Consider the following 249809-nt stretch of genomic DNA (forward strand, 5'->3'; position numbering starts at 1 on the left):
AATCTGTTCGAAGTGCCTTCCATGGGCATTGCAGCAGAAATGGTCATGGCTGTCGCCTCAAAAGAGACTGAACCACAGTCCAACTTTTGAGTGGCCAGACCAGCAAACACACAGTGGAGAAGAAATCTGTGTGATTGGACAGGCCATACTGGACCAAAATGGCAAGAGATAAAGCAGAGACTTGCAAGTCAGGAAATCACTTCAAACAAATTCTCTGTGTTTGTAGGAGGTTTGAGATTCAATCTCAGATATATGATAAAGATTTCAGACATCTTGGGAACCTTCGACATGTTCTGTAATGAGCACATGGTCATCTTAAGCTAACACTAGCAGAAGGAAGAAGTCAAGTGATCAAGACTAGAACTGTCATTGATGACATAGGGAACTGGCAGAATATGGCAACAGCGCATGTGGGAGCCACATTCATATTCGGATTTCAAATTTACAAGGAGCAGGGAGAAGGAGCAGACCCACTAGGTTATGACACCAGGATGGTTGGAAAACCGAAACGTGCACAGACTTACCTGCCGGCATCGGGACTGAACAATTTCGAGCAATTACCATGAGGCAAGATGCTGCGATGATCGAGATAGTACGTTGTATGATCAGGATGCGAAGATAAAACTGGAATATAAACATTTGAGTTGGATTGGACCAACATAGCCGAGGCCACGTCGAATAGGATCAATGTGATGTCAGCCAGGGCTTCATCCCATGAGCCTGGTCATCCTCCGTTTCCCTCCCCATCCCTATCCTGCCCGGCATTTGTACTGATACGTACGTAGTCGTGTGGGTGTTTCAATTGCGCGCCACGAACTGCCGCAAGAGGGCGCTTAGCTTCAGTGCTTCGTACCACTAAAACACCTAAATTAATATTGTAAGCCTTTTTCTTTTAACACCTAAATAATGTTACGACAGGTCAGCCGAGTGAGTGTTCTTTTGTTTCTTAATTAGATAATTTTAGTAAAGTAAGTGCAAGCACGGCCAATGACGCTCCCTAGCGGGCGACGACGAAACTAATATAGAACTTTATTTAAACTGTTTTCCATGTACAAGTAGTTATTACAAAAAGTCTGGTCATAGGTATGTATGTATTAATTTTGTAAAAGGTTCATGTTATTCTTTCTAATAACCCGGGGCACGCAGTCTTATAAATGATAACGGTAATTGTGTTCGGCGAGAAGGACGCCATGTTTCCCGCCGCGTGCCTTGACTCGCCCTAGTCTCCTTCAGCCGGCCGAGAGCGGACGTCTCTGCAGACACCCCGAGGACATCACCGTTGATTCACTGATAGGTAGCTCTGTATATTTAATTAATCTAAACCGCTTTATTATCATCCTCGGGGTCTCTCTCGGTCGGTGGGGCTGTATCTTAAACAGTTTTTATACTCCCAGGAGTTTCAGCATTCTCTCTACATAAAAGCTTGGGGCGGCCACGTGTGTGGTCCGCCTCCTCAATCTATACCAATTCGTGCCTCGGGCGTTTTAACCGTGTAAAGAGGGGAGGGTAAGAGGGCATGTAAAGTCTAAATAAAACAAATTAAACGAGTAGCGTGTTTTTGTGTTTGGGGGCCACGTGGGTCCTTACTCCAGTCAGCGGCGTGTGGGACGTCCTAAGAGTCCACTGCGATTAGGTAGGAGCATGCCCGACGCTGAGAGCGGGCTAGGTACAGGTACAGGTGTCAACGCCGGAGTCAGGAGGGCCAATATCTCGCCTCACGCGGGCCAAATGACGCCCTGAGTAAGAGTTTCCAGTCGGGTCCACGTGCCCACTATTTCCACAATTAGTATAAAACGCAACACCAGTAGGCCCTCAAATGGTAGATTATTTAATCTACTTTCTAATTTAGTTTTATTTTCATTTACAAGTAAACACTAGCTTTTAAGCAAAGGGGGTTTAAAACATTGTCTATAGGGGAGAATGGTGATGACCACGCTGCGGTGTCTTGAAGCGAAGACGGTGCATTAATTTCAATTTATGTCCATGCAAGACCACAAGCTATCCAATCTCTCATTCAAAGGCAGTATTTGATTGTGGGTGCTCGACATCTCATTCGGCACTGTATTCATTGGCGCATTTCCTGTTTCAGGTTGACTGCGAAGTCTTCTGCACTTCTCATAGGGAGTCTACCAATTGTAAGATTTTCACAAGTTTGCCCTTTTTTAACAGTTGGCATGGACTTTAATGGACCTTTTTCTTCCAAGACCACCAAAGTACGTAAAGCCCCAGTCAGTAAAAGTTATGTATGTCTGTGTGTATGTCAGGTACGGCAGTGCGCTTGGATGGTGTGTCATCACTATCTACAGAAGCAATTCCAGCTGCTCTAAGAAGATTTGTATCTAAGGGGAACACCATCTGACATACATTCGGATCAAGATACAAACTTTATTAATTCTGACATTAAGGAAGTTTTTCAAGACTTGTTTACTGAGCCTACCTGGCAGATGCTCCAAGATCACATACCTACCTCAACATTGGGTATCACTTCAATCCTCCCACTGACTCACAGTTTGGAGGTATATGGGAAGCAGCTGTCAGTTGGCAAAGCTGCACATGAAAAGAGTTATTGGCAATCACATACGTTTGATTAACTTATCACTCTCAAGTATCAGCAGTTTTAAACTCAAAACCCTTGAGCCCTCCGCCAGCAAATGTGCTCCTTGTTGGCATACCAGAAAAGAATCTATATCACCTTCTGGCGAATTGTTTAGATAGAAGGCAGTTGATCCCCAAGTTAAAGCAGTGTAGCTGGAAATGCTGGAGTATCTCCACACGCTCCATCAAAAGACAAAGTAGAATATTGCAGTTTCCAACATGGAGGAGAATGCATTAGTGATAATGAAGGACACAAACTTCACAACTTGAAAATGGAGAACTGCCCAAGTAAATACTGGGTAAATACAGTCTGTAAGAGTCATCACACTACAAACCTCTAATGGTAAACTTTGAATCCTAAGTCAAACATCTGCCCTTTGCCTATAGATAAAACTGTTTGGACACAACCAAGAGATATGATTGTATCTGTTCTGTGGGTGGAATTCTAGGTTTTTTTTTATTTATTGTTTGCTAACTGTTTTCAGTATCAAGTTTCATATGTATGTTGATTGAGGGAAAATGTGACATTTTCCGGTGGGTGATTGTTCACGCACGAGTGATATTTACTGATGGTAGATTCTTCTTCTCGTGAATCGTCTTTACCAACTGTTAGTGATAAATTGCCTTGTGAGTAAAAAAAAAATCTATATTTGGAGTATAAGCAAGATGATGATAGTGTAATCTTTCTAGTATTGATTTGTGGTGAAAAATGCATTCTTGTATCCGGTAAAATGTGTTGTGAATTTGTGTAGCTTAACAGAGGCTAAGACTACGGATCTTCCAAACAATACTAATTTCAAGCAGGAATGACTAAAGAAAAGAAACACGTTCATAATGAAAAAAGAAGACAACCTAAAATCTCTTCTTTACGAAGAAGACAATTGAAGAACAGGAGTTTTTAGTGAATGTGTGAATGTTCCAGTTGTTAGTGGACTGACTGAACAATTTAATGTCGCTGGAAACGTTAGCTGTATGTTTCAATGTTTTTAGCAGTACCTGGATATGAATGACCACTGAACTAAAAATATTTGCATGATGTTGTTTGAAATATATTCTGAGGACATAATATTGATAAATCTCAATATATGGTTCAAATACAGGTGTAAGCAGTTGAAACAACTCCCGATTTTGAACACAGTGCGGAGACTAAAAATGGATAGTTTATTTCTAAATGTGTATATCAGAGTTTGAGTGGTCTGCACAATTCCTGTAACATTTGCCAGAGCCCGGTGGCTCTGGAGGAAAAATGGAGATTAAAGATGTAAACCGATTAACAATGGCTCAGTTCGGTCATTCAATTAAGAAGATGTAATTATAATTTTTTTATTAAATAAGGCACACGAAACAGATTTGCTGTGTTCACTCTTAAAAAAATTATTTAAGAATTTATAAATCAATGGTATTACATGTATTATATATTTGAAGATTAAAAGGTACCATAAGACAGGCTTTCTTTAACCCTTAAAGTTGCCAAAAAGACATTTAAATTTTTTTACTATTAGAGTTAACAGTTTTCTTAAATCATTTCTGTGTGAAGATTGTCATATTCTACTCTGGCTAACTGAAAAGGCACTTTCTAACTTATTTTGGCTTTTGCAGGTCGAGAGTACTGAAGCTTTTATTTACAAGTTAATGAAAAAGCTGTTTGAACTTCTCCAAAACTTTCACATGGCAATATCATATTTAACAAGTTGAAGTAGGCGCCTACTTCTCCCGTTGCCGTTCCTTCACTTCTACCCCCCCTACCCCTTACTTCCCTCTTTCCCTTCTGACGTTTCGTGACGTAGGAGGACCCCCCCCCCCCCCCCCCCAAGCTTACGTTCATGCTGGTGGCGCCCCCTGTTTGGTGTGTTAGATATAAGCTTTGGTCGAGTCCTCAGTTGCCCTGTTGAACAATGGCCAGATTCTTCTAGTCCGTTCTTACCTCTCCTCCCTTCCTTCCCCTCCCTTCCTTGGCTCGCCACCCTCCTATTTTCCTTTCCCCTTTCCCTCCCTCCTTCCTTCACCTCCTCCACCGACCTTCCAGATCGTTCTGGCCTTCTAAACCTTCCTTACCATCCCTTCCCTCCCTCTCCTTTCTTCCGCTCGCCCGCCCACTTGTTTACCGTGAGTGAGCAGACCGCTTCACTCGTCTTTCGACCGGCAGCAGTCCTGGTTCCCGTCGCGGTCGCCCCTGTGTCTGGTAAGGCGTATTTGTAGGCGTGCTCGGCCATGCCCATTTCAGACTTACTTATGTTCCTTCAACTCCAGGTGCTGGCGCCTGTTTTCGGGACTTGTTTTCGCTTTTGAGTTTAATGTTCGTGTTTGCTGGTCATGCCCACTTGTCTTCGCGCTGTTCGCCCTGCGGCCGAGCCGGCCGTGATTAATTATTGATGCTATGCCACTCGTTGGCTGCATGATTCAGGCCTTCTGCCCTTTTTGATTTGCCATCTCGTTTCCTGGATTGTTACCACGCCTTACCCGGTCCACAGGGGTGACTCATAATTATTATTTTGTCTTTTATTTTCTACATGTTAAATTGTTATTGAGATTACGACCTGTTATACCTGTTTTATTAATGTTGTGTATATCAATATTCTCTTATAGGGTAACCTTATATGATGTATGATGAATGTGCCATTTCAGTATTAACAAATGTAATAAGTTAACAAATGTATAACAAATATGTTGTTCACATTATACAAATTGATTTCTGCACTATATATTTATTTACTTGTTCTCTTTTTTTTATAATTGTGTCTTGTGATGTTTGAGGCAGTCAGGTGGGTGACTCGTGCCCCACCTAGTTCACTGTTTTGTCCGGGGTCATCAGCTGTGTGGTGGTGCGTTGAGGACTGTGGGTGAATATGGTCTTGTCTAAAGTTTTCGTCGGTGTCACACGTTTTATCATGTTTGAATTGTATTGAAGTGCTTGTTGTGGCCAAGTACAGTGCAGCCACTTTTTAAAGTTTGTCTATTTACCTTCCAGGTATGAGTCGCCTTAGCTTTGGTGAGGGTGGACAGATTTCTGTGCCTCTAGATTGTTTGATTGGTCACGCGCTTTTATGACAGTGTGTGGGCGACATCATAGCGGGGTATAGCCATACAGTTCTCTTATCGACGTACCACCACGCCCCGGACAGGCAGCACGTAAGTTTTTGTTATTTTTTTAAGGCACATTTTTCTAGTTGTTTTTAATGTATTTTTAATGTAATGGTATTATATGCATTGGTTGATATGGCACTTTGGGCAAGTTTTCCTTTGATTCTAGTTCACTGTCTCTACTGTCCCCTTATATGTGCTAGTTTTAAAATGTATTAACACTAATTATTAGACAGATACTCTCTGTATGGCTCTACCATAAGAGCCCCCTTGTTTTTATTGTGTATTGTCTCGGCGCTGAAAGTGAGGTCGACTGAGGTGGTCTCCTGCTTCACGACACTTCAAATCTGCGCAACTCTGCTAGCCAGAGAGGTTTTCTGTGCCTTGTTTTGCCTACGTCTGGGGTTTCCTGGTTGTATAAACTCTACAAGGATGAGCTGGTTCAGCACTGTGAGGAAAATCATCTGGAGGTCTTGCCGTCTGGCTGCGCGCCCGGCTGGCTGCATTTGTGCGTGAGTCCAGCGCAGATATTTCTGAATCACAGGTAAGGCAGACCCCGTCCTCCGATCTGAGTCCGCCTGCGGGCAATCCCTTTAATTAAAAATTATTTTTTGTTGCTTTTAAGACGCTCCCTGTGCTGGGCGGAAGTGAACCTCAGGCCGTTCTGGATTTTGTGGTCGCCGCGGAGAGGTTGTCTAACTTATCTCTTGTTCCGATAGAGGCTTTCCTGAAAGCCTCTAGTTCCGATAGAGGCTTTCCTGAAAGCGCTATTGAGCAAATGTACTGGCACTTATGTGCAGTTGCTCATGGATGCTATTTCACATGGGGACGATTTTTCGGCATTTAAGAAGCTGTTGATTCACACTGTTTTCCCTCCTCACGTTTTAGGGGTGGAAAGGGCACTTTTTTTTTTTGGTTTTTCGCTTATATCTCAGAAGCGGTGGACTGTAGAAACAAATGATCCAAACAAAAATGAAAGATAATAACATTTCCTATAAAATGTTTTCTGTACATATTTGTCGAATTCCCAACGGTTTTCGAGATATACGTTATTTAAAACCGATAATTTTCGATAAAATCATTTTTATCTCACTCTTTTAGTCAAACATTTGCTTCTAGTGCCTCCCCGATCATTTCTCAGAAAAATTATTAGAAATGAATTTGTAGAGCATTAAATTACCTTTAATTTGATATACAAGTTTTCCACTGTTTCATTTTAACTGTTGTAATTTTCTATCTTGATGAATAACAACACTTCAACAATGGAAATAAGCCATTGAAACAAAAAAAATTTTAGAATATAATTATAGGTTTTACTATATTATTACAAATATATAGTCATTCAAAAATGAAAACAAAAGGGTAGAGTCTCATTCATCTTCGTCAGCAGTGGAGACATTGTCCAAAGATATTGGTAAAGTATTGTTGTCATCATCGTCTTCTTCCTGAATTAAAATTGCGACTCCATTTTTGTAACTGCCCATGCAATTTGGGCATGCCACAGAGCAGTTTAATGAAGCTTTTCTACAACTACATCTGCCACTGTCACATCCTTTGGTGCATCGGCAAAATATCATCAAGATTTCTTCAGGGGCAGCATCCAACTATGAGAGTTTCGGAACTAGTTGGTCATTCCTCCTCTCCCAACCCTAATTCGGTGCCCCACCATTAGGTTCCTCCCCTAACCACAGCTGTACTTGGTGGTATGTCCGAAATGCATGCTGCTTAACAGCTCCTTCACTTGGAGGGAGAGTTGAGAGATCAGGCTTCATGTTTGCAACTATTTTGATGAATGATTTATAGAGAAAAACGTTGAGGGATTTTTCTGTAGCTGGAGCGCCATACCATGAGAGAATACTCATGATCCCAGCTGTCTCAATGGAGTCAGGGGAAGAAGTACAGGTGGATAATACCTCGCCCGTTGTATGTTCTTGGACTTCTGGTACATTTTGACAAAACCCACTTTACTTTTGCGATACGCTGCAGATGTTGTATATCAGCCTGTGAATGCATGTAAAAATAGCAGATTGGTATTGTCCTTAATTTTCAACTCCTGCTGTAGCTGTTGTGATGAATATACACTCGTCTTAACCTTTCCTCTCTCAGGTTTTACCAGGAGAATGTCACGTTCAGTTGGAGATTTGGCTACCAAGAGAACAGCCAAGTCGATGTTATCTCCAATAATGGCTACCGAGGAATTTTGTGATTTATTGATAGCTGTCATTACAATATCAACATCAGCATCAGCATCACCTGAAGCTTGAAGTGTATTTATCCCATTTTTCTTCAGCTTCACTATCAGCAGGTTAATCAGCTGACTCTTATTATGAAAAATGTAAAGGAAATCCTCTTGTTTGACCTTGATTTCACTTTCCTAACTGACACTGATGTCCACACATCTCCTGAGTCGATATCGTCGACTCTGTTCCGCTGATTTCGTGCTGTCTGATGTGTCAGTGTACCCATCAAAAACCACTGTACAACCTCTCCCACGATAATGGGTCTTCAGAAATCTAATGTAACCATCACAAATGGTTGATACAGTTGTATCTTTTTGCCAAACAACTTTGTGGATCAGGAATCCCCCATAAACAACTAATTTAAAGGTAGTTAAATCAACATCATTATCAGTTTGCTTAAACAGTGTGTATAGCGCTGACTTTCTGCAATTCCTCATTCCACTTTCATTGAAGAATGCCAAGGGATAGGTAGCCAGTTCATATTGCATATAATTCTTCAAATCCTCATCCGATTTCTTGGTAATGGAAACTCGCTGAAAAAGCAAGAATGGATCCACGACAAATTTTTCATTTTCAATCTGGATTGTCGAATTAATTGAGGAAAGAGGAAGTGCAAAATCTTTCCGTGACAGTTTAATATTGTGAATGGCAAGTTTTAAATTTTTGCCATTGCTCGTTTGTCAATTGTAACTGCATCATGACATAATATCATATTATTTCCCACGACTCCTGTTGCTATTGACATTATTTTCTCGGTCCTTAGAAAAGGAGGGTGTTTATCAAACCATTTCGTAAGCTTTCCAATGTTACTTGCATCTCGACTTTGGCGAGCCTCTCCAAAATCTTTGTGCTGCTCACTTGATGAAAACAAAACACCACAATATTCTTCGAGTGAAGCACATATGTCTTGAGTTGCAGTCATCCCAATTACCCATTTACTGAGAGCACTATCTGTCATACCTCTACCATGGGTCATGCCAACTCTGCTTGAGAATGATCGCATCAAGGTTGTCTCGATGGTCATATCTGACCACATGCCTGACCTGAACTGGTCATTCCTTCTCATAGTGAAGTAGCCTTTGTTCACGAACTTATCGTACTCCTCTGGTGTCAATCGAGTAGAGAGGCTTTCCATATCCTGTATGTATAAGTGGCAATACTTGGCATATGGAAAGTGTCCAGCAGTATGAAAATAGGGTATCATTCGTTTACAACAGTTCAGGTGAGCAAGGAAATCACCAGACCTCTCTGCATGGATGAACTCCTTTAACAAATTCACCATTTTGAGGTATTGGATCCAAAGCATCGCAGTGGGTCCATTGTTTCTGATACTGTCCATCATTTCTCCAAATTTGATAGCCACTGATTCGAGTAATGTGTCTTGGTTCAAAGAATTCAGTGAGGGAGGCTCGGAGAGAAAATCTGATGTAAGGGTGCTGATGCATGTCTGCTCTTCCTCCAAGAGTTCGACTTGGTCTAATATAATGTTTGAGAAGGTATTTTCAATGAGAAAATGACCCCGCACTGCTCTGGCAAAGGCGTGCCCATTCAACACTTTGTCCACTGATAATGGAGCATATATAGTGGATAAAGCTTCTTTCGAACCAGCTCCCATCATGAGGTATCCTACACACCCTAAAAATGGCAATAGCACATGAAATCCGCCGAGACGTACAACACAACTTGACAGCTCAGAGAGTGATGTATCCGTGGCAGCTGCAACAATATCCCTGGCTTTCCAATATAGGGGTTGATCAAAAGTTACGAATATATGTTTTTGATCGGTTTCGTCACACAACTTGTGTGCATAGTGCAGTGCTGTAAACACTGTGTCATATTCCGATGGAGGAGCATTTATAAAATGAAGGTTAGTCACTCCAGTCTTTTCACTTGGTTTTCCTCTTGTAATACAATGCATGTACCCCTTCCATTCTGGAACTGCAATAACCTTGCTTTTTGGCAACCAACCATAGGATGTCATGTGGTGCAGGATAAGGTGGCTCTTCTGGTATATCAATGGGCGCCACAGTCACATTTTGTAGACCTCCTTTCATCGCAGTGTATGTTTCTAGTGGAATAATTCCGAGTTTCCCAGTTTCAGCAGACAAAGGCATCATGTTTAATCTTGGTATTTCTGAACCTTTTTCAATATGGTTCGATGGAGTGACACATTTGATCTCACCCATAGCATGGAAGGTATTAAGCCCATCTATGGTGCAAACATTGAAATCCACATTATCAAAAACAAGTTGGTTGAATGCAGCTGGCTTGTAGGTTAGCTGAGCGTGGGCAATCACAGATAATTCTAATTATTGTGCTTCGTAGTATGATGAGCTGAAACCCAGACTTGCTAGAAGATCAATTAAGTTCTTTGAGGCGTATTTCCTGTGTAGCAGAACGGAAATTCCTATCAGTATTGGTGACAAGAAAGTACGAGGTCTGACAACTGATTTGATGGCATGTCCAATAGCAACACATTTTTTCCTTGATTCCTCAGTTTTCTTTGTTTTTTTTCAACATAACCTCCTCAAGAAACATTTGGAGGGATTGGGGGAGATAATCTGCTTCCTTGAAGAAATTATCTCTTGGTGGGTAAGTGTTATAATTGTATACTTCACTCTGAATGCTTGAATGGAAAAATTTCATGGGGATTGCAGTATTTACACGATGATCATGAAAAAGAACGGAAGCCACACGCAAGAAAACAGCATAAGGACCCTGCGCGAAAGAAGCTTGTTGGGGGTCGATCTGAAAAGTTTAGTGAGTAGAAGGGTGCAGAGTCAATGGCATTCATCGCCAGACATCGAAGAGACACTCTTTCTTGGCTTCAAGGATATGGAACACTCTTTCTTGACTTTGAGGATATTAAAGAAAGAAGTAAAGCTAACTGTATGCCACGGCACATCTGTTGTTTACAGAGTTGAAACAGATTTCATGGATCATGCCAGACTTTTTTTTTTGCCTTTAGCGATTTCATGCTAACTGAAACTTGGACATGCTATTCGAGATTGGAATCATAAAATTTAACATAGCGCTAAATGAATTTGCGCAATTTTAAGATGTGCTATGTAAGGGATTGGTGTATTTTATAGTAATTAGTTTATACTCTATCAATATAATGAACCCACTTATATATTATAAAATGTATAAATGTCTGTATCACACCTCTACCTATAGAGTACAATTGTTTCGTTATTTGATTGGTTATCGTGTATGTGTCCATTTTTTATTTGTCCTTTGTGTCTTGATTGAATTGTATCTTATTTCGGGCTGTAATTGTTTTTCTTCTGTGTTGTTTTTGTTCTTGTATCCTCGTGCACATCCTAGCAATCTCCTTATAAGGTGTAGGTGTTCATGGCACAACTCTGTCTGTCTGTATGTGTGTGTGTGTGTGTGTGTGTCTGTGTGTGTTTATGTATATATATGTGTGTGTATATATATATATACAGGGTGTCCATAAAGTCTTTCCCTCATTACAAACATTAATAACATGAAAACTACAAATGCTAGCAAAATGTGGTATGGACGAACGTGTAGTGTAGCGTGCTAAGTTTTTTGTGTGTATGTTTCAGGTAAGTCGTGTGTGAAAAGTGAAAGGCACAATAACCTCCATGCAAGAAAAGGCTCAATGTGTTCTGTGGTATCACGAGAGCAGGTCCCGTTACGGTTCAGCGCAATTTCCGAAGGGAGTATGGACGTCTAACCACCTGATCACAAGAGCATAAAAGCTTGGTATGAGACATTTAAAGAGACTGGTAGTGTGGGCCACCGTTCGCGAACAGGTCGTCCTTCTGTAACATATGACACTGTCCACACTGTTCAAGAAGCATTCCAACGAAGCCCCTCCGAATCGACACGTCAGGCTTCTCGTCAACTTGGTATTCCACGTTTTACAGTGCACAAAATCTTACACAAGACTTAATCTGTATGCGACAAAGTTCAAATTCTTCAAGCCTTGCAACCAAATGACCACAAATGTCGCGCTGAATTTGCGACAGAAATGTTGCATCGTATCTACAGCGTGTGTGTTTCTCCGATGAAGCAACATTTCATACGTCCGGTACAGTGAATAGGCATAACGTGCGTATATGGGGGTCCGAACATCCTCATTCAATTGTGGAACATGAGAGGGATAGCCCAAAAGTCAATGTTTGGTGCGCCCTTCTACAAAACAAAGTCATTGGGCCATTCTTTTTTGCAGAGAGCTCAATAACAGCGCACATCTACCTAGACATGTTGGAACTCTATGCAACACCTCAGCTAAATAAACTTTATGAGTTACAAAAAAAGTTCGTCCAAACTGCAGTTTACTAGCATTTGTAGTTTTCATGTTATTAATATTTGTAATGAGGGAAAGACTTTATGGACACCCTGTGTGTGTGTATGTATATATATATATGGACACCCTGTGTATATACACATAAAAATAAAATTGGATGATCATACATATGGTAACTTAATAAAAGAAATTTAATTAATGCTGTTTTATGGATGGTAGAATATTTAATTTTTTTTACGTGAAAGTCTACTTGCATTTTTCTTGGTGCACAAATCCAGGCTGGCCTATTGTTTTGTGCATGGTATTTATGAATAAAAACCTCTGCCTCTATTGGAGTTTATACCATAACATGAAACTTCCTCCAAGTTAAAAATTCAAGGATAACATTTATTTTACTTAAAAACTTCAGATATATTTGTGGATTATTTACAATAAAAATTTATTTTCATTTTCAACTATGCATGTAAAACTACTAACAGTTCAACTCATGTCCAAGTACCAAACGTGCTGGGCAATAGTATGTACAAAACTTGTGAGTTCCACTTTTGTTGTTTCGAACACACTACACACATCAAGAAATCAACTGAACTTCTTCATTTGCAGCACTCTCTTGTTGACATGAAGTGTTCTCAAACTTAGTTTTTATTTCTTCTGGAATGTTTAAACCAGGTAGGAAATCTGCACCAATCTCATCTTCCGTCCTGAAAAATTTCAAACAATTATTTATAGGTTTTTGTATCACACTGTTATTTCTATGCTTGCACAATTGTTAGTAATATAAGTATCTGGAAACAGCTTTGATACTACCAATAGCTTACCGTACATGAACTGTGCCAAAATAAAGATAGCCAAAATTAACTAAATGTTCTCTTTAATTACTCACAAATCTATTTATTATCCTTCAGTCACACTAATGAACTAATGACAAACTATACTATTACACAATAACAAAACAAAAAAATGTTGATACTCACTGAATCAATAAGTTGACAACTACTGACACCATGTCAGAGAGTTCTAGATCTTCCTCCCATTTCTCATATTCACGCAAGATAACATAGGCATTTTTGGCCCTTAATATCTCACGTGTTAGCTTCCTTGCACACAACTGAAAACAAACAGTACATATAATAATAACTACTGAAGACACACACAAATTCAAATGAAAATAAAATTAGTAAACATGTGCAAAAACTATTTAATTTATATTAATATTTATCTAAGAATCACAAATATTAAAATTAACTTAAATTCATAAAAATATTCTTGTCTAGAATACATTAGAATAAAAATACTTGTCAGGGACATAGGTGAAGGAATCAAAATTATGGTATATGGTAATAACCCCTTAATTTGTGTACTGACTGTGTAGAAGTATACTTAACACTATGTAATACTACGGTATTTACAAGTTCACTGCAACGGTTATGATGTTCATTTGTTTTATTTTGTGTCGTTTCCCGGACTTTCGGCAGTGTTTTGTTTGGCGTGGTCACGGACGCCAGCGGCCTCGGACGTTGCCATGACGACGCATCAAATAAACAATGCTACGTTGTGTCCAAAAATTCAGTGTACAATAACATTCTAATTGGCCAATTGGAACAAAGACGCCTAGCATCGACGTTTGGATTGGTTGACGAGTGCAGACAATGCAAAATTTAAATATATAGAAAAAGGAGTGTAATCCTTACGCCAGGAAGATGGAGTAATTCTGCGTTAATTCCCGTGTAGAATTCTGCTATTTTCAGCAGATCAGCGTCGAGTGTAGCTACGAAGCTGTAGCTAAACTCAAGAGTTAATTACCGTTTACATCGGTAAATGAATGCAGTGCATGGGAACAACTTTACCGTGAAATATAAGGTTTAGAATCTTTATGCCTTATACCAGGATTCAGATATGGCCGGCTGCATTAACAACATTAACGCCGTACGTCGGTAATTACGTCCCAGCAAACATTCTTAGTATCTCTCACGTAATAAGAGATTAACGTGTCTTCAGTAATTTTATTGGATTTAAACGTCATATCAGCAAACTGTCACACACAGGTCCAGTGATCTTGGGAGTCAGGGTTTCGTGCCTGACTAGCTGGAGCCAAATAATAAACATAATTACTGAAAATGACATTCGAAAATTGATGAATGTTTTGTTACATGTGCCCACAACAGAACCGAGGTTTGAAATAATTGTTTTGTTTCGGGTTTACTCGAGAAAGCTGTTACTAAGGTCATGTATGTTACACCTGTCAATTATTCATTATAAAATACATATTTTTTTTATTGTTATGACTAACAACCTTTTTGTGTTTTCATTAATGACAACTAGGTTATGTTAACCATAATACAAGGCGCCAAAATCCATAACATTCTTAATTGTGTTTGTTATTAAAATTTTTTTTTAACTTTATGTAAAGATAGTTTACAGAATCAATTTGGCGCCCAACGTGGGGCTAGTTTACATATTTTATAATATAATTTCATCAGAATGGGTTCCACAACTTGTGTATTGACAGTGTAGAAGTATACTTAACACTTACTATATCAAGAATTTTCTTTATAACTATTGCATCCCTTTTTCTGTTTTAGACTCATAATATCAACATTGACCTTGCTACCTTGAGGTCACGTGAACTTAGGTATGAAAAAATTGCAACCCTAATGACACTCAAGAGGTATCAACAAATAATAAGTAATGTAACTTTGTAACTAATGAGAACATGAATAATAACAGGTATATCAAGATCAGGCCTCTGCTTGACATTGTCAAGGATTGCTGTTTGAAATTTAACTCTAAAAAGTTTTTATTTCATAGATGAGATGATAGTACCTTAATAAGGTACAAAAGCTAGAACAGACACTGATAAAAAAAATTGAGTTTCTAAACTTTTGTAAGGGCTTGAGTATCTGGACTTATTTATGACTTCATGATGTATGGTGACAACAACACTTTCATTAACTTACTATACTTTCACTAAAGAATAGTCATAATTAGAGACCCTATTTTGTGGTAAATAAGAATGACAGATTTCGGTATAAAAATTGAACTGTTTCTGTATATTGAGGCTTTGAATTTTATTATATTTCGTTGCAAAAGCGGTGAAAAAAAATTGGCCTATATATTATTTACTGAAAATTTTTGGTTAAAAAAAGTGGCTGTATGTAGCAATCTTGTAAACAAAACCACATTTTACACAAACAAAAATGCACAAGAGTAAAAGTGGGCTATATTGTATAAGAACTTCTAAAAGTTACTCACCAGCAGTACAAAACACAAAGGGCAAAAAAATATGAAAAGTACAATAACAACATAACGCTAATTAAAATATGATGTTTACATGGGTGTCAAGTTGCATCTTTTGTCTGTTAATACATTACCATAAGCTGAAAAAGCACGTTCACAGTCAACATTGGTCACTGGCATCCACAAAACATTTGCTGCCAATGTTGCAAAAACTGGATGCTCCTCTATCAGTCCTAAGACAACATCAAGGATGCTTCCAGAGTCTTGCTTCTTCATTGATTCTTGAAGTAGTTTGTAGCCTTTCAGGAAGTCTAATTTACTGTTTTCTTTGAGCAGTGGTACTTTTTGTGTCAAAGCATGAAGTTTATCATCAGCAATATTACTGATAATATTGCGCAAGTCAAACCCAAGCTCTTAAAACACTCACGAGCTGGATCTTGCAAGACTAACTCATTCAATTTTGTGAGACACTTTGCACCTAGGCTCCTTAACTGAGCTTTCACCTCACCTGACCGAACAGACGGAAGTGTTTTGATAATTGTCGTCTTGTCACCCATGATGCCATCTGCCAGCAACTCAAAACTGTTCTTGAGGTCACCAAGTTTGCCACACAATTTATGCACCATTGGTTTCTTGCCAGATTACAGTTCCACTATGTAATTTGAAAGTTGCTCAAAATGCTAAATTACAAAAGTGGCTTGGCAAATTATAACATTAATAGCAGACTGTGACAAACTCTTGAAGTAATCAACTGCTGAAACTGACAGATCTAATGTGGATACAACATATTCCACTACATCAACAAGATAATCAACATTGTACTTAACTGCAAAAAACCATGAATTCCATCTAGTCAGTATGGGTGATGGAAACAGATTTCTGGCTTTCTCCCCCTCAGGATACTTTTCTTTCAAGAAGGTGACAGTTGTGTTTCCTATTGTGAGTATTTTGAAATAGCTGCTTAGTCTTTGCAATGCATTCATTCAATTCCGGCAGTGCTTGTGGCCATACAGACTGAATAATACTGAGTTTGTGGTCCCAGCATTGCACATGCAACAGTTCTTCTGATATAAGAACTTTCATTGAGTTAATGCACCTTGTCATATAGCGTGCACTATCACTCACAATGCAGACAATGTCGTCATACTTCATTTCAAATTTTCTGAAACAGTCTAGAAGTGCCCTTGAGCATTCAGTCGCTGTAGATGATTTCAAGACAGAAACAGATCCAATGAAAAGGTCTTGCTCTGTGGCCAACTCCCCTTATACCGGGTTAGTTGCACACGTCCGCACTCACCACGCCAGTCCCGCGTACGCGTCACCACTGACATACTGATACTGAGAGTGTAAAGAAATTAAGTTTAACAGACGCGCATCGACTGGTCTAACATTTGGCAAGTGTGCAAAAAAAATATATTGGCATACTAAATTTACCGACAGTCCTGGAAACTCTATCGTGATAAGTATAATAATGAATTACCAAACCACTGATGCTCAAACTAAAATACCGTAAAAAGGCAAAGGGACTTAAAAGGTAAATTCTAGGTATCATTTAAATTGGTATAATTACATTCACAGTGTAACGACATTGGTTTACAGACATTCTTGCAGAATAATTAATTCTAATCCAAAGTCCCAAAAAAGTCTATTACGGAGGAGGGGGAAGGAATCGAAATTATGACGTTCTTCATCCTATATAATCCAACCACTAAATCCCGTCACCGCACTCTGTTTTCAATACACATCTTCTGTAAATCATACCAGCCGGGAAAATAAAGTACTAAAATCCAGTTCTCACACTTACTTGGTACTGAAGCATACCTCTGAAGCCGGAGACTCCTGGGGTCGGGCGTAAACCCCACTCACTATTTGCGCCTCTAGCAGCGCAATGCTTCTGTGGCCCGTGCACTAGCCCCACACCATCGCGCGCTCGTGTACCACCACTTTTTTTCACTTCGCCAAATGTGCCATGGCATTACCGTCATATTGCCGTTAATTCTTGTTCACGTAACGTAACACAACTTCCCCATGGCTGGGATGCGATTCCTACATTCACGAGCAGTTCCGCGGCCGACGGTCAAAAACACACTCCCTTCGCAAACAGCTGGCAGCCGCCTCCCACTCGTCACGTCAGCTGACGTCACCCCCCTCCTCTGCTACCACCCCTCACTCCGCTAGATCGTTCTCGTTACTTCTCGTACATCCCACTACAGAGTAAGAGTACTTAATGTAAAATAAACCAAGTATACTATTAAAAAGTTACAATAAATAAATATTAAAATACACCATTAAATAATATAAGGACATAAATAGTGTTATAAAAAATTTAATCATCTTAGAATAAACTTTACGCAAAATAATAATAATAATAATAATATCCAAGACGACTGAGGCCGCCACAAGTGGCCTCAGCTCTGAAGAATTTGCCATTGTTTTTAACAATAGGTACTATGAATACAGACTGTCATTTCATCGCAGAACACTGCGATTTTCTTTCCTCAGAAGGCACTCTTTAATATGATATTCTTGTTGCTCTTGTACAAGTGGAACATAATTCTGCCGTAGTGATTCTACTTTGGGTAAAGCACCTGATAATTGAATGTATGTAGTAAACCACTCCCTTAGAGACGGATGATCCAATTTCTCTAGCGGAACATTCGCACTCATGAAAGCTTTCGTCTTTGCACAAATAAATTCTTTCTTGTCAAGTTTTGCCATCTTAGTTGCCGAAGTAGAAGCACAGACAACTGCCGTTTAATTCCTGACCCACTACTTAAAGCAGCCGTCCTTTTTTCTTTGTGTGTTCCACTGTTAGTGCAGTGTTTCACGCAGGTGTCTCTCCGTTGCCATTCAATTCTTTGGTTACAGTATTTGCACATTAGGATACGCTTGGCTTTATCGAATACATAAAAACCTTAACTTTCAAATTCTTGCGCAAATTCTTGAAACAAACAAAGGGCCGAAAACCTAATAACACATTTTCCTGATTGTAAAATTGCAGCTCAAAATAAAACAACCCACTTGGAATACTTCAAGATCTTTTTCATTGACGAGATTGTTGATAAAGTTCTACATTATATAAACCAGAAGATTTCTTCAAGAATGGAGAACTCTCAATCTAACCCAACATATAGCAAAACTAGCAAATCTGAATTGAAAACAGTGTTTAGGTAATTATTCTTGGCTCGTTTATTTAGATCTGGGAGGCAAAATAGCCTTGATTTATGGTGTAATGATGGTACCGGAATCGAAATATTTAGGATGACAATAACCAGACACAGATTTTCATTTTTGGTGAATAAATTTAGATTCGATGAAGTTTTGACCCGGACGGCAAGAGCAGCGATCAATCACTTGGCACCAATCCGCAAAGTTTTTGATATATTTGTAAAAATCTGTCAGGATGCCTATACACCATTTGAATATTTGACTATCAATGAAGAACTCGTAGCATTTAGAGGAATATATGCCTTTCGCCAATACATTTCATCAAAACTGGCCAGTATGGTTTGAAAATTTATGCTCTAGTGGATGCGAAGACGTTTTATACACTGACCCTAGAAATATATTGCGGTAAGCAGTCAGACCATATGCAGTAAGTAACAAGCCGTTTGATGTCGTCGACCGTTTAGTACGATGCACGTCTGGGTCTGGAAGAAACATAACTATGGATAATTTTTTCATGATCTATGAAACAACTGAAATTTGCTCAAAAACCATAAATAGAATGCTGTTGGTACTATAAGATCAAATAAGACATGCATTCCACTTCAGTTCAAAGAAAGACGTGAAGAAAAATCATCTTTGTTCTGTTTTCAAAAAGATACAACTATTGAATCATACAAACCAACGCCACGAAAATGTGTACACATGATGTCCTCATTACATCATAATGATGAAGTGGATTCGGAAAGTGGTGATCAAAGGAAACCATCTATTATAACTTTTTACAATTCTACCAAGAGCGGAAGTGATGTTGTTAAACTTTCAAGAACATACAATGTTTCCCGTAACTGTAAACACTGGCCTCTGACAATTTTTTTTCGATGTTAAACCATGCTGGTATAAATGCATTTATTATCCATATGTAGAACTAAAAAGAAAGAGAGAAAAATAATCTTAAAAAGAAATTCATAAAACAATTGGGACTTTCGCTGATCGAAGAGCAAATTAGAAAAAGAAAAGACAACCCACATATACTGCAAGATATTAGGAATCGTGTGCATGAAATGTCGCATGAGAAGATCTCAGAGACGTTCTTTCTGTCCCAGGAACAAAGATAGGAAGACCCTGAACGGTTGCTTTAGGTGTAATACAGCAATATGTAAAAAAACATGCTAAATTGATGTGCCAAAATTGTACTGATTCCGATAACGAATGATCTCATTAGGATTAGAATTCAAATATAACTGTTAATGTTTTTTCCAGAGCCAAATGTGTCTAGTTTATAGTAACAAGAAAAATATTATAGACTTTATATGTAAAAGAAATGTTGTTAATTTTTTATGCCATTTTTATGATTTAATGCAGAGACTATGTGATTTTTTATGTTTTTTTTCTAATAAATGTTTAATTTGATACATTTTTATGTTTTATTTAATAGCCAAGTAATGTTCCTAACAGAAAAAGTGTATTTAAACATATTGCACTTGATGCACATGCTATCAGAGAAAAAAAAAATTGTGTGGTTAAGTATGTCATGTATGACACATGGTAAAATACAAAAAGCAAATACATTGTTGTAGTAAATAACATTTTTAGTGTATATCTTGTGTGACGTAGACAGTGGTTATTTATGGTTACCTTATTTATTTAATTAGTACAGTAGAATCCCGCTGATGCGACCCCTCACGGACTTATAAACGGAATGGTCGCAATAGAGAATTCTGGTCAATCCCTCCCCCCCCCCCCAAATATATACCTAAATACGTAAAAAATCACCTTTGTTCGAATAAATTTCATATTCAAATAGTCTATGATGTAAAAAAGACAACTTTTTAAATTCATATTACAGTATTTAAATAGCATGATGTCTCCCAAAAAAAACCATACCCTAGAGCAATATTGGAGCTCCCATTGACGAGAAAAAAAAATTTCAACACAGTGCAACATGTCCATTTACGCCATCTTTGTATAGAAAAATCAGACGATTTAGTGTTGAAATGATAACTTTTTATTAGGTTTATTATGTCTCTTGCGGGCTGTATTAGTGTGGCGTTTGAAAGGTTGCATCCCGTGACAATAGCAGTATGTACGTGACGGGTGGTCTGGCGGCGCTTATCGCTCTGGTCCGTCCGGCTGACGTGCAGGAATGTGAGAAGTAGGGTAAGTATAGAAGGGGAGGGGTGCAGACGGGTTAGTGAGGGGAAGGAGAGCGAAGCTGCTGGCTGAGCACGCATCTACTCGCGATGCCACTGTTTGGCGACACAGACACTTGTATTTTATTCACTGGCTCACGATGGAACGTAGCAAAGTAAATGTGTTTGCCGACTTGGGCAGGCAGTAAGTTGTTTAGGCACTAGGCCTGCGTGTCAGTTAGGCATGGTCGGGCAGCAAAATTTGACTTCGGACGGGCTCAGGTGGATAACTGTCCAAACTTTTCAGGCTCGGGCAATCTCGGTCGGCCTTGAACACTACTTTGTGACTAAGCAGTGAGCATGCGCCGTGCGTACGCGCGTGTGTGTGTGTGAGGCTGGCCACCAGCAGCATCGTTGGCTAGCGAGAGTGTGACGGTAAATGTCGACCTTGACCACTTCCGCTTGCTGCAGGGCTCGCTCTCTTTTATCTGTCTCCCCCTCCCACAAATATATTGGCTGGCAGGTCTCGCCCTCTTCACCTTCTTTATCTTATCTCTCACGCACACTTAAATCACAGCATCTACGTGCGCAGTTTACCGGCATTGGCTAGCGTGGACAGTCTAGAGGGGTGGTATCTATTTTTAGCCATTTTTTGTATGCCTGCCTGCTTACAGTACAGTGCTCGCCAAGATAAACATGAACACACAGCGCCCAACAAAGTGTAACAGACTAGTTTTTCAGCCGATTTTATTCAAATTTTCGACTTTCTCTGCTCAAATTTTTCACGGTTTCTCAAAAAACCGTCGTATAAACGGAATGGACGCATCAGAGGGGGGTCGCATCGGCGGGATTCTACTGTATCTTCATTATGTTACTAAATTTAGTTTATAAGTTGTTCCTTTTATTTTAATTACTGGTTAAGAACATTTCTGGTTTTTTTTTTTTTTTTTAAAGTTGGCATAAATTTTAAAGGACAATCTGGAAAGGACTAGAATAATTGAGACGGAAAATAGGATTTATTTTCAAGAGAAGTTTGTTTTGTTGTCGTGCGCATAGGAGACGAGACATACGAATTAAATCAGTCGAGGGAAAGAAAAACGTTAGAAAGGAATTGAGATAACCCGAGAGTTTATTTAAAACATAGTTATAGAATTTATAGTGATGATGTGTTTTAATTAGAAAAATATTGAGAGTTGTTTCAGTAACGACACGTCAGTGGACACGGCTGCAGAGTGAACACGTGACAGGGAGGTGCTGCAACCTAGCTGAGAACGGAAGAAGCGACAAGCGATGGTTGGCGGACCTGACAGAATTCGGTGACGTCACTATCTCATACGGAGACGTGGACAGGCCGTGACCTTGTTTTGATCAGCTGTACGGTAACTTAGCGATAAAAAAATAGACTATTGTTTAATAATTTAAATTTAAGTGTGTTTTAGGAGAAGAGGAACTTTCAGTATGTAAGTAATTTATTTTAAGGAGTGTATGATGTCTAGGTTAGAAGTGTTTCGTTGTAAGTTGTTTATGTTTTTGTTAGTTAAATTCTACCTCTGTTTTAAAAATAATTTTTGGGATTTGTAAACAGATAGTAAGGCGGTACACAATAAAATGGATAAGCATTGAGAAAAGTGTAAGGATAGTTTATTTGTGTGTAGAGGGAATTGACTCCAAGGGAAGGCGAGGGACCCTAATGTGAGGTGTTGTGTCCCTGGGAAAGTAGGGACGAGAGAACTGTAGAGCAGACCCATAGGAGATGGGCTGGCTACGGGATTAAGGGTCGGGAGAACCCTGAGTTGTTTGTAGTGTAGTACCGAAGTGGTTATCCTGTATGGGATAAGGTACCATTTCAATGAATTTTGTTGGTGGGGTTAGAGTCCCCTGTGTAGTAGGCCTATAGCAGATAGGCACTACAGCGAAATTTTTGGTTGTTCAGGAGGTAAATTCCCTGTGGGTTAAGTAAGAAATTGGATTCAGTTAGAAAGGAAGGAAATGAGAAATATTGCTGTAGTGAGCTAGTGTACCTGCCTAAGTGTCAAATTGAATTTTAATAAATTTATTTATGAGAAAGTTTATTAAGTTATTAATGGAAGGGAGCTAAGTGAATTAATTTTTTTGAGAAAGGTGTTTTAAGTAATGAAATAAAATAATGTGAAGTAAGTTAAATAATTGGGGAGGAGTTTCTTTAAGAGTTTAGATAATTGTTTTCATATTTTATTGAGATATTCAGCCAGTGGAGTTTAACTGTGTGAGAGATACAGTAAGATTTTAAGGATATTGGTTGTTTATTAATTAGGAAGAATAAGATTTTATGATTAAGAGTCAGTAAGCCTAGTTAAATTCATGACATGATATTGGTTTACAGTTATTAAGGAGAAAATAGAGTAATCTATTTATTTTTATTTTTTATTGGTTGAAGATAAGATTATGAATATTTTTTTGGAAGTTGCTTGGCATGTTTGAATTTTTTTTTTGATTTTAAGAAAATAGAGAGAAAAATTTAATTGATTTACATTATTTTGGAATTTTGGAGGTTTAGTGTTCTGTTAGCCTTAACTTGATGGTCGGATCCCAAAAGAATGCCGTAAAACCGATAGCCATTAGAGACGAATGCGGTAGGCGCTTGTGTAGAGAGGGGTTGTGGGAAAACTCCTTGGGACTGATTGCAGATCAGGGGCCCTAAATAGTGTGTGATGCTGTAAAACCAGTGCAGAGAAAGCCTGGTGTGCTTAAATTTTTTTTGGGCACAGGTTAGGTAAACCTGGGGTTCCATGGGATTTAGTCATGTTAGCTGCTGTGGCACATTTGAATTTCCAGGCTCCATAGTAAATTCAATGTTAAATTTTTGATTTTCTTAAAATAATAAATTTGTTTTTAATTTGTTTTTTTTTGAGAAATTTTATTCGTAACAGGGAAGACAGACCCCGAGGAATAAGAGTTGTCATGATGATAAGGAGAAGGTGGTAGGCCTAAAAGGGTACAGGCACCACAGAGGGGATTTGCATTGCAGAATTTAAATATAGGGAAACTTGAGAAATTTGAAATTTTGTTGTTGGGTTGGACACCCATAAGAAGAGTATAGGCAGAATTTTTGTTGTTATGAGATGTCTAATTTAAGGAAAAGAAAAAAGAAGAAAGTTAAAAAATCCAAAGTAACATTATTATTGTAATAATGGAAAGAGATTAAGAGGTAGAGAAAAATAGGTAGTTTTTTTAAGTAAGTACTAAAGTTTGCATATAGAAATTAAGTAACTAAGAATCCATAATAAGTTAAGTCTAGAGTAAAAGTTTGTTTATTGTGTTAAGTTATGAGTCATGAGAAGTTTTTTTGAGAAAGAATGTCTTTGATAGGAAGTAGTAGAAACTTAATCTTATGGTAACATAAATAATGGATGTAATAAATAATAAATAGAGGGTAGGTCTTAAGTTAGGATTAACATGTGAAGCAGAATGTAATTAAGAAGAAGTAAAATAAGTATGCCTAATGGAAAAAAAGAGGGTTTTATGGTAAAGAATTTTTTTTTAAGTAATAAACAATAAATAATAATGTTGTTTTAGGGTAATGTGTACTAATAATACAATTTTTTAAGACCAAAGATAACATAGAAATTATGTAACTTAGCATGTATTTGAAACTGTTACAGATCCCTTAAGATGAGCTGAGCATCAGTACAGTTTACAAGATTGCAAGAGTTCGAGAGACAAGATGCAAGATTACTGAAACAAGAACCAATACTGAAGATTCAAGAGAAGAGAATGCTGGCAGCCATGGACTTACAAGTGAAGATTAATAAGGTCATGTAAAATTTTATTTTTTTTGGAAGACAGCAACTGGAGTTCTTTTTGCTATAAACATTCTTTACAGAACTTTGTATGTTATACTGTAATGGAACTAGTGTGTTGTGGTTGCTGTCAAAGAGAACTAATACCTTAAGTTTAATTTTAAAGTTAATTTTCTTTATTTACAGAGGGGTTAGGAGTTTTTTTTTAAAACCTCGTTTACGTTGGAATTTAAAGATAATAGCTTAGTATAAATGTTTATTAACAATTTTAGGTAACAGTTCGGATAGGTAGATGATCTTACTGATTTTTATGATTTGTGTTTTGAGTTGATTTTAAGTGTTGTGGATTAGACAATGAAAGGGTTCTGAAAACTTAAATTATTTCAAGCTAAGAAATAGTAAATTTAATTTTAACTCAAGGATACTAGAATTTAAATTTTTTTTATAGTAATGTTTGAAAATTTTATACTTTACAAGAAAGGTTATAAACAAACTGATCGGATAGAACAAGGATGCAGTAAATCACAGTTTCAGTTAGAATTAGTGATTTGCTTTTGAGGTTCTGAAGGAAAAGTAAGTATAATTTATAAGTTTGAATAAAAATGTTTTTTTTTAATTTGTTTGAAATAGAAAGTTTAAAATTTAAGATAGTCATGATCTAGGTGGGTGATGGGGTGGGAATTGGCCACTCTTTTTCCCTATAACCTCCCTAACATGGCCTTCTATTACATCTAACAGAAAAAAAATAAGAAGAAAAAGGAAGACTTATTATAAGTTAGAATGTTTTTTCATGAAGATAATTGATGAACACTTAATTATTGTTTGGAAGAGTAGTAGCAAAGTTAATCAGATATTTTTACTTGGAAGAAGAAGAAGAAGAAGAAGATAAAACTGTTTTATTGCTTGACAAGCCAGAGAGTGGTGTTTCCCCTCTGAGCTTCTATTGACTTCGTTGTTTACTCTCATGGGATAGCTGGTTCGGCACCATGGAGAGAGATTGGTGGGCATTGTGGTTGCCCCCAGGAGAAAAGAAGAGTAGAAGAGGTTATGGGTGGGTCATGTGAAGTGACCTTCAACCCAGTTACTTTGTGGTGACTATTTGATGCTGTCTAGAGAAGATCAAGACTCAAGAGTTAGGGAAAATCATGGGAGCTCATGTTTCCCTTCCTTAAGTTTTTCCTATGAAATTATTTGCATGATTAGATTATGCTAAGGGTGGGATACTTTATGTTAGCAGTTGAATTAATTAATTTTTTTTTTTTTTGTGTTTGCATCCTTGACCATAGATTGCAGTTTAGTTGTTAGTTCTGTATTTGTAAGGCATGTTGGTAATGCCAGTTGATGATGTTTCAGAATTGTAATCTGTTCGTGATGAGGATGGCTCAACTCCGAAGCAGATGTGGGGAGAAGATCTGAGCTGCCCTGGAAGCCAGTCCAGTAGCTGTTGGAGTTGAGTGGTGTTTGTTGATGGCCAGCCCAGGGAGCTACTCTTCTCGACAACACTGACTTGAGGAGTTGCACCAACCTTCATGAGATAAGAGTTTAATTAATTTGAAACACTGATCATTTTGTAAGGACACTTAATTTTTTTTAAAAGTAAAAGAAGTATTGTGATGAACGAAAACGGAAAAAAAAAAATTATCAAGAATTCTTACATTATTGTTTTATAAAATAATTTAACAAATACTGAGAAATTAAGTAAATTCATTTAATTTGAAAAGAGAGCTTCACTAATAGAACAATTTTTCTTTGGTATTGAGAACTCGAGCCTCTGAATGTACCTATGAGAAATATCCAGATAAAAGTTTTACATTTTAATTTTAATGAATACTTGATGTTTTAAATTGATATAATGCAGAAATTAGATGTATGTTCAGAAAGTAAGGAACTAAGAAAATTATTATTTTTGTGAAAGGAGGAATTTATAGTTATGGTTTGATGGAGAAAATACACTTTGTAGTTTTGAGGTAGCTCGATGGGGCTCGAGCTCTGTGAGGGGAGGATTATGTCGAGGTTCGAAATTTTTCAGGGTTGTTGAAAATCAAATTTAGGGACTTTACTGACGGGACTCTGGGCTGTCTGCTCTGTTCACTCGTCAGCGCAAGTGGCGTGACCATGTAATTGGGGCACGGGGCCGGCACGGCGCGCTGCGGGCTTGCAGATTTTTTTTTGTTGTTTGTTCGGCCGCGCGCTGGCGCAGCCACGGGCCGCAGTTACTGGGGCGCGCTGTCGTAACAAGCCGCACGGTGTGGCCTGCACGTCGGGGTAGAGGGTGGTAGCCTTCCCAGATGTCCAAGTTAGTTGTTTAGTAAATTTGGCTTCAATAACGAGCGTTTGTTATGCTAGGCGAGGCGGTGCGCACAAATTTAAGCGCAAGTGAGTGGTAGCTCTGGGCTCACTCAGGCGGAGGCTATGGTCGTCGTCTGTGGAAACGAGTCGTTTAGTTCGTAAGTTTAGATTGCCATGTAATCGTCTTCAAGCTGACTCTGGCGGGAGCTAGGTCTCTCGTCAGAGGTCACGATTAGTTAGAGTCCTAGTTTTTAAAATGTAATGGTCGTTCGGGTTTTCAAGGGCAGGAGAGGCCCCTACGTTAGTTTTTAAGTAATCAATCAAGAAAGGCTTATTGGAAAATGTGAGTATAGAATTATCATTGTCTTAATTTTAATTATAAATTAAGATGTAATCGGAAGGATTAGGGAAGAGCTTAGTGAAGCTTTCTCTTTCTCTCTTGTAAGGTCGTTCATTAGTTAAGGAAGTAATGAAGAGATTGTTGTTGTAAATTTTAATCCCGCTTTGTAAATGTTCATAAGGACTGATTTGGATTATTTGACTTTAAGAATAAAATCATTTTAATTTAGTATTATGTTATTTTGCACAATCTCCTTAGTTCAGCTCTCTCCCCAGACATCCTGTACGGGATGACGAACCTATTAACTTCGATCCAAGGTACATTAAAGGATTTTATGAATTTAAGAGAAATTGTGAGTAATGCCTTTCGTAAAGTATGAAGCCAGCAAGCGAGTGTTTTTAAATGTCATGAGCTACGATGCTCTCCCCCCGTAACATTTGGATGCTTACGGCTTACGATCCTTCTTTCTCTTTTTTTCCCCCGCGACAATATCATTATATGAAATTGTACGTACTAATTTATGCAATTGTTAAATATCTTTATAGTTATGTAAGAAAAAAGTATAACAAATGCAATAAAACAAACGAACAAACTGTGTGGGGTAGATGCATGATTCACTTTCACATCTCATTACTGTCAAATAAACATTACATAGACACTCATTTTACTTACATTTGGTGCACACAATGTAATTTTCTGTTGACTTTCCGGCCGTTTGGAATAAGAAATGAGGTACAGTCGAGTGCATTTAAGTAAAATGCTTCAGGCGAAAAAATCTCGGCCTATTAGCCCACGTGTTTGTCTTGAGTATGTTTATACAAATACGTATGGTCGTGTACGTATGTCGGTATGTGGATATGAATATGTAATGTAAACAAGAATTGAGGAAAGATAGAATGTTAATTTATAGGCATTTTAAAGCATTAAAAAACATGCAAAAATACACATCTCAAACATTCAAAAATTCTTTAGGCCTACACAAATACAATTGGCAAATATGTAAACATAAATGCATGTACGTGGTGTAGTAGGGGTACAGTCTACTGTACAGCTGTTATGTACGCTACACAATACAGGCTACTTTATTGAAAAAAATCTGTAATAGACTTTTGTTTTTGCGATGTGCTTTCTTTTCTTCTAATCGTGCTACGAATTTTTCTTAAGGTAAGTTTGTCTGACAATAGTGTATCATCTTCCTGCTCTAAATAATCCAGCAAATTATCAGCCCATTCCAGAGCTGCTGAGTGTGTAATACGCTTCTGTGGAATCAGGTCGCCATCACTATCGTCAGGAACACTGTCATATGTTTCTCCCGTGTGACCTTGGGCGCGTCGCAATATCTCTGTGCCGCTCAACATCTCGTAACCTGGCAGAGTACAGTCCATTTCAAACCATTCCGTGATGCAATCACTGTCAACATTCTCCCACCCTTCCATGCGACGTAAAGAAGCCGCTAACTTCTCTGCGGAAAATTCGTCATCCTCAAACCCTGTGAAGTCTTCAATTTCAATGTCAGGGAAAATTTTCTTCTATGATTTAGTGATGGTTGTACACTGGATTAAATTCCATGCTTTTGAAATTTCATAAATTGCATCCAGTACAGTTAACTTCTTCCCGAATGTCTTAAGATCAGCACCCTCGTTGGAGTGTCGCCTAAGAATACTGCCCCTGTACAGTTTCTTCATTGTTGTAATAACCCCTCCATGGGTTGAATGAGAGACGTCACATTAGGTGGCATATATTTGACGAATATTTGCCCATCGTCTGATTTAAAAACTTCTGCACTAGGATGTGATGGCGCATTGTCTAGTAGCAACACAGGTTTGAGTGGTAGGCCTTTTGATTGTAAGTGCTCCCGCACTTGTGGCACAAAACTGTGATCAAACCAAGTTTTAAAAATTTGTCGATCCATCCATGCTCCCTTTAGATTAAAATATGAGACAGGCAAATTTGTTTTCTCAGTCCCTTTGAAAGAGCGTGGTTTTTTTGCCTTGCCTATTACACAGAGTTTTACTTTGTGAGCGCCGGTAGCATTTGCACAACACATGGCCGTCAAACATTCTTTGCTGGACTTGTGGCCCGGTGCACTACGCTCAGCTTCAAAAGCTAGTGTCCTGGAAGGAAGGCATTTCCAATACAAACCCGTCTTGTCTGCATTATAGATTTGTTCAGGCTGTAAATTTTCTGTTTCAATAAATTCTTCAAATTCATTACAAAAATATCTTGCTGCTGATGTATCAGCACTTAACTTCTCACCCTGAATCACAATTTCTTGTATGCTGTGGCGCTGCTTAAACCTGGTTAACCAACCTGAGGAAGCATTGAATTCTCCCTCCATCTCAAGATCTTCAAAAAACTTATTTGCTTGTTCTGCACAAATACAACGGACACTTGAGTATCTTCGGCTCTTTTCTGACTAAACCATTCAAACATAGTTTTATCGAGTTCTTCGTACGTTGCTGTTTTCATAGTTTTCCTCTTCTTCATCGCGCTCATAGAGTCTGAAGCACTTGCATAGGCAATTATGGTAGCTTTGTTACTTCACAAATCCCGTATTGTAGATTCCCCAATACCATACATCTTTGAAAGCTGGCTAACCGAAGTACCAGTTTCCAGTTTATTTAACACCGGCTGTTTTTTGTTCAATTGTTAAAACAACTCGTTTACGTTTGGAAGTAGCCATCTTGCGCGCACGACTGATGAAACTCAATATTGACTACGACTGTACAGCCTACAACACAGCGCTGTGTCAGCCAGATGACTCACGGGAGAGGGGTAGGAATCGAAGCGCGTAAACAGAAAAGGTGCAGACCTTTTTTTATCTCAGTCATCCAACAGCATTGGAAAATCGCGCACCACAGCAGTCGGCGTGACCGAAAAGTTACTATCTGTTTAAAATTATTCTTTCTTAAAAAAACTGCCAGTTAAGCCGCAAATTGGATAATCCGCCGTCGGATAAACGGGAGTTGATTGTTATTTCTAAAAAAATTATATATGTGCGATAATTTTGTTGGCATGTGTACCAATGATATGGTATGTATTCAATAATTTGCAATCTCATACCATAATATTTTTAAGCCCTAAGATTAAAAATATATTTTACGCCCTTACAGATAATTTACCATAATACCTGGGACATTTGGGGTCTTTAGAGTGCTGCCAACCTCCTCCTCTTAAAATCACGTATCAAGAACCTCCCCCCCCGCCCTTTCTATTAGGAAGACAGAGTAACAAAGTTAACTTTAGTTTCCGATTAATTAGTATAGATCCATCTGTGCATTAGGAATGAGAACAAATTTGCTGCCACAGCTTGCTATTTCCCTATAAGCCAATGTCTTAAAACGTGTACGAGGTGCATAGAAAGAAAAATTTAATAAATGCTGTCACTTCAACCCCTTAACCTATGGTGCAGAACTTACGGGCACCTTGCATGCCTGATGTATGGATGGATACTAGTCCTGAGATAAGAATGGATGATCAATGGAAAAACAGGCAGGGAGAAGGCAATGTAGAAAGAAAACCCACTAGCTCACAAAGTATCTGCCAAACTTCCAAATTGCAAAAATTTCAAGTTTGAACCCTGATCAGGAATTGAACCCCAATTGACATGGTATAAGGCCAATGGTCTGATGTCAAAACCTTTGTGAAACGTACAAGTGTATAGTAACCTAAATATTACTGGTGATGCTATACCTTGTAGACAGCTTCCAGCACCATTCGCCTGACTGCTGTTTTGGGTTCACGGGTCTTATCTATCGGCAGGTACTGCAAGCCAATGGGCAACTTCTCCGTATCCTCCATGTCAAACTCTTCAGGACCAGCCAAAGGCCACAGCAAGTATGATAGCAAGTCCACCTCTGGTCCCAGCAGCCATTCGTGTTTATCTGCATATTAGAGACTGCCAGTGAACACAAGAAATACAGATAGCATTTCTATCTTGATTAAACACTAAGATAGCTTTAAAAAAAGAAAAACCAAATAGACTTCTATATAATAATCTGATATACCGTGGTGTTTACCTAAGAACCATAATGTTAAAGAGAAAGGAAATTGCAATTGTGTGAATCAGTTTATTGATATATCAACAGTTCTAAAAAGTGTTGAAAGGATAAATAATTAAAGTATAAACCAAGCAGAGTTTTAAAAGTGTAAGTTAAGGATAGGTTGGTCAAATCTTCAAACACTTGAATCTCTAATACTTAAATATTTGAGATTCGTGGAAAAATATTCTAAGAAAAAAATTGATGTAAATGTAGTAAAATCAAAAGATCAACACTAACAACTTTGAAGTTTGCTAGAGCTATCTGTAATTTTCTTTGTACCTATCCCATTACCACTTCCCAAAATAATGTACTTAATATGTAATTATGTAGTAACTAAATTAACAGTATGTATTGATTCAGGAAACTTGGTGAAAATGAATTTAATTATTGAATATTTGCACACCATAGTTTACATTTTATCTTTTCTATATTATTTTAGACCCTTTAGACCTACATTTGTATTTGAAGGATATTCAAAGTACTCATTGGATTATATACAAGAAAATTGGATTCTGATATATCACTGGTGTTAAAACATCTTAAAACAAACTACATTCATTCACTTCTTGGCACACATGACTGACAAATGATTACTAATTACCATAACTTGAATTAAACTATTTGAAGTGAGTTTGAATTGCAATGTTGTATTTTAATACACCCCTAAATTAATTGTTTAAAGACTGTAAATAAAGCTATATGTAATTAACATTTTTCAATTGAAAAATGTATTTACCCTTTTATAGGTTTTCCTGCTTAATTGGACTATTTTTTTTTTTCAGAAACATTTAAACAGGGTTTTACTGTAATGGCTGTTTACTTTGTTACATCTCTGATTTGTCTTAAACAGAACAGATTATGGAATATTATGTTAAAATTGGATAAAATGGCAGCCTATTTGGGTTTGTATGATTAAATTTGTTTAAGTAGATTTGCCTGTAAAATCCATGACCATTTACTTCCTTGTAACATTCTAAAAGTAAACTACCTATTGTACCAGATGAATGAATTATAAACTGTGGTAGGTTCTCACAGCTAGACTGCTGTTAGCTTCAGTTCAACATACTTCTATCTACGCAGGTTGGAACGTAAGCAACGTGCAACTTATGTATGTACTTTTACCTAAAAAACATGTTTACCATATTCAAAACAGCAGTTCTTGATCAAACATATTATGCCACTGTGGTGCACCGAAGAGGTTTCCTCTTTCAACAGCGGAGGGAAGACCTCGAAATAATTGGCATTGTGATCAAGCAACAACCTGCAAAAAAATACTTCTCTGCATTAGAACTGCAGTAATTTTACCAAAACACAAGAGTATAAATTGTCTCCAACTACAAGGGCATGCAGTGTTTAATGCACCAGATTTGTCACAGCAGAATATGGCAACAATGGTGTGAGCCTGTCTGTGTGTCTTTAGCCACCCAACATATAGAAGAACTGGTTTTCTTACATGAAAACAAAACATTATATTAAAAGTCTGTCTTTCAAAGAGATCACAAACATTTTCTCTAAAGATAATACAACTCATAAGTGTAAAGAATGTCATGCATATTGTTTAGTTTCTTTAGGTTTAGTTCATTAAATTTGTGACTCACGAGTATGATATTTGTTTTAGAACTTAATGTTGTTGTGGTAAAAATATTACAGAAATAATAAGTTTGCTCACATGCTCTATAGCTTATAATGTATTTTCCCGATTTTTCCTGAGTGAAATCTGATTTTCCCTCCAGAATGTTTCCCGGGGCTCAATTTCCTTTCCCGCACACCACTATTTTTTTTTACTATTTTTCCATAATAAAATATTTAATCATGGAAGCAGTTCAGTCTTTTTGAATCAACCTGTATAACTAATAAAACTTTATTTTCTGCTGCCTGACAATACCTACACTTTCAAAGTAAAAAACTGCACTGACACAAAATAAGGAGCAAATTACTGTTCGTCTCTGCTCGAAGCCACCTCAATGCTGCCAATGACATGGCATTTAGTGACCAAGGAAACAAATACCAACTGTTTCAAGAAGGCTGGGTTTTCAACTGCATCAACATCATTAAAACCCTCTACTGCATACTGTGACACACATGGCACAAAGATTTTTCTCCACAGACGAGATTACTCCAGGACAGCAGCTGCATGGGATTTCATATGCGGCACAAGCTACAGAAACCATTTCTGGCAGCCCCTGCCATCTGTGGAGAAAACTGTGAACTACTGTGACAAGTGCCATAGTAGGCCACGTTTGGCAGTTTTGTCTATGAATATTTTCTCAATGCGAATGTTTTATGTTGAATTTTTGATATGTAAAAATTTTTTTTTATTGAATTACAGTATTAGCGAACAATATTCAAGGTAAGTTTGCTTGTAACAAGTTTCATGTTTAGCTAATTGCATAAAATGGCTTTGTGCTATATATGGCACATTATATGTTTACTGCTGTAGCAAGTTTGTGCCACTTATGGCACACCATGCAAAAAATTGTTTAAAATGTTGTTTTTTAGTTTATTTATTTTATACAGATATTACTAAAACAAATTTATAATAATTTTATATATTTATATATGTAAGTGTATATATATATATATATGTATATATACACATTTACATATAAATAAACATATATATATTCATTTGTACATTTTTCATTTATTTATTTCATATATTATGGATGTAAAAACATTCTATGGGCTGCGATCGAAGGCAGTGGATATTCCAGACAAAGGAGACCAAAGTGAAGATTCCAGTGTGTCTAATGATGAGTCTCAAATTTTCAATAACAAGAGGAAAGAAGTTGCTACCAGTTCTGATGAAGACAGTCATTGTCGCCACACAAATCCAGCAACAAGAATTATCATACCAGAAAGTTATTCTGACACTAATGTAATTGAAGACCAAGAACAAGTAGGGTTGTGCGAATATGCATTTTTGTAAATGAAACAAATATGAAACAATAATGAAAAATACTCAAGAATATGAAACAATAACAAATATTTTGTTAATTTTTGACATTATTGGAAATAAACAAGTATGTAGGCAATGTGTACATTTTAATTAATTTCTCTTTGAAATTTTAACTGCATTTTTATTCTTGTCAACTCTATAATAAACCACTTTCCTAATTCAGATTAACATTTACAGTAAGTTCCAATATAATATCTCTGGGAAAAAATTTCTGCTAATATTAAAGAAAAACATCTCCTTACCACGCACATCATTAACTTTGCATACTTACATTATCTTGATGTCAAAAATGTTCTTTTTTCCAGAATCCTGGCATAAAATGAGTCCTTCCATTGTAGATTAGCACATTATTTAAAGAGGTTGGCTGAGTTTAAATAAACTTTTATAATTTGTCTGGCACTAACAAATGAGTAGAATTAAAATTTTGTTAAGCTGCAAAGATTGAAGAAATTTGGCTAAGTTGAAAAAAAATATTTATCATTCTTTTTGAACTAAGAAATTATAAAATATTTGAAAAAATACACAGATTCCATAGAGTTTGATGGAAAATAATGTCTCAATTTAGACATAAAAATAAAAACACTTTGATTATTTATATTACAACACAGTAAAATCACTGGACACTGTTGGCATGCTACTAGCAGTTTTAATGTCTAAGATTATCATGTAAGAAATAAAGTTGTTCTACAAATTGTGGACTGAGTATCAATCTGCTACTTAGTAACTGATACACACCTGTATATAGTACTGCAAACGAGTACACTATTCAAGTATCAAGTACTTTAGTATCAGTTTAGAATTCACCAGCAGGTCGAGCATGGTTCTTTCGCTCGCTACCGTCATAGCGACGACGCGTCGCCGGTATGACGGCTTAGTTGTGACGGCCGCGTGAAAATGCGAGCACGGATCCAATCGTCATATCTATCCCATCATCGCTAAGGCACCTTACCTACGACGGCTTGGCAATCGATAATATGCAGAGGTTGGCAGTGAATATACAGAAAGGTGTTTTATTTGGCAGTTGGTGTATCTGCTAGCAATTTACAGCCAATAGAAAACTACCTACACGAAAATAAGATTTTGGACATTCATAAAACTTAGGCATGATTTGTCTATCAAATTAAATATTTTCCACAACTGTTATCAATATTTATATAATTTTTCATTGTACGCTTGTTGGTTTTCTGTAAATATAAGTTTTACTGACTATTTTTTGCCCAGTAAAACACCCGTCACGTCTCAGTCTCAAAATATAATAAAATCATTTTACATAGCAAAGTCTTTTATGATTATTAAATAGTATATAAGAAGGTTAAGGAGTGCATTAGAAACTGTGAAAGTTTGTAGTTTTTAATATGAAAATATTATTTAGCAATCTTGTGAAACATGTTGCCCGTTATTATTAATTTTGTTTTCAATGGTCAGTTGTTATTACTTTAAAACATATGATGAAAAAAAAATTTAAAAACACTTTTGTGACTTGACATGAAACATTACAATACTAGACCTGATTTAATCATTATTTGGTAATTTTTGTCACTTTTTAAGTTAATTTGCCGATTTGAAGGTACCGAAACAACTCGGTGTGCTGTATGTCCCTTAAAGACTGCTCAAAAAATACTACTGTTATATTTAATTACATTATCCTTAGACTTGATTATAGCATATTTTCTAGTGCACTGCAAGTTTCATTCACACTATTTTGTACCGTAGCATATGTATTGGGTGAATACGTTGATAATATTATTTATTTAGCATCTTGCAAGCTTGAAACAATATAACACGAAGTCAGTGTTGTTAATTAAATGCCTGAATATAATTTATTAACTGTAGTTGACAGTATTGTGTCTGCATTTTATAACTACCAGAAGAGTAGAGGAACTAAAAATACCCTTCAACGGAATTAATTACTTTCTTTTCACACAAGCCGCTCCTCTCACAAATTACAATTTTCGTATGAACTATAAACACGAAACCTCTCAACTCTACGTGAAACACTATTATTCCTACATTGTTACCATTTTATCATACTGAAAGTATTTGAGCGAATCTTAGGTGAATAAAATAAGTTTCAATATGCGATACAGCAGGAGCAAACCTAGCCACCAACGAGGGTGGGGAGTAGGCCTAACCTAGAAGTCACTAAATCTTTGGAGGAAATGCTTTCTGTTTAAAATGTGATAAAACGAAGGTTTAAAATAACCATCAGATTACTATGTATTATCAGCAGCATTCCTGTGTATTTTCAACCTTATCAATGCATGTATTTATTTTTACAAGTGAATTTTTTTATTACACGTATGGAAGCTGAAGGGGAAATTAGTTGTTTTTAGAAGTTTAATAAAAGCCACACACTTATAGGTGTTTTACACTTAACTTTTATACAGAATAATTAACTAATGTGATGTTATCTTCTATCTAGTTGAAATATTACGTTATTCTGTCCTGACCTTTATATTTTTATTAAGTGATATGACAAAAGTCGGCAGATTGGCAATTTTTTTAGTATGATATATTTTGTTAAACTGAGTATTGTGCAGTTAAAAATAACGAGAAAAAAGAATCAATGTGTCTTATTCACACGAAACATAGAAACTAAATATTTATGCGGCGTGATTATTATCGGAAACAAGTTGTTTCGAAGTTTATTCAGAGAAAAACATAACTTTTTTTTTAGATACATCGTATATCTCACATACGTAATTTCTGAGTAAATAGAATTGAGGCGAAACCTTAAATTTCACGAAAATATATTATTTAACTAATTTGAAAGAATTATTTCCCAGTATTAAATGAAAGTTACACATGTAGTCGGCTGTATGACAGGGTTATGACGGCTATGACGGGTCTACGGCTGACAAGCTATTGCGCCTTACATATGACAGGCATGTCGTAGCTAAGGCGTCTTCCAGAAGGCGAAAAAAGATCCATGCTCGCTTTTAGTAGCGAAGCGTCATACTGATGACGCGTCATCCCTATGACGGACGAAAAAGAGAACCATGCTCGCCCAGCTGGAACAACACCACAGCCAATGTGCGCAGAACTCGATCGCAGATGACAGTCACTTGGGCGGTGCTTGTGAAAGGGGAGGGAACGGCACGACGAATAAGGAATAAAGAAGGGAAAGAATGTAGGGGAGGGGGAAGCCTAAGATGTACTTAGATTCTGTCCCTGCCCGAACACGCTCGAATATTCACCTTCAGCCAACCTCGGGTTTATTTATATATATTTATATTTCTCTGTTTATTTTAATGTAGCTATACTAACCTAACTAACCGTCCATAGTGTTCTAAAGTGTTTTAACGTAGCTAACCTAACCGACCACTTTCAACATTTGAATTCATTTTTCCTGCGCAAAAATAAAACAAATCCCGAAGTTGGCCGAAGGTGAATATTCGGGCATGTTCGGGCAGGGACAGAGCTTGATGTACATCTTAGGCTTCTCATCAAAAAACGCTCAGTGCGCAGTGCGTGCTCCTTGCAAAGATTGAAGACTCTGATTACGAAAGGCGTGGAAAGAGAACACCGATACCTTTTTTCGACTACGAAGAATGTAGAATGAGAAAACTGATACCTTTTTACGAAGAACGTGGAAAGAGAAAACTGATACCTTTTTACGCTGATGATGACGGCATGGAGGATGTGTAACCTGTAACGAGAATGCGGATGATACCTTGTTGCTTCCTGGGACTGCCACTGCTGTAGCTGATACAGAAGTATCAGCTACTTGTAACCAGTACATTACTGTATCAGTCACTGGTTGGAACTGATTCCGAAAATTGCTGTAACAACCCACCTCTAGTTCCAAGTGTTTAACCCACTTCAGTGTTTATGCGATAATGCAGACTGAAACCTTGGGATGATTAATGCCGGAAGTTCACGTGCTTCTTACACTGCCAGGTTAAAGCTGTCAGTTATTAACTACGCTGAAGAAAATGGAAATTGCGCAGCGGCTCGGCAATTTGACGTTGCAGAAACGAGCGTTCTTTGCTGGCGGAAGCAACTTGATAAGTTGATTTTGACGTCTCATGATCGACGATCTTTTCGTGGCAAAAAAGCTCAGCATCCCGAGCTGGAAAGGGGAGTGCTGCAGTACGTTAACGAAAAACGTAGTGGTGGTTTTGCTGTGACAATGGACATGATTAGAATGAAAGCCCGTGAAGTTGCACGTACATATGAAGTGCCAAACGGTAGATTCCGTGCTAGTGTAGAGTGGTGTGTGAGATTTTTGCGGCGGTATGGTCTCGCAATACGCAGACGGACGACACTGGCCCAGCGTTTACCTGCCGAGTATGAAGACAAGATAATTTGTTTTCACAGATTTGTAACAAAACTTCGAAAGGATAACAGTTACCTGTTGTCTCAGATAGGGAATGCAGATAGGGAATGCGTGTCCCTAAAAATGTTAACTATCAGTTGAAATATCTATGTAGAAGCTACGTGATGGGAGTGGTAGTGTTTAGTTCTGTCAACTGTCAAGGTTACTTGATGGTCATAGTCCCGTTCCTGCCTGCCTCCCTCCCTCCTGCCCTCGAACCAGTTGTGACGATAGAGAGCTTCATTATCTTCCGTCTACACAGCAGAGTTTAGCTTGCTCGTGTCGTTTCAGCTGGTACAGCATCCACAAAAGTTTCGCTTTCAGGTGGAAGAGTATTTAATTTGAGTATTTTCCTGACATCACCACACATCAATGTAAATAATCATTTGTTTCATAAGTAATTACTTAACAGGTACCACAAAATGTTAGTAAAATTTATTTATGGGGGGAAAAAATATAAAATTTTTTCTTTGGAATTTGTTGCAAAAATCGTGGTGCGCACTATACACGAGGGCACGCTATACACGAGTAAATACAGTAAATGACACAACTGTTGCTACCAAATTATCTTTTAAAAGTGGAAAATCTTTTAAGAACACTATAACTTTATTGAAAAACAACATGACACTTCAAATGGTTTTGTGGCAGTTTTAAGATTGCAGTCATATTATAATACAACACAAAATGTTAGTAACGTTTTTCTTTTTTTACATTTAAAAACCTTTACTTGCTAAATATTGTTAACTTTGTTCAGTTATTTTCTTTATAGCTGGTCCTATTATTATTATTTTTTAAATGTCACATAAAGAGAAATTTGTAAATATCAGCGACAGATCACCAAAGCTAACTTTTAACTTGTTTGTATGTCCGTGTATTTATTTGAGAGGTAGTTATTGTAATGCAAAATTGTTTGAAACAGGGTCACTGGAATGCGGAGTAATGGGAAAAATCTCAGCAGGTGCAGTAACATCATCTTCACTTGAGGCTTCACCCTATTTGCACCCTTCATGCAAAGCTACAATGCCGCCACGAAGATCACCTCTTGAAAAATACGAAAGTGACAAAACAAGGAATTTATCTATGAAGTAGTTGCAGCACTTGGTATTACTCCAACAATATCAATTAACAAAAGTGCAGACCAAATATTACAGCAACTTAATAAAACAACAAAAGGACAGTGACTCATTTCATTGTCAGCAAAATCAAATTTTAATTGACAAAAACAAATCGTACTACGATTTAACAAACTAAGTAAAGCACTACTCTAATCAATAGATTTCAGTTCACTTATGTAACAATAACAAAGAGTATTATTTGAATTGGAAATTAATTCCAATTATACGTTTTCTGTACTTTCTTTGCAATAAAATCAGTTTTTGCCTAGTTCGCTTACATAAATTGTTCAATTATTGCTGCCACATTTTCTCTTATCTGTTGTCCTTGATGCCGTAGAGCAAGTCTATTTACACCTGCACCTTCACCATATGCCTCATTGAAAAGTCTTCTTCAGGGGTAGTTTGATCTGGGTCAAATTCTGAGTCATTCAAACTTTTAGCAACGTTATGCAATACAAAACACACCACAATAATTTTTGGTACATTCGCAAGTTTTGCCCGACAAACATATTGCAAAATTGAGAACCGCCGCTTTAGTTGCCCGAAACACCTTTTTATGATAACCCTTTCCTTTTTCAGAAGTACATTGTATTTCCTACCTGCATCATAAACTGGATTTGTTAAGGGAGTCATCAACCAGGGCTCAATACCGTAGCCATCATCAGCAATCAACACTGCATTCTGTGATCTACTCATAACTTGTTTGATTTTCGAATTTTTCCAAATTTTGTACATTTAATGTAGGTTTACCTTTCCTATTGATGTATTCATCACCATGGAGTTTTGGTTTCAGAATCCCTACATGTGTACAATCTATCACGCCAATTGCTGCTGGAAAGCAATACTTACTTTGCCATGATCCCTTTGCCTCGAGGAGGGAATTTTCAGTGGAGGGAAACTTTATCTAGTTGTTAACCTTGGCAACAATGTGTTCCACAACATCACGCACAGTTAACGATACCGTTCCTTGTGACACTCCAAGTTCTTCACCAATTCCTTTTTGATAACCTGGATCCGCGAGATACCGCAAACATATCTTCATTTTTTGAGATGAGGAAAGCGCACCTCCTCGACATTCAGTAAGTCTCTTAAAAAATAATTAGATAGCCACTCAAAATTATTTTCTTCAAAACGAAATAAGCTTTTGAAGTCATCAGTGTGCGTGTTCACACGAGTCTTGTAATGTTTGACATTCTTCACTACTACTAACTCACCATAGCGTCCTTACATGTCCTTTTACTTCACTGTCGAGTCTGCAACTGACCAGATGTATTATTTGTGAAGCATTTGCTCTAAGCTTTGAGTAAAACGTACACTTTATTAATTCCCTTTTACTTCAGCTTTGAGCAAATCGTCTACACTACGAGGTTTTGCTTTAACTACAAAAGTGAAAGGTTTTCCTTCATTATTTATTAATATACCTAGAAGTATTTGCTCTACATTTTACAAGTAAAAGCTTTTCCTCCACTTTATGAATACGGCCCCATATATGGCACAAAGCGATTTTATTAAGTAAAAAATTTAAAAATTAAGTTAAAATTTTTTTAAATATTTTTGCTGTAATCTGCATGCTGTAAGTGATAAACAAATATTTTTTCAACAAAGATAAAAAAATTCATGCACTAGAGGGTTAAGGCCGTTCAAGGGACTCGCGACATGTTGTTAAAGGCAATGTAACATAAGCATTTGTCATATATATGCAACAAGTATGCATTTGGTACATGTGTAGTAACATTTCGGAACCAAAACTGCTGTAACTATAATTTTTATTACGAATTTTATATCGTAAATGATTTCATACAATTAGAGGTTATTTTCTTTTTTTTTAGTAATGGCTAAGGATAAATTGTTTTGAAATGTTTTCAATATCATCCTCAGAAATTTTCATTTGGTTAGAGCAAGTTTATTTATTTCTACAATATTAAGCATTATTAACATTTTAACAGAAAAAAAGTATGGTTGTAGTCTACAAACAAAATAAAATTAGTTTAGGGATATTATGGATTCATACTTCCAGAGGCTATAGCCTAGACTGTTTACTTTATGCTGATATGTGGTTTATAAATTTACGATGAAAAATACAGCAATGGGGTATGAATAAATGTAGACGAGTGTCGCTCCCGCGGGAGATACCGACTTCGTCTGTCTTTCCAGCGCGACCCTCGTCTCCGCGTGACCGTTTGCTGGCGCTCAAGGCGTCATTTCTTGTAACTACGTCGAGGAGCTCTACCAGCCTCGCCGCGTAGGGCAAAGAAACATTTTCGCACGGATTTTGTATTTCTGATAACTTTCTTAAGTGAATTTGTTATTCGTGTAACTTCCGTGCTTCATGCCAAAGTCTAAATCACCACCGAGCCGCTCTCGTAAAAAAAGCAAGAGGGCAAAGGTCAAGCAGAAGTTTTGGATGGAGAAAAATGCCAAGGCTAACGAAACTTAAACAGATTCAAAATTCCTGAGGTAAGTCACATACTTATTTCCACGTATACAGAATTAAATTAATATTTGATTCTATTAGATTTTACTTTATAGGAAACCCTCGCCACTTTTCACAACATAGATGTGATTTACTTTTTAGGGCGAATTTTGTGATATTGACAATGGCATAGAACTCAGGATAGATATTTTATGTTCAATGCCCCGCAGGTTGATTAAATCTGGTATTCGGTACATTAATGCTTAATTCGCGTTTTGGTGATATATTAACTTACATAACACACATTTGTATTTAACTGTACAGGTGCAGCCGTATTCAATTCAAATAATTAAATGTTTACAGGAAAAATGCAGAGTGGAATGAAACTTCTCAGCAACAAGTTATTGTTGTTCGTCAACAAGTGAAGCTTTCCTTATGATTATTCCTGGAACTCCTAAACTGTAAGTATTCTCTTTATTGTATATGTTATACAAAGCAAATATGATGTGAAGGATTATCAATATGATGTGTATTTATATAAATTTTCTGTTTCTCATTTAAATAATTATCAGGAATAAATAAGAAGTTCATATTTAGACTATGCTTCAAACTTTTGCTAAAGAGCGCGTGATTGTTATTGAATGGTTGCGCGCGTAATAAGTAAACCCAAGCGACTCCAGACAGCTGATAGCGCTGCAGTGTTGCCAACGTACCTGCTTCTCAATCCTCTTGCTCCGCAGGCAGAAGTGCGACGTGTGCGCCAAGGCTAGGTTCACATTGTCCCTATCAAAGGGGTTGCAATGTCACAGCTACATCTCTCACAGGGTCGGTAGCAGCGGGGCACAACAAACTAGCTCATTGAGAGACCGCAGAACTTGTAGAACTAGTGAATTATAGTTGTTTTCAGTTTAAAACTATGAGTATTGTAAGAGTAAGTATTAATTATTTTTTTTAATTTAATGTTCGTGGATTTCGTGCTACGATTTAGAATGGTATTAAAAAAAAAATCGTTATACATCACAATTTACAAAGAATGACATATTATCAAGTGAAATACACTGATATTGTTGATAGTTTCTACCATGACCTGCTTCTTAAAACAATAACCTTCTTTGAAAAACATGTGGTTTTGAGTTATCCAAAGAAAACAAATATCTCACATTGTAATAGTTCTTTGAATTTTTTTTTATAATCCTAATTAGACCATTTCAGTACATTTGTATTACTTTGCAGGCTATTCTTATCGGACTAGAAACGCAGAAGATACTTTACCTGGGCATCAGAAATAAATACTGTAATATTTGTTCGATGGCCAAATCCAGGCAGAAAACTATCCCAGATCATGTATGCTATAAAAACCTTACCGGTCCTTCCACAGCCATGGAGAAAGATTTGATATGCGAAGGGTTCAACCAGAGCATAGAAATGCATGGGCTGGTCTACAAGCACTACATAGGAGACGGGGATGCAGCAGTTATAGCAGCAATTCAGCAGTCATGCAGTTATGGGCGCTACGTGATGAAAATTGAGTGTACAAATCATGCCAAAGAGCCTTTTGCGAAAACCTTAAGTTAGTAACGAATACTTCATATCCACTGGAAGCTAGAAAAATTTTAAAAGCTGCACAAGGCATTTCAAGAACTGAAAGGCTTGTCTAAGGTGTGCGAACTGCCATAAAAGAAGCAAGTAAACTGCAAGGGAAAACTGCTATAGACACCCTTAGAGGTGATTTTCGAAATGCACAAAACCATGTGTTTGGTAAACACGACGACTGTCGACCAACATTTTGTAAAAGGAAAGAATGTGGGGAACAAAATCTTGTTCCTGAACTTGAAAAATCTGGATTAATGCAGCCTATACAAAATTTAACTGCTGCATTAGAGAAGAAAGCAGATAGGCTGATCAGCAATAGTACTACTAATGCTGCTGAAAGGTAAGTGTAATATTCATAAACAATCCTTTTCTTTCACTATCGTTGTCCAACACTTGGTAAAAGATAAAATGATCACCTTTGTACATAATCTGTGCTTGTTAAAATTTCTACAGATGCTATGTACAAATTTTGTATAGTTAAAAATTCCCCCTTGTGAGGTCGCATCTTATTGTCTTGACATTAATCTCTCGTTTGACGGTTCATTTTTTTTATTATATTTCTGGTTGAGTTCCAGCGGAAGCAATATGATTATGGGTTTCCAATCTATATAAACGCATAATTTTGTAATTTTTTTGATGAAATTGGGTTAGTTCTGTAGACAGTACATGTGAGTACAGTTTCCTCTTAGTTTTTTTAACTCACACAGTTTTCTCATAACGGTGTGTCAAAGTTAAATGTTGCCATACAAATGAAGAAAAAAAAACAATTGACTTACTTAAATGGAACAATTCACAATTAAATTACTTGCAATGCACTACATAACAAAACATTCTGAAAACCACAGTGAAATATTTTTAATGTTGACAAAAATTTGCAAAATACACTAAAAGTAGCCGATACCTCATTTTATTAAAATTCCAATATTTTTCGCTGTGTGTTTTCCAAATGGTTGGTTACATAGTCCATGGTATGCTACTTCTCTGGAAACTTATTTCATGGTAGAGTAACATGTCAATTTTGATTTTGACACACGTGGTTCCCGGCTGGAGCAGAGTCACAGTAGTACGTGAGAGAAGACCTGGATGGCACTACCAGGAAACACCCGTCGCCTGTCTACAAAAGTAATACTGTTTAGTAAAATTTTAAATTTCATATGAAACGTACTTGAACCTCGGTAAGCTCTTAGAGGCGTGACTGGCAAATTTGTAGGTCAATATTTTCTTAACAAAGTGCAACCTGAAGTGGAATTCACTCGCGCCGTGTAATAGGTAAAAGAATGGTGACCAACCCAGTCAACTACATGAATAATTAATATGTCTACGCTCAATGTGTTTAAGGGTGTTCAAGTGTGTAAAATGCATAAATTTTAATTGCTTTGAAATAATGCTAGTTTTGTATACGATACTTGTGTGTGTGAATTTTTCTCGCGATATATCTTTAGCTCGGATAGTTTTCCCATAGCATCATGCCAAAATCTAAATTTGCATGTTGCGCATTATTACACCCCGCTAAAAAGAAGAAACATATTGAAAATACATAATTCATGGTGAAACTTCATTAAATGGGCTATATCCTAACAGAAATAACTACTACCAAAAATATATTTTCTTCCGTTGTTAAATAAGTTTTAAATTTTAAAAATGTTTTAATACTTTTTAACAATTTTTGAAAAGTAAATAATGTTTTCTTATGTATTTTTAATTCTCACAGGATGTAGCCCATTTCATACAGTTTCGCGATAAATTCTTTCATTTCAACATGTTAGTTGATGTTGATTTTTGCAGGGTGTATGAACGAGTTTTGACACGTCATTATGGGAAAACTATGCAAGCTAAAAATGCATTGCGAGATGAAATTAAACTCACAAGTATGGTCTACAAAACTAGCATAATTTCAAACCAATAAAAAATTATTAATTTTTCACACTTGAACATCCTTAAAGGCCACAAAATAACCATTACGTACCATATGTCAGAAATACTTCTTAAATGTAAGTCTGTGGCGACATTTTTTTTTCTGTGTGTTGTTGCAGATACATGTCCCTCACAGCGAAATTCAATGGTAAAAAGCGCATAAACTACGGGAAGCGTGGTAGCTATTATAGGCGGTGCTACAGTGCTGCAATTGCCTATATGAATGGTCCTGGCTGGCATACTTAGTCCTTGGAAAGGCATGCATGGCCGCAGTCCTGGTTCCAGGTTCAAGAAGATGTGCCAGCAGCGTGAGAAGAGGAGCTCAAAAAGGATATTGAAATACCAGGATGAAGGCGCTCCAAAAAAGAAAAGAAAGCAGGGAGGGGACCCAGATGAGTACTATGGTGCTCATGATTTAATTCCGGATGCCGACAAATCCGAGGAGATGAAATCTCTTTCTGAAGAATTAATAACAAAACTGAAGGAAGAAGCAGATAATCAAATCAAGAGAGAAGCTGTGGAGAGAGACACACGAGATCAGCACGAAAAGTGGTACGAAGTTAGATTGAATCGGTTAACTGCATCCAACTTCGGTACAGTTATCCGGCGTCACGACTACACGCCTTGCCACAACCTAGTACAGAACTTACTATTCCCTAAGGAATTGAACACACCAGCTGTTATGTTCGGACGAGTGCGCGAACCGGATGCATTGGGTCGGTATAGCAGAGTGAAAGGTGTAGAAGTCACCCGGTGTGGTATTTATATTAGTAGTGCTTACCCATACCTTGCAGCGACTCCAGATGGTCTGGTAGACGAAGATACTTTGGTTCAGGTCAAGTGTTTGCCATCAGTTAAAGAAAAACTTTTATTGGACGTGGCTAAAGAGAAAAAAATCTACACTTTGTTTGGAAATAAACAGCCGTCTCCAGTTGAAGAAAACTCATCACTACTATTATCAGGTACAGGGACAGTTGAATATCACTGGAAGAAAATACTGCGACTTTATTGTTCTGACAGATAAAGATTTTTTCGTGGAAATAATAGAAAAAGATGAACACCTTTGGACAAATGTGATGGTCCCGAAACTTACGAAATTCTACTTGCTCTGTATGCTTCCTGAAATTATTGATAGCAGAATCAAACGTAAAATGAAGGTCATAGATCCACAATACATTTTGGAAGCACAAGAAGAACAGAAGAAAAAGAAGTGCGGAAAGCCAGTGAGTTAATTCTTTGGCTTCATGAAACATCTACAATTTCGGTACTTGAAGATGCTACAAAAAACTTTCAGTTCTGACGAACATAACTTGCTTAAGAATATTGTTTTATACGTGACTATTTTATGAATATTATTCGGTTATAAAAGTGAATTATACATCTTGCTTCCAAACATTTAGTGGAAAATCATGTAGCCACCATGAAGACAACTATTTTAGATTGAGAAAAAAAAAGAACTTCATGTTTCACTAATGAGGTAATTTTTCATTTATGAATAGTTTGAGTGTGATAATTTTTACAAGGGACAGAAAAAGAGTGTTGTGTGAATAATTGTTCTGTGCCAATTTATGTACCATTTAAACTCGTATTTTCTAAATTCTAACGAATGTACTTTATGTATTTATAGTAAGCATAAGTTCGAATTGATTTTATTTCAGGATTGTTATACTTGCAGTTGAAGTATATACAGTAACGCCAGTGATTTTTTACAAACCTTATTTAAATATATTACTTTTATCACGAACGACATACTTATAATATATATTTCAAATCAATTTATCTTAGTTTGAGAGTGTATGTGTAATTTTAAAGTACACACATTTTTAAAAAAAAAATACTTGCTTGCTTTTATTATGAAGTTTGCACGTTATAAAACTAATTGGATTACTCTATTCATTAAGGTATATAAGTTGCTAGAGTTGCCTTGTAGAGATGACAAAGTATTGAGGTAAAAGATATTTTATATATGCATGTATGTATGTATGTCATAAGTTAAGTTTGTTTTGTCACTAGAAATGGCATGAACTGGATTCAAGGTTGTGATTTTCGGTCAAGACAATAATTTGCTTGTACTTCTTCTAACTTTCTCGCTTGGATTCTCCACTCAGCATAACGTTACGTTATTCTTCATTGCATGACAGCAAAATTTACAATGTAAAGTATGCGATGTTCTATTGTTTTGGCATGCTGTAAATGGATGTAAAACACGACATCTCGACTTGACTTCTTATGAAAGGAAGCATTTACACACTGAAATGTTGGGATGAACATCACGATTTTAGGGCAACATAAACTCAGGAAAAACTTTTCTTCTTTATGTGTGTTGTGCTGATGAAAACGAATTTATCAGATGTGGGAATTGTACGCAGAACATGTTTTGTTAACAAGATTGCTTCGAAAATGTGTGTGGTTTCTGAAATAAACGTAAAACATTACTTTGTCCGCCGTTTTCCAAAATGGCGACCATCGAAAGAAGTTTATTCTGGGGGACTTTCATTATGCAATTACAAGGAAACAATCGCTAGCGCAGACATTACTTATCGCTAGGGCTGGGCCGATGCCGATCACCGATCACAATAATCGGCCGATTTTAACACATCGGCATTGGTACCGATCTGCAAATTATTTCTGATCACCAAACGCCTATCATTACATACTACAGTAGAACCTCGATGATACGTTCCCGTTTCATACGTTTTACCGTGTCATACGCCGATTAATTTTGGTCCCGCCGAAAGTACTATATTTACAATGGTTTACTTTCCCGGAACATACACTTATAAAATCATTAATTTCCCATTTCATACGTTTTTACGAAGCGGAAAAGTCCTAAAATTCACAAATTTTTTTATTCCTCCTGATAAATTACATTTTAATTAATGCTTTTATTTTGAAAAACGTTCATTGTTTACCTTTGCAAACGTAAGAAAATAACTTTATCGCACCATTGATATGGATAGTATCAGGAAGACTGTGCACTTCGCTAGTAGCATCTATGGCCAGCACCAAGCGAGACTAGTGGCGCAAACTAGCAATGATTATGAAAATGGTGCACGCGCTTTACAAAGGCACGGATCTCATATTTTGTGCATTCATTAATCTTTGAACTGAATAAACCTGTTTGTTATTGTTTTCATACGATCGGATTGTTTTGTATTTTACGTTTCTGAAGTTAAAATGTTATTGAAAATTGTTCTGCTTCATAAAGTTGTTGGTAAAATAAAACAAACAAGCAAAAATTTCTGATTTTTTTTTTCTTCACAATAGCCTAATTTTTTTATTTTTTATTTATGCTTGGTGCTTTTACATGCTGCAAGATCTGCACTGCATTATTTAGACAAAAACTTAATATTTACTTTGAAACTAACCCACAAAGAGTTGTCAAGTGTTAATGTTGTGTGTGCATTGGTTAACAAAGTAAATCTTAAATATCAACACATGATATACTGTTTATTTTCAAAACAATTCATCAAGAATTACCATGTGTGTCACTGAATTTGTGTATTGCATATTGTGTTGCACTCTTAGTATTGCAGTAGCATTTAGTTATTTATTTGGAAAATCTTTTGTAGGTAGATATTATAAAGCACTTATTTTCAAGACCTGTGAAAAAGTGTTGTATGGGTACTTTGGTTTGTGGGGTGGGAAGGTCTAGAAATAGTAGAAATAGGAAATACTTACCTTACATTATATTACTGTTCATTTTTAAAAACCAATGAACAAATTGTCTTCTGTCAGAAGTGTTAAATAAATGGTAAGTTATCACAAGGTAACTTTTTCATTAAAAATTTTTTTTAGATTTTTATTTTTAACATCAAACAAGCTATATAATTCTTAATTTGTCTGATCGGCAATGATCGGCGCCAGTCATCGGCGCAAATGATCGGTATCGGAATGATCAGCAAATTTAGTGATCGGCCAAGCCCTACTTATCGCTGTCTAATGTGCAATATAATAATTAGGTATGAAGTTTTAGTGAGGTCTTCTTTACCTCATACATACTGTGCATGTATCAATCCTCTTACTTGGAAGAATTTGTTTCATTTTAAATGTTAAAAGGTAATCACTTTAAATAAAATTCAACTTGCTTTCTAACGTTATAAGACTATATCATACTGGCAATGCTCTAAACAAAGTGTGCTCTTAAATATCCAACAGTATAAAATTTTACCCACTATCAATTTCTTCATAAGAGCAGTCATTTGTAGAAGATAAGAAAAATGGCTACATTAGTTGTGTTAGCATATTTTAGAATGTTTAAATCATATTGCAATGGATTATCTTGCAAACGATCGCCAATTACAAGGAAACAATCGCTATCGCTGTCTAATGTGCAATTTATTAATTATGTATGAAGTTTTAGTAAGGTCTTCTTTACCTCATACATTTACCATATAATTCACACACATATCATTCTAAATAGGCCTAGTTTGATTTTCTTTTCATATGTTAACGAAAAATCTTTTAGACCAACAAAAACTGTGATATTATACGTTTGGAGATAATTCTCACATATCTATTGATGTTAAAACAAAAAAATATAACGGCAATTTTAATAATTTGGATCGGTTAGCAGCAAGGCTACAACATATCCAAATATTTTCAGACACAATTTTTAGATAATATTTAAGTTTAAAAATCTTTTAAATGGTTTTGTTATAGTTATGAATATTTTTGATTTTCAAACCATATATGTTCCAACCTCATGGGCTGACGGTGGTTGTTATAAAAAAAACCTTGCAGACAAAAGTACTACTCTTAGGATGTACAATCAATTCTAACCCCTTGGTACGATTCTCCTATTAACGAATTTGATCGAGATTATTCTTCACTAGATTTTATGTATCAGACTGAATGTAATTAGTGCAATATTGTGCAGTTTTATGCCCATTATAAAGTTACATTCGAAAAATAAAATAAAATTTATGTTTAAACTTTTGAGTTGACAAAGCTTAAGAGATGTCAGGGTCATGAAACGAAAATAACGTAACAATTTTCCGGAATACCCAACATGGTAACGACTACAAAATGCAAAACTTTCTCAGTAATATAACTAATAAAGATATTCATTGCTTCAAAAATCTGGCGAAGAGACAAAAAGTTTGCCAAATAATGTATTCAAGTTATTTTTATACATGTAGATGAAGCATCAGAGAATCTACATATAATTCGCTGTGAAAGTAAGGCATTATCTGCGAGCCTTGCAACTGGCAAATATAAATCTGCGGTCCTGCTGACGTCACGCGTCGAACCCGACAGCGGACACCCTGCACCCGGCGAGGAGTGAGATCTGAGCTGTCTGACACTTCCTGCTGCAAACAGTTAGCTATTCCTCCGCTAGGAGAGCCAGGGGCGATTTTCTTTGCGCGTCGCCCTACCCGCTGTTCGGAGCCGAATGACACAACCTTCCCCTTTGAAGCCTTCCTCTCGACTGAATACCCAGCGGCGCGATCCTGAGTCTTATACAGCGCTCTTAGGGGGTTCAGCGATCAGTTTTTATTCTATTGTGAGTGATGTATCTGTTTAAAGTCATTCCGAAGTGGAGACGATTTTTTGACCACTTGAACAGCCTTAAGGCATAATGTTAGTGATGCTGAAGAAAATTATGACTACGGACAAGATTTTATGTTTTTATTTTTAGGCAAATTTCATTTTTAGAACAGGCGATTTCAGTTTTGTTGTTTTTATTTTAATAAATCCTGATCAGTGATAAAAATAAGGTATTATTAAAAAAATTAAATACTTAAAAAAATTTTAATACATATCTTACCAAAATAGTGTAGTTTTTGACTGGATACACAATGCATTATAACACTAAAATATTTTATCACAAGCATGTCTAGCACAAAATTACTTATAATAATAAAACTGAATTGGCAAGCAAGTGTGTGTTCGAAAAATTTTCAATCAGTAATGTAATAATGAGAAAGTAAGAAAGGCTAAATAAGTATTATTATTATATTTCATATCCACTTAATCTATAATAAAATAATCATGCTAAATAAATAGCACTCATTGAATTTGATGAATTAAAAAAGATTAATTTTTTTGAGATTTTAAGTTATTTTCTTTCAATACTTATTGATTTCAGATTTTGTTTCATTTTGGTGCTCTATGGTGTACAAACTTGCATTTTAGACTTGTATAGTGTTTTGAATAATTTTAATCTTCATTGTTTTGTTGCCAAAAGTGACTTGTTTTCCAAAACTACTGCAATAAATGTCATACCAAAAAAGAAAATGCCATGAAGATATTCCACACATATCTTGATTGTAGAATTCTATTTCTATTCTGAAGATGTCTCTCTCCACAACAGCTGTGAATGTTAAGCTGTTGGATTCCAGAAAAATTACACATTCCAGAGGTTCATGATGTTCTGGTGATGGACTTGGTAGCTTGCCGTTCTAATTGGAAGATGTTTTTTTTTTATTTTTTAATATGAAATAGTGTCTCTTCGTGCCAGGGGAAATTGTTTGTTTATTTACGAGATAGCCAGCCTTTTCCTCGTTTTGTGTGGCATTAAAGAACATTGGAAATAAATACAAAATTTCTATTTTCAACATGTTTCACAATGTATGTTACGCTATAAGGACAGGAAGAGGCATATGCTATACAACTGATTGTCTTTAAACATTTCCATTTTTTTTTTGCTTTTGGGCATTTATAAAACTCTTGAGTGTCTTTACATAATTTGTTGACTTTGTTGTTCCTTAGTAACATTAAGGCAGTTTCAATTGTTTGGGCACTGTCACAAAAGGTTTGAAAAATGTTGTGTGTGTAGGTGGTCCTGCCAATTTAATTTCTGATAAAACCCAGATTTTACTCCTAAACATTTACAGTATGTCAATAAATTTATCATGTCCTGTGAGTTTTCTGATAACCACTTTAAATACAGTGTAACTTCCCAATATCCCTACTAGAGGAAATTCCACTGTTTAAATTGCCATGTTTATGTATCTTCGTTGGCAAGTTTTAAACCTCACTGTATGTTTCAACCACTACTTAAAAGTTACTGTATAAAGGAATATAGAATTACACAAACACTGTCCACCATAAATGACAAAGCTTAATCTGCACAACAAGTAAATTAAACCAAACAGTACACATACTTTCTTATTCTGGTGTCTTGTGCCAAGTTGCCATACAAGAACGGCATGTGCTCCAAGCGAGCCAGCTTCTCGTCCGCAGACGCGAGGAACTTTGCGCACAAGGAGTCATCCTCCAGCAGAGCGTCAGCCACTTGTGCCGCACACTCCGCGGAGCGGGTCAGGTTGTTCAAGAGGCAGCACAGCAGCTCTGCCATGTTGACGGGTGCATCCGTCAGCAGTGCGAAGGTGTCTGCTGCAACACGAAGCCTCTTCCCGGCAACCTGGTCGGGTCAGAAAGAAAATTTCAGGTTTTTACACAGCACAGTAATTTACAGCTTGGCTCAACTGCATCTAACATGTTGGATTTTTTGGTTCTCTGCTAATTTCATATTTTTATGGTATCAACACCAACCCTCTGTGTTTCCTAGGGTTACTAAGGCCGACACACCGCCGTGACAATGGGTTTACAGGTCAAGCCTGCTGTTAACTCACCTCCACTAGTAACCACTTCAACTTAAGGGTAGTGTGTGCGCAGTTCTAGTCCGATCACCTTTGCCAGTGTGAGAATCTTAGTACTCAGTTTTACATATAGACTTGCATTCAGAAGCTGAAAGCTGTGTGTTTACTGTGAAAATAGTGTGCTACGAACATTTATGCATGCGCACAATTATTTGTGATTAGGGCCTCGACTAGGGAGAGTAATTTAAACTGTAAACATTAGTATAAATGAGTGAAAGTTTGGTTAATGGTGCAGCCATAGATAAAGTAAGCGAATATAACACTCCAGCTAAAAATCACTGTGAGAATTACGAATGTGAAGGCAGTGACTTTTCTCCATACAATATAAAAAGTGAAGCATATTTGCCTCCAACAATTTTTTTTTGTTACACCCACCAAATAATGACCAAAATTTTGGCATCTTCAGCATTACCCGGTGCTTATGAACACCCAGAAACATTAAAACTTTACTGCCCAGCAAGGGAATGAATGTGTTAGACCTGACTGATTGTAAGAGTACTTTTACTTACGAGAAGATGGTGAAAAATTGGTTATTCTTTATGAACATATACAAAAAATGCAAAATGAGAAACCCAGCTAACATATCTAAGTAATTATGGACAGAAATAAATTTGAGATACAGAAATTTAGCATCGAATTCCCAACAACATATGTGAAAATGAATTCTTCCAGTACTACACACGAAACGAGTTGTCACTAAAGCAAAATAAAAAAGTACAACCAGATTACCTCCCACACACCAATGGACATGGATAGTTGGAAAACAGCCTATGGAAAAATGTCTAAAAAAATTTTATTCAGAGGCAACCTGCCCTGAAGACGATCATTATTAAAAGCATTCAGAAACCACAGGTATGCCAAGTATGCAGGATGCCACCAATGAATGTAATAAGCCCCCTGAAAAACAACATGACCACCACACAAGGAATGATGTTCAATAGAAAATCTAACAAGACCATCACAGAAGGAATGACATTCAACAGAACCACCACCAAATTCAAGATGCCAACGATAACAGTGAAAACAGGCCTCAACCAAGCTTTTAGCATACACAAAGCAGCACTGAACACAATCTTGAAGCACCACTATGCAATTAGTTGCACCAGCTTTAACATCAAAATCTATACCGAAACAGCAGATGACGATGATGCAGTCTTACACTACCTTAGTGACAAAAAAGTGTTACACCCAACCAAGACAAGACCAGAAGAATAGTTAACTTGTTATTCGAGGTCTTGGTGTGTACTGTGACAATGTGGGACTGAACATATTGTCCAGTTCCATGAGGGAGAACTGGTCCCCGTCCTTCTGTTCCTGCTGTCCTTGAAGGGCACCACGCAGCTTGCATCGGTCCTGGGCACACTACCTGGACCTACAGAGGTCAGCAGCATTGCATCACTGCCAACGTCGAGCCGTCGAGGGCCTTCCAGCAACTGCTGTGCAAGGTGTGAGCGCTGCCTGCACCAGGACCAAAGGAGGACACGACCACATGTGTGAATTGTGTGTAACACATGGTGACGGACAGCACCCACATCACAGCCTCCAGGGACTGCCCAGTCAGGCTGTTGAGCGGCAAGGTATACACCTCAATACACAAATAACACTGTAAATTTTTCCCAACGCTGCAATAACCAAAGACCACATTCGCCAGCACATGAAAATCTTTTAAAGCACAATCCCCAACACCAGCACCTCAACAATTAGTTCAGACACACCCACGCTTCCTTAAACTTCACATTCTGCCAACCTAGGAACAACCACCTCCGCTTAATAAAAAATATAATACAAAACTCAATCCTCTTAGCAAACTCACAGAATTTTAAAAGTTCAGTTTATGTTATATGTGTTTTTAAAATATGTTTTCATTTTTTTATCTATTTAGCTATACAAATGTGAGAAATTAAAATATTGCATATAAGCATAAGTGTACGCATCAAGGCTAGTAAAAAACTTGATATCAAACATTCATAAGAATTACAAAATACATAATAAAAAATAATAATAACTGTTTGCAAGTACATAATCTCAAATAAAATACAAACAACGTGATCATGGTAAAGTTGTAACATCGCAGTATTCTTGCCCCCTACTATCAATAACTCTGACAGAGAATGTTTTATGTTTATGTTTTCTGGATGTTTCATAATTATTTTGTACTCATGATTCTTCTATTATGTATAATAACTTAAGTCATTCTGTTTGTGCATTAATAGTATTATTGAGTTGGGTTAGGTTCTATATAAATCTGAATGTAGTGTGTTTTATTATTATTTGTTTCATTATTATTTACTTAATCATTTAAGGTTAACATGTGTATTAATAACATTTCGTCAAATTTTAAAGGATATTCTTGGTAGTAAAACTGGAACATTCTACAACATTCTAGAAGGTTTTAAAAGAAAGGAAGACAGGCACGACACACTGTCGCCAGCAAGTTATTTTTCACACCACAAGTTACTGCGTTGTTGGAAAAACCCAGCACGTGGGTGCATAACTACACCGAAATAGACTGTAACTTTGGTTGGGCACGGTCCTGCCAGCCAATCAGAGCAAGCTTTGGGGTGGTGAAATGTGTCTTCCCATACTTTTAGAGACAAACAGTTTTCCAGGATTTTTTCCTTTATGGTCAGGTACTGAATATTGTATTGTGATTGGTCAGTTGGCCCACAGGGTTGCCTCCCTTTGTTTCTAGCTTTGTAAAGGAATGTAACTGCATGGTGCAAGTTAGTTGTCGCTTGATCGTCACTATGTGCAGCCGCATTGTCAGCAGCTCGCCGAAAAAAAATTAAGTAATTTTACGAATAGCTAACTTCACGCCTGATGGTTGGGCCCAGGCCGAAACGTAACTTTTTTTTTATTTTATTAATTTTTGATTTTAATTTAAAATTTGACTACAAGCCGTCTGCATCAGCCCAGGGTGACTTGTCACCACCCACCCGGTAAAATTTTCCGCGGGAGGACGTACCTGGTTAAGTGAACTTAACCTAGGGACTTAATTTTTTTTTAATATCAAGCGACAGGAAGCTGTGAAGTCCAACTGGAACAGTGTTGGTATGTATTGAAATTTTTTTTTTATCAGAAAGTAATCTGACCAGTATAAAAACTTTTTCAATTAACAAAAATTCATCAGAGGACTGAACTGTGGTCATTCTATGTGTAAGTTGAAGTTTTTTTGTTTTTTTTTGAGAAAGTAATAAACAAAGGAAGTTTGAAACCCTTTATTTTTTCAACATAATTTTTACCAAATAACTCATTTTGGTTAAATAAACGACATAACTTAAAAACAATTTATAAGTAACTAACTACAACAGTAAGTTTTAGTGTGCCGAAACAATCTAGAATGTTACAAAGTAGATTATGTAAGTAGCACAAACACGTGATTACATACACAATTTTATTACCAAAATAATATCATAGTAACACGAATATATATGTTCAATGTGAACCAGTGTGAGAAAGCAATTAAAAACATAAGTCTCATGTGTTCAATACAAATATTGATTACTAGAACATTATTATATGGCGTAAATTCATAAGGATCATAAGTAAAATAATATAAGAATGCTTATATGATCAAATGCAAATACTGGCTGTGAGACAGACACATTTATATTAAGTTAAAGATTTTGACGAGAGCACAACAACATGATGCAACTGGAATCGATCATGGGCGGTATTTTACAAACGCACAAATAAGTGAATGAATGTTAACAAAGATAATATAGTGCAGGCCTGCCGATTTCGCAGATTTTTAAACCTCAAAACGGATTGCTGGATTTTGAACGAATATCACGGATTTTAAATAAAGCTTAGTACAATACTGCACTAATGTACGTTTGTAAACAAATACAAATTCCATACACACATTCAACATGGAGCGCAACCTTTACACGTTCTAGTGCTGCCCCAAGGGGCAAAATTTTTAAACAGCCATTAGACGCACTGATATCGACTATCGATATTTCTCATGAAAGAATTTGAACCGCTCGCGGCAGAATCGAGAAACAACATTCTCGACACAGCAATGAATCATTGAAATTCTACGCCTACCCATACCGTTTTCTTCTATGGTCGTGTTGAATGTAAACAGGAATCTTAACGATGAATACCACTTGTTTATGTTTGTTAACATTGTCTCGAGAGAAACACATCGTCGCTTCAGCTATTTATTGAAAATGAAAATTTCTTAAGCATAGTTTTTTTGATCGTAACCTCTGCGCGTTACGATGAATATAAAGCAAAAGGCATCACCAGAAAGCGTCCCATTCAAACAACATTATAAAAGGGAATGGGAGAATGAATTGAAATGGGTGAAGCCTGAGAGTAGTGTTTTCCAAGCAAAGTGCACAGTTTGTAATTCTATCCTTTGCGTTTCCAATGGAGGGTTGAAGGATTTGTGCCGTCATGGCAATACTGAGAGCAACAAAAAAAATCTCAGATGTGTTGAACAAAACTCTTCGCTCACAAACTTTGTAATTAAAGATGATAATGGGAGTGTTGAAGCGGATTTACTGTGGGCTAACTTTGTTTGCGAAAACAATTTGTTCATGAACCTGAGTGATAGTTTCACTAATTTAGTACCAAAAATGTTCCCAGACAGTGACATTGCTAGAAATTTTTGTTGTGGTCACACAAAAACTGGTAAAATCATCCAACAGGCATTGGCTTTTTCCGAAGAGGAAGAAATCGTCAATGTGATGAAAAAAACATTTTTTACACTCTTAATTGATGAGTCTACTGACATAACAGTGCACAGGCAGATGATTATTTTGGCCAGATATTTTGTTAGTCAGCAAGTAGAAACACACTTGTACAAGGTCATGGCTATTGAGGGCAAAGCAACTGGTCAGAACTTATTTAATCTTGTAAATAAGTCATTTCAGAAAGACGATATTCGTTGGAAAAACTGCCTTAGCATGTCATCAGATGGTGCAAAGGCTATGGTTGGGGAGTTTAACGCAGTACTTTCGCAAGTAAAAGGAAAACAAGAAAATGTATGGTTTCTGCATTGTACTTGCCATGTTTCCCATCTGGCTGCATCACATGCCTGTGGTGCACTACCAGGTGTGTGTGAACCGTTTTCTAGAGATGTTTATACTTATTTCAAGACATCTGGAAAAAGCCAAGATGAGTACACACATGTCCAGCAGTTGTTGGAGGTAGAAGAACATAAGATTTTGCGTCCTCCTTTCAACAGATGGCTGGCACTACTTCAGTGTGTAAATCGTATGTTGGAGCAATGGCCAGCTTTAACTGAATATTTTGATTCAGTTGATGCAAAAGAGAGCTCTTTGGAATCTGTACAACGATTCAGATCAACACTACACTCATGTTCAGGCAAACTGTACTTTCTTTTTCTTCAAGCAGTGTTGCCACGGTTTGAAAAATTCAATTTGCTGTTCCAACAAGAACGTCCGTATTTACACAAGTTGTACAGTGAGATGAGTACACTGCTGCGACAAACAATTGCAAGTTTCGTCCAGTTTGGTGTGATTCAGAAAAGTGATCTAACCTCCATTGATTTTCAGCATTCAAACCAGCTTTCAGATTCATCCTTATTTGTTGGGCATGCAACCCGTACGTTTCTGGCAGAAAATGAGATTCCTACGTCTGAAAAAATTGAATTTTTTGACAATGTAAGGGAATTTTATGAGACTGGAACAAAAGAATTGTACAGACTTCTTCCTGTGAATGATGTAGTTCTTCAGAACATAGTTTGTTTTTGACCCAACCAAAAAACATTGTGGGGAGTGGAAAAAGATGGAAAAACTAGCCGAAGTTTTCCCAAATGTAATTTCTGATGGAGAACACGATTCTCTGAATGCAGAATTTTTTGATTATACACTTTGGGACTTACCTGAATCCATTTGTCCACACTCAGACGCAGTTGATGTATTTTGGTACAAAGTTTTCAAGCATGAGGAGAACGGCAAACCACGTTTCTCAACCTTGTGCAAATTAGCAAGAGCAATGATGATACTCCCTCACAGCAACACCAGTGTAGAGAGAGCATTCAGTCAGCTCAAACTAATCAAGACAGCACATCGGTCATCTTTACAGGCACCAATGCTGAATGCCTTGATGCAGGTTTCTGTTAGGAAGCGTGTAGCTGAGTTTAAACCTACTGCTGAGTTGAGGAAAAAAGCAAGAAACTTAAAATAAGTGTGTTTTGAAAAACAGTTATGTGAACACTGACTGTACAAAATATAAACCAAATATTTTGCATTATTCTCCCAACATACTTTTTCATTGTTACGTGAAGGCATTTTGTTGAAATGAATATTTCAGTTGTACTATTTTCCATAATAATAAGAACTTTGTTTGAACCAAAATTTTATAGTAAGAACAACTGATTTGGTTGCATGTATTTATTTCTTAATAAGTATATTATTTTCTCGAACATTACTTCATTTGGATGGATATTAGTTTTTAAGAAATTCAAGTAATAAAAATTTTTCAGGGTCAAAATACTTATTTTGTCGTCGCAAGGATTTTCATGTATATGCTTGTCATATTTTCAAGGATTTTCAAGGATTTTTGGATGTTTTGTCAAGGATTCATGTTCATGACCTGGTGGCAGCCCTGATATAGTGTGTGGCAGTCAGAAAATGATTTTAAGCAACAGAGTTACTGGTTACGTTTCTGTATGTGTCACCACAATAAATCTACAAATGCTCCAAAGCCTAATACTTACACGCCCATGAACATATTTGCAGCACTGCATACAAAAATTTGTACCTAGAAACGGAAGAGGGTCATGCGCAGCACAGGACTAAGGGAGGGGAGTGAACTGCAGAGGGGCAACAAAAAGGTGGGAAAGGGGAGAGAGGAAGAATACTCTGAGCTGAAAATATGCACAAAGGCAGAGATAACCAAAGTACAACGAAGATAGCATTAGCCGTTCACTGCAAATATAAGATCTCAAGCGTGAGATCACAGAAATTATTTTGTTTAGTTTACCCAGTTATAGAAACCCAGAAAATGGGTGAACAAGACACTTTAGTCCGGCCAAAATTTTATAGTGTTTCTTGCCTGATATTTTAACAAACAGCACATGACATGCAGAGTAAGCCAAACTTTAAGATGAAGGCATGCAATAAATGTTCAACTGACAATGAATTTATCTTTGTCAATGCTGCACTAAGTACTTGTTTTCAGCATCCAGCACCGAAATTCATAGCAACATTAACGAACAACAGGTTAAATTTTTATCAAAGCTTCCTCTATTCTTGGTAGAAATACTCTAGGCACACCCGAATCCGGCTAAAATTAATATCAAACTCTGTGGGTTATGTGATGTCTGCCTACTTATATGCACCTGTCACAGTATACATACTAACATGGACAGTGTGATCAAAAACCAGGTGTATATGTTAAGTCTTCAATCCCCTAAACTTCCTAACTAGAGTGTGTCGTTTTATGTTTCGACAAGGCATTCTGCATAAACTCAAAACTATTAGAAGTCAATGTTTGTGAACTGGAATAAATAAGTAATACAATTCTTCAGTTCACCTGCTAGAAGTTATGTTTTAAATAGTTTTAATATGGAACCTGTTAATGAATAGGTACTTAACTTTGAAAACACATTTTTTTTTTAGCCTAAATGCCATAAATTTTGTTAAAACAAAATAGTTTAAATGACGATACAAAATATTAATAATCAGAAAGTTCACGCAGTTAACCTTCTTGACAGCAACAGTCACCAATAACCTCAGAGCTCATGGTACAGTATGCCTCGAATATCACAGATATGTACTCACATTTTGATAAATATCCTCTAAGCTGCTGCTGAGCAAAGCAGCGCAGCCTTCTTTGTAAGACGATATGTTGATGAGAGCACGACAAGCATCTTTTTCCACGTCCGTGAAACCTGAATGGACCCAGTAGAGCAATGATGCTAAGGCTTCAGGACTGTCAATTACGACTTTGCATGATTTGTATGATGAAGTTTTTCCTGCAACACAAACACACCTATCTTTAATTCCCATGTAAACAATAACTTTTTATAATTTTGCTATAAGGCATCTAGGTTTATTACAAGACAGTAAAAAAGATCTAGGGAGATCTAGGGAGTTTCTTCAGATATTACCAAATTCCTCTGGCAAGATACTTCAGTCAAAAATTAACAACACATCAATGGAGTTGTATTTTACTTAACAATGGATATAGCATGGGATAAGAATGTTAAAACAATTAACAAAAGTGAAACTAACTACAATTTGGTTTATACTTCTTTTTGAGGAAGGCGAGAAAAACTGAATATAACTACATGAATGTCTTCAAAATTATGTTATGCAGTGTAACATGAGTTATAAAAACATAGGTACATTTTTAACAACATAACATATTTGTGCCACATAACTAAACATTTTAATTCAATCCCAGATGATTTTATAAACTAACCCAATGATTACTTTTAATACTTTACTTAAACTAATTTTTTTTTAAGTTTATGTAAGTATTGTGTGTTACCATTAGCCTAGGTGCAGTAAGACATGAATACCACGCTATTGATTTTCCTTTCACAGTTATTAAGCCGCGTCCACACTTGTATCAGATCACCGTATCTGTATCATGATCGTGTATCATGATCGCCGTGCTAAAACAGAGTCCTGTATTATGCGCGCGTATCATTTTGATACAATGATCGGATCGGGGATGATCCCACCAAGAGTCGGTTTTATGCAGTCACATCAAAGGAAAGATACGTGATACAGATAGACAGTGTGGACGGGTCGTCCGATCACCGCCGCGTGTGCCTCCTCCCGCGCCCCCTTGCACAAACATGTAACGCGCATACATCGAATTCCACACCGCAGTACGTAATTCATAAATATATTTAAATTTCCTGCAGTTGACAAGTAACCTTTATAGAGGAGCTACTTACTGCTAGTGGCGTGGTAATAATGGATTCGCACTGGTCCAAGGAAATGGTTCAGGAATTGATAAGCTGCTATCAACAAAAGAGTGTTTTGTGGAACCCAAAGGATCCTCATCATTTTAATAAGCTGAAAAAGAATGATGCATGGGAGGAAATTGCGAACAATGTTGGCAATTTGATTGGGGTGATTATCAGAATAGGCTGCATTTTGCATCCCAGTGTAATTTTCCTAAGATTTAACAAATTTACTATTGTGTTTTTTTTAAGGATGTGCGAGTCTCGGCATCATCGAGAACGAGTCGAGACAGAAATTTTCTCGATCTCGTCTCGAGATAATTTTTTTTGGCTAGGAATTTTCGAGAATTTTGTAAACAAGAAATAGGTTAGGTAATATAATATATTGAGGCAGCATTTTGCGTTGCGTGTTGAAATAATTAACATATCTTCAACGTAACGTAGATCGAATAAAATAAAATATACTTGTTACGATAGTATACACGATAAATTATTAAAAAGTTAAAAACGAACAACTTCCGTTCACAAGTCACCACATGAAACGGTAAACGTAAACAATGAATTGTGCTGTGGTTATCACATTAAATTACAGAAGAAAATGATTATTTTCCGTTAATAAAACCAACATTAAAGTTAAAAATAAATCATTTTCGGTATCAATATCAAGTATCAACGTAAAACGGTATGGTAAAAAATAAAAATATAAACATGACTGCAGAATTCTTCCGCGATTGCATTTTGTTTTATGGCCTTAGGTTATACACACGGCCAGCAGTATATAACAAGCAACATGATGTTTAAATTGCTGTCCGTATCGATAGTGACATATCGATAGTGGTGAATGTTCAGACTTTCATGATCAAGTACCGTCCATGGCTCAAGGAAACTGTATAGACTATGGAGTCAATAACGTATGTTTACATACGACAGTAGGCAAATAAACTGTTAAGTGAGTGTAAAGGTAAAGTTGTAATTACAAACCGAAAACAAGTAAAGTTGAGTGCGATGGAGGAAAGTGTTAGTGGTGTGGATAAAAAAGAACGGAAATTGGCCACAATATGGAACTTTTATTTAAAAAAGAAAGAAGGTGGCGAATGTAAATTGTGTAAAAACATTATTAAAACGCCTTCATGCTCGACAAGTGGACTTTTGCGGCACTTGAAACAACATCCAGCCGCTGAAAAAGAATTCAACAAAATAACTGCTGAAGAAAAGAAGACTTCTAGTCGACAACTTTCAATGTTTGAGTGTGTTGCAAAAAAACAGAAGCTTTGCATCAGCAATGTGAGGAAAAATCAAATAGACAAAAAAATTGCTATCATGATGGCTTGTGATTTTCAACCTTACAGCATGGTGGATGACCATGGCTTCAGAGGTCTAATCAACGAATTAGAACCTAGCTACGAGATTCCTTCGCGAACAACATTTTCAAGGACGGTTATACCACAGTTGTATCAAGAGGAAAGAACCAAACTGGCTGATGAAATTAGTACATATGCCATCAATGGTCTGGAGTCACTTTCTTTCACTACCAATACATGGTCATCTAGGAGACATGAAAGCTACATTTCGCTTACAGGGCCATTACCTAACAGAAGAGTTCAAATTAAAATGCCATATTCTTGGCAATTACCACTTTCCAGGCTCACATACTGCAGATGCAGTACATGCAAAGCTTGTAGGGGCAATGGAAGAATGGAATTTGCCAACTGATCAAGTCCCAGTTTATGTCATAACAGACAATGCAAAAAACCTTAAATGTGCCATAAGGAAAACCTTATTTCATCATGTTCAGTGTTTTGCACATACACTACAGTTGGCACTGCACGATGCAAAAAATGAACATGATATTACAGTACTTTTGGCAAAAGGACGAGCTATTGTTGGCCATTATCGACACAGTAATGTTGCTCATGAGAGGCTGCATGCACTTCAAGTGAAGCTAAACAAACCTGTTCACGAGCTACTGCCAATGGTGCCAACTAGACGGAATAGTGAATACACCATGCTGTCACATCTTGTTGAGCAGCAGGTGCCCAATTTCTGCTGATTTAGGAGAGAGCATGGCAGTGGAGAACTTCACCTCTAGTGAGTGGAAACTAGCTGCTAGCATTGCACATATTTTGCAGCCAATAGATGAGGCCACAACCGAGTTATGTTACTCAAAGTTCCCAACACTGTCATCGAAAATCCCATTGATATATGGAATTGAAGCAATGCTTACTAACTATGTCCAAACAGACCAATGCAAATCTGGTACTGCATTTGCTAAATCACTGCAAAGAGGTTTAAAAACAAGATTTCCTTCATATTCTTGTGTGAAAGAAGATCTTCTTTCAATGGTGCTTGACCCTAGATTCAAGACTGTGGAATTGCAAGAACATGAAAAGTTGTGCACGAAATACATCACTTCACATCAGCAACCTGAAAATGATTATCGTCCTGAACCAGAACTGGACCAGGTGAGTGAAGCTAAAGAGACTTGCTCACTGTGGTCAAGTTTTGAAGTGTTGAAGAAGACATCACAATCATCAGTTAGGACTAAATCATCAAGTCTGGAAGAACTAAAAATATATTTACGTGAAGATGTAATTCCAAGGAACGGTGACCCACTTACCTGGTGGAAAAACAAGATACGCTTTCCAGCTCTGGCTAAAGTAGCAAGAAGGTATCTGGCAATACCAGCTACACAAGTTGAAAGCGAACGACTATTTAGTACTGCTGGAAACACTGTGAGCATTAGGCATGAAAATTTGTTGGCTGAAAATGTCTAACAGCTGGTGTTTTTAAATAGCCGCTTTAGACCTTAAATTAGGCTAGCCACTAGAGTGTTCTTTCTTTGTAAACTAATGTTTCATTCATCGTCTTTTGTGGATACTTGATAAAATTATTGAATAATTATGTATGTTTGTCAGATTATTGAGTTTTACTTTTTTGGATCATATTATCCTGTTAACTAAAGTACAGATTTCTCGATCTCGACTCGATTCTAGAGAATTTTTAAATTGCTTTCTCGATCTCGTCTCGAATTCAAAAAAGTCTTTCTCGCACATGCCTAGTTTTTTTTTTTCTTTCAGATATTGTAAATGATTTAAGATTGTTATTTACATTTTTTATTGTACTATATGGATGCCATAATTTCTAAATTATGTAAAATGTCCAGTAGCATGGATGTCTTTGACCACACTTTTACAGATGAATGTATATAATTCAAGTGGTTATTTTAATAAGTAGTATGAACTAAGGCCAGTTTCATAAAAATATTTATCAAGGGATAATTTATTCATATACATATTTTTTTTAGATGATAAAAATTGGTTTTCATGTGTTTGAAAAATTGTCCCCAAAGTCTTATGTCTTTAGCATGGACAGTGTTTAAGAGTCTTTAAATGAAAAAGAATATTTAGTTTTCCATTTTATTCTGGAGTAAATTTATTTACCTTTACTATAGGTTGGCTGCACTGGCTTCAAATTGGAGGGAAAAGTAATAAGAAAAGTGTGTTTACTTATTGTGAATGTATTTTTCAGGTAAAAAGGAAAATTATATGTCTTTAGAATGGATTGAATTCTGGCTAAGTTATTAATGATAAATTAAAATGTGAACAACAATTTAAAACCAAGTGAACGTATAAACTTCATGAAAAGTTTCATACTGATTGGTCCTTACATATGGAATATAATTGTGGTTAACCTAACTTTTGTCAATAGCATGGACAGATTCAAGTATCTTTAGCATGGACTTTCTGCATCCATGCTAAAGACTCAGTATCCATGCTACAGACAAATTTATATACAATTGCATTTAGGACTTACCAGTATTTCATCACTGTTGCAGGTAATGGCTAGAACCAAGGGGCATTTAAGCAATGAAGAAAGGTTGAAGCGGAAGAGAGAGTGTGAGAAAAGGAGGCGTGAAAATATGAAAAAAGATCCGGAAAAATTAAGAGCACTGAAAGAAAAAAAACATGAAATCTACTTAAAAGCAAAAGAGTCAGGAAAAGTTAAGTTGGTGAAAGACATGAATTCACGTGAGAAAAGAATGTACAAGAAGAAGTGGAGAACAGAAAAAAAATGCTACAAAAGAAAAAAGAATGCGAAGGAAATATGAACACTTTTATAAGAGAGAATACACCAGTGACTTCAAATGAAGAAACAAGTGACCATGCAAGTACACCACATCTACCAACAGTTGCAGAAACTTTGAACACATCACAAAGTATAAAGGAACGTTGAAGTAGCCAGAAAAAAAAGGGGTAGGAAACAAGTTCGTAGGGACAGAGCAAAAGCTTACCGTCAAATAAATAAACTCAAAACCCAAAATGAGAAACTCAGAAAAAAATATGAAAAGTATAAGAAACAATGGCAAAAGAAGCAAAGAAGTTTCTTTCTCGTTCAATTGCAAAGGGCAACACAAAGCGATCCAATAATTATGTTATGAAAGAATGAAAAGGAATAGAGTAGAGTACATTAAAAATTTGGTAACAACTTTTCTGGAACAGGATGACAACTCCTGGGAAGAAAGACATGATTTCAAGGAAAACGAAACAGAAGAGATATTTGACAGACACTATTAGAAATCTCCACCTCAAGTTTGTGCCATTGCACAAATTTGGTAATTCTCATGCTCACTTTATCTATTTTATAGTTATTGTTTTTACTTTATTTTGTATAGCAAACTGGGAGCCATAATTTTTTTTTATTCTTGAATTTGTAAATCATTTTGTAACCAACAATTTCAGCATAATTTATATTTATAAAAGGACAAGTTTGTGTGTTAAAATTCTTATATTAGTTTTACAACAAAATAATTTTACTTTTGTCCATAATGAATGTTGATTTGGGAAACCGCACTATAGTGTAACTCTATTTGTTTTACATGTGCAGTCTTTCATGTCTCAACTCTATAGTCTTCTTCAGTTGCACAAAATAATACGTCTTTCTTTTTGAAGCATGTTGGCCATGATGTAACTGTTCCTAGCTTCAGCCGTTTCTTAAACTGTTTACATCAATGTCTTAATTAATTCTTCGTACACCGCAAGTGGTGAGTAAAATCGCATATTCCTTCAAGAATATGTGGAAATGATATTTTGTTCAGTTATCTTATTTTGTAATACAATTATGTACAGTGTGTGTGCGGAAGGTGTGGGTGGCCATGGGCGCGATTACTTCGTGACACACAACTTCTTCGTCACCTGAGTCATGGTGCTCCTCAGTGCCTGATGCAGCTCGTCTAATCAGGAAAGATTGTCTTCTTTGTTACTTTCTGCATGCAGAAGAGCAACCATGAGCCACCACATATATAAAGAGAAAGTTTTAACCTAGCATTTTCGGCATTGTTTTGGACTAATAATTAATAAAAAAATTTTTTACTCATCCTATGTAATTCTTAACATCAAAATTAATGTGTTTAACTGAAGTATCTAAAGGGGCCCCTTATCTTAACATTTACCTTTACTATCAGTATGACTGTATACTCATCATTTGATATTAACCTTGTTATTGTTATTATTTAAAGTAAAAGAGTTTAAAGAAAAGAAAATATAAGGAACAGAGAAACGATATTGTTGTATTCATTTAACTAAAACCACTGTCTGTATTAATTTTGACTAGTTAATATTTAACTATTTTATCCTGTAATATGGCCTCCCCAGTCGGCTAAAGGTTCTCATGATTTTACTACACACCTAACAAATCACCATTGAGCCCATTCCCCATGCTTTCACTGTTGGCCTCTGTGCCTCCTTGGTGTTTGGCCCATTCCCCATGCTTTCACTGTTGGCCTCTGTGCCTCCTTGGTGTTTGGCCAGGTTGAGGTAGAGAGGGCGGCAGAAGTTCCAGCAAATTCAGAGTTTCCAAATAAGCTATACTGCCTTTTGTAGACTGCGTCCCTTTTGGATAGTAGCACCAAAGGTGAGTGATCGAGACACATGCCTTTGTGTTAAACATGAGAACTTTAAATTGATAGTGCGAAAAATGCATTTGTTGAAAATTTTTGACACCAATGATGAAGGGAATGTAATTAAAATGTTGATGTGTGAGAAAGAAACAGAAGATTGTTACAGAAGGGTGTGTACTCGTAAATATAAAACTATGTGTTACAAAGACTTTGACTATCACCAACAAGTGACTGTAAAGCAGTGGATAACTAAGAAAGAGAAAGTTATAAGTAAAAAGACAAAATTAGAGATTGAAGTAAAGAAGACAGTGAAAGATGAAGTTCATTTAAAGGTGGGTGATTTGGTGGACATGTTTGAAAATAGTATAGTGAGTTGCATGCAACACAAGTTCAACATCAAACATCAGTATTCAGTCATGTCAAAACTAAAGAAGAATTTACAGTGTACAGACATCCTATTCCACATAGATTTCTCGGAAAATTATAAGTGCAAATATGCTGCTGAAGCACAGTGTGTTCACTTTGGGGCTTCGAGGGAACAGGTCACCCTTCACACTGGTGTAGTTTATGCAGAAGGTGGCGTTAAAGATTCATTTTGCACTTTATCTAAAAGCCAACGTCATGACGCCTTTGCCATAGTGGCACATATGTCTCCAACAATACAGAAGTATTTAGCTAAATTTCCAGATGTTAGAAACCTACATTTCTATTCAGACAGTCTAAGTACACAGTATCGTAATAAAACCATGTATGAAATGATCAAAACTTACATTCCCAGCATATTTCCTGGAAATGAAAAAAATTATTTGGAATTATTCATAATCTGGACATGGTAAGGGGGCCCCGGATGGCATAGGAGGTCTTCTAAAATGTACTGCAGATCGCCTTGTTGCAGAAGGCAATGATGTTTCGAGCTTGGAGGTTCTCTTAAGTTCATTAATGGCGAACATTTCTGGTGTGCACATGGAAGCTGTGAGCGAGGAAGCTGTAATGGAATTAGAACGTAAGGTTGATAAAGAAACTATTATATTTTTTGCAGGGTCTATGAAGGTCCATCAAGTCTGCTGGACAAAGACAAGTAGGCATTTAATGTTCCGAGAATTTGGGTGCTTTGAATGTTCAACAGATACAGTATGCAAGCACTACCATCTGGGAATGCAGATTCCAACTTCATTATCAGATTGTACAAAAGCCTCTAAAGGTTCCAGAGTCTCCTATGAAATTGGAGACTGGGTAGTTGTGGCCTATGATGGAATTCACTACCCAGGCGAAGTCACAGCAGTAAATTTTGATGATGTTGAGGTCATGGTAATGCATCCTACAGTAGGAGGGAAGTACAAATGGCCAGCACAGAAGGACACAATGAAATATGCTTTTTTTGAAGTGGTGAAAAAGATTGGCAATCCTATACCATGTAGTTCTCTAGCAACAACCTTTACTTTTCCAGATTTGCAGTTCTAATTTTTCTGTTAAAATTGTGAAGTAATTTTTAATGCATATTCATTTTAGTAATAAAGTTTAATTTTTATGAGAACTGCAATTATTATTATTTTTATTATATTCTGTTTTTTTAACACACTAAAGTCTTCAGCATGGACACTGCGTCTTTAGCGTGAATCCTCAGCTATGCCACTGCTTAAGACTTACTTATGAACATTTTCTTGATCAAGTAAATTTTTTTCAGATTATTTAAACAAGTTTTAAATTCCCATAATTCAGTTCATGAAAATGCAGCCTATTCTGATAATCACCCATTGACATGTGTAAAAATAAAATGGAGTATCTGCTGTTGGCTCTTAGGCGAGAGAAACAGAAGATGAAAAAGTCACAAGGAACCGGAAAAGGTTAGTCTTAATGAAATATTAACAAGGTAGATATTTAAAATAAAATTTATTTTTAATTAATTAACAGATAGAAATAATAAAAGTAGTTGTGGTTACAAACAACTACTATTAAAAATGAATAGGTGTGATTTTAAGTAACGTGCGTACTAATTATATTAAGCATTGTGCGATTATTAACTAAACTTATTAAAGGACTGTAAATAATCACGTTTTTGTTACAGGTGCAGATGATGTATTCAAGAGCACATGGTTTGCTTTCGACAGTTTGAAATTTCTTTTGGACAAGAACAACCCACGCCAGACATTGAGCACGGTAAGTACATAACAACTTTAAGCATAATAATATCCTTGTTTGTTACCTACACACTTGGTCATGATTGACAATTGTTTATGCGTACTTCTCCTGCCACTCAACTCTTCCCTCGTTTAGGAAATAGTTACTTAGTTCCTGCCGTATTTCCTTAGCTTTTAAAGACGACCGCCTAGGGACTCTTCTGAGTGCGACAAATGATGCAGACGCTTCACTTGTCTGTACTCGCCAGCTTCCCTCAATCACCTCACCATTTTCTTCGACATCAAAGGTTCCAGGAGGCGTGTAACGCGAAGATGACAAAGGCTGTCGTCTCAAGAAATTATGTAGACATGACATACAATCGTCATCACAACTAGCTGAGCCTTTTCGGCTTCCAGAAGCATTGGTTTTCTAAAGACACGGAAAATAGACGATACCACACCAAATACATTTTCCACTATTCTTCGTGTTCTACTTATCCTGTAGTTGTAAATGCGCTCTTTAGACCCTTTGCGATACAACCCTGGGTATGGTTTCATCATATAATCCATCAGGACAAAAGCGTCATCACTAGTGGTATGAAAAAATGGTGTAACCATTTTTACGCCAAAAAACATGATAATTGGACTTAAAAATGACATAAAACGAAAATCCATTTTTTAAAATACTAAATGTGAAAAACAATCATTAAAACAACAATGACAAATACATTCTTTAGGTCCTATGTTTACTCGATTTAAAAAAAAAAAAAACAATTCACAGTACTGAAGTGTGTGAATAAGTTGCAATTTAATTGTAATTACCGTAGTTTAATACCGCGAACTAAGCATTCATCAAAACATAACTTTATACATAGTAAATTAGCTATATCGGTGAACATGTTTTGACGTAAAATTCTATACATATATACATTCTTTTATTTTTATGAATGCACTAATTTCTTCACATTTTTAACATTAATAAATGGTTAAATATCACGTTCACTGAGGTAACAACATAAATATTATTCTGTTTAAATGTTTGCTTTGTTTTAGCAGAATCGCCAACATACGAGAACACATAACTCCATGAAACTAATTTCCAAAAGTTAAATATTAATTCCATTTCAAACTAATTTCGCACGAGTTAATATAGGTTTAGTTTCTTCAAAACATAATACAATTTCATTGTCATTTTATTTTACCAGCACTTCTTATAGATACTGGTATTTTTATTACAATTTTGGCTTGGTAACATTGGCTACGCGTAAATACTGGCAGTCCTTTGTCACGTACACACGTTACGTTGCTGCTTCAAAACAATGCCGAAATTAAAGCCTACTGCCAAGTCCCGAGAAACAGAATTTAAATGTGAGGGTTTATATGCTTCTAACAAGATTTTATTTTGCAAGTGGTGCAATTTTCGAGTTGACCACGAAAGGCGCGACACTGTTGTAAAAATGAAATGGGAATAAACTTAGGGAAGACTAAGGTGGTGAGGTTCACGAGGTAGAAAAGGGTGGAGGGAAAAGTGTACTACTGGAAGGGACAGGTGATCCAGGAAGCTGAGGATTATAAGTACCTGGGAGTGATCCTGCAGAGTGACTTGGGGTGAGGAAAGCAGGTCAAGAAGGTGGTGAAGATGGGCAGGAGGGTGTTGGGGGTGCTTAGGACACTGAAAGGGACAGGTAGGAAAGTTAAGGAAAAGGCGTACGTGACATTGGTAAGGCCAGTGTTGGAATATGCCGCGGCGGTGTGGGAGAAAGAAATTGAGGAGCTGGAGAGGGTGCAGCGCAAGGCAGCGAGATGGATGACAAATATGTGGAGGAGAAGGGAAGGCGAAGGCAGGATGGGGGAAACACACAGACCATCGGTGATGATGAAGGAGCTGGGGTGGGACACGCTGCAAAAAAAAGGAGGACAGTAGAAAGGCTAGTGAGAATGCATAAAGTAATTCGGAGGGGGGGGGGGGGGGGCTGGGGAAAGCTGGGAGCTAGGTTGAATAGAGGGCTGTATTGAGGAAGGAGGGATCATGAGTGGAAGATTCAGAGGGAATGGAGATGGACAGAGAGAGGAAGGCAGGTATTCCTTGTGAGGACGGGGCGAGAGTGGAACGAGCTTGAGGGGAGGACACTGGATGTGGGAGGAGGGAAGGACTTACGAAGGTGGCTCCAGAGGGGGGAGGAGTGAGGGTAGTTGTGGGTGGGAACTCCTTGCCACCGGGCAGATGCCCAATTGCAGACTCCTTTCCACCGGGCAGATGCCCAATTGCAGGTGTATTATTATTATTATTATTATTATTATTATTATTATTATTATTATTATTATATGTCAATGGCAAACACCACATTAAAGTTAGGTTAGGAAGTGCAGCTGGTGCCAGCAGCAAACGTTTAGCCACGATGGAAGAAGTGACTACTGTTGCCAAAAAAATTAGAGAAGACAGAGAAAAGTTCATCATGAAAACTACATACGCGTTTATCTCTGCAAACTTTAGAAATTGGACAACAAAGAGTTGCGAGAATGGATAAATGAAAATGTTAGAGGAGGAGGGGATATTCCTTCTGCAAATTCGCTTCACCGATCGTATGTGCCTAAGTTAGCGGAAAAAATAGAAAGTGACCTCATGGAAGAGTTTAAAGATAAGGACATCTGTATACTTTGCGATGAAACCACTGACAAGGGAGGGAGGTGTGTCTTCAACATTTTGTTTAAAAAACTAGAGCCATCGAGTACTCAGACAACAAAACTTTGACGCCAACCGCCGGTGCTCCCTCTGGTCCGCAAAGGTCGTTATGCCACAACAACACGGGCTCCGAAGTGCGTCGAACACGCCCGAGCGTGATCTTCACAAAGTGTAAGAAAGTGCACCGCAACGAACACCGCGACGACGACAGCGCCCGGCCGGGTGTGGCAATGCGCCTAATTAAACACTTGATTATTTTGTTAATTAGAACAACCAAATTAATAACAATTTAAAAGAAGGGTTCATGTAAGGAAAATTATGTCTAATTGTCTTATAAGCATATGTTGTGTAATTTGTTTCTAAGTCCAAAACTGGTCGGGTCGGTTTTCCCGCGTTCCACGCGTTTAGGCGCGAGGCCGCCGGGCGGTCTCGCGCTCAGTCTTCATCAGGGGCTCTCAGGGGTCGGACGCTCCGCGAACGTCGGGCCAGCACTTCTAGTTTCTCTTCAACATTTCAGCAATAGTGTACGTTTCTACAAACCTTTCAATCAGCTCGGCGCCGACCCCACTTCAGTCGCACGATACTTCGTGCGACACTTAACTTAATAATTTATTCCCTACAGGGATCTTTAACTTAATACGTAAGGCCATGTACAGTTTAAGGACAGCGTAATATTGGCACGCAGTTTTCGGCTTCAGTAGCCAATTAATTGTTACCGTCGAGAATCTTGTGAAATACTGACTAACTTTCGTATTGTAACTTTTTCATATTTTAGTGCAATTTGTAACGTGTGTTTTAAGTGACTATCTTGCCATTTATTGGGGCTTTACGTGTACGCCGCACACTGACGTGATAGCGTAACTTTTCGAGACTTTAGTTTTTCGTAGCAGGCTAGGCTGCAAACCACCCTAATTACAGGGTTTCCGCTATTCGTTTACTTTTCTACATAATTTGTTGCAACCACAATTCCGTGACGGTGTACTGAATCTTACTCAGGGACACGTAGCCACCATTTCAACCCGTTGATTTCACTTTGCAATCTACCCTGGTCGCGCGTATTGTTCGCCCGCGTTAATACGTGTGTCACAGCGGTTCAACAACGGACGCGGCCAGTAACAGGACCATTCAGTGTATCAACGTTGAATAAAGTGCAGTGCTTTGATAATCTGTTTATTAATCATTTACAAGGCGTCCTGGGTGGCCTAAACAGCCCAGGTAATTTTTGAACGTAATTTTCAAGCTCCGAGACGCGCTCCTGCCTGCAGCCACGAGGCCGAACCCCCGTAAAACCCCTGAGATATTTCACATTATTAATAATTAATTTAAAAGCTAAAACCAGGCAGCGGGAGTGGCGTAATTTGTCGCCCAACTAGTGTGGCTTTCAAAAACGAACTTGGTGAACGTGTTTTGAACTATAAAGTACATTTCGGGACTATTTAATAAAGAACATTTATATTTTAAAATTTTTTCTACCTTCATTTCTTAACTCCAACGCGAGTCTCACGCCAAGGCGGCAGCGGAAGCCGGCGCGCCAGGTCACAGGATACGGCGCCGCGAGATAGCGACCTGAGACGGCGTGGCGAGATAACGACGGGAGATCGGTTTCGCCGCGACGCGATAACATCGGCATCGCGAGATACGGCCGGGATCGGTTACACGGCATCTCACCGTGATCGGTGACGACTCGGTACCGCGGGAACGGCGCGTCGCAACCGCGGGACAGCTGCTCAGCAGGGGGTGACGTCACAGACCCAGCCGCGCACGCATCACCGGGCTTCCGCGGGACAGGAGGCGTGGGAGCATGGGACACTGACCCGGGGGTGAGGGGAGGCGGTCCTCCCTACCTGCTCGCGCCCTATCATCGACGCCCTGATCCGTCGACCGGACAGACAGCCGCGCACAGCCGCGCACGCATCACCGGGCTTCCGCGAGACAGGAGGCGTGCGAGCACGGGACACCGACTCGGGGGTGAGGGGAGGCGGTCCTCCCTACCTGCTCGCGCCCTGTCATCGGCGTCCTGATCCGTCGACCGGACAGTCAGCCGCGAACGCGTAACAGGTCACAAGCCGATATGAACGGGGACGACCCGTGGGAATGTGCTTACGGGCGGGAAAGCACGCCGCGGAGACGGGCACCGCAAGACGTCCCGGGGACGAGAGTGACCAAGCCGCGAAACAGGAGCCACAGAAACTGGAATCGCGAGTAGGCGAGTGCGGGGCCGCGCAATGCCGCGGACGGGACGACGAGCTAGCCACGTGTTACCAGTGCGGCACGCTGCGTCACCGGACATGTACAGTCGCGCGAGAGTTTCTGGCGTTTCGGGACGGACTATTCATGTGCCAAGCGTGCGAGAGCAGGGCGATCGCGCCGGCGCCAGTAGCAGTCATGCCCGGCCCAGCCCGCGCAGGCGCCGGAATAAGACTTCCCGAATTCGCCGGGCAAGCACACGATAACCCGGGAGCATTCGGCCGCACCTGCCGAGACCGTTTGGCCCGTTACAGCGTCCCGCTCAATGAATGGACAGAGCGAGTGAGTGAACAGCTGAGCGGAGCCGCACGGGACTGGTGGACCATGGTCGGAGAAGGAGAGATGCCCTGGGACGATTTCATGTCCCGACTGGAAAGCCGTTTCGACGACGCGCGGGCACGCGCGCAGTGTCGACGTTCCCTGTTTTTCACCCCACAAGGCGACGACGAGGACGTGGAGGCGTTCATTCGGGCCAAAGTACGACTTCATCGCCGCCTAGCCACGGGCGGTTATCTAAGTGAGGCGCTAGGGATAGTGGTCGAGCTGATGCGGCGGGAGCTGCGCCCTCACCTGAGGGGGGCCACTGGTCGGGACCTGGAGGACTTTGTACAGCTGGCCAGGGAGATTGAGCGGGACGTACAAGCATTGCCGCGGCATGTGGCGCCGGAGGATCGACTGGCGGTAGTGCCCTACAGGGCCCCTGCGCCTTCAGACGCTACACCGGCGGGCGAAAGACGGGACCGCACTCCTCCGACGGCCGCACGCCGGCCCGACCAGGCAGCCCAGCAGACCTGACGAACAGGCGAGCAACACACACGGCCACCTAGGTGCTGGTACTGCCAAGGGGTGGTGTATCATTGGCACGAAGTCTGCCCCACCCGCGCCGCGCTGGAGCGGGTTCAGCGCTCAGGAACGTCGCCGGCAGGAAATGCCAAGTAGGGGGCAGCGTACCAGCGGGCTACTGCCCCCAGCTCACGGCCTCGTCACCAGAGACCAGGCCCGCCCGCACCGACTCGTCAACCGCCATATCAGGCGGTGGTGCCACGCACCACGTGTCGCCGCCCCGCCCCGGGTCGCTGCCGCGCCACGCCGACTCGTCGGCGCACCCGGCGACTCCGGCACCACCTGCGGGGCGCGACTACGCACCACCGCCACCTGTCACGTCAGGCGGTGGTGCCACGCACCACGTGTCGCCGCCCCGCCCCGGGTCGCCGCCGCGCCACGCCGACTTGTCGGCGCACCCGGCGACTCAGGCAGCGCAGACGGCAACACCAAACCGGCTGGGGCGTGCAGGGGGCAACGCGGAGGCGCTGATCCGTGTGCCGGTCCTGGTCAACGGGCGACCTGTCCACACACTGGTGGACACCGCGGCGAGCCATTCCTACATCGCCGCCCACCTGGTACCTGAGGCAGAGCTGGAGCCGGGGGAGGAGGACGTCCTCCTGGCCACTCGTGGGACCCGCGCGCTCATGTCTGGGCGCGCCCAGGTAACGATCACCATCAGAGATATGACTAGTCAGACCACTGCCCTGGTGCTGCGGGAGTTGAGGGACGACCTCATCCTGGGCCTCCCGTGGCTCGTCCAGGAGGACGCATCCATCGACGTAAGAGACGGTAAGGTACACGTGGGACGTACGAGTCGCAGGACGGTGTACAGCGTCGGCGGGGACAGGCCCCTCGTGACCGCACCAGCCATTACCATAGGGGAGTTGCGTAATGAGGTACCGAAGGAACACGTGGGCCGGTTCAATGAGGTCCTAGCGCAGCAACCTCAGGTGTTCGCGGCCGCGGACATGCTACGCCGCACCACGGTAACGCAGCACACGATCCCGACCCGTCCTCACGAGCCTAAATTCGTAAAACCTTATAGTTTCGGACCCAAAGAACGTGAGGCCATACAGGTGCAGATAACAGAGATGCTACGGGACGGGGTGATTGAGCCAAGCGAGTCGCCTTACAACTGTCTAGTGGTGATGGCGAAGAAAAAAGATGGCTCACTCAGGTTTTGCGTTAACTTTAAGCCCATCAATTCCGTCACCATACCAGCACCTCCACCTCTCATTAACATAACCGACGCTCTGGCGGGGCTGGGGGACGCCCGCGTCTTCACCTCATTAGACCTGAAGTCAAGGTATTGGCAAGTCCCAGTGTGCCCGGAGGACAGACCCAAGACAGCCTTCACTGCCCCCGATGGCCGCAGGTTCCAGTTCTGCGCCATGCCGTTCGGGCTGATGGACGCCCCCGCGACATTCCAGACCATGATGGTCCGCGTCCTGGATGGGTTCGTGGGCAAGTTTGCAGCGGCCTACCTGGACGACGTGATCATCTGGTCACGTACGTGGGAGGAGCATGCGCAGCATCTTGCCATGGTCCTCGAGCGGCTGGCCAGACATGGGCTGACCTGCGCGCCGCACAAATGCCACGTAGGCGCCACGGAACTTGAGTACCTAGGTCACATCGTGAGCGCAGACGGATGCCGACCCCTGCCAGCGCAACTTGACCTAATCGAGTCCAAGACCGCACCACGTACCCGCAAACAGCTACAGCAACTCATAGGTCTCCTCAATTGGTTGAGGGGCTTCATTCCCCACTTCGCTACTGTCACGGCACCAATGACAGCCCTTCTCTCCCCTAAGAACAGGTTCAGGTGGACGGATGAGGCGGACCGCGCGCTGGCTGACGTGAAACGCTTGTTCCGGGAGTGCCACACCCTCGCCCGCCTCCATCCCGAGGAACACGTGTTCCTGCAGACGGACGCCAGCCAGGAGGGGATGGGGGCGGTGCTGTACCAGGTGGGTCCGGAGGGGGAACGGCGCGTAGTGGAATACGCGAGCGCCAAGTTCAGTCCAGCGGCGCGCCGCTATCACGTCAACGAGCAGGAGTGTCTCGCGGTCGTGTGGGCGGTAGAGCGCTACAGACACCACCTGGAGGGGAGGCCGTTTACCCTGCGCACTGACAGCCAGTGCCTCAAGTGGCTCGACTCGGTACAGGGCCGCAAGTAAAAGTTCACGCGGTGGGCCCTGACACTCCAGAGTTTTGACTTCCACGTCGAGCACGTCCCGGGGCGCGAGAACCAACTGGCCGATGAGCTGTCACAACACCCCGACCCTAACACCGAGTATCGCGACGAGGGCAGCTGGGAGGAGCTGTTACCACCCGTAGGACACCCCGCGCACACTCCGGGGACAGACGAACCCGTGGTTCTGTACGCCACCGGGGCCAATATAGAAGCAGACCCGTCTCTCCCGGACACGCTCACGGCCCTACATCGTGTCGTGCTGGAGGCACAGCACGACGACGAGTCAGTAAGGGAATGGGTGGCCAAGTGCGGGGAGCAGGTGCAGCCGTACCACAGATGTGTGGACGGGAAGCTGCAGACCCGGGTACCGGGGAGCACGGAGGCCTGGAGAACGTACGTACCCGCGGCTGCCCGTTCAGCCATCCTAAACTTCTATCACGATCACGACTTGGCCGGCCACCCGGGAGCAGAACAGACGCGAGAGACGCTAAGCCGGGAATTCCACTGGTCCGGGGTTGCCGGGGACGTCCGCGACTACGTGCGGATGTGTCAGCTGTGTCAGCAGCGCAAGTCGCGGCGGGCCGACGGGGTAGAGCAGCAGCAGCCCCGCAGGCCCCAGGAACCCTTCCATACATTAGCCCTGGACATCATGGGACCGTACCCCCGCACGTCACACGGGAAAAGATTTTTAGTGGTAATTACCGATCTTTTCACCCGCTGGGTCGAAGCCTTTCCAGTCTCCAACGTCAGGTCGGGCACCATCTTGTCCCTCCTGGAAACGGAAGTTTACCCACGGTTCGGATTCCCGAAGGTACTGTTAACCGACAACGGATGTCAGTTCACCGGAGGGCGCTGGCGGGCTGGATGCCGCCAGTGGGGGATTCTACACCATACCACTCCTACATACCACCCTCAGGCGAATCCCACGGAGCGGAGGAACCAGGAGATCAAGGTTCAGCTCCGCCTCCGCCTCGGGTAGGACCACTCCAAGTGGGACATACATCTACCCAAATTGCTGTACTGCCTGCGCCGACGCACAAATGTGGTCACGGGTCACTCTCCAGCCGAGCTACTCCTGGGGCAAAACCTAGCCCTCCCTGGAGAGTGCCGGGTGGCCGCAGCGGCTACCGAGGACCTCTGGGGGGACGAGATCGCGGCCATGAGGGAGGAGGCACGCGCAAAACAAACACAGTTCCTGGCCCAGAAGACACCGCAGTCCACCCGCCCTCCTCCGCAACTTGAACCCGGTCAGTGGGTATATGTGCGGCAGCACCATTTGTCGTCGGGAAGGCATAATTTCTGCGCGGGGCTGGCCCCCAAATGGTCGGAACCCCGCCAAATTCTGTGGCGAACCGGGCCATCTACATACACTGTACGCACCCCCAGCGGGCGACCAGCCAAGGTGCACCGGGATGACTTGCGTCTCGCGGTACACGGCCCGGCCCCAACAGGTACGGAACCCCCGACTGATAGGCCACCGGACACACCTCCGAGCCCGACTCTGGGCCCGCCCGCACCGGACGTGACTAACCCGCGCGGTCATTACAACGGCCGAGCAACACCACCTTCACCGACACGTGGGTCAGGGACTGTGAGTTCCACGCCAGAGACGTCAGCTGAGTCTCCAAAAATCATGGACTCTCCAGTTCCCAGTAGTCTCCCACACAACGACCTTCCTCTGGCGGCGGACCGGGTGTCTCCAACTCCTCTGGACAGGAGGGGGGCGACACACCGGGTCCGGCGGCCGGACGCAAACAAGGCAGAGGACAAAGTCAATGAGCCCTGGTGGCCGCTGGACGTCAGTTTGAGTGAGTTCATGTTTACCATGTCCATTGAGGAGCCTACGTCAGAGGATGAGGGGGAAACGGTACAGAGGCGGTATCCGCAGAGGCGGCGGCGTTTGATGACCCGCACGTGCTGCTCACAACCACAACCGACAGTTGGAGACGCGACAAGCTCTAAGAAAGAGCGCACAGCTGAGAACAACAGGGTCAGTGGCGAAGGGGAGGAGCAGACACTTTTAGATTTTAGTGTTAGCGAAAATACCATTCCCCGCCCCCCGGTGCATTCACAGGACTACGTCACCGGAAACATACGGAAACAGGTAATGACAAGCGTCCAGGAGGTGACTAGCGCACAACAGGGAGGGCGACGGGAACAGACGACACCAATATTAATTCCTACCAGAGTATCTCGCCGTGTTCCACGGGTACCCACTCACTTAGGAGACTACTTTCTGGGGCAGATCATGGTGGCGGAGCCCCGAGGGATGATAGGGCGGTCTCCCACCCCAGCGAGGGAGGACCCACTCGCAATTTTCGACCCACTATTAGGCTCGCAATCACTAACAAATGAAAGCCCTCAGGGCCCACGATTCACACCCCTCAGACGGGCCACGCCAGATCATCCCCTGATTCTGTTATAAACGGTTTCGCTAGGTATGCCACACCCAGGTCCCCACCTTGCCTACCCCGCGGTGCATCGATCAGTGTACCTCTTCCATGCGTGTGAGGAGCAGTGTTGTTGAGCATAACGGCCTCATTGAGGGGGGGCATTTGACGCCAACCGCCGGTGCTCCCTCTGGTCCGCAAAGGTCATTATGCCACAACAACACGGGCTCCGAAGTGCGTCGAACACGCCCGAGCATGACCTTCACAAAGTGTAAGAAAGTGCACCGCAACGAACACCGCGACGACGACAGCGCCCGGCCGGGTGTGGCAATGCGCCTAATTAAACACTTGATTATTTTGTTAATTAGAACAACCAAATTAATAACAATTTAAAAGAAGGGTTCATGTAAGGGAAATTATGTCTAATTGTCTTATAAGCATATGTTGTGTAATTTGTTTCTAAGTCCAAAACTGGTCGGGTCGGTTTTCCCGCGTTCCACGCGTTTAGGCGCGAGGCCGCCGGGCGGTCTCGCGCTCAGTCTTCATCAGGGGCTCTCAGGGGTCGGACGCTCCGCGAACGTCGGGCCAGCACTTCTAGTTTCTCTTCAACATTTCAGCAATAGTGTACGTTTCTACAAACCTTTCAATCAGCTCGGCGCCGACCCCACTTCAGTCGCACGATACTTCGTGCGACACTTAACTTAATAATTTATTCCCTACAGGGATCTTTAACTTAATACGTAAGGCCATGTACAGTTTAAGGACAGCGTAATATTGGCACGCAGTTTTCGGCTTCAGTAGCCAATTAATTGTTACCGTCGAGAATCTTGTGAAATACTGACTAACTTTCGTATTGTAACTTTTTCATATTTTAGTGCAATTTGTAACGTGTGTTTTAAGTGACTATCTTGCCATTTATTGGGGCTTTACGTGTACGCCGCACACTGACGTGATCGCGTAACTTTTCGAGACTTTAGTTTTTCGTAGCAGGCTAGGCTGCAAACCACCCTAATTACAGGGTTTCCGCTATTCGTTTACTTTTCTACATAATTTGTTGCAACCACAATTCCGTGACGGTGTACTGAATCTTACTCAGGGACACATAGCCACCATTTCAACCCGTTGATTTCACTTTGCAATCTACCCTGGTCGCGCGTATTGTTCGCCCGCGTTAATACGTGTGTCACAGCGGTTCAACAACGGACGCGGCCAGTAACAGGACCATTCAGTGTATCAACGTTGAATAAAGTGCAGTGCTTTGGTAATCTGTTTATTAATCATTTACAAGGCGTCCTGGGTGGCCTAAACAGCCCAGGTAATTTTTGAACGTAATTTTCAAGCTCCGAGACGCGCTCCTGCCTGCAGCTACGAGGCCGAACCCCCGTAAAACCCCTGAGATATTTCACATTATTAATAATTAATTTAAAAGCTAAAACCAGGCAGCGGGAGTGGCGTCAACTTGTTGCTTCAATTATTCTTGACTCTGCAAATCATGCCACTTGTTCTAAAGCGATTTTGGATACACTAAATAAATATAAAGTTGACTTTAGTTCAATTAAGAGGCAGTCGTTAGTGACTCAGCACCATATATGACAAAGTGCTTTAGTAATCTTTCTGGCTTGCTAGAGCATGCTGTTCATCTTCAGTGCTGGGCCCATAAGATGCATCTAGTTGGCAACACTTTACAGGTCACACTACAGCTTCTGAACAAGGCAACATCAAGCGTAAAAAAAGCATTTTTGAACATGAGGAAAAGAAAAAACCACTACTTTTCTTTTTCATCGGAGAAGTATGAAATGAATAGCAGTAAAGTGACAGTTTTTCCTGAACCTGTGCTCACAAGATGGAATTCTTGGTATTGGTCTGTGATGTACATTAGCACCCATATTGATGATATTCTGGAGTTTTTTAAGGACTTTGATAGTTACTGTGATCTAGAAAATTCTGGCATACACTGGCTCACTAGAAGGAGTACTGCTGAACTGACACAAATTAAAATTGAAAGTGAATTTGTTTCAGTTAATGGAAAACCAATTGCAGAGCTGATAACATTTCTTGAAGGCTCTACATATACAACTTCACACATCCTATACTGCAAACTAAATGACTTAGAAATAAAACTGCAGTTGTTAAGTGTAGGTCAGATTGACCAGTTTTGTCCCACTATTGTCCGTTTATTTGAGCAACTATCTAGACTAAAGCAAGCTGAGGAACTCACTACACTGAAATCAGCAGCACTGCAGGATTTGAAGAAAAGTGATCCTGCTGGAAAATTATTTTCCAGTATTGGTAATTTGTTGAACCCCAGGAACATTGTCAAACCAGTTCCAGAAAACAAACAACATCAGCATGAAATGAGTAACATTCCATTCATCAAACATGTGGAGTTGCATACGTTTTTGGAAGGTTTTCATATTTTGAGGAAGACCGTCATTGAAGAACTTGGAAAATCAGACTGCTCAGATGTAGACATAGTGGCACTCTTATGTTCCTTGAAGACTGACTACAAAATATTTTCTTCGGAATGTTTGAAAGCTTTGTGGTTGCCTACCAACAATGTCGACAGTGAGAGGTCATTTTCACAGTATTCTCTAGTTGTGAGTGATCGACGCTGCAAGCTTTTGCCAGCAAATGCAGAGACTCTTACTATCATTAACTTTAACAGAGATTAAATGCGGATAGTGGTGAAACTATGTAAATTTATTGACTAGTCATAGAGTTAAAAGTCCATTTAAAACAGTTTAAAGTGTTTCCGATAGCATGACAGTGTACAGGGTTACAAATGAAAAATACTGTAGCGTTGGACATACCGGGTGCCTAAACCAAATGAAACGTTGGTGTTGATGATTAATCAAAAAAATAACAAATCTATTACTTTAGGGGGGGGGGGCTAAAACGTACACTTGCTTGGCTACAAAAGGTACTTTGTAATCAAAACTGTTCACAACCCGGGATCTTAAAATAATAGGCTCTGCCCCCTGTACAGGAGGTCTGGAGAGAGAAGGAATTACTTAAAATGAGTTAAAACTTAATTCTAAAGAAAGTACGTTTATTACACGAGACCTGAACCTCATACAAAATGTTGCTAGTCGATGAGAGAAAATCATGTAGTATTAACTTTTACATTTAAACTTAATAAATAAAATCTAGGGCAATCTGAAAATCCGTCTTATTAGTTGCTTTACAATTAAGTACTTTAACTTGAATCAACTAAAAGGGGATCATGATTTACAAACGCTTTGATCAACGAGCAGCTAGAGAGTATCAAAATCTTCTACGACGTTCTCTAAAGTTAACTTAAATATTATTTTAAATTATCTAAGGTCAAAACGTAAAACTATACGTCCAGCATGAGGTCAGCAATATCCGCTTAGGTCCGACCTCTTCAAAAATAACTCAAACATTACTTCCGCAACCCCAACCAACTTTACATGAATGTATTGCTGTTCCGGGGCATAGCCTCCGCCTCAAAGAACCTAACATCCTTAAACCCTAACCAACTCGTTGCCACTGGCGAGAGGCATAGCCTCCCCCAGAGTGAGCACCGAGCTACCTCCAGCGGCCGCTTGAAAACCCTCTCGGCCCCGCCGACGTTTCCAGAGAATCCCGGCCCGCCACCCCCAAATTTCGCAATTAGGGCCCGAGCCCGCTGAACGAGCACCGCACTGCGACCTAGTTACGCCAGCAGACCGCCGCTTTGCGAGGTCAGTGGCCCGCGCGACTCATGAGGAATGTGCAGCGAGGGCAAACGGCACGCCACCGGCCGGTTGCCTACGAAACGAGGCCGCTCTCGCACGAGCGCAGCGACCAACCCACAGCTTGCGCCATGAAAGACAGAAATCTGTATTCTGGAACGCGACAATACGTATATTTTTATCCTTATTTTCTGCTGCAAATTCCTATTAAAACACAAAATACCAAAATTGTTGACTTTGGAAACGAAAGTGGCTAAATTATTAAACCATAATTTCACACCCCTAGTCATCACCTACGAAAAAAAAATGGAACACATTTGTTTGAAACATTAGTAAGAGGTTTGGGATGAGGAAGGTTTAACAATTTGTTTTTTATCAATGTATTTTAGTTTCAAAATGCTGACATAAGTAATTTATTAACTTTAATATGTTAAATACAAAAAGGTGCTCTTATTTTACATTTACTTACAACTTTGAAGTATGGCATGACGAAAAAGCTAAAAACTATATACAGAGCTTGTGATTTGGTGTGCGTAAGTTTATTGACAACAAATACAAAATAATTGTTTGCAAGTTTTTAATTCAATCAGTTTCATGGCAAGTTAACGTAAAAGTTGTGATGCACTTTCAATAGCAGTAATATGGGTATAAGTTCCGTATTGCCTATCCATGTTTATCCCTCGGTCCCAATTGCATGATCGTGTTCATTTTGATCCTGTGGAACATAATGCTTGCTTTTTTTTTAATGTTAGTTTGCTGAACAATCCTTAACGTAATCCAGACTTGTGATATAACGGTGAACAATGATTTAAGTTGAATATAAGATACATTTTCCTTTTTATTAAATGTCAGATCATAATTAATTATAATATCACAGGTTTTTTGTTTTGAGCAGAATCCTTCGTCATACTAATTTAAAACAGCAAGCATCATGTGCCACAGGATCGTTAGTTAAAGGATCGTGCCATCAGGTTGGGTGAATATGAATACGTGATACAGAACCATTATCTATGTTCCCACCTATAAATGTTTTTTTTTTTCTCTCAATAACTTGCAAGGTTTTCCTGTTTAAATAAAATTTTAAAAAATTAAGTGGGTTCTGTTATAAAATTTTTCTGTTTTTCATGGTGTAATTTAGTTTTTCCTGTAAGTGTTTTAGTATAAAAAGATAATTGTTATAGGTGGTGTCTCAAGAGCTGGCCGAACAATTGCAACAGTATGTGCATTCAACAACTCAGGGAAAACACACTTAGTTCTTTGAAGTGGGTGGTTGCATTGACTGCACTCACGTGGAGATAAGCAGCCCAGGAGGTCAGTTTGCAGAGTTGTATCAGAACCGCAAGCAGTACATGTCACTGAATGTCCAGGTAATTCATGTTTTTTCTAATGTTTCTGTTAAGTAATATGTATGTGTGTGTATGTATATTGAGTCATTGATAGCTTTTTACTTGTGGCAGTTTTCTTCTCTACATAGTTTGTGTTAATGTCTTCAACTGACATACTGTTTCAGGTTGTTAGTGGACCAAATCTAGAAATCCTGAACATTGTTACAAGATGGCCTGGAAGTAACCATGCCAGTAACTCCTGCAGAAATCCACTACAACGTTGCACACAACAGGACAAGAAACCTAGTGGAACGATTGTTTGGTGTTTGGAAGCGAAGGTTTGCATGCCTTGGGCATTGGCTGCGAACAAAGCTCCAGACATCAAGCACAGTTATTCTCGCTTGTGCTGTGCTGCATAATGTGGCAGTTTGACATGGAGAACCTCTGCCGCCAGTAGTTGATGTGAACCATCTGCCAGCAGTGCATGTGGAAAATGTAGCGCCTCACAACAACCGTGGAGCAGCAATCCGAAGACGGTTTATTTAGTGACATTTCAATTACAGTAGAACCCCCATGATACGTTCCCGTTTCATACGATTTCCCGTACAATACACCATATTTCTTAGGTCCCGTTAGAACACTATACTTCCAATGGTTTATATTCCCGCAATATACACTAATCATTTAAATAATTTCCCGCATCTTACATTTTTCTTGCAGGCGCAACAGGTGAAAAAATATACGTTTTAGGCCAGTTTTGAAGGATAAAATCAACATTTTATTGTAATTTTAAACGGAAAACGTATTTACGACTGTTGTTTACAACTTAGATTGTAAGAACCAAAACAAACTACGGGCCATAGATTGTTATATACTCGAAGACTTTGCACCGAGACGTGAACGTCTATGACTAGCAAACTTCATCTATGACATCAGATATTGCCCTACAATTTTAAGCAACCATAAACGAACCACGGGTGGACTGTCTTGGATTTGTGTATACAATGTTATCCTTGTTACACAAGTGCGACTTCCTTTTGTTTTGTTTGTTTTCCGATTCCGCCTAAGTCTCGTGGTCTCGTTTATTCTTATACATATTTATCAATGCGTGGCTAAATACTGTACTTTTGGATATTTTTATTTCTATCTCAAAATATCTGTTCGCGAATGGAACCTTCAAAGAGAAAAAGAAAATCGCTCACAATAGAAGAGAAGTTGGATATTTTAAAGCAGTTGGATGCGCACATCGGCACACGTGTATCGTTTGCAAATAAGCTTGGAATACCAGTGTCAACGGTAAACACCATTGCTAAAAGCAGAGCTGCTATTGAAAATGTTGCTCAAAATACGGGACCAATGGTGAAAAAAATCAAGGCAATAAAAGCATCTCCATTCGAAGAACTTGAAACCATGGTAAAGGAGTGGTTCATCAACACACGTGCAGCGAACCTTCCTGTAGATGGCAAATTACTACGTGAACAAGCCCTCTACATGGCATCCCGCCTCGGCATACGAGATAATTTCAGTGCTTCGAATGGCTGGATTGATCGTTTTAAGAGGAGACACAATATTGTGTACAACACAGTGTGTGGTGAAAGTAGGAGTGTTGATCCAGACACAATCGAACACTGGAAGGACAAGTTGCCATCCCTTGTGCGCGACTATAAGGCCTGCAATATTTTTAATGCAGATGAAACTGGTCTTTTTTATAATTTACTGCCTAGTAAAACTTTGAGTATCCGAGGAGAAAAATTCCATGGTGGCAAACTCAGCAAGCAACGACTGACAGTTTTGCTTTTCACTAATTGCGATGGCAGTGAAAAGTTGCCACCTATTGTTGTTGGAAAAACTTTGAAACCCAGATGTTTCAAAGGTGTAAAGACTTTGCCAACAAAATACTATGCAAACAAAAAAGCATGGATGACCAGGAACTTGTTTAAATTGCAGTTAGAAGCATTAGATGCCAAAATGGGTCTACAGAATCGAAAGATTGTTCTTTTTATTGACAACTGTGCTGCTCACACTGACACCATTGTACTCAGAAATGTCACAGTTTGCATGTTCCCCCCAAACTGCACTAGTGAACTGCAACCACTAGACTTGGGCATTATTCACAGCTTCAAAGCCAAGTACAGGAGGAGGCTTGTGCAAAAGGCACTCAGCATGCTGAATTCTTCACAAGATCCCAGCACAATGAAGATCAGTGTACTAACTGCTATGCATTATATTGCATATGCTTGGCTTCAGGTTGACCAAGGAACAATACAAAACTGTTTCAGAAAAGCAGGATTTCTGCAAGAAAACATCACAAATGAGGAAGTGGTCATGGTTGAAGATCCTGAAGTCAGTTCTGTCCAGTGGGAAACGTTAGGCACTGATGTTACTTTTGAAGAGTTCGTGGATATTGATAATGGGGTTGTGACATCAGAAATACTGTCTGCTGATGACATTATTGACGAGCATTTTCCCCAAAATGATGTTGCAGATGAAGAAGAAGAGGAGGAAGATGATGCAAGACCAGCACCAACCTACAGAGAGGCAGTGGATGCACTTGACACACTTTCTCGTTATTTACACAGTGTGAGTGGAAGTGAACATGTGTTCACAAACTTGTACAAAGTTGAACAACATGTTGAAGAACTTGCCAATTCTAATAGAAAACAAACAAAAATTTCAGATTTTTTTTCTAAAAAGTGACTCTTTGTTCAGGCCTATTGCAATTTCTTGAGATTTTGAGCATATTTTCCTCAGTAGTTGATATATATTTAGTGTAATTTTTTTCTGAGAAGTATATAAGTCAGAAGTTTGTTTCCTGAAATGAGTGAGTATAACTTTTTTTTTTTTTTTTTTAACATTATTTGGCTTTACTATCACTGAGTACTTATTTATGATGTTAAACTGCTTCATATCCAAATATTTCACCACCAACATGTACAATTAGATATATAAATTGTTATTTAATATAATTACATAGTTCAAATTGTTAAAAAATTCCAATTTTACCATTTCCCCCACCATACACTTTCCCGCATCATACACCTTTTTTGTGTTCTCCGTAGAAAAGTGTATCATAGGGGTTCTACTGTATTTATTTCAGATGAGCCTTCCATGGTTTAATAGGCCTCTTGGGGAAACTCTCCATGTAAATAAAAAAGTTAACACATTGGGCACTGTACCTCTTCAGACCCGTCTCAAAGGTGATGTGGAAACCATTGCACAGAGAACCGTTCCAATGGATCATGGGGGAAAATGGTAAGTAGCCTTAATGTTTATTTTTGATAGCCCTAAAATATTTCAACAGAAGTTAAAATAGATTTTTATTTTGTTTTCAATTTCAAACATACACATTTATAATAATATTTACTAACCAGTGATGTGATTGAAATTATACGTTTAAGTACAGTTAGTTGGTGGCAGGGCATTAAAAAAACCAAGGTCCATAGGAAATAAATAATGTGTGTTATCTGGAAAAAATGTAACATAAAAACTCTCATGTCTGTATGATAGATAAGTTAAAATGTTAAGTGTATATGTACATGCTATATTGTGCTTGTTGATATTATTATAAAATGGTTATCTGTGTTATAATTACTTAGTTTCATACTAGAATCTCAATTATGATGACTGATGCTTGGACAATTCTTGTATAAAGTTCAAGGGTAATCAAATGTATGGTCAATATTTACTTACTACCTACTGCAAACAGTGGATCAAAGATAGTGTGGGGGATATCTGTGAAAAAGGCTATGTGAAGGCAATATGATGCACTCATGTTGGCGTACCCCTTCATTCCTTCATGAAATATGGCTCATCCTTCATCACAACTAAGCATGCAACTGTGAATGAAATGCCTTACATCACTTTTGTAAATATGTGTGTTACATGCTAATTACCTACAAATTTTAATAAATATTTTTTTTTCCCTCCGTATACAGAGTTTAAAGAAGGGAATACAATTTGTAGAGTAACAGCTACAATGATAATATTGAATTTATTTTTTCAACACAATGCTGCTTCTAGAAAAGTATGTTGAGACGTTTATTAAAATAGGTTTTGCTACAGTAATGTGTAAAAATAATGAAAGATGACTACTATGAACAACATTCTCTAAATGTTAATGGTGTTATATTTATAATCCAATTATTTTTTCAAATGTTTTTGCTCAGTATTTTTCTACTATTTATGTATCTTCTAATTGTACCACTTGATTTCTTGTCTACTTAGTTGTCAGCGACTATGCCCATTCTTTCAATTTCTGGTTTCCACATTACCTTTGAGATGGGTCTCAAGAGGTACAGTGCCCAATACGTTAACTCTTATTTACACGGAGAGTTTCCCCAAGAGGACTATTAAACCATGCCAGGAATACTGAAAATGATATTAAATTTTAAAGATATTTAAAGAAAAATATTATTTTCAGTATTCAGTTTCTTCATTCTCAGCAGATATTCTTCCTCTCTGTTTTTCATTATCTGCATGTGAAGCTCTTCTTCCCTGGCTGCAGCTCTACAATGTTCTATTAACTTTAACTCATGAAGTTCATCTTCATGAGCAATTGCTTTTCTTGCTGCCCTCACTTGCAGCCTGAGGTGAAGCTCCTGAAGATTTTGCAGCTTCATATCACACTTTTCTGCAGCATCTACTCTGGCAAGATGGCGTTGAAGCTCGCGGTCAATTGCGCCATCACGACCAGAGGAAGGAACTGCTGATGGGACAGGCTTGCTTCTTGCATATGTTGGCACAGCTGTTAATGTTGGCCTTGCATTTGATGTTGATGGTGACGAACAGGGTGCTGCAGGCCTTTCTGTGACTACTTCACATGTGCCCACATCTGATGCAGGCATGCTGCTTGAAAAATAGTCATGATCAACAGTGTGACATGACTCTGCCACTGTTTCTGACATTTTACATGTATTCTCTGTGAAGATCATGTCAGAGTCACCAGTGTTGCTAAGGAAATGTTGAACACCAGACAGTGCCACCTCCAATTCTGGGTCCATTTGGGTTTCCTGAACAAACGGACCTCCCCCAGTTGACATGCGCTGCCTGGTGTTTGTGGCCAAAATTCGTTTTATTTTGGCTTTCTCATTCTCCCAGCATTTCTTAAGCTGAGGACCAGCTCGCTTAAACAAAACATAATACAGTAAATCCCTTCAGAAGAAAAAGAATCAAGAGTAACCATCTTTAGTTAATAGTAGATACAGATGCACTAAAAACACAAATTATTTTTAAACCATGTTGGGAGTTTATAATTAAAAGTTTAAAATTATCCATGCATAATTTTAATGCTCACATGTGTTGTACATTGTTAACTGCCTAGATCATAGCAAGCTTTGTGTACATACTTGCATCAGCTCATAAATTTTATTTTAATGTTAGTGCTTTTCTGGGGAAAAATATTAACTGAAATTGGTGGATTTAAATGTTCTAATGCTTACCCACCCTTTAAAAACAATCTTAAAACTACTACTTCTCTAAAAGCCACACTTTTCTGAGTTTAAAGTGCCACAAACTTCTACCTGTCTCTTATAATTACTTAAGAAAAAAATATTAACTGAGATAAACAACACATAAAAAGCAGTGCTTTGATAACCCTATGAAATTAACTTTCACAATTCAAACCTGAGCAATAAAGACTTCAGTTAATATGTAAAAGAATAAATTCAAGTCCACTTCAAATGATACTACCTTTAGTAACAAATTAAACATGTTTTAACAAAAAAAAAAAAAAAAAAATTTAGGTTTGGTTGGTTAGGTTAGCTATATAATAAAAATTTAATTTAAATAATTTTCAATGAAGAGGAAGTAAAATTTTTCAATATACACATGTGATAAACAATTTTTTTTTAACATACCTTCGAAACTTCGCCGAACGAATTGAAATGCTTAGCGATGTCTTCCCACGCCTTCTTCTTTGAGGCAATTGTTGAATAATCAGTTTTCTTATTCTCCAAAATACTTGAAAATTCCTCCACTAGAGAGAACAAGATTGTTTTCTCACCAGCGGAAAACTGATCACCAAGCCTCTTACCAGCACAAACTGTTTCCATTTCCATCGTAATAATAAAGCTAGGTTATTGAAACAATATGAAATCAAAAACAAACAACCAATGCTTCCGTACCGGGAATGAGCGACGTCATAGTTTTAGATTATTCCTATTGGTCGAAATTGATGACGTTTCTTTGACGTCATTGCATTCGGTTAAACTCGGCAAACTTCGTTATCTAGTGGCCTCTCGCACTAGATGCAATTAATCCCGGCCAGGCTGACACTAGAATATTTAAAACATACGGAATATAGTGGTAATGGTAACCTCCACTACAGGAAGTGGTAGTGGCCACTAGATTTCTAGTGGATTCTGTGCATACGGCCCTAAGTATTGAAATAAATCTGTAAACAAAAGTTTCAATAAAATAAAACAATTATGTATAGTTATAAGTGAAGTTTTTTAACCACACAGAATTCTTATCTTTGCAGGTTGGGCAAGTGTAAGTGGAAACTTCTGGGCAAATGGGTAGGTGCCTAACATGTTGTGCACACTTGTGTACTTTTCCTTTGTTTTTTCTTGAAAAAACAAACGAACAAATTTAATTGATTTACTGATAAATATGAAAACGACTTAGGCGTGCGGGAAAGAAGTGAAGACTTAGGAGTGCGGGAAATAAGTAAATTAGCCTTAGAAATTAAAAGATTTGATATGAAGCTTACACAGTATTACCCATGAAAATAAATCAAATGTAGCTAAGAACAGCAGGGACAGTAGCAATATCTGATCTATATTTTAAGTGAAAAAATAGCAGTTGAAAACACCTGGTGAGTGTTGTTTTATTCTATTTGTTTTATAACTGTTTTTAATATTATTATTTCTATGCAGAAATAATTAATTGTGAATTTATTTTTTTGAGATGCAGAACAACAAGACACCAAATCAGGAGATTTTTCAGGGAAAGCACTGTTCCCCATTTGGAAAATCTATTAGAATAGTAGTGCCACAATATATCTAAATTTTATTTGCTTGTACCAGTGGCAAATAAGTACTTGAAAATTCCTGCTACACAAGTAGCAAGCAAGGAAATACAATAACTTCAAAGCGAGAGAATCCCATGCTACAACAAATGGCACAACCAATTTTCTTGCAATGAGAGGCTTTGAGAACCCTCAAGTTCATAAAATTAATTTTGTATAAAATCTTACATTTACATTGTAATAAACATTCAAATTATTTCGTCTTCTGTAAAACCTGCAAATACAATGACAGCAGTTTCATTGCCTATCTTTAATTTAATGAATGTTTACAAATTATTTTGTTCCATTACAGTAATATAACAGTAAAAATAAAATACTAAAAGTTGTTTGTTTACTAAAAACGAATAAATATGTACATGAAAAAATAACACAAAAGAGTTTCAGCTTTGGAATAAACTAGAACTCCACTCTACTTGAAAAACCCCATCTCACATATTTATAGTCATATCTTTGATTATCTATTAAAATGCAAAAAGACTTTTTTTATATATAAAATAATACATATTTTACGTCTGTTTGAGTTCCAATTACTTCAATGATGTTTACAGTGCCTTATAAATATTATTACTACTATTTAAATTGAGTTATTAACCAGAAAATAGCAGAAAAACAAAGAAATAAAAAACTTTTTTACCAGTGATCCCCTTGAAAGTATCAATAAGAAAATTCACTGTTATTTATTACATACCAAGAATTAACATCACCAAATCAGCCAGCTGAGGCAGTGTAAGACAATTCTTCAACAAAGCAGGCAACTGTGAGTATAACTTTGATTCATCAACATCCATCATCCTGGAAAACAAATATATGAAATTCAGTTAACTGTAAAGAATGGAAATTATACTTAATATTAGTAGAGAGAAGAAAAAATACACTGTGATTTTTGAAGAGAAGAGGCAGTGATGTAGTAAGGGTTATGATTTTGATTATTTTAACTCACACAACTCAAAACCTACGAGCACAGTCAGTACCCAAAATATTCAAACCTCAGCCAAAATCTTGGTTGTCCCTTTGCCTTAAGCCTCTGCATAACCTTTATAGCATTCTGAGTTCAACTCATTACATAAAAATGAATTAAGTTTCAACAACATCTCATCAACATAAAGGTCATAAAAAGACTTTGAGGATTAAGGAGATGAAAAGAAAGCATTTTCGGAATGCAAGGGAGCGGGAAATGGGAATATCTCATCAGTGCAATAAAACGTCCACCACGTTTCTCACTTGCGAAAAATCTGGATGCGACCCTGCCAGGAATCTAAAACGGATCACCTTGGTAGGAGGAGAGTTATCAGACTACTTAACAATCGTGGCCCCAGGTGGACTTCGTACCTTATCTAAGGGAAAGGAAAAAGGTACCAATTATATATGATAGGATGTACACTAGGCGCAATATAACTCCGAGCTTGAGCTACGTCACACATGAGGAGTGTTGACGTCAACACGTGTGGGGGGTCGGGTGGATGAGGAGGGGGTATAAGCAGATACGGCGACCTTGCACAGCAGGTAGAGAAAAGCAGAAAACATTGACCACTTACCACTGACGTTCCAAGCACTACCTCAGTTCTTCAACGCCACTGACTGTTCCATCCGAAGAGTCTGATAAGTAAACGTCACTGCTGTCACTGTTTGCATCACCTAACTGAACCATCGCTTTATCAATTTCAATGTCAAAACGCACATCCTTATCCCAGTATTCGTTGTCGAGTGTCTTGACGTGATTGCAAATCGGTATCCAATCTTCTGGACCCATTCGGTTAAATATTTCCTCGCAAAGTTTTTTTACATTTGCCAAATTGCAAGTAATATTTCTTGAAGCGACTTCTCCTTTAACTTTAGCCCATATGCTTTCTATCGGATTCAAATCCGGATGATAAGGGGACAGACGAAGTAATGTGTGGCCACTATTTACCAATAGTCTGTCTGCCGAGTACTGCACTTGCGAAGGTTTGTGCATGTCGCTAGTAAAGGAAATATTCTCCTTACTTAACCACTGCTGCATTTCCAATTTTGTCGAGCTGGAGGTAGGCGTTTTATTTATTTTTACATTGTGATAGGGAGCATTATCTATCACAACAACACTGTTTGGAGGAAGATTTTGTATTAATTGTTCGGTGAGCCATTTTTCATATTGTTTGTACAGTCGTGCGAGACACACCCGTCGCATTAGCTGTTCTCAGCTGTGCTTTCTCTAGTGAAATAGAGGGTTCCTGCAATCGCGCTTCATTTTCCATAAACTGCAGAACGTTATAGACGATTTTCCGCGCCTGCGAGTGCAGTTTTTTACTCTTAACTTTTGAACACTGGAGGCATTTTATGTATAAAGTTGTACTTTACTGAAGTACTGCACTACATATGTAACACTGGCTCTGAACAAAAGTGATACACTACATGCATACAAACCTCAGATCCAAACTGTAAACGAAAACGTTTAGTAAGTACCAACGTATTCGTCGGATTTCACCGAAGGACTAAGTTTTCACTCTGTGCAGTAGCGTGTAGCCCCTGTTATCAAGTTACGCATTATCTCTCACTGCCGCGCCACGTCTGCCTTCTCCAGTGTCGGGACTCACATACACACAACGATTTTCTAACCGTCACCCAGGCTTGGAGTTATGTTGCGTCTAGTATAGTAGTTACAATGAGCTGAAATGGACATAAAATAAAAGAGAACTGAGAAAGTTGTGGAGGAAAATCTAGACAACATAAGCGATTCATTGAAATTTTTCAGTATTATATTAGCATTAACTGGCCCACACACATACTACACACAGCACATCATAAAACCTTATGTTATTGCAAAACTTCCTAACACTGATGTGGTATCCGTCTTTAAACCGTATTTCAAAAAGTCACACATACACACATAATCATTAGAATATTAAAGGGAACCTTATTATAATTTTATGCATTTAAAAATTTTAAGAGTGCATTTTAATATATACATTTTTTTTTATATGTCCTGTTTTCATTAGAAGAATTAACACTAAGATTGTATTTACTGTGTACTGACTGTACCTATTGACACAATCCATTTTTAGTTTTTGGTGTTAATACTTTTGAGGATGTATGATTAATTTGGTGTACCTTTACAATTGAACGAGCAAACTTGTATATAAATATATATGTACTAGCATTCTAGAAAATAGCTTTAAATATTTTTATGGTGGGGAAAAGTCAGTCTACACAAGTCTCAACTATAACGCTAACATTTAGAATTAAAATTATTGTAAAGAAATATTTTGTATGTATGTCATTGAGACATGTAGAACAATAAATAACAAATATTATGCTAAAGAGATGTGCATAACTTTAATTTTTATTTATTAAAAAAGATTAACTACTTTGCTCATATGATACTTAGGCCAGTTTTTTTTAAAACTAAGATGAGCAAATGACTTTATACCAATTAGTTTTTTATCTTTACAAATAATCTGTATTTTCAAGCACAGATCCACATCAATATGCCAACAAAACATCTACAAAAACAAAAATTTGAATTTTAAAGCTTCACAGACAATAAAAGCTAACTAAGAAATATTTATAGTTCAAATCTTTTCCAAGAACAAAACCAATTGTGACAAAGCTACTGAAAGTGTAAACCAGAGGGAATGATTACAAAATCTAGTGGCTAGTGGCTCAGCATACAACCAGTGAAAATGTCAACTAACCTGAGTGACAATTGGTAGATCTAAGACTGAGTGTATTTCAGAATTATACCCGACCCAACTATAGCAGCAGTTACAGTAAAAGATAATGTGACGCCAGACATTGCAGCTTTAAAAATAACTAGCTTATCAACATAAAAATGTGCTGTTTATGTAGATAGATGTGCCACACCACAGACCTTTTAAAATTTTAGGTATCCACTGAAAAGTTTGTATTTTCCTGAGGAACATCTTTGTAATAGCATAAATCACAATTATTTTTATGACTGTTGTTTGCATGGACAAATTGAACTTTAACCACCATAATTTGCAAATAAATGATCTCATTTCAAACCACCATCTGCTATTGGAAACATTTCAAGAAAAATAAGGAACTTAGATGCATTTTTTGTATTAGCATCCTTCAACGTGGTACAATAAAAGAATAATCAATATCCATGGAGTTTAGTGTTAGACATTAAGTTCCAATAATCACAAAATGATTAGTTTCATTTTTTTTAATATTTTAAATATTAAGTCGTTCCTCTGTGGAGCAGGAAATTATTTTAACTGACATTATTTACATAGCACCCAATCTGCAAGTACTGTAGGTACTACAATATTCATGGTATTGTTAAGCTAACGAGAACAATTAGATAAGTAGATATGATAATAATACACTTTTCTTATTGCACTCATGTGTGATTTAAACCAAACAGGATAAAACCACAAAACAGTGTGACTCATCGCTGAATATATTAGGCGACCTACACGTGACATTTAGATACACACTACTTTCAGAATTCCCAATGTTAACCAAGGAATGTACTTGTGCTTTTAGATGCTCCACATCACTTGAAACTTACAAAGGAACCATTTTTTGCACCAATAGTTTTAATTTTGCCTGGCGGATAAGCTTTAGTTCAGTAACTCATTGATGAATATCAACATTACACGAAAGTTGCTTCAAAATCACAACTCAGGACATTAAGGAGTGGAACATTTGTTTTCTGTGCTTTTAATTGTATAATCACACAGCCCTCTTTAAAAATATTTTTTTCATCATGAGTTTATCAATGGATTCCTACATTGTTTGATCAACAGCAGTGCAGAAAGTCTTTGGACCAGCAAGTAGCTCACTTTATAGTTGCAACAAATACACCCTTTCGTAGTGTCGAACATACTCAGTTTGTGGAACTTGTGCAACAGCTTCGCCCAGGCTATACCCCTCCAAACAGAAAATAAATTAGTAGTCCATTACTAGATGCTATTTATGAAGAAAAGAAAAATTGTTCCCTTATTCTGGAAAATGAAAGTGTGTGTCTTGGGTTTGATGGCTGGTCAAATGTTCATAATGAACCAATAATATGTGCTACAGTAACGACCAAATCGGGTAATGTATATTTAGTGAACACAGTTGACACATCTGGTCATGCTCATACTGCAAATTATCTGGCAGAAGTGGCTGTTGACAGTATAAAAATGTGTGAGAACGACTTTAGGTGCAAGGTTCTCTCTGTTGTTACTGACAATGCTGCCAATGTGTCGAAAATACGCCAACTTTTGGAAAATAACGAAGATTTGAATATCATCACTTATGGATGTTCAGCTCACATATTAAACTTGTTAGCAAATGACTTGAATATTTCAAATGTGACAGAACATGTGATACACATAATAAAATATTTCAGAAACAACCACTTTGCTAATGCATGTTACAGACGATATGATTCCAAAATCAATCCTGCCAAGTGAAGTGCGTTGGAATACAATGGTAGACTGCCTTGAGACATTGTAACGTAGCAGACCTCGCCCTCCTATCTCAATGTTTTTCTTATAAACTTCTTTTTGTATTGTAAGTATTAATAAATCAATGTTTTTTGAGTGGTGTATATGTTATTTTTCACTTTCTGTGTGTTTTAAGAATGTACCTTGTATTTTAAGAGACTTTTTCAATCATTACTATTTTTTATGTAATTATTCACAAATGAGCCGCTGTACTGGATTTTTGCCTGTTTTGGCCTACTTTTTCAGGTTTTTTATAAATAAGTAGTTGAATTTTGTAAAGTAATTTGTATTATGATTGCTGTTTGTGATGTTCATTAACGTGTTGAATGATTCTAGAACACGGGACTGTGTCTGGTGTGATGGTTAGTAAGAGAGGCATGAGAGGCATGAGAGGCTTGTAAGTGTGAGTGAGAAATAAACAGTGCTTCCCCGCCAACAGAGATAAAAGCTGGGATTCACCACGGGTCGTGGGAAATGTGTGATAACTGCTGTCTCACAGTGTGGGAGAGAGAAGGAAAATGTGAAGTCCCTGGCTCTATGGAGAGAACACTGTTTTCAATGTGTGTTGTTTTCCTATTGGCTTGTGATTTGTAGAGTGAATGAAGCGTGCGTGTGATTGGTCTGTGAGGTCATGTGACTTCTCCTCCCTGCGTGGAGGAGACGGTGGCAGGACTTCACCAGTCGTCTGCCGATTACTGCACCAGTAGGTCGCGTTCGGTGGCTTCTCGCCAAAAATGAAGTAATTTGCTGGATAGATAATTTAACGTTGGTGGTCAGAGCCATGCCGAGTATTAAGTTAACATAATTTTTTTAATAGTTCATTCGGACATTAATTAGAAATTGTGATCACCTTCGTCGGCGGTTGGCTCGGGGTGAAATTCGGTTTCGCTGGGTGCGGCCCGTTTCGAGGTCGCACCAATTTCGTGTACTTACAGTAAAATATTACTGAAGGACTTAAACTACGTGTGTTTTTTTTTCGTTAATTCTCATCGCCCGGACTGCAAGCATTTCTCGACAGGCAAATGTACGAATGGAACGAGTGAACAAAACATTGAAAGTGTTTGGATTTGTCAGTGCAGCATTCTAATTCGAAAAAAATAAAACCAAAAACTAAAATTGGCACATCTTTTTATTCCTGTATGTAACGAACAGTTACAACATATGTTAAAGGTTGGGGAACTCTGTTACCAATTTGTGAGAGCCATTCCATGTGAAATCATCAAATTTTATAATTAAAGTTGCTCGACCATTTTAAAAAAATTCAAATTTTTTACCCAAGAAAGTCTTATGAGTAAATAGATCAAAACTATTTTTATTTAATTTTTATCTGCCAACATTTTGAATCAGGGCTCGATTATCTTCTCTACTGCGTGCAAAAATAAGGCCTCATAGAGGTTTTGTTTAAAGTTTATTGTTGGCCTTGACTAATAGATAGAAGTTTCTTGTCTTTACTGATAATAAGAGAACATTATACATAAAATGTATAAAAATATAATAAATACATTTGGAAAACATAAGAAAAATGACCTTGAAGTATGCCAAATTATGGAACATTTTTAGCAATTTTCATGACCTTTAAAGGTGACTTGGGGTTGGAACCAAAAGAACAAATGTTCTGTGTAATAACTACGGCTAGAGTACTTTCCAGCAGCAGGTTTTAAGCCCTCCCTGCTTTTTTTAGCATCAAAATTTCAAAATTTTCAAATTTTGCTAATTTCAAGGTCAAATATCTTAAAAGGGGGACCGGATAAAAATTTTCTGTTCATGCCAAAAAAATACATCTATTAGTGATTATCAAAAAGTGCATGTTTCATTTTGTGGTTCAAACTGGTTTAAAAATTAGAGTTATTTGAAACATATTGTGTTAAATTGCTATACACGTAAGCACTTATAATTCAACAGTTGTTCATGTTTTCATATTATTAAATTTCTTTGTCATTAAAATTAAATTACACTTACATATACATTATATGTACAAAAAGGTTTAGTAAAGAAACTCACAAAAACATTCTTTACACAGTTTGATATTCACTTGTACACTTTAGATACCCACGTCTGTGTAAGGAGACATGGATGTGCATGTTCTAACAAGCAAGGCTAGTTTAATCATCCGCCTGGCAAGTTGTAACATGTCTACAGACAGTGCCAACCAGTTCAGTCTTGTGTGTGTTCTCAAAGAATGAAGATGTGTTTCTGTTTTTTTTTTTATCCTAAGCAGCTATGTATGTTTTTTCGTTTGTTATTTGCAGTTGTGTGAAGTTCTGCAGTGAAGTAGCTTTCTTGAATGTCAACTAGGTTTTCTTACTGGTTTCTAAATATGTACTTTTAAAATGAATCTATAGCAACAATATTACAAGAACCATGAAGTGCTCAGTGGGAATTGTTACAAATGAATGCTGTGAAAATCAGTCCTATGAAAAGTCAGAATTAAAGACTGCATCACAATTAAATGAATCACAACATTACCTTCTCAGAAAAAGAGTTAAAATAGATTGTTTAGCTAGTGTGTGTACTTATCACGAAAAGAAATATTTGGAGAAATACCATCATTTGTTTGGAAATTCTTGTTGTTATCCATTTTCATGCCACAAAAAAGTTATTAAAAAACAGTTGAGGGAAATAACCCTAGCGTTGTCTGAAAGATGGCCCACACTGATTCCTGGTAAATCTGTTTGTTGCTCTTGCCATAAAAACTCTAAACACCTTCAAGCAGTCATTATGAGAACTTTGATGTTGGAAAAAGTGTTGATGAAGAACCATTCCTTTCACCTGAAATTGTCGTGGAATCTATCAATGACACAGGCTCTGTTTTAGGAGTTTTGCCTACTAAAATAATGAAACTTAGTGCTGAAAAGAAACACCTAGAAGAAAAGCGAACTGTAAGCAAATTTTCTGGTGCGATTCATAAAAAAGTAAGTGACACTTTTAACATCAGCTGTGAATTTCAAGATAAGGAAGAAGAATTAAAACTGAAGATTGTTGATACTGCCACAAAAGACTTACAACATCTTGTTGAAGATCTAACACAAAGAATAATGACCAGCACATCCAACAATGAGAAGATACAAGTTATAAGTGTAGTACCAAAGAGCTGGTCAATAAAAAAAACTACATACACAAGTGTTAGGTGTGAGTGAATACCTAGTTATAAAAACACACAAAATAGTTCAGGAACATGGTGTCATTCCACAGCTTACATCTAAGAAATCAGGGAAAAAATTGTCCAAAGAAACTAGAGAGTTGGCTGTTGAATTTTATGAAAGTGATGAAGTTAGCAGAATGTGTCCTGGAATGAAGGATACTAAATCAGTTTGTCTTGAAAATGGAAAGAACTAAAGCAAAAACGTTTAATACTATGCAATTTAAAAGAACTATACAGAAAGTTTAAAGAAGAACATCCATCAGTAAAGGTGGGATTTTCAACATTCTGTTCTCTATGCCCTAAGTGGTGCATCCTGGCTGGAGCGAGTGGCACTCGTTCTGTTTGTGTGTGTTCAATTCACCAAAATTTCAAACTAATGACAATAGCAGCTAAAATAGATGACTGGAAGATCCTTCTTGAAAAAATTATGTGTGATCTGAACAGTGAAGAATGTGGGGAATGCGGGGAATGTGCAAAGTGTCCCGGAATAGCATCCTTGAATTTAGATGAAACATTGAACTGTACTGTGATGAAGATGATGATATAACATATCAGCAGTGGATGATGAGTGACCATTGCCGTCTTGTTACTATTATTGAAACATATGCTGAATTCAAAGTAACAGTTGCTAGTAAACTAATGGTGTTGAAAAAACCATTTTATCTCACATAGTCAATCACAGTTTTTGAAAACACAGAAAGAAAATATTAAAAGTGATGAATGTGTAGTGATTGGTGATTTCTCTGAAAACTTCACATTTATCATACAAGATGAGATCCAGAGTTATCACTGGATCAACTCTCAGGCTACACTTCATCCCTTCTGTGTGTACTACAGAGATGAGACCAGGTATTAATGTATTCGACACATTTGTGTTATATGTGACTGTATGAATCATAATACATCGGCTGTGTACACATTCCAAACAAAGTTGATACCATTCATTAAGTCCTTTGTTCACAATTTGAATAAAGTTGTTTATTTCTCAGATGGAGCAGGAGGTCAGTACAAGAACAGGTTCAATTTTACTAACCTGTGCAAACATAAAGACGACTTTGGAGTTGATGCTGAGTGGCATTTTTTTGCAACAAGTCACGGCAAGGGACCTTGTGATGGGGTAGGTGGGACCGTAAAGCGACTTGTGGCTAAGGCATGTCTGCAAAGACCGGTAGAAGGCCACATTACAACACCAATCAGCATGTTCAATTTTTGCGTGGAAAACATTAAAGGAATCGACTTTGTCTTTGTAAAGGAAAGTGAAGTTCGAAAGGTAGAGCTTCTTTTAAAAAGTCAGTTTGATGAAGCTAAAAGAATTGTAAGTACTAGAAACCATCATTGTTATGTACCAAAGGATAGGTCAACAATACAAGTCGGCACCATTTCAGCATCATTCGTCAGAAACCATCAAGAATATACTATTGATGGAACTCCTGTAGTTTTTCATGTCAGTGACATATCAGTGAAGGACAATATTGTGTGTTTATGACAACAGATGGTACATTGGTAAAGTTTGTGAGGTTTCAAAGGAAAAAAATGATATTAAGGTGGTATTCTACAAACCAGGTGGTCCATCAACAAGCTTCAGTTTAACAAGCCTTGCAGTCTCATGCTCTCATGGCTGGAGATGAAAAATGTTTTGGGTGTCCTCCGACCTACAGAGTTCACAACTATGACCGGAAGAACATTTATTATTACACAAGAGAAAAAATACTGATCTCTCACTGGAACTAGAAGCCCACTTTCACAAATAAAACTTCGGCATCACAACTGTACCAAGTAAATTTCAAACTGTGTAAAGAATGTTATTGTGAATTTTTTTAACTAAGCCTTTTTGTACATATTATGTTAAAAGTGTAATTTAATTTTAATGACAGACATTTCTTAAAATAATATGAAAACATGAACTGTTGAATTATATGTACTTAAGTGTATTGCAATTTAACACATGTTTCAAATAACTCTAACTTTTAAACCAGTTTGAACCACAAAATGAAACTTGCACATTTTGATAACCACTAATAGATGTATTTTTTGGCATAAACAGAAAATTTTTATCCGGTCCCTCTTTTAGGATATTTGACCTTGAAATTAGCCAAATTTGAAAATTTTGATGCTAAAAAAAAGCAGGAAGGGCTTAAAACCATTACTTTAACTCAACACAGCTGGAAAGTACTCTAGCCGTAGTTATTACACAGAAAATTTGGTCTTTTGGTTCCAACCCCAAGTCACCTTAAGAGGACATGAAAATTGCTAAAAAATGTTCAATATTTTGGCATACTTCAAGGTCATTTTTCTTATGTTTTCCAAATGTATTTATTATATTTTTATACATTTTATGTATAATGTTCTCTTTTTATCAGTAAAGACAAGAAACTTCTATCTTTTAGTCAAGGCCAACAATAAACTTTAAACAAAACCTCTATGAGGCCTTATTTTTGCACGCAGTAGAGAAGATAATCGAGCCCTGATTCAAAATGGTGGCAGATAAAAATTAAATAAAAATAGTTTTGAGCTATTTACTCATAAGTCTTTATTGGGTAAAAATATTAAAATTTTCTAAAATGGTCAAGCAACCACGCCTTGGTGATTTCACACGGAATGACTTGTGAGGAACATTGTGACGCTATTGATAAAGTAGTACTTAACCAAATTTCTAACATGACATTGAAACAGAATGTAGAGGACTTAATATTTTGAAGCCTATTGCCATAGCCCTTGATGAAGTTCAAAAAAATAAATGCACTATTTCTGACTCAGTGATGATCGTGTTGAAGAATCTTCAAATGAAAATGGAAGCCACAAAAGACAAAAATGTCATACAAAAATTCCAAAAAAGATATAATATTGCATTGACACCTGCTCATTTTTTTAGCTTTTATGCTGGATCCAAAAGAAAAAAAATCATCATTTGATGTTGACATTGATTTGACCGAAGAAAAACGCATAGCATAGGAGTTTGCAAAACAAGGTATTTTAAGAGTTAACTGCTTCCATTAATTGTTAAATTTCAATCAAAAAGCTTACCTTTTCAAGAGTTGCTGTTTGAGAATGAAGTAACATCACAAGTTACAACATATGAGTGGTGGAGAAGTCAGAGGAATGACATTGAGAAATATAATGATGTAGTTTTTCTTTCTGTTGAACAGTTACTTACAGCACAAGCTACTTCAGCGAGTGTAGAGAGAGTATTCTCATCATTTGGATTTGTGCATGCTAAAGTACATAATAAGTTAGGCATAGAAAAAGCATTCAAACTTGTATTTCTGTTTAAGCATTTAACAAATACAACCAACAGTGATGTGATGTGACCTGCAATACAAAAAGGAAAGAACTAGCTTCATTTTTTTAACTAGTTAATCTTGATGTTGTTTTTTACTAACTGATAATCCACAAGACTGAAGAGTAAAGAGAGAGAGTGTGTGTGTGTGTATGTGTATTTTTTAAGCATTTATGACATTTAGGTTAGGTGAGTTTATTATGTTGTACACACTGTAGTACTGTCACGTTAGATATCTTTTGGTACTTTAGTAACAAATTTGTGCAAACTCTTTGGTATTACAATCAGTGGACAAAAAACTTAATAATGGGACAGTTGTTGGATGTTCTTAAAAATAAATTTTATTATACATACCGTATTGTAGCTGATATCAGGAATTGTGTCAAAAATTATTAATTGATCTGAATTCATATATACACACACAGTTTGAACGTGGTGAGAACAAAATAAAAAATAACCTGGTTTAAACCTAAAAATTTTGGTTTTTTAGCAAAAAAAAACCTATATTTTTTTCCAACCCTGTCTGAATATGACTTAACCACAGAAAGGGGTATTTCCTCACAGGAGGAAGATTCTAAATACGTAGAACAAGTGTTCCCCATAGAATAAGGGATATGAAGTACAGTCAGGGATTTCCTATGGAATAAGAATGAACTATTTAATGTTTTTAATTTTTAAAAAGTAGGTAAGTATTTAGCAGGGATAATTTTAACTATAAGATTTTGGATTAATAGCTGTATAATTTTGTATTCCTATAAATCACAAGAAACATTGATGATCAAACATTTTGTTGTCATTAGAGAGGAATTAGACCTTCATTATTTTTAGCATGCAGAGATGGGAATGGAGATAGCTGGCACATAACATCCTGAGCTACATCAAGTCCAAATTCTCAGAAGAATGATGATTCTACAGTAGCAGTAACAAAAATTGCAGAAATTAAAAACTGAGAAGTTACCATACTATGTTGTCTCCATATCTGAAATATAATTATTTTATGACTTTTTCTTTTATTACGAACTTTATTATTAATTTCAGAAACTAGGCAAACAGACAAAAGAGAATAGTGTCAGAATGAAATGCATCCGTTTCAAACAGTGGTGAGTCAGCTTCAGAAAACGTGAACGATTCAGATGCAAATCAGGATATTCCTATTCTGAGTCATAATCAACAGACATCCCTTTATCTGATGAGAAAAGAAATTATAACCACAAGCAAAAAAATCAGAAACAAAAAGCCACCCCCAAAAATGTAAAAGAAATTAATGTAAATTGGTGAGGAATTGTGGTAAGTATTAACAAATCTCTGAAAATGAAGATGGAAGTTAGAGCGAGAAGGTTGTGTCCTCTGTGTGATGTCAAATATTGATTGCAGTGTTCTACTAAATTTACTGAAGAGGAAAGAATGAACATTTTTGATAAGTACTGGACCTTAGAGGAAGTAAATAATCAAAGAGGTTTCATTCTTCAATTCACACAAAACATTTGCCTGCAGTATAGGCATTCCTTGTCAAATACAGGACAACCAATCAGAAAATTCAATAGTGCCTTTATTTCACATAGAATGAAGGAAGACAGAGTATGCAAAACGTTCTTTACAGAGACACTCAATATTTTCAACAGGTGTATGCATAACTTAGTCCTAGAGTACAGATTTTTTTTCTTAGCCAATGACAAGAGGAAAGCATGAAAACCACGTCAAAGTTTCAGAGAAAATAAAACAAGGCATTCGTGCTCACTTTTCATCCATTCCTGTATTAGAAAGCCACTATATACCGTATTTACTCGTATATAGGTCGCGGTAATTTTACCAGATTTGATGGGGAAAAAATGAACTGCGACCTATATGTTAAGAAAAAAAAATGTTTTTAATTTTTGAGGAATTTTTTTTGCAATATTTTGCTTTAAAATGCGAAAAAGAAGTTTATATAGGTATAGGCAAATTTATTTACAATGTACACATACAGCGAAACCCCTTATTTACGTTACCGTTATTTGCACTATATTCTTCAGGTCCCGTTTAGTTCCCATTTAGTCCAATACAATACTTTCGCGCAAATTACGACTCAAAAATCGAATCCATCCCACTATTTACATCACGTAACAACCATAAACAACCAGAAAATACAGTGGGTACTTTAAGAGTAGATAAGATTATCTAGTAGGCCTAAAAACATTGTGAAAAACGTAACGTTTATAGTCGGCAATGAACATTTTAAATCACAAAATATACATATTTTATAACATGAAAAGTTGCTTTTATTTCTAAACATGTAATAATTTAAGCCTAGGCGTGTAAAAGTCTGAGTAATTATAGCAGGAGACAATCTAAAATGCACGAGGGAAAAACGTAAACTCACGAATGTATGAACGTGGCTGATTGTTAATTTCTGAAACTGTATTTATGTCACAACTTAGCGTCATTAACAAATGAGCGTAGTCTTGGTAAATGTTTTAAACGTATTTTATAATTTCGGAAGTATTGTACAGTTGACGCATATTTTTTAAACTAACAATTAATTTCTGGGGTCGTAATTAATTAATTATTGGTATCAAGACATCAAGATGGACGTAAATTTGAACATGTCACGGCAGCGAGAAAACTGGTGCGTATACCAATAAACTGGTATTAGAACTGGACAAAACTGGTACACGGGAGGTGGAGCTTATATTTTTTTTCTGCTAAGCTCGCATCTATTGGCTGGCTGCTGATGCAACGTCACGAGTCTGGGCGGAGCGTTGAGTGAGTTATACTGCGCATGCGCAGCTTAGTGAACAAAGAGAGCCAGCAGGTGCGCCGTTAACAGCAGCTGATTGAGTACAATGACCTTTCTTCGCGCACGGTGCGGTAATGAATTACTGGTACGACCTATATGGGGGGAATCTTAAATACCAAATTATGGGTGCGACCTATCTGCGATGGTGACCTATATGCGAGTAAATACGGTATGTGCAACTTCCTCTTAACAATAAGTTGAGGGTAGTAACACAATAGCACAGTTGTACAGAGATTACAAAGAGGCTCGTAAGAAAGAATGGAAGTTTAACAAAGTACACCAGAATATTCAACTATGAATTTAACTGGGCATTTTTCTCTCCTAAAAAGAACCAGTGTTAACCGTGTGCAAATTACATGAATCTAAGTGAAGATGTTAGAAACAAAGCCAAAATTGAGTTTGATGGACACAAAGAAAAAAATGAATTAAGCAGAAAAGAGAAGGAAAGTGATAGGTATTGCATCAATTCCTCCTTTCAAGTATAATGTTTTGATTAAGCAAGCCACTCTGCCTACTTCATGTGAAGTCCAAATTGTCCAAATTGTTACAATTTGGAGATGTCCAAATTGTTACAATTTGGAGAAGTCCAATTGTCCATATTGTTACAATTTGTGACTTTAAAAAAGATAGGCTGGATGATGTCTACTGCAACCTATCGCATGAAGACGATGGAAAGATGCTACCGAAATTGGAACATGCTTGTTAAAATATTTTAGAAGAAAAAAGCTGCTGCGGACAGCAAAAAAAAGAAATACATTGTTGCCTGGTACTTGTACACCATGTCAAGATTTCCAATTAAAAAATAAACACACAAATTTTGGTTGTGGGACACACAAAACAAAGGTAACTGCGTTCGTTCTGCAATAGAAAAAACTATTCAACGATAACTGAAATCAGGTCCATTATACGTCCCATTGCAATACACAACTTTAATTAGGATGGCTAGAAAAAAAAAGCGAACATTTCCAACTGTTCAAAATGGAATACAATGACTTTGTTGATGTAAAGTACCTCACAGATAGGGCATCTGAATTTTTTTTTTATAAACACTGAGAATGATAAAAGTCCTCTTCAACAACATTTCTGTACTGAAGGTAGAAAGCAATCATTAATTTGCTTTTTCTGCAAAACTTCTTTCAAAGCAACAGAGTTTAAAACTGTGAACATGAAAGCCTCAAGATCCAGGGTTTGCAGTTGTTTCAAGAAGCTACACTGAAAAAAACTTACAGCAAACCCTCTTCCAATATCTAAGAAGAAATTTGACTATCTACAAAGTTTGACAGACAGCAATGCAATACCAAGATATTATTCAACATTTTACAACAACCGAACATTTGAATCTTGAGATTAGATTTCCCTTTTAAACTTACATAAAGTTATGGAATTTTGTGGTATTATTTATATTGTGATAATTAATAATGTAGCAATGTTTGATCACCCATAGTTGACCAAATTGTTACTTAATCTTTACTATTCTAAAATTTCAAGGATATGAATATTATCTTGGTGTTTATTTTGTACTATTTTATTTTTTAATTCTTATTATTTTTGTGTGTTGTATCTTGGTTACTGATTACAACTGAAACAATAGATTTCACAAAGAAATTTATGTTATGCTAGTAATGGAGTTACATGGATTTGCGTATTGTGTTTAATAATGCTGATCATTATAATAATTATAATTATAATCGGATCATTCAGAAAACAATGAAATATAATTATAGGTCTACCAAAATCATTGAACGATTTAGACTATCTTTAAACTTTTATAATTGAAGAGGCGATTTCAAAAAGGGCCCAACTAACAGGTTTTTCGAAATTTACTTTTTTATCCTAAAATATAATGTAAGAAAAGACACATATATTGATTTCACAAGGGGCCCTAAATGGGGGTTGCAAGTGAGTTAAAATGAGTGTTAAAACTTCTGGATGTTTCAAGATGGGCACCACTCTAGTACCGTAAAGTGGGGTGAGAATGATCAGCAGGGGTGAGATTGATCATAACACATTTGTAAACATCTCCATATAAATACTTAATCTGTAACATGGGAATTGTTTGGCTCCTAAGTTGGTTATACTGGTTACATGATACACTGTATATTATTTATTATTTATTTATTTATTTGATTTGTGACATGCACACCAACAGCCGAAGCTTTGGAGGTGTGCACAGAACAAGTAATAAAAACACGACACTTACAAGCGAATAAATACAACATAAACAGGATAATAAAAGATGACACATACAAGCGAATAAATACAACATACACAGGATAATAAAAGATGACACAATAAAAAGAAAAAAAACAATAACAAACAAAACAAAACAGCAACTGAGATAATCTTAACTAAATGATCTAGAATGGGAAGAATAAACAGGATTATAAAATTACTCAAGATATTAGGGTAATCATAAAAAATTAAAATTTAAAGTTTTTAATAAAATTTTCATATTTATTGAAATTTGAGATAACTCTATAAATTAAATCATCATTATTATTGTGTAAGGAACATAATAGGGATCGAAGGTGGCTTTTGAACTGCGGGACTCGAATACCAGAGTTATCAAGTAAGTATAAGCAATTAATTTTTGAACTATAGCACTTAAACACAAACAGGGCATCCAGATGGATGCGACGATTTGAAAGAGATTCTAATTTGGGTAATTGATGGTGTCTAGAACTAATGATTTTGAAAAATTTATTTTGTATGGATTCAATTTTGTCACTATCGGTGGTGTTAATACTGTCCCAGATAACTGAGCAATATTCGAGTTTACTTCTAACTAAGGACAAATAAAGAGTAAGAATGGATTCAATATTAGATGCATAGTAAGTTATGTAATTTATTAAATATAAGGTTCTACGGGAAAAGGATACTAAAGAATTAACATGTTGATGAAAGAATAGTTTGGAGTCAAGAATAACACCAAGATCTTTTATACTAAGAGATATGGAAATTTTTGAGTTGTCAAGAAAATAATCATATTTAACTGGATGAATTTTCCTTGTGAAAGAAATAATTTTTGTTTTATCTCTGTTAAGTGAAACTAAATTCATTTTACACCAATTATCAATTTCAGTAATATCAGATTGAAGAAGCAGACAGTCATTTAAAGATGAAATTTCTCTGAATATTTTAAGATCGTCAGCAAACAGAAAACCAGTAGTATGATGAAGAACTTTAAAAATATCATTGATATAAATATTGAATAATAAGGGAGATAAAGTACCCCCTTGAGGCACACCAGAAGTAGCATGATATAAAGTAGAAGTGTTTTTATTAAGTGAAACAAAGAAACATCTATCATTAAGGTAACTAGTCAACCAGGTTATATAATTATTACAGAGACCGAAGTTAGAAAGTTTAGCTAGTAAAATGGAGTGATTGACGGTATCAAAGGCTTTAGCCAGATCAAAATAACATGCATCAACCTGCCCCCTTGTTGTAACTTTATTGTATATAGGATTAATAAATGAGAGAAGATTAGTAGAAGTTGTCATACTATTTCTAAAGCCATGCTGATTAGGAGCTAATCTGTTGTTTATTGGGAAGTTAATATGTTTAAATATTATTTTTTCAAAGATTTTAGTAAAGCCATTTAATAATGATATAGGCCTATAATTAAATACAATGAGTTTACTACCCTTTTTATGTATGGGAATAACCTTAGCTATTTTCCATTTAGTGGGAAATACTTGTGATTTTAGACTTGTATTAAATAGATGCAACAATAGAGGCATTAGAATAAAAGAGCAGCCTTTAATAATGAAATTTGGTATACCGTCAGGACCAGTAGACATAGTTGGTTTTAATGATTTAATTCCCCATAAGACCTGGCTTTCTGATAAGAATGATACAGGAATTGAATCGTGAATTATATCGGGATCAATGATACAAGGGTGGTTGGTGGATGGTACATATACACTAGCAAAGTACTTAGCAAAGACATTAGATAGAATACCTGGATCATTGCAGATATCACCATTGACATTAAGAGAATGAGGTTCACTATAACCATTTTTCATAACATTGACATATCTCCAGAATTTTTTAGGGTTATTCTTAACCTTATTATTGATACTACGATTCCAATTAGTTTTATCACGCTTAATAAGATTTTTAACTAGTGCTCTATATTTAGAGAAAAGAAGGTAATACTGAGTATTATTGTTTCTTTTATAGAGTTTATGAAAGTGTTTTTTAGATTTTAAGGCATGAATTAAATCACCAGAGAACCAATAAGGATGTTTAGAGGCCTTACGTGTGGATAATGGAATGTGAGTATTGATTTTATCACAGATACAAGATGTAAGTTGATCTACAAGAGCATCTACATCAGAGGTGTTATAATATTCATCCCAATTGTGGGTTTTTAGAGAGTTATATAGGCTTAAGTAATCACCAGCTTTGTAGTTTCTGAAAATAGAATCTGGAGTAAAATTGTGTGAGGTCGCCTCAATAAGTAGTTTAATAAGTAGGGTAGGATGATAGATATCCTCTTTGACCAGAGATTCAACAGCTTTTTCAACCACACAATGAGATAGATTAGAAAGACAAAGATCTAGAAGGTTATTGGAAGATTGTATTAGGTTGTGCTGAATTAAATCCAAATTAGATATGAAATCAAGTAGGCACTGAGCCTTGGATCTGACATGTGCACGAGCAATATTGAAATAGTGATAACCTTTCCAATCTATCCCAGGTACTGACGCCGACCGCCAATGCTCCTCTGTCGCATAGACCGCTATGCCTCATCAACGTCTCGCAACAGCGTGTGCACCGAACGCGCCCGTGCGCGCAGCAAAGTGCAGTTCGTGCGACGAGGCGAACGCCATACAACGAGTGCTACACCGGCGCAAGGATCCGGCCGGGTGTGGCATATCCTTCCGCCGCACTACAACAAATTGTTATAATTATGTTTTTCCACAGGATTTTATTAAACATTATTTTTTATTAATTAATAATTAAGTCTTTGCAAAATCATGTTTCACGGTGCGATTTGTCCCGAACCTGGCCGGTTCAGTTTCCCGCGAAATTCACACGTTTCCGCGGGAGGGCTGGCGGGGGAGGGGGGTCGTGCGCGGCGACACCGCTAGTGTCCTTCGAGAGCTCAACCAGGCCGGCAGCCTGCGCGCAACGCGGAGCCTTCAACCTTTGCATTCACCGACATGTAGTTTTCCATAGTGTAATTTCTTTTCAACCTTTTGTACAGTTCCGCGGTCGGCCTAAATTTACCATGAGGTACTTAACTTAATTCAATCAGTGCTCCGAGATGAGTGTTTTACGTCATACGTAAGTACTGTGGGGAGAGTATGTGTTTTTACGTCGGCGCTTCACGCCCAACCTAGCCTACAGGCTACTTAGTTTTGGCCCGCACGGGGCAGCCAGCAGGCGACACGTGCCATCCAACTTAATAACGATTCAGTCCCTGGGACACACCTAGACACCACGTAGAGTCGCCGGAGACACGGGCCTACGTGTTGCTAGCCCAGTTTATCAAGTGTAATGTGTTAGTGGAACAGTTGTTCGCCTAAGTGTAATTCGTCATGTCAGGGCTTATGTATCACCGTCGTACGGCAGTGCGCCACCAAACTTAATAACGATTCAGTCCCTGGGACACACCTAGTCACCACGTAGAGTCGCCGGAGACACGGGCCTACGTGTTGCTAGCCCAGTTTATCCAGAGCTAGGTATTAGTGTAGTGTATTGTGCTTCAAAATATCGTGTGCCATGTCAGTGTCTTTTGTAACTTTCGCGTCACGTATACGAGTCTGCCCCTCACGCGCATAAGAATCGTGAGCCGCCACTGAGGAAGTGAGCTGCGCGTGTGACTAGTCGCGTCGGGCAAACCGTTACGGCCAGAACGGGCAGCACCATGTATTGGGCTGTGCTGTATTAAATTCACCAACTATCTGAAGAGGTTTTGTGTTATTATTCAGGCGTCCCGAGTGGCCTCAACAGCTCGGGGGGCCCTACTGCGTTGACCCCTACCTCTAGCCACAAGGCCGAACCTTCCCTGAGAACACGAACCTAACAAAATCTCGTCTAAATAATCAGAGGTAGCGGGGACGGCGTCAGTACATTGAAGTCACCTAAGATAATCACATTATCATGAGAATTAACGAGTTTTTGTTCAAGAGCTTCAAAATACAATGTGAATAGATTAGGTGATGTAGTTGGAGGAAGATAAATATTACCCAATGTTAAGTACTTATATTAAAAGCAATTTTAATATTAATCCATACGGCTTCTACTCCACGATAGTCATATAATAGAATTAGCTGAACAGAAGGGAATTTATGTTTATTCACTGCGATCAACACTCCGCCACCACGTTCCATTGATGAGAGTAGCGGATCCCTATCAGTTCTAAAAATAGAATAATTATCGGTGAAATAATGAGTATTGATACATCTTTCGTTGAACCAAGTTTCTGTTAGACAGATTATGTCATACTGAGTATTAATAAGATTATCAAAGAATACAACAGATTTTGTTCTAAGTCCTCTAACATTCTGATATGCAATTTCCCATTCATTAAGATTGGGCATTCACTGGAAAGTGAGTAGGAAGCACTCCTCCAGGCCCTGGCATAAAAGTTGCTGGCATAAAAGGTGACGATGTACTGCAGGAACTTGGAGGTAATTGGGTAGAATTACCGAGAGCTTCAGGAGATGAATTAGTACTAACAATTTGGTCTTGATGCAGTTTTCCAAAGAAAGGACTGATTAAACAGCCACTGAGTCAAAAAACAATATTATTAATTCTACTAAAATCTTCTTCCAGAACAGATACATGGAAGGAGGCGTAAGAATTATGCTTTGTCCGGAGCTTGGCCACTTTGACTTGCTTGAGATTTAGTTCGTTGGAAATATAATCTACGACTTCTTGTTCCATGACAGACGGCTCAAAACGCGTGACAAAGAGAGCTTTTGTTTTTTTGTAAATAGGTTTAGCAATTGTTTTTAATGTTGAAACATTCCTGATGCCAATTTGCAAGGGATTTTTCTTACGATCCGTGTTAGATGATTTTCTATCGGAGTTTTCATTATTCGTGGACTTGCGTGAATGTTGTACTACGGTGAAGCCGTCTTCGTCGACGAGCTGTTTACCGTTTTTTCTGATGACGTCGTTGGAGACACGCTGAGTTGTAAGTGGGTCACTGGTGGGCGCACTCAAGGGCGCCCATATGATAATTTGTAGGGGGGGGCCAGACTTATGGGTATGAAGTATTTTTAATATTTTGGAAGACTTAACTGCAGCTTGTTACTAGCCATAAAATAGTTCCAGTTCTGACCCTGTTAAAATTTTTTTGTCCTGTTACTAAAATACTAGACCACAGTACTCATTCGCCATAAAAAAAATCTTTATTGGCTACTTTATTAATTAAATATTAACTATTTTATTGAAACAAATGAATTTTTAGCAACACAAATGCAGGAATACAGTCCTTATACTTTTGCAGCGTCTCGGGTACACGGATATCAAGAATACAGTCCTTCAACTAATTGCTCTCTTTACCCCTAAATAAATATCGCGTACAAATTAAATTAAAATAATTATAAAGTTTAAAACGTGTTGGTCAAAAGATTCAACTTTGGGAGAGAAACGATTTAAATATGTTATCACAGTCAGAAAACAGTTGTTTTTAAATGTAACACCTGGACTACGCTTATAATTATAGTCAAAAATTGTTTCACAATTAAATGAATATTACTATGTTTCGATATGAATCATAATTGCTTATCATTTAGAATTAGCACAGATGGATTCAGTAGTCGAGGACTATAAGTTTATTTAGTGATAGTAAAGCGCAGAAAAAATTAGTTTATTATTAAACTGGACAATTTAACCAAACATTATTTAGATGTTAAGGAATTAAGTGACACCAAAACCAATGAAAATAATCGAAAATTTCTAAATGCTGACACAACTCATATATCAGCTTTCCACAGAAGAGTTTAGTTCGGCGCAATTAATCCACACAAAGCAACTGGACACTATGTCGACGCGTATTTTAAGAATATAAGAAGATCCACATCGCACTATAATTTTTTTTTTTTTTCGTGTCGTGTGGTGCGGGCCCCCATTTGTGGTGCGGGCCCATAGGCTACAGCCTAGATAGCCTGCGCGTAAATACGGCTCTAATAAACCCTCAAATAACATGTTCAGTACTTAACTTCAGAATTAAGAGTACATTAGAACCTCGATTTTACGGAGCCCGGACTCAACGAAGCCGCGATTTTACGAATATATTTTTCAGGAACCATCTAAAATTCGGAAAATTTGACACCAAAATATATTAATTAAATAACACTATAAAAACATATAAAAATATTTATTTTTAATGCACAGCGTATTCATATTTTAAAGCTAATACAACAGCCATTTACCGTTAGTGAATATTGTATAAGTTACTGCGGCTTCAAACTCAAAATCGAGAAGAAAAAAATGGACTAGGTACACTTTATTTGTCGCAAAGTTTGAAATTTCTTCGATTATAAAATTATGTCAAGGTCGTAAAAATATTTATTTTACCGCAAATGAACTATACTCGACATTCCTTACCCATTCCAACATTTCCAGCTTCAGAGCATAACAACTGAGCTTGAAACCTTGTGAAGCGTGAGAGTAAGAAACGATATTGAGTAGCTACTTCCTCTCCTTTACGCTAATATCCAGCAACCCATGCCATTAGGCATTATCTTGACATGTGTCGCATTCATTACCTTCTCTGCATCGGTTTCCCAGTAAAAAACGCTCAAAAATGGTACAAGTGACGCAGCAAGTAGACGTGACGAGCGGATTTTCAACTAAGCTTTTTTTAACTTACTATACAAACAAATAATTCCCTATGGCTATCACAAATTCAAGGGCTTCTCGCACTAAAATATACTGTGTTTTTAATGAATGTCTGTCGTTACAGAGCAGCGATTTTCCTTCACCAAATAAGCCTATGATTAGAGACCGTAAAAATTCGCGGATTCCTTTCGAGACAGGCTGGAATCCAAACTCGTTTAGCTTAATGCTGCGTCAGTGATTGGACCGCAATTTACCTGAACGACTTTGAGCCAATGGCAAACACTCAATAGAAGAATTATCGAATCATAAGAATCGCAGTAAACAGTTCTCCCGAGTCGGTAGCCAATGACTAGGTGATAGTTGCCCGAGTAAATAGGAGCATTGTGGAGTCTATCATAGTGGTCATTGAAACCGCGAATTTTTCCAGTCTCTACCTATGATCACTTTTATGAAACAGTACAGGTGTACACTGAACTGTGTGCTTGTTCTCCTCGATTATGTTACTAAAAGTGCGTTCATTAATATTTTTCAAGCCGATCTGTTAAAGATTAACTGATAAATATGATAAGGTGAAGTCCATAAAAATGCAAGGCCGGGAATTCTTCCAGCTCATCAACCCGACCCTGGATAGTCTCGTCTGTGTTCAGTCGTCTCTGGCAAGGAGTGGACAAGTTTGCAAACTCAAATATAAATTTATTTTAGTAGCACGCGTCTTACGAAAAGGAAAGATATCCAAGAAAGGCATGTCGGACAACCTACTGTCACCACACGAAAGTTAACATTATGCAATGCGTGGTGCAACTGTGTTTAGTCGCTTGATGTCACTTTTATATCACTCGTGAAATGAGGCAAGTCGTGGAATATTAAAAAAAAAAATAATGGGAACGCAGGGGATGGCAGAGGGCAGTCATTGTTTTTACTATTTAATATTATATATTCCGTTCAATAAATTATAACCTGTATCTTCACGGGGTGGGGTGATTAAAATTTTATGAAGATAACGATTTTACGAATGCAATCCAAGCGACCGTGAGCGTACGTAAAATCGAGATTCCAATGTAAATTGCTTCCGAGTCTACTGAAGGTAGCGGAATCCTTATCCTTTTAAACTCTTTATAAGGGAAAAAGTGGTTTTCCTCTAAATTCAAAATTCCAAAATAAATTTTATGTTGTAGACTTTTCTGAACAATAATTCTTATTTGTGTAACTTTAAAAATTGCGAATATTCTGAGCGGATGTGACGAATGAGGAAAACTAAGAAACACTACATAATAACAATGGTTTTTATCTTTACACTTTTCACTTATTTATTTACACTTTAGTTATTTATCCTGACTGAATACACTAAACTAAATCTAGACCAGATGCATAAAACTGTAGGTAGACCTAAAGACTATTGAAAAATCTCTGTTTTGAGACGTTATTTGTGAACATACACATTATTATGACGAAAAAGTAGCAAAACATTTCGCCGTCTACAAGTACATGTCAACTTACGCGTCATCTAACTCTGACTGGTCTAAATCTGTTGTGTTGTGTTATCGCGTGAGCTTGGGCAGGATTACGAAGGGGAAATACTCGCCACGGGCGTTGCGCTTGAACAGCGTTTTCTCCCTGTACACAACACCTTATATCGCAGCATGAGAAACTAATGCTTGAACTAACATAAAAAATGAAGTAAACATGTAAAAAACGATATACAATAATATCTTCGTGTTGAACCACTTCTACACAATACCGAATTTAAATAATTTTCTTTAAACCCCTGACTACACTATATATTTTTTTCCTTCCCTGAAAGCTAGGGGGGGGCCACGGCCCCCCCCTGCCCCCGGGTATGGGCGCCCTTGGGCGCACTGTTGCCAGATACACCGGATGACTCGACACAAACAGGTTTCTTGTTTGAAGAGACTTTTTTTACTACTTGACTGTATGAATTAACAGAATCAGTCTTAGAAGATAAGATCTGTTTGATCTGTTGCAGTTCATTTTTTATCTCTGCAGTTTCACTACGAGAGTCGATAAGAAGGGTTTTTAACACCATATTCTCGCTTTTTAACTCGTCAAATTTCATACTGAGGGATTTCACGGCCGAGATTAAGTCTTCCATGGTGGGATCAAGAAGTTTTACCGTCCAAGCTTCACTAGATGATTTTTGCTTTGATGAACTTTCACTTGCTTTTTCAGATATTCCCGGCGAATTAGAAATCACTTTTTTAGTAGGCGATCTGAACATTTTAGTATCCGTGTCAGGAACTAATTCAATGATCGTATCATTATTATCGGGTAATGAAAACCCATGAAAGTTGGAAAGATTAAGCAGCGATGAATCAATTATGAGTGGAACTTGAACTTAACGATAGTGAAGAAATATTAACACATTAAAGCCGGGGAGCGCGCGCGCACGTCCGTCGGCTATGAACGCTCAGCCGTCACTGAACACAACTGGTTGATATGATGATGATGACTTGCAAGAGCAGATGAAATATGTAAGTAATTAAATGTTTTTCTTCCGTATCTGTAAACTTTTGACTAGGAAAGGAAATACTGACATATTTTATTCAAATAATTAAAGATGTTTAGGTTGATCATTTGTGATGTAAATAAAACTTATTACAAACTTTTATCATTAACCTAAATTATTAAACATACACAATTATTACCAGGGGGTTGATTGCTCACCCTTTAAGTTATACTATCTAGCTTTCGGAATGTGTACATAAGGTGTGTATTTGTTGTGATTTTATTTACCAGTACAAAGGGTTTAATTTTGTTCCCCTACTTTTTAGGTTATGATAGTGCACTGAGAAATGTGTAAACATTTGGTGATTTTAACTGTCAAATCTGAGTAGGCCATACAGTCTCCTAAAACAACAAAATGGGAAGGATTTACATCAGAAAACCAGGGAACAGCGAACAGCAAATTGAAATTGCCTTGAAAGATGTGGTAGATAATGGACTATCTTTACGCAAAGCGGCAAAGAAACACAACATATCATACGGAACTTGAAGCTTTGTATTTATCGCCGGGGAACTAAATACCCGGAAAAAGTTTGTAACCACTCCAAATCATCGACTTCCATGATGATGTTTGGCTCGGCTTCTGGAGTTCTGCTCCCACCTTATGTCATATACAAGTCTGAGAATATGTGGAACACCTGGACACAATGGTCCAAAAGGAGCACCTTGCTGTGACAAGCCATGTTGCACATTAGGCGCTAGGTACAACAGAACAGTGCATGGTTGGATAGACATGTCTACAAACAATGACTGGTTTTCCTTAACATTCCTACTACATGCTAGGCGGCTTGAAGGGAAAAAAATTGTTAATGGAAGACAACTTGGCATCACATTTCAACCCAGATGTCATAAGGCTATGTGAAGAAAACAATATTTCATTTGTTTGCATACCTCTAAACTCAACAAGCATTTGCCAGCCACTGGATGTAGCATTTTTCAGGCCTTTTAAGGAAGCATGGAGAAAAACCCTTACTGCATGGAAATTGTGCAATCGAAGGAAAAGTGGCATTCCAAAAGATGAGCTTCCAGCTCTCTTACACGACACACTTTTACACATGGATGCAGTGCCCCCCAAGAAAGGAGACCTGGAAGGTAGTGCTATTAAAAGGAACTTGATGGCTGGATTTAAGGCATGTGGCATTGTTCCCCTTAATGCACAAAAAGTGCTAGACAAACTTCCAGGTGGAGAATCTGAAGTGACTGTTGAAGATGTAAATGATTCACTAGTACAATTTCTTAGCATTCAAAGATATGGTTCTACAACTGCAAAATCTTGTCGAGGAAGAAAACGTGTGCACGTTGAGCCAGGACGAAGTATTACGCATGCAAGTGCAATAAATGAATATGGTACTGGTAGTACTAGTGACAGCAGTGCAAATGGTTCTACAGCATTGCCGAGTAGTGAAAGCAGCAGCAATGAAAGTGACGGTGACGATCATGAATGTTCATTGGAATATGAGAAGCCAACAACGGACAATGTTAAAGGTGGGCAGTACATTTTAGCAAGATTTCTGGGTGGCAACAGGAAAAAAACTGAGTTTCGATATGTGTGTATAGTTGAAGAAGAGATGGATGATGGGAATGTAGGTATGATAGGAATGAAGTCAATGGAAGAGTCTAAAAAAAGTTTCAAAGTTGTTGAAAATGATGTTTCTGTAATTAAGTTCAAAGAGATTCTTGCAGTTCTTACAAATCCAAAATTCGAAATGATTGGTGAGCACATTAAATACATTTTTAAAGCAAGTATTGATGTCAAAGAACGATGATGTATTCATCTACTTTTCTGTACTAAAACACTTAACCTTACATATAGTTGTCAGTGTTTGTGAAATGTTTCTTTGAAACTCTTGTATTTCTTTCTAGGAATTTAACTAAGACATTGAAGAGTTAAATGAATATATTTTTAAGTTCACATATTAAAATCAGTGAAGCAAATATGTACTCCAGTGGACTGATATATACGACTGAAGTTATTACTCTTTATGCATTTAATGTTCTAGTTATCTACCTTTTTCAAGTGTAAAGTAGGTGCCCAAAGTGTGTTTGAAATGTCATAAAATATATTGGCTTTTATTTGTTTAAGACACAATGTTAATAGGGATTGTAAACAGTCACCAGTTTACAGTATATTTTAATTATTTCCTTTATAGTCTAATCTTTGGTTGTGGACACTGTATCATAATTTATTTGTCTTGATGGTATTCTTCCATGGATGACATTTCCTTTCATGCTTTCTCATAGTCGCTATGTCTTGAGTTGCTACAACTAGAAAAAAAAATTCTAGGACGCTAAGGGAGTTGAAAGGCGTTTTCCAGGCGTAGGACTGTAAGTTGTAAATTCTCGCATGGGAATACAAGAAGACTGATGTCAAACGTGACAAAAATAAAAAAAAGGAATTTGAATATTGTGGAATTATTCAGCAACGTCCACATTCTATCTGCAGTAGACGCCTTAATGAATCACCTGAAGGTCTTATTAAGTGCTGGTAGCACTACAAAGAATTTATCTGTTATCTGATCATCAAGTGGTGAGAAATTTCCATAATTACTATTTACAGCAGCATCCGGGATATGGAGTCTTCAGTTCCTGAGAACAGCATAACATAATCGCAGTAGCTTTGAATTCCTTCCAAATACTCTTCTACCAGTTCCTGTGATCGCGATTCTATCTCCTGGAGGTGTTTTCCCTGAGATCATCTAAAACAAAACCCTACCAAACCCTGAGCTAGCAACGGTAGTGAATTTGCCCTAAATTATACCCAATGGTAGAACTAATATGAATGGTTTTGGAAGTATATATGAGGAAGTGCGGTATGATTGTTGTTTTGCTAACTCCAGGTATAAATGTTATATTAACTTAGTTTGAACAGTCATTTTTAGTTCAGGACTATCACTCCATTAAACATATATCATTGCTAATTTGCCAAGTAATATCAATTTGTGTTGTATTATTTCAATACTCTATAATATCACTATTGTGATACAATCGTTTTGACCCAGCTAACACGTCAAGATTAAGTTAACATTGTGTTCTTATGCCTAAACTCCTAGTATTGTGATTACATGTAAAACTAAACACTAAGTGATTAAATTAGTAAAACAAATCAATTGAGTTGATATTGAGTGCACAAGGACATGGGCTTGACAGTTACAAGAGAATTACAATGCCAATCACATAGATTACAAAAAATGGTGTAACACTCAGAGTGATGATGCAACAAATCCTGCTTTTAGAGTTATGGATAACTTCCTCGGATTTAACAACTTAATATCTAGAACAGACCAAATATTTGTGAGAAGTTTTGTGTATTACAGAGGGAGACCTGACCTCTTAGAAGTGGAGAATGAACGAATTACAAATAAAACTCCTACAGAACTACCATGGTATGGAAAAATGGGGGGTTGGAAGGGTTGAGGCAAAAAGGATGGAGTATACTAAGTCTGTTAGTAATTGAGAGAGAGGACCAGAGAAGAAATACTGGAGTGAAAATTTTGGCTCAAGGGGATAATCAGGTTATTTGTAAACAATATTTGATAGAAAACTGGGGGGATGATGAAGATGTTCTGAAGGATAATTTAGGAAGGATGAAGAGGAATAATGATTATATAATGGCAAAAATATTTGAGGAAATGGAAAGATTAGGAATGGAGGTCAATCATGATGAGACAATGCAATCTGCAGATTACTTGAAATATGGAAAGGTTCCAGTATACAGAGGGTTGTTTCGATGCTTGGAGCAAAAGAGATGGTCTCGAGTGTCATGTATAACAAATGATCAACTTCCTAATATGGCAAATATTCTATCCAATGTTTCATCTAACGCACTAACCATATCACACTATTCTGACTCACCAATAAATTCAATCTGTCATTATAACTGGATGGGTAACCTAGTAAGCCGATTACTTGAATTCCACAATCCTTGTTTAAGAACGACTCCTCAAAGCATTTTGAAGACTCCAGAGATTCTAAAAAGAAAGTCATACAAAATTGGTTTTCTATATCTTGACCCTTCGTTGGGGGGGGTAGGAGGAATGTCCTTGTCTCGATTCCTAATAAGATCTTTTCCCGATCCCATCACAGAGGGGTTATCCTTTTGGAAATTGATTAATAAGACAACACAAGATCCATTCATAAAACGACTCTCCGTAAAATTTGGCACTCCAAGATTAAGGAAATTCTCAAGTAGTGATATAAGCAAATTAACTAGATGATCCAACCGGATTGAACATTTATAAAGGTATGAACGCATTAAATATCATGAAATCTGAAGTCAAGAGAATAATACTGCAAAAGAGGCATTCTCTGAGTAATGAAATTGTAAAAGATACTGCAAATTATTTATCAGCGAATAACAAGAGGTTCCTAGACTTTCTGGTAACTATTCAACCGAGATTTAGTAGGTTTTTGAGTGAGATGTGGTCGGCCTCATACTTTGGATTAATTGAAGGAATCTTTGGAATTTTTCAAAACTCAAAGACAATTAGAAGACTATATAGTAGAAATTACAGTGGGGAATTAGATTCAATAATAAAGAAAATTGAATTATTTACAATTTTGCAATTGGCCAGATATAGAGGGTCCCAGGTGAATAAAATCTGGGAATGTAGCACTTCTAGAGCAGATTCTCTCAGAGAGAGATCATGGGGTGCAAAAATTATTGGATCTACCATTCCCCACCATCTGGAAATGTTAGGGAGTCCTTCAATTAACCGTAGAGACTGTGCCATGTGTCAGGAATTGGGGATCTCCAAGAACTACATCCAAGTTTTGATCCCAAATGGGTTAACTGATTCTAAAGATTGAAAGGGTCAACTCACTGCATATCTAGGTTCGGAAACTAGAGAAGATACAAACTTGATAACGAGACCTTATGATCAAAAGACCACTATTTCCTTTGTCAAAAGATTATACAGACTTTGAGACAGTATAACCTGGATTTCTACCTCAGTATCAAATTTGGCTGAAACTATCAGAAATCTGATCAAATCAATTACAGGAGATGAAGGAGGAGAAGTGATAGAAGGATATTCTGGTACCGGTTGCTTTGAACATAGATTTAGAAGTACAAGACAATCCGCAGGAGGATATGCAGCTCAACTTCCATCCAAACTTACAAAGATGTCTACAACAATAGATAATTTCAAAGAGTTTCCAGACGAAGACTACACATTTAAGTATCAATCTCTATTGATTTATGCACAAATGACATCCGGGGAGATTCATGATCAAGAAAAAGGTTATTTCAGAGATCATTATCATATTAAATGTGAACATTGCATTGTCCCGATCGAATCCCAGAAATTAGATGATACATTTGAATTGGATTTTGAATCTGTAGAAGAGATTTTATCTAAATGGAAACTGGAAGAATCACCTTGGTTTACAAAAACAGAAAACCCATCACTAAGGAAAGGGAACTGGGAAGGGATGAGTCCTAGGAGGAAATCATTTCATGTTGGGAAATGCCAGGGATTCATCTTCTCTGAATCGTTTCTCTCTAAAGAACAGGGTGCATTTTCATCTACTTTATTTCCTCTAACCTTGAGAGGGAAAGTCATCATTCCAGAATATCTTGTAGGGTTAAGTGAAGGATTGATACAAGATACAAGGGACCCTCACTCATGCAATTCATAAAAGGAAATTTAGAACCAAACAAGATTTTGCTCCTGTTGTGATAGGACATTTAAGACGTGTAATTGAAGGACTTGTGAGTCTTCATACTTTACAGCATTTTGTCAGTACAGATATATGCAGAAGAAGTTACAGTCTATACCTCATAGAATCCCTCCATCATATCCTCTCAACTCATATGATTTGAGTCGACTGGTTAAAAATTACATTAGTTTGCAGACTTCAGAGATAATGTTTGCACCCAAAGAAAAGGAATTTTGAGTTCTGTGGATTTTCTCTGAATTTGCAGATTATAAACATGTCGGTCTTCAAGTAATAGGAAGGGAGATAAGGAGACTATATTTTTCAAACAAATATTGGAGAAAATCAGACACAGAAAATCTCATACAACTTGGGAACGTTTCCTCAGGTCTAAGAACTAATGAGTATAACGGTAAGGCTTTGATTGAGTACACAAGGAAACAATGCTTCTTATGTGAGTCTAATATAAGATTAGCATGCAGAAGGAATATTAAACCATTTGTTGAGTCAAAAATCACATCTCTAAAATTTGAAAGGGAACCACAAGGAAGATTCTACTCATTACCTATCATGTTTTTTTCGGAATCCATTGCTCATGTTTTTCCAGAAGTACCCAGGTACCAGGATCAGGGAATCTCTTCACTGAGGTTTCATCAGTGCGCCACAGGGTCTTATTACAAGATTTCCACATTCGATTTGACGGGAATAAAAGATTTTATTGTTGGAGGAGACGGTTCCGGTTGGATCACTTTGTTTCTCCTAAGGAAATTCCCCAACTCTCGCTGCATATTTAACTCCCTGGTGAATTTAGACTCATTGAATTTGAAGGGGTCATCACCATCTCCCCCTTCTGCACTGGGATTCTTGGGAGATGATTGTACCTCTAGATGAGTCAACTTCTCTTCTGCTTGGGAGTTTCCATCCGACTTGTCTGACGACTCAACATGGTACTACTGGATGGACTTGATCAAAAATGAGGGTCTGGATATCAAGTTTTTATTATTTGATATGGAAATTCAAGATGATGATGTAATGTCCAGAATGGAAGAGAACCTCAATAAATATCTAGAAAAGATCACCTCTCGTAAGAAGAAGGTCATTTTTAAAACCTATCTAGGGAGAATAATAAAGACAGGAGGAATTGTTTCAAAATTGGGAGGAAAATTTAAAAGTGTAAACATTATGTGGTCAGATTGGAGCAGTAGTAAAACTTCAGAAGTGTATGTAACATTTACCTCTTTGAAAGATTTCCTCGATTTGAAGTTATCTCCAGATTTATCTTCAATCAATGCAAATTGGTCCAGATTCCCATACAATAGATCGGATATAGAGGAATTTGAAAGAATTATTTTAATGCAAAACTCAGAACTCCAGCCTATTCCTCCTATAGAATTAATTGTAGATCCATTTGAGCAATTGATGAACACACATATTTCAAGTAATCTGCAGATTGCATTGACTCATCATGATTGACCTCCATTCCTAATCTTTCCATTCCCTCAAATATTTTTGCCATTATATAATCATTATTCCTCTTCATCCTTCCTAAATTATCCTTCAGAACATCTTCATCATCCCCCCAGTTTTCTATCAAATATTGTGTAAAAATAACCTGATTATCCCCTTGAGCCAAAATTTTCACTCCAGTATCTCTTCTCTGGTCCTCTCTCTCAATTACTAACAGACTTAGTATACTTCATCCTTTTTGCCTCAACCCTTCCAAACCCCCATTTTTCCATACCATGGTAGTTCTGTAGGAGTTTTATTTGTAATTCGTTCATTCTCCACTTCTAAGAGGTCAGGTCTCCCTCTGTAATACACAAAACTTCTCACAAATATTTGGTCTGTTCTAGATATTAAGTTGTCAAATCCGAGGAAGTTATCCATAACTCTAAAAGCAGGATTTGTTGCATCATCACTCTGAGTGTTACACCATTTTTTGTAATCTATGTGATTGGCAATTGTAATTCTCTTGTAACTGTCAAGCCCATGTCCTTGTGCACTTAATATCAACTCAATTGATTTGTTTTACTAATTTAATCACTTAGTGTTTAGTTTTACATGTAATCACAATACTGTACTAGGAGTTTAGGCATAACTTAATCTTGACGTGTTAGCTGGGTCAAAACGATTGTATCACAATAGTGATATTATAGAGTATTGAAATAATACAACACGTAAGAGTTACAGAAATTTGTGTTGTTATGCCTAAACTCCTAGTATTGTGATTACATGTAAAACTAAACTCTTCTAAGTGATTAAATTAGTAAAACAAATAAATTGAGTTTAAACTTATTTTAATATAAATCGATATTACTTGGCAAAGTAGCAATTATATATGTTTAATGGAGTGATAGTCCTAAACTAAAAATGACTGTTCAAACTAAGTAAATATAACATTTATACCTGGAGTTAGCAAAACAACAATCATACCACACTTCCTCATATTACTTCCAAAACCATTCATATTAGTTTTACCATTGGGTATAATTTAGGGCAAATTCACTACCGTTGCTAGCTCAGGGTTTGGTAGGGCATTGTTCTAGATGATCTCAGGGAAAACACCTCCAGCTGATAGAATCGCGATCACAGGAACTGGTAGAAGAGTATCTGGAAGGAATTCTAAGCTACTGTGACAATGTTATGCTGTTCTCAGGAACTGAAGACTCCATATCCCGGATGCTGCTGTAAATAGTAATTATGGAAATTTCTCACCATTTGATGATCAGATAACAGATAAATTCTTCGTAGTGCTACCAGCACTTAAGACCATCAGGTGATTCATTAAGGCGTCTACTGCAGATAGAATGTGGACGTTGCTGAATAATTCCACAATATTCAAATTCCTTTGTTTTTTTGTTTTGTCACGTTTGACACCAGTCTTCTTGTATTCCCATGCGAGAATTTACAACTTCAGTCCTACGCCTGGAAAACGCCTTTCAACTCCTTTAGCGTCCTAGAATTTTTTTTCTTGTTGTAGCTACCCAAGACATAGCGACTATGAGAAAGCATGAAAGGAAATGTCATCCATGGAAGAATACCATAAAGACAAATAAATTATGATACAGTGTCCACAACCAAAGATTAGACTATAAAGGAAATAATTAAAATATACTGTAAACTGGTGACTGTTTACAGGATACATTATAAAACATTAAGGTTTATCTAATTATTTACTAAGAATCCGTTCCATTTACCTAATCAGTCTCAGGCCAATGATCAATCTCAAACCAGTGATCAATCTCACCCCAAGGTATATAAACACCTATACCTTAAAAACCACCTGATGGATTTATCTGGGGGTTGGATTGTTCATTATTAAAGCAAAGACTTGCAGCACTGTCGTTTAAACAAGGTGTGATCAATCTCACCCCAGATGTAGGTGTGAGATTGATCACCTCTATTTCTTAAATTTTCGTACCTAAAATTATTTTTAGCAAAATTTTTTTTCATACAAAATGTTCCCCTTGTAAAGCTGTATCTAATGAAGGAATGTGCATCTTAAAACAATAAATACTTATCAAATGGCAATAAAATATATGATCAGATTGATCAATCTCACCCCACTTTACGGTAGTTTGGCCCTTTATGAACCAAACAAAAATCTGCAATTGGGCCTTTCTTGAAATATATATAAAAATTTATCCATGCCATTATAGTTAATTCCTGTTTATTTCTCCAAGTTTGGTAAAGTTGTCAGTTGGTTATTGGTATTCCTGCCAACACAACATATTTGTCAGTGAACAAAATATTATTCAAACCATACTTATTTTCTAAACATGGATAAGGATAATGCAGATGGCAGTGATATTCGTCCTTAAAGGAAAAGGAATGAGATACAGTGGACAAAACATTCAAGGAAAAGGTTAAAAGCGGAAGGAAAGGAGCACACCAACACAGCAGGACATGTTATTCCATGTAGAACAGGCATAAATTGCAGGTTTGTTTTCTTTGTGTTAATGTCATCTTTTAATTTCACATAATATAACGATAGGCTACGTATGGTTAAACAATGGACATGTTACCCATTCTCGCAAAACCATTGCTTATAATGTAAAATAATATAACATAATAATAGGTACCGTATATGTATTGTAGACAATGTAAGTATCCAGACCTTTGCTTGTTATTCACAGGTGTAAACGCCAGTGCCTAACTATCCTACCACCAGAAACAGTAGATAACATTCTCACATCATTCAATAGGATTGGAGACAAAAACCAATAAGCTATGTACCTACAAGGTTTGGTAAGAACCAGTAAAATTAAGCGTCGGAGGGTGCCAAATGGAAAATATATACAACAATGCAACTTCCATTATGAGGTTAAGATTCTATGTATATCTAGGCTAAGTATGGGCTCAAATATAGTATTAATGTTACATGGCATGTAATGTACGGTTACGATAGAAATGTACTTGGGTCTTATAGTACACAGAATTTGAGAGTAAAAACAAAATACTTTTACATATAGTATTCTAAACTAACTGTATCAATCCTTTGTTAAACTGTTTGAGCTCACATTGTGACTAACACAAAAATTATTATGTCCCAAAAATGTTTTTGTTATGCCTTTACATATACTAGTATTTTCATTTCAGATTCGGCATGGCTGTACCACACACATTGTGTGCAGAGAGGGGTTTGCAAGCCTTTATGGCATAAGTGTGAAAAGAGTTCGCAAAATCATGTCACTCTTGGCTGCCGCGGAAACCCCAAAGGACCTACGTGGGCAACATAACAATAGGCCAAGGACCAAGTCACAAGATACAATAGCATCTGTAGAGGAACATATTCGTAGTTTTCCTTATTGTGTTACCCATTATAGGTGCAGTGGTCATAAGAGGAGGTATTTATCTTCTGAACTTAATGTTTTGAAAATGTACAAGCTATACCTGCAGAAATATTTTCCAGATGTTTACTTAGCATTTGGTACACAAAGTAGCAGTGATGCTTAATCTGTAAAATGCAATGTAAGCTATGACTTTTACAATAAGTATTTTAGGAACAACTTTAACTATAGATTTGGTAGGCCAAGAACAGATATCAGCACAAAATGTGAACGGCTCACAGCATCTATTAACAACAGTCCTGAAAACAGTTTGAAACAGAACGTCGGTTACATAAAAACAAAGTTAAGGTTTTTTATACCAAAATGAAAGCAGCCAAAATAATGGCCAAAGGCAATGAAAGTGTAGAAATGCTGACTCTTGATTTCAAACAGAATATGCCATTTCCTCACCTCAAAACAACAGATGTGTTTTACAGCAGGCAAGTGTGGCTGTACATTTTCAGCATTTACTCTACTAAATCAGGTAAAAGCACAATGTTCACTTGGCCTGAAAGTACCGCGAATTGAGGATGTAATGAGCTGGTTTCTATTCTACATTATTACATAAGTACCATAATGCCCTCTACCATAAAACAACTACATGTTTTAGTGATGGTAGTCGTGGCCAGAACCACAACATAACCATGCTGAGGTTTTGGCAGTCTTTAGTGATCAATGGTCGACTTTCAGAAGTTCATCATCATTTCCCTGAAAGAGGGCACAGTTTTTTGCCCTTGTGATAGGCACTTTGGTACGATAGAAAAAGCAAAGGCAGAAAGAAGTTGTTGAAAGCTTCCAGGGGTGGAATGAGTTGATTAGAGAGAGTTTCGCAGTTGTGGAAGTTAACAAGGAAATTATTATGGATTTCAAAGGTGTTTTCATCTATTATTACAAAAATAGTTGTGTAAGTGAGGGCATTAGGTTCAGGATAACAAAATACAAGCTGTTTGTGTTCAGTGACAAACACCTTTTTGCAATGAAAGTTAGTAATAGCTTAAATGGCTTATTTTTTTATGAGTTTAAAATGCTAAAACCCAATATTGGTAATGTTGAAATGCCAATGGAGGACATGTATATGGGTGATTTGCCCATAAAGTCAGAAAAGTTGACAGATGTACTTAAATTATGTGTGTACTTATCCAAACATGTACAAAGCTACTAATAACTTAAAAAGTGACAACATACAAGGATGCCATTGTTGTGATTCAGAAGTGATGATTAGAGTTGTTTTTGCTTGAATATTGTAGATTCAGAATATAATTCAGTTCAGTAAGGGCCCAATGTTATTTTTATAATATATGTATGTAAGTAACAACATGAGAAATTAATCATAATTTGTTATCAAAATGTGTATTTAGTTCTAGGCTTTGCAATAAAATATCAAGAACTCTAATAAAGTGTTGTAATTTAAGGCAAATAAGTTTTTTCTCTCTCCTGTAATATTTACTTTTCTCACCTAGGGCCCTTCTTGAAAACGCCTCTTCAATTCATAAAACACCATTACAAAGCAAACCCAGACCTACAGGGAAGACACTGCAGCCAGCAAGGCACAACTGAAATCAACATCTGGATGATTCTGAAATGATAGATGAAGACAACAGTACCTAAAAACAAGACGTTCCATGCCAGGACAAGCGTCAACACTCAGGCGAATTGGACTTTATTGCGAAGCGGACAGGAATAACATAATTGGTGTGTGTGCTATAATCGTTTGCAACACATTCTGAAGGATACAGTAGACTCAATTTCCCCCTACCCAACAAATTCACGATATCAGAGGCTCGAAGGCGACACATAACCCGCAAAAAAAAAATGCCACACACCTCATTTCCATTCAACTTTGGATCCAAACTAGACACCAGCCAATGTAATAAAACGCAAAAACATAGAAATATGGTACAGCGATTAATAATATTCTTCTAGATAATCCACTGGACATACAAACTGGATATACAAACAATGACTGAACATCAGTAACCATATTCAAATAGAAACACCTGTGACTTGAAAATATCCCAACAGATGAATTTAACAATTACGCCTACCACAGCGACATACAAAAGTGACCAAAACCCAATATACCGATATCAATGTTAATAATACAATGTTTTTAACATCAAGGAAGTAGCAACGTTCTCAAGATGCACAAACCGCTTAAAAAACCATACCTAGCAAAATAATCATACTGTTCGTGGTACGTACCAAAAAAGTTATTTCATCAGTTAACCATCCAATTACCTCAATATAAGTACTGTCTTGCCAATTTACCAATGGCGTTTATTCGTTATAGAAAGCTCGAGTCGCGACTAAATCAATTTACGATTTTTTTTTTATTTTATTTTTTTTTTATAAGTTCGGTACCTATTCCCAATCTATTATATCTACATAAGTTTTAACTGAAACCAATAGAATAACTGCATAAACCTAATATTACATATCGATGCAAACAGATTTCTATTAATCCCAACCTGCTATTCGTAAACAATAAACATTAAAACCAAAACGATTTTACGATGCGCACATGCATTACCTAGCAAAAAAAAAAAATCGAAGTAACTCATAGAGTAGTATAGTATTAACTAATATGGGGGGACAGCCTAAGTTTCACCCCCATTCACTCTTAATTGTCTATGGACATGCCCTTCGGGCTGGTTCGTACATGTTCGGTTTTATTTTTATTTATTTTTTATCTGTACGTTCAAAACAAACATTGCAATATTGATCAAAAAATTGTTGACTAATGTTATTTTATATTTTTTTAAGAGTAAAACACATGTACACAAATATTTCCTTGTTACTAATTATGAGATTTTCAGGTAAGTTATTGAGCTATTTCTGTTTGATTTGTTAGGAGATTAGTTTTATATTATTATTATATTATTATTATTAACCTGCAATTGGGCTTTCACCCGGTGGCAAGAACTCCCACTCACTCCCCTCTCCCCCCCCCCTCCATCAGCTTTCTCCTCAGCTCCCTCCCATCCCTGACCTCCACCATTTCCTCCCCCAGCCCATTCCACTCCCTCCCCGTCCTCACCAGGAAGGTGTTCCGCCCTCTCTCTGTCCGCCTCCACACCCTCTGGAGCTTACATCTGTGGTCTCTTCGTCCTCTGTACTCCCCTCTATGTACTCTGCTTCCCAATTGCCCCCATCCCCCTTCCCCCTTCAGCACCTTGAACATCCTGACCAACCTTTCCACTCTTCTTCTCCTCTGTAACGTTTCCCACCCCAACTCCTTAATCATTTCCGTTGGGCTATGCAGTTTCCCATCCTGCCCCTCCCTCCTTCTCCACATTCCCATCACCCACCTAGCCGCTCTGCGCTGCACCCCTTCCAGCTCCTTCACCTCAGTCACCAGGTAGGGGTCCCAGACCGCCGCCGCATACTCCAACATTGGCCTGACCAATGTGGAGTATGCCTTCTCCTTTGTCCTCCTCCCAGCTCCCTGCAGGGTCCTACCAAGCAACCCCAGCGCCTGCCTTCCCCTCCTGACCACCCCCTCTATGTGCTCCGCCCATCCTAGGTCATTTTTCAGTGTCACCCCCAGGTACTTATATCCTGCTGCCTCTCTTATCTCCTGCCCCTTCCAGTAATATACATTTCGTGTGACTTTCCTCCTCTTTGTAAATCTGACAACTTTTGTCTTACCAACATTCAAGGACATTCCATTTTTCTCCGTCCATTGCTCCAACCTTATCAAGTCCTCTGTTAAACATCCCCCTTCCCCCACAACCTCATACACTACACAGTCATCTGCAAATAGCCTCCATCTGGCTTTCATGCCCTCCCCCAGATCGTTTATCATAATTGTGAACAACAGAGGCCCCAGCACACTCCCCTGTGGCACCCCCGACGTCACTTCCCCCTCCTCGGAGCTTTCCTCACCCACTCTCACTCTTTGTCTTCTATTCCTCAGGAAATCACCCACCCAGTTTACCACCCTTCCATCCCTCACCAGCAACTCAACCTTTTCCATTAACCTCCTATGGGGGACCTTATCAAACGCCTTTTCAAAATCTATAAAGATTGCATCTATCTGCTTCCCCCCGTCCACCGCTTCCACCAGGTCTTCCAACAGCCCAGCCATCTGGGTCTCGCATGAGAACCCCATCCTGAATCCATGCTGCCTGTTATCCACCCACCCCAGATCTTCCATTTCCCCCTTTACGTACCTTCCTACCAACCTCTCCATCACTTTTCCTACACAGGACGTCAAACTGACCGGCCTGTAACTTCCTGGCTCCGCCTTATCATTTCCCCCCTTGTAGATGGGAACTACCACTGCCTCCTTCCATTCCATTGGTAGTTTCCCCTCCTCCAGAGACTGCTTGAAAACCTCCAACAGGTACTTCCCAATCTCCCTATCACCCAACTTCAAATGACTATTCCCTATACCATCTGGCCCAGCTGCCTTTCTCCCTTTCAACCTCCTGATCACCTTAATTACATCTGTCAGTCGCAGCTCAAAGGCCTTCCTGCCCATTAAACTGTCGTCCTCTTTACCCTCCCATGCCTCCCCCTTTGTAAATACTGCCAGATATTGCTCCTGCAGTAAGTCTGCCTTTTCCCTGTCCTCTGTATATTCCTGCCCCCCTCCTCCTCTGAGAACCCCTATTCCCTCCTCACCCTTCACTCTTCTTATGTATCTGTAGAGCTCCGCCCCATTTACCGTCCCCCCTTCCCCCATCAGCTGTTCCATGTAAGCATCCCTTGCTTCCCGCGATTTCCTCCCTAGTTCCTTCCCAAGCGCCTTCATTTCCGCCTCTATCTCCTCTCCCCCAAGCTTCCTTGCCCTCGCATGCAGCCTCCTACATTTCCTTTTCAACACTTTCAACTCCCTTCCATAGTAGGGAGGGTCACCTCCTTGGCCTACCCTCCTCTGAGGTACAAAACGTGTAGCCATCTGCAGCAGAATATTTCTTAAGGCAGCCCATCTACCTTCGAGGTCCTCTATATCTACCCATCTACTGTATTCCCCCTTCAGGAATGCCTCTGCCCCCACTCTATCAGCCTTACCCCAACAGTTTACCACGTTTCCCCTCCTTACCCTTTTCTCCCTCCAGCCCACGTCTAACTCCACTACTGGGATCCTGTGATCACTGATGCCCTCCATTACCACACTTCCCCTGACCGCCTCCATTGGTCTCACAAGTACCACATCCAACAGGTTCCCGTCATCCTGCTCTCCTCTCCTGGCACCTTTTCTGGTGCTTTCAGTCACCACCTGCTCCAGTCCTCTGTTTGCCAGTTTTGTCCGTTTACAAGTTAACATTGATTTTTGTACACTATAGGCTTATCTTTTTAAATTTTAGGTAGCGTGTGGAGATTTCATCTTATGTTCATGAGCGCACAACGTATAAAATCATAAGAAATGTTTTCTGGTGGTGTGTAGCAGTTAACCGCATTTAAGTAAAAATATTTTAAAATAATTGTTACCAGAGCTGAATTACATTGAGGTGAGTGCACTTAATATAATTTGGGGTATTGCAGGAAAAATTATAAATTCCTAAAGTGTTTTTTACTTCCTGACATGTTTAAAATTATTTTTCTCTATGAGGGTTGTTTGATACTGCAAGTAGTTAATCATGTTTAACATGTGGATAGGTTAGGATTATTTATTCCAAATCTGTAATATTGAGATACTGCCCTTGGGTTAGCTGGATTAAAAATACAGTGAAATTTGTTAGGTTAGTAACATTATATGTACAGTGATTCTAAGTACAGTGGAATTTACATTTGGTTAGCTTGGGATAGCACCAATTAAAAATTCTGTAAAATCAATTGAACGGTTGGATGTTACTAACCTAATCTAACCAACCAATATACATTTTACAGTGATTTTTTAGGTTATTATCTCACGTTGCTGCTTTTTGTATGCAAAATAAACTTTGGACACTTTTTTTTTAAACTTTTCATTTCATTTAATTTCATTTATTAGCGTCCTATATTTGACAGTACATATGTACAGGTTTTGTCAGCAACATTATAAATAAAATACAACATCAAAATACACTAACAAAACAATATTAAAAAAAATACATTATAACACAATAATATATGATACAATAAAAAATGATAAAAACAAAAAAAAAACAATGCAGCAATTTATGTAGATGCACTGAGGAATTCATTAACAGAGTATGGAGCTATTCGTAGTAGGTAATCTTTGAGATGTCGTTTAAATATGGTATGTGATTGGGATGCTGTATTTAACAGAGATATCGGTAGAACATTTATTAGTTTAAGGCCCATGTAAAAAGGGTTCAATTCGTATTTTTTTGTTGAATGAAAAGGAATATGATTCTTATAAATGGATCTGGTAAAGTGATTATGTATTTCATTATTCTTTACATACTTAATATTTTGAATTACATAAATGACAACCGAATATATATAAATGGCTGGAAATGTTAAGAGTTTGTTATTCAGGAAAATAGGCCTACAAGAATCTGTCTTACTAAGATTATAAATAATTCTAATAACCCGTTTTTGAAGCTTAAATATCTTTAGCCAATATGTACCTGTATTTACTCTGAAAAAAGTTTTTTCTAAATTCAGACTGGTTTTTGAGAAATCACTGTTTATAGGTTACATTACATTACCTGTGCAGTAAAGGGCCTGTCACCATGTTGTTCTTTAATTGAGTTGCAGATCTTGTTGTTTTTCATACACAAATTGTCTATTTTTTATTTGGATATTGCAATGCAGTAACGTAAATTAACACATTAAAAAAGTTATGTGACTCCTTATTGTGCATTCCAAACCCAAAGCATCAGTCCTTGAGAGCGATATTTTTTAGCAGTTTATAGGTGCAAAATTCTGATTTTTTACGTGAGACAACACATAACCTGACATATAAAATAAATTTTCATTTTGTAATAAATGATTCCTTTTATACGTCAGGTTACGTGCTATTGCAGGTAACTAATCTGCGCTTTTCGCCTCCATACTGCTATAAAAAATCCCTGTCAAGGGTTGGCGTTTTGGTTTGGATACACATTAGAGACTCGTAACTTTTTTTTAAAACTATTATTTACGTTTCATTAGGTTATAATATTCAAATAAAAAATATATACATTCTTATATATATGGAAAACCACAGGATCTGCTATGCAATTAGAGGGGAAAATGGTAACAGCTGCTTCACTGCATAAGCTATCTAGCGTGACCTGCAAAATGTGATTTCTTGAAAACCAGTAGGAATTAAGAAAAGCTGTTTACAGTTTTAATAGAGGAAGGTTTTTAGTGTCTGAAACGGTATTTTCAAAATTTTATAATTTAATTTATGGATAAGCAGCAACAAAAGAAAATTACTTTTTTTAAATTTAGCTAACCAACCATTCACATGATTTTACAAATTTTGTATTGTTTATACTTTAACATTAAACTACTGTTAAACAATTTATTTCAATTTTTTAAAAATATATTTGGGAATTAGCGCAGTATAATCAAAGACGTTTACTGTATTGATGATTGATTTACTTTATTGATGCACAACGAAGTTGTATAATTGTTGGATTGGTTAAGCAAATTCAAGCATCAAGGGTACTGATCAATGGTTTTTAACATTATATTTTCTTAATGAATCCATTGGTAAAACGTTAAAACACTGGAATGGCTAAATTTCCATCGACTGCTTATGTTTTTTTCCGCATGCTCACTTGAAAACAATTACAGGGTTATACTGTAGTTCACAGTTGCAATACTTGGTTAGGTTAGTTACATAAGTGCTGTTAAATCATGAAAATGGTTAGGGAAAGGTAACTTCTTCATAACTACTGTAAAATGGTGTAAGCAATTATTCTTTAGGTAAGTTTACCTAGACTTTAAAAATAATTTATTTGGCGAAGTACATAGTACTAAGAATTACTATTTATCAAATTTGGTTTGTGTGGAAAAGTTGTTACTCTAGGAAATTTCTGAATCCATCTTTGTAGGAATATAAACTAATATTATTAGAAACAAAAAAAGAACAATGTGTGGTATATTTTAATTTTCTAACACCCTCTGAACTCTGCAGTTATGCGATTACCGATAATAATTGTAAATCATTGCAATATACATCCGACACATTTTGTAGTGATTTCACAACTGTACTATGAAGTAATGCCATCGACTGCTGCAAAATAACATGCTTACATCTATTCTTGTGTAGGCATTTTGTTGATACAACTAAAATATGAACATATAGGATATATATAGAATCTTACAAATTTTGGTAACCTACCTACTAATACTCTCCCCGAAGACTTTGGTTAGATACTTAAAAAAAAAAAAAAAAATTAACTGCTTATGTGACATGCATTACGTGAAATTAATTCAACTTGTAAACATTTTGCTTTAGTCAAAGCCTAGATTTGCTTAAGCTAATAACAAGCAATTACATCACTTGAGGCCCTGAGAAACAAACTTCTAAAATTGTGTAGTTACTTGGATTGTTAAATACCTAGTTTTTCTGCAATAATGGGCACAAGAGCAATAGAATTATGTTTTTCATATAATTTTTTTTCACATAAATGAGTTTTTGTCAAAAAGTATTTGGAAAAAATATCTATTTGAAAGGACAAAGAAAAATGTTAATTGTAGTACATAAATGAGAATTTACCAAAATATTTAATGTATCAAATTTCTAACTGAAATGGTTTTGAAATTAATTTATCATTCTGGTATGCATAACTTTTTTCTTTGATACATTTATTTATCAGTTTCATTTCTCTTTAGTACAATATAAATCATTTAACTTTGATTTCTTTTTTGTTTCAGGCTTGTGGAGAACAGCTTTTTTTTATCTACTCTTTGGCTGGCCAATGTAAATAAGCAATGATTTCGTGAATGCAGCGAGAGAGTTTATTTGATGTATTTTAAAATCACTGATAATATTTATTGATGTATTTTAAAATCACTGATAATATTTATTGATGTATTTTAAAATCACTGATAATATTTGTTTTGTGGCTGGAAGATGGTAACCATGGTGACTTGTGAATTTTTATGAAGATTAATAAAAAGCAGTAAAAATTATTAATGGTTGTCAGAAGGAATTTTTTTTTCAATAATCAATCAAACATCTACACTCTACAGTAACAATTTTCCTTAACTCAAATAATATTTCAATACATATCTTATAAAGTATTCATATATGTACAATACAGACCAATTTTGAGCTAGTCTGATATCAGTATATTAGTTATTATTATTATGAACATATACTATCAGAACTACCATTTGCATATAGTGCACATACATACATAACACTAGCCAACAACCATTAAAAAAAAAAACACTACTATATACACTTACATAAAAAACAAACAAATCATAGACAAGTACAGATTACGTATTCACTATAATATTCTAGAGCCAATTCCAATAAGTGTATTATCAATAAAAGAAAATAATTTTTTTTAAATAACAATATTTCAATATGAAGGAAAATCTGTATTCTGAAGTTCTTGTATATGTTTGGTATCAATCAATGTAAATTAATCAATCTTTGATAAAAAAAAATCTGAAAATGATTAATAAATTAAAAAAATTATTGCCTACCAGCTCTGGGTTTTGCATGAAGGTTCAACTTCTCTGACTTCTGAGATTACAGACAAGATTTTAATTAATAATACTATTGGCTTCATTACTAGATTATCTTTCAACCTATAATTTTTTATTTGAATCAGTTCATTGAACTGAAATATTTGCAGCAATTTCTTTAAATGTTTATGAACTTGGATTATTTAAAATACAAATGTAGGTAGGCTTACTAGACCTTTAATGCCATAAGATTGTAATCACATAGGCCTAATTTCACATTTACAACTTAAGTCTTGGAGCTGATTTACATTAATATTTGTGCTAGACTTTGTAATTCTTAAAATTTTATTTTCTGCAATGTTCCAAAGAGCATTGCTCTATTTTGGAACAAAACAATTTAATCTGACAGTTTGTTACAACACTATTCTTCATAAAACAATGCACGTTAGCCTGTATAATATGAATTAGATCTAACATAAGAACTACAAACTGCACATTTGCACTTAAAATATTCATCAAACAGTTAAGGAAAGAGATTAAACATAACATTTAACTCTTAAATCGTCATACTTCATTTTAGTTATCACACTTATGCCTGTATGTGAACGGGATCAGAAATTAGCACTGCAAATGCACTTTTAACACTAATAATTAATTATATCAAACACAAATGATATCAGTAACATCATACTTCATTTTTGGTGTTACAGTAAGCTTCCATAAATGTTTCTTTTTCTCAGAACATACATCAGAAAACTTTTCTTGAATTTAAAAATTACAATAAATTTTTAAATACCTAATGATTTGTTAGATAGCAAACCTTCAAAATATGATTTACTTCCAATTTTTGGATTAACGGCATTGAAGTTTTGTATTGTTTGCCATGGAAAACAATGGAAATAAATAAACAAATAAATAATTAAAAATATAAAGACACAACTGAATCAGCTGTAGTTGAACATACAGAACCAGCGAGGAGAATAAAAATATAATAAAATATAATATGTTATTATGTTCACTAAAGGTATGCAATGGATGGAGGATGCCCTACATTAATAATAATTAGTAACATAGAACAAAGCAAATCTGTAGAGAAGAGACTTTTAACATGCCGTCACCCGACCTATGTGAAAGGCCCGGGGGGTACCTGACGGGCGCTACGGGCGTCGCGGTGCTCTTGTTGTCCGGAGGGGCGCCAGGCTAGCGGACTGCTAGGCCGTTGATGTTGGGTCGTGGGTACTCTGCCCCCGCGTGCCCCGCCAGGTACACGGCTTGAATCTACCCTGAATGGTTCTCTCTTGACTGTGAAGGCCGCTCGGCTGTGTGAAGGACGGGAGACTCCGGAAAATTAGCATACACGAGTTGGTGAGAATTACCTTTAATCTAGTCCCGCTACAAAACACTCTCACCAACACTTGGCGACGTCTAGCCGTTACACGATTAATACAGAAAAAATATAACGCTACGCGACATTAATGGTTACCGCGGCAGTCTCGCGGGACGCGGGTCGATGCTCGCTGGAGACGGCCAGCGCCGAACATTAATGGGTGCAGGGGGTGCTCTCCCTAGTAGCACATACAGTTGGGCCAATGTTGGCATATTGAAAATGTCCACCGTTGGACAACGGTATAATTGGCACACTTGCCTACTGTTGTCCAACTGGCTCATCCCAAATGAAGGGCCAACGGTTTTCTAGCAAGCATTAACACCACCTGGCCAACAATTTTATTCTGATGGCCCTACCAAATATATTTGCAATGCCAACAATTTTCTATGTGTGGCCCAACCAAATGTATCTGCAATGCCTACGATTTACCAATGTCTTTTTGCAAATGACCCATCCAAATATTCCCACTTTCCCAACTACAGGGCAAACGTGTCACATTGTATTCCCTTCAAATTGAAGTTCTAATAGGCAGCAATTCAGTTTATATGAAAAGGTTTACAGTAAACTACATGTGAATGGCAAAACCATTTTTTTCGTTTGCATAATGAATTACTTTATGCAACACACACACTAGGTACAGAAATAAAAGCATCACTAGACACTTGAAGTGCTGTAATAAAATTGCACTCAATTGTTAGAACTGCATATTGAATGCTCATGCAATATATATTCTAGAAAATTAATAGGGGGACAAAACAGGAATAATGCTGGTAGTCCAGCTCTTAACAAGAATAGAGAGATAAAGGCTGAATGTTCTGAGCCAATATAATAGTTATTCTATCACAAAGTCAACTATTTCAGAGCTAACCCCTATTGAAAAGGCTTTAACTTTCCCTGCACCCAAACATTTTTAAATGAAGTAAAATTCAATAGATAATGCTTGTTAAAATACTGTACTGCATAGTAAATTAAAAGAGCCTATAATATTATATACACAATTTCAAAATGTTAAGAAAACTATCACTGTCGTATAAAGTGAAATTAGCCTGTCGCTTCAAAAACTTAAGGCAGCCTCAACATATACACAACCTCAAATATAGCAGTCTTATCCTATTACCAATTGATTGATATGATTAATTTGGAATTAAATTACTTTCAAATGTCAGTTACCATGATTTACATTTTATAACCTAAGCAACACAATAATAGTTTATAATAAATTTCGTTAAACAAGCAGTTTATGTGTATGCAAATAACAACAAACATTTTTGAAAAAAATACTTTAATTACAATACATAACTTACAAGCTAACAAAAAAAAGATGCATGGTTAAATTATTGCTGCACAAGATTCAGCTGTAATAGTGTGTAAGGAACATTATTATTACCTACTTTCCTGCATAGGTATAAAAAAATAAAATAATAATTGTAATCACAGAGTAATTTTGACCCTGGAACTGCAATAAAGAATTTTTTAAAAACACTGGAGCTGAAGTAATATAAACTATACAAAACATCAAGTAAGAAAAAACAAAAACATACATTTATTTTAACTTCCAAGCCAGTAAATAACACATGATTGAACTGTGGGGTTTGTGATAAAACAAATGCTTCCAGGATGTCAATGAAGTACATTTATATTTGCTTACAGGACAACTTCAATAAAATACATCCATATTACAATATGGTATACACAAAAAACACGCATTATCATTGAAATCCGGTAAAAGAACACACTTACGATATAACTGTGTAGTGTATAACTTCCTGTATTTTACAAGATTATCCACTAAGTAAATTTTTAAAGTACTGCTTTTTAAAGGATACTTATTATAATCAGTTTTACTCTCAAAGCGACTACATTCAAGACTGTAAATTCCTGGAGAGAGTGCCTTTTTAATTCCATTTACTACAATTACTTCACCGTTCACAGTCATGAAACAACTATCTGAATAATTTGTGCCTATTACATATTTATTACGATCTCCAAACACAACATACCTTATTGAACCATCAACATTTTTGACAACAGATGACTGTTTTGTTGTTTTTAAACAACACGACGCATCTTCACCTAATCGCTTCACTACTTGTTGCAATGGATTGTTTGGTGCACGAACCATGTTTTTAATTTTTTTCATGAAGTTTTCAAAGGGGAAAGCAGAGAAGTGATCAAGTTTACCAAAATTGGCTACATCATCTGCTAGGTGTAACAAATCATGAAAATTGTAAACAAGTACTTCCTTTCCATACAATGCAGGTATTTCTTTGACAAAAACATGCATCAAATCATTTGCATACTTTCTCCATGAGTTTTGTTCACCGATGTCACTTGCCAAAACATAAACAGCCGTATGAAGTAACATGAAATGCTCAAATAAACTCCTGGGCAAAACTTTAACTAAAACAACTGGTCCAAAATACAATAAAAAAGATCTGAATTCAGTACCTTTCCAAAATTTAAACAATTTCACGGGTCTTGGTTTGCGAGAAAATTCTTTAGGAGTATGCTTTCTCAATATCTGCATTCTGTTAGAAAGAGTATCAATGCTTTTTGAACTTAACTTCCCTTTCCTAAGGCCAGTATCACACCATATGCGTATCAATCGTTTCATTACCCCCAAGCAAATTAAATGTAAATAGTCCAATGGAACCTGAGACACAAGTCCTAATTGCAAACTAGATAACACTGATATTGATTTCTGATGGTATGGGTATTCCATGTATTTAAATGACTCATCAGACCTCAGTGAACAATCAATTTTGTACGGCCATGTTGTTCTACCATAGTATTTCCCTTTTTGAACACACTTCTCACATCCATTTAGTGAATTATGGCCAACTACAGATTTCACAAATGACCTTGCTGGTGCATCAGCAATTACACAACTGACACAAAACTTATAGTGCTTGTTCGTTATATTTATTCCATTTCTTTCAAGGAACACACATTCATTTACAAATGGCTGAAGAAATTCTGTAGCATCTGAAGGCTTTGATGCACCATAATATACTGCAACTACAAAAGGACACCTGTCAACAGCCTGGTCAAGTATACCCAACAAAACCCAGAATGATTTATTTGAACTGGAAAATAATGGTAGTCCATCAACATTAACAGAAATTGTCACCATATTTTCTGAACTATAGTCCCTGTAAATGTTTCTTAGCAATGGATAGTGACAAGGTTTTAATCCAGTTAGGGCTCTTTTCACTAGATTTTTTTCTACACCAAAGTATTTGAAAAGGCCTGAGGTATGTGTATCCACTACTGAGTACCTTGGAGTGTGAAGCAAAGAGCGTGAATCAAGGGGCAGACCTGACATATGTGGTTTTAAAATGTGCAACAAAGCTGTTGCTGCATTATGTGGTATGTTATAACTGTACATCCAATCAACTAATTTTTGTTCAACAGGAACAATGTTAGCACTAAGTTCAGAATTTTCAATTTCTTCAACTGAAGAATCATCATCAGTTCTACTTATACTACTAATACTGCTGCATATGTAATCATTATTATTTGTAGAAATACCTGCATTGTTTGAATCAGCACCATGATTGTTAGTGTGTGTGTTTACAGTAACATTTACATAATTGTGCTGAATTTCATTACATAATTCTTGACAAATTTCTTTTGAACGAACTGCCACTTTTCGCAAATTAGTTCTCTTTGAACTTCCACAGTAGACATTTTTCTGATGTCTTTTTCTATTTAGCCGACTGTCTTCTGCTGTCTCTACCTCCATCCCTGTCCTTTGCGAAACGGAACCAGTTCCGTAAAATGGTATTCACATCATCATCACAGATGTTGCTAGTGGATTTATTTCTTCTAACAGCAGCTAAAATGAAAATAAATATTAAGAATTTAACAAACTTTTTTATTCTAACATTACAAATACAATTCTGCACTATGATAGGTTTAATGCTCAATCAGTACAAGTAATGAAATAAAACTAACAATTAATTTTGTCAACAACTACAGTACGGAAACACAAATAATTTTAATCTCAAATAATGCACATAATTTTGAAATAAGTTAGTGTATAATAGAAATGTTAAAAATATTTACTGGCAACACAGAACATGCATTATATATATATATATTACAATTACTGGCAGGGTTAACCAGAACTTTTGCATTGTGGGAATAATGCTGGATGATGCCGCCGTTGGCATGTGGGTTTTCTCTGAATCTACACATTTCCCTCACCCTTATATCCTGGTGCTGCTCTACTGACCTGCTTGTTCGCCCTCATCGGCTTTGAAAACTTGCATGCTAAAATCAATGCTAATATTCTCATTCACATGTTAACGATCCCAATTTCAGAATGAAAATATTTTCTCATTACATTTCATACAATAAGAAATTAATAAATAAATTTTGAGTCATAATATACAACTCTACATTATTTACTTTTTGTATTTCACCTGCTACACTTTGTCTCGATTTTCTGTTTTGGTAATCAAATGATAGAATATGTAGTGATTTTATGTTCTATACTTATAATGTACTTAATATATATACACATACACACACATGTGTGTGTATGTTTTGTATTATCACTCTTACTCGTACTTGTTTTCACTAAAATGAATTCTACGAAAATAATTCATTAACACACACATTTCATGATAATACAGCTGTTAATTTGTTACAGTTATTTTGTATTAAAACTTGAAAGCAATACTAATAGAATCACTCAGTTGAATTTGGATGTATGAAATGGTAATAGAATTTTTTTTTAAACAAACAAAAGGTAACCACTCTAAGACAGTTCTACAGTAAAATCATTACTTAAAATGCCAAACATATACCTTTGTTACAGTATAAACTGATAATTCTGTAGAATTAAACATAGTAAGATAGGGTACTTTCGTATTAACGCCACCACAGCCCTTGATTAAGATTCTGTGGCTGCCATGATAGGTTTTGTTTACATTCATTTACTGCAAACGTTTACAGTAGATGCGGTGGCGGCCACGTTGGTTCTTATTTACGTTCATATTTCTGGTTTTTTGGTTAAATATTTAACTCCAGAAATTATAAAATTGTATTTTGTTCTGTTTTTGGCAAAACCCACTTCAATATTAACGTTTTTTAAAGCACTGCAAACTCTTACAGTAGATGTGGTGGCGGCCATGTTGGTTTTTATTTACGTTCACATTACCTTTTTGGTCAAATATTTGGCTCCTAAAAAATATAAAATTGTATCTTGTTCTGTTTTTGGCAAATCCCAAATACACATTTTCATAGCATTCAAAAATGGCATTATAAATCAGCAATATAGTGACTGACCAAACCCAACGTAACCCTTTGTCTCGGAACATAGGTCTGTTTGGAACGTTTAAAATTTAATGTTAAATCAAAACCCAGTTAACAGTCAAAAATTGAAAATAAAAAATTGAAGGGTTAGGTTAGGTCAGTCACAACATGCTTGTTTTCATTGGAAACTTCTGATTTAGCAGCTGCGGTGACGTTAATACGAAAGTACCTAAAATAGTATTCTATGCGTTTTGACTCACCAGGTATAATCTTCATCAGCTGCAGATTTTTTAATGCTATCTTCTGATTTTTTCCTGTCCAATTGTATTTCAATGCCAATCTATTTGTGAATAGTCTCTCTAGTATATGGCGCACAACATGATCAGCTTTTCTCCCTCCAACTGTAGCAAGTGTGGTTTCCTATGTATGGAAAACAGTACATACAATATGTTTTAGATGCCATTCTAGACTCAATATGAAACAGCACACTTACAAATACTACCACAATACATTTTATTTGCAGTACATATACTGAAAGCTGAAGTCTTATTCTCAATTAATTTGTCTATCCTTGTGATCTTTGTGCCAGAAAGTTACAGCAACACAAAGGTACAGTAAGACAAGGTGAAATCAGTGCAAAGCAACAGCAATAGTTATTTTAGAATGAATGTGGATTATTTAACTTATATACTGTTTACAAGACTTAATTTTATGACTACAGGAAGAATCTGATATTAATTTTTGTTTAAGCTTCGCAAAACTATTCATCACAAATAAAATCCAATCCCAAAATGCTGTGACTCCACCCTACAGCTCAAGTGGTCAAATTCTCTGTCAATTGCTGGGTACTAATCAGCAACCTATAGTTACGCTCAACCTATTGCTACAAGTAAGAAGACTATATTATACACTCTGCTTCCTAGAAAAATAATATCCACTTTTCGAAACTTTGGTATAAGACAGTAATTTCGGCCACCATCACGTCACTTGTCGTAACATATATTTATATTACAGCATAGGCAAGTCATTATGGTTATCACTACAAACTAAAAAAATTGGATTAGCTTACCATACATATCTTATTTTCTGGGATTGATATCCATTCTTCCACTTTGTTGAGTTGTTCTTCAGTCTCGCATGGAAGAGTCAAATCTTCTGGTAAAATATTTATGTTCTGTACAGTGTCTGGTAAAGTCTGCTTTAATAATTCTGATACAGATTGCTGAATAACATCCAAACGCTTCTCAATTTTGGCCAAATGTCTAGCGATCACTTGTAAACCTGTAATTATTTGAAACATTGATTACATAAAGCATGAAACTGCTTCAGAATAGGTAGCAAAAATTAAAAAAAAAAATAGGTTTACCAATAACTCATTAAAGTGACAGTAGGTACTTATCATGTTTAGATAAATAATAAATTATTTTATGGGTTTTAATACTAACCAACTTGCTCTCTGGTGGAATCTTCTGACACAGTAACATCTTGAGTATTAACAGTATTTCCATTTTCCACAGAACAAAGAATTGAGGAAGATGATTCTGGGGGAACATAACAAACCATTAATATTCTATAATTTCTTAAAATATTCTAGGTTCTTTGGAATTAACGCCACTGGAGCTGCTAAACCAGAAGTTTCCAATGTAAACAAAAATGTTGTGACTAACCTAACCTAACATAACCCTTAGATTTTTTTTAATTTCAATTTTTGACTGTTAACGGGCTTTTGATTTAACATTAAATTTTTAAACATTTCAAACAGATCTGTGTTCCGATACAAACGGTTTGGTTGGGTTTGGTCAGCCACTAATTTGCTGATTTATGGTGAAATTTTTGAATGCTACGAAAATGTGTATTTGGGATTTGCCAAAAACAGAACAAGATACAATTTTATATTTGCAGGAGCGAAATATTTTACCATAAAACCAGAAATGTGAACGTAAACAATAACCAACATGGCCGCCGCCGCATCTACTGTAAGCAACGGCTCCGGTGGCGTTAATCCCAAAGTACCATATTCTGGCTTCATACCTTCAAAGGTGGTGTTAGAGAAGAACATACTTAACATATTATGAATATCCAAAATAAAAAATGGACTGAACATAACTATTGCAAAATAAGGCAAAGGAACTGGTGCTTTGCACTGTTCCAGTATTTGGTACGCAGAAATAAAAAAATTGAGTGATTTATATATTTGGGATATTGATTATATCTATGGTGCAGATTTCCAATGTATTGAGCAATGCTTTGTGCATGATAATAAACATTGCAATCAACATGATTACATATTTTGCTCTCAATAAACTATTTTCTGCCCTTACTTGTTTAGGCACACCATCAACCCCTGCCATTATCCGTAATTTTTTTTAGCACAGTACATTAAAAACAATTTTTTTATTCTCCTCTATTGAGACAAAATGCTCAGATTCTTCCTAACATCTTAACTACAGTAGGTAGGCCTACACTCACCTGAATTAATAACACTTCTGCGAGAAGGACGAGAGTCTCTAGTGAACACAGAATCTGCTGAGTTGGACGGTGTGTTCACAGACCTTTGACACTCAGCCACTGGCACTTCAGCCACTTCCACATCTGGTGGAGATGGATACTTCTTGTGGGCTAGCTGGTTATTTGTGTCATATTCATCACTACTACTTTCGTCACTGCTGTATAAAATTCTTCTGTTTGGCCTTTTCTTCCTTTTCTGTGAGGATTCATTCTCATATTCAGTTGCAATGTCAGATTCAAATTCTGCATCTTTCAATTTTTCTCTGGCCTTTAATATGTCATCTGAAAATAAAACACTCATTTGTAAAACAGTTTTGTTTGTCACATAATTTTAACACATTCACTGAAGATAATTTAAATATATATAGCCTACACACACATACATACATACATACACACACTGGTTGCCGTCTTTATTACGAATACACCTTTACTTATTAGGTATGCAGTTCAGTTTTAAGTCTACTAATTTACTGTTCTAACTAAAAAAAGTTTAAGGCTTACATACAATACTGCAAGGAAGGAACATAATTAAGTTTATAATTATATATTTTGAAATTATATAAATATTTTGGGCACTATCTACAAAGTTAAGTTTGGTTACATGTTGAATAATTAAGTCAGTAAAGGTTTCTACAATTATTTCTAAACACAAGCTAAGACTAACTTTGTGCAATTTTTTTTTACATTCAGTAGCCTATCTCTGATTTTCATAACCCTCACTGTTACTAACAGTTTAGGAGAATTCAAGTTCACTTCAATGACATATACCTACATGATTGTGATTAAGTCATCAATATACAACTGAAGTATGCAATGGTGTAGGCACGAGGGGAGGGGGGCACGGGTAACATGTCCCCACCCCCAGAGACACAAAAGGTTGCCCTAAAACTTATTCGCCTGGAGCCTGCTTATACAATAACAGTTTCAAAACCTCTGCAAAACTAAAAAAAATGGCCTTAAATAGCACCATTTAGCAAATAAATATCAAAATTTTTCCGGGGGAGCACCCCCAGACCCTTCGCTCTTAAAGTGAAGATGAATGAATTTGGAGGATGAGTACCTAGTTGACCACCTCCTAATTAAAATCCTGGCTACGCCACTGGAAGTATGTGTACGTATAATATACACTCGTGAATGTGTAAAAATATTACATAGGTAAACTGCACATACCCACCCTTTTACACAGCTAATAAATATGGGAATTATTCATGTCTATGTGATGTGCATGTCACACACTTATTAAAAAAAATTGTGGAGAATTCCTATGGTATGTGATATGTTTAACACCTCAGCCTTTACTTTAACTTAAACAGTTAAACTTAAAACAATTTTGTACTCATTTAACAACTCATGTTCAAATCTTGCGATTTACAAGAATATATCTATGTCTAAAGCCCAGCATAATTAATAATACAAAAAATAATAAACATGATATAAATGCAAAAATTACAAAGTAGAAGACAGCTTTAAGTAGCAACTTAAGTATATTTATATAAAATATTACCAGTAATGTAGAATTTTCTCTTCAAAGCACAAATTCTCCATTTTTCACAAGGACGCTGTCCGTCACTGAGACATTTATTGTACTCTTGAGAATGTTTAAAAGGTGGCCAAAAACACTCTTTCTTTCTTGGTGTTAGCCATTTAGAGTGGATAATTCCAACCCCTCCTCCACTATCAGTGTCAAACTCCACTACTTGATACATGAAGGATAAATAAAACTGCCTGATTTCACCAAGATAATTTAGCCTGCATGAAAACAAAAACTGTAAGTTACATGAAATCAATTTTCCGCTAACATTAACATATAACTACTTAATCCAATGTTGCTATTGTAATTTTTCTGATAAAAGTTTTTGTTAAGATACCTACGGTACCTACATATGTTTCAAACAAAAAAAAAAGATTTGGTTTCCATGTAATGTAGTCCATCACAAATGAAATAATTTGTTAAAAAAAAAATTTACTTGTGGGTCAAATACTATTTAAGCTTGACACCTTCTGTGAAGTAGCAACCGAACAAAGCATACCCAATGCGAACTCTTACAGTAGATGTGACGGCGGCCAGGTTGGTTCTTGTTTAAGTTCACATTTCCTGTTTTTGATAAAATATTTCGCTCCTGAAAACATAAAATTGTATCTTGATCTGTTTTTGGCAAATTCCAAGTACGCATTTTGGTAGTACTCAAAAATGGCATCATAAATCAGCAAACAACAGGACAGCAAAGCATAATATAGTACGTAATTGACCAAACCCAACCTAACCCTTGCCTCAGAACATAGGTCTGTTTGGAACGTTTAAAATTTAATGTTAAATCAAAACCCCGTTAACAGTCAAAAATAGGGATTAAAAAAAAATTGAAGGATTAATGTTAAATCAAAACCCCGTTAACAGTCAAAAATTGAAATTTAAAAAATCGAAGGGTTAGGTTAGGTCAGTCACAACATGCTTGTTTTTATTGGAAACTTCTGATTTAGCAGCTGCGGTGGCGTTAATACGAAAGTACCCGTTTATGTATCACGTTAATAATATGTTCGTGTTGGCTACCTACACACTGACTTATTGTCATTCAATAAGATATATCATTGTGATGGTTTCACATAATGTTAAGTGCATATTCACATAGGCTATGTAAGAAAAACATCCGTTCATGTAACATGTTACGAAAACATTATCTAACCCAATAGCTTTTGCATGATACATTATACATGACTCTGTAACAAGTAACTGAGTACTCTCATCAGAATAGACAAAGTAACATATTTGCTATGTGCATACATTTGCATAACATCTTTGTTGTATTATATTTGGTTCTTGTGGTTATTTCTTTGATAGTTTATCTAATTGTACAGTGGAGCACATTTATTAACAACGAATCTCTATTTTGAAATTAATAAGGGCATGCCGAGTGTTTTTATGTGACCACCAGCAAAAAATGTGTCTTAAACACTTGGTTAGAATTTTCAAGCAAAATAATTTAAATTCTCGCTATTTAATAACACATACCCTGCGATAGGCATGCAAAATATATCGGTATCTATAGGGTAGATTTCGTTCAACTTCAGCCACGTCTTCAGGTTATGGTAGGCTAACTAGTAAAACTCCCCTGGTTTCATAAAAATTTATTAAAAACCGTAACTAAACCATACCAAACATTATTCTATATAACATGTCAAATCAATAATACAACTGCAAAATCATACCGTTGATTTTAGAGGTTTTAAAATGAAAAACTGAAACATTTTACGAAATCAGGTTTATGTGCTGTACCCCATTAAAATATATATTTTATAATTAAATCTTACCTTATAATGTATAAAGACAACAGAAATTCCTAATATATTGATAGCAAAATATATAATTTCTACGTGTTAAATATTATAAACGAAAACGTGCGAGTTTTTTTTTTTTTTTTTTTTTTTTTTTTTTTGATAGTGGCCTACAGCATGAAGCCCACGGCCATAGTTCAGAGTGTCGGGAGCATGTTAATCAGAAGAGGAGGCTAGAGAATAAACTACATCTTCTTGGTAGAGGCCCGTCTACCAAGGGTGGAGTAGGCCGTGGAGCATGGAACAAGGAGTTGGGGAGGGCCGGTCACCAAGGAAGTTACAAGAGCAACCCCAGGGTTAAAAAGTGATACCATTGGACAAAAAGTAAGCGATGATTGCCAAATATGCAGCGTGGGTGGAGGTGTATACCATATTAGGGTATGAAAGTGGGGACGGCAATTCCAGTTCTTGAAAAGTACGTAGGAGGTGTGTTCTCGCACTCAAACGGGGACATTCCAATAAAAGATGCTGAACATCCGCAACAGGAGCCCCACAAGGGCAGGTCGGATGGGGTGTCATGTCCAGTCGACAGAGGTGCTCTGGAGTCAGAAGATGTTCGGACCGAAGACGGAAGGACATGACCGCCTGACGGCGAGAAGCATATGGGGGAAGAGTTTTGTAAACTGGAACCGTAGAGGGATGGAGAGAAGGGTAGAGTGATGAATGCGTGTGGGCATAAGCAATCCAATCCTGGAACATAATCTCCTTGAAGTATCTCTTCACGAGAGGGAGCAGAGGCTGGTACGAGGCGGGTTTTACTAGGTGACCGGTGGATATGGCTAAATTAGCCATCTTATCTACAGTTTCATTTCCCCCCAAGCCCACATGGCTGGGAACCCAAAGGAATGTAACAGGGCCCGAATGTGGTTCAATTTGAAGGCAGAGGTGTTTAATATGTAAGAGAAGCAAGTCGGAGGTCTGATGAGATGAGCAGAGGGACGTGAGAACGCTGGCAGAATCGGAAACAATCAAGGGAATGGGAACCACGTGCGACAGAATATATTGTAAGGCCATAAGTATTGCATACGCTTCGGCATAGTAGATGGAAGTGTATTCAGGAAGCCTGTAAAGTCCAGATCGACCGTGCGAGGAGTCAAACCATGCTGCACCCACACCATCCTGACGTTTAGAGCCGTCCGTATATATGCGAGAGGCAGAGGGGTAGGAAGCTAGAAGGTCCAAGTATATTTGCCGAAGCACCGCGGGGGGCTTGTCTTTACGACCCTCTATACGAACCAAGGGGACATAAGTAAGAACATCAAACGAGTAGCAGTATTTATAGCCATACGGTCCAGGATCAATGGATCGAGCAGCTGTAAGAACTGGAGTGGGGATGTCATATAGGGCGTCCATAGCCCGTCGTAAACCTGGCAGCCTTACGATACGAAGGTGAACCCAATGGCGGGCATATAGCATACGGCGATATAAGGATAATTGAATAAGGCCTAGTTCAATGTACATATACATGATAGGTGTGGATTTAAACGCACCTAGGATGATTCGCATAGCAGTATTCTGAAGTGTTTCCAACCTTTGCAACTGAGAAGTGGCCGCGTACATTAATACCTGGCTACCGTAGAGAAGGTTCGGTCGGATAGTAGAAATGTAAAACGAGCGAAGACTACGGACATCAGCCCCCCAAGTTTTCCCAGCTAGAGCCTTAAGGAGGTGTAACCGACGAGAGCATTTATCAATGACATAATTAATGTGAGCGATACCGAGCATCCGTTGATCTAAGAAAACACCAAGGTATTTGATGCACGTGACTATAGGTAAGGGAACACCATCCAATGAAATAGCATGAGCAGGCGTCGTAACCCGTTTTCGTGTGAAGTGTATTATCTTCGTTTTCGATAAGGACAGACTGAATCCATGCGTTCCCAACCAACTTTGAGCCTGAGTGAGGGCAGTTGAAAGAGTAGTACTAGTGTCAAGAATAGTAGAACCACGATACCACAACACCACATCATCGGCGTACGCAGTTAATTTAGCCGAAGTTCCAATGTGAAACATAAGGTCCTGAGTATAGAGAAGGAAGAGAAGAGGGCTAAGAGAGCTTCCTTGCACTAATCCTTGGGACACCTGTCGGGTGTAAGGTGCAGGCCGTACCATCCGCGGTGTATAAGTACGAGAAGAGAGTAAGGCAGAAAGGATCCTGATAATCTGACGAGGAAGTCCTAATTTGTATAGTTTCGAATACAGGATAGGAAGTTGAACATTATCAAAAGCCGCAGATATGTCCATAAATATGGCAGAGAATATCTCTTTACGTTGAAAGGCTAAACGAATTTGCGAGTAAAGGGAGCAGATTGCATCTTCAGTGCCCATACCAGAACGAAAGCCAAATTGTTCTGGACGAAGGAGGTTATAATATTCGAACCACCACACCAACCTATTTTTGAGTAACTTCTCAAACAATTTAGCCAAGCACGAACGGAGAGCGATAGGTCGATAGGAGGTGGCCTCAAGAGGAGACTTGCCTGGTTTAAGTATCGGAAGGATGTAGAATTCGTGCCAGCTAGGTGGAATAATGCCAAGCCGTAGAATGAGGTTAAAAATGTGCAATAAGAAGGACTGCGCATTGACAGGAAGATGACGGATCATACTATAAGTAACCAAGTCCGGTCCGGGTGCAGAATCAGGTGTTGTCTGGACACATTGAGAGAATTCTGAAAAAGAAAAGTCTTGTAGGAGCGAGGTACAGACCTTATCCTTTGACGCGGGGCGAACCGGAGGAACGTCAGCTAGGAAAGGCGGAGGGGAAACTGTAGGAGGAGCGACCAGTGACATGAAGTCATGGAGTAAATGGGGAGGCAGAGATGCCCAGGCCGTGGATGTGAGACTATGTCTAAAAGTATTGAATTGTCGCCATAACGTTTTCAGAGAGGTAGAACGTGAAAAAGATTCACAGTAAGATTGCCAGTGAGCTTGTTTACGCTTTTTCCAGGTTAATTTAGCAAATGCTTGAGATTTCTTAAGAAGTATAAAGTTATCCAAAGTAGACCGTGTTTTGTACGTTCGTAGGGCGTTTAAGTGCTGCCGATTGGCACTGGCACAGTGTTCATCCCACCAGGGAGCCTTACTTTGTTTATGTACAGGACCCTTTAACCGGAATGGCATAGATGCGCAAGCTGCTTGGAAGAGGTTATTATAGAAGCTAGAGTATAAGCGAAGGAGGTCATCATTGGAAGAGCAGAACGTAGCTGCGGTCCGAGATTCCAGCCACGAAGAAAACAAAGTCCAATCGGCCCGTGATGAAAGAAAAGTATAATACCAGTGTGCTTCTGAGTGCCTTGAGGTAGTGGGCTGTGACATGGTGATAAGAATATGGAAGTGGTCACTGCCCCAGTTGTCCGAAAGAACCTCCCATTTAAAGTTGCCAGCCAGATTAGACGTTATGAAAGAGAGATCGATTGCAGTAGATGACGCAGTAGGAGGACCCATCCAGGTGTGTTGTGTACCATTTAATAGAATATAAGGAGACGTATGTAAATAGTCAAGAAGATTGATCCCAGCTGCATCATTAGATTTGTTGCCCCAGTAGATATGATGGGCATTAAAATCACCCCCAATGAACACAGCACCATCGAATTGTTGAAAAAAGTCTTCCCAATCTTGAGATGTATACGAAGATCGGGGGTGGACATAAATCGAGACAATGGTGAGTGGAACATCATCAAGGAGGAGCCTGATAGCGATAGCATCTACGCGTTGCATAGAGGGAGGGTAGGACACGTTAATTTCCGTGCTGGGATGTCGTCGAGAGACCAGAATTGCCGTACACCTATCCAGCTTTTTCGAGAGGTATAAGTTATAGCCGGGAAAAGTAACATGATGTCCTGAAGTTAAGAGAGTTTCTGTAAGAAGAACTGCATCACATGAGACTGTAGAGAGAAAATGGAGCAGGGGGAACCTATTAGCCGAAAGAGATTGCGCATTCCACTGAAGAAGCAAGAAGGGGTGTCTGAGAAGCATTGTTAAACGAGCACCTGGACAAAAGCCGCGATGAGGCTTTCTTTGTCGAAGGCGTAATCAGTTTCCTTTTTAGCTGTAGCTATCATAATTTCAATGGTATCGACCAATGACTTAAGTTTTTCCATGTTAAGCCTTAATCGTGTGGAGTGTGGAGGTGGAGCTATGTCAGAAGAGGAAGTGTCCTGTAGGGCATCCTGTGAAGGATGACGCGTATGCATCATAGGGGGAGAAGAGGACAGTCCTCCGTCGGGAGGCCCCGGCAGTGCCACACCATTGGTGATGTCAGGCGTGTAGGGCCGAAACTGAGAATAATAATGTTGAAGATTGAAAGAATTCTGACTTGTGACATTCGTGATCGGTGGTACTGCTTTATAGCAAACCCTGTACCCATCCGGTCGAAGGGGTGGATGCGGGGAGTCGGAGTGAATAGCCTGTGCGTAAGAGTGATCAGAAATAAGAATGTGTTGTGGACCGATAGGTGAAGGCTGCGTCAGAGGGGGGAAGCTGGTGAGTCTCGGCAAGTGGTGGGGATCCATACAATCTTTAGGTAATGGGTATATCCGACCAGTAGCGCGCTGTACCTGCTGTCTCGCATCCGAATATGAGAGATTATTGTAGGCCATGACCCGTTTTATCTCCCTCTCAAATTCCCAAGCAGGGCACTTAACCTTGTCCGTGGAGGGGTGGTTACCCCGGCAGTTGACACATAATGGAGAATCGTTATGGGGACATGTATCCAAGGAGTGCTCCTGAGAGCAAATTGCACATGATAGAGCCTTAGATCGACATAACTTGATCGAGTGACCAAAACGATGACATCGATGGCATTGAAGGACTGACTGAACACGAGGTTTGACGATGAAACACTCTTTAAAGATGGCAATATATTCGGGAAGAGTTTGTCCCTCAAACGTCACTTTAACTAGTTTAATGGGCACCCGGGTATCTGGAGCTATATATTTAGTCAACCGCTCAAGATGTATGACGCGTTGGGGGGACTCGATACCCTCTAGCAGATCGTCGATAGCCACGTCCAAAGGGATGCCATAGATCAATCCCTCCCGCTGGATTAGACCTTGGGGAATAAGACATTTAACCTGAAGTGACTTGACTTGATCTGAGGTAACAAATTGGTTCGCTGCCTGTAGGGTAGCGAAGGTAATCTTCAGCCTGTTAGGCCCCGAGCGCTGAATTTGGACAATATAAGGGTTAGGATGAAGTTTTTTGCCAATGGTCAAAGGGTGTAAGTTACCTATATTATGTTGCATTGATTCTATCAGGACAATATATGGGCCAGGATGGTTAATGGGGTAACGACACTCTGAACGATGAACATACCTGTTATTAGGAGAACTGTGTTGCTGTGGATCTGCAATCTTATGAGCTTTAGCTTGTCTATCAACCTCAGTAACTTCCGCAGTTAGCAATTTCCTCTTAGTTAAACTACTATTATCCACCTCCATAGTTAAATGTTCGGTAACCTGCAAATTTACATCATGCTGTAATTCACTATCCAGACTGACCACAGTCTCTGTGAACTGTCGCACTCGATGGTCAAAACCCGAATCAAAAAATGTGCGAGAAACCTGAAAGGCCGACCTTAAAACAGATAAAATCATACTGGATACCATTACCAACCCTTATTTAATATATGATACCAACATGGCCAAAATAATAATGTAATTCAAGTTGTTCAGTTGCACAAGTAAAATAGCAATAATAAGGAAGAAAAATACACATGCAATACACTGAAAACCGTTATGAGTTATTATTTAACAGTTTTAATGAAATTTATGACAAAAAATATTTTGTACTTGATTTCTATTTTAATAAACTTTATCAAAAAAATTTTTTTATTAATGCAAAAGTAAAATCATAATCTGCATGAATAAACCAAAGAATAAACACGCGGTAATAAATTATGTCACGGTAGGTGCTATAAAAAAACACTACTGTCGGGCCAGCGGCGCACAACATAGTAGGGCCGACGGTGCTAATTCACTGCTGGGCCAGTAGCAAAACTTAAATGGAAAATAACAATCAGCGTCCCAACCGATAGCATTGTAGGGCCAACAGCTAAATTTAACTATAAAATAACCGTCGTAAGCCCAACGATAAAAAGGTAGGGCCAACAGAAAATTGTGGTTGGATATCCACCAAACCACACAGCCAACTGTTTGCCAACAGTGCCAACCATTTCCCAACATTGGCCCAACAAAGTGTGCTACTAGGGCTATGAGCGAGCTCCTAAATTCGGCGAAACACTTACGTGTGTGCAGCCGGCAGGCATATGAACGGCGTCCTTAAGTAAAAACACTTTCGCTGGAGTCGGCCAGTACCGTACGTTTTGTGCTACGATACGTATCGCGGTATCACACTGAAGACGGTCGGGATAGGCCCGGCTCCGCAAAATACGCGCCGAGTCGACGTGGGCAGCGGTGAATTAACAAAAGGTTTTTAAATTTAAAGATTTAGTACAGAATAAAAAGTAATAAAATGAAAGAAACTTGGATGCTTCCCACGGACACACGTCTGTTCCCGGCGCGGAGTGGTTCGAGACTGCCGGACATGGCCGCCTCGCAAGGAAGAGAAACTTTCTCTTCTTTGTGAGTCGGCGTCAAAAAACTTATATTAATTTAATTTACTATATTACCAGTTAAAACATGTTCCAGGTGCCCAATTAAAATGTAGCACCTGGTAATTGGGTGCTTAAGGCTTAACAATGGTTTTAATGTATTTAATTATTTAAAATGAAACATCAAGTTGGCGACTGTGATTTTACTACCATGTTGTCCCACTGTGAATTGTTTTAGAGGGACTTCTCCTATTCCGACATTCACGGGCATTTTAATTAAGGCCAGTGGCCGCGGTGACTGTTAATTTGGTTTGTTGTCTATTGGGGTCACGCCCGAGGCGCTCGCCTGACTCAATCCGGCTGGGCAAGGGGCGCGCTCCGAAAACGGGATACGGTACTGGCGGTGCGGAGCACGGGCTTAAAGGTCACGGTCGGTACGACGTCAAACAGTAGTAGAATAATAAAATTCCGAAAAGGGCTGTTTCAAAAATTGCAAACATTCCTACACATAAGAAGCCCTTAATCTCAAAGACTTCATTCAGTACACTGGTCATTACCTGCTGCTCACGATCTGTAAAGGTAAGGTAATTAAATTAATGGTGGAAAAGGTAATAAGCATTAGGTTTGTGGTCTTATAAATGTGGTCATTAGAGGCAAACATTAGGTCTCTGTGTTTAAGTGCTCTGGGTTTGATTCTCAGCAGGGTCATTAATGGATCTTTTGATAGTGGGGAACATAGCAAACATTGCAGTGGTTAGTTGGTTTTCTCAGAGTTCTTACGTTACTTCACCCACCCATTCTGTCATATCATTAGCATTTTATAGCCCTTCATTTTTTTGTAATGATCTAGAGGTCACCAAGCTGAAAGCTAAATTAATTTCCTTCATTGACAGATATAAGGGTTGAGGATTTGAAGCAATGAAGATAAACATTTTAATGTTGCTTGCTTCGTCTTCTACAGAAAATTGAATCTAATATTTTGAATTGCTCCTGTGCTGCACTACTTCTGACTGAGAACGAGTACCGTAAAAAGGGGTGAAGTGATACAATTTTCAAATTAAAGTTTTAATAATTCTTGTATTTCTATCAAAACAAGAAAACATACCATCCAGTAACACTGATACTAACTTGTACTTCACTGTCTTGTGAAAGAAAGTCATCCAGTTTTTTAATTTATATTTTTTATTTTACAAAAACCACCTGTCTCACTTCACCTCACAGGAAGGGGTGTAGTGATACAACAATTTATACATATGGATATATCACTTCAGAATAATAATGAGGTGATGTAATACAAATATTATTGTTTTAATTTGCTCTACAAAACTTACTAGCACTACGTATTGTCACAAAAAACACACATACTTGGGCAAATTAAATTTTTTCTAGATTGTTCAGATTATTGACATTCAACAAAACATGTTCTGATAGCTAATTTAGCATCTTGCCATGTAAAATTTGACGAGGCAAACACTTACTTACTACCCACAATTGAGTGGAAACATTTACAGAATATTAAACGGAAATTGCATTCGTCATTAACGAATCACTTTAGGTTCTGGCAATTTAGAAACGACTTCATGCGGATAGATAAAACTTGTATCCTCCACATCAGGCCATACAAATGTGTCCTTGTGAGCACGATATTGTTTCATAAACTTAACTTTCACAGTTCTCCTTAAACTATTACTGCTTGATGATTCAACACTGGTCACTTTTGCAGGAAACAGGTGATTCTTCTTTGCATCAGAACTTTTCGCACTAAACTTATTAGTAGCACATTCCAAGTTAATCAACAAGTACTGTCCATCTTCTATTTCTTCATACTTTGCAGGTATTATCTTCATTTTACCTGTAGCATTGTCTTCAGTTTCCATTTCCCATTCATGTTCGTCACTTTCACTGGAAGTGTCAACAAAGTTCTGCTCTTTATCATTAGTGAAGGAGCATCCTGGAGTGTCTGGTTCCGACTCATTTTCACTTGAGTCCAAATTACCTACACTCTTTCCCGGTTCTACATTTATCCTTCTTCTTTTTGGCAAGTTTCTTCTCTCAACACACTTTCCATACCTCATTTCACGCAGCAATCCTATGAAACTTTCATCAATCGAGGAACTAGTACTAGAAGCACTGGTGCCCACTGTGAGAGGATTTGCACCTATGCCTTGGTTGGGGAGCTGCTGCAAAATCTCCTGTCTCTGAAGTGGTACAAGTCCTGTCTTTCGGAATCCATTTCTTATGTTTTGTGCACAATTCTTCTCCACATTTTGCAGGAGCTGCTTGAGAAGAGGAGGAAATTGAACCTTGGATAATGTTCCTTTGTTACCCTTATTTCTCCATTCTGTTAGCAGTTTACGCCATTCAACTTTGAGAGGATGAAAGAAAGACACATCCAAGGGTTGTGCCAAATGGGTAGAACTTTTCGGCAAAGTCAAAAACCTTATATCATTTTCGTTACACAATGATATAACACTGTATGAAAAGTGACTGCCAAGATTGTCTCCGATGAGAACTCTGGGTGCTGGTTGAGTTTTTAGGTAAGGCAATGCAATCGTCTTGAACCATTCTTCAAAATTAATTTGATCGAACCATCCTGATTTTGAATTGCCATATCTTGTTGACTTTGGGCCTCCAACAGTCCAGGATTCATACAGGTGCTCCGCCTTGTATACAACATATACAGGAAGCAATATTCCATTGGCACTGCATGAAAACATTAATGATGTTGAAGACTTTGCAAAGTCTATTATATTTTCAGGATGTTTTTTGCCACGTCTGCAGATGGCCTTTTTTTTGCCAGGATCATCAGTGAGATTAGTCTCGTCATAGTTAACTATACTGCAAGCTTGAACACCAGAAAGACTAACCTCCAGGTTATCAAAATACTGGTTCACTGTATCTGCAGATACCTCAGCTCTTGATCTTTTGATGTTCTCTGTGAGTCTGTCAGTTAAATCCTTTTTATGTCGCTGCATAAATGACTTCACCCAATCGAGACCTGGTAGATTATTACTACTAAATTTCTTGACTGAATGCCCAGTGGTATCAAGATAATTTTTGACAACCAGTCTCAAGTCCATTTGGGTCAATGGAAATCCCCATTCACTAATAGTCAGAAGTATATCTGTAACATACAACAAAAATACATACAATAGTGATAATTACATTAAATGGTATACCTATGTATGTTTTCTGTACAGTTAATCTGGATTTTCTACTAAGCCTCCTGGCATACCTACCTTTCAGTAATGTTTCCTCAATTTCAGTTAGAGTTGTTTGCCCTCCATAAGTTTTTTGCTTAATGCCTTTTAATGTTCTGTAAATTTTCATTTTGTCAACACCGAATTGCTCAGCAGCCTCACGATATGATAGTTCTCCAGTCTGGCACATTTTGACAGCTTTTTCTAGACTTTCTTTATTGGCAGGAACATAGGGACGAGTCCCTGGTAGCCTCTTATAAGTTCTTGGCATTTTAGACCTAAAACAATTCACGTAATTGGCATCAGCTACAAGAATTGTAAATATGTGGGGTGTAGTGATACACTGGGGTGAAGTGATACAGTGTATCACATCACCCCTGAACAGCTGTTATTTTAAACAATGGCATAACCTATAAAACTAAAACCATATTAAAAACTTAACAATGGTAGAACTTCAAGTATGATATTGTTACTTACCAGCAAACAAGTCAACATCCAATATTTCAAATAAATTCTTCATGCAATATGGAAAGTTTTCTGACCTTCAAAAACATTAGTACTTAAACAACCAAACTGTTGCATCCACAGAGCATAGAGAAATGGCGGGAAGAACACTGGATTCATATGTAAACTCTGTACACATATCACTGCTGCCACCTGGTGGATGGGGAAGCGAAAATTGTAACTATATTATGTTTTGGGCTAATATTCCAGAGAAATGTCAAAATGTATCACATCACCCCTCTGTATCAAATCACCCCGTTTTACGGTAACCTGCACTTTTTAAGGCATCAAAGAAATTGTTATAACCGATTTCACTGTCTACATATCCCGGAATAGTGTTATCTTTATCACTTTTGGTACAATTTTGCAATTTATCTCTTGCTAGATCAAAAAACGATATCATTGTTCACGTTCAAAAGCTGTAGCTATAGCCCGCGCTTTTCTACTACCGAAGTTACCCGATCGAGCGACGTACTTCGGAACTGTTCGTGCATGTCGATCTATGGGGGTGAAACTTAGGCTGTCCAATATGGGGCGACTGAATTGTTTCGACCCGGCGTAGTGACTATTCCGGATTTCCTAAGTAGAAGAACGGATTTTCATCGAACGGAATAGTGACTATTCCGTCTACGAAATAAATTCTGAAAGGTGGCCCGGATTTGCAGTGGCGTAGCGTGGGTGGGGCGGAGGGGGCGGGCCGCCCCGGGCGGCAGCCCGCGGGGGCGGGTCGCCGGTGAAGCGGGTTGAGATCTGATCTATGATTCATTCATTACATGTGTCAGACACACTATAATGTTCCATTTTTATCTAAAATTTTGCGTACCAACTATTTTTTAATATTTATTTAAAAGAAAAACTGCGAAATCACTGACAGAGCTCTTTATAACGTTTGTTTGTTTACATACGAACAGCAACATCGCATCACGCCGCGCCGCCCGGCGCGCGCGAGCCGAGTTGAGCGGCACTCCTTATTATGTTAATTACTCATACAAAATCTTTTGTTTCACGCGTCGGCCCGTGTCGATGCCTCTCTTTCGCACTCATTGAATTTAGTACTACGCATTGTACTGTAAAGTTTGACCTTAACCCAGGGCAAACCAAACAACTTCCGCAAACCGGGACACAGTAAAACTCATATATTGCCCCGTACCGCGAGCGCAGGTAAACCCAAAAAAATATTAAAACCCAAACTAATAGCAGGCTTAAAAAATACTAATAAGGTTGTGAACAGTGAGAGGAGGCAGCAAGTTAAAAAGACACAACATTTATATGACAACATTTAATATATATATATTAGGGTGATGCTTAAAAATGAAGGTTAAAAAATTTAATGGTTCACCCTCTCATTTTATTCTCCCACATGTAAAATGGTCTAGAATTTTTTTTTGGCTCTATTTAAAGTGAATTTAGGGGTCGCTACCAGCATTTAAAGTTTATAAAATTACCAAGATTGCAGCACATGAATTTTTAATATAAGGAAATAAGTAATTTTAAAATACTTGAGCAACCAACCACCACTTAACACGTTAAAGGGAACATTGTCGTGCTGAGCCTCCCCTCCAAGCCACATCACCCCTCCCCCTCCTCAAAATCCCTCATTTACTCCTCTCCAACCAACCCACAGCCGAGGTCATGTGTGAGTGGCCTGTCAGTACCTGTCTGGGCAGTGTGCCTGTCTGATCTGTGCAGTTGTTCATGTAGCTTATCCAGAGTGTTTTTAAAAGTAATTATGATTGTGAGTGTGTGGTTAAAGTTGGTTATTGAAAGTGATTTTGGTTTGTGAATTCATAGTAAGTGTTTTTGTATTCATTGTTTAAATAGTAAACCAAATAATTACACAACAAAATAAAAAATATTATTTACTTGAAAAGTTTTTATCTATCTATGCTGCAAATTTATGAATTTAAACTGAAAAGTCATATAATTTATGGTTACTAATTTTATAACTATTAGTATTTACCATGGAACATAGTAAAAACTCTGCAATTTCTACAAGGAAAAAGACAGAAATATGGTTGGTCGGACAGATGTCTGAAACGTTCGTTCATACCATACTTTCATCTAACGGTAAAGCAAAAGATTCGTGAAGCTGCTTATTCGACCTCTAAAGATTTGCTAGCCGTTTGGAATAAGGCTAGGATACCTACCAGACAGCAAATACATGTTGTTGATAAAGTAGAAAAGTTATTCAAAGAGTGGCAGAATCTGAAGAAAAATAAAGAGAACAAATCTAAAAGATCAGCAGTATTAAGACTAAAAGAAGAAACATGGAATTACAATTTAGATTACTTATTTGATGTAGCGCATGCAAAGGCACTGGAAATAATTCAAATTCAAGAAGATAGAGACTTTTTAGTGTTGCAGCGTGAAAAAGGACGTCCAGGGAAAATAGGTGGCATTGACAAGAAACTATCCAAGAAGGAAGAAGAGCAAGAGCGTAAAGAGGCTCGAATGGAGGTGCTTAAGGCAAAAGAATGTGATAGTATTAAGGCAATCACGTGTAAATCAGAAATTCCTAGCATTCTTTCCGATGATGAATCCTCAAATGATTACGACAGTGACTTTGAGGGCCCTTCAACATCTAAATCTGGGGAAATACAAAACATAGGACTAAAGAAAAGAGAAAGAAAAAATCTGCTTAACAGAGAATTGACTACAAGCTTGGATGTTGCAAAAATAAGTGATCGCAAAGCAGCTCTTGTCCTTACATCCACTTTAAATCGGCTGGGACGTGATCCTGCAAAATATAATCTAAATTTTTCTTCTATACGCCGCCAGCGAGTTGAATGCAGACAGAGCATAGCAGAATATATATAAAAAAAAAAAAAGGAGTTTTCAGCTGCTGTACCTTTAACTGTGCACTGGGATGGGAAAATGTTAGAAGATATTACAGGACAGGAAGTAGTCGATCGTCTTCCAGTTTTAGTTTCAGGGAAAGAAATATGAGGATGTCAACAGTGTTTTAGCAAAAAAGGCATTGAACAAAATTTGTGGCCATTTATGGTACATTTCTGAAGAACTGATTGCTCTATCTTTTTTTGATGATAACGTTGCAAATGCAACAAAGAAAAAAATGGTGGAAGCACTGAATAAAGAAGGAGCTGAATTCTCTCCAAAGCGCATCACTGTTGACCTGGACACTATTAATAAGAAAGGGCTGAAGGATTTTGTCAGCAGTAATACAAAACGATTCTTTTCCATCGCCGGAATCGATTCAAAGTTTGTTGAAAAAAACATTGAAGATTGGAATAAAGACGAAGAATATGTCAATATGAAAGAAATAGTGAAGTCATTCAAGGTAGTAAATGATACTGCAGAGAGAGGAGTGTCCCTTATACAAGAATATAATAAAATTCTTATTCCTAATGAATACCAGAAACAGTACATTTTATTACTTGTAAAATCATTCAGGCAGAAGTATCCAGACTACAAAAAATCCACATTGTTGTCTGCCTAGTGGACTATAGCAGTTGGTTAGGTTTGATTTGAATAGTTTTCAAAAGACTGTGTCTGTACGTATTTTTATTGCATCATTACGTTAAAACAAAAAATTATACTGTTCGTTAAGAATATAATATATATATATATATATATATATATATATAATTTCAGACACATTATATATATATATAATATATATATAATTTTATCACTGTATTACAAGACCATGTTTGATATATATTTGTAAGGAAAAGAAAATAAAAATATTTATTTGCCAAATTGTGTTTTTTTTTTTACCATTTACCAGTTATTTTATTATGTAATTAAAAACCAAATTTAGATAATTTTAGTATTTAAATTAGGTTTTAATAACATTTTTATGCTGAACAATCACAAACAACTGGGTTGTGATAAAAAATATTAATTCCCTAAAAAAAATTTTTTTTTGAAAAATTTTAATTTTGCAATATTTTTTATAACTTCAAAGCTTGGTAGCAACCCTTAAAAATTGTCAAAAAAAATTGAAAAAAATATATTTTGTTTCTCTCATCAGGTAGAACAAAACGGTGGGGTGAACTACAGCAAAAATAAAAATAATTTTTTTTTGGTCTTTTAAGCATCACCCTAATATATATATATATATATATATATATATATATATATATATATATATATATCATAAAATCGTTTCATCACAAATCGGTGCATCCATCATAAAATACATAACCTATTACTACTTATAAAAAATAGCTATATAATAATACTAAAAAAATACTTTAACAATTCCCCCGAAAAATTATAATTTGATCATATACTTCGGAGCTCCGAAAATTAAATATAATTACCAAAAAGGCATTAAAAATATATAAGAACATAACTCCGCTAGACTATCAAACTTGACTATATTGTCGATTGAACAAGAATTGGCTGCTAATATTGATTTTGACAAAGTTATTTCTGACTTCGCTGCTCATAAGGCCCGTAGAATCCGCTTGTAAAACCGCTCATCCTATTTTAACTTCAATAAAAGGTACCTCATTGTATGTGAAATTTAATTTTAAGTAAGCACCTATAGAATGGGGGCGGCAAAATGGGTTTCCCGCCCCAGGCGCCGAGATGGCACGCTACGCCACTGCTGCCAATTAGATTAAGTATTAATAATTATGTGTGAATTTAGAGCAGCTCTCAGCTTCTTATTATTAAAATTATTTTCGAATAACGTAACTTTAGCAACTTTGGCGCGAGAGAACACTGAGGCCTCCCCTCGTGCCAAGGGCAAACGCCAGTACCAAGCGACTCGCAGACCGGGGCAGACGTGCGTTCCACGGGGAGCCATCATCCTTTGTCCAAACCGAACAGTACTTCTGGTAAATATAGTCATTCAAACCAAATCTCTTTTATTCATTAAGTTAACTCCCCATGCATCCCCGGTCCTTTTACGGTGTAGGGCCTAACCCAGCCGGTTAATTTTTAAACTCCCCAAAAGAGACTTTACGCGGGGTAGTCCACTTTACAGCACGGGCCAACTCCCGCTAACAGTGATTTTTCATTAATGTCGAGTGCATAGACACCGACGACAACCAAAAGTGTACTTTGTATCTAATTTAACTGCGGACCACGATTCCCACAAGTGAATCCGGACACCGCCCAATTAACGATGTTCGGGATTGGCCGCCTCCAATCAACATCCCCCCTTAACCATGACTGGCGTTAGGGTTTAACTAGTGACAGTGTGTCAGATCACTCATATTGAACTAATTGTAACTTTGTAGGGTAATTCTGTGTGCGACGTGCAAGTGTAGTGTAAGTGTAATTTGCTACTGTAATAATTCATCTAATTAAACGGCCACTCCACACCCTCCGTGCGCGACGTGCCAACAACCATCTAAATCTCGAGTTCGTGTCTCTTATTGAATTCAGCATCCCTACACCAGCTAGGGCCCCCTCCAACCACGAACTCCTTCGACGATCCTAGCAGGCCACGCAGGGGCAACACACCCACAAGACCCACATTTGTTTAGCCGCCGAGCTAACCTGGCGCCCTTACGGAACGTAATTTCAATAAGAGCCAATTTCCCGCTAGGATACACACCCGGTCTCGAACACGAGAACGCGGACGAGGGCAGCTCCATATAAAAGCTACCTCCTATGTAATCAATCAACATGGTTTTGCCAGTTTCCTTCTTTCATTTAGTTTTTGCTGTCTCCAGCCACATGGCCAGTAACCCCCTTGAGGACTCTCTGGGCACAAACTATTAATGGGTACTGTAAACATGAGACAGCCCATATGATGATAAAGTTTCAAATTAATATATAACTTAACAAAACACTTTATTTAATCTAGTTAAAGTGATAAAAAACACAAAAGCAAAAACTGTAAAAACATAAGAACATTACCACCTCGCATTGGCTCCAGAATATGCTGTACGTAAGTAAAATTATATAAATAAACCACAGGAACATTTAAAGTATCTTTATTGAAGTGTAAATGATGTAATTTTCAACTAATATTACAGCATATACACGCATATGTATTTCATTTAATTCAAAACCATGTCATTGCATATTAAAACACATAGCAACAGTGTAATGTTTTGTAGCAATATATGGGCATAGCTCGGCTTGGCGAATGCCTCACCTCCTAGCCTGCGGGAGTGCAGGTAGGGAACCTCATTCCTAGAGACTGCCATACCATAGAATTTTGCTTGTACAGTTAAAAATTATAATAAGTTAAAATTTTCGGGGTATTATTGGAATGGGTTTGTGACTTGAAATATACTGGCAAAAACACTTTTAATATATCAAAGTAAATGGAATGTATATTATGTTTGTCGTATTTCGGTGTTGTTAGAGGATTCACGCTTTTAAGAAAGTTGTTTAATATGAATGTCAGAGTTAATAAAAGAAATATCTGAAACAAAAAGAATAAGAATACAAATATTTTCTCCAGATGATAAAACTTAGGTCCTGAGCTAAGTTTGAGAGGTACAAAATGAAATGAAAAATAAGTGAATAAATGCTATTTTAAGTAAAGAAAAAGATGTGGCATGGGGAAAGTTGGCATTTAATTTTAATGCAGGGATCTCTGTTGTGCGCCACGAAAAAGTTTAATACACAATATGACAAGTTAAAACATGATGCAAAAGTGTCACTTTCTAATGAGAAAATTAATCTAATGAAAACTTGTGTCAGGCTAAGTTCAGTTGTTAAACTTGATCCAGTTCTTTTCAAGACCTGTACCTTATTGGGAAATAGATTTAGTAGTCTGCATAATCCCTTTAACGATGATTTTAAATTTGGTGGTGCAGAAAATGTTATTGTTGAAGATTGTTATAACAGTGCCGTCGTCCGGGGTCTCGGGCTCGAGTCCCGGTGCGGCTCCTAGCGGGAATGGCTGTTGTGAATGTAATGTGTCCGGGTGGGCGCCAGACTAGCTCTGTTTCTAGTCGATAGGTGGGTCGTGGGGTCGATTGCCCTGCGTGGCCCACTAGGACCGTCGGCGATGTTGCGTGGGTTATGAGGAATTCCCTACTTGGCGGTGGTTGGGAGTCGTATGGTTAATTAATCATACGCTGAAGTGATGCAACAAATGACGTTCGTCGTTTATTCATGCGACTGTGGTTTAGGTGTAATACCGTTGATTACACGCCACGTCGTACAGAGGGTGACGTCACACAATACAGAAGATACACAATTACACAAGGATAGTTTGAATGTTACGTAATAAGACGTGGCACAAGTTCACAAGAAATGTTACGCGAAGGTGCGTTGAAGAAGTTTATTTAATGTTACGCGGTGACGCATCACACAAGTTCACAAAAGAAAACGTTCTAGATTCAAGGCGTCGCACAAAGTTACTAATTATTACATATTAGCGTGGCACTAGGCGTTTCTGAGCCTGGTTACTCAAAAGAGGGGTGAGGGTGATTGGAGGCGGCCAATCCCGTATAACAATGTCTCGAGGCAGTGTTCGCGTCCACTGTAGTGGAGCGCGGACCGCAGCTAAATTCGCTCAAAGTTCCCTTACGGGGTGGTGTCAGCGCCGGAGCGACTGGTTTTAATTAAAGTTCTGTTCTTCGGGAGGCGGCCCGTGCCATATGCTGAAACTACCCCGCAGACCAAGTGTGGTGCAGGGGTTTTTAAAGGTTATGCGGCCGGATTAAGTCCTGGACCGAAAATTGGACCGGGTACGCACGGAGAGATAAGTAAAAAGAGGTTTCGAGGAAGTGACTATAATTACCAGACGTGAGTTCAATGCAGACAAAGGATGATGTCTCTCCGTGGGACGTGCGTCCGCCCTGGTCCACGAGTCGCGCTGTACTGGGGTCATGTCATGGCGTCCGACCGAGGCTCGGTGTCCTTCGCGCCAGGGTTGACCTCATTAAGTTAGTTTCTGATGTGACATGTTAATAAGAGAATTTAAGGGCGTTAAATTCTTACATTAATTATTAAGGCTGAATTAAGATCACTCGTCCCTTCTACAAATTGAAGTTAGTATGTTTAAGAATTATTTCATTTAAATTTTATGTCACACCAGCGACTGTTCGTCTCTTGCCGGACTGCACTGGTGGGGGTAATAACGCAACACAAGGGGTTAGTAATTATGTCACATGGGTTAATTGACTAATTTAGGCAGAAGACTGTCAGGGAGACACTCACACACGTATCGGCGTATTTACACACGTGAGTGTCCGGGCACTCCTACATCGCACTTTCGTTAACCAACTTTTAAGTTATACGCAATACTGTTTAATATTCCGTGTTTGTTTTTGTAACATGGTCGGCTCTCATGACGGTCTGTTTATTAGGGGGGGGGGGGCGGGTTCTACCTTGGTTGCTGGTGGCTCGCCTGACTCGGGTGGGCCATGGCTAGGGGCGCGTTCCGTTAGCGGGGTTGAATACTGGCGGTTGCAGGTCGGGCTTTAGGGTGGCCTTCGGTCGGACAACGTCAACAGTACAAATTTATTGTTCAACATTAGTATCTTTTGATAACCAACCTTTACTATACTTCACTTTTTGTTCTAATTCATCCCTTAATTTAGGTTATTTTTTGCATTTAATCCATAATCCCTCAGTGAATATAAATAACTCAAAAGTGTAGAGCAAGTAAAAAATTATAATTAATTACAATAGTACTAACACATGTGTAAAATATTCATAAATAGGAGGCTACAATAACATTATAAATTAATTTCGCACACATACATTGTAATAATATGAAACAATAAGGCTAAAACAAATAATGCAAAATTGAAAAAAAATTTGAATAGAGAACATTTATTACTTTAACCAAACTCAGCAAGTTACATAGGCGGTAACTGTTGTTAAATGTATTTATTTTATTGTGATACCGACCACCCTTGCTCCCATCAGTAGCACATGCAACTATGTCTCACCAGTGCCGCACCATATTGTGTGCAACGATCATGCCCATGCATGTAGCATTGTGTAAAGTGTCAATGTATCGATAGCCGCCACGCGGCTATCACCTGTTGCCTGTGTACCCCTCCGCAGGAGAAAGTGTGTGTGTCGCTCTGCTGTGCTATGTTCAAACATTAATATTAATCTTGTTTTTTATTCATTATTATTTATAAACAATTTGTGATCATAAAAGAAGGTCTTAAATATTTACAAGTTCAAATAAGGCACCATGGTTCACAGTGCACCTACACCACAAATCTCAGTCCAAGTCGTTCCCGTGCTTTGCATACTGTTCGTGGAAAGCAATGCCCATGGCAGCCAGCAGTTGCCGGGCACGCACCAGTCGTTATCCTATTGGTCAGAAGCCTGATGTGTCGTTCACAGTGGGGTCTTCATATTTTGGCCGTCACTGATGTTCACTCCATAGCGTAAGTCTTTAATCTTTTGCATCGGTCCCGTGGCCGGCCCCCACCTCTGTGTAGGGTGTTTCAATTCACCGCTTAACTTAACTGCATAATCAGCTTTGAAGTTTTGAGAGCTGTACTCTTGTTGTCGACGATCTACTTTCGTGTGTTCCATCTTCGGTTAGGGTGAGTAATTTTAGAACTTTGCCTTCTTCGCCAACACTGGGCTGCCACCGGTCTATACATAAAACACTATTAACAATTCACTTAATTACCTGGAGAATCTACATGTAACATTATCATCACGCCGAATTATGGTGTACTTGAATTTAATCCATTCCTTAGCATCATGCGCCAAAATGCCAACGTCCGTGCCTTAACTTTTTATAATCTGCATTAGTATTTATGATATTTTAATGTAATGTTCAATGTTTTTGACGTGACGTCTAATAAATCGATGAACGCTGGCTGCACGAACGAAATTGTCCCACTACGGATATCCCACTACGGATGTCCCACTACAGATGTCCCACTACAGATGTCCCACTATCGATGTCCCACTACATGCGTGGCATCTCTCTGGTATGTTGCGGACGGTACAGAGAACTCGGCCAGCACGTGGCGGCAAACCGAGGTTATTGTTGTGCACCGCGCCACGGGAGTATATTCGCAAGGAAATGGCGTTCTAACAAGTACGTATTATTTTAATTACTAGTGTAAATCAGAATATTTAAACAGTGTTGTATGAGTATTGTTTTAGTTGTGTAACTAAATATTTATTGCTGGTATGATACTTTTCACGCTTTAGTATGAAATTGGTAATTATTTGACGTCGTCCGGCCGAGGACCCCCCCAGAGCCCGACCTGCACCCGCCAGTATACGCTCCCGCTAACGGAACACACCCCTGGCCATGACCCACCCGAGTCAGGCGAGCCGAACAGCGATTAAAGGCAAACCCGCGAAAACCTGAGTAGACAAGAGAAGAACCGTACCCATTCCTCCTGGAACATTAAATTAGGATTTTAGTGACAATAAAGTCTCTTCCAGACACACCCATTTAGAGTCTAGCGTAATGAGGTCAAACCTGGCACAAGAGAGGCCGAGCCTCCCTCGGACGCCATGCCAGTTCGGCAGTTCAGCACAGCTCACGGACCCGGGCCGACCTACGTCCCACGGAGGGGCAAAAGCCTTTGTCTTCATCGAAAGTAATGTCTGGTAAATATAGTCACTAATTAACAGAACCCCTTTTTTTTACTTAACCTCTCCGTGAGTACCCGGTCCCCCTTTTCGGTCCAGGACCTAGTCCGACCGCATCAGTTTAAAGACATCCCGCACCACACTTGGTCAGCGGGGTTGATCTTCAGTATAACCCGCAAGGGAGCTTGGACAAACTTAATTGCGGTGCGTGTTTCACCACAGTGGGCACAACACCCGCGCAGAGACATTCGTATACGGGATTGGCCGTCTCCAACCGTCGACCCCTTAATTCAGTGTATTTTGTTTCCCGGATTTTGTATTACTAACTTACGTTACCCGAGTAACGAGTGCCACGTAACTTGTGCGCGCCCCCTTAATTCAGTGTATTTTTGTGTCCCGTATTTTGTATTACTAACTTACGTTACCCGAGTAACGAGTGCCACGTAAATTGTGCGCACCCCCTTAATTCAGTGTGTTTTTGTGTCCCGTATTTTGTATTACTAACTTACGTTACCCAAGTAACGAGTGCCACGTAACTTGTGTGCACCCCCTTAATTCAGTGTACTTTTGTGTCCCGCCTTTGTGTTACGAAATTACGTTACCCACGTACCCAGTGAGACGTATGAGACGTAACAGAGTCCGAGGCCCACGTAACGCGGAACACAAACAATACGGCGCCACGGAATAACGAGTAAACCCCCCCCCCCCGGGGACCTCTGTAGATTGTTGTATTGTGTACGACTCGCTCCTATGAATAAAAGGTACGACACCGCCACCTCAACTCCACGTCTCTTATTTAAACATCATCTCACGCAACACCGCCGCCGGTCCTAGTGGGCCACGCAGGGGCACATACATCCACGACCCCAAATTCACGACTAGAGCCGAGCTAGTCTGGCGTCCACCCGGACAATACGTATCAAGAGCCGCCTTTCCCCACTAGGAGCCACACCGGGACTCGAGCCCGAGATTTCGGACGACGGCATTTGGCGCCCGCTGCGTGGGGCAGAAAATAACGTGAAATTTTTTTTTTCCCCCTTCTGGACATTTTCGAGATAAATTCACCAACAGGCGACAGCGGAGACACGAAACGGCCATTTTGGACACAGGTAGGGTCGAAGGCCAGACAGACTGGCGCGACGAGGCGAGCGGACAAAGGACACTCCAACTCCCCACCCCCGCACGTCATCACGGCGAGGCGAGCAACGGAGCGACGTCACCACCCCCACCCCGCGCGGACCGTTTTCGCCTCCTCTTTGTGCGGCTGTCCGGGCACCTGCTTCCACCTCGTCACCCCTCTTCATGCTCTCCGCTTCGGGCAACCATTCTGATACCCCCACTCGGCACGGACTCTTCGTGCTCCCTTTTGTGCGGCTATCCGGACACCTGCCCGCCGCCGATCTCAAACCCGCGCGCTACATCACGCGCCCAGACTACAAACAGCCCGTCACAAACGGCGAACTTGAACGTACAACATACAGCTCAACATGCAGGCACCACCTACAGACCTCGTGTGCACGCGTTGCCTATTACCAAGGGAAATAGACCTATTGACGGGATCACTGCCGTGGTATAGGACATGCCAATGCGCGAACACCCGGGACGACGTCACCGACCATACCTGGGGCAAGCCCTGGAGCGAGACGTTACTCGGCGAGCAGCACACCCAATTACTGTGGTCATGGGCACCGCTCAAGACGGAGGCACCAGCTAACATCACACTAGGAGGCATACTACCGACTACGTGCCTCACGAGTGCCCGGACCAATCTGGCACCCAAATACATCCAACCACCAAGCGCAATCACCGGGCCAAACACTGGGATGCACACACGCAACCCGTGCTACACAGGGAAGTTAGCACTACCCGAGTTCAGCGGAATAGGGCACAAAGTACCCAGAGACTTCCTAACGCACTGCGAGGTCAGACTGGCGCGGTCCGGAATACCGACCGACGAATGGTCGGGGCGAGCGAGCGAACAGCTGAAGGGGACCGCCCGCCAATGGTGGAGCCTCTGGGGACGCTTCGGCATGCCCTGGGAGGAGTTTGCAACGTCATTCAACCGCCGATTTGACACGGACCACGCACTGGTCCAATGCACTACGCAGTTCTATGGCGAACGCCAACGCGACGGCGAACCCGTTGAACAGTTTCTGGCCAAGAAAATGCAGCTGTTCAACCGAGTAGCACCCGGCGCCGCACCAACCGCCGCACTCGCAACCATAACCACCCTCCTACACAATGAACTGCAACCGTTCATGCGGTGTTACCGCGCGGAGGAAGTCGAGGACTACGTCCGACAAGCCATAGACATGGAACGGAACATCCAGGGACTGCGGCACTACGACCCCATGAACACCGATCGGGGCCTGGTCAGACGCCCAATGGGTCCGAGAATAGCCAGTGTCCAGAACCGGGAAGCAGGGGGCTACCCACCCGACTACCCGCGATGAGCCATCGAGGACGCGCCACCACCCGGTAGGCCCGATGGGACATCGACGCAACAGGAACCCCCACTACCGCGATGCCAGTTGGGCTGCCCCGCAGGTACACGCCACTGGCATGCCGACTGCCCTTCACGCCGGCAAACACCACCCGTCACCAACACGTCGGGAAACGCCCACCCGGGGGCGCGGCGGTAAAACCCACGCCTCCGAGCAACCCGAGTTAACCCACACCCGCCGCGGAGGCAGCCACACCGCAGCTAAACCAGCTAGTCCGCCCACGCGACGGCCTACTCCGCATCCCAGTGGAAGTCAACGGACGACCCACGGCAGCCCTAGTAGAAACGGGCGCAAACCACGTGTTCGTGGCACCCCACCTGGTACCTCCCGGCGCGCTGCAGCCCCACCAAGCCGAATTGCGGTTGGCAACCAGCAAACAACCAGGAACGACAGTGGGGCAAGCCAAAATCGAGGTACGCCTTCGGGACGACGTCACCACAGTAACAGCCCTGGTGGTAGAGGACTTACACGAAGGGATAGTACTAGGCCAACCATGGTTAGCGAGACAAGATGCGGTAATCGAAATGAAACCCAGACGAGTTTACATTGGCACCCACGAGCGACTCACGGTGTACGCCATAGGCACTACCCCCGAGAGTCAGGGGGAGAAGGTAACCTTAGACCAGTTCCGCCACAACGTCCCCCACGAACACCGAACAGCAGTTGAACGCGTGTTGGCAGAAAGACAGGACGTCTTCGCGGTAGCCGACCCACTGAAGCGAACCACCATCACCGAACACCACATCCCGACCACCCACGACAACCCAGTACACGAGCCCCCGAGAGGCTACGGGTTCCGGGAGCAGAGGGACAACCGGGAGCAGGTGGCGGACATGCTTTGCGACGGGGTAGTCGAACCGTCCAACAGTCATTACAACGCTTGCGTCGTGTTAGCCCCAAAGAAAGACGGTTCGCTACGCTTCTGCGTCGATTTTCAGCTGTTAAACGCAATCATGATTAGCTCACCCCCACCTCAAATCAGCGTCGACGCCGTCGTAGCCGGACTCGGCCGCGCGAAAGTCTTCAGTACGCTCGACCTGAAGGCTGGGTATTGGTAAGTGCCCATACGAGCGGAAGACAGGGGAAAAACCGCGTTCACGATACCAGACGGGCGGAAGTTTCAATTTCGCGCCATGCCTTTTGGGCTAAAGTGCGCACCGGCCACGTTCCAGGGAATGATGACCCGAGTGTTGGAGGGGTACCTGGGCCGGTTCGCGATCGCGTACCTCGACGACGTGATAGTCTTCTCCGAGACGTGGGAGGACCACGCCAGACACCTGGCGCTGGTCCTGGAACGCTTAGCCACACACCATCTAACGGTCGCACACCACAAGTGTCATATAGGGACCCAGGAGGTCGAATTCCTGGGCCACCTAGTAAGCGCGGCTGGCAACCGAACCCAAATCTGTTCACTTGCGCAAGATCGCTGAAGCGGCACCACCGCGGACGAGGAAGCAACTCCAACGGTTTATCGGCCTAGTGAACTGGCTCAGGGGGTACATTCCCGACTTCTCCCGTACCATCGCACCGCTGACCGACCTCCTGTCACCACGGGCACGGTACCATTGGGGCGAACCCGCGCAACGCACGTTTGATGAAATAAAAGCCGCCTTCACTCGCTGTCACACCCTCACACGAGTAGACCCCGGACGCCGCCTCTACCTCCAGACCGACGCCAGCGCACTCGGTGTGGGCGCGGTGCTTTTCCACATGGACCCGAACGGGGACCGCGAGGTCGTCGACTACGCTAGCGCAAAGCTCGGACCGGCCGAACGCCGGTATCACAGCAACGAGCAGGAGTGCCTAGCCGTAGTCTGGGCCATGAAAAAGTACCAGCCCCACCTGGAGGGGAAGTGCTTCACACTGAGGACAGACAACCGCTGCCTCACCTGGCTGCGTACGATGCAGGGGCGGAAGGGCAAACTCATACGATGGGCGCTATTCCTCCAGTCGTTCGACTCCGACGTCGAGCACATTCCCGGCACAGAGAACCAGCTCCCCGACTTACTGTCGCGGGAACCCGACGCCCGAACAGAGCTGACGGACGAGGACGACTGGGAGGAGATTCTACCCCCGGACACACCACACGGACACGCATCGCACGACTCGGCATGCGCGCGCATCACGGATGACGCGGACGGGGACGAAGACCCACCCAACACCGTGGCCGACGTCCAGGACCGGGTACGTCGAGCACAGGAAACGTCAATAGACACGGAAAAACGCCGCCAGCAAGCGACCGCCGGACATGAGGCGTGGCTCGTGCGAGACGGCCTGATTCAGACTCACACGCCCGGATACCAGGAGGACTGGAGGACCTACGTCCCGACGGAAGCCCAAAAAGCGGTCCTTCGGTTCTTCCACGACCACGAACTCGCTGGACACCCGGGGACCGATCAGACACGATGAGAAGTCACCCGACACTACCACTGGCCCCGCATCATGTACGACGTACGTACGTACGTACGTGCGCGAATGCGAGATCTGTCAGGCGAGGAAAGCGAGGCGGCGTGACGGCGAGGAGCAACAACAACCCAGGGAACCCACCACCGCCTTCCAAACGATAGCCTTGGACGTGATGGGCACCTACCCCCGCACACCGCGTGGTAAACGCTTCCTCCTCGTCGTAACGGACCTCTTCACGCGGTGGACAGAGGCGTATCCATGCGGGAACGTGCGCACAACTACCATCATCAGCCTGCTGACCAGGGAATTCCTGTCACGTTGGGGATACCCCCAGTCAATGTTGACGGACAACCCCAGTCAGTTCCTGGGGCGACATTGGAAGGGCTGGTGCGATGAACACCAGATCGAGCACCACACGACGCCCGCCTACCATCCGAGAGCGAACCCGACAGAGTGCCGGAACCAGGAACTGAAGGCACAGCTCCGGATCCGGCTGGGGGCGGACCACACGCAGTGGGATCTACACGTGGCTGACGCCCTCTTCTGTGTACGGCGCCGCACCAATGCCGCAACCGGCTGTACACCGACCGAGATGATACAGGGCCACAACCTGCCCTTACCGGGAGAATGGGCCACACACGGCACTCCACACCCCGACGAGACGATGGAGGAACGCGACCAACGACAGGTGACTCTGCACGACGAGGCAAGATGCAGGCAGGAGAGATACGCCAACCGGATCACCCCAACCACAGATCATCCTCCACCCGCCGTGCAGGTCGGCGATCAGGTGTTTGCGCGACTACACCCGCTTTCAGCCGCACCCCGCAACTATTGCGCGGGACTGGCCCCGCGCTGGGGCGGGCCATACACCGTACGGCGACGACTAGGCAGGACGATGTACTTAGTCCGCACGGAGGGACGGCGCCTGAAGAAAGTACACAGGGACGACATACGACTCACCGCCCTACCTGGGGAGAGGAACCCAGACGGAGACTCAGGACCCCCCACTCCGGACGAAAACGGATGCCGTACGCCGGAGAGCGACGCCGTCCACGAAGAAGACGACTTGCCAGAAGCGACCCCCGCTAGAAGCCGACCCGAGCCACGCCCATACCGCACCCTGGTGTTCACGAACACCACGTCCAACAGGCCCCGAGATGAACCCGCGGACACGCCCGGGACATCGCCCGCGGAGACCGCATCAGACGACGAGGCGAGGCCACGACCACGGCGGTGGCGGCGCCCGCCCACGTACCTCGACGATTACGCCCTTAGCATGACCACGGGGGACACCGGGGGCGACCCCGCCCACGACGTGCCAGACGAACCGGAAGAGGTCCACGAGGACGCACCGGAGACGGCAGTGGTACCCTGGGAGGGGAGCGGGGTGTACGAGAGCCCCCCACCGCAATACTACCCACGGGGCGATGAAGCAGAGACCATGGAGATCGCCGAGCTGTCGCACAGCATAGGTCAATCCGACGCGGGCAACGACGAAGGGCCAACGCCGATCGTCACGCAACCCGGAGAGACCGACCCGGAGATCGCCAACTCAGCATCAGCCACCATACCCGAACGGGAACGGAGTCCGTACCAGTCCACGAACTGTCAACCACCGCCGAAGGAGGACCTCCGCGGACCGGGACATCGACCGGGGACAAGCGAACCCGCCAGCGAGCCCGCGGAACGACCCCGATGGGCCCACAGACCTCCAAATCACCTAGCCGACTACGACCTGGGACCAGGGCGCAGAGCCTGTCAGCCGCAAGGCTACCTCGACGAATAGACCCCCGGATGTTCGGCGTGGGACGACCCGGGACAGGTGCTCGGGCCCTACCAACTGCGGCCACCGCGAGCACCACCCGGGTGGAGCTGTTGCCGGAGCTAGGAGGCGCCACGACGCATCCCCCGGCACGCATGCCACGACGGCAACCGGGGCGGCGCGCACGCTGGCCCAGTCAGCCACGATCACCAGGTCCAGTGCGCTGGCCCTACCAGCCGCTGACCCCACACCGGCACCACGATGCCGCCCCCGGCACACCTGCAACGACGGCAACTGGGGCGGCGCGCACGCTGGCAAAGTCAGCCACGATCACCGGGTCCGGTACGCGGAGCCGACCAGCTGCTGAGCCGCGAACCACTCCGGGATGGAGCGGCCGGAGCTAGGGGTGGCCCCATGTTAGCGGCACCATAAGCGGCGCAAGGTCGGGCTTCGCGGGGGGGGGGGGGGGGTTGATGTCGTCCGGCCGACGACCCCCCAGAGCCCGACCTGCACCCGCCAGTATACGCTCCCGCTAACGGAACACACCCCTGGCCATGACCCACCCGAGTCAGGCGAGCCGAACAGCGATTAAAGGCAAACCCGCGAAAACCTGAGTAGACAAGAGAAGAACCGTACCCATTCCTCCTGGAACATTAAATTAGGATTTTAGCGACAATAAAGTCTCTTCCAGACACACCCATTTAGAGTCTAGCGTAATGAGGTCAAACCTGGCGCAAGAGAGGCCGAGCCTTCCTTTGGACGCCATGCCAGTTCGGCAGTTCAGCACAGCTCACGGACCGGGGCGGACCTATGTCCCACGGAGGGGCAACAGCCTTTGTCTTCATCGAAAGTAACGTCCGTTAAATATAGTCACTAATTAACAGAACCCCTTTTTTTTACTTAACCTCTCCGTGAGTACCCGGTCCCCCTTTTCGGTCCAGGACCTAGTCCGACCGCATCAGTTTAAAGACATCCCGCACCACACTTGATCAGCGGGGTTGATCTTCAGTATAACCCGCAAGGGAGCTTGGACAAACTTAATTGCGGTGCGTGTTTCACCACAGTGGGCACAACACCCGCGCAGAGACATTCGTATACGGGATTGGCCGTCTCCAACCGTCGACCCCTTAATTCAGTGTATTTTGTTTCCCGGATTTTGTATTACTAACTTACGTTACCCGAGTAACGAGTGCCACGTAACTTGTGTGCGCCCCCTTAATTCAGTGTATTTTTGTGTCCCGTATTTTGTATTACTAACTTACGTTACCCGAGTAACGAGTGCCACGTAACTTGTGCGCACCCCCTTAATTCAGTGTGTTTTTGTGTCCCGTATTTTGTATTACTAACTTACGTTACCCAAGTAACGAGTGCCACGTAACTTGTGCGCACCCCCTTAATTCAGTGTACTTTTGTGTCCCGCCTTTGTGTTACGAAATTACGTTACCCGCGTACCCAGTGAGATGTATGAGACGTAACAGCGTCCGAGGCCCACGTAATGCGGAACACAAACAATACGGCGCCACGGAATAACGAGTAAACCCCATCCCCCCCGGGGACCTCTGTAGAGTGTTGTATTGTGTACGACTCGCTCCTATGAATAAAAGGTACGACACCGCCACCTCAACTCCACGTCTCTTATTTAAACATCATCTCACGCAACACCGCCGCCGGTCCTAGTGGGCCACGCAGGGGCACATACATCCACGACCCCAAATTCACGACTAGAGCCGAGCTAGTCTGGCGCCCACCCGGACAATACGTATCAAGAGCCGCCTTTCCCCACTAGGAGCCACACCGGGACTCGAGCCCGAGACCCCGGACGATGGCATATTTGTCATGAGTTATTATTTGATCAACTAAATCACACACCGTATTATAGTTATGAGGCCACGAGCGTGTAAATATTTCGAGTCCAACAGAGAATATGCTAGTTAAAAGAAATTCAAACAAATATCATGTGTGGAATATTATTAATTTAAACTATCTGAAACAAGAATTTTAGAAATGGACTCGTGGTCGTGTGGTTAGTTTGGATGACTTCCAATTCTAAGGTTATCAGTTCGAATCTCGGCAACTGCGAATTTTTTTTTGTACTTGTAAAAATAAATATGTCGCATGCAACATTTCAAAAGTAATAAATATATTTGAATTAATGAATGCAAATAAAAGTAAATATATTAATTAGATTTTACATTTCACTCCTTTGTATCCATACAAAATAGTGATAATTCAATAAAATTGATTCGATTTTATTCATAAAAGTATGCAGAGGTAGATTTTATCATACAAAAGATAGAAAAATTAAAAAAAAATTTTCCTCAAAGACTATAATGTTATTAATGGCTAAATGATTTGGGTGCAAAAACCAATTACGGCTCAGTCTCAGGCCGAATATAATATTTCCTTTTCTTCTGGATCAATAATATCATCAATGTTTTGTTATGACTTCACGTTAAACTATCATCCGTAAACCGGCTTTACAGACAACCAATTTTTTTGATGTGACAACGTCTAATAAATCGATGAACGCCGGCTGCAAGCACGAAAAAGTGTCCCACTACGGATGTCCCACTACGGATGTGTCCTGTTTGCTCATTGTATGCATGCGTGGCATCTCTCTTCATGCTCTTTGTACGCATGTGTGGAATCTCTCTTCATGCTGTTTGTACGCATGCGTGGCATCTCTCTTCCACTCGATTGGAACAACCATAGATTTGACTTTTCAATAATATTTTCGTCTTTTGAATTATTAATATTTTGTAATTTAACGATCGTCCACCGATTTTCAGCACAATCGGTACGGTTATTTAAAAGTAATGTGGAATATTCAAATACGTTTTGAACCAACAATGGTGTTTTACAGTTACACATAATAATTCAAATTACACCCGGGATCTTTTGCACAATGTTTTAAAAATATTGTAAAACATTATAAATAAGTTTGGTGTATTTGGGATGTGTATTTGTTATAAAATCGTGCTATAAGAACGAAATAATATTATTCCCCTACCGTGAACAAAATTTTTATAAAAATGTATATACCATCTGAAACTGCGACATTTCAAGTATGGCCTCGTGGCCATATGGTGAGCACCGCTAGCTTCCAATCCAAAGGTTTGACGTTTCGAGTCCCGGCATCTACAAAGTTCTTTTTTGTACTTGTAAAAATAAATACGGCGCACGCAACATTAAAAGTAATAAATATATTTGAATTAAAGAATGCCAATTAAAGTATATTTATTAATTAAATTGTACATTTCATTTCACTTCTTCTTTGTATCCATACAAAATAGTGATAATTCAATAAAAATAATCAATTTTATTCATAAAATTATGCAGAGGTAGATTTGATCATACAAAAGATAGTGAAATTATAAAAAAAATTCATCCTCAAAGAATATAATATTTTTAATGCCTAAATTGTTTATTTGCAAAAACCTATTACGGCTCAGTCTCAGGCCGATTATGATATTTCCTTTTCTTCTGGATCAATAATTTCATCAATGTTTTGGTATGAAGTCACATTAAACTATCGTCCGTAAACCGACTTTACAGACAACCAATTTTTTTTTATGTTGCAGATCAATTACAGTGTTCATCGTGTAATGTGTTATGGATAAAATGTGTACTTGTAACTGTTTCTTCGAATCCCCTTACTGCTGCCATAAACACACGTTAGCTGACGTTCATTATACTAACTTTTCTGCCTCTATCATAGCCGTACTGCTTGAACTCTGTAAGGACGTAAGACCTTGCTCTGGCACTGACACGACACGGGCTGAGTGTTGCAGTGACGTCGACCCAAGTGTCTCCCTGGCTCCTTAAGGCCGTTATGCCTCTCAGCACCCTATCTTGCTTAATGGTGCAATGAGAATGTGGTGCAGTGCGGCGTGTGTTTTCTTTCAGGGATTTGACTTTTATTGGATATATTATGTTTTAACTAATTGTAAATATTTTTTTTTTAATTTTTACTTAATTTTTACAGTTGTATTGTTCACCGGGCGCCTAGGCCGTGGTTTCCGCCTGTGGCTAATCCGCGTTTTCCGCGGGCTCGCGAAGGAGGGGGAAGATGCGGGCGCTCGGGCGCGCCGGGCGGAATGGGAGAGTCAGTCGTCATCCTGGCACGAGAAGCAGCGGTCGCGTGAGAGGCGTCGCTCCACGCTGGTGGTGAGCTGAGCTGAGACAGGACTTGACAGTGCGCAGCGTCTTTAGTAGTCGTGAGCTGTGCCGTGTGGGAGTTCACCATAGTTTTCAGTCGCGTTTTAGACACAGCCATTTTTCGTTCAAGTTTCAATGCGAGGCTTGTGAGTCATGAACTTTTGAACTGGAAGTAGCCGTCGCTAGCATAGTTTTTCATACGCGTCTCCCCAGTCACTGTTTCGTATAATTTGTCAGTCATCGGGTTTGTTCGCGAGTCATTGTATATAAGTCATGGCTGCTTTGTTTTATCTTAGAGACTATGTCAGTGGAGTATTTGCCGGAATAGGGACATAAGGATCTGGTGATTTTTTCCCCATCATTTTTCACCAGGCTACGTCAGCGTGTTTAGCGTCGCCTCTAATCAGGAAGGGTCTATATTGGCACGGGCGGGACGTCCCATTTTTAACATATCAAAAGCACGCAGAACCTGGCTACGCCCTATTCAGATTGTCACAGGTGGATCCGCGGTAGCCCCATGTAAAGTGTCTACATTGATGTGTATAAAGGACCCGGAAACTTTATTTGGACTTCTTATTTCTGGTGAGACTAGATGCCTCAGCCACCCGGCATGAACCCCCTCTACCGAACACCTGAGTAGCCGTAACAACATTAGGGACTAGTCCCCAGCATACCTAAGCAGTAGCACCATGTACAGAGTGGTCTTTATATAATAAACGTGCAGCTTCCAGGTGTACTTTCGTTCTTTCATTAACCGCTGTCACTGTATCTAGCCGGGCATACATAAAATTCTATCTCTGCAACAATGAGACAGTCAGAGGGGCTACAATTGTTTTATTATTATTGTGTATTAAAAGTGTTTTATGAGATAGGCTGTGTGTTAATTTTTGGTCAACTGTTTATTGATTATTTTTCTTTATCAAAATGTCAGGAACATTAGTGCAAACTGTTTGGTACCAGAATATTTCTGCTAAATAAAACTAACCTCAAAATAAGCTTATGCTCTGATCACACCCAAGGTCTCACTGATTCGCGAAGACCATTATGCCACCTCATTACCTCTTTGGGGCGCGTGTGTAATGGCATGTATGTAGGGTGGTGAGCGCTGTATTGAACATGTGTGGTGCAGGGGATGCAGTACACAGATAGATCAATTATCATCCACGCGATAATCAACCCAGTGATATCACTCATGTAATGCTATGTTGACACCAAATTTATTGTAATATCGATTCACAATGATATTCTACAGGAAAGCTTCGTAATTGGAAAGTAATTAATGTTGTCTTTGCACTACCAAGTGGAATCATGGCTTGCGTCACACTTTTGCCCATGGCATGTTTTCTCAGGAACAGGGCCGTAGTGGTGTGTGGACGTCACTACAGCAGTAAAACATTTAAACAGGGTAGTCTGCTTATCGCGTCGCGGAGTCCTCAACCTTGTCTCAACGACAGTGTAATTTCTATAGCTTCATTCCTCCGAATATTTTTTTAAGTGTGCGCGACACCCATCGGTCGGTATGGACTCGCCACTGCATATTCAAATCATGTGTGCCATCTAGGGTATTTTTGACGTGACAACGTCTAATAAATCGATGAATGCCGGCTGCACGCATGAAAAAGTGTCCCGTTACGCACATTGTCATGTTTCGCTGTGTCCCATTGCGCTCAATTTATATTGCTCTTTGCTAACCTGAACCTCCTAGCATTGCGACCGAGTCCGTGGTGTAATTGTGTTTTCATGTATTTCAATGTAACATTTTCATTGCTCTTTGCTAACCCGTTCCTCCTAGCATTGCTGCAGAGTTCGTGGCGCAAATATATTATTTTTGACTGCATCTTGGTGTTAGGCACGGGATGTGCACTCATTAGAGAGATGCTTGAACAACGTTTTGTTTGTGTGCACGGCCGTAAGAGCGCTAATGTGCTCACTGCTCAATGTTTGTTTACGATTCGTTGTCAAAGCTCATTTGTAATGGCGGCAATTTTTCTTTCGTATTTTTGTTTAGGACTTTAGGTTATTTGCGTGCTACTTGCTTATTGCTTCGTAGGTGGAAACTGGAAAATATCTGGCGTTTATTTATTCAATTATTTAGTGGTCATATTTTCATTGAGGTAAGATTGTTAAATTGAGTATAAAATTACGTATTAATTAAAATACAATGCCACCACGTGTACGAAAATGCTGTGTGCCTGGTTGCGATGATAAATTTGCTGTTAGACACCGCTTCCCAGTTTACGAAGAAACGGTATACAATGAATGGATACAGAGAATAAACTTCGAGAAGCTGAAAACTCCCCACCCTCTTAATGCTGTAGTTGTGATTGCAAACTTCAATAGTAATGCTAGCTTGTGACATAGGTGTTTTTAGCATAAATAGCTACTTAGGTCATTCTTCCACCAATGTTTATAAGGTTAGTACTGTGCACGGCCACAACAGCGCTGCAAATAGCGTTCTAGCTGTTATTCAGAGAGTGGCCTTTCTATCCCTCCCTCTCTTTTCTATGGTGTTAGGTAAGCCATTTTCCTTCACATCATCCTTCAAAAACTCCCATTCGTTTCCTACTTTTCCTATCATCGTCATATCCTTAACAGAATAACACAGATTGGAAGAAGTTAAATAGCAAATATGTATAAAAGTTATAGTTAAATTAATCTCTTCGTTAAAGTAATAAACATTTTTGAATTAATGAGTGCAAATAAAAGTAAATTTATCAATTAAATTGAAGATTTCATTTCACTCCTTCTTTGTATCCATACAAAATAGTGATAATTCAATAAAAATGATTCAATTTTATTCATAAAAGTATGCATAATTTCATCCATGTTTTGTTTTGATGTTGTCACGTTAAACTATCGTCCGTAAACCTACCTTACAGACAACCAATTTTTAACATTATAAATAATCACAAACATTTGTCTGGATTCATGCCCTGTACCGTGCCCCACGTTGCCGTCGGCTGCGGTCTCGTGTTCGAGTCCGGGCGCGAGTTCTAGCGGGGTGGCTGGTCTGGTTAACGTTTTTTGTTCCGGGAGGGCGCCAGGCTAGCTCGGTGTCTAACCAATGGGGGTTCGTGGTTCGTTGCCCCAGCGTGGTCCGCTAGAACCGTCGGCGGTATTGCTTGGGAATTTACGTTAAAGAAGAATGCGTGGGATTGCTGTAGTAGCGACGTGCCTTTATTCAAGGGATTGACGTCACACCATACAATTACTGAGCACAGACATGCCCCTGAGGGCTACTTGTCCGTTGCGGGGTGCAGGCCGGTACATGTTCAATGTTTCGTGGCACTGGTTTCTCGGGTAACAGTATGCAGGCCAAGTACACTTGATGCAAGAGAGGCGCGCACAGATGACGTGGCGCAAAGTTACATTAACAAAGTACACTTAATGAAAATTAGGCGCGCACAAATGACGTAGCGCAAAGTTACGTTAACAAAGTACACTTAATGAAAATTAGGCGCGCACAAATGACGTGGTGCAAAGTTACGTTAACAAAGTACCCTTAATGAAAATTAGGCGCGCACAATTAACGTGGCACACAGAGTTTGTGGGTGACTGGAGTCGGCCAGTCCCGTAAGCGATTGTTTCTACGCGGGTGCCGTGCCCACTGGGGTGGTACACGCACCGCCACTAAACTTGGCGAAGTTTCCCTTGCGGGTTTGTGGTCAGCGCGAAGGCGCGTGGCCTTAAGAAAAGTTCTGTGGTTTGCGGGAGACGGCCCGTGCCGTATGCTGAAGAGCGACCCTGCGCACCAGGTGTGGTGCGGGGCATCTTTACGTTTACGCGGTCGGATTAGGTCCTGAACCGTAAAAAACGGACCGGGCACGCACGGAGAGGTGAATAGAAAAAGGTTTGGTTTATGCTAAATGACTATATTTACCGGACGTTACTTGCGATGAAGACAATGGTTGTGGTCTCTCCGTGGGACGTAGGTCCGTCCCGGTCCGCGAGTCGAGTTGAACTACGGAACTGGCATGGCGTCCGGTGGCGCGTCGGCCTCTGCCACGCCAAGCTTGACCTCATTACGTTAAAAACTAAATGACTGCGTCTGGAAGAGACTTTAAGGTCGCAAAATTCAAATTTTAATTGTTTGAGGGGGAATGGATGTGGTTCGTCTCTAGTCCACTCGGATTTAATGTGCTTTATAATAATAATGTCTGGTTTGGCCGTTCGGCTCGGTGGCTCGCTCGACTCGGGTGGGCCACGGCCAGGGGTGCGTTCCGTTAGCGGGAGAGGATACTGGCGGTTGCAGGTCGGGCTTAGGGATGGTCGTCGGTCGGACGACGTCAAACGCCCCCCCCTCGAGAAGCCCGACCTTGCGCCGCTTATGGTCCCGCCACGTGGTAGCACCCCTAGCTCCGGCAGCCCTGTCCAGTTGCGGTTCGTGGCTCTGCAGCTGATAGGCCCCGCGTTCTGGAGCAGGTGTGCCCGCCCGTGGGTCGGCAGCTGGTAGGGTCGGCGCTCTGGACCTGCTGTGCACGCCACCCCGGCTGCCGCAGTGGTGGACCGGCCGGGGGCGGCGTCGTGGCGCCTGTGGTGGCCAGCGGCTGATAGGGTCAGCGCCCTGGATCTGATGTGTTCGCCACCCCGGCTGCTGCTGTGGCAGGCGGGCCGAGGGGCGGCGTCGTGGTGCCTGTAGAGGCGGGAGTGTTGCCGCCTTAGGGGTGGCAGCACGTCCGAGCTGGCGGGGGCCGTGGCGGCCGCAGCTGGTACACCCTGTCCCTTGCGGATGGGTCGTTCTGGGTTGGCGGCTCGGAGTGATGGGTGGTGGTGTTTCGCTTTGTGGGTCTCCCGAGGTCGTACTCAGCCAGATACCCTGGGTGTCGCCGGTCTCTTTGGGGTCTCCCCGTCTGTGGGGTTGGTGGCGCGGGTTCTGTTCCGTGCGTCGAGTGTGTCCTTGAGTCTGCTGGCATGTTCGGTTGGTCGGGCCTCAGTTGTTGGTCCCTGACGTCACCCGCTTGCGACCCACTTGCGTAGGGTTGCCTCCTGGGCTCCGGGATACCTGGAGCTTCGCTCGTCTCCGTGTCGTTGGGGTCGAATAGCTGGCGTGGCTCCGGTCCTGGGCGCGGTGCAGGGTTTCCCTCATCGGGTTCGTCTACGAACATCCGGAATGTGGCGTCCGCGAGAGAGGCCGTGTGTCCCCATGCTCCGCGTGTCGGGCTTACTAATTGGTCCGCGTCAAGTTCCTCTGGTTCCACTGCGATTGCCGTCACGTCATCCGGTTGCGGTGTTAAGTCCCCAGTCGTCATTTCGGTGATCGTGGCATGTTCGTATTCTGTCGTTCGTCCTGGCTGGTGCGGTGTCGTTGCCTCGTGCGGGACTTCTGGCGCGGGTGATAGTAGGTCTTCTGCGTTCTGTGCGTTCGCCTCTAGTATCGGTGGTGCGTCATCGCGGCCGTCACCTGCGGGTGGTGGACGGTAACCCTCCTCCGGTTCGTCGTATCCTGGTGGTTCGTCAAAGTTCTGGTCTCCTAGGGGAGGTTCCCCGGGAATCGAGGCGAGGCGTAAGTCGTCGCGGTGGATTTTACGCACTTGTCTGCCCCCGAGTCGGACCAGGTATGACGTCCTACCTAGAGATTTCTGCACGGTGTAGGGCCCCCCCTAGCGGGGTGCCAGCCAGCAGTAGTTGCGAGGCGCTGCGGACAGTGGATGTACGCGAGCGTATACGCAATCACCTGCTCGCACCGCGGGGGGCTCCCGCGCGGTTTTGGGGGTGATTTCCTGCGTATATTTCGTTTGGTGCTGTTTGCCAAGAAATTGGCTGCCGTTGTCCGTCAACGCTGATTGCGGATAGCTCCACCGAGGCAGGAACTCGTGAGTCATGAGGTGGATGATGGTGTTGGCCCTCGCGTTGCTACAGGGGTAGGCTTCCGTCCATCGCGTAAACATGTCGGTCACCACGAGCAAAAATCGTTTGCCTCTGGGTGACCTGGGGTAGGGCCCCATCACGTCTAACGCGATGGTCTGGAATGCCTGTGTTGGTTGGCAGGGTTGTTGTTGTAGTTCGCCGTCCCGTCGGCGTGCTTTACGCACTTGACATACTTCGCATTCGCGCACGTATTCCCTGACGTCCCTTGCCATCCCGGGCCAGTGGTGGTGTTGTGAGACCGCTCTCTGGGTTTGGTCTGCCCCCGGGTGGCCTGCAAGGTCGTGGTCGTGCACGAAGCGGAGTACCGCCTCGCGTTCTTCGGGTGGCACGTATGTCTTCCAGCCTCCCGCGGCCCCCTGGGGCACGATTTAGGATGCGGTTAGCTTCGACTCTCCAATTTGCGTGGGGTTCCTCCCTTAGGCGATGTCGCTGTCGGTCGGCCTCGGGAGACTGTTGTTGGGCTGCTAGTACCCGGAGGTCCAGGTCAGCGGCAGTGTTAGGTGGTGTGTCAGCCCCTTCCTCATCCGTGATTATGCGTGTGCACGTGGCTGGTGAGTGGTGCCAGCTGTCCTTCGGGGAGGGGGGTAGCATCTCCTCCCACCCTTCGGCATCTGTTACTTCGTGCTGATCGCTAGGGTGTCTGGATAGCATGTCTGGCAGTTGGTTTTCCTCTCCGGGTACGTGTTCCACTACGAAATCGAACGATTGGAGAAGGAGGGCCCAACGTATCAGTTTCCCCTTACGCCCCTGCATGGTCTGGAGCCAGGTAAGGCAGCGGTTGTCCGTGCGGAGGGTGAATGTCCGCCCTTCGAGGTGGGGACGGTACTTTTTCACGGCCCATATCACGGCTAAGCATTCTTGTTCATTGCTATGATATTTCCGCTCAGCGGACCCGAATTTCGCGCTGGCGTACTCAATGACCTGCTTGTTCCCCTGGTCATCCGTTTGAAATAGTACCGCTCCTACCCCTAGCGCGCTTGCGTCGGTCTGGAGGATCAACGGGCGTTCGGGGTCAAGGCGTGCTAAAGTATGACACCTGGTGAACGCGCCCTTTACCTGTTCAAATGCCTGTTGGGCCCAGGTGTTCCAGCGGTAGCGGGACTGGGGGGACAGTAAATCTGTGAGTGGTGAAATTACGTGGGAGAAGTTTGATATGTAGTTCCTTAACCAATTCACCAGGCCGATGAATCGCTGCAATTGTTTCCGTGTGCGCGGGGTCTCTGCCGCTGCGATTTTTTGCAGGTGGGATGGTTGCGGGTGGCTCCCTTCCGCATTAACCATGTGCCCTAGGAACTCTACTTCCCGCGTGCCTAGATGACATTTCGCCGGGTTGGCTGTTAGGTGGTGGGTGGCGAGCCGTTCGAGGACTAGGGCAAGATGGCGACAGTGGTCCTCCCACGTCTCCGAGAAGACGATGACGTCATCTAAATATGCGAGAGTGAACTGGCCAAGGTACCCCTCCAGCACTCGGGTCATCATGGCTTGAAAGGTTGCTGGCGCGCATTTTAGGCCAAACGGCATGGCCCGGAATTGGAAACGTCGGCCATCGGGGACCGTGAATGCCGTTTTCTCCCGGTCTTGCTGCCGTATGGGCACTTGCCAGTACCCCGACTTGAGGTCTAGGGTGCTGAATATCCGGGCTCTACCTAGACTGGCTACAGCGGTCTCGACGCTGATCCGTGGGGGTGGCGAACTGATTGTCACAGCATTTAGTGGGCGGAAATCCGCGCAAAAACGTAATGTGCCGTCCTTCTTAGCGGCCAGTACTATGCATGCGTTATACGAGCTGTTGGAGGGCTCTATTACTCCGCTGTGTAGCATCTCCATCACCTGTTCGCGTATTACCCGCTGTTCGCGAAACCCGTACCCGCGAGGTGACTCGTAGATGGGTTGATCGGTGGTGGTGGGGATGGAATGTTCGGCTACCGTGGTGCGCCGTAGGGGCTCGGTGGTCGTGAACACGTCCCGTTGTTCGCGTAAGATCTTTTTCACCGCGGCTTCGTATTCTGGGGGAACGTTATGACGCAAGTCGGCGAGAGTCACGCATCCATTTGCCGGTGTGGGGGCTCGTCCTATGGCGTAGACTACGAACCTTTCGGACTGACCGACATTCACTTTGGCGGGGCCTAGTTCCAGAACGGCGTCGTGTTCGGCCAACCAGGGCTGACCTAGCACGAGTTCTTCACTTAGGTCACTCACAACGATGGCGGTCACGTTAGTACTTAGCTCTCTTAGGCTTACCTGGACGTCAGCGTACCCCACCATTAGGTCGGCGTGTGTGGCGGTGGCCAGGCGTAGCTCACCCCGGTGCGGGCGGAGGGAGCCGGGGGGTACCAGCGAGGGGTGGATGAACACGTGGCTCGCTCCCGTGTCCACGAGTGCAATGGCTGGTGTGTTGTTGACCTCTACCGGTATGCGGAGCAAGTTGTCCGGTGGTTGGGTCAGCTGCCCGAGTCTTGGGGGTTTGTGCCCCCCGGGGGTCGTGTTGGTCATCGCGTTTGTTGGGTCGGCGCGGTGGTTCGTTACCAGTGCGTTCGTGTGTGCGGTAGTTCCCGCAGCCGTTGTTGTCGCTGGAAGGTGGGTGGTGGTCACTTGGGGGGTTGGGGGACTCTGTTTCAGTTCCCCCTTGGCCCGTTTCCCGCCGGTTGTGTGTCGCGCGGCCCTTGTTGGCGGCTCTCCCTCTGCGTATTCCCCTTCCGTGGGCACTCATTGTGCCAGTGGTAAGTGCCCCTTGGGCACCCCAGTTGGCAATGAGGCGGTCGGGGGACTGTGTTGGCGTTCGCTTGAGGCGCCTCCAGCGCGTAGGGTGGGCGTCGGTCGTCGGGGTGTGAAGGCCTGCGTTGTTGGGGCGGTGGTGCCCCTTGGATGGCTAGTGGGCGCAGGTCGTTCGGCGGGTTGGGGTCCTCCCGGTTTGTTTTGCGCGGGTTTATCCACCAGGCTCTCTGGAAATTTTGTTCCGTGGCTACTGCCAGTTGGACGTAGTCCTCGACGGTGGTGGCGCGTCCTATGCATAGGAAGGGCTGGAGTTCGTCTCTGAGGAGTAGTGTGATGGTGGGTAGTGCCCTGACTGGTTCTACGAGTGGTGATATCCGGCGGAATAGTTGTAGTTTGTGGGCTATGAAATTTTCCACTGGTTCTCCCTCTCAATGCGTGCTACTGTAGAATTGTGAGGTGCATTGTACCAGTGTAGCCCCGGCGTTGAAACGGTGGTTGAGGGCCTCTGCGAACTCGGGCCACTCCATTTCGGCCCGTCCCCATAGTTGCCACCAGGCGAGGGCGGGTCCCCGCAACCGTTCGCTGGTCCTCTCAGGCCACTCGTCGACGGTTATCCCGCTGCGTGCCAGGCGCACTTCGCATTGGTGTGTGTATGCTAGGGGGTCTTCGTGGGGTGCTCCGCTAAACTCTGGTAATTTCGCCATGTAGTTCGCTGTCCGCGTCGTGTAGGTACGTGTGGCCTCGGGTTGGGTGATGGCCCCGCCCTCGGCAGCGGTGTTGGTGCAGGTTGCGTGTCTGCACTCCTGGCGCGGTTGTGGTTTCGTATCGGTTGCTGCGGTTATTGGTACAGGTTGTAGGGGTATGGTTAACCCCGTCTCTATTTTTCCCTTCCAGATCTGATCCCAATTCACTTCCCATTGTTCGTGTTTCGGGTCGGTCTCCGGTGGTGTTCTGTTCAGTGATCGGCATTGGCAGGTGTTCTGCCAAGGTAATGGTCCCGTTAGTAGGTCCATTGTTCTCGGCCGTTGGCATTGCGCGCATGTCGCGTGGGCTCCGTGTGACAGCATGGTGCGTGGTTATTGACAGCTAAGTTCTGTTGACGGGGCGGGCGCACGTGTTGTCTGTTCGCCAGCGACGCAGTCTGTGCTGTTAGGCTGTTCCACGCGCGGGCCGCGCTGGCCGGCTGGATGGGTGCCCGGACAGTCGCACAAAGCGGACGGGCGTAGGATTGAAAGGGGAGGGGATCTGTCCGGATGGCCGCGCGAAGCGGAGAGTTGATAGGGGGTGGATGGGTGGGGGTTGAGCGCCCGGATGGCCGCACAAAGCGTTGAGTGAAAAACGAGGGTGGTTAGGTGGGAGGGGGGGGGGAAGAGTACCCTGACCGCCGCGCGAAAGTGAAAGCGGGCGGGTGCGGGAGTGACGGGGGGTTGGGGGTGGTGCTGGGGTGTGATATTGTTCGCCTGCGTCGCACTCTCTGTTGGAATGTCAGCGCTGGGGGTGGGGGTTGATGGATCCTTTGTCCGCCGCTCTTGGTGCGTCCAAGATGGCCGTTTTCTTGCCGTTTGCTCAATTTTCACGTTTTTTGCTTAAAATTTTGCCACACGCAGGGGCGCCATTTGCCGTCGGCTGCGGTCTCGTGTTCGAGTCCGGGCGCGAGTTCTAGCGGGGTGGCTGGTCTGGTTAATGTTTTATGTTCCGGGAGGGCGCCAGGCTAGCTCGGTGTCTAACCAATGGGGGTTCGTGGTTCGTTGCCCCAGCATGGTCAGCTAGAACCGTCGTCGGTATTGCTTGGGAATTTACGTTAAAGAAGAATGCGTGGGATTGCCGTAGTAGCGACGTGCCTTTATTCAAGGGATTGACGTCACACCATACAATTACTGAGCACAGACATGCCCCTGAGGGCTACTTGTCCGTTGCGGGGTGCAGGCCGGTACATGTTCAATGTTTCGTGGCACTGGTTTCTCGGGTAACAGTATGCAGGCCAAGTGCACTTGATGCAAGAGAGGCACGCACAGATGACGTGGCGCAAAGTTACATTAACAAAGTACACTTAATGAAAATTAGGCGCGCACAAATGACGTGGCGCAAAGTTACGTTAACAAAGTACACTTAATGAAACTTAGGCGCGCACAAATGACGTGGCGCAAAGTTACGTTAACAAAGTACACTTAATGAAAATTAGGCGCGCACAAATGACGTGGTGCAAAGTTACGTTAACAAAGTACACTTAATGAAATTTAGGCGCGCACAAATGACGTGGCGCAAAGTTACGTTAACAAAGTACCCTTAATGAAAATTAGGCGCGCACAATTGACGTGGCACACAGAGTTTGTGGGTGACTGGAGTCGGCCAGTCCCGTAAGCGATTGTTTCTACGCGGGTGCCGTGCCCACTGGGGTGGTACACGCACCGCCACTAAACTTGGCGAAGTTTCCCTTGTGGGTTTGTGGTCAGCGCGAAGGCGCGTGGCCTTAAGAAAAGTTCTGTGGTTTGCGGGAGACGGCCCATGCCGTATGCTGAAGAGCGACCCTGCGCACCAGGTGTGGTGCGGGGCGTCTTTACGTTTACACGGTCGGATTAGGTCCTGAACCGTAAAAAACGGACCGGGCACGCACGGAGAGGTGAATAGAAAAAGGTTTGGTTTATGCTAAATGACTATATTTACCGGACGTTACTTGCGATGAAGACAATGGTTGTGGTCTCTCCGTGGGACGTAGGTCCGTCCCGGTCCGCGAGTCGAGTTGAACTACGGAACTGGCATGGCGTCCGGTGGCGCGTCGGCCCCTGCCGCGCCAAGCTTGACCTCATTACGTTAAAAACTAAATGACTGCGTCTGGAAGAGACTTTAAGGTCGCAAAATTCGTAATTAATTGTTTGAGGGGGAATGGGTGTGGTTCGTCTCTAGTCTACTCGGATTTAGTGTGCTTTATAATAATAATGTCTGGTTTGGCCGTTCGGCTCGGTGGCTCGCTCGACTCGGGTGGGCCACGGCCAGGGGTGCGTTCCGTTAGCGGGAGAGTATACTGGCGGTTGCAGGTCGGGCTTAGGGATGGTCGTCGGTCGGACGACGTCAACGTATAAACGATGCTACCTGAGTGTCCTCAGCTTAGCCCAAACAGGGCCATCGGGTCTGCAAACCATGTACTTATCAAAATTTCTTTTATTTAAAGTGGCTCGAGGGTTTTCGGAGCCCGCTGTGTTGTTTGTCCATGTGACATGGTTTAATATATGGCTTCGCAACACTCTAGTTATGCACAATACGGCATGCTTTCACCACACTTTAATTTAATTTATTAACAGTGAACTATGTTATGGTCTTGTCATATAAGCCTGTGTAGCCATTGGGGGATAGCCATGGAGCTGTAAGAGTTCTGTTTGTATTCATAGTATTGCGTATTTTCATGTGTAGTCTTGTTTTGTGTACGCTCAGTGCAGCGTGCCTCTTAGTGTAATTGTATGTCCATCTACTAATGCACAACACATAATTTTCATGTAAAGGCAGCATCTTAGTAGCGAAGCATAGTTAATACTCAAACCGAGACCAGCAGGCCCATAACATCATGCAGTGATTCTCGGAACACGAACGAATAAGGATACGCATGTCGTGCCGAGCCTTGGCTACGGTGTAATACAGGTCATTTCCAAACAGCAAATTATTGAGTGTATCATGCCAATAAATGTCTTAAACGAGCGACTATTTTAATTTTCTACAAACTGTCTCATTCGATTACTAAGAGGGACCCTGTTAGCATTATGCCTACCATCGGCTGATGCCATGTGTTGTCATCACACCCAGAGGAGGATCATTGTGTTCTACCTGCGAAAACACCCAGGTCCATACCTTAAGCTAGTTGGTACCCTCAGAAAACAACCACACAATGAGTTATTCAGTTTTTATCTACTAGATCATAAATTTCAAAAATAAATTATAACTAAATTAATTCCTAACCTGTCGAAAGGGAATTCAAATAATTTTCAATGTGTAGCATAACCCAATGGACAAAATCTTTCTTCATGCGAAATCTCGAAAATAAATCACTTCATTTAGTTCTTCATACAATTTAGGCATGTGTTGAAATATTCGTGGTCGTGGGAGCTGGTACAAAAGTTCAACAAATAATTCAATTTAACAATTAATTATATTTATTTTATTTTTCAAATTTCATATTATTTCGGTTTCTCTAAGCATACATTTTATTTAACTTGTTCGGGATCGGCAAGGACTTCACAAGAACTAATGAGCCCAAATTCGGGTGCCTAAATTTCTTGCCTAAATTTCTTAAGATCTCAAGATGTTCCTTAACCATTGGTGAAAAGATTCGATGTGCTGGTCAGCTCTTAGGGCGGTATTCCAAAACATTCAGGTAAGGTAGCGAATAAGCACTACCTTGTTGGGATACAACTGTAACCTATCTCGCAGACTGTAGTCCAGAACGCGTCCCAATCCAATTCCTGTTAGGAAACGAAAAAGCAACTGTTTTAATAAACTGTGCCCTGTACGAGGCTAGAAACTGATTTCAATGCATTCTAGCGGATGTTTGGGGAAATTCCTTAAATTGGCTAAAGATATTTAAGCTTCAAAAACGGGTTATTAGAATTATTTATAATCTTAGTAAGACAGATTCTTGTAGGCCTATTTTCCTAAATAACAAACTCTTAACATTTCCAGCCATTTATATATATTCGGTTGTCATTTATGTAATTCAAAATATTAAGTATGTAAAGAATAATGAAATACATAATCACTTTACCAGATCCATTTATAAGAATCATATTCCTTTTCATTCAACAAAAAAATACGAATTGAACCCTTTCTACATGGGCCTTAAACTAATAAATGTTCTACCGATATCCCTGTTAAATACAGCATCCCAATCACATACCATATTTAAACGACATCTCAAAGATTACCTACTACGAATAGCTCCATACTCTGTTAATGAATTCCTCAGTGCATCTACATAAATTGCTGCATTGTTTTTTTATTATCATTTTTTATTGTATCATATATTATTGTGTTATAATGTATTTTTTTTATATATTGTTTTGTTAGTGTATTATGATGTTGTATTTTATTTATAATGTTATTGACAAAACCTGGACATATGTACTGTCAAATATAGGACGCTAATAAATGAAATGAAATGAAATGAAAACGATCGATGGATTTGCTACGCCAAAATCCTACAGATAGCAGCACTATCGTGCGAATTAATTGGCGTAATTTTAATTTTCTCAGGTAATTTTAAAGTTGTTGATTATTTGTTTTTATGACCATTAAAGTAATCAAATATATTTCAGAATAGTTTTTGCTATTATAAAGTTTTATTTGACACACTAAAACACATTATACATCCCCCGATTATAATTAAAATGACTATATATGAGTTAATGGCGCCAGATACGATTCAGCCATCTGGGAGAAATCAACGAAAAAATGAGCTCTGCGCATGCGCGTGATTTTGGCAACGAAACGGCAACAGATAGGACACCAAAAATCAGTGCCCCAAAAATAAGGTACTGGCCGTGTCCTATCGTGCACTTGGAATATGGTTAGGGTACAGGTATCGCATATTCAACACTTATTTTTGTGTCTTGGAATACGGCCCTTAGATAAGCCTTAAGCGCTCTTTAAAAATGAGGCGATATTGGTGAAATTGGCCATAATTCTCCTAAAGGCCCGTCTACATTACAATGTCCTAAATTATATCCGACAGACATTGATCACTCACTGTTCCTTTAATTTCCTGGATGGAATGGACGATGGTTCGAATCTCCCTGGTCCAAATACATTCAGCAAGTAAAACCTTTTTATCCCAATATGAGTCCTTTGATACCATAGAAGAAGAACTTCTATAATATATTGTTTTCGTTTTACATTTTAAAAACGTAAACAACATTTAACTAACGCTGTGGTAGAAACCAGTTAACCCAGATGACAAAGACGAAATTTTGATTTTTGCTCTCCATTTACAACCAGTGCTTTTCAAAGACCGAAACAGGAATTTATTTTTTGCAGTGTGATTATAACACTGTGCTGTTACATGACTGTCCCACCCACAGAAAGTGTTTTGTTTTTATTATAAATAACATTTTTTAATTATTATTATTATTTGTTGTCATTTTTATGTTTTGTTCTATTGTTGTGTATTTGGACGTATCTACGACTACAATACTCTATGGCGTAGCCCAAGTGACTTTGAAGTTCAATTAGCAAGACCCCTCTAGGGAGCAATTTACTTAAACGACAAATTGAACTTTTTATACATAATTTGCATAACAAAACTTTCATTGTTGAAAAATCCAGTTTTAAATTTAAGACGTTTTAGCATATTAAGTTGTATTGTTAAGTGTCTGTATTTTGTTTTGATGTGATGATTAAGTCAACAATCGGTGTGTCTCGGCCAATGAGAGGCCATGTTACTAAAGATAAGCATCATTACTGATTTAACGAAATAGTCTTGGAATAACGACGGCGTTGGCTAGATAGCCCGGGTTTCAATCCCCTAAAAAATCAGAAATATCTACGAGCTAAGTAGATCATCCTATAACTAGGATGTTTTAAATCGTCGTCTAAATATAAATTATATATTGTTTAATTAGGGCACGTCCTGTATGACGTGTAATTAGGAGTGTATTACCGTGAGTAAAATACCGACTCATGATGCCAGTGGCGGACCTAGACTCTGCGGGGCCCTGGACAATTTATTTCAGCGGGGCCCTTGTATCTCGTTGGGTGGGGGGAGGGGGTCTTATCAGACTGGAGTACGGAATACCACTAGGGAAAGGGGGATTTGTGGTCACTCTCCTGGAAAATTAGAAAATTAAACTTAATTTTGTTTTAAATTTTTTACCGTTTGGAACTGCCAGAATCATATATCCTACCAAAGTCACGATCACGAGAGGTCATTGTAAATTAATCTGACAAACTAACAAATAAAAATTCCAGCCTTGATTATGAAACTTCTAATTAAAAATAACTAGCCCTATTAATAAATATCATTGAAAGTAGTTACAACAAAATAACAGGAAGAAACGAATAGAGATTCAAAATGTGCACTGCACGATACATGACTTAATATTTCCACTGATCTGGTGACACTAAAGTAACGATACTCGGTCTGTAACGCGTACGTTCACACAGGGGCGTAGCCAGGGGGGGGGGGTTTAGGGGTTCAACCCCCCCCCCCTTAGCACCAGATCTTTAATTAATTTCTTATTCATCACTCAAACAAATTACATATTAAAATTAATAAAATTTTTAACATTACAATATTTAAATTTAAGTACTGAAATCTGTTAAAATAGCACTATTTTACACCTTAAAAGCCAAATTTTCCCGGGGGATGACCCCCGGACTCCCCACTTTAATACGGGGAGGCCATGCTTCTTAACACCCCCATACACAAATCCTGGCTACGCCACTGCGGTTCACACCCCCTCCACTTTTGAATATCGTGAAAGGGAAGGGAAGGCTAATTATCAGCGCTAACTACAGTCACGTAAATTGAGAAGGTTGAGAGTAAGGTTAGGGTGGATATACATAGCGACCTTTACTTTCAATTCCTTTGATAATATAATAATAATAATAATAATGGTAATATAAACATAAAACAAAAAAAGTACAAACTGTATGTACTTTTCACCGCCCTTCCCCAGAGATATATCAGAGGAAAACGACACTCGCAGCAAAGCCTTGTTGTCGCGGTATCTGTGATAACTGTAACCTGAAGCAAACACTAATCACCATCGCCGGCTGGCAAGTGTCAGGTAATGTGATCCACATATTGCCAACCCGATTATCTGACACTCGTCCCCTGCATGTTGCGAGTAATGCATATAAAAGAGGTTCTAATAAACATTAGGGGTGTACAACTTAATTTAGAACACCTTACATGACAGGTGCTAGTTTGAGGGCAGACACGGGGCCCCACTAGGCGCGGGGCCCTGGGCGATTGCCCGGGTCGCCCGGCCCTGGATCCGCCCCTGTCAGAGACACCGATACCTTTTTACGCTGGTGATGACGGCACGGAGGATGTGTAACCTGTAACGAGAATGCTGATACCTTGTTGCTTCCTGGGACCGCTACTGCTCTATCTGATACAGAAGTATCAGATACTTGTAACTAGTACATTACTGTATCAGTAACAGGTTGGAACAGATACCGAAAATTACTGTAACAACCCACCTCTACTCCGCCCGCCCGCGTGTACCGCTACGCGCGAGCTGCAGAGTAGGGGAAGGGGAAGCGGGCCGGCGTGGGAGAAACGCGACTCGCGGCGGGCCAGGTTTCGGTTCTACATGCTACACAAGCACTGAAATAACATTACATACATAAAAATACAAATACAAATACAAATGAATAACACATTACAATACACAACATGATATAAAATACGTGGCCGTTCGTGGGCGGTCCAGGGCGCACACGGGTGCGTCCCTGATCAAAACACTATCACTGCACTACTAAAGCAAGAGAGGCCGCTGACGAGGCATAACGGCCTGAAGGAGCCGGTGAGACACTTGAGTCGTCAGTATCTTTACATTATAGTGGGAGGGATCTTGTACTAAATGTCGTAAATCTTGTAGAATTATACAAAAATTCAGTTGATTTGACTGCTTTCAACATAAAATTGCAACAACTACCTCATTATTTTAATGACAAAGAAAAAACTGAATTGCTAACAATGCCAGTAGATACAATGTGGTGCAAAATTGCTGAAACAACAGACTTCAATAATCGGAAAATATTTCCTAACCTTGGTTATGTTGCGAAATTGGCATTAACATTTCCACGCTCAAATGCTGAAGCTGAAAGAATATTCAGCACTGTAACGACACTAAAACTAAGAAAAGGAACAGTCTTGGTGTAGCACGAACACCTCAAACTTCACAACAAAAAAAAATTGTATGAAAATGACGAGGAGTCTTCTCCTGGAACTACTGACATATAAATATTTCGGAAACAGGAAATATACTGTTAATTGTGACTTTCAAGATTTATTTCTTGTGATCCTCATGTTAATTAGGTGAATATTTAATCTTCGTGTTTATTTCTTCAGCTTATTCATGCAATTTAAGTGATTGTTCATTTTTTATGTACGAAAAAGGTGAATTTATAACTTGTAAATAATATTAACAGTTATCAATAACAATTATTTGTGTTATACCAGCGTCCGGCGATACCGGTACATAATTTTAGCACCTCTGTGAGAGGGATTTTAGAGAGAATTTTCACACTTCAATGAGGGAAATAAGGGAATTTTTGTCATCAGATGCGGGAATTTGTAACGTTACGACCGACCTGGCATCACTTGTACGGTGGATAATCTTTGACTTGTACCAAGTAGTTCAGTAAAATTTTCTATGAGTATCAGTAAAATGGGAATTAACTGGTTTAAATTTTAACTTTTATTGTGAAAATTTCTTGATTTTTTGAGAATATAGAAAGGCCGTTAAAATAAGTAATTGTTAGTGGGTTTATGAAAAATTCTAGGTAATAAATGCAGTAACATTGCAGACACGACTTAAAAGCGTCCTATTATATTGTATTTTTAAAATGAAATTGCTTAACTTTGATATATCTTTACTATTTGTATGATAATAATTTTCACATAAGTCTTTGTTTTCAATTTTTTTTATTATTGTATTGTTTGGTATTAACAATTTAATCAAGTATTATTAAAATGACGAGTAAAGTGTTAGAAGCCTGGGAATCCGTAACCTCAAATTTGCCCGATAGATCAAATGATTGGTGGGCGAAATTATCAGAAAAGTATGAGGCGGACGGAAGAAGCTACCATAATATTGACCACTTGACCGAAAAATTGGAACATTTTGAAAACGTCAAGAGAGACTTAAAAAATCCTAGTGCAGTGTGTTTGGCTATATTTTTTCAATAGTAAGTTGAACAATTTTTTAGAAACTTAGGGTGCATGTGAAAGCTTTATTTTGCGCGAGAGTGTAAATTTAGAGAATGGTGTTTTTTTCCCCATTTTTTTATATTAATGAATTTGTTTAATCAGTTGGTTTTAATGAGAGAATTCTTAGCTCTTGAGATGGCATTGAAGTTGACTCTCTGAACTGTTGGTCTTTAGAACATATTTCCTTCAGTTTGTGATTGTAAAATTAATTATACCGTTAATACATCTATATTGAACACCATTTAATGTACTACTTTAACTGGTATAAGTAGTGGCTGGTTTACTGTGGCATGCTGTTACTTCTTTTTTAACTCCCATTTTCTTCCATGTGGATGTTAGTAACCTATGGAATTAGTCCGGAATCAATACGTACATTTTTCTATCTGTCACCTGCCAGATTGTGGGATGTGAAGTGCTTATTCTCTCTTGACAATTGATTGTTTTTCAGCTGACTGCCATCTGTCCATGCCATTGTTCAGTAATGTTTGTGCTACTTAGGAACTGTTTAGCATCATAACCAATTGTCTAAATAGCTTATTATTCAGATAGTCAGAAGGGTAATTTCTGATGTTCATACCTTTTGTCAAACTTAATTTTAGATGCAAAAAAATTACAGTAACTAGGAAAAGTTTTACAACAGTTAAAATTTTCGGTAAATCTGTTTGTACGGATTAGCGCCAAAAAAAATCGTACAAATATGAAATAACTTTCATTATATGCTCTTTTACGTCCTCTTTTCAAAACTGCCTGCGGAGATTAAAAATTCCAATTACTTTTGGAGATATCGCCGTTCTTATTTTGCAATACAAGCCCTATGTAATCATTCAACAGACGCCATTTTATATTTTGCCGTGTGTGCGTGAATGCCTAAATAACAGAAATTTCAAAATAAACGGAAATTAAAACTAATATTAATTAATTTTACTTGTATAGTTTTAAGTATTTATAATGTAACTGACCTGACCTAACAAAACGGGACAAAGGTAGATTAGGTCAGGTCAGCTACAGTATAAATACTTTGAAACTGAATGGACATTAAAAATAATAAAATTAATTTTAATGGTTGTTTACTTTTAAAGTATTTATAATGTAGCTGACCTGACCTAACAAACCGGGAAAAAGGATGAACAGTAGGAACTCACGTAATTTTCTTTTTACGTGATGTAGTCGTTCAACTACGTCGCGAAAAAAAAAAAAATCATACTTGTAAACAAGCAACAATGGTGGGTAAATATGTAGTTGGGCGGTATTTGCGAAAAAAAATGTTAAAAATCCGAAAATAACTTTATTTTATGCCCTTCAACGTCCTCTTTTCATTAAAAGTGGCGGAGGTAAGAAATTCCAAATACTTTAGGAGATATCGAATTTTTAAATTTCATCATATGTAGTTGAGCGGTATTTGCGAAAAAAAAAATGTTAAAAATCCGAAAATACCTTTATTATATGCTCTTCAACGTCCTCTTTTCATTAAAAGCGGCGGAGATAAGAAATTCCAAATACTTTTGGAGATATCGAATTTTTAAATTTCATCACAATACCAGTGCCGTGATGTGGCGGTTAACATTGTTTCTTGTTTACGTACGAGGTACGAGTATCCACTTTTTTTATTGGATAATGATGTCGCGTGATTGTTCGTGATAGGCCAGAATTCAAACGAACCAATACGTGATTATTTAGTTCATTTGTTGTTTAAAACAGTGTTTAATTACCGCCTCCAATTTAGGTGAGTTTTTAACGTTTCTAATTTTAAAGTCTTATTTGTGTTTTTGCGCAAGTTATAAGTAACAAAAAAAAATTTACGTGAGTTGTTACTGTGCATCCTTTGTTACGGGTTTGTTAGGTAAGGTCAGTTACATTATAAATAATTTAAAACTAAAGAATAATTAAAATTAATTCACAAAATTTTTAATGTCGGCTTAGTTTGAAAGTATTAATAATGTAACTGACCTGACCTAATCAACCATTTTATTAATTACGCATTGACGATTCACGTATTCACGAACACACGGCAAAATAACAAAAATGGCGTCGCTCGAATGGTTCCGCAGGTCTTGTATTGAAAAATTAAAAAAAATTCGATTTCTCCTAAAGTATTTGGAATTTCTTATCTCCGCCGCTTTTAATGAAAAGAGGAAGTTGAAGAGCATATAATAGAGGTATTTTCGGATTTTCAACATTTTTTTTCGCAAATACCGCTCAACTACATATGATGAAATTTAAAAATTCGATATCTCCTAAAGTATTAGGAATTTATTACCTCCGCCACTTTTAATGAAAAGAGGACTCTGAAGAGCATAAAATAAAGGTATTTTTGGATTTTTAACATTTTTTTTCGCAAATACCGCCCAACTACATATTTACCCAATGGTGGAACGCAACGCGGGAAGCCTACGATTCACTCATCCTGGACATACCCGAATACTCACGTTGGCAAGCCTTCTTTCAACAGACGAGAGGCAAACGCCCGATCGTGCATCTTCGTTTTTTTTTTTTTGTTTATTGTAAATAAATATGCAACTCATGAAAACTAATGGTCAATTAGGTTATGTTAGCTACATTATAAATACTTCAAAACGTTGTGGATTGTTGATTTGGTTAGGATAGCTACATTAAAAATACTGTGAAATCATGTAAACGGTTTCCTAGCGCTGGATAGTTACATATTAAAAAGTTATTTGCTAAGCAACCATAAAATGATTTTACAGTTTTTTTAATGTAGCTATACTTACCTAATATAACCAACCATCCACAGTGTTTTAAAGTATTTTTAATTACTTCTTGCTAATTTTAAGAAAAGAAGGCTGGCCAACGTGAGTATTCGGGTATGTCCAGAAGGATGTGTGAATTGTAGGCTTCCCGCTGAACGCCGCATCAGTGCACATCACGAAAATTAAAAAATTCCATATCTCCTAAAGTATTTGGAATTTCTGATCTCCGCCGGGTTTAATGAAAAGAGGAAGTTAAAGAGCACAGAATAAAGGTATTTTCGGATTTTTAAAATTTTTTTAAAAAAAAAATCGCCAAAAAATGAATATTAAAAAATTCGATATCTCCAAAAGTAATTGGAATTTTTAATCTCTGCAGGCGGTTCTGAAAAGAGGACGTAAGATAGCATATAATGAAAGTTATTTCATATTTGTACTATTTTTTTTGGCGCTGATCCGTACAATACAGATTTACCAAATTTTCTGGTAGCTAAATACAGCACAGTCTTAAAATTGATGTACGTTAAATATGTAGTTGAGCGGTATTTGCGAAAAAAAATGTCAAAAATCCGAAAATACCTTTATTAGACGCTCTTCAACTTCCTCTTTTCATTAAAAGCGGCGGAGGTAAGAAATTCCAAATACTTTAGGAGATATTGAATTTTTAAATTTCATCATATGTAGTTGAGCGGTATTTGCGAAAAAAAATGTTAAAAGTCCGAAAATACCTTTATTAGATGCTCTTCAACCTCCTCTTTTCATTAAAAGCGGCGTAGATAAGAAATTCCAAATACCTACTTTAGGAGATATCGCCGTTCTTATTTTGCTTACAAGACCTGTGTTTATCATACGACCGTCGCCATTTTTTTATTTTGCCGTGTGTTTGTGAATGTCTAATTAATGAAAATGGTCGATTAGGTCAGGTCAGTTACATTATAAATACTTTGATACTAAGCGTACATTAAAAATAATATGAAATTATTTCAATAGTTCTTTAGTTTTAAAGTATTTATAATGTAACTGACCTGACCTAACAAACCAGGACAAAGGATGAACAGTAACAACTCACGTTAAATTTTTTGTTACTTATTACTTGCGCAACAATAAAAAATAAGACTTTAAAATTATAAACATTAAAAACTCGCCTAAGTTGGAGGCGGTAATTAAACACCGTTTTAAAACAATAAATTAACTAAATAATTACGTATTGGTTCATTTGAATTCTGGCCTATCACGATCAATCACGTGACGTCATTATCCAATCAAAAAATAGATACTCGTAAACAAGAAACAATGCGGAATGCCACATAATGCACTGGTATAATTGTGATGAAATTTAAAAATTCGATATTCTAAAGTATTTGGAATTTCTTATCTCCGCCGCTTTTAATGAAAAGAGGAAGTTGAAGAGCATCTACTAAAGGTATTTTCGGATTTTTAACATTTTTTTTCGCAAATACCGCTTAACTACATATGATGAAATTTAAAAATTCGATATCTCCTAAAGTATTTGGAATTCCTTACCTCCGCCGCTTTTAATGAAAAGAGGAAGTTAAAGAGCATAGAATAAAAGTATTTTCGGATTTTTAACATTTTTTTTCGCGAATACCGCCCAACTACATATTTACCGAGTAAACATTTAAAATAATTTTTTTTTTTTGGAATCTTGCCAAAAAAATTCTACATAAAGCCATTACAATATAGCTTGAACTGTACGGGTACTGGATCTTCGTGCACAAATAAAATTTAGCTCCAAAAGTTCTTGCAATTAAATTGTTTTGCAAAGCCACAATCATCCAAATCTATACAAAGATTATCAAGATTAAAATGCTGAAATCATCCTGAAGTTTTTAAGTTCTTACATCCACCATTTCTTGAGTGTGCTACCAATATTCACACTTAATCGTGTGCAAAGATTAAACATCTCATATTTCATTATAATCTTATAAACATTTTTCTGTGACAAAGAAAAATAATGTCTGAGTGTGAAATATGCCAGTGCCATCTCAAGATTAAATACATTCATGTTTCCTCTTATTCCATGTATGGTAGGCCAATTTTTTTTTGCATTGTTGTTAGCAATTCAAGTGTTGGATGCTAACACCTTAGAAAATTCCTATGATATGTTAGCTTGATATTTGCACGTTTATCCTTAATGTTTTGGGTAGAGAATGAATAGCCACAGGGCCACCACAAAAAACACAGCAAAAGTTTATGATTTGTGCTGTGTATACTACCTCCAATGTCATTTCATCACTTGTGAAAACCAATATTTCCATGTTGCTCTCGTGACTTGTGTTTATTTTTAGCATCTATGATATGCAACTGTCTACCAGTTCACTAAACGTACTAAGGGTCGTCTCACACGCCACATTGGTTTTTTTTTTTCATCATTATGATTCAAACACTAGTTACTTTATTTTAATTTGATACCTCCATTGCATTTTTCATTCTGTCACAAATATTTTCAACATGTATTTAGTCCGTGTAATATAGTGGATGTAAAATGACATTAAGTCGTCTTAGTTATTATCACTTGCGTGTCTTTTTACACGTGAATATCTGTTCAAAGTGTTTATGACAGATCAACAAATGCAAGGGAGGTATCAAATTTAAATATTTAAATAATATAATAATAATAATAATAATAAAGCTTTAATTTAAAGTAAGGATGAAAATATTAAAATAAAATTAACATGGTGTGCGGGACCGAGCAGCCATTCTGAAAAAGTGGCTGATAAAAGATAGAGTACCTATTTTTGATTAGTTGCTGTGTTCAAACACAGGCTGATAAGAAGAAAAAAGAAAGAAAAAGAAAAAAAGTGAAGGTGAACATAAAAAAATTATTTGCAGACATCTATATTTTCCTCATTAATTTGGTTACTACAAAAAGACACAAGATGGTCTAGAATATAGATGATCACATATTTTTATGCTGATAATCCATTTGATTATCTGAAGGAAAGTAGACTACAGTAGTTTGGATGCAAAGAAACTTGGATAGTAGTCATTCATTTCCATCCATGACTTCTAATAAGCCATTTTGCCTGTTTTGAGTGACATCACCATTAAGGACACTAATCATGAAGTTAATTGAAATATGTTAAGCCTCAATAATTTTTCTTTAGGCCTTTTGAATCATACTTGGCAGCATTTTGATTAATATTGCTCTTGCACAAGAAAAAGTGACAAAATAAACTAATTTTATATAAGAGCATTAAAAAATTTTCATCAGTTTAAGGTGCAAATGTTTAACATTGCATTTGAAAGAAGAAGAAAAAAGAAAATTGTTTGATGTTCAAGGTAATACGAATAAAACTTACATATTATATTTAAAAAAAAAACTAAATAAATTATAAGGTTGTGATTTTTTCTTCAGATACAATAAAATTAATAATTTGTGTGATTTCATGAGGTACGAAAATAAAATTCTGAGTAGGCTGTATTTTGGACTACAGCCACCAGGGATTTGTTTCATGAATTACCATCACGCTGAACGGGAATGTTGTATGTGAAATAAATAAAATAATTTAACAAATTTAATGTTGCTTTAATTTTTGACGACGTAAATTCAATGAACTTCTTACTTATGGTTTATAAACAATATAATGTTTCTGAGTGTCTGCAAAACTGTGAAACGTGACCTTGAAGACTGTAAGATTTATTTTTTAGTATTTGCTGCGGACTAAATCTATCAGCCTTTATTCCATTGCCTCACGGGTCTCTTTCTTGAGAGTTTGGTGGCTGACAAAAGAATTGCAACAACAAACCACTACAAAACTCGGCCCATCGTTCAGATGCACTGGCTGAACTGACTCCATATCAACATCAGTATCATTACAGAGCATATCCACATCCATTACCAAATAATTTTCTACAGTCACAGTCACTTCTGGCTAGGTAGATCCCTGAGTCTTGCTTGAGAACAAATTTGGCACCTCATTCAGGGGCTTGTTTTGCCCAGCTGGCTCATTTATCTCGGCTACTTTTTGCCTCATTCGAAATATACTGCACTTCTGCTTGGACTATTTCTCTTTTTTTCTTTTCTCCAATATAACCGGTTTTTGCTTAGGCATTTTGCAATTAATGGCTCCAAAATCAAAGTTAGTAACTTTATAGTTATTCCACTCAACTAGCACCACTTAGTGCTCACTCACGAGCAACTTAAAGTTTAAATCACACAAATCGGTTGATTACTTTTGGAGTTACAGCTCTCACTGACTTCAATTTGACGCTCCCTACCAATGCTCATTACGTCATCACAGCAAATGTTAACTGGGCGCATCGTACATAATGACCACGAGAAAAGTCTGCTCTTTTAAAATACATTTACTTCAACTCTGTAGCGGTGTCGAATCCCTAGTTGAAGTGACACCCAACCAATATTAAAGACATTCGTATTCCTGTCGGAAATTCAAGTAAAAAAATACCAGTAATGTGTAGCATCTAACCTTGGTATCCAGCAAATTCATGTGTTCTCGTTTTGAAAATACACTTATAATACAAAACTCTTGATACAAAATTTAACATAGATTTCTTTATGGTAATGCCGAGCATGATAAATATATGCATATTGTGTTTTCAACTACATTTCTGGACGCCAATCACATGTAGTTCCCGCACCTACTGCCATAATTTGTTGCTGAAGCAGCTACAAAGACTACTGAATCATTTGATTAACAAATCAAAATTTTAAACTTTATAATGTAATGGCTCCGATAAAAGTGAAAGACTTAAAAAAATACTAAACCCCGGCTTTGGACCTGATTTTTGACAAGGAATTTTATTAAAATGCTTCCTATCCTGTTAAAATTCACTAAACAGTTAAATACTATTATGTTTACCGTTGGCTTTGTAAACTTTGGCACAGATGGCAGCACCGTGGTTTATTTAATATTTCAGTTCTTTGACTTCCATTACATTCACAAAATTACTACAACCAAATGCCATATACAGAGAGCTAAGATGTTACACATGTTAAAAAGAAATAAGAGTATCTGCTAGGTTGCAAAAAATTAATAAAAAGTCACTTTTATGTTACAAAAATGTTTTAAACATCATTAAAGACTTGATAGTAGTAGCTGTTATATTGCAAGAAGCACATTAGTCACATTTATACAAAATAAATTTATTTTTAACTACATATCTTGTATCTCATACTTATAAACTTTGGTAAAATAATTTTTTTTCTCTCACTTATTCCCACGTTGACTTTGTACATTCTAGTTAGTTTTAGTTGTGTATGTCCACGTTATGTGTGGTAGGAGCGGTGTGTTATCAGAGAACTATGAAGTCTCACTTTTTGCATTATTTTTTATTTAAGTTGTTTCATCCAAATTAACTCGTTCTTTATTACCAGGTGATAGTTTATTTAAAAGTGCCAAAGGGTTTATCATTTCCGCTTTAATGATTGTAATATCTCTGAATTTGATAATGTTTTCTTATTAATGTTTATGTTGTTTCCTAAGTAGGTTAAGAGATCATTAATGTAAAAACTATCATGCTTCATTTTTGTTCTTACAGGGAGGGCCATTTATTTTGGCTGTTCGTATAATTTGGTCCAGAGTTTGGTGAAAATTTTGTGTGTTGCAATTATATAATAGCATTGTCCCCTTCATTTTCAATATGTTATGTTAAGAGATATTAGTTATGAGTAATTGATTTTATTAAATCAAACTTGTATACTCATATAATTACATGGATATAACAAATCTGTTCTTATGTTGTCCACAGCATTTACCTGAAAAATAATTGCGTTAGTTTGCATATATCAGAGTCTTTTGATTTATGTCGCAGAGTTTCGAGATACTGTAGCACATGTGATGCTCTCTCTGGATTTGTGACAGGGACTTACCCCTTCAATTAATTCACAGTAATAGTGGCTTTCTTTTCTATTCTTAGAACAGATTGATGTGTGACCTAATTCCGTCTTTAATGGGGTCGGGAATTTTTAAACGGTACCTGTGCTTCCCTCTTAAAGCTTAAGAGAGTGTGGGTCTTGTAAGATCATGATTTTCTTGATAATAGTTAATATTGGACAACTATTTACACTTAAACTGCCAATGAAAAAATTTACTCACGTTAAGTTCTCAGGCAATTTATTAGATGGTAAAAATGGTTTTCTTTTCAGTGACTTCCTTTTTCTCTGTAACTGTAAAGCAGAGTTATAGTCCACCACGTACTTGACAAAATATTACACAAGGCCCAATACTCATCTAGTATGTTTTGTCACTCATCTTCTGTAACTTTCAGGCTACATTTTAGTCTGCACTTTTCACCATTAAGATCACACTAAAGTTATTTTTTCCAAACTTTTTTTTAATCTTAGAGCAAGAAGTGTAAGCATGACCGGAATAAAATAGTTACTTGACAATTTTTTTCTTCCAGATATTTTTTTAATCATCTCTTTTTCCTTAATTTTTTTGGCTCTTCCTCGTGTTGGATACTTGGGTTTGCACTTATTAGAGTCCCACCAACATTAGATTCTGAATTATTTATATAATCAGTATAATCATCTGAATTTGAAGAGTTACCCTAATAGTCTCTATCTTAATCAGTTTAATCTGAAGATTAAATCCTTGTGGATTATGATATTTAGTTATAGGCCTCATTGTTTTGTCTACATTGTTTTTCCTTTACATTTTTAATGATTTCCTCTAACAAAATTTTTTCCTTGCTATTCTGTCCTCTTTAGCATCAACTGCCTTTTCAATTCTGTCTTATTTTACTTCAGTTTTTCCAATATATCAATCTTCTTTTCAACCTCGGCTTTCTCTGTAATTTCGGATGGTGCAGTTTGGAATTGATTTAGTATTTCATCTTCCTCTGCTTATTTTTTTCTAAAGTTGTTGATTCATTTTGTAACACCATGGTCTTAAAGGCTTAAAAGAAACTGTATAGGTTTAAGGCTTTAGCACTGCATAAGCCTTAGATGAAGTTTCGTCTTTGTTTTTTTATCTGAAACATCACAGAGTATTTGCTATTGATTAAATAACATAACTGTGCGAGTTTATTTTAAAACAAAACAAAAAGTAACTGTAAACTAATCAAACACAAGACAATACCATCGTGCCCTGAAAATTACACTTATTTTAAACACAAATTTTAATATCAAGTAAAGTTAGTTCATCTACTTACCTAGTTAGTTTGGTTTTAATGTTGTTTTAATGGTTGTGCCTGGGCATGTTGCTCCCTCAAATGGAAAATTTAATATTTTTTCCATGTTTTGGTAATAATTGCAAAATAATAATTTTTTTCAGCTAAGTAGTCATTTCCGAAAAGAGCATAAAATTTTAAATGTCACACCTTATTTAGAATAATCCTGGGTTTGGAAATGATTGTATAAAAAAATGTGCACAATTTAAAAAAAATACTTAACAAGGCTTTGATTAAATCGTCAAGAAAAACGATAAAATGCAAGTAACATATTAGGGAAGAGTTACTTATCAAGAATAATGATTTGACTCAGAATGGAAGAGTGACCAAACAGCCATTCCATGCTAAAATGAGCCTAAGTACTATTTTGTAAATTTGAACATTTTTTTTTATATACTACAGAACATAAGTCTTAAGTATTTGTATTTTACATACAAAAAATTTTAGCAGCATTGGTAATTTTGTATATGTTTATTTTCTTAAGGAAACTATCAGCTGTGTGTATGTTGACCACCTGAATAAAAATGGGCAAAAGTTGGCAGCCTTGCTTTTTCCCTCCTTTTCTACAGTCTTGTGAAGTGGTTAGTGTTTTGTAAAGAAGAAGTGTTCTTCCACATATTTGTGCTGAATGCTGAAAGCAGGTAATGTTATATCAATAATTAGAGCATTGTGAAGTGTTATCATTTCCAATTGTCACACTTGTCCATGAAAGTAATCTGAAGTTTACTTTATTATGCATTATGAAATTGAACATGTAGTGTAAGTTCTTTATAAGTGAGGTTAGGTTGCTTATTAATTTGCCTGCAAGTAAGATAAACTTATTCAGTTTCTGAAATACAGAAATAATTGATAGAAAATTGTTACACCCGTCCTTTCAAATTGTTGCAGGTGCCACAAAAGATAATTATTCATACAAAGAATCTGTTCCAGTGTATAAATACAAATTGCATGTATTATGTACACTATTTATGAATTATTTAAAACAAATTGGATGGTTAGAAGGTTAAAATTAAATAATTTGTGTTTTATTATTGCAGATATGAATAAAGAAACGGATAAGTGGAGAGTTTCAAAACAAAAATTGAGACGAAAATTAAATGAAGATGCAGAACGAAAACAGGCACACTTATTAAAGGAAAGGGTGAGAGATAAGAAAAGGCGGGAAGTTAAGAATGATTTTTTATCTCAAGACAAGAACAAATTGAAATTGAAGAGACTGATGGATGCTGAAAGACAAAGAAGGCATAGGCAAAATAGACTGCAAAGTGTCAAAAATGTGTCTCAGCTTGGGTCTTACAAATGCGTCCAGTCACTCGGCAAGGCTGTTAAAAGAGTGTAAAAGGTGCTACCGACAAGCCCCAGTAAAAAACAAGTAGTTGTGAAAAAACTCATCACAGAATTAACAAATGTTCAAAATGCTGTTTTCAAAGTGACACCGATTCCAAAAAAGCCATGGAACAAAACATCAGATGAAACTAAAGAAAAGGTAGTCCAATTTTACAACATAGATGACATCAGTTATCAGGCACCAGGAAAGAGAGACTGTAAATCCGTCAAGAACCCCAAGACAGGAGTACGAGAACTAAAACAAAAACGGTACACGACCATGACGGTGAAAGAAGCCTACTCTCTATTTCAAGATGAATACCCACAAGTTCAACTAATGGTGTCAAAGTTTTACGAACTCAGACCATCGTATGTACTTACTTCCTCTGAAATGTCACATACCTAATGTATGTGTCTGCAGATACCATGCAAACTTTACATATACCTATTGTGACAGCACTGCAACAAAATATTAACGGCTTTCCAGCAGATACAACAGAACTACTCAACAAACTCTGTTGTGATGTAAATTGTGAGAAATGTATGACAGACTTTTGTAATAATTGTGTTGGCGAAATTCAGAGTTTTATGCCCGAAGACTGTGATTACGACAAACACATCACATGGACACAGTGGAAAGATGTAGATTGTCGGCTGAAACTTATAGAAATGGAAGGTTCTGTTGAAGATGCTATGATTGAGCTGCAGGGAAAACTGAAAGTTTTCAAGACTCATTTTTTTGTAAAGAGAGTGCAGTCCAAACATTTTGAGAATAAAACAATTGATGTTACTAAAGAAAATGCTGTTCTTCAAATAGATTTTGCAGAAAATTTTGCAGCAGTTACCCGGGACGAAATCCAGAGTTTGCACTGGAACCATGAGCAAGTCACCATTTTTACATGCTGCGCTTGGATTAAGAACACAGCCGGGGAGAAATGTTGCAGATGTTACGCCATCGTCAGTAATGACCTACTTCACAAAAAAAATGCTGTCTGGGTTTTCCTCAAGGAAATTATCAAGGAATGCAGACGTGTAGTGATAAATACAGCTGAAGATTTGTATCACTGTGCAACAAGGAATGCGAAAGGTGTAAAAGTTCTGTTCGTATCTAGTGAAATTATTTCTCAACACAAGAAATTTCTGGATGATAGATGGGAAACGGTACAACCAATTCAAGGTTTACAGTCAAAACATTTTTTCAGATCTTTGGGTAAATCCACCATTGTAGTTGGTCGTACAGCTGACTCTGAGTATGATACGTATGTTATTTTCAGTTTGGCAACAAAACATTGGCTGCACTATAAGGATATATACTCTGAATCAGAGGAAGATCAGTACACAACAGAACATGCAACACTTTTGCCTGCAAATGCTGAAAATGTGAAGCAGGGAAGTTACGTACTTGTTGAATTTGTGAGTGGAAGTGTAAAGAAGGAGTTTAAATACAGATACACTGCAATTTGTCAGGGTGAAACTGAAGAAGATGGTGAAGTGAAAGTAATGTGTTTGAGAGTGTGTGATATAGAGTAAAGGCCCAGATTTTCAGAATGGATGAAAGTGATATATTTTATGTTCAATTTGAGCAAATCATTGGTACCTATTCTTCCAGAACCAATCATTAAACTTACTGGAGATAGGTTGTATTATGAGTTTCCTACGAGTGTTGATGTCCGTGAAAAAATCTGAATGAACACAAAAATATATATATTTTTAAAAACTTTAATTTGTAGCATTTTTAGTAACATGCATGACTTGTGGGTTTGCTTCCTAGCTGACCCAAGGAAAATTTTCCTCCTTAAAAAAATTCATTATGTAGATTTGTCAGTAAAATTCACAATGTCATACCCGTCTTTAGATGAAGTGTCACGTCCGTACTATGGATTTGGCTTCCAAATATAACAAATCTTGAACTACACAACTTCTTCTATTCGGATATATTATTAACGACTTGTCATTATTTAGTAAAAAAAAATTTAATCCTCTAACTTTATCCAGTTCACAGATTTTTCTTGATAAGAGCCTGTTTCTTAATTGCAAGGGCATGCTTTGTCACACCCGTCCTCAGACTTTAAATGTTTGATTACTATTGTAAATATTGAAATTGTGCAACTATACTAAAGGGAATTAAATATAATTTTGTGTTTTACACAGCCGCACTATTATTTAAGATTTTGACTAATATGTGAATACATATTTCGCATGAAACTGCCAAACAGCATCATCCAAATGTCACACCCGTCCGCTTGGAATGGCTGGAAACAATTTTTTTTTTATTAAAAGTATTAAATTCTTTAACAATAAATGAACTTTTAGTGAACATTAAATTTAATTAACATTTTAAGAAACACTAACTTAACTCAAAATGTGGTTCTATTTAAGATACATGATGAACAATTTTGAAGCTTACCCTGACTTCAAAAACGTCAAAATTTTAAATGTGACACTCTTGACAATAAATTATTCAAAAAAATCTGACACAAACTTCAAATGTGACATGTTTCCTCAAAGTTATTTCCTTCCTGGAGTGAGCAGAATATTTTGAGTAGTGATGATTTTCCTCATGTATCAATATGAAAAACATATGGCAAAAATGACACAAGTGCTATCTATGTGGCTAGTTTTAAAACTGCTTGTAATGATCTTCTATTCTAGAGATATACCTCTGGCAAGTCTTTTAATGCAATAAAACAAAAAAAATTAAGTTCTCTTGTTTTTTTCATGCATGAGTAATATGTAAGCCTGCTGCCTATTTTCAGTAATGTTTTGTGGATTTTTTATGTGCAGTTTTTACTATGATCCAAAGGAAGTTGATTGTGAAGAAAAGAACATTGAATTCTTCAAGCAGTTTGCAGATGAATGTAACATTCCACAGGTATGAGAAACAATCTTACTGGATAGATTAATTACTTTTATTGATCACTGCTAGAGCATGTCTAATCCTTAGGCCAGGGACACATTGTCCAAACGCTTGTCCGTCCGTGCAATGCCCTCTCGTGGTTATATTGGAACACTAAAACTAATAAGGAGCGCATATCAGTAAACTCCATAAAATAACCGGGGGAAACATAAACTCAGTGTATAAAAATTATTGTGGTAGAGCTAAACATTACTTGAGGTAACATCCTTGAGATCGTTAATTTTCAATCACCCAGTACTGGATGCTACTAAAGGAAGTTTAGCCACTTAAAAATTAAGGACTAACATTAACTAAAAATAAATTAACACTACTTCACAAACAATAGTACATTTATGTACAAATAAATGTCTAAACTTAAAATTAGTCTTTTATGGGTCCAAAATAATCTGAGCATTAACAATTACAGATGGCTTTAGCAAAATAGAACATTAGTTACAATCCATAATTTAAAAATGATAAGAGAGAGAGAGAGTGAGCGGAGAGAACATCCAAACGTTATCCTTATTCGTACGATGGCTCTTAGACTAAGCTTACACTTGAATTAAAAGTACCCCTTAAAGAAAACTGTATCGTACTCATGCTGATTATATCAAGTTCCTTGTTCTCGATTTTAACATGCAACTCGGTTCATTTTTTGCCCTAGGTACCATCCAAACTTCTACGAGACTCTAGTTACGAAGGGGCATAGAGCTCGCCTAGTGTGCTTAAGTGGGTCAATCTCCTAGCCTACTCGTTACCACAGGTGAGAGGCATAGCCTCCCTCATAAAACAATCATATCATGAACTTGTTTCCTCCAAGGGGCATAGCCTCCAACGGAGTGAACCTAAACACGACTACATCACGAACTAAGGTACTCATTACAACTGGTGAGAGGCATAGCCTCCGCCGGAGTGAGCCCCAATTAACCACTCGCTGTCTCTTAAAAACCATCCGCGCACCGCTGCGTCTACCAGAACAATTCAGTGTTGTTGAACCTGAATTTACAAACAACTAATCAGGACAGCTGAACAGGCTTCCCCCTCCACTCTCACATGCACTTGTAAACTACAATTTTGGCGAACACCTGGTAATTCTGTGGTTAATTTATTCACAGGAATGCTATGTAAGTTGTGGCATGGCCTAGGGATAAGTTGAAGCAAAGCTTTGGAGCATCCAGGGTCAAATAGCAAGGATCCTTGTATGAATCTAGGCAATGATTGCAGTTTTGCGCTGTTTGTCATTGAAAAAACTTCATAAAGGCAAAATAAATAAATAATGTAAAGCAAAAACCTACAGAAAAAAAGCCTAACATGGCTGCTTTAGGTTTTTTTTCCTGTAGGTTAATGTTTTTAATTTTTAATTTTTATTTTCCATTTATGAATTTTTCCCATGACAAACAGTAAAACTGCAAATGTGTATGTTTGAGAAATTGTGCAGCATGATTGTCCCACCAGGAGTCCCCCCTGCACGGCGAGGTAGTGCGGCTACTGCGTGGTGCTGCCACCAACAGCACGGAGGAACACAAGACAGAGGGCGCCCACGGAACGGATGACCTTCACTACCTGCTCGACGTAGACATGGCCATCCTGGGGGCGCCCGAGGACCGTTACTCAGAGTACGCCCGCAGAGTGCGCCAGGAGTACGCCTTTCTCAGCGACTCCATCTACAACCAGCTTAGAGTCAAGGTAGGACCCGGCCAAGCTCCGTGGCGAAGCTTCTCAAGGCACATAGAATACTTACGCTGGTTCACCAGAAAAAATTCTTGGAAGTTGATAACATTATGAGGCCATGGTGGGCAAGTAGTCAGATCGCTTGTCTCACACCGAGGCATTTCTGGTTCGATTCCAGGAAGGGTAAATCAAGGATTCTTGCATGTTAGAAACATGGTTGCTATTGCTGTGCGACACTGGGATTTCCCAGGGTCATTTCCTCCACTCTACCTCATTATGCATGAAATGTGTAAACCTTGCAGATGTAGCAGGACAGCAGAAGGTCTACCCAACAGGCGGTCGAACAAGGTCTGTGATCTTTCCCGGCTATTCATGTCATTAAAAAATATATATATTTCTTAGCTCAAGACTGAAACTATTAATACTAGTTAGTTGTAATGCACCCGTTAAAAATTGATGAATATAACAATATCTGAAAAATGCTGAAACTATCTGCCTTGTCAAAATATGACTCGCCACGGACGCGGCAGCAATGCTAGGAGGAACAGGTTAGCAAACAGCAAAGAAAATTTTACACTGTAAGCACATGATAACAGAATTCATACAGCGTTACAGTCAGTCAGTAATGAGCATATTAAATTATTTATTTTTCAAGGAGGAAAGTTTAAAAGATCTTCAATTTAGTGAAATCACAATTTATTAAAAAGTTGTTTGTTGTATTAAGTTAAATAATTGGCAAAATAAAAGAGATACATTGTCCTTATTTGATGCAGTTTAAAAAAAAAGCCTATAAAATTTAACTACCTTTCACATGCTTGGGACTTGTGTCATTTCACCAGATAAGAAAGATTGTGGCTTTTTAGGAAATTACTTTTTGTACACAGGATTGCTAAAACTAGGAAAACATGAAAAAAGTTAGGGGTTTGGACAGTAATCTGGGAAAAATATAAGTAAAATATAACAGAAAATTTTCATAAGTCGAGGAAAACATTCAATGAAGTAAATTTTAATCTGAAGATAGTGTTGGCTAAATAATTTCCTGTAGCATTATAAAATTCTTTAGCAGAATGTACCCATATTATCAGTTAAGTTATTTGATTCAAGGGAATTGGTATTAGATGAAATAGAAAACATACTCTAGAAAACTAGCAAACATTAAAACCATTTTGGCTTGAACCATTGTGATATTACTTCAGATCACAGAACACTGAAACTTTCATTTAAATAATTTATTTATGTTTTCAGTATTTGTTTACGTTTTTATTTGTGCCAAATTTATATGTCTTTCATGTTAATTAACTTCTAAATTTGTTTTGAAATATTGCTATGAGCATTGAAACCTTTCTCTATGTTAATAATGTTAAATGTTATATCTTTTTAAAAACGTAATTCAAGGCCGGTGATTGTCCGATAGATCGGCGGATATTTTAAAGACATTGTTGTTAGAGACGCTAAAATTTTGTAATAGAAGAGAAAAAACTTCGGTGTGCCATCATGTGGCTTGTGTGTGTGCTGTCGCGTCGGGCCTTGCCGACGCGGCATTTTAAATAGTATCTAGCTTCGCTACGTCTCCCGAATTGGCGAGAAAATACACCCCGAGCTTCGGCGAAGCTCTGGTAATATTGGTTTTATTGGGGTTTAAGCTGAAAACCATATATCGGCAAATCATCAGGTATGACTATATGCTATGTTAAATCCTGAACTGTCGCCGTACCAAGTCATAGCACGAATTGTGTTTGTGACCATCTGCTGCCTGATAACTCTAATTATTTTAAATCGGTCATCTTTGAATAATCTTAAAGCCTCTAGTTTCTTGAAATTATGGCACATTTAATGTTTTATACGACTTCACTCAGAGGTCTTGATGTATTTTGAATCTCATGCGAACCGACAAAATTCTGAACTAGCAAAATTTATTTTTATCTTCAAACAAATGAACTTTTGTATCTGTTGTGCCCAACGTAATTTTAATATCTAATTAATATGTTGTTTTACTTTTATTCGTAAGTGTAAGCAACTTTGTCATTTAATTTATTTAATGTTAAATAATAAACGTAATATAATTAGTATTAAATTGATTTTTGTATTTAATAGATATTTAAGTTGGGTATCTTCGGAAACTAGCGCCCATTAACGATTCATAAGCGCATGACAGGGAGAATTTTAACTCTGTAACTGTGGAGGGCCTTACAGAATTAAAGTGGGTCTAAACAACACGGGACATTACACCATAAACACTTTTTTTTGGGATCATAGTTAATTTGGTTGAGATAACAACTTAAAATTTTGTTGGAAAACTTTAATAATTGAGGGAAATTGGGTCTTGAAATTTGTTACATTGTTCATATACCTCCCAAATTTCTTTTAAATGTACTTAATTTTATTTGTATTGCTTAAGGGTCTTAAGTGTTCTTAACTTTTCACACGGATCATATAGAACTCTTTAATAAACATGTTACTCTATAGTCACATAAAACCTAGTACTGTTTGGTAACTTAAAATTCAGGGAACTTTTTGGGGGTAATGAAGGTTTTTTTTTCCATTGTTTATTGTGGACAATGAGTTAAAAATACTTTTTTTTTAATATTTGGATTTTCTATTGAAGCTATTAAAATTATTCAAGTGCTCCTTAAAAACTCTTTAACTGTAATTTATGTAGTTAAAGGTACAAACTATGCTTCAGCAACCTCAATACACCTATCTGTGGTGTTTTCTGGACTTGAACAGTCAATGCAGTTGGTTTATGTTGACTGCCTTTTGAAGCATGGTTTTATAACATGCAGAGCTAGGTTTATAGAGGCCTTGATAGCAAGGTTTCCACTGTGCAAAATTATTTGGTTCTAACTATGGCAATAAAAAGGTTCTAGGTGTGAAGAAAAAGCATTAGATTATTTTCTATTGTTTTACACTATTTAGACAATTTTTTTATATAAATTAAATTAAATCAAAATGTAAAGCCAATTATCTAACACAAATACTAAAAGAAAAAAGGCAAAAATGTTAATTGTTGTAAACGTCCATGAGACTCAACTTGCAGTCTCGACGAAGACAACAATTGACAGAATTTTAAATTTTACAACTAACATATTTATTGGTTTACTATGTAATGTTTGGTTTTTAAAATCATTCATTGGAATTCATTGGCTCTACTAGCGAAGCTAGCTAAAGGGATGAGAGTGAAGCCTGCCGATAGCCTATGTAAAGGGCAAATCATATGTAAAACCTTAATGGAAATAGAAATGCAAAAGCAGAAAGTTAAATTGAATACATAATTTTACTGTAGCACTGTTAAGGTGGCGATACAAACCAGTATCGCTGGGCTAATTTTTACGTAAGAGCAAAAGTTTCCTAATGTGGTGCACCATATGTAAAAATCTAGTTATAAATATATAAGCATATTTTAAATAAACCACAGTAGCTAAATATAAAAGTGATATGGGAGCAAAAGTATTACATTTAAAAGCGCCAATAAAACCCTGACAAAATTATTTACACTCTAAATGCAATGTACTTGTATAAAGTCCTTATAATGTCCCACTTGTACAAAGTGTGTGTAGTCCTATAGAAAATGCATGAACAATAACATTAAAATATGAACAAAACTAAAAATTCCAAGTCCTTTGGGCAAACACACACATTGAAGCATCATAATACATAAAAAAAGAAAGAAAGGAAGGCCTATTGCATACTGTTCACAAGTGAGGTATAGTCAGAAAACACACTCGTCAAGCTAAGGCTGAAATGTTGCATAATAATAACCTTGTTTATGAGGGCTAAGTTAAGGGCTGTGACATGTAATCAAATGGGAACAAATAGTAAAGACAAGGTGACATTTTAGTGCACACTAATTGGCTGTGAGTAAAAGGAGGCGTAATCTTACTTGATAATTAGTGAGCCGGCATCCAGGTCGGTGACATGTCCCAAGACACTTTTGCCATTGGGAGCAAAGTATTTCTGGATCGGATTCAAAGTCGTGTCCGGAAAATGCATGCTGCAACCACCCACCGCCGAGGTGGAACTCTGTCTGCCGTGGCGAAGCCAAGTTTCAGTCCAGCGTGGCTCATAGTCCGATGGTGGTGGTGCACCGCGCCCACGAAGCCAACCATCAAGGCACGATAGTTACAGTACTCCACACCTACGTCCCAAAATAATGGTGTCCAGAGTAAATAAAATAAAAAAAAAGCAAACACATAAAACAAGTCAAAAATAAATTTTAAAAAATCATACAACTGCCGGGTTTTAAATTAATATACAAGATAATGTAAATAAAAAGAGTAAGGAAACAAGAGGCTTGAGGAGTGAGGAGACACCTCAATACATTAAATCATTCATTATTCAATAAAGGGAAGGTTTCATTGATTTTTTTTATTACAGCTTGCTAAAATTGTGTGCTAAAGCAATAAAATCTGTAGCTGATATATATTTCAAGTTTTTGTAAAAGTAGACCATTTAACCAAAGTAGTTTTGCCATTTGTTTCTTAGTTTACTTTGGTTTAAAGTCTCCGCTAAAAGTGTTTTTTCAATGATCCCAAAATTATTTGAGATCCTGCACAGCCGTAATTGTGAATATTCCGATTTTCGAAGTGTTAGTATTCAAATTCAAATTGGATAAGAATAATAAAATATTCATTTTTATATTAGAAAATTTGCACAGGCCTGCTGACTGCTCATTTTTCAGATGTTCTTGTATTCAGACAGAAAGACTAAAAAACAAATTTCCAGTTAGTATGAGCAAGAGTGAATTATATAGGGGAGAGAGTGCACATTTCAACAAATTTTATTGTATACTAGCTGCAATACCCGGCGTTGCCCGGGCTGAACACAGGGTGTAGTTAATTTGAATGTCAAGTTCGAAAATTAATTTATTATATCACTTTCAGATCCCGACAGACATTGTTCTGCCAGTTTATAGTTATTTACCTGGTCTGTATGTAATTTAGACTTTATAAAGCAATATAGAAAAAAGCTGAATAATAAGAGATTACTAATATTGAAAAGATTCCATTATCTAGCTAATGCTCGGCCTGCATTGCATGCCTCATTCAGTTTTGTTTTGTAATATGTTTGAAGTAGTTCCACATATAAAAATCATCTATCCATCTCTCTAAATATATTTATCTCTATCTACATCTATATACATCTATGTATATCTCTATCTCTATTTATCTCTTTATATCTACATATATACTTCCCACTATCTCTATATCTTCTATATATAAGTCTCTATATAGCTCTATACATCTATACGTATATCTCTTTATCTAACCCATTTCATTCACTATACCTCGCTATATTTCAACTTATCTCTCCATCTCTATCTCACTCTCTCTCTCTCTCTCTATATATATATATATATATGTATATATATATCACTCTATCTGTCTCTCTTTTATATTTAAATAAATTGTGTCATGCGTGCGCACTTATACAACAAAAACAGACGAAGTGCCGCTATATAAAATGAAATAAACACATTTTTTGACACGATTCGTGCTCCAACTATTGACAAATTGTTATACCGTCTCTGTAACCTTCATGGGCATGCACATAACAAATCACCAAAATTTCTTCACAATCGGATGAATGGTATAGGAACGCATACGGCACAAACAAACAAAAATTAAAGACATGACAAACACATCAAACAATGGTGCGTTTGAAATTCAAGGCAACTCTTATCTATTGACGAAGTTAAGAACAAAACTGTTATTAGCGCCTTTATTTTGCTAGCCGCTGCGAGCTCCACTTAGCGGACTGGTCTCACCAAGAAGAAAAATATTAATTTTCCAGACCTTACTATGTGTATGATCATGTGTCAGACATAGAGAAATGACACTCACTCACTATTTGTACGTCTATGACCTATGATTTTTTCTGTTATAAAATGAAATTATCACTTTTTCACTCCCTTAGGGATGGAATTTCATATTAATATGGGGTCTATGTGTTAATACAAGTTATAAGCTAGCTGTAGGCCAAATTTCATTCAAATCCATTCAGTAGTTTTTACATGAAAGAGTAACAAACATCCATCCATCAATACTTACAAACTTTCGCATTTATAATATTAGTAGGATATTTTTTTAAAATGAAACATATTTTTTTATCTTGGCAATTAGCATCATTAGTTTTAATAGTATGTTGAGCAGCTTGTTAATTTTTACAGCGATCTCTAATCTCAACTATGAGGTAATATTTTATATTACATGTACAATTTACCTTTGTTGAATTGTACCCCTACCATGGGGCACTTTTCAACAGGTAGTGCGGTACCTTTCAACAAATAAATAATATTATTTTTACTTTCAAATCAATTAAAAATTTATTGGAATAAGTCAAATAAGCTAATATATGTAAAAATATACAAATACAATAAAATTAAAAACATAAAAAAAATTCCTTTAAGCATGACATTTATGTTTTACATTATTTTCTTTTTAACCGAAGATAAGTTTCCAGAAAATGCCATACAAGAAATGGCTCAAGATGTTCTTCCACTCATGGTTAGCTGTGGTAGTTTCATCATAATGTAACTTCTGACAACAATACTGATATAGTCTTTTTAAGGGAAATAAAATTTCCACGAATCTTCATTCCTTTGCATGAATATAATGTTGTAATTGTTTTCTTCTTGGTCTTCTACTTGCCTACAAATAGGACTTTGTACTTCTTTCCTGCAAACTGAACGAGCACAAAATAATTAATTTTGATTACTGTATCATTATTTTCTAAATCTACATTTTCTTCAAACTCTGATGTGGAAAATTAAAAGTTGATTTATATCTTTACAATCAGACTCGTGTTGCAAAATAAATTCACTACCTTCACTATCAGAAGATTCATCATTAAAACATTTTCTTGCAGGCTTGTGTTTTACAGTTTTGATTATTTTCTCTGATTTCATTTTCTTCGTGCCTAATTTTGACTTCTTTTCTAACCTTTTGAGTGTTTCCTCTTCAACTCTGTTTTTTTCAGTAAGTATTGATATTTCTTTTTCTTTCTTCCTCCAATTTTTCTTCTTGGTTCTGCTTTTGGAAAAGACCAAACATCTTCAGGTGTCAGAATTCCTTCATGTCTACTTAGTATGTTTCTTTCACAGTGTTTTGATTTTTCTGGTGTGCAGTTTGAAATGGCAGAATCATCTTTGCTTGTGCTTGGTTTATTTTCAGTTGTACAACTCATTACAACAGGTGAAAAATCAACAGAAGGGGTTGGTGAATGGTGGTGTTAAACTGTTATGTTACTGATAGGTGCACTAATGACATGTAGGCTTCAAAATCTTGCTCTGTAAACACCAGATGAGACACTGGCAAAGTACCTGTTGCTTTAAAAGCTGCTAGGTTATGAATGGATACTGTTTTGCCAGGATTTAAAAACAGCCAAACATTTTCTGCAATTTTCAGTTTTGATTTAAATGGTCAATTAAGTTATAATGTAAATAGTACTCAGATAATCCATTATTTTTTAACTCTAGTTTTGATATTTTATTATAATTTTAAATTGGAATACTAAGAAAACAAAAGGTAAAAAGTATTAACATTACATACACATGCCTAATATTTTAATGATAGTTATCTTATTTTAGGCGTGGCATTTGACTCAGCCATTTTATTATGGGCCTAGGCATATTGAACTCTACAAAAAGGCTGTAATAGTCCTCTATTATTGCATTAATGAACCATTTACATGTACAGGGGTACATTTCAACAATGTTGAAATCTACTCCCAGCAGTTTGTTGATTCTGCCTCATGAGCAATCATTGAAGTTATAGTAATGTTACTACTTTTAGAAACTGTTTTTAATTATGTTTGTATTATTTTTAGATGCAGAATTTCGTTTTTATTTGGGTAAATAAATTCTACTTACCTCCATCAAAGTAAAGACTGTAAATTGCAGTGCTGAAAACATCACTTTTTACTTTGCAACACATAAAACAGTGTTCACTGAATCACAAAGCACTTATGAAAAGAAATGGAGGGAAATCCATTGCTAGCTGTTTAGCTGTTGTTCTGTTGTGGAACTAGATTGGTTTCCCACTAACCAATCAAAACAAGGTTTCATTGGCATAAAATTCAAGTTGTTGATGGGTGCCCATATTGAAATGTGACCCCCCTCCCCCCATTATATATATTGTAGAGCTCCTAACTCTGCTAGGTCTCTCACAGTTGTGATAAGTCAATATATTATGTACTGCTAGCTATAAGCTAACTACTAGTCTAACTGCTGTTGCTGTTTACTAGTATTGACACATAGATGGGTATACACATACATTTATAGATAAGGATACAGTTGGTAATAAGTAGAGTACAATATCATAAAAAAACCACAATGGTAAATTTAATTATTTATTAATGAAATTCAAAGTATCTCAGGTTTATAGAAGAAAAAAAAAAAAATATTTATTGCTTTCAAAATCCTATCAATTGGCACTGCAGAACACATATATATTAGAAAATGTCTGGAGTGACGATGCACACATTTATTCAATAATCAAGTGTCTCTTTTGTTCGGGTTCGAAAATCTTATACACAGATTCAGTATATGATTATGATTTAACATAACTTTTACCTCGGCTAGATCAAAATAACTTAAGTCGGTAGAATTCTGATGCTCTCTCTCCCAGACCACTAGGTAATTATAGTTGTGTGTTAAAATAGTGTGTCAAATTAGATTCACGTAATTAATATTACAATGTTTCAGTTTATCAATGTCTTCCTTGAAATTAGGCCGCAGAATAACTAAATATGGATGTGATACGTGTTTCGTACTAACAAAATGGATTAACAGACATAGTCATTTATTACTCACATATTTATACACTCCTAGTAACTTTATCCTTTTGGATAAAGCCCTAATAATATTCACTGACACTTTAACAATATGTTTATTCCATCTTTTGGTGCGGATGCCTATTTCTCATTAGCTATTTTTCAGGATAAATTTCCGACGATGTCTTATATGTGTTCATCCATTAATAGGCCATTACATTCTTCTTAAAAATCTTCTTAATTTAAGTAATCTAACAATGTGTGCCACATTTAAAATACGGCTCCTGATTGGCAGAGAACTAATGATAGTTACATTATTTTAAATAAAACACATCAATTCCGCGCGCAACAATAGCGCGGAACACAAAATCTCACATTAAATTCAATACACATAGTTATAAAATTTTACATTATTAAATACGGCGTCATATTATCAATTTACCGTTTAACGTTCAATTGCTCCTTGAGGGGTCCTTGCAATTGCCAGTCTCAAACGTTCGTTTTTGGTCATAGAGTTTCAATTACGTAGATATACATATCAAATACAAAGAGTTTTCAAATAATAAATATATATACACTGAACGAAGAATTATAAATTAAAATAAATTATTAGTCTGGGCTGGAATTATACATTGTTGCAGTACTATATATACACACATATATATATATATATATATATATATATATATATATATATATATATATATATAAACTGTAATATTATTAGTCAAATTTGTTATTATTGGTACAATATTTAAATGATATTTTAAAAAAAATAGTAGGCTAGAGTTAAGGGTTACGCACTAGCTGCTATTTTTAAATAAAACAAAAAATAAAATTGTTTCTAAAAGATTAATAATTATATCGATACACACAAAAAAATCATTTTTATAAATGATAATGTACAAATAAATTATAAAGGATAAAAATAAAAAATAAACTTTTTTTAAAACTGAAAATTTTTCATTTTCATCAGGTTTTCTGACAAGGGATGGCCACCTAGTAAAAGTATTACTTCCTCAATTTACGCTCTGGGCAGTCAGAGATCATTATCACTGAAAATAAGTTCAGCATTAAAGAGTGGAAATTTATCCTTCCCCAAACCATTATAAATTGCCTTTGGAAAAACACATGAGTTTACAGACAAGTCTCGTTTTGGTGTGTAACATTCTGACGGTCGAGTTAAGGAGTGGAGACGATCAGGTGAGTAATTCGCTCAATATACTCTTGGTGAGTCACAGCCTTTCCAAAGGGAATCAGTTATGGTTTGGAGAAGAATAAGTTTCTATGCTTGTACTAAACTGATTTTTATCAATAATAGGGCTCTGACTGCCCAGAAGTACATTGAGGAAGTGCTCCTAGAGGCTGTGATTTCATTTGCTCCATTTGTTGGCAGGAATTTCATTTGGATGCAGGATAATGCATGCCTGCTACCACAAGAATTGTCACCGAATACTTGGAGCATTTGGGATTTGATTACAGTTTTGAACTGGCCTGTAAGGTCTCTTGATATGTATCTGATATAGCATTTGTGGGATAATTTAAGAGGATGTGTTAGGCATTGTCACCCTCCTCACTGTAAAGAATGGGATTCTGTGCCATTGTATTACGTTCAAAATGTAATTTATTCTGTGTCTGACAGGGTTAGGACCCTTTGCCGTGCAAGAGGGGGCAATACCCGTTATTAGGAGGCCATCTCTTGTCCGAAAACCTGATGAAAATGAAGAATAATCAGTTTTAAAAAAAAGTGTTAATTTCTTATTTTTATTCTTTATAATTTACTTGATTTGGAGAATTAGACAGTATTATTAGTTTAACCTGACGACACATGAATTGGCTACATTTTGAATGTGTGGGTCACCTTGTTGAGAAGGGGGGTTTCGAATTGGCGTACGTGTATACCTTGGGCGCCACCATGTGGATGGGCAAGTGGACCCGGCTATCGACTCTGTCCCAGGGCCGTGATGTGACCCATGTGGAGCTAGGCTCGACTTCCCCCCCGCTAGCACTCACCGGCCCGCTCTCAGCGGCGGGCACGCTATCTTACTGCTTGTGGGGTCTTGAGGCACCCCACACACCACTGTCTCTGTGCTCGAAAACTAGTGGTTGGGAATTAAGTGTAACGAGTCGAGTGAATATTGAGTTAAATTGGCGCCGACATGTACACTGACAACGCATACAAAAAACTGCACATAGTTCAGCTTTCATGCTGACCAGGACACCGTGTGGCCCGGCCCCGAAAGAACAAGTCCGCCGATTAATCCAAAATTCTCTGTGGAGCTTTAATTAAGTTACACAGTCTGCCGCCTTTGAATATATATACTGTATAGAAGTCGCCAGCCCAGGTTAAAATTTCTAATACGGTTTTGAGGTAGTTGGTTAATTCACCGCCGCAATAGCCACCATCTCTAGGGCATCGACTTGTGGTGGTCCCTAGCGGACAAGTGTCGAACTCTTCAAACACCCCTTCCCCCTCCCGTCGAACGAACTTGAGCTGCAGTGAATGATGGATGGGGGGTGCGGGGAATGACAGCGGGCGACAGGGCTGCGCTCTAACGTGTAAATAACAACTAAGACGATACAGGGCGTTACGGCAGCGCACTGCAGCGGTGAAGTTCCCAAGCTGCTCTCATACGCTTCTGAAAAATGTAGAGTAAATCCTATCCACTCGCGACTTCTATACAGTATATTTATTCAAAGCTGCTCCACTTAGGGTGGGCGCCGAAGGGGTTCGCGCAGGGCAACCGAACACATGCACACATGCACTTGTTGGCGGGAGGTTTGAAATAAAAGGTGTCGGTGGGAGGAGAGGGGGTCGGCAGTGGCGTGAGGCACATAGAGCTTATGGAGGGTGTAGCCCTGGTAGACGTCAACGTTGTAGCCTACTTTCTAGTCAACATCATTATTTAGGGCTATGGAAGAAAAAAGTTATATTCAGTTATAATTATGTATTAGTATGTATTATAATTAGAGCTTAAGATTATTACTACATAAAATATAAAGAAAATATTTTGGTTAAAATAAACAAAATTAAAATTATATTTTAGGAAATGACAGGAGATTTGTTAGTTTAGATTAACTCATTACACACGCATATAATTTTTTAAAATTTAAATGTGTAAATCAAATACCTCTCTATGTATAATGCAAATTATTTTATAGATCCAAACCTTAAATATTATGAAATTTTGTAAGACTAAAATGAAAATTAAAAATGAATATTTGAAGTTGTATTATAATCGGAATTGTCTTTCATTAGAGATCATCACATAATTCAGGCCGTCATACATAATTTTTTTAGGTATATGTAATCCACTGTTTTTGCAGCAAGTCGGTGGGTTTTCTTGGGGGATTCTCATTTTCCTAACCCATGCATTCCATCTCATTCTCATCTCATTGTCTCTTAAAATTATCAATGTTATGCCTCAGTTCAATCATTTGAGGTATATTTGTTTTATGTAATCGACATGTTAATATGGATTATATTTTTTAACATTATTGTTCTTTTAGAAAACGTCACATATCTGGTTACTGCCATTAATTGCATCATGAACGTAAGTATTAGATGTTGAGGGCTTGAAGTAAACAGTCCCATTTCTTTCCTTTAGGTGCTGCAGAATTTTTTACAAATTCCAAACATATTTGCAACCAAAATATTTCGTGAGAAGTTTGAAAAGCAGGCACGGCTGAATATCCAGAGAGAAGTGGATGGTTTGAAACCACAGAACTGATATTACCAGACCAGTTTTTCATCTTGATCTCAAAACGGTTGGCTGTGCACGCAATGCTAGTCTTGGCGGTGGCTGTGAGAACTAGTGGCAACAGGACACTAGCTGTGAATGTAGTCAACTGCAAAAAGTCTGCTGGCATTTTATTTTTGTATTTCCTTAGTTTTTGTGTTTCCTTAGTTTTTGTGTTTGTGTAATTTATTTTGATATGTTTTTTTGATGTTATATTATACTGTGACTCTGTAGTCGTAGCATACTATATGTTTATATATTTAATACATATATATTTTAATGTTTACATTGTTGTGCGTGTATTTTCACGTAATGTATTCATTTCAGATTGTCTATAAATTCAATTTGGCAAAAGATTTATATACCCTAAAGTTTTTAAAAGTCTCTACTGAGTCAGAAAAATTGTAATGTTATTCATTTTATATGAGATATGTAAACTACTGCTGCTTAAGAGGTTTGGTAAGAAAGCAAAACTTTAAGGAAGGTGCTCCTAAGGCTGCTGTTTGCAAAATGTTTTCTTTAGTGACTTGCACATGCCATTGTAACTTATCCAAGTGTTTAGTTTGTACTACATGTTTCGAGCTTGAGGTGTTTTATGCAGCATTCCAAAGACCTGGTTCACTGCCAATGTCATTCAGTGCCTCTTCATACACAAAACAAATCTCTGTTTTCAAAATGTTAAAAAAAAAATGGAATTGAAATCTAGTGTTAAGGTTTAAACTGATAGATGATATTAAACCTCTCTGATGAACCCAGATATTATGCAACTATGCACTCCTAATTCTCAGAAAGTTAATACTTGTGTAAAACACTTTTTTTTTTTTTTCAAATGTTACATTAAACATAATTTGTAAGTAGGGAAATATGGCAGATGTCTCCATGAGCTAGTGAGTTTTCTTGGAGTACTCCTGTTTCCCCTATCCATGCATTTTATCACAGTTCCATTCTCAACTCATTGCAAATATAAGCCTGCAATATGAGGTATGTGTATTAATAAGTAATGAGACTGATCTTTTAATATAGATTTACAGTTAAATTTTGTCTCCCTCAAAATAATCTGCTTGGGAAGCCTCTCAGTACTGGAGATGGTTCTTTTAGTCCTCATAGCAATGCTAGAACTTAGATAGGTACTGAAATAATAGCCTTCAGCTGGACAATTACAGCTGTTTGAATGTTTTTGAATGTCCCATAATGACGTCTCTTGAGATGATTTGTACATCTCGGGAAGAGGAAAAAGTCACAATATTATCTTTGAAAGATTTGTGCAATGGGAGTGCATGACTTGATGTAGACTTTTGGACATACGCCATTGCTTAGCATTGTGCTAAGCAATGGCGTATGTCCAAAAGTCTACATCAAGTCAAAAAGTCACAAGGACTCAAGTAAGGGGAATGTTTTTACTGGCCAAAATATAATTGATTGAAATTGCTGTTTTACAATGTGCATTGTTGTTAATGCAACACCCAGTTCTTGATGTTTGGTCTCACAATAATTTTTTTTTCTTCGAGGTATTTCAAGAACTTTTCGATAAAACTGTTCATTGACCCTTTGATCTCGAGGCACAAACTCTGTAGACGATTCCCTGACGATCAAAAAAGCAAATCAGCATGAATTTGATCTTTGACTTGCTCATTCTTGATTTTTTAGTCTTTGAGAGGTTGAAGTGTGCCATTCCATGATCTGATGCTTGGTTTCTGGGTCGTACTCAAACACCCAAGACTTATCACCCCTAATGACATGTTCCAGAAATGGGGATCATTTTCATTCAATTACAAAAAGTCTAGGCACCTTTTCCTGCTGATGTCTTTTTGGTCGTGAAAAGATTTTTTGTAATCATTGTTTCACAGATTTTTCTCATCTCTGATTCATTGGTAAAAATCTGATGAGCGGTGATGTGAGTCAAATTCAACTCTTCCCCTATCATTCTAACTGTCGACCAAGAATCTGAACATCCAGATTACCGGTTTCTGTTGAAATTTTCATCGGTTATTGAAAATGAAGGCCTGCTGCTGCGTAGTTCATCTTCGGTCGACTCTTGCTTTTGGAACTTCGTTAAACCAGCAAATAACCTGGGCCCTTGACAAAAAACTGCTAAAGTTTTTCAAAATTTTCCATTACACTGCACCCAAGTCTGAAGCAAAACCTAATAGCATACCATTGTTAGAAATTGATGTTCACTTATTTTTAAAACATACTAAAAAAAAACTGTTTTACGGAAAAAAAATTGCTACAGACAACCAAATGATTCCAGTAATATCAAACTTGTACTGAAGATGTATCACAAGTTCACCTGCCGCCCCTCCAAGTCCTGTGTTCCCAATATTGACAGATTGAACGCTACGTTGCCAGTCTCATTACTTAATTTACACACCTCGTAGCTTTTGTTCTGTTTCCAATCCAGCAATGTTTGTCTCTGCACAATGCAGCTTGTATTTGGAAGCATTATAAAGGGAGGCGACTGACTCACACCAAATAGTATAGTAAGCTTCCTGTTTGACATGCATTTAGCTCAAGTGCCTAATATGGCGGACTCAGGGGTGTGTGTGGGGGGGGGGGGGGGGTTGTGACAGCTGGGTTGTGGGTGATGTGAAATATCTCCCAGTTAAATGGGGAGTTCAAATGGCTAATTAAAATAATTTCTGACATCTTGAAAAGTCTGTATCAAAACTATGGTTTTATCTGAATTAAAATTGCACGTAGTACAGTAGCATTAAACAAGTAGAATTGAACCAACTTCAAACGTCAGGTGTGGACTGTAGTAGATTATTTTTGTTGTTATCTCTTCATGTTTTTTCCCAGGCGGAAATGAAGGGGGATCAATCAGTCCCATTGGTCCTCTCATAGGACTGCCAATGTAAGGCCCACTAACCAACCACTCTCACAATTTTACACTTGTTTAATGTACCGAACATAACCATGCTTTAAAATGTTCAATTACTGGTAAACTACCTACTTATAGTATCACAATGCCCTCTTAGGTAATAATTAGAAAACATGTCAGGAAGTAAAAAAAAAAAGAAGCATTTTGGAATTATCATTATAGTTTTTGCAGAAAAATGGCTCTCCTTTAAAATTTCTATGTTTTATTTTGGTAACTTTGTTGTCTGTTACAATTCATTTGGGTTACTTACATAATCTCATAATGTTTTTACTCTCAGTGAGTTTTTTACATGGATAATAAACAACTAGAAATACATGTCACATTTATATTGCCTTACCTTAAATAAAATTAAGTTCAATCTTTGTTTACTCATTTTTCTGTTGAATACTTGCAGTTTGAAAAAAGAACTCTGATTAATTTTTAAAAGTGAAGTAGCATAACAGTGCAAAATAAGGGTCGGAAAATTATATCTGGTCATGGAAAACCCGGAAATGTCAGGGAATTTCATTTGAGATTTTGTGTGGCCACCCTGTTTATAGAGACAACACAAGGTTTTATGGTTTTTTTGTTTATCTCAATTTTGAGTTAAAATAAAATTCTGCATTAGTAGTTTAATTTTTAAAAATTATATTTAATTGTGGAAACTATGCTTTATATAAAATATTGAGTAAAAAAATTTCTTATTAAATTTTTATCAAAATATCATTTTAATCCCTATGCACTCTGTATTTGTTGAATTAAACAATTTGCAATATAAATGCCTGATGCTTATTTAATAGCAAAAAAAATTACCTATGTTTTCTAGTATGAATCTGAATCAGTCACTTATAAATGATATAATAAAATACAATCAAATGGACAGTTTAGTTAATTTCTACAATTCACTTTGCAGATGATAATTTCATTATAAGCTATATGCTGAAATGACGTTCCTTCAATATTGGATGGAAAAAAAAAGTTTTGATGGAATTTTTTTTATTTTGTGAATTAACTTGCATTATTTATTGTATTGACTTTTATCAGTCAGGGGCGGCTCCAGGAAGACTTTTTGGGAGGGGCTATCGCACAAAGAAAGTATGTAGCTGCAAACCATGACATTAAATAAGTTGTCTTGAAATATTTTCAAATTCATGGTTTCAAATATTGAACTTTTATAATTTCATACAACCTTTGGTAAAAGAAAATAAGTTTAACACAATGATTTAAGTATTTAAGTAACATTATTATACCCTAAAAATAATATAAAAATAAATTTTTTTGTCTTGGCAGGGGCAGTCGCCTCCTCCTGTATCTGTGTTGTTTCAGTTTTATTGCTGTTCACCACAAAATCTTGCTTCTAATTCTTTAACTTGCAAAACCAAATCTGAGCACACTTGTTTGATCTTCAGGTAGGCAGCACTGTTAAAGTATTTAATCCTGTCATGTGTGTTGGGTATGTTTATAACCATTTGTATAACTGGAAAAATTCTATGTATTGTACTACATGTTCAGTTAGTAGTTAATGTTCTATGCAGTGACACCACCATAGCTGCAGTACTACTTGTAGCAGGTTTGACAGCCAAATAAGACCTGTAATTAGGCATCTGTGAATCTTTTTCTTTCCTTTTTTTCCATTCAAATCAAATATTTAATTATTTGCGAATGTCAAATATTATTTTGTTATTTAAATATTCAGTGAAATTTTTTTTTCTTTCCAAATTTCATAGAGTCCAAGAAAAATGAATGTAAAATGAAGTAAAATTGATAAAAAAAGAAACATACTTATATGGAACCATAATAATGTGATGTAAAATGCAAGAAAATAAATAACAGAGCAATGGATTTTTGAAACCAGTAGAACTTTAAGGTTGAAAATAGTTTTGTTGATCTTACTGATTAAATACATTACATTAAAGCATTTTTAATAATTTCTGATCAGAATCACATTTTATTTGTTCCATATAAAATGTATTAATGTACTTTTTGCAGAAAACAAATCAAAATTTTTTAACCAATTTTTTTTGCTTCACTAATGTTACACTTTTTTATTTATATTTTTTGGAATGAATCCCACTAGCTATATCTGTTAGTAAAGAATAATCAAAAATAAATATTATATTGAAATACTGAATAAAATTAAATTATGTAAGAATTATTAATATTTTTCAAATATTTGCAGTCCTTACTGCGCTGTAAACGATTGTGTTGCTTTGGAACTTGTTAAGTGAAGTGCTTTTGTTTATTTGATAGTCTGTGCCATTGGTTTTTGTATTAGTCGTTTTGTGCTTTGAATGGTTTGGCAAAAAGAGAAGTGGAGTTTGTATTTGTAAATGAAGTGCATTTTGGGACTGCAGTGGGCACTCTTCAATTTGTTATTCTTTGGTTTGGCTTATTTTGTAATCTGGCTGTGATCGGGCCGATTACAGACACATTCGTGTTTTGGGGAGGATTTGGAAGTTTGAAATCCCGTTAAAATTATATTTAGTTAATAGGAAGAAAATCAGGGTTCCTGCAGACAGGGAGGACTCAGGGCATTGAAAAGATGTCCAGCACTACCAATTTTATAGATTTTCAGTAATTATTACTGATTTAGACGTCCAGTTACGGAACTACGGAGTGTTATGTATTTATTACGAAAACAGAGAAACATAAGGACGTCTCAAAATCAGGGTTTTGTACAATAAATATTGCTCATTTATCTCATATAATAAGAATTTAATCTTATGTAAAGTACTCAACATGAATATGAAATCTGATTGAATTATTAAGTGGTTTACAAACCTGTGAATTTTTTTAAATTCTTGATGACTAGATTATCTTGTTGCTGTTTATAAATGATGTTGATTATTTTGCAGAGTCTAGTACTTGGCGTAAACTTTATAGCTTTTGTTTAATGTGTGTTGAACTTGCAATAATTTGATTACTTTGCTGACTCTGCAACAGGCTGGCAGCAGTAGATGATGATGATGGCGATGGCGATGATGATGACGATGGCGATGATGATGACGATGGCTATGATGATGACGATGGTGATGGTGGTGGTGGTGGTGGTGATAATAATAATAATAATAATAATAATAATAATTACTGATGGCTGTGCCTGGAAGTTGGTAGCTCTGGGTATCTTCAAAACCTGGAAAAAACACAGATTTTGACAAAATATCTGTTACCAAACTGGATGTGTAATTTTTAATACAGTGAGTATCTCTAAAGTCTTAAAAACCAGTCTGTTTTTTTTAATCAATGAATGAATGACATGTGTTTTGATTTAATGATAAGAAGCATGATAAAATTTTTATAGTCATTCAAGTGCTCACAATCAATAGTATATTGTAAAGTTTGATCACATAAACTAATTTCTATTACAGACTGGCAATGATTGTTGCATTGAGTTGAAGGAAATGATAGTGCAAAATGTGTATGGTACAGGAAAAGATTTTATGTTCATTATGATATGCTGCATGGGGTTAATGTGTGTTTTGATAAGTTTTGTAGTTTAATATTATTATTTTATGATTGATGATACAGGAGAATAATGTTTGGTTGGACAGGGAAAACAGGGAAAGCTCAGGATTTTCTAGAGGTAGAGTGTGTTTACTCTGAAAATGTATTGAAACATGTGCCGCAAATTTGAAATAATTGGCACAAATTTATTTTTCACCTAAATTCCGTAATATAAACTTCGTTAGAGTTCATCCTGATCAAATCATTCCTACTGGAGTCCCGCAAAGTTTTCCCGTCTCCGCAGCCGAGAACCTGGTGCGATTTTGCCAGCCAAGTGTAAGACATCATTTTTCTTCCCGCCTCAGGCCACGAACGTGACCAGTAACAGTGTCCGGCTTCGTGACCGAGAGTGCTTTTCTCAGTGTCCTCCCAGGGTAGCCCTCTTCCCAGAGCTCAGCTGAGGTTAGCAGCTCCAGTCATGCCCCATTCTAATGTTTAAGGGCTTTTATATCAAAATTAAAATAAAGCTCTCTTTAACTACACAAGGGTAGTAACAAATATTTTTTACTAGCTAGCAGTGATTAGGGTTTGTATTGTCTTCGCCCTAACTTTATAAGCCCCAGTGCATAAATAACTATATTAAAAAATAAATAAATTTAAAAATTATAGTTTCTGTGGCTAGCATGGTTGTGGTAACACTGCTCATGCTGCCATCCGCCTTAAAGGCAGGCGGGTCTGTGGGCAACACGGCGGCACAATGTCAGCTTTGTTTTGCATCCGCCAGTCTCTTTCCTTTGCTATTTGAGATGACCTGGCTGCCGGCTGTCTCACTTGTCTACTTATCCCTCAATTTCCACATGTATTGCTACTCGAGTTGTAGATAACTGCACAAAGCACACTCAAAATGCATTGCTGCACACACAAATTTGGTCGGGCACAACTCGGTTTACGCTGATTTTTTACATCAGAGGTCTTTATTTGCTCTTTTGCGGTGTAATTTTATTCCTAAGATGTCCCATCTACTGAAAATAAATTTTTTTTCAACTTTATTGTGAGAAGCGATGAAAAATAAAACTTTTCCCACGCATTGTTGAAACGTATGCATTCTGTGATGAAATTGAGAATTTTTACAATAACAAGACATCAGATATTGTGGTCGTGGTAAAATTTTATTGGGAAGACTCGCTAACAAAATTAATTATTTTATGTATTGATAGTAAAACTAATTTTTTTAGCAATGAGCCACTCAAAATGGATTTTGCGCTGGCCACTTAACGATCATAATTCAGATGTCAACATTGTGTGCTTACATGCTTTATTATGTCTAATTATTGAATGCACATTCAATTTGCAGGTTATTTATTAATTTTTCTTTGTTATTTTCACAAAAATATGTTGACATTTGACAGTCTCCGGAATCACTAATACAACAAGCCAGTGATCCTGAACTGCCAATTAAGGAGCTTTTATTGAATTTGCATTATGGCAAAAATTGTAGATTTTTTTTTTTTTTTTTTTTTTTTTTTTAAAAAAAAAGATTTGTAATACCCAAATTGCAGTTTATTAAACACACAAAAGGGCACACAGAAGTGGATAGTTTTCAACTGAAGAATTTCAAGCAAATGTTTTTAAGACACATGCATTCCAGTAGGTTGGAAGGTTGTGTTTGTTGACTCTCTACTTTGGCTGTAAGGCCAGAATATAATCTTCCACCAAAATTTTCCATTTCTATAATTTTTATTATTTAAAATACATAGTCCAGTATACCAAGACACAAAATAAGGATTTAAGTGTTGAATATGCTACACTTGTTCCCTAACTGTATTCCTAGTGCATGATAGGACACGGCCAGTCCCTTATTTTTAGGAAATGGAATTTGATGTCGTATCCGTTGCCGATCTGTTGATCAAATTCTGCGCATGCGCAGAGCTAATTTTTTTTGTTGATTTTGTCCAGATAGTCAACCTGCATCTGGCACCATTTACTCATATATATTCACTATTGTGATCATTGGGGGACGTACCAAGCATGTTGGTGTGCCAAATGAAACTTCCTATGATATTGAAACTATCCTGGAATACATTTTATACACTTTAATGGTCAAAACAAAAAATAATCGCAACTTAAAAAGTGAGAGAAAATTATACAGGCGGTTCTATTTTCGTGCGATGGTGCTGCTATTTCATCTTGTAACGATGGTTACAAAACATGTTCTCAAATGTGTTGAAACCAGTTTCTAGCTTTGTGCAGGGCAACGGTTTTTAAAACAGCTGTCGATTTGTTTTCTTACTAGGATTTTATTTGGACATGTTCTGGAATACGACCCGCTAGTAAGGTTACAGTTGTATTCCAACAAGAACGTTCTTATTCGCTACCTTACCCGAGTGTCTTGGAATACCGCCCATAAACAACTGGTAACTAGATAATTTGGGAAATGTTTGTGGGTTTTGCTGGACACCCTGTAAAACTAAAAAGATCTTATATGGATAAGAAAATAAATCCCTTATGGTGAGGTTCTTTACAATATTGTTCCACTGTTCTCCATTTTATATGGTTGGTATTTCACATCCGCTCTCTCTTCCCTCAACTAGGATAGTTGGCATGACCCTGTTCAAAGATGTTAATTTTGATAGCTTGTTGTTGAAACCCACTGCAGCTAAGCTATGGAACCCTGTTTACTGCAGGTTTTGTGTGTAATTTATGTGAATTTTAAGAATTAAAGTGATGTGAGAAATGAAAATTTATTTTTGTAAGTAGAATAGATATCTCATTGATTTTTTTTTGCAAAAATCGTTACTTTTTGCTGGCCAGAAAAATGTTTGGTATCATTCGGAAAGAGTTATTGTGGATATTTATAAAAAAAAAATGTAGATAGACGCAACAGTAAATTTCATTGTGTGGTTTGTGTGTGTCTGTGTGTCGCTTAGCTTTAGATGATTTAAAGTTTGTGTGTAATGTGTTTCAGCATTTATTGTTGGCATATGTTGTAGCTACTGGCAGATGTAATCACCGCCCTTTTTTTGGTCAGTGTTACCTTTTTGTGTGAAATGTTGAATTTTGTTTAATGTGTGCTAGTAATAAAAGTAATTGCAATTCCTGATGTATGTTGACTCATTTTCTTCTGCCTGTTGAAAGCATCGCAATGAATGAAGTTGGAAAAAAAAAACATTTCCGAAGTCTCCTTGTCATTAATTCTTGGGAAAATATGTAGTTTGATTCCTTTTAAAAGTAAACTTGTTTTAAACATATACTTTCTTCTGTAAAGAAAAATTCCCTATAATAATACTTGATTTTTATTATCATTATTGCTGAAAAATTCATATGTCCCCCAAATAACCGACTTCTCATTCACTGAAGTGAAGAGAAGCGACGAGAAGAGTGGGGAAGCGTCTCACCTGGGTTGTCCGCCCACTGCTGCAAAGCAAAGTGTAGGAAGGCGGCGAGCAATACAAGAAAGTGGAGAAAATATATATAAACATGAAATCTTTATAAGCTATTTCCTCCCATGTTCTATTCTCTGATCAACCGATTGCTGAATGCAGGATCTTCAAAATCGTGGATCAAAGTGTACGACTATAGATAAAATATTCCTTCTTATCTGACATTTTGAAAGTTGTGCCGCCAATTAGTATTTTTGGCACAATTATAAATTTGAATTTTTGAAAAATAATGTTGCCAGTCATTTTTTGCTGCAAGAACTTAAACTTATTCTGCCTCCTGTACACTCCCATTTAATCTTTGTCAGACCTGTTTCCCCAATTGTTCCCAGCATAAATATAATTTTGCCTACCATCTAATGACCCTGCATGTGCTATCGTCTTATCCCTGCTTTGGCACACGTACGCCACCTGTAATTCTTCTCTGAGCCGTGACAAAAAGTACTGTGTCCTGCAAGGTATTAGACCAGCTAGTTTCTAAGAGCCAGCCTTACGCGAGCGATTTCAGGCACGAGCACAGGTCATTTTGCTCGAGCCCTCGACACGTCGCTGGCTTAATTTCCCACAGCAGCGCAGTTCCACCCCACCACCTCTCTCCAGCCTTTCCCAGGAACCAGGGCCAGTTCACTGGCCGGCCAATAACCCCTGCCTGTCTCGAGGCCACGACTCCAGTCTCAGAATGTATCGCCTCTGATCTCTAGTGGCAGAGTTGCGAATTATTTCCCCAGGGTGTTTGAACGCCCGCTAAACGCCTGCCCCCTGGCCCCTCACGCAATAAACAGTGCCCCGTAGTTCATTTCCAAGCCACCAGAGTGATGCATTAGTCCCCTCCATAAGCCCAATGCGTTAGAAGTCTCCTCGTGTGAGTCGATCTCTCCTTGTTTCGGATACCCCTCAGTAGGTTGCGCTGACATCGGCCAGTACTACCAACTTCGAGATATCGAAGATAGTATTTCTCGACCACTCCTTCGGAAATCTTCAGAACCTTTTGGTCCAGAAGCCGAAGCCTCCCCTCTTCCTTTGATTGACATTGTCTTTTAAATACAAGTCGCTGCCGCCCCAAACAGACTTCGCGCCGCGACAGCAGACTGTCCACACAGCATCGCCGGCGAGCCGCATATCAAGATTTCACTCCGGTCGTCGTTTAAAGATATAATCAGCTATGCAAGGGATGTGCTCCCTACAACTTTAGTAATTAGTCAGTCTGCGTACCTCGTAGAAGTAGTCATGCTTCGGTAATAATACTTTATAATTTTTTTCTATTCTTTTGAATCGTGGAAACGTCCGCGACAAACCGCGTGTTTGCGAGCTCCGCACCCTGGCTGACGCTAGAAGCCATCCCCCTGTATGGTGAGTTTTGACAAACCTTATTTCCCTCAATCATCTTTGTTAGTAGGCATTTTCTGCCTATTTTTGCTAACTGTCTGTGAACCAGTTCTGAACTTGTTTGTTTCGGACTTTTTCACAGACAGGGTCCAAGGGCCGGATGCGGACCTGACCACTCCACCCTTGAGTCCGTATCCAGCAATCAGGACGACTAAGGCACCCTGATGCCTCATTAGCAGCTCAAATTCGGCCAGCAAATGTCAAACCTCCAGTCCTTCAGTTTTTTTTATATCTTGAGAATAACATTATATCACGACGTTGAAAGGATCGGAACACCAGAAATTTTTCTTTCGGGACTTTAATTGCTAAGTGTGCTGGGATTGTGAATAATTAACCTGTTTATTGTTGCAAATTTTATTTTAATTGTGTTTAATGATTAATGGTAATTTTCTGATAAGGGCTGGCCCATTCTTTAGATAATGTTATTTTAAATCCATGTTAATATAATTGCATAATCTTAATACATTTGTGAATCAATTTATCAAATATTTTTTTAATGTGAAAGTAACCAAAAATTAAATAAACATAGAGGTGCTTATATCTAGACAAAATAATTATTTAGCCTTTAGAAACTAAAAGATCCACCAGTTACACAAGTCATCAAGAGAGAGAGTGAATTGTGACAAAATGATAGCAGAGTTTAGGTTTACTGTTCACTCTGTCATTACTGATGTGTAACAAAGTCGCTATTATAATTTGTAGGATTAATACCATACATTTTTTTCTAAATAAATTTTTGATAGGACCAACCAAGGAGTGGCAAAAAAAAGTTGGTATGACAAGAAATAAATCATAACTCCCTTCATAGGCACACCATCGAATCCGTTCAAATTGTTTGCAAATCTTATAATTTTTATATAAAATGTTTGTCTGAAACAATTTTTGATAATATAAATCATTACTGCAAGGGGTTTAAAAAATCTAGGTTTGAAATAAGAAAATACATAAAACTTTCCTACTGTGTACTCTATCCAATAAATGTTTATTTTTGCTTAACTTTTTTAAAAATTGTAAAAATATTTTGTCTCAAGTAAATTTTATGTAACAAACCATTGCTGCAAGGAGTGGAAATAACAAGGGTAGAAAGACAAAAAAGTCATTCCTTTTTATAGTAGATATACTATCAAATCCATTATAATTTATTGTAAAACTCAACTTTATCTTAAACCTTTGGGTGTAACAAATTTTCATTAAACAAACTATTACCGTAAAAACAGGGGTTAAAATTTTAAAAAAAAACTTTTTTGTATCAAATTTATCAAATTTATTTTTAACTATTGACGACAGTCGTCGTACCCTCCCAGATACAGAGGCCGTACCTGGCCACCGACGCGGGCCTGAGGGGGCCTATTTTCCCCCCCAGTGAACCCCAGTGTGTGCGACGGCCAGGGACGCACCCGCGTGCGCCCTAGCATGCCAACGAGTGTTTTTTCTATGTGACTTTATCTTTTATTTCAGTGTGTATATATTTGTAAACGATTAAGGGATTTGAATGTGTGTAATTAACTTATTTTATTTATTATTCATTGTGCAAGTTCGCTGTGTAATTAATGTCTCGTGTATGTCTTTGTAAATAATTCAATAACTTTTTCTGAAGTGTTTCGCCGTAGTATGTAATTGCAGCCTGGCGCGCCGCGGGACGGAGCTCTCTCCCACGCCGGCTGATTTTCCCCTCCCTCCCCGCCACCCGCGGGCGCCGGCCCGCGGGCGAGCGGGGAGAGGCAGTCGCGTCCTGGTCTCGAGCGGAGACAGACGTGTTCGTTGCTCCGCGAGCCGCGCACGTTGCGCTCGGGATTGAACGTTCGCTCAGTCCGCAGTCGGTCACGGCAGCTGAGCTGCCACCGCGAATCAGCTTAGCATTGTTAACTTACGAGTCATCGGGAGACGTGTCTAGCGGGCAGTTTCTACCACGCGAACGTGGTGCTACGAGTCTCTGAACTTTTCGCCGTCCACGGAACATTACGTAACGGGCCGCGTATGTACAGCGTTTCGTCTTCGGGCCCTTTCTCACTGGGTCAGCCTAGCATTAATAAACTTTACGATTCGCGCCGAAACGTATTTGAGAACCGCCCCGTCATCAGGGAGTCCGTGTCGCCGTGGTAGGGCACTTGTTCCGCGACGGTTCCGCCAGGCTGCGGCAGGACTTTATAAGCGTTAATAAAAGACGGCTCGTGAAATTCGTTAATGCCGTGTTCTGCTTGCGACAACCTACCAACATTCCTCGCAATCACTTCACTCTCCCTCCAGGTCCCGCCTTTCCCGGTCCCGGCCACGTTGGCCTGGACCCACACCTCTCCGACGAGGGCAGTACGGGCATAACAGGACATTTATTTCAACGGGAAAACGGGGACCTGAAGCCGAGGGACGTCATTTGGCGCCCAACTAGTGTGGCCGTAAGCATACGCAAGCGCACGCAAGCGCACGCAAGCGCACGCAAGCGCGCAGGTGCAGGACAGAACGGAAGCAGGTGCGGCTGCGCGGCGTGGGAGCGGCTCGAATTCGAGACGTCGCGCCGGCGCGCCGGCGGGAGATAACGCAGCGCGGGAACGGCGCGAACACGAGACGTTTCGGCGAGAGATAGCGCGTCGTGGGGGACAGAAATACAAGACGGCGGTGCAGCGGTATCCCGGACTGAAGATAACGCGCTGGGGAGGATCGTATTGTATTACTGGGGGAGATTGTGTTCACGATCCGCGGATCAGTAGCACAGGAGGACAGGATGGCGTGGAAACAGGCGGGACAAGAAAGATACGATCTAATCAGTTTCGAAACGGACTTGTGTGAGGAGGGAGACTCCGCGAAAATGGACGTAAAAAACGAGGTTTGCGGGTCCGGCGGCGCGGCCGAGGGCGCAAACAGCACGGACAGCACAGTTGAGGACAGTAAACGGGAACAGGGGGACAGGCACGCGGACGCAGATGGGCCGGTAGTGCGGTACGTGAGCACGCAGTTTGAGTTGCCAGAGTTTGCGGGGAAAGACAACGAGGACCCGCGGGAGTTTTTGCGGGAGTGTGAACACCTCCTAAAACTGTACGAAGTGCGACGGGCGGAGTGGACGCCGCGAGTGGCGGGACAGCTCCGCGGCGAGGCAAGGAACTGGTGGTCAATGGCCGGGAGTTTTGATACCGAGTGGGGACATTTTGTGCGCCAAGTCAAAACTAGGTTTGATAACGATCAGGCGCGGGCAATGTGTTTGCGGACATTTTATTGCCGAAACCAGGAGGAGGACGAGAGTGCAGAGCAGTTCATTTACGAGAAGTTACGCATGTTCCGCCGATTGGGGACAAGTGGGGACGTGAGTGCGGCGTTGCCAACCATTGTCGAACAATTGCTGCCAGAGTTTCGCCCCTTCATGAGGACGGCTGCTGGTCGTGACACGGAGGAGTTCGTGGCCCTCGCCCGCGTGATCGAACGTGACATGTCGCAGTGGAGGACGGCACTCAGGGGCGCGAGAGCTCCCCGTGCTCGCTCGGGGCCGCGAGGGGTCACCGTCACAGAGGTCACGGACAGTGACTTGACCGTGGTGAGCTACGCCGGCGGCGCGGGACCGCGCAGGACAACAGACCGCGGTGGCACCAGGGAACGCCCGGAACCAGCTGCGACAGGAGGAGGACGTCACGAGCGGACAGATACGAGAGAGAGGGACGAACGTCCGCCGCGATGCCGTTTTTGCCCGGACGCGTACCATTGGCATCGCCTCTGCCCCACCAGAGCCGCGTGGGAGGAGGCGCGCGAAGGCAACACGTCGCAGGCGGGAAACGCAGGACCGGGGGCGGAGGGACAACTGGGTGCCGCTCCCCGGCCCGCCAGCCACCGGCAGTCCCAGTAACTGACAGAACACGTCGACCACCACCGGCGCCTACCGCACTAACGTCCTGTATGCCGCCGGGAAGCAGGGGACAACGGGACTACTCCTCATCAGCTGTCCCCATGCCGAGGCAACTGCGGGGACAGCTGACTGCCGGCGCCACCACCGCGGCCCTGAGGCCGGGTATACCAGGGCCGGACCAGCCGCCTCGTCGACACGCCGTCGACGGGGTGGGCAACCAGAGCGTCAGCGCAGGCATCCCGCCGGCCATCTCCGTGCAGGGACAGCTGACTGCCGGCGCCACCACCGCGGCCCTGAGGCCGGGTGTACCAGGGCCGGACCAGCCGCCTCGTCGACACGCCGTCGACGGGGTGGACAATCAGAGCATCAGCGCAGGCATCCCGCCGACCATCTCCGGGCAGGGACAGCTGACTGCCGGCGCCACCACCGCGGCCCTGAGGCCGGGTATACCAGGGCCGGACCAGCCGCCTCGTCGATACGCCGTCGACGGGGCGGACAACCAGAGCATCAGCGCAGGCATCCCGCCGGCCATCTCCGTGCAGGGACAGCTGACTGCCGGCGCCACCGCCGCGGCCCTGAGGCCGGTTATACCAGGGCCGGACCAGCCGCCTCGTCGACCTGTCGTCGACGAGGTGGACCACCGGAACGTCAACACGTCGGCGCCGGAGCGAGCCGCGGACCTCGCCGCGAGTTCCCCACGCCCGGACGGCCAGGTGGCCGGGGGCGGTGGGGGACAGACGACTGCACAGCTGGGGCAGGTCGGCCCCGAGGAGCCGGAGCTGCTGCGAATTCCTGTCCGCGCTAACGGGCGGGAGATGCTGGCCCTGGTGGACACCGCCGCCAGCCGAACCTACATCGCGGCCCACCTGGTGGGAGCGGAGGCAGTGACACCGCGGAGGGAGCTGGTGCAGCTGGCCACCAGGGATGCCGTCGTTGCAGCAGGGGGCATCACTCAGGTAACAATGAGCATCGTTGGTCACGTTAGCCACGTCGAGGCCTGGGTGGTCCCCGAGCTCCGCGAGGGGCTGATTCTGGGGGTCCCATGGCTGCACGAGGTCGACGCCACCGTGGAAGTACGAGCTGGCCGGATGCACTTCGGCACCCAGGGGCGCTGGACGGTGTACGGCGTGCACCAGGTTCCCCCCAGTCCCCCTCAGTCAGTCATTCGCCTAGAAGACCTTCAGCACGGTGTTCCAGAGGAGTACGTCGATGTCATCAACCATGTCCTCACCTCTCAGGCACAGGTATTTGCGGCCGCGGACCGGCTACGACGGACAAACGTGACGGAGCACCGGATACCGATGGTACCGCACCGCCCTCCCTTTGAGAAGGTATACGGATTTGGCATCCGGGAACGGGAGGCCATACAGACTCAAATTGACGAGATGTTACGTGATGGGGTAGTGGAACCCAGCACCTCCCCGTATAACTCACGGGTGGTGCTGGCCACCAAGAAAGACGGAAGTCTACGCTTTTGCGTAAACTTCAAGGCGATAAACAAACTGACCATTCCCGCCCCGCCCCCGCAGATCAATATCACAGACGCACTGGCAGGACTGGGGGACGCCACTATTTTCACGACACTAGACTTAAAATCAGGCTACTGGCAGGTGCCGGTATGTCTGGAGGACCGCCCTAAGACGGCATTTACGGCACCAGACGGTCGACGTTACCAGTTCTGCGCCATGCCGTTTGGTCTCATGGACGCCCCTGCCACGTTCCAGGCCCTGATGGTACGTGTTCTGGATGGGTACATTGGTGAGTTCGCCAGTGCCTATCTGGACGACGTTATCATCTGGTCCAGGACGTGGGAGGAACACGCGCACCATCTGGCATTGGTGCTAGAACGTATGGCCAGACACGGACTGACGTGCGCCCCAAAGAAATGCCACATTGGGGCCACGGAAATAGAGTTCCTAGGACACATAGTGACGGCGGAGGGGTGCCGCCCCCGACCTGAGCAGTTGGAGCTAATAGAGGGAAAGGGGGCACCGAGGACCAGGAAGCAGCTCCAGAAGCTGCTGGGGCTGCTCAACTGGCTGCGGTCCTTCGTCCCCGACTTCGCCACGGTGACGGCCCCGATGACGGACCTACTGTCGCCGAAGACTAAGTTCCGGTGGACCCCCGCCGCGGACGAGGCCTTGCGACAGGTGAAGCGCCGGTTCAGGAACTGTCACACGCTCTCACGCCTGGTGCCCAGCCGCCCCATCTTCATCCAGACGGATGCGAGTCAGGAGGGGATGGGGGCGGTGTTGTACCAGATGGATGACCGGGGCGAGAGGCGCGTGATCGAGTACGCCAGCGCCAAGTTTGGGCAGGCTGAGCGGAAGTATCACGTGAATGAGCAAGAGTGCCTTGCGGTGGTCTGGGCCCTACAGAGGTACCGTCACCACGTCGAGGGCCGCTCATTCACGCTGAGAACCGACAGCCAATGCCTCCGCTGGTTGGACTCCGCTCAGGGCCGGAAGTCTAAGTTCACTCGGTGGGCCATGCTGATCCAGGAATTCTCGTTCACGGTCGAGCACATTCCTGGACGTGAAAATCAGTTGGCCGACGAGTTGTCCCGGAATCCGGACCCTGAGAATGAGTTCCACGACGACCAGGGCTGGGAGGAAGTGCTCCTCCCTGAGCGTGAGCGCGGGGTAGAGGACTCGGTGCCGCGACCGTGCGCGTTGTACGCGCTGACAAGCCCCACTGCTCCTGCACCTGACGCGCGACCCGAGACTATGACTGACCTGCTGGCGTGGGTCCACGCGGCGCAACTCCGGGACCCCGACACCCGGACCCGACTGACAGAGTGTGGGGAGGGGGTGATACCGGGCTGCCGGAGCCTGAACGGGGTGCTCCAGACCAGGGGGGCTCACAGGTCGAGCGGGTGGCGGACCCACGTGCCGCCCGAGGCCAGGCGCTGGGTCCTGAGCTACCTGCATGACCACCCCCTGGCGGGACACCCGGGCGCGGAGCAGACGCTGCGTGAGGTCAGACGGACGTTCCGCTGGCCTGGCGACGCGGCAGAAGTAAGACGCTACGTGCGGGCCTGCCTGCGTTGCCAGGAGCGGAAGTCCAGGCGACCCGACGGCAAGGAGCAGCAGGTCCCACGACGGCCCCGGAATCCCTTCCACACTGTGGCGGTGGATATTATGGGGCCGTATCCTCGCACGTCCCGTGGTCGGCGATTCATTGTTGTGGTCACGGATGTCTTCACCCGCTGGGCGGAGGCGTTCGCAGTACCAAACGTGAAGGCCGGCACCGTGATTGCCCTGCTCGAGCGCGAGTTCTTCCCGCGATACGGGTACCCCGCGGTCCTGCTGACGGACAACGGGGTGCAGTTCACGGGGAGAAGCTGGCGAGTGTCCTGCGCGGGTTGGGGGGTGGAGCATCACACGACGCCCACCTACCATCCGCGCGCGAATCCGACCGAAAGGCGGAATCAGGACATTAAAACTCAGCTGCGCATCCGGTTGGACGAGGACCACACCAAGTGGGACCTGCACCTGCCGACGCTGCTGTTTTGCCTGCGCCGTCGGACGAACGCGGTCACGGGCCATTCCCCCGCTGAACTGGTGCAGGGCCGGAACCTCGCCCTGCCCGGGGAAGCGCGCGCAACCCCCGACTTGCACAACATGACCACGGACGATCTGCGCGAAGACGCCCGACGTCGCCAAGCTGACTACCTGACTAGACGTACGCCGCAGACGCACCAGCCCCCAGCACGACTAGAGCCTGGCCAGCAGGTGTTTGTTAAGTGTCATCACCTGTCGGCTGGCGAGCGGGGCTTTTGCGCCAGTCTGGCTCCTAAGTGGGCGGGGCCACAGGAGATCGTAGACAGACTGGGCACCACCTCGTACCTCGTGCGTCGCGCCGACGGACGGACAACTAAGGTGCACAGGGACGACATTCGACTGATAGGCGACCCGCACGACGAGTACGACCACGACGACAGCGGACCAGTGGACGGTGACGAGGCCGAGGATGACGTCACCGAAGGTGTACTGGCCGACCTCGGCGCCCCTGTGGTGGTACCGCCGGAGCCGGACCTGGGACGTCGACGGGGACACGCCCACCCCAGGTCACTGCGGGGGGTTGGCAGGGACGTTGACAGGGACGACGACACACGGGACGGGACCGATGACAACGTCGCAGTAGGAGTCCTGGTCGACCTCGATGACCCCGTGGTGACGCCACCGGAACCGGATCAGGGACGTCGACGGGGACACGCCTACCCCGGGTCACGGCGAGTGGCAGGCGAGAACGCTGACGGGGACGGTGACACACGGGACAGGACCGATGACAACGTCGCAGTAGGAGTCCTGGTCGACCTCGGTGACCCCGTGGTGACGCCACCGGAGCCGGATCAGGGACGTCGACGAGGACACGCCCACCCCAAGTCACTGCGGGGGGTTGGCAGGAACGTTGACAGGGACGACGACACCTGGGGCACGACACATGGACGGGCCCCCACGACGACACCGACTCAGCCTCCTACGGGGGGACAGCAAAAGGGGAACGGTGGTTGGCAACTGGCAAGAGGGGGCGGGGAACGGACGCCCGTCAGAAGGGGCGGAAGGGGTCCGCGTGGCGCAAGCATGGCAGAGCTGGAGCGCTTTGTGGACCGGGTGCTCCCGCCTGATGACGTCAGCGCCTACGCCAACGACACTGATGGACCGCTCATCGAGGACGTAACACATGACAACACTGCTCAGGGCGACCTGGTCGACCTGAGTGAACCAGTGGTGACGTTGCCGGAGCCTACCCAGAGACGTGGACGGAGGTACGTCCACTCCTGGGAACGGCGGGTGACGGGGACGGACGTGAGCAAGGACGTGACAGACGGGGTAACGGTCCGGCTCCTCAGTGGGGAGGGCGATGTCGACAGGGCCCAGCAGGTGGTCCTGGACTTGCCTTCCGGGGAGCCGGGGATGACCGCTCACGCGGGGAGGGGACCGGCGTTGCGCCGGTCCACGCGTGAGAAGACGGCCCCCCACTACCTCCGGGACTACGAGTGGGGGAGTCAGCGCAAACCCCGCGACGTAAGACAAACGACCGACGGGGGGTTACGCTGCAGCGTGATGCAGCTCCTGCCCCAGTTTGCCCGACCCGGACGGAATGACGTGACGAGCTCCGACGACCAGACAAGTGGCCGGACGCGGACGCAGCTGCCGGTCTAGGTCGGCGTCGGGGGCCAGGACGGCCTCGGGAGAGGGGGGGCATATGACGACAGTCGTCGTACCCTCCCAGATACAGAGGCCGTACCTGGCCACCGACGCGGGCCTGAGGGGGCCTATTTTCCCCCCCAGTGAACCCCAGTGTGTGCGACGGCCAGGGACGCACCCGCGTGCGCCCTAGCATGCCAACGAGTGTTTTTTCTATGTGACTTTATCTTTTATTTCAGTGTGTATATATTTGTAAACGATTAAGGGATTTGAATGTGTGTAATTAACTTATTTTATTTATTATTCATTGTGCAAGTTCGCTGTGTAATTAATGTCTCGTGTATGTCTTTGTAAATAATTCAATAACTTTTTCTGAAGTGTTTCGCCGTAGTATGTAATTGCAGCCTGGCGCGCCGCGGGACGGAGCTCTCTCCCACGCCGGCTGATTTTCCCCTCCCTCCCCGCCACCCGCGGGCGCCGGCCCGCGGGCGAGCGGGGAGAGGCAGTCGCGTCCTGGTCTCGAGCGGAGACAGA

General features: G+C 39.4%; 3 protein-coding genes and 1 long non-coding RNA gene across 23 annotated transcripts; 2 read left to right on the forward strand and 2 right to left on the reverse strand.

Annotated features, from left to right (window-relative positions):
* Nucleotides 1–12609: 12609 nt before the first annotated feature.
* LOC134527573 (protein HGH1 homolog) lies at nucleotides 12610–131384 on the reverse strand. 13 transcript variants are annotated; one of them, XM_063360371.1, is made up of 9 exons: nucleotides 131033–131370; nucleotides 93930–95037; nucleotides 93083–93186; nucleotides 60860–61053; nucleotides 52602–52861; nucleotides 32320–32441; nucleotides 30831–31021; nucleotides 13170–13303; nucleotides 12610–12896 (listed from the first exon to the last, which is right to left on the reverse strand). In XM_063360371.1, the coding sequence occupies exons 3-9, from the start codon at nucleotides 93183–93185 to the stop codon at nucleotides 12767–12769; spliced, it is 1134 nt and encodes a 377-aa protein (XP_063216441.1). In that variant the 5' UTR covers nucleotide 93186; nucleotides 93930–95037; nucleotides 131033–131370; the 3' UTR covers nucleotides 12610–12766. The 13 variants fall into 13 exon arrangements, 11 of the variants coding, with proteins under 11 accessions (XP_063216441.1, XP_063216439.1, XP_063216434.1 ...); XM_063360369.1 differs by lacking the exon at nucleotides 93930–95037 and adding an exon at nucleotides 127653–127717; XM_063360364.1 differs by lacking the exon at nucleotides 93930–95037 and adding an exon at nucleotides 127564–127717.
* Nucleotides 131385–131532: 148 nt separating this feature from the next.
* On the forward strand, nucleotides 131533–137851 carry LOC134527572 (uncharacterized). 2 transcript variants are annotated; one of them, XR_010074220.1, is made up of 2 exons: nucleotides 131533–131646; nucleotides 137594–137851. It is a non-coding gene; the product is annotated as an uncharacterized LOC134527572 (long non-coding RNA). The 2 variants fall into 2 exon arrangements; XR_010074219.1 differs by lacking the exon at nucleotides 131533–131646 and adding an exon at nucleotides 134116–134286.
* LOC134527571 (uncharacterized) lies at nucleotides 137830–150919 on the reverse strand. Of its 7 annotated transcripts, none has more exons than XM_063360362.1 (7): nucleotides 150825–150919; nucleotides 149023–149267; nucleotides 147477–147797; nucleotides 146453–146548; nucleotides 146077–146288; nucleotides 145268–145427; nucleotides 137830–143583 (listed from the first exon to the last, which is right to left on the reverse strand). In XM_063360362.1, the coding sequence occupies exons 2-7, from the start codon at nucleotides 149222–149224 to the stop codon at nucleotides 143453–143455; spliced, it is 1122 nt and encodes a 373-aa protein (XP_063216432.1). In that variant the 5' UTR covers nucleotides 149225–149267; nucleotides 150825–150919; the 3' UTR covers nucleotides 137830–143452. The 7 variants fall into 7 exon arrangements, with proteins under 7 accessions (XP_063216432.1, XP_063216429.1, XP_063216430.1 ...); XM_063360359.1 differs by lacking the exon at nucleotides 150825–150919 and adding an exon at nucleotides 149566–150818; XM_063360360.1 differs by lacking the exon at nucleotides 150825–150919 and adding an exon at nucleotides 149566–150818 and having other exon boundaries at nucleotides 145237–145427.
* Nucleotides 150920–200293: 49374 nt separating this feature from the next.
* Nucleotides 200294–230434, forward strand: LOC134527575 (uncharacterized). Its single transcript, XM_063360376.1, has 4 exons — nucleotides 200294–200882; nucleotides 214875–214962; nucleotides 216442–216672; nucleotides 229035–230434. Exons 1-4 carry the CDS (start codon nucleotides 200668–200670, stop codon nucleotides 229155–229157), a joined length of 657 nt encoding a protein of 218 aa, XP_063216446.1. The 5' UTR covers nucleotides 200294–200667; the 3' UTR covers nucleotides 229158–230434.
* The last annotated feature ends 19375 nt before the right edge of the window (nucleotides 230435–249809 follow it).

The sequence above is a fragment of the Bacillus rossius genome, chromosome 1 (assembly GCF_032445375.1).
Source record: "Bacillus rossius redtenbacheri isolate Brsri chromosome 1, Brsri_v3, whole genome shotgun sequence".
NCBI classification, from domain to species: domain Eukaryota; kingdom Metazoa; phylum Arthropoda; class Insecta; order Phasmatodea; family Bacillidae; genus Bacillus; species Bacillus rossius.

Coding starts and splice junctions, on each gene's coding strand:
- LOC134527571 (XM_063360358.1), bottom strand. CDS start 143,490: ATGGAGGTAGAGACAGCAGAAGACAGTCGGCTAAATAGAAAAAGACAT.
- LOC134527573 (XM_063360364.1), bottom strand. CDS start 127,655: ATGGCATGGATAAATTTTTATATATATTTCAAGAAAGGCCCAATTGCA. Junction 32,442..52,601: donor CAAGACACCAGAATAAGAAA/GTATGTGTACTG, acceptor ATTTTTTTGCAG/GTTGTTGCTTGATCACAATG. Junction 13,304..30,830: donor TGCTGGAAGCTGTCTACAAG/GTATAGCATCAC, acceptor GTTTGTTTTCAG/TTGTGTGCAAGGAAGCTAAC.
- LOC134527575 (XM_063360376.1), top strand. CDS start 200,668: ATGACGAGTAAAGTGTTAGAAGCCTGGGAATCCGTAACCTCAAATTTG. Junction 200,883..214,874: donor TTGGCTATATTTTTTCAATA/GTAAGTTGAACA, acceptor TTTTATGTGCAG/TTTTTACTATGATCCAAAGG. Junction 216,673..229,034: donor ACAACCAGCTTAGAGTCAAG/GTAGGACCCGGC, acceptor TCTTTCCTTTAG/GTGCTGCAGAATTTTTTACA.